Source organism: Pelecanus crispus, chromosome 2, assembly GCF_030463565.1.
Source record: "Pelecanus crispus isolate bPelCri1 chromosome 2, bPelCri1.pri, whole genome shotgun sequence".
NCBI classification, from domain to species: domain Eukaryota; kingdom Metazoa; phylum Chordata; class Aves; order Pelecaniformes; family Pelecanidae; genus Pelecanus; species Pelecanus crispus.
Genome location: NC_134644.1, coordinates 19,342,448 through 19,630,805, shown reverse-complemented (window position 1 = coordinate 19,630,805; position 288,358 = coordinate 19,342,448). Strand labels below are relative to the sequence as shown.

Here is a 288,358-nt window from a genome sequence, read left to right as displayed (position 1 = left end):
TTGGGGTCCATGATTTGTCAGGTTTGAAAATCTGTATGACAGTGAAAGTGGTTATCCGTGAGGTGTATGGATCATAATGCTAATGTTGTGGCCGGTCATGCTTAATATGAAGTGAGGCTTAAAAGATGCTCCATATACAAGCAAGTGCAGGGAGCTGGACAATTACTGTATAGTTATGGGGAGGGGCAGTGATTCGCCATGTCAATAGTGAGGGTGCAAATGGTACATCTCACTCCAGCCCACTCAGAAATGTAGCCACCCCTTCTTTCTGCCCCCAAAATGTCACTTATCACTGAGCTAAATCAGAACATCTACTTAGCCATTTAAGTTCTTTCTCTTCCTCAAAAACTGTTATATGCCATAGCACAGGTGTGATATATGCAGTGTGATCACACCTCCCGAGATACATATCTGGCCTGCCTGCTGTTGAAGCCAATCTTTTACACCACTCAGCTAAATATCATACCCTTTCTTTGAGAAATGAATATCCATACATTTCTTTGCGCATGCGTGTTGTATTTTGCCCTGCATTATGAGTCTGTAGTCCATAGCAACCATCAATGTAGTAAACTATATGCATCAATAATGCACCATGGTTAAGCACCATGACTCTATATCCCCCTTGATGGCCTCATTAACCCAAGAAACAGATACCAGAACCCAAGTGCAGGTGAGACTTGACCTTTTTCCAAATGCTTTGGTAGTTAAACCCTTTATTTAACCCTGTTTAAATATGCAGGACAGTACTCCTGTGTTCCCCCATCCAGGAGCACAGTAATGGCACAGCATTTCCAAATGGCAACACCACTCCACAGCCTTGGGGCGTGCTCTTTCGCCACAGTGCTCAGCATCAACTGCCCAGGCTACTCTCATGTCTTCTGGAGACCTAGCACAGGGCGGTTGGCATCACATCCTGGTGAAAGGGCTGAGCCCAGGTGCAGGCAGGTGAAATAGCCCCTGTGAGCACCAGAGCCTGCTGTCAAACCTGCTGTACAGATCACAATGGTTCACCAAGATGACCATCCTTTACACCACGTTCCAGCCAAATCCCATACTGGGAACAGAGTGTACCCATGATTCCCTGGTGCTGCAGGGGTTGGGGGGGAAAAAGCAGCAAGAGATAGAACTCCACCATGAAATGTGTGTGGGAGGGATGAGGAAAGGAACTGAGGAAACCTGGGAAGTATCGGCAACTTTCTTTGCAAAGACTACTCAAAATAGTATCCATCTGAGTAAGAGCCAACATCTCTATCTGTGAGTCTCCTTAGGTCCCCATTATAAACAGAGATTGAATCAATATATTTGATGGAGTCTGGGACCAAATTAGTCTCCTGCTGAACTCCACATCTAAGAGATCAAATGAAACACCCCCCAAAATACCTTGTCAAGCATTGGAATGGGCTGCCCAGCAAAGTGGCTGAGTCACTGTCCCTGGAGATATTAAAAGACGTGTATATGTGGTACTTAGGGACATGGTTTAGTGGTGGGCTTGGTAGTGTTAGGTTAATGGTTGGACTTGATGATCTTAAGGGTCTCTTCCAACCTAAATGATTCTATGATTCTATGATTCTATACTAATTTCTCTCGAACATGAAGGAGGTTAAGGTTACTAGTTCAAATATCAATGCTGACCTTGTACATGTCTAAAGTATAACTGGGGTAAGAGCCACCACTGTTGCTTTACTGAGAAAGCCACATTACCTTCCCAGAATACTGTTAAGCAGCATTACTACCTAATTATGAGTAACCAAACTTGTGTATATCAGGTTTGTCAATAACTATAATTGTGAAGCTTTCATTTAACTTCTATGGCTATACTGTAATTTCCCCCCCCCAATATTCCTTAATTATAATTATCCATTTTAATCTTCTTATCTTGAATAAGCTTGAAACACTTAATAGAAGGTTGGGGGAGTCTGAAGTTGGCACCAATTTGATTAGTTTGCTGTCACAATGTGAGTGAAGTCTTTATTTTTACCTCTGCCCCTGTGCCTACAGTTCCCGCACTGCCTGCCTGCCTGCCAGCCACCCTGGGTTCTTCTCTACTATGTGCTCTCTTGCCCCATGAAGGCTGCTTTAACTTCAGCCAGAACCCTTCTGGGAGCACCAATGGTATGAGGCCAGCAGCGTATCACAACTCTGCTACGAGTGTTCGAGGTCTCTCTTGTACCATGCTTTCAGGAATAAAAAGCAGGAGGCTCGTACTGTGTGTTAACTTTATTGTTATGCAGATGTATTCCATCACCACTGTAGCTGCAAATCCATTAGGCTATACCTTTCCCCCAGTAATGTTTATGTAATGCTCCAGATTTTAATTGATCAACTAAGGTGACAGTCAGTCCATGTACATTGAATAGATGCTACTTTGGAGAAATGTGACTCAGAATAAAGTGCCGCTGGGGAGGTTTTCTGTGTTATATCTACTAAAGTGAGTCACTATGGAGTGAACTGTTGCTTTTCGCAAGCAGACCTTTAGACAAGAGACTGTGAAACATCAGGAAGCTCTGAAATATCAGCCTTGTTCTAGAAAACCTTTTATATAAAAAGAGACCGATCTACTCCAACCTACTCTGACATGAGATGCTAATCCAAGTCATCTTCTGTCTCGGTTTATTGGGGTTTACTATCTGGCAGTGTTTTTTTCCCAGAGTAGAGGAATGCTCTGGTGGTGGTGTTAACATTCCTGTTCAGAATTTACCAATGTACAAAAAACTTCTACCTTCTGTACGTGAGAGTTAGAGATTACTATGCTATTGCAGCTGTAGTCTTGATTGATGCTGGCAATATACTATGTTCTTAAGATCTTATTGAACACAGTTAAGGTTCATCATATATGGCAGCAGCCTGAAGAGAACGAAAATGTTTAAGTTACAAGAAAACCTGTAGCAACTGACGAATTCAGCCTCAATTTTAAATCTAAAAGAAATATAAGCATTTTTGAAAGTAAGGAAACACATAGCTAAAATACCTTGGAAACCCCAGCTCTGCCCCTCCCGCAAAGCAATCCAACTTCCTTCCTCCTGGCAGAGCTTCTCCGAGACATATGTTCTTTGAGCTGACACACAGTGTGTTGCCATTAGGGGAGGACTAAGGAGAGCTGGAAAAATAAAAACCCTGTTCCATGGAGAGTGTCATTGCTTGCTTATGTGGTTCTTTTCAAGTTTAATTAAAAAATCGAGGAAGAGTAGCTGTAGCTTGGAGATCATGGCAACATTGGGGCATCATGGAGAGTTATATTCTCTTTGTTTGACCAGGTGTCTGTTATGAATTAAAGCAGCTCTTACTGAGGAGAGGTACATCAGTACATTGCCATGAAAAGTTTCAATGGGCTGGCATTTTCTGACAGCAATATAAAAGGCTTCATGAAAAAAAACCCCTTAACCAGCTCCAGTGAGGGTATCTGTGCTATTGTCCTCGCACAATAAGTGTCCTCTGTAGCTTAGCTTTTGCCCTTTGATATGTTGCTTTCAGAAAGGCTTAAGAAAGCTTCCTGTAGATATTGCTGCTATCTCCCACTAAGCCAGACCACTGCATGACATTACTTCTCCTCCTCAAAGTTAATGCTGAGGAGGTCAACAATAAGATGAAAAAGTGATCTTAAGCTGCGTTAAGAACCATTGTTTGCTAGGAAGGGAGCTGGAGGAGCAGCTTCACTCATGGTTTGCAGCTTTTATGGTTGAATCAGAGAGAAACACATTTCTTCCCTCTCCCCCTCCTCCTACACCCTTCAATAATGAATCAGGAAAACATTTGAAATAAGTAGTTAGTTCTTTGATAGCAATGTGTATCTTTACTTAAATGCAGGGACTTTATTAGGTGGAAAAAATCAGCTTTTGTTTGTATGAATTTATAAGAATTAAATAGCTGCAAAGAGGATCATAAAAACATGAATCCTAAAGGCTCAAACATCAGAAGGCAATTAAAACTTGAGGCTTTGCATATACTGAGAGAAAGAGCGGCTATGCAAAAATAACTTTGAGGAGGATACTTTCATGGCAGAGGAGCAGCTAACTCCTACATGCAACAACACATACATGCAGCCTACTTTTTGTCAGGAATGGATTCAAGGGTCCCCAGGGGTCCTGAGTGAATACTGTGACTCTGCAGTCACAGCTCCATGCGCAAGAAAATCCACTGCAATGTGCACCTAAGCCTTCAGAGGAGCCTGGGAAACCCAGCCTGGACTTTGTTACAATCTTCATTTCAGAAATCTTCTTACAAATCCATAACGGCCCCACTGCAGGTTTCATAGAGCGCCCTTCACTGGGCAGGTGAGTTAATCCTCCTCGTCTCCTCCTCCTTCTCCAGCAACACTGGTCTGTGGGGAGTAAGGATCCAGACAATATCACAATTTCTCCTTCATGCAGGGGTGGATATACCTGGGTGAGTATGTAGGCCACCTAATGATGCAAAACTGCGCTGGCCCAGCCCTTTTCCACACAGCTGGGGCATTGCTGGTATTGGCTGCTGAGTTTCCAGGGTCTCTAAAATATTCTTTTTATAACATTGCTTCAGGAAAAAACACAATAAGCACTTCACGTTCCATGTCGATTTAAGTATTTCCTTGAATGCCATTTAAATCAGGTGCAAAACAACATCTCCAACACCAGTGGCCATATCAATTTAGTAAACGATGATATTTTAAGCAGAATTCACTGTGGGAAGCTCCATTTTTCCATTAAAAACTTCCTTCTCCTTCTTGATTATTTCTCCATCATCACTGGTGTTTGTAATTCTTCTCATTTGCTGGGACTATCATTTATATTATGCACCAGATATGTAATGAAGTAACTAAAAAGGGGTAAACTAGTTTGCAATAGGAAGCCAGAAGACTAGCAGGCTGTGGATTAGCCTGTAAAAAGGAGCTCCGAGTATGAGGCCAGAACCTCACAGCTATGTATGTGGATGTATATTTCACAGAGCTGCCTCTTACTAATTTATTTATTCTTTCTCTGAGCGTCAAGTCATGTTACTCCACTGGGAAGCTGTGAAGGCATCATGTGGGCATAGACTAGGAAAAAAATTGGGCCCAGCATGTTTCCATCCAAAGATGAGGAAAACTTTGATCATTCATTAGGCAAGAAAGAGCAATATTAAAATCCTTTTCCTTCTTTTAAAAATAAATCAAAAGTACAGAAGCTAGTTCTGCAGCCTGCGACCAGTCTGATCCTTCTGAGGGCTGCAGTTTAGGCTAACATTTCAGCAACTGTATTTACCTAATTCTGTTAGGAGAGTGTTGGTCCCTCAGGGCTTGAGAAGTCAGTCTCCTCCACACTGCGTTTTCTTTTTTCCTCTGCAAATTTTGTTACATTCAGGTTTGAACCTGAAAGCTTTTTCTGTCTCTGTGTTATGTATAGTTCAGAAGGTGGTTTTGTTAAATGAATCTTCCTGGAGTACCCTGATACTTGCAGCATTACAAAGAAGTGCTTGATGCTGTGAGAAATTTGGGGTAATTCTTATCCTTGGGCTTTCCACTTTGGTTTTATTGCGCCCTTCCTCCCCTGCAATAGAGAGCATGGAAATCCTGTGAATACCATGTTTGGGGCATTTGCTGGAGAAACACAACCTGGAAATGCAAAGTATCCCTTCACTGTGGCAACTTCTGTAAGCCATAACATGACTGGTGAAAGATGTGAGAGACCATATTTCTGACTAAAGGCAAATATAAATCTTAATAACTAAAAAAGATTCACAGACAGGAATAAAAATATAATGCATCTATGACTTGCAATTTTCCCTTTAAGTCCTCCTAAATAAACTATCTGTATAGACAAAGTATATTGCATACATGAGGTCGGTGAAAATGTACAAAACAGCTTGGTGAAGTTATTTCTGTTTTGTGATTTCCTGAGAGTTAACATGGCTATTATCTTCAGAAAATAGAACATAAGACATATATCAGTCAAAACTTTAACAGTGGTTGGAATAATGTTAAACATGTGAATGAATCTTAATATAGAAGCATAAGTATTGTCATATTGGCTTCCATATATCTCTGGCTCCCATATACCTCTCACCCAGTAGACTGGCTCAGTAAAGAGGCAAGTGGAGGATCCTCAAGGGAGGATGCAAATATTGCTTTAATATGTCATTATAGAATAAGCAGCCTATTGGGAGGTAGCCCACTCACTCAGAATAACTGTATCACTGATGTTCGCTCTCCTGTTGTTAAATCCTGTTTTGTTGTCATGACCAGATTTTAAATCCTTTTCCTGGTCACAGACAGGTTACTGATTTATCATCTGCAACAATGAACCCTCAGTGTAATCTCTTATGCCATTTCTTCTTAAGCTAATTCTTCCTGCTGCTGATGCGTGCGGAGCAATGGGGAGGGCGCGGGTGCTGGTTCAACCCAACAACAGCAAGCTCGGGGCCCTGCCCATCCTGAGAGGCCGTGGAGCTCTGAGAGCCACTCGGAGCACGCAGGAGAGGAGCTACCGCAGGTCACCGACCATCCACCTCAGGCATCTGAGCTACGTAGCCATTTTTTAACTGGCCGTACTAATTTAGACTGCCATTATCTCTCATTATTCCCGCCAGCACCACTCCGCATGCCACCTCCCACCTCACTGCTCACCCAGCTTTGCCATAGTAAGTCTTCCTGAAGTTTTCTCCATTTCTCATATTTTAATGCAAATTTGGGGGGATGGTTTAACTGCAAATTTTACTGGACATTTCCCACAGCAATTAGTAAGCAGATTACATATCATTCCTGTAGTGACTATTCTGTCCATCATGCTCACATTGTGCCATGTTGAAAACTGGTATTTATCCTGATTTTTTGTTTCATTAACTGTGCAATTGATTCTGGTAAAAAAAAATAAATCTTAAGTAAGAGATTAATGAGGCACCATTTTTCTTTGGCAAAATTCTGGCAGGAATCTCATGATATCATGCCTTCTTAAGAGTTTCACCATTTCACGTTTGAAATTATTGATTGTTACAGCCAGTTATATACTACTGAAAATAATCCTGGGTGATGTGTGTTATTCCTAAGTTACCCCTGATTTTTAATAACAAGAGGAGAAATGCCTGTTGCTTTCTGTTTCTTTCTTACAGCCATTGCATTTTATGAGCTGAAAAAAACAGACTGTGAGAAGTACAAAATCTCAACAGCATGGAGGAGTTTAAGCCCATAGCCCACTGTAACTGAGCAGTATCCAAACTGAGTCTATGAGAGCACATCTGGTGCAGAAGTTAGAGATGATGATTCAGATCTTGGTGACGTAGTTACAGTAGTGGGCATAACACAAGGGTATAGAGGAACCATCACAATGCCATAGATTTACCCTACCCCTACTAGGTACAGCACTAGGTAGCCAAAGTTTAATCTTAGGCTATGTAAAATGAGTTGGCTACACTTGATTAGAAACGTGGCAAGATTTACAAAATGGGACTTTTTTGTCATTCTGTTTGTTCTGCATTTATTGCTAGTTGAATGAAGCAAGCCTAAGGGGATATCCTACATGAAAAAGGCTTGTTTTCTTGAAGGTTAAGTTCATTAAATCAAATTCTGACCTTTTAGAGTTTACACTGGCTGAGAGTTTCTGCTCCCTGGACCTCCAAGCAAAATTGTCAGTCCACAGATCTCACTTTTCCACAAACATTCCCCACCTTCCCGACCATTAGAAGCCCCTCCTTGTTCTCAAAGTGTTTGCTGCCATTCACCAAATTGCAAATAACTAAAGGACATCTATGAAGCAACTGTTAAAACAACATGGCTTCAGTTCCAAAGGAAATACTTTGCAAAATAAAACCATTTCTGCAATCACAGATTTCCCAAATCAGCACAAATGTATAATTGTAAGAACATCTGCATGCTTTATACACACGAATATAATATACATAAATATATATGTACACACACGCACACTTAAGCAGGTAAGACATTTTTTAGCTTGCTGTGATGGCTGTACTGCAGCCCTCACCTGAATACATCATGTTCCTTTGACTCCAACCCGAGATGAATAGATTGCCAGCTGAATGGAGTCTTTTTATAGCGCTAGTCCATGGGGAAATTCTTCAACAAAAATGCTTTTCTGATCACATTTGCAATTCATATATGCTATGAACAGGAGTCTATTAATTGAGCACTGAAAAGAAAATTCTAATTATTGCATATATTATTAATGACCTTCATGCCTCTACAATAAGCAAAACAGCAACATTCAGTACCAATGCACATTCTGAGAGTTTTCTCACTGCGGTTTCTGTACAACTGCTCTTCAAATGGTTATTTTTTCCTAAGGATTTCTACATTTAGATGACAAATCAAGCTTCTCTAATTGCCAAATTGTATCTGCTCCTTCATCGAGAGACACCTCACAGAGCTTCTGAGTCAGAGTAACCAGGCAACCCTAAGCCTCTAGACTAGGAGGCAAAGAAAAATGTGTACTCCTACAGTAAGAAGAAAAATGATCATTTCAATCTCTATTCAAAAATTTGTCATAATAGATATAATGTTTGCTGTGACTCAAATATTTTAAAGGGTGATATAAATCCTCAGGCTCCCAAGATGTCCCAGCCAGGAGCTGAGGGATTTCTCGCCAGTTCTCCCAATGTATCGGTGGTGGGCAAACTGGAGCCCTCGCGAGAGCTGGTTGGGCAGCGCTGAGCTTCTGAGCTCTCTCATGGTAATCCCTTTCGATTCCTGTTAATTGTGTAAAGTGATACCTGGGAGATACCAAATGCCAATCAATCGTTTTTCCTGGGGAGAGATCCCCTGATGGTCTGGTCAAAGCCAAGCCTTTATAGTGCAAATTCCTGCAAATCCCAACGATGACCTTTGACCAAGGGCAGCTGCATAAGCTCAGCTGTGCTTTGAGTCTCTGAGGCTTATCCAATCACCTGCCAAAGACCACAAAATCGTATTTATTACTGAAAAACAACCTTACAAATAACTATTTACATGCATACCTTGGACTACCAAGTGCTCTGTGTGTTCTCTGTGATCTCAAAAAGCAAATCTCCTCACAGGTCTCATGTTTGTCACATCCTGTTCTGGGACTATCTCTGTTCTCAGCTTAGGGGATAACATTTTCAACAACTATCAGATGCATTGTTCCAGAAACCCTTTGTCCTACCAGGCCAGACCAGACTGGGTTTCCTCTGCAGAGGATTTGGGAACACATCTGCTATCAGGCCCATGAGGATGTATCCTGTGGACTTTGAGAAAGCCACCTTTCCATGGCATTGTGTCTGCCCCAGAATTCTCCAAAAGCATGGGTCCCATGGTAATACATGGCAGCTAAAAAAGAGATAAAATGGTAAGTTAAGCATAATTCATGTCTAAACTGCCATGTGAAAGGATAGAGGTGAGAAACTGAATATTAAAAGAGCCAGTGATGCCAAAAAAAAAAAAGGAAGAGGCCAGAAGAAAGGGCCATCAGCACTGGTCATGATTTGGGAAGTGGCTAAAATGGGGGCTCAGGGCATGTCTTGGGGTGCTCCACCACCCTGGGGAGTGCTGCCCTGTGTTGTGGGCTGTGCTGAGGCGGGGTGCTGCCATGGCTTCAGCAAGGAAAGCATCAGGCTGGAGGGCCAAATATTCAGTGGTGATTATGTGCTTGTCTCTCTCTCAGAAGTAGGCATCTCCCACAGCTAAGCAGCCGGGAGGCATAGATGAAATGCACTTTCCACAGAAGTAGCATTTTAGGCCATCAAATCCCTGTCCTGATTGCTTTTGGTCAGCTTGGCTTCTGGATGCAGAGTGCTAAAATAGCAGCAAAGTGACAGATACTCCTCCTCTGAGCTCTCTAACCTTCCCTTCTCTTAAAGGACACATCTGTTTGCTGATGCCCAGCCTCCTCCCTGCTCAGTTTGTGGAGCTTTTACCCCACTTGTGGTTGTTAGGGGGTGACCTGGGGGCTAGCCAATCTCTTTTCCTTTGGTGGCTGTCGTTTAGAGACTCTCATCACAGTCCAGAGGGATGCTCTCCTCCTGCCTTTAAAAAGCTGACACCCCCAGATTATTCAGCAACGCTCAGCCACCATGAGGTGCTTCAGGCTCAGTTATACATGACCATGAAGGTCTCTCGCAGTTATACTGTGGGTACACAGTTCCCCGGGGAGCGATGATTTCTGCAGGTTAGTATAAGGACTTCCTGGTGTTTAGCTAGGAAGAAAAATGAAATCTAAATACTGGAATCATCTTTGCATGTATGTGTTGCATTCACTCTCCTGTTTTGAATGCTAGAGAGTTGCCTTATGGCAGATATTTCTAACAAAATCCTCTGGTACTGTTGCCCCTTGCACGGGTTTGCTTCCCTGTTCTCTCCTTGGGGGCTGCAGCAGCGGGGAGCAGCAGACCCCAGCTTTGCTCTTTGAGGACATTCTCAGGATCTTGGAAGAGCAGGACTTCTTTTCTCTCTTTTCTTTTCTTTTCTTTTCTTTCCTTTTCTTTTCTTTTCTTTTCTTTTCTTTTCTTTTCTTTTCTTTTCTTTTCTTTTCTTTTCTTTTCTTTTCTTTTCTTTTCTTTTCTTTTCTTTTCTTTTCTTTTCTTTTCTTTTCTTTTCTTTTCTTTTCTCTTCCTCTCCTCTCCTCTTCTCTTCTCTTCTCTTCTCTTCTCTTCTCTTCTCTTCTCTTCTCTTCTCTTCTCTTCTCTTCTCTTCTCTTCTCTTCTCTTCTCTTCTCTTCTCTTCTCTTCTCTTCTCTTCTCTTCTCTTCTCTTCTCTTCTCTTCTCTTCTCTTCTCTTCTTTCTCACACCAATTCATTGGTTTCTTCCAGCCACTTGCACTTTGGGCACTGGTCCCAGGGACTGACACTGGGGCCTCTCCCACAGAATTCAACAGCCTCACAGAGAAAAATGTTTCTGCTCAGAGCATTTCCCCTTGGCCCCACTGACTGAGGAGGAAGAGGAAGAGGAGGAGGAGAAGGAGGAGGTGGAGGGGGACAGGGCAGTGTTCACTGGCCCCAGTCCTGGACAGCAACCAGCCACATGCTGAACCTCAGCTGTGGACCTGAGCTCCATTGATTTCACTGGAACATATGTGGAGGTTTCCACGATTTGTCACAGGTAAAGGGATTTAGATATTTGTTCAAATGCATAAATTAAGGCCTTAATAGTCCATTTGTTTTAACTAAAGCTCCTTCTGGAGTTAGATGTAGTTTGAGGCTTTAAGGAATGTGACTGGGCCCCATAGTGGGTAATTTTTCATTTCTGCCATTCTTAGAAGCATATTGGATTACTGTGTTGGTGTTTTGCATGAGAAATGCTGTCATCGTGGTATCTGAAGTGCTCTGGGCAGCCTGGCTGGAGAAGGCTACACACTGGCAGGGCAGGCGGGAGAGGGGGCATCCAAGGGGCAAAAGGCACTGGGACAGTGCTCTGTGCCTGGCAGACAGCCTGGAGAAGGGTTCAGCGGTGAAACCGGGAGCAGTCAGCAAAGTCACAGGGGCACAGGGCCCTTCCCTGGGGCCTCATCCCCTCTCTTGGAGCTGTCTGGATGTGGTGCTGTGTCTCCCAGCCCCAAGGAAACCACCAGTGCTGGTGGCTCCCCCATGGCTGGGGCTGCGGTGTGCTTGTGCTGGGACTGGACTGCTGGATCAGCTCACCGAAAACGTCCACTGCAGATAACTAAAGCGTCTAACAAAATCTACGGCTCCTTCAGGGAAAGGGAGACCCACATGCGAACCCCTGGAGCCCATCGCAGATGTCCCCGTGCCTCCCACCCGTAAGCCTCCCCCAGTCCCCCTTCCCAAAAGGTCCTCCCTGAACCTCTCCCTTTTGCGGGCCCCGTACCACTCACGGCGCATCCCATGCACGGACACTACAGCACCGCACAGCAACACAGCGTTATTTAGCATTCAAAATTAAATTCAAAGGACATTCCTTAAAACCGGTATTTTGTTTGTCGGGAGGCTTTGCAAGGCGACCAGAGGGGCAGAGCTCCACCTGGTGATGCAGCTGCGCCTCTGCCGCGACGCCGGGGTGGGACTGGGAAAGGCAGCTCTGCGGCTCCTTGCTGCTGCTTCCACTCGTGGCTTCTGCTTCTGAGGGCCCAAACAATCTTTTACATGAAGGACTTGCAAGGAGAAAAAGCCCTACAAGATTTACACTGGTTTGTATTGAACCATTCCCAGCATGGCATCGGTCTAACTATTCACATTAGTTACCTTACAGCACTACAAAATCCGGTTTAACAACTAAATAGCATTTCCCCATTTTTGTAGGTCAGGATAAAGTTTGAGGCTTAAAAAAAGTCTTTCAGTGCCAGTCTGATGCTTAATTAGGAATTCAGTCAAATCCAAACTTTGCCAAACTATATGCCCAGAGTAGGGAATCTAGAGAGTGCTTTATTTTCAAGTGTCCTAAGCATTTGACATTTCTCAGTGAAATCAGCTGGATTTCTATGATATTCAGTGCTCATAAAAGCAGCTGAGTCAGATGGGTAGGTATTTGTGACAACACAATTTCCTTATCTATAATTAACTGCAATGGAAAAAGTTCCTCTAAGTGGTTTCTAAGCCCATTGCAACATAAAGTAAAAGACCTGGATGGCTGTGGAAGGAAAAAAAAAGCCTTTATTTATATGATGGTTACAAAATAATATAAAAGGGAGGTGCAAGGTGAGTGAGTGAATGTATAAGGATGCTATGCAGTATTTGTGCCTTTCCTCTTTACTGTACTGCCCAGTTTCTCATTTCCAGGTAGCATTTTGGTAACTAAAATCAAAAGGAACTGCCTGTGCTTCCAGCACGGTGTTTTACACCTTAGTTTTAAGAGACAAGTGTGCAATGGAAATGTCTTGCACTGGGGGGCTGGCCCTTGGCCCAGGCTGCAGCAGGTAGGCACGGGCACCGAAAGCCGAGTGCTCAGCCCCGGTGCAGAGCACTGTGTGGGCAGGCACTTCATCACACCTGTGTCACAGCCTCCTCCGAGCAGGCGTGGGGGTAAGAGCAAATCGCCACTGCCTACTCCTGCGTTTGTAAGCACTGAAGAGCAAAGGATAAAGAACAGGACAAAAAAATGAAGATGGGAGCCTAAACCACTTTTGCTAACTTTGCTGCAGGTGCTGCCTGCTACTTCTTTTACTCCTGTGAGCAACTCCGTGCACTTCCCAGGCCCTGCTTGGGTGCAAGGCACATGAGGCTGGAGGGAGTTCATCACACAGAACAAAACAGCAGCATCTACAGCTAGTGTCCTGCTGTTTTTTGAGTCCCTGCAAGTAAAGAATGCTAGCAAAAAGTTTGATATCTGTGATAAAGTGTCTGCAAACAGATGTAAAGTCACATTGGTTGTAGGCAGTGGGAGGAAGGGACGATTTAACTGTATCTGTCTGAAGTACAGTCTAAAGAGCACCACACTTCCCACCCCCATAAAATCATCTTTCCAAACAAGGGTGGATGCAGAGAGAAAAGGAAAAAGCATCTATCCGAGCATTGCATACAGCTCTGAGGGTCTCATCATAAAAGCAAAAGCTGGCCTGTGGCAAAACGCACAGGCTAAAGGAATGAAAAGTAGAGCAGAGACAGCGGGGATGTCACACCTGGAACACATCAGCTCATCATGACTTCAATACCACCTTATCATCTTATGCCCAGAGGGCCTTTAGCCTACAAGTTAGTGAGGGCAAATGTGGGACTGAAAAATGGAGGATTTAATTTTCAACAAATAGCTGAACTTGTGATGCCAAAGACAATTGCATACTGATGGCCCTGATAGCAATAAGGTGCCAGACCTCGCAGGGGCCCACGTAATCCTCTCAGATGGTGCAGGTAGCCATGTGCTACCCATGCAGCAGGGATGGAAGACGGGCAGGAGATGAAATGCAAGTTGCAAATGTAAAATGGCCCCTAAATGAGTGAAAAAAAACCCATCCTGGAGTCCTAGAAGAAACTCAGCCCTTCTCTTGATAGCAGCCAAAAAGAAAAACTGAATATTCAGGAATTAACAGCGGGAAAGTAGTGACTAAAGCAGGCAATGCCATGTGCCACAGTGTAAGTACTGGAGAGTTATTATTTGGAGCCACCCTCTTTCCCCACACTATAAAAGCATAAAATAGGCCTAAAAAAGTAGTGTTTAAGATGATCAGAGTATCTCACAGCTGCTGTTTGAAGAAAGAGTAAACAGCCTGAAAAAGTGATGCCCAAAGGGAGATACACTGGAAGCATTTTAAATGACAAACAGTTTCTAGAAGACAAGCAGTTACTCAGCATGGTTCCCCCTACAAGGGCTGGGAGTCACCTTGCAAAATTTGTGCACACAGGACTTAAAACAAAATGAAGGCTATTTTTACATTTCTTTTTTATTCTCCCACTGCGGGGACAGCGGCACAAGTGAGGGAAGGAGCAGCCCTTGTTCCTTCCCATGGCCAAAGCCCTCAGAGCCACATACATTTTCTTTGTATTTGAAATTCAACCCATGGATTTGGTGCCGTGTCTTCCACAGTGTCTCCTATACTCTCATAGCTGTTACATCCTCTTTCCATATTAGTTTTAAAAACTGCACTTTATAGGAAAGTCACAAAACTAAGAATTTTTAAAACGCTGCATAAGATGCAGATAGGCGTGTTTGGGTGAAGAGGTGGCCCTGGCAGAGCCACGGGGACGCTGGCTGCTGAGCCATGTGGCATGGGAGGTGACGGGGATGCCCATGGCCCTGGTGGTGTGGGTTTCGGTCTCCCCGCGGAGGCGAAGGGAGCCAGAGGCATCAGTGAGGTTTTGGACAACCAGGAGAAGATACAGGTTTGGACTTCAAGGTTTTTGTCTCTGAGCAAAGGGTGTGAGGCTGTGTCTGTTTCAGTCATGTTTTGAGGGAGACATGGGGGCTTAGGATGAGAACATCCAGTCAACTCTGAAGTTGGGTTTCCACAGAAAGTTCATGGGGAATATTCACTTTCCTTCAGTCTGCCCTCAAAGTCATACTCCAAATCTGCTTTGTGGCAAAGCAAAATGTTCTCAGATCAATTCTCCTTTCTCGGTGGGATCACTGAGGGAAGACTATTATTTAATGCTGGCACAGTGATAACTGCCCTCTGCTGTGAATAAAAAATGTTTATTCCCAACCAAATGCTAGCAAAGAGCTAGTTGCTCTGTGACACTGTCCTAATTTTTAATTTTTTCAACTGTCTATTTATGAACAACTCCAGTTTGCTTGATTTACTTCAGTGTCTGTGGTTTATTGAATAGTATTTGCAGTATGGTTTGTTTCGTCAATTATCCTAAGTTATCTAAACTATTATGACTTGCAATTAATTGTGCGTTACTTTCTATTATTTTCTGAGAACAGGCTTAAAAAAATGTGTTCTCCTTTTGTAAACCTGGTTTATTAACCAGTGAAGCCCACACAATACAGAGAATTTTAGAAATTCATGGCTATGCAAAGGCTGACATTTACTCTGGGAACATTTCCATTGCTCTGTGACGGTGGGATGGAGATGTGGGGCTGGTCTCATTCTCTCTCCCACAGCTCAGAGGAGGAAGCAGAAAGTCACAGGTATGTGAAGAGGGGCTGGAGCATATTTTCTGCAGAGTTCCTTCGTCCAAGGCAAATTTGTACCTTTGGGAGATGCCTGGGCCAGCCAGAGCCAGCAGGTTCTCTTCTCTGCTCCGAGATGTCACAGGGGGCTCCGATCCAGCATGCAGGTAGCAGCTCTTCATGGAGGTCACTGCCTTTCTTCATTGGGATAAATAATATTCCCTGAAGGACTAATGTTTGGGAAATGCATTGGAGTTCTCACCTATAATACTTTTTAGTAGGGAGAAAAGTTTGGAACAGTTTTCCCACAATAATAAGTTTTTGAACAGAATTTTTTAACATATATGTTGAATAACTTGCATGTCATAATTTGCTTCTGAAATCAAACTTCTGAATTAAAATGTCTGTTTGTTGAAATGACCCAAGAGCATGCAGTGTCAGCCCATTGTGTCCTGGGATGTGTACTTCTGGCATGCTATGGGGCCAGCTGCTTGGCAGGGCAGTGGCTGCCATGGGGCACCCGCACCCACATCACTCCCACCAGGTACCACGGTGGCTGAGGCCAAAAAATTACTCATGACTAATTCCTTATTTATTTAAAAATGTATGAACTTTTAGGAAATAGGCATTGGCTGGAGCCTGCTTCCTCCAGTGGAAGTGCATCCCTGTGGAAAATTCCCCTCCAGAGTTGATGTAAACTGTATAAAGAAAAAGAGGCACCAAAAATGTAGTTAAAGTTCCATTAGTTGTTTTTCCTTATATTAGGGAAGGAGCAATGGGAATACTCAAGATATGTTAGTTTCCAGGAAGAAAGGAAGGAAGACACTAAGAGGGGTGGAGGAGGTCTCTAATTTTTCCATGCATTATATATTTAGAGGGTAACATGGCGATAAAATAAATCTAAAATACTTTATTTAATTTCAATAAACATAAGAGGAAATATATTAAGCTTTGCTCCCTCTTTTCACATAGAGAATGCCTCTCAACTCATCTCAGAAAAAGACAGGCATAAGTCACTTATGTGACTAGAATAAAGGTTGTGGGATATTTTATTCAAGGAAACACCTATGAAAAGAAATCTAAAAGCATCAACATACCTCAAAAGGACATGCTGTTTAACAAATGCCCTCATTACGTGTAACTCAGTTCAAGCTGCAGAGCTGTGTATAAAAGCCTGTGATTGAGCAGCCATAAAATCAGAGCCTCACTTAGGTTGGAAGGGACCTCCAGAGGTGCAACATGTCGTGGCAGGAGGGCTGGAGTGAGCAAATGTCGTATGCTTACAGCATGGACATGGAAATTGCAGCACAGCTGTTGAGCTTAATTGTTTCTATCTTGTTCTTGGCATTCTCATCAGGTGTTGCCAAGGCAGATCACAGAATCTTTAAGTAAGTTTAAATAAAGATTTTTCTAAGAGATATTCAGCTGGGTTCAGTGAGAAGCCACAGTGAGAACAACCCCAAAACTGATTTCTGGTGTTCATCTTTCACCCTTCTTCCGATACCAAACAAGAATACTTTGAAGAAAGCAGTTTTAAACAACCACTAAAATCCCATGTCATAACAGCTGCAGAGACAAGCAGTTATGTGACAGGGCAAGTGTTGAAAATATGTGTGACTGCCCAGGAAGGTGCGAGATGTTTCCCTAAAACCTGTCTCCATTGGTCCACAGGGCGAGAGGTGAGTAAAAGAAGCCATGCTCTGAAGCATATGCCAGACAGCAAATAGTGGCTGTGGTGCCCGGCGTACGTTTCCTCTCTCCTCCGGCTGTGGGAGACCATCACAGGGTGTTCCCTGGGGGATGGAGTGCTGCCTCTCTCTGTCACCCCTTTAGTTTACATTTGACATTTTAATTGTCTCTGATCTGTGCCCCCCACACTTACATGCCCATCTTCTGCCCCTTCCCAGTTCAGTGGTCAAGAAAAGACAGAAGTCAAATAGCAATAAATTCTACTTTAGAAGGTGAAGTCTGGCCAAATTTGACATGGTTTTGCCATAATAATGCATGAACTTGCCTCATTTGCTCTTCTGTCATCACCAGTGGACATTGCCCTCATAAGGTGATGGCAATGAGCTGTGGTAGCACATCCACCACCTTCTTTCTCCCCAGGAGAAGATTGACTTTGTCTCCTGCTGATGTGAATGAAGCAGTTTAAATGACAGAGTGGCTGTCCAGGTCCCTGGACATGCCGTGGCTCTGAGATCACCACCCCAAGGTGGCACATGGCCACAGGTCTCCCAGAAGCCAAGAACAACTGGTGGGCAGCAGTCCCCTGCCTCTCCCCTTTAATTCCTTAGGATCTGCTCCTAAGGAATTAAAATTCAGGTGCAATTGCACTCCCTGGTTACTTCTTTTTGCAGGGGGAGGACGTTTTCCTCATGAGTGGGTTAGCAGAGAAAGTCAAGGAGGGGAGGGTGAACCTCATTTGAACAGTGAGTGGCATCTCACCTGAGGCTAGTCCTCAAAACATGAAACCTCTATATTGAGGGGTTAGCTACCTGTCCTCTGCAAATGCCTGTCTTAGGTGGGAGTGAACTGCCTCTGAGAAGGCCTATCTTGATCCACTCAGGTGATTATTTCAGATGAAATTTTTTCATTTTGATTTTCCAAAGTCAGGCAAGAGAAATCTCAGGGATAGGCTGAGAACAGCACAGACATGGACATGGCAGAAATACTGAGGATGACTGGACAGATACAGACAACATCTTAAAGTACACATAAGCCTAGAATATTTCCTGCCTTCCTTTAATGTAGGTTTCTAAATACAGGTTACTGTATTTAGAATACTGCATTATTACTGTAACCATAGCAGTGCAGGAATACTCTTTACTGACACTGACTCGATTCTATTTATTTATTTTTTTTTTAATCCCTGAAAAGATTAACACTGGGCCCAACAGAAACTAGACTTTCTCAAAAGGATGCAATCATCCACATTTCCATCTACACAAAGAAAGGCCCATCCTAAGTGATTTGACAAGACATGAATAATACTTTATCCAAGAGGCAGGGGCAGAGCAGGGAGGGAAGGTGGAGAACCTGGGTGGCTGGGGAGGGGGACCAGGGCTCCAGGCCATTCTGCTTGCCACAGCTGTCCCTCCTGATGATCCACAGAGCTAGTCCTGCCAGGGATTCAAAGGAAGACACAGCCAGTTCCCTCCCCTGCACAGCAAACCCCATCAAATCTAACTCCCAGGTTTTCTCACTGGAGATCATGAACCAATGGCAAAGTAAGCTTTGAAAGACATAGGAACAAGTGGAAAATGATGCATCCATGAACCACTGGCATTTGCCATTGCTTCTTCAGCTTGCTGGTAGCCCCAACACAGAAATGCTTCCTGCACCCATGCTGTTGTCAGCAGGGTTAAAGATGTGAAGCTTCCGCATATTTTCTGACTTAATCTTTCTGAGGTGTAAATGTCAATGGATGTGCAAGGTTATAATTTTGTTTGAAGAGCAGCCCTTTGTGAGTGCATCTGAGATACTTATCACGTGTGTCTCTTTCTTTTTTTCATCAGCCCAGCAACTTCTGCACCTGAGACTTAGATCTCAGAGCCAAAATCTATCAATAAACATTAAAAATCTTCCAAGGAGACTGGTAAAAGGACTCCAATTACCCAGCGGAGTAAATGAGACCAGAATTTATTCCCCTTTCTGCTGAAAACCGTCATGACTGTTGAGCTGAAGTGCACATCAAGAAAGATGTCTGCTTTAGCCTCCATGCCCTCCTGAAAGCTGCTTTCTGTGATGTGGGTTGCTACGGTGTGTCTGAGCACTCAGGGCCATCTTTGGCCAAGCACTAGTGGAAATCTCCTGGCGCTAATAGGGTCAACATGGTCCTGTTTGGGGAGGCGCAAGGGTAATAGATTAATAGAGTCTGACTTTGATACAATGAATACAATTGGAAAGGGACAGAATAAACTCAGAAACTGTTCCACTGTTTATTCAGAACAGTTTGATTACAGCTAAGGAAAACAGAAAAAGTAAATTTAAAAAGTTATCTCTGGCATTGCTCTGTTAAAAAAAAAAAAACCAAACTTTTTACATAGTTTCTGAGTTAGTGAAAAGCAGCAATAGTGTCAACTGTAGATTATACTGTTCATTCACTTCTTCCAGGCAGTGGTATCCACCTTGACATGGGCAGTAGTGACAGTGGATTTACTGACCTCCCACAACTTTCTTCTTCCCTCTAGCCTCCCCCCAAGCCTACCTCTTGCCAGCCCACATGCTGCAGGATGCTTGGCAGCACCACAGCAGCTACCTTCCCTCTTGCTGGGTGCCTATTGCAGAAAATGCACTCTGCCAAAACAGAGTGTACTGAATGCGTAAAAGCAGAGTCACCTGAGTTAACTCCTCAGCTTTCCTCTGCTGCAGCAGAGCTTCATGCCCTGCCTGTTCCCAGTTCACTGTGAACACTGACGTCCCAGGTTCCTGCCAGTTTCAGGTCGCTTCCTTTGGAGTCCTCTCTTTGTTGTCAACTTCTTTTCTGGTATTTTGATGCCCAGTTAAAGTTGAATGTTCAGGTAGGGGTGCCTGGCCTGCTGTGCATGGGACATGCACGCATTTCCCTGTGTCAATGCCCTGACAGCAGATATCTGCAGCACCCACTGGTCTAGCCATGCAACCCTTGTATCATACGTAGGAAAATCATGTAGGGTGCCTGGTGATGGCCAAAATCTTTGCTCTCTAGTTGCCTCCAGAGCAATAAAGTGAAACCTCTCTCTGCTGATGCAATCATATCTTGGGCAGGGCCTGTCTGAATATATGATTTCCATCATGGCTCCTACACAGCAGGGAAACTGCATCATCTGAAATGGTAGATGGCATGGTGTTGTGGGATAGCCCTGGCCAGCAGCTCAGTCCCACCCAACTGCTCACTCCCCCCCAGCAGGACGGGGAAAGAATCAGAAGGGTAAAGGCGGGGAAACTCATGGGTTGAGATAATGACAGTTTAATGGGTAAAGTAAAAGCTGTGTGCACAAGCAAAGCAAAACAAAGAATTCATTCACTACATCCCATCCGCAGGCAGGTGTTCAGCCATGTCCAGGAAAGCAGTGCTCCACCATGCATAATGGCTACTTGGGAAGACAAAAGCCATCACTCCAAATGTTCCCCCATCCTTCTTTCTCCCCCCAACTTTTATTGCTGAGCATGACGTTATCCCTTTGGTCAGTTGGGGTCAGCTGTCCCAGATGTGTCCCCACCTATCCTCTTGGTCACTCTCAGCTTACTTGCTGGGGGGACTGTAAGAAAAAGATAAGGTATTGATGCTTTGCAAGCACTGCTTAGCAACAGCTAAAACATTGGTGTGTTATCAACGCTGGTTTTGTCACAAATACAAAACACAGCACCATACAGGCTACTATGAAGAAAATTAACTCTATCCCAGCCCAAACCAGTACACACAGAGAGGACGTTTGTGATACCTGCAGTGCCCATTTATGGATGGCCATTCACATTTCTATTACCACCACCCAGCACAAATTATCGAAGTGTCCTTCACATCCTAAACTTGTACTCCTGTGGCTTTCTGTAACAGAGAAGCAATGAGATTGCTCCATTGGTTGCTCCCTCTTCCAAAACTGGCATTCAGTTGATGACTATTATTAGATATTCCGCTTGCTCTGTAAATTTACTATGGGCATTGAGAACTTAACACAGCATGTCCTCCTACATTGACTGTTCTGAAAGGTCACGAGTGGAGAAGAATATAGGTCTGGATTCAGTACCCAAAAAAGACAGTCTGGCTAGCCCAGCGTTGCTTCCCCAGAAGTGCAGTCAACTTTACTGATAGAATAAAACAAACCAGCTCGGAGACATTTAGCCTGGTCTGGTAGTAAGCATAAACGGCCCTGAAAGCTGACAGTCATCCCAGGTAGGCAGAGTAGATATAAGGTCATGCATACTTGAAGCTGTCTGTCATCAGGTGCAATTTATAAAGCCTTTTTGGAAACAACATTCATACTTTACATCTCTTCTCAGAGCCACATAGGTATTTATGCCATCACAACCACATCTACACCATTGGTAACCTGTGGCAGGAGATGGCTGGTGCCCCAGGGGTGAGGAGCAGCAAGTGGGCAGTAGCTCAGCAAACATACTCTTAGTCTGGCTGCATTCGTAATGGGAGCCCTTTGCTGGCAAGTGAGCAGCACTGCTCTGTCGTGAGTACACCAGCAGTGCACTGAGAGTTTCCCAGGATGCCAGATGGAGGCTTGAACTGGTGTCAATCAAGTGTTTTCAGTTGGAGTACTTAGAAATTGAGCCCAGGCCATTTCACTGCCAGTTGGTTACTGACAAAAGAGCTAAACAAACACCAGGGAAAGAGAAGAGAAAATAATGTTAATTACCCAGCTTTTGAGGGCTCCTAAAAAAATATAATATTCTACAAAAGCCATGAGGCAGGGGCATGACTCTCTAGGAAAGCACCACTCTAGGTCGCAAAGTTCATTAAAAGACTGAAAATAATATACTTTCACTTAAGCAGCATTTTCTATGCTTAGTGTTTAAATCATTCCATTTAACTGTTTCTCTTCAGCAAAAGATTTTTTTGGCTAAATGCAAAAGCTACCCAGCTTATCACATACACATGCACAGCACAAAGATAACTGCACTTGGGGCTCAGATGCAACCTCTTGCAAGTACAAAGCCTACCTTCAACTAATGAAATGACAGAAGTCCTCACTGACCGCAATTGCCGTGTGACCCCGGGAGTTAGCAGGGATGCCCAGGAATGCTTTGGTCCTCAGGGGTGCTGGTCACCCACAGCCCCAGGTAAAGGCACTATAGTTCCTTGTTTGTGATAGCCAGGCCCTGCAAGGTTCCCAGAAGAGGGAGAACCATAGACGTCATCCAGGATGGGATTCAGCTTAGATCTGAGACATCTAAACATGGATGCCAGCGAGCTCTGCACTCCATTGACTTCAGCTGCATCAGGCTGAGTGGGAGCATAGGTAGCTAACCCAGTCCCTCAACCATTGTCCCAAATAACCAACACGGTTGTGGGCAGTACAGCCCATGAAGCCAGAGAGCGGTGCAGCCCACTCTGCCAGAGAAACCAACTCTTACGACAGCCTCAGTCACACCTTACGCTTCACCAACATTACTGACTCCATCCACTATAATGCAGCTTACATACTTAGCTCACACATATATGTGTATGTAGGTATCTAGGTCTGCACCTGCATTAATCTCGTGCTGAATCCCACATCCCCAAAGGCCCATGTAGTCAAAGCCAACCAAGCCACTGACTTCCAGCTTAACTATAGGGCTGCATGTGAATTTAGGAGCCGATAACTGGAACAGCTTAACTTAACACCATGCTAAAAGATGCAGAAGCTCTTCTTAGAGCTGTAAAGCTCCTTTATTTTCCCTCGAACTAAGAATAAATAAAAGCAGTTTCTTTCTGCATTGAGGACATCTAGAGGACTATGCCACATGCTTTCTCCATTGCATAAAATAAGCCAGATCATGATTGCTTCATCTGTGGCTGGGATATCATGATAGTGCAGCACATTAGTGCCGCACAGCGCATACTAACCTACTTCCAGATGGTGCCTGACTGTCAGAAGACAATAGGATGAGCCCTTCTCCTTGGCTGACCTCGGCAATGCTCCTGCACTCACGTGGCAATACTGCAATTTGTTTCCTCATTGAAGGGCTGCAGCAAAAAAGGAAACCAAGGCAGGCTGCCAGCCCGAGGAGATGCCAGTGTGGCCGGAACACAGTTGCCAAGTGAGTGTAAGTGATCCCAGCTGCAAAATATACTGGAAATCTCTTATGGCACCAAATGCTAAACAATGAGCCTGGATTCTGAAGGTCTGCACAGGACTAATGAGACAGAGGGAGTCCTCAGGGCTGATGTACTTTGGCTTCAAAAGGGGATTCTGCTAGCTGTTAAATCTTCATTTTAAAGTAGCCCTCAGAAATATTAAATTCCATCTCATATCTTAAATATTTTCTTCACTACCAGTAAGATGGAGCCAGCCTCACTAGCTTTTGCTTTTGACAGCCTGTGCCTTCTTCTGCAATGCTTAAAACACAAATACAGTCTGCTGTGCTGTGCCTTGTATAAAAATAGTAATAAAAACCCCCTCCACCTTAAATGTTTGCTCCTAAAAATGGTGTATCTCTGTACAAGTGTAAAGTAGGTGACTAAATGTTCTAGGACATGTAGCATGGTGACAGTGTAAATCAGATGCCGTAATCACCAATTTGCTTATCCTCATAGGTATTCAATATAAGCTGAAATGTGCCAGCTGTGAGCATGGGTGTCTTGCAGCTCTAAAATATGGATTTATGATGCATTTGTGTTTCCTTCCTGTATTATACCACCCAGGTGTATAAGCACCGTCCTTGCTGGCTGCCCTCTCAGTATTCTGGTACCATTTACCTGTTTACTCTTTGGCTGAAGGTAAACCACAGCAAACATGTCAGAGCTCTGTCAGATTATACGTGTGTGTTTGGATTCCTGAGCAGGTGAAATTGGTGATAAAATTGAAAAGCTCACGAACTTCCTGTTCTTACACCAGCCAGCATCTGCTGATATTTAAGCAGCATCTACCTGTCCACTAAATCCAGGACATCTTGCTTCAGGTTTTATGTATGTATAAAGAGGAAAGCAGAGCCACCAGCAGATGTTACCACCCATGAAGGTGCCAGTTCCCCTTCCCTTCCAGGTGGGGAAGAGATGTGAAGTTTGCAAGAACAGACATGATGGGCAGTTTCTGTACTTCAGACCTAGGCGGCTTGATGTGTTATACTTCTTCTGTCACCTGTTTTAAGCTGGATAATGTAAGTTCTTTTGTTCAACCATATCTACCTTGACTGAATTAGTTACCTAAGCCTCTCTGTGTAAACTGGTGTGTGCATCTGAAAGGTGGGTCTGGGTGGGGAGAAGCGAGGCCGGGGGTGATGGAGCGGGGCAGGGAAGCAGGACCTGCTGTCGCACCGGCCTCAGCGCCTGGCAGAGCTGGCAGAGCAATGCCGGCCCCCTGAGCCGTGGCCGTGCCCCCCGGGGCGAGGACCGGCACTGCCCCTGGGCAGTGGGGAGACTGTCCGGCCAGCACGGGGGCACTTATAGTTATGGGGTAACTTATTTTTTGTTAAGTGGTGGATTTCCTCTCAGCTACTGCTACAGGCTGCTCCTGACACTGAAAACTTCATTTCACTCTGGCTAACTGTCCTGGTTTCGGCTGGGATAGAGTTAATTTTCTTCCTAGTAGCAGTCATAGTGCTGTGTTTTGGATTTAGTAGGAGAAGAATGTTGATAACACGCTGATATTTTTAGTTGTTGCTGAGTACTGCTTATGCTTGTCAAGGACTTTTCAGTGTCCCATGCTCTGCCAGGTGCACAAGAAACTGGGAGGAGGCACAGCCAGAATAGTTGATCCAAACTGGCCAAAGGGCTATTCCATACCATATGATGTCATGCTCAGTATAGAAACTTGGGGGGCTGGCTGGGGAGCAGCGATCGCTGCTCGGGAACTGTCTGGGTATCGGTCGGCGGGTGGTGAGCAATTGCATTGTGCATCACTTGCTTTGTATATTATTATTACTGTTATTATTATATTGTTATTATTATTATTTTACTTTATTTCATTTCAATTATTAAACTGTTCTTATCTCAACCCAGGAGTGTTTCTCACTCTTACTCCTCTGATTCTGTCCCCCATCCCATCGGGGTAGGAGGAGTGAGCGAGCGGCTGCGTGGTGCTTAGTTGCTGGCTGGGGCTAAACCACGACACTAACGAATAAAAACTGTCAGTTATTTGTGTAGTTGAGTGTACTCTCAGGTTCATCAGCTTCATTCGAATGCTGAATAGACTTAATGAATGTCTTCATCATGAACAGAACCTTATGATAATTAAAAACTGCAAAGGGAGGAAAGTTATCAGTGGTATCACGAATGTTTAGAGCAGACTAGTTAGATACAGACTAATACTTGCATAGGGTTCTGTACGTCATCCAGCGCATAAAACTCATACTTGGGATGAAAGTCATAGTGTTTAAGCATTTCAGTCCTTTCTGCAGCATCAATATAATATTTTGAAAGTCAAGTATTGGAAAACAAGGCATCATCTCCAAATTATGAGAATACATTTCAAATACTGCAGTTGAGGATATTTGAAAGTATTTTTGGCTAAGACTTTTAAAATAAAGCAGAAATTGACATGCTGAGGATGCCCTTTATCTCCAGTAACTGAGATTTTAGAAGAACACAAAATAATAAAAGAAACTTGAAAAACTTGTGAGAGTTGACAGTGTTACAGGTAGAACACCATATAAACAACCACATAAAGTTGTACTAACCTTGTCAGGCTGAGCAAAGTGCTGTTTTGACAAGGTAAGAAGTTAAAATAAGTTGTGCAAAGCAGTTGAGAATCTTTTCTTTTAGGCTGCCATATCACTCTCAAATCCTGGAAATGTAAAAATGAGGTAATCTATTAGTTCACCACACACTGTGACATCAGTTTCCAGTTCCTGCCACCAGCTCCAGTGTCCCACACATCTCTCCCTGTCAGCCTTTCCCTGCCCTCAGACACTTCACTCTTGACAACATTCTCATAACTGTCGATTTATTACGTAGTTGCCATGGAAATTTGTGCTGAAATACCAGTTTCTGCTTGAAGAGGGTGGGGGTTCGGTTTGTCCCCCTGCTCTGCAGTGGTCTGGTAGCCCCCATAGGGACCTCCCAGGATCATGCACTGCCAAAGCCAAACACTATGTGGAGGCAAACCTGCTTGGATAACATGGCATCTCCCTCTGGGAAGCTTTCTTCTGGTCAACAGTGTAAAGAAAAGCCCTGTTGGTGTCATTCCACCTAGCACATCATTTGTGTATCAGTTGAACAGATTCATCATGTCAAAAGCGCTGTTTCTGTGTGCTTTGAGGCAGGCACAGGGAAGAGGAACTCCCACCCCAGGCTTTTGCATCTGTAAGCAGTAATAGTAGCATATCCCCTCTGTTGCATGCCTGGGTGAGGGTGATGTGCTGATATCTTATACTTTAATTAAAGTCAATGTCCTAGAAGCCTTAAGCTGCAAGGTCTGACCCATTTTTCTTCTAAGAACACTGGAAGGATACTTTGAAGACTTACTAGCACTGGGCCTGCTATTTGCTTACAGCCATAGCTCTGTGAGAAAATCTGCCTGCCACTAGATGTTTCCTAGGGGTATTTACAATAAATAAATCATAAGTGAATACCAGAGGCAGGGCACACAGAGGCAGATTTCCTCCCAGAGCTATGGCTGCTTATGAGGAGAGAGGCTGCCCATATGGTCTCTGGTGTAGATCAAACCCAACCTTCCCGAGGCTGGCTCTCCCACCAGGGGTGGTTCCTGGAGGCATTCAGGCAAATGAGGTGATGGAGAAAACGTGTGCTGGTGTCATGGTTTAGCCCCAGACAGCAACTAAGCACCATGCAGCCGCTCGCTCACTCCCCCTACCCCGATGGGATGGGGGAGACAATCGGAGGAGTAAGAGTGAGAAACACTCCTGGGTTGAGATAAGAACAGTTTAATAATTGAAATAAAGTAAAATAGTAATGATAATAACAATAATAATATACAAAGCAAGTGATGCACAATGCAATTGCTCACCACCCACCGACTGATACCCAGACAGTTCCCAAGCAGCAATTGCTGCTCCCCGGCCAACCGCCCCCAGTTTCTATACTGAGCATGACGTCATATGGTATGGAATAGCCCTTTGGCCAGTTTGGATCAACTATTCTGGCTGTGCCCCCTCCCAGTTTCTTGTGCACCTGGCAGAGCATGGGAAGCTGAAAAGTCCTTGACTAGCATAAGCAGTACTTAGCAACAACTCAAACATCAGTGTGTTATCAACATTCTTCTCCTACTAAATCCAAAACACAGCACTATGCCTGCTACTAGGAAGAAAATTAACTCTATCCCAGCCAAAACCAGGACAGCTGGGGTGGAGAAAACATGAGCTGGGATCTGATTTTGTGACAGGGTGTACACCGCCCATCCACCCACTTGTTCTTGATCCCCCATCCCACTCCAGGTGTGGTGGCCTGGATGAGTAAATAGTGAAGCTCGGAGCATCCTCCCACCCCAAACCTACCACTCACAACAGCTAAACTAATTTTGGCTGGAGGGGGTTGCATGAAATGTCTTCATTTTCTGCAAATAATATTCAACACCCCCTGACATGCGTTTGGAGGGAACTGTATGTTTCAATCATCTCTTTGAAATGTCTGGGAGAGGTGTGATCTATTTAGCACCTTAGGGCTACATGTAATGGCATGAACATTCCTATAGCTGTGTGACCTGTCTTTACCATAAGCCTTGTGATGTGCAGCATGCTTCTTCCACCTCTTGGAGCTGTAGGATATACAAACATCTCTGCTTTCACCTTTTAAAAAATTACTACAGTTGTGAAGACAGACATGAAAACATGATGCAAGAGCAGTCTGTAGGTACAAAATTGAAAATACCCATCATGCTTCCATTGTAAAGGGAATAAGTTGGTTCATTTTAATTTTTGTCTGTTAATGAGATGGTTTGGCAACTTGGCAGCATTTCTAGGCTTGGAATGGCTGGGAGGGGACTCTGTTCCAGGAAAGCCTGGGCTGCTGGAGTGATGCTGTTGAACTTGGTGGTACCAATGAAGGTGAAGGTTTGCAAAATCAAACTTTTAAAATGCATATAATCAAACCCAGTGAGATTCGTCATCCCTTCAGGGTCTCTCTAAGTTATTGCCTTTTCTGTGGTGAATGTCATCTATCCTGAAATCTGCTTTCTTTCTACGAGAAACAACTGATTTTTTAACTCTTGCCTTTGCCCTGCTAGTGTCTGATCATACTGCTTTTTTACAGATCAGCAGCTCTGCTGTAGGTAATAGCATTCACTGTACCTCATGTAGTTTCTGAGCCAGACAAAGACAATAATTAAAGAGAATACAGAGCATGAAGCCTATTTCTCTTGGCACTGCTATCAAAATTTAGTGACTTTATTTTATGTCACCTTGGTTGCATTGATTGAAATGTGAAATTGTGTTCATAAGTGGCTCTCTCCTGCCTATTTATTAGGGTTCATTTGTTCAATCAGGCAGGCGATGGCTCATATCTAATGCTGAATCCTCTGTTGCTTCATACAAGCTCCTCCTTTGGCAAAAGGAGGATTTTTACCCTTAGAAATCATTTTGAGAACTGAAGTGGCGCAGTACAATGAAAAATCCGATTAAGCTAATTAAATACTACAATTAGATTAACATGTTCACCTGAATGCAGGAGGCCACCATGACTATGACATCTTGATTCTTGCACAGTTTCTGGGCCACATTTTTCAAATTGCCAAATTCATTTTGTGCTGCGCAAAAGGTGCAAAATCCATCTGACACCAGCTGACGTGTGGACATGAGAACTTGCCTGCATGTGTTAGGTTCACTACAGGAGGGGAATGAGCTTACACCAAGGGACAAAGAGCCATATCAGAGGAAGGAATGGGAAAGAAGGTGAGTGACTTTCTACCTGGATCCCTTAATCTAAGGTATGCCACTAAAGACATTACAATAGAGTATCTGCTAGATAAGCCTCTACGAGGTCCAGGAAGCCCTGAAGACACAGACCCCAGTGGCAGGCAGCAGCATCAGCTGGATGCTGCAGCCTGTGCTGCTCCTGAAATGAGGACAAATGAGGACCATGTTGTGTCAGCAGCTAAGAGCAAAACCCATGCAGCGCTGCTTTCATGTCCCACAGCTGGACCTTTGAAGTAAAAGCCCTCTCAGGTGTTTTCAGCTACAGTTGAGAAAGAGCTGTGGTAGAACTCTGGTGGCTTCCACAGCTGAGGACACAGAGCATTAAAAGCCTAAGCACCCATAAGGATGCTACCAATTTCTGTGTCTTATGGACTTCAGGATTGTGTGGCTGCAATGAGGCAGTGGTGCCAAGCATAAGCAACTGCCTGCGTCCACCAAGACTCTAAACCCAGCTTCTGAGAAACTTCAGCTGTGTGAAATTGCAGTGTGTGTTTTGGGAGCCCAGCCTGCCCTAGGACTGCACATCACAACTTCCACCCCAGCACTGCTCTTCTCTGGTTGAGTGCAGAGATGGAGTTTCTAGGTACCATAGCCTTTTGGCACTAAATGTCACCTTGACTACAATAAACTGCAGATTATGGATTACTTCGAATAATGACTGCACATACGGACACTCATGATGCAGAGCAGCAGCATGCGGCTGGCATATGGAGGCACAGGGTTCCCGTCCGCACCAGGAGCGCCCACCCCAGTGTTGCCCATCCCCATAGCCAGAGTCCAGATCCCCAGCAGTCCATCGGAGCTGATGCAATTGCAACTTTGGTTCACCCTGTACTTACAGCTCTTACTTTTAGAAAGTTATTTTGCTTTTTTAGCAACTGGTTTCGAGGTGGGTTGCCTGCATTTCCATGATAATAACTACTATCAATTGTTTGTGTACTGCTGTATCCTGTTTCTAATGCAGGACCCAATTATATTTATGAAAATGAGTGTGTCAGAAAGTACCAGCAAATTATACCAAAGAAATTTCGAGATGGTTTCACAAGTCGTTATTATCATCATATGAGGTCAGGAGGAAACTGGTTTGTTTAGTGACACATTGTTTGATTTAGCAGCTGAGTGACTCACACCAAATTGAAGATTTGTTGCTACACTGAATGCCTAATTGCAAAGATAAGCCGTGCTGTTAGTTCAAAGATAGTGTGTAGGCTGGGATGAGCAGATGCCAAAATCGTGAAGACAATTACTGAAGTTTAAATTATAAAGTCTGAATTGTAAGCTGTGATTAAATACGGACTGTTCTTCATTAATGACTATTTAGGTTTTTCCTTCTTTGTTTCATTCTTCACTTTGACAGAAGCAACCCTATAGAGAGGACCTGAAGCAGAGCTAAATACCAGTGTCCGATTTGAATCTTGCTTACACAGATTCCTCATTTCTACCACTTAATTAACACCAGCAAAGCTACCCAGGTGCAAAAGTAATCAGAATTTTGGCCTTTCCATTCTGTCTGAGATGGGATGACAGCACACAGACCTCTCCCATCACCTCTGTGCCCTGCGCTTGTCCCAAAAGGCACGTACACGAGCCTTGTGTAAACTGTTCCATGTAATTACTGATGCTCACTCCTTCATCACTTGCTGTCTCTTGTGCAAACAGGAGTGCCTCAGCTGAGCGCCCGGTGTGAGTGCAGGCTCAGTGGCAGCAGAGGGTTTGCAGGGGCCGAGAAAAATGGGGTGCTGAGGCGGGTGCAGCTGGAGCCCCTCTCCCAGGGGGAGAACCAGGAGGGGGAAGAGCCACTTTTCATCTCTGAGCTGTTGGTTTTAAAAGTACTGGTAGAGGCATAACCTGTTTCTTAACTAGGAGCTGGAAGTCTTAGTGCCCAGATGTCCTTGGGGGATTTAGAAGGGCGGCACCAGAGATGAAGATATCAACTACGTATATTTAATGTGATAATCGTAAATTTTCATCTGGTAAGTCCATGAATGCCATAAACCATGTGGGCAGGAAAAGTGTATTTGGTTAAAACGGAAGTTCCCTGCCTCATCTTCCCACAGCCGAGGGGTGAGCACCAGCTGTAGCCTAGCATTGCTGCTACAACACTCCATGAAGAACAGCCTCATCTCCCACCATGTGTCCCCTGCAAGGGCCACCTCTCCCAGGTCACCTGCCCACTCTCCTCCTGTGGTGTCTTCCCCGACTCTTCACTTTGGGATCTTGCAGTAAGGCCATCACCTTGGCATCACAGTGTCTTCATTGCATGAGACAGCAGTGGTCCCCTGTCCTGGTTTCAGCTGGGATAGAGTTAATATTCCTCCTAGTAGCTGGTATAGTGCTGTGTTCTGGATCTAGCATGAGAATAATGTGTATTTTCGTTGTTGCTAAGCAGTGCTTATACTAAGTCAAGGACTTTTGAGTTTCCCATGCTCTACTGGTGAGGAGGTGCACAAGAAGCTGGGAGGGACCATAGCCAGGACAGCTGACCCAAACTGGCCAAAGGGCTATTCCATACCATATGACCTCATGCTCAGTATATAAGCTGAGGGGAGTTGGCTGCGGGGGCAGTGATCGCTGCTCGGGAACTGGCTGGGTGTCAGTTGGTGGGTGGTGAAGAGTTGCATCACTTGTTTTTCCTGGGTTTTGTTGCTCTCTATCTTTTTTGTTGTTTTCCTTTTCATTACAATTTACTATTATTATTATTATTTTATTTCAATCATTAAACGGTTCTTATCTCAACCCATGAGTTTTCTTTCTTTTGCCCTTCCAATTCACTCCCCCATCCCACTGGGCAGAGGGGGGGGTGAGCGAGCGTGTGTGTGTGGTGCTTGGTTGCCAACTGGGGTTAAATGTTGGGCACCAAAAAGGACCGTCATGGTTTAACCCCAGTTGGCAGCTAAGCACCACACAGCCGCTCTCTCACTTCCCCCCGGTGGGATAGGGGAGAGAATCAGAAGGGTAAAAGTGAGAAAACTCGTGGGTTGACATAAAGACAGTTTAGTAGGTAAAGCAAAAGCCACGCATGCAAGCAAAGCAAAACAAGGAATTCATTCACTACTTCCCATCGGCAGGCAGGTGTTCAGCCATCTCCAGGAAAGCAAGGCTCCATCACGTGTAATGGTTACTTGGGAAGACAAACACCATCACTCTGAACGTCCCCCTCTTCCTTCTTCCCCCAGCTTTACATGCTGAGCATGACATCATATGGTATGGAACATTCCTTCGGTCAGTTGGGGTCAGCTGTCCTGGCTCTGTCCCCTCCCAGCTTCTGAATGTGCACCCCCAGCCTGCTCGCTGGTGCGGTGGGGTGAGAAGCAGAAAAGGCCTGGACTCTGTGTAAGCACTGCTCAGCAGTAACAAAAACACCCCTGTGTTATCATCAACACTGTTTCCAGCACAAATCCAAAACACAGCCCCATACTAGCTACTATGAAGAAAATTAACTCTATCCCAGCCAAAACGAGCACATGTTCCCAGCACGTTCTGGGGTGCACTTGGGTTTGGCCCCTCTCCAGTGCAGCAGGTGGAGGCACAGGGATCCCCCACAGCAGGCTGGCAGGGTGGGGGGCTCCCAGCACCCCCGGGGAGCCCTGGGCACCAAAAATGTCCGAGACACCACTGAAACACCTCCTTCCCGCGGGAGGGGATATGATGGCAGAAACCTCCCCTGCTGCTGTGAGCTCCCTTGCTTAGCTCACCAGCAGATGGTGTAGTCTCTGACTCGAGCAGCTGCTCAAGGTATGAAGGAGGAAAAGCTTAATTATTCCCGCAAGAGACCCCGTATGCTCCCCACTTCCCCCCTGCTTTGAAGGATTCCTGCTGGCTGCTGCCATCTCCAGCACAGGCAAGCATATTTGTCGTGCACGCACGTAGCAGAAATTATTGTGGCTGACAGAAGCAAAGGTAGAAAGTGTGATACAACGATGCAATGACTCCTGTCGCTGCAAGCAGTGCTGTGTTTGCCAGTGACCTTGCTTATGCTCATTACTGGAGCATAAAGTCCAGCATGGGGTGACAGCTCCACAGCCAGGTGCCTCCGTCACGCCACTGCCGTTGTGTGATGGCAGTGGGATAACCCCATCCTGCGTGTGGGGAAACGTGTCTGCCAGAGCACTGCCCACTTGTTTTCCTAGGTGGAGACCGGCTTAAAAATGCCCTCTGCACTTTCCCCAGCCCAGGGGAGAGGGCACGAGCTGCTAATTCCCGTGGCTCCCCAAGGAGCTGTCTGGGTGCCTTTGATGGGATGGGTTGCCTGCTGAACCCACAGCACACGCTTGTGTGTTTTGCTGAGGGGAAGCTACAGGATGTATTTGAACAGTGTAAGCACACAGTGAAAGTTAAGAACAGAAATCATCAATAAAATAAACCCCAAAGCTGTTGGCTGAAATCCCACAAAATGGGCACCGTGAAAGGCGCAGGCGTGGGTTTGTGATGTTCTCAGCACGGCACTCCATGGTTCATGCCACAAGCCAGGAGAACACACCGAGGGGAGGCAAGGCGGTGCTTGGCATGCCTGCACAGCTCTCCTGGCTGTGACCACAGAACCAAACCTGCACGGAGGAGATGACAGAGCCTTTCATCTGCAGAGGGCACCCTGAGCACACCCCCATTGCTCTCATCATACCCCACATTCGGAACCCAACAGCTGCAATAGTTTTATGGAAGTTACAGAAACAAAAAATATTTATTATCAACACAAAGCCGACAGTCATTTTTTCCTCTTTGCTTTGGGGAAGATTAAATAAGGACCCAAGAGTTTATGGAGGTACAGAAGCAAAGCGATAATTGATTTGATTCAGAAATCGTGGGTTTGGAGGGCAAGTTACTCACAAAGCAAAGCTTTTCCTTATTCTGAGAGCAGGTACAACTGCACCGGGTGAATCACTACTCCCAGCGGAAAAATAGCTGGGTGAAAGCCTCCCCACCACACCTATGAAAGTGTTGTCTGTGCCCAATTGTTCCCGTGGAATAACAATGTTGGCCGCAGGGCCTGTTCTCTCTTGCAAATAGATTAGGCTGCTGCCTCTTAAGCTTTTGGAGATACTGCCCTCAGCCTGGAGGATTACCTTATCAGCAGCAACCAGATGGAGCGTATCAGGGCTGTGCCAGTCATTCCACACCTGTTGATCCTATATGGGAGCCAAAAAATTAATTGCTTAGAAATGTAAAAGCAAAAGCCTAAAATCATGAAAAAAAGATTAAAGGGAAAAAGTGGCGGGGGGGAGGGGCTGGGAACTTCTTGCCTGATACTGGTATCAGTGTCAGCACATTTTGGAGAATGATTTATGAGGCATCTGATGCAGCTTGCAAACGCAAGAGAGGTGAAGACCCCAGAGACCAGATATTTTTGGCAAGAAATACCTATGTAGCAGCTACCAGCCATGTTCAATTTGCATATATTTAACTCATGAAGACAACAGCAAATGCAAAAAGCTTTCTGAAAGGATGCCACACAGTGATGCTGTTAGCTTCCCACTCCCACTCGGGGTGTCACTCCCCCCCAAAACTCTCCCAGCAGGGCTGGGGCTCCCCAGCGCATGGCTCTCGGCGTGCTCCGAGCCGCGAGGAGGAGCTCCCGTGTCGGTGTGAGTCCTTGCACTGGGGCGGGCTGCGTCGGTCTCCAAGCCTCCCTGTGCTGTGGAGCATGAAGGAATGACGTTTCTCAGCTCCCTGCCCGTGACCATCTCCAAGTGCCCAAGCCACGAGTGTGAAGCAGATCAGATCTCCACGGCTGCCACAGGGACATGTACCATGAAACAGCTCGGGAAGCGAACACATGCAAGGTCCCTCAGGCAGCATCAAGCTTGCTCCATCTTCTGTAAATCACTAGTCACACTTTGGGTGACGGGAATAATGGCAGCAAATTAGGCAAAAAGGCATATAAAGATATGCATAGAAAAACTGCCTTGCCTTCTGCCCTGAGGAGCTCCAAAGCTAGGGAAGAAGTGAGGGTGCAGGGATGTTATTCAGCTCCCTGCACCCATGGGGTCTCATGCAACCACCATGGCACTGGAGGAGGCAGAGGGCTGTAATCTCACCCTGCCCCACCCCTCGCAACATCCCTCCGAGCACTTTGCATGCTGCTTAATTTTATCTACATAATTTATATGCAGCTCCGCCTGCCAGGCACATGTGCTGCGGCTGGGCAGGCAGCACAGCAGTCTCGGCTCGACAGCAGCCACCGATTGGCAATGCGCCCTCAGGGCGAGCAGGGCACGCTCAGCTTCCCCGCCTGCCTGCATCTATGAGGAACACGGGCTGGAGCCCCCGAGCACCACACACCTCCAAGGAGTGTCCTAGGCCACCTGGCAGATACAAGCCTACTGATGGCAATCAAAATAAGACCCAGAAGATGCAACTAGGTTGTCTGTGCACACACTGGGGAGACAAGTTTCCTTCCTCTGTCTCTGTAGGTACCAGTAGCCCAAAGACACAGCTGATGGCAAAGGTTTGTGCTGTGGAGAAATGGGGGCATAGCCTGCCACATCCCACAAGAGCCCCACTACAAGCAGTTACTCCTGGAAGCCTCGGTTTTAGAAATGTCTTATCGTTTTGATTCCTGAAACTAATTTTGCATGATTCACACATTCTGCTGTGCCCTATTAAATGATGGCAGCCATTCCAAAATCCTTTATTTACAGATACAGAATGAAAATAGCACTGCTAAAAACAGCAGGGACTGAGGAGTGCTCCTATTCAATTTGCACAGCATGCATAATTTCTAATTAAAATTGGCAAATCTCTTAGGCCAGCCTGTATTCATGACCTTTAGCCCCAAATTTGGTAACCCCTTGCTGGAATAATTAGGCTTTAATTCTCAAGCTTTGCCTCTTCTTTTAGTTCTCTCCCATGAAGTGATTCAGGCAACCATCAGAGATTTCTTATTCTCCTTATTTATGCTGTTCAGACTTGCCCAACCTCTTAAGAGGAGCTGGACTCTGATACTCTGCTTCTGTACAGAAGTCCACAGCCGCTATCTCATTGCATGGACCATTTGTGCTGGCTGAGGTCACTGAAGTCTTAAAGAAGTCTGTAACAGCATTGCTTGAAATTCGTATGGGTGTGAGACGGAAAACAGCTAACAGAGCCAGTCTATTTTCATGCAAATAGACGACCACTTCCTTAGCATTGTATTTCATGTCCTGTTGTAGGTAACAACAGTTTTGTTGTCCTCAATATACCAGATAATCCTTTGGAGCTGGGGGTTGTGCTGACACTGGGATTTATGTACCTGCCACCAACAGGAAATATTTTTTCACACCTAGGCTGCAGCACTGATAATGAAATGGCACTGGGACCCTTGCTGGACACGGGAATGCCACTGTCCATACTGCCAAATTGTCAGATCAGCTCCTGGTGTATTTTCAACAGGGGCTAATGATGGCTCTTTTGAACCATTCTCAGCCCTGGGGCGACAGCAGAGGCTGGGCCGTCCTTGGTGGGCAGTTTGGGGTGGGTCACTCAGCATCGCGTGCCTTTGCTGGTGTGTTTAGCATTAAGGAAATACGTAGAAATCTGGCTCAAAGATTGTTAATAGTGGATTGAAGTTTATGTAGGAAAGATCTACACACTGTTTCAAAAAACCCCTACTGTAGAGGCATCTATACCAGGTAAAATGGGTAGGATTCTTCTTGTCTGACTGGTCTACCCTTCAGCTGGTCACTGAAGGCTCCTGCGGTGTCAGTCGGCAGAAATAGGTACCTGTAAGCCTTTACCTACCTGACCTATCTGCTAGAAGTGTTCTTTCAGATGGGATGAATCACTTTCCTGGAATTGCCTGTTCCTCTCCACTGACTTTAAGGAGAGTTCTATGTCTTCATTTGGCCGGCTGAATACCACCTCAGGCAACCGGCAGGGAAAAAAAAGCTCTTCCCTTTGTAAGAAATGGAGTCTGAGTTTCTCACTGTCTCTTAGTACAGGAGGTGCCTGATTTAGGGGCAGAGTCTCTGTACACTCCTCTGTAATGGTGGAGAGAAGCAGCCACCTCCAGGGCAATCCCGATTTATGGGCAGCACTACCCCCGGCAATGCCTGGCTCTCCAGGGCTGCAGACAGACACCAGCGCTGCTGCTGCTCCGGCAGGCAGCTCGCTCCTCCACCCCAACACCGCTGCAATCAGTCCAGCTGAAATGAGTTAAAATATTTCCCAGGAAATGTTACAAATGGAAGCAAAAAATAAAAAATACAATTGAAATGCTTTATGGCAGCTCTGCCACACTCTGTGTCTACGGCAGCAGAAAGCAATCCTTTACGGAAAAGATGCCTCAGGGTGCCACAAAGGGACCCAAAAACACAATCACTGTTAAACAGTCACTAAAAATGTGAGTGACAACCAGGGGGTTGCACAGTTGTGCTGTAATTTCGATCCTTGTGCAGAACAGTTGTGGGGAAGGGAGTATAAATACATATATATTTATTTACTGAACATTATCTGTCAAAAAGCTGTCAGTAAGATTTTGTCTTTCGTGAAACAACAGTGACATCCAGTGGTACTGTAGGTGTAGCCGAGGAAAGGTAAAGCCTTCCCTGGGACAGGCTCCCTCACCCCGGGACAGGCTCCCTGCACCCTGACCCCTTGCAGGGCGCTGGCAGGAGGCAGGCAGCTCTGGCTGCCCACAGCCTGGGGCAGCACTTCGGTAACGGGTGAGCCTGTAAAAGAGAAGAGAGGGGAAAAAAAAAAAAAAAAAAAAAGAAAGGGCGTTTTTCAGAGCATAGAGTGAGAACATACGCATTTCAGAGGCTTTGTAACTGCATATGCAGGGGAAAAAAAAAAATCAGCCTGTTTTCTGAAAAACAACATCTGCATGTCAATCAAAGTCTAATTCTACGTAAACAAATGCATGGTATAAAAAATTATTCCCAGGCACTTAATTTCACTTAATCTAAGACATAATTAAAATTGCCTCTTTCTTTTCTTTTTTCCCCCATTTTCTGTTTTGCATACTGATTTATAACCTTCTCAGAAACATTTTCCTTGGGCTTTCTCTCTAACCTCTTCCAATTTCCCTTTATTTTTCTACCATTTATATTTGGATTGGCTCAGTTAAATTGTCTTTTCTACTTCTGACCGGTTCTCTTGAACAAGCTCTCGGAGAGCACCTGTCTCATTCTGCTGTCATTTTGACTTATTTCCTTATTGTTTTCCATTGATTTTCTTGTAGGACTTAATTTTAATCCAATTTACAGCGTTGGTAATCTGGGTAGCTTCTTTTAGTTAGATTTAGATTCCAACTAATTTCCTTTCCATCGACAACTGTCTGACTTTCTCCATTTAAATCATCGTACTCACTCTGTCTCGGCCAGGCTGTTCCCTTCCCGGCTGGGGCTTGCTGGCTCTCGCCTGCTGCTGGCTGGAAAGCAGAGTGAGGGACTGAATGGCTGGGAGATCAGGTGGCAGGAGGCAGAGCATTGGAGACAGACACCCTCCCCACCATGGGTTTCAGTTAGTTAGTTGTGGCAAGAGCAAGCAGAGGGAATGCAAATCTTTCCTCTGCTCCAGCATGCCCAGCAATCCTGGTGCAGAGTCCTTGCTGGATGCGGGAGCACGGTGCCAGAGGTGATCCATTCCACAAGGTCCCAAGGGATGTCAGGTCCAGCTTCCCAAGGACCCACGGACATTGATGGGAGTCAGGCTCCATCTGCACGGGTCTACTGCTCCCTGGGTTTGTCAAGGAAGAGTTGTTTGCCAGGGGCACATGTAAAGAGGTATTAACTAGTGGTGTGAAGCCAACACTCAGTAATTAAAGCATTTGAAACCCTCCCCCTCAGCCCCTGAACACATGATGCGTGCTCTTGTTCCTGCAGTAAAATGGTCAAAATTTGTTGCATTTTAATTGCCATTTGTCAGGCATGAAGCTACAGTGAGCTGTGAACACTCTTCTTTCCATGGTAAATCTAGGAGGTATTTGTAGCTGTATGATGCTCTTCTTTCTTTGGTTTCTTTCTTCTTCTTCTGTCTTATTTTCTTTTCTTGCATGATTCACATGTCCAATTCCTTCTTTGAAATGTAAATGAAAAAGCTTTTCCATCAGATCTATACAGTAAATCATCAGTGCTCTTATCTTTAATAGCCTAACCACACATTGGGGGGAAAAAAACCCCACTCTATAATACGAGCACATTTTTCTCAGAAGTGTACCTCTTTACAATATTTAATTAAAGACAGAAAAATAATCTTTCCAGTTATTTACCAACAGACCTGTCTTTCATTTCTTCTGTAGGAATAGTGGGCAAACTCTTAAAAAGGAATTAAAAAGTAGCTGTGCTTGAAAGAAAAGGAGCAAAGCTGCAGTATTTTCTGCTGCTTACATTGAACAACGACAACACAAACTCAGCTGTATCTATTCGGAAACATTATGTGCTCTGTCGCTGCCACACACCCATCTTTTGTCCAGTTGCCAACTGGCTTAATCTTTCATCAGCAAATAATTTTCACTTAATGAGAATTTACTCTTAAGTGCCTTCTCCCTCAGGAGCACACGTTTCCTCTTTGTCCAGCATGATTCTTTCTATGCAGATAGCAGCAGTTATTGGAGCATGATGAGCCTTATTACAGGTATTAATTTGTCTTAGGTTGCTGTCTAGACAACTATTTGCATTGAACCATCACACACACAAAGAAAGATCTGCCTTCATTTTTCAGTGGCTGCTTGTTTTACTTGTTGGGTATAGGCAGGCTGAGCTCAGGTGATTCCCCAAAGCTGTGCTGCTCCATAACTTGTGAGGACGCAGTGAGCAAAGGCAAGGTGGATGCTGTAATGGACTGTAGCATCTCACAGACTGCACAGGTTTATTTTTAGATCAGTACATCAGGCATGCATGTGAGTGATGGGAACTTGGTTTCAGCTGCTCCTTCTCTAAGTGACTTTTTGAAGTAGCTCAGTACTCCTCCCCACAATGCCTGCTCTCAGCTTCTCACTCCCGAGAGGCAGGAGAGGGTTGGCTGCCTGAGCACTGCAGGAGGAAATGAGGGAGGTACAAAAGGGTTACTGAAGACAGCAAGGGTAGCACCTAGCCATAACATGGGCAGGGTTGAAAGTCATTACAAATATCTTCAAGATGCCCTATAACATTCTTATCTTGACATGGGCCCACATCTTGCTACACTCCTTGCACTTGCTTAACTTTTAGCAAATAAAAGACCCACCAGGGTCTTGGCCCCCCAATTCTGTTCCCTAATAACATGCAAAAACACTTGTAGGAAGTTGCACAAGCAACATCCTATTATTGTCTTGCATTTCTGCATTGATACTTGCTGTGTTGCGTATTGAATGTGTAAACACTTGCTTTCAACTACGTTTCACTTCTGAGGAAAATGCTGCCATGATACCCTGAGTACTACTGCTACATGCAGGCCTACTCAAAACTTTCCAAGGATCAATTTGCAAACAAAAATATTAATTTCCTTCAAAGAACTTCTCTGAAAAAGATTAATGCTGTTTCTTTACTGTCTCCAGTATTATGCTGGAGCTGGTGTTCATGTACTCGGAGCTCTTTACTGAAGTTACATCTGTTCAATATTTTTGTCTTTATTTTTTTAAGGGCCATAGTGTTATTTGTACAGCCTCCATTTGGCTTCTTTTAAAGGAGAAAAATGAGCACCACAATCATTGTCTAGCAAAAGGTGAAAGAAGGCTTGCTCTAGAGCAATTTTAAAATCATGAGGCTGTAAGTTTCTCTTTAACAAGGTGTGTTAAAGAAACAATAAAGTTACTCTTTATCCCCTGCTCACCTCTGCTGGGCTTCTGGTCCCAGCTTCCCAGACTGTGTGGGACTGTGAATGAATGAAAAGCAAGCCAGGATGTCATTTCATCAGTGCATCCCTTGTTCTGGTGGGTTCATCGCTCTCCTAAAATGTGGGAGACAGAGTTTGATCCCTCCCAAGCTGAGCAAGTCCTGCAGCCCTGGAGAAGTGCCCTAACTAGCGCACAGCCCTCACAAGAGGTGCAGGCAGACCAAACCCATGGCGGGTTATGGCACCTACCGTTCCCCTCTGGCTATTTATGTCAGTGGAAAGGGCAATCACCCCACTGCAATGGCCTGGAGCACCCCTGCGGTCATTCAGATCTCCTCAACCAGCTGGTGCAGGAAGCGTGGCTCCCAGGTGGGGTGGGCTGGCTACCTACAGCACCTTTCTCCATGGGTACACAGAAATTAGGAAGAGTTGGCAATGTGTCCCCTAAAATTCTGGGGACACAGCATTGGAATTAAATTCCTAGGGTAAAGGCTAAATCTACCTCACATTCACCCTAGAAATACCCTACAAACACTGAGCTGCCAGATATGCTTCCCCTTCTCTGCTGTGACCCATTTATCGAGTTATGACATTAGGCATAATTAGCTGTACTGCTGCATTTGCAATCAACTTAAAATTAGCAACTTCGGTTTGTTTGTTTCTTTGTTTTCAGTAAAACTATCTCAGGGTCTGGAAGTACATGCAGATTGAGAAATAACTGAAGAGATTTATAGTTCAAATCAGGCAATCTCCTTAAGGCCCTCCAGAAGGCGGCCACAAAAATGATCCAAGGGCTGGAGCACCTCTCCTACGAGGCCAGGCTGAGAGAGTTGGGGTTGTTCAGCCTGGAGAAGAGAAGGCTGCCAGGAGACCTTATTGCGGCCTTTCAGTACTTAAAGGGGGCCTACAGGAAAGATGGGGACCATCTTTTTAGCAAGGCCTGTTGTGACAGGACAAGGAGTCATGGTTTTTAACTAAAGGAGGGTAGATTTAGACTGGATATAAGGAAGAATTTTTTTACAATGAGGGTGGTGAAGCACTGGAACAGGTTGCCCAGAGAGGTAGTGGAGGCCCCATCCCTGGAAACATTCAAGGTCAGGTTGGAGCAACCTGATCTAGTTGAAGATGTCCCTGCTCACTGCAGGGGGGTTGGGCTAGATGATCTTAAAGGCCCCTTCCAACCCAAAGCATTCTGTGATTCTATGATTCTATGATTCTGTGATTCTATGATGCTATGATTTGGGGGCTGTTCAGGAGATATCTGTTGTCAGTCACCACTGGACCCTGATCCCACCAGCACTTCCAAATACACAGTCAGCAGCTTACATTTTCAGAAATCACTAGTGATCATTGAAGCTTAATATTAAGGAATTGCTCTCTGCCTGTACACACCTATTATGGTGCCTGAAATCAGACCTCAAAAATGCAGACCTAGGAGGCTACTGGTCATTAGGTAAATACAGGACAAAGTGTTTATGGCTTTTTCAGATCTTTGGCATATACATTTACATTACATTTCATGGACTATTTGCAAAGTAAGATAACAGGAACATGAGTAAAGCTAAGATGCAACTGAAGCAAAAGTAGGTATCTGGGTGCTCAATCCTGAATAAATGAGGTCTTTTCAAAGAAGTCAATTTAACATATACCATTTGTATGCATGCTCCCTTAAAAATTTTACCTCAAAGGGAAATTATCTGGAGAAAGACTATCCCATACTGATGTAGAAACAAAAGGAGTGATTTCATGACACTTACAATCACGGAGGCTCTTCCCATTGAACTCAGTGGGAGCAAAGCCAGTGTTTCACAGCTCTCGCATCAGTGAGGCTCACGCAGTCGTGCAGCTCTGTTACCATAGCATCAGGGCTCCTCTTGCAGCACATTTCCCATCAACTGCTGGTTAAGGGTTTTTTTCTTAAATCCAAGAATCCAAAGCAAGTAACATGTTAATTAAATGCCTTTAAAAGAAAAGATATGCTCTGCTACTATTATATTGTAATAAGGACGCTGAATCTGCACGTTTTCCTTCGATTTTTCTGTCTCCTCTATCGCAAGATGTTGAATTATCATCTTCCATCAATATACTACAATTTCCATTAGCTGGAATGGAAATTTGCCATGAACTATGGAACATGGATGGGTGAATAAATGTAGGTACTCTGTCTTAGCAGAGCGCTCTGGATGTTGTTTCTTATTGTTATATGTATTATAGCTACTGCACAAACAGATAGATAGTAAGGGAAAATGCCTGTCCAGTCTTGGTTCAAGACCCAATTAAACAGATAAAATAATGAAGGAATGGCAGGATGGCAGTAATGCCTCCTTGTATTTTCAGCCTATGGCCTGGATTTAGGAACTACAGGTGCTTTTCTGGATTGCAAAAATCAGAAGCCTCATCACCCAGGAGCCATCAGTCCCGCCTAAAGAAATAGTCACCTTCAGAGCACTTTTGATCCCATTGCTCCAAGAGAAAGCCCAGGCTGACAATGGTCAGCCAGTTGACATAATCAAATAGGATATAACTTCAGCCCCATGTTCACAGTTTGTAAGTATGGAGAGATTTTTAAAAGTGCTCAATTTGTGTCTCTAGGTCCAGGATGTAGTTCATCATTTACAAATACCTAAAATCATATTTTTCATCTCCATCAAAGTACTTTTGACTCAACCTATACATTTTTATTGGCTTCTCTGCTCTAATAAAACAGTGTGCTCTCATTAACCGATGGGAAGCCCTACCATTGCTGTCTTCCTGTAAATTTAGTACCTTTTAATTAAAGAAGGAAGCTTTGTATTGTAGCAGGCAGCTTATAAAGTGGCTTTTACCAAGCTGAGCCACTTATTTGTAAGCCTCTCTATTAGGCAGCTACAGATAAGCCATTCCTGAACTGAGCAAGGGCCGAGGACTGGAGACCGGAGTCTGCTCTCAGCGACACTGATGCAGATTCAGAGCAACCTCCCTGGAGTCGGTAGCTGGATGTATAAAAGCTGAAAAGCCCTCCAGCCGCACTCTCGTCCCCCCCAACGTGCAGGCATTTCTTCTCTAGAGCTTCCTGTTTCTATTGAATGAAATATTTCATTCAGAGGGAGACAGGAACACCACTTTATTTTTCAGCACCCTTTTAATCTTGCAGCAGGATTAAAATGTTTTTTGGTTTAATGCTAATCATATGCCCCCTGATTTTAGAGTGGCCTGGAGTTCCTCTAAACTGTTCGTGTGGTGTGACGAGGGTGCTTCTGAGAGGATTAGAGAATTGTGCATGTTGTTTAAGGTCAAAAAGGCCTCCTGTTCATTTTCACAATACCAAAATCTATCTTCCTAAAAATTCGGTTTCTCTGCATATACAACCATATGCATAATGCTGAATATTAAGATATATTTTGTCCACTTCGGAGGCAAGTCTGGTAAAGGAAGCACCCACTATGCAATCAGTGGTGATTACTCGGTGCTCTCACTTCCAGAGGGGATGTCCTAAGGTACCCCCCCACTTCCATAGAGGATGTCCTAAGGTACCCCCAGCCTTCGGCTTGTGAGTGAAAATCCCCTTTGGCGCCCTGGTCTCACACCAGCAGGGCATAACCCAGGCATGTGGCTGGTTTCTTACTAGACTTCTCGTTTTGCCAAGCTGGGGTAGAGGTGTTTCTTTGTAGTATTACAATTTCCTTCGCCTCATTTTCCCCCTCAGGCAAGGCCACTGGGAAGCTTGGGTTCAGGATTGTGCAAACATGGATTAAACTCTCCTTAAGGGTCAAAACATCTGTCTGCAGACCTACTGTGCATTTTGAAAAGAGCTATTGCGCTTATGTAGCCCGCAAAGTTCTTAGACACAGTGATAAAAGGCAGAAAAACTAAATCACCTTGGAGAATTAAATTGTTTTCTTATAAATTAGCCATTGCCACTTTTCTAGTCGATAAATTTAGCAACGTTTTACAATAACCCTCTGTTAAATTTAAATGCAGATTTTTAGTTCGTGTAAGAGCGTGATGCAAGACATTTGAAGGTTTGGGGTCTTTGTCAGCCGAATTGATTGGCAGCCTGAGGCAAAATAACTCATTATAATGGGAAATATATAGAATAGATTAATTTCATATTGCGTTCAAATGATTTCAGGAAAGGAATTTTCTATGCTAGCTTAAACTCCTTCTCTCTTTCCTCCTGCCTCCTCTCACCTCTCCCACACATACTTAGGTGGTTCCTGCTGATATTTTTACTGCTTCTTTATTGCAATATATATATATATTTCAAATCTTTGAGTGCTTGAATTTGTTCCAAGAGCAGAGGACTAAACAGTGAAAACCTTATCCATCTCAGAGCTATCTGAACTGATCTCCATCTTCCAATAGTTATTCTTCTTAGGCATATTAGCTTTATTTAAAAACATTTCACTAAGTTACTTAATTTGCAAATCAATCATTTAACATTCAAATCTTGTCTATGGGAATACATTCCATATAAGATCAGCTTAAAAAACTTGACTTGGGAGAGAGAAGATAGAGAAGTATAGAGAAGGTGAAAAATTAGTGACTGTTTCTCACATGCAGGAACTAATGGGCATTAAATGACATTTCCAGCAAGTCTCAAAAAAATGAAGCAATTTGACACAGAATGCATAATTAAACTGCGGAACTCAGCTGCTGCCACAAAATGCCAAATGTGGATACCCACGCAATGCTAGGCACTGGAGATAAAATAAGGAGCTAACCTGAGCTTTTGTCCAGCTCAGCCTGTTGGGTCTCACACTCTCAGGTTCCTGTTGTATTTCTTACCCTGCATCTAGAAAATTTAGAAATTCATCTAGTTTCAGAATACTAGATAACAAGTAAGTCCATGCTAAAACCATGGATGTAGTGGGAATTCTTACTGTATACACTGAAGGCATAACTCCCCCACCCCATGGGGGCAGGACTCACATGGTTCAGGATGACTTCCCAGCCCTAGCCTCATGGCCCATTCAGCATGTGGAACAGATGCACCATTTTGTTTCCTAGCCCTCAAGAAGACTGATCACATTCAGATGGTAGATGGCTTTCTGAAAATAAGAAAACAGGATTTGAATAGACATGACAAGCCATGATGCACCAACATTTTGGCAGGGAAAAATGTTTCATTTCTGTGCCAGTCCTTCATTGTCCTCTCAGGTGAAGACATTGCCTGCCAAGAAGATCTACTGTTTGCATATACACAGAAATATGAAAATCCTCAGCACCATGTTTCAGAGAAGGCAATAGGAATGAAGCAGGCTGTACTCAAAAAGTCTAATCACGGTCTGACTTCAGCTCTGTGGTTTCTTCTCTCCTTTTAAAAAAGAAAGAATACATCTGTATTGCCTGGAAAGTTCTGCCTGAAAGTTGCTGGCAACAAGCTTTTTGTATCATCTACTGCCACAAGCAAACCAAAACCTTGGCAAAGGTAGCGTTGCACAGCCCTGGGACGTGGCTCAGCGCAGAGGCGCAGCTTGGGGCTGCTCCTCCCTGTGCTCTCTGCTCTGGTGCCTTGGGGGTAGGTGGGTTCCTGATGCTGCCAGCTGGCACTTTTTGGAAGAACTTGAATGCATTTAAATACCACTGCCTATTCTTGGGGGTCAGCTATGAAAGGCACCTCAGGAGGCTCTGCACTCCATTACGTAACCTATGCCTTGTTTTTCTTTTGTAAGCTGTGCACCTCTGGATTAGCTAAACTGAGGACCTGACCTGAACTCCATGGTCATGAACTCCATGGTCCTGACCTGAACTCCATGGTCAAGCTAGGCTAGCAAAGATACATAGCATTTTCTGTAAAACAAGGGAAATTATGTGGTTTGGTGGCCTGTTTTAAGAGAAAGAGAAATTTGATCCAACTCTTTGAATCCTTGTGCCCTGATGATTTAGAAATATCTGCCTTTTCAGGTGGGGCCCTCTTTCTTTGGAGTCAGAGCATGCTGTGATCCTCCCCTCCCTGCTAATTACAACAGAGGTTAAAAAGAAGTATTGATAGCTTTTTGTATCTATAGCTTATTTGTGCGTGTGTTTTTTGCAAGGCTGGAAGAGTGTTTGAGAGCTCACAGGATGAAGCACGGCCATTGCTCTATGGCTGCCCATGTTGTTACTGCCCATTTGCACAGCAAGCGGGTAGTATTACCTCCTGTAGAAAAGAAGGTCAGAAGCTCCAGTGTAGAAGCTCCACAACATTTCCCCAATCCTTTGGCCTTTAGACTCCCTGAAAGACCGGTATGCATCTGTTTGGTGTGACACTGGGGAAGATACAATCCTCCTTTATGGTCACGCTAACACCATTTTTCTAGGCTGCTGCAATATTTCAAAACCATGCAGCTTCACATGGCAGCACTTTGGCTCCTTTGCTACTTCTGCTCAAGTTTTTTGTTTCCTCCATCTTTGCAGCTCAACAGATCAGATCCATTTAATTTGAAACCAAACACTGGATCTCAGCACTGAAAATTTCCACTCTTCGAGAGGACAAGTAGGAGTCAGTAAGCAGCTGCCACGTGCACAAGCCTTCTGTGAGGGCTTTTCTCAGACTCAGCAGGGGAAATGAGATTCAGGCAGACTGTGTAATCAGTGATTCTCTCCAGCTCCTGAAAAAGGGCAAATAGACTTAAACATCCAAATTAAAAAAAGCAGCTGAATGGGCCATGAAATACAGTATCTACAAAACTAGCCTTCTTTGAACAGTGCTCTTTGCTTTGCAGAGAATGCGGCTCCTGTGTATGAGTAGCTGTGGGGAGAAAAGGAAGAAAATAGAAGACAGCTGTGCAAAATAAATATTGCTTTGCTTCTGTTTTAAGCATAAAATATCTCTAAGCTCATCAGGGTTTGTAATAGAGGGATATTATTTTTCGTAAATGAAAATGTCAGAAGTCCAATGTATGGCTTCGTGAGTTTAATAGAAATGGTCTCTGTTGTAACAGTGCACTTTATATTCTAGTCACGATGCATCAGCAGTTTATTCTGGAGTTCATTCTGAGGAGGTAATGACTAGGAAAATGACAAAGAAAACTGTTACTGACCATTAGTGAGCAATCACTCTGTCATATTACCAAGATAATTTAGATAAATGTGGGGTTTAGCTGTCTCCAAGGGAGACGGGATGCTGATATTTTAGATAGTGCTGCTTTTTAAAGCTTTTCCATTTGATGAATATATATTTTTGCCTCAAAGACACAGACTAGTTCCCCATATCTTCCTGATGGAAATAGTAATAGCTCATTTCAGTGCTGTCATCTTTGTTGGGTCGTGTAGAGCATGAAGCTACATAGTTTTGCAGCAAATATGGAAAGCTCTGTTTGGAAACATAAGGTATTTAATAAATGAATGTAGAGCATACCATGTTTTTCTTCAATTGGCTTCCATTATTTTAGCAGCTGCTAATTATGCAGTGTTGATATTTAGAGAAAGAGTAACAGATTTATCTGTTCCATCTGGATAATCAGGCTTTTAGAGCATGTCCTTCTATCAACATTGGACTTAACTCTTTCTGTTTCTTTTTTTCTCCTGAGGCCATATGAGGTTAAATTAAAAGCTGCAGAATTTCAGTTGAGATTACTGGATAATTTTGTTCCAGTTTTTAAAAGTAGTTTCCTTGCAGTCATCACTGGCATGAGATGGCTTACAAGGAGCTGCATTGGATCATCTTGGTGTTAAGGAGTGGATTCATAGCACACAGGCCAAAGAATTTCAAGATCCATCTCCCAACACTAGGTTTAGGCATCCTGTGTAATACGGGCTATTCCATGTTGTACATCAAATACCACACATCCTTCTCCAAAAGTATATAGTTTTGCAGGAAGGTTTTGCAGTAGCCAGATAATTGCCTGGATCTAAAACCAGATATTCAGGTGCAGGATATCCAGAAAAGCAATATTTGCATTGTACATACAGTTGAGCTATACATGCACAGGGCAATCCTGCATCACATGTGGAAGTGCTATAAAGCCACTTCTGTAAAGAACTCAGTTACCATTGTACTCAATTTCCATACGTCCATGAACAGCCCTAAAATGCATGTGCATCTACTCATCTTGCTTGGCAGTAGCCACTCAGCTCTTGTTCCACAACCTGAGCTTCCATCTTTAAATTGACTCTACGTTCTTGCACATTGACAAAGTGGTGTGATCTACCTGAAACGGAAAACACCCTGAGCCAGGACCAGAGAGAGGTGCTGATTCACCTCCAAGGCCATTAACTTTCCAGGCATAAATGACAATTTATATCTTCAACTTCAGTAATCTTTTAGCTAGGGATCAAACTAAACAAAAGGAGTGCTATTATGGTCTCAAGAACTGATGCTGTGATAGACTTAGGATTAGACCCTGTTATTCCTGAACTTGTGATCAGCTTTTGCAGTATGATGCTTTTGCCTCAATTTAAGTGGCATAGCAGCTGAACATTGGAAGACCAAAATTAAGTGAATTGATGGGATGTGGGGGAGCTGAAAGAACAAAACTGGTGCAGGGGGCTTGTCAGGTGGGCAGGCTGGAGATGCAGGCTACTGTGTCTCAGACTTTGATGGGATAGAAATGATACCTGGACAGTGCATCTGGATTAATTTGGGATGTAGAATAAACTGCCATAGGCTTTCTGTGGGGCTGAGATTCTGTGGGGCTGAGATTTTGTGGGGCCTCACCAGTTTGTGAGACTAATCGGCAGCCCTGGCTGTAGCCTGTGTGCACACACTCCCCTGGAGCAGTGTGCCTTTGCTCTCCAAAAACTACTTAATTTTTGCAGAATTAAGTCATGATTTCTCAACCCTTGGTGTCAGCACTGCTGAGTGAGAGCAGATGCAACCACCCCAACTAAACATATAGTCAGCAAAATAGTAAACTCATTTTGGGTGCTTGGGTGCAAGTAATTCCTCCCTGTTGCAATCCCCCTGCCTGGGGCGGGGCACGGGGGAGAGGCAGTCCCTCTGCCTGCAGGTAAAAAGAGCCAATTAAGGCATAATTAATAAAGGCTAAATTTTCACCATTAATGTATTGTTGATATAATTCACTTGATTAGTTTACTCTGTTAATTTATTTTACTCCAGGCCAGAGTTTTCTGGTTTTTTTCAGCCTGCTTTTTAACACAGCAGAAGTCATATTGAACACGTGATGCCACAGCTATTTCCATAGCAACAGGCTCTTCTAAATCTTGATTAGGGTTTCTTGGCAGTGCTGTTTTCTCAATTCCTGGTTTTTGAAGGACAAAGCTTTAGTCAAACAAAAGCCTTTAAAGAAGACATATACAAAGAAAACAACTGGGAAAGAAAGATATTTCTTTTATGGAAAAGCTCTTCAGAATTTAGTAGGATGTGTTTCTGTAGGGCTTTTGAATCCACAACAATTGTGAGATAAGACATATGCTAAATATATCACATGGTATGTGGCGCCAAAAGATGAGTAAAAATATCAGCCTCGGAGAACACTTGTTTCTTCATATCTAAAACACACATTTTTTCCCCCCCAAAAGGCATGTTGCAACACCTCCTTTCTTTCTTTACAACAGATTTTTCTCAGTGTGCAGGTTCCTCTTTCAAGTCAGAAGTGTTTTCACTGAGGCTGCCTGGTCTTTAACCAGGGACCAAAGGGAGGTTATATGCATCTGAAGTCACTTAGCAGATACTAATTTTTGTTTGTTTTCTTTTTTCCCCTAATACATCTCTACTTTTCTGAACTTCTCAGTCTCCATGTGTTTAATTCATTGAAAGTGCAGTTCCCAGAGGGAAAAGGGAAAGGATATATACTTGTTATGCAGTCAAAAACCTTGGACTAAAGATGCTGATGAACTGACATAATCTCTCTAATACTATGTAAAGGTTTCAGGAGCTTTCTGATTAATCTGAATCAATCCTAAGAAATAACAGAAGAATAATGAAGCCCCAATGTACTTTCTGCAAACAGTAGCATAAAGGCCAGCAATGATTTAATTTGGTAATCTTATATAAGCAAAAATTTTTTATTTATCCTAGCTGGTAAACTAATATGAGCCTCATGGTCCTCCAGCCTCTGATCAGTTCTGTACTGGCAGAGCAGAGTCATGGAGCTGGGCCAGTTATAAAATACCAGCTTTGATTCCTTTGCCAGGTTGAACAGTGCAGGTTTACTCCACAGAAAGTCCCTGATTTTTCAGTCTGATCATTGGTGAAAATGTTCAAGCCTACCATAAATGGACAAAACATATAGAAATGTATAGAAGTATATCTCCCAGACAGACCCTAGCAGGACAGTGACTACCACGGGATCCATTACTGCACTGTAAGACCTTTGTCAATTTGCCAATTTTTCAATTCTTTTCTTAGATTTGTATTTAAATAATTATTGTAAAATGTGGAAAAGTGTATTTATTGTTTGATACTTTTTCTCACAAGAGTGGTAATAGTGGCCAGACCACAACCACAGGCAGCCCAGGACTTTGCCCTGAGCAGTGCCCAGCAGCTATAGAGCAATAACACCATAGGGCAAGCCTGGAATGAGACATCCTGGCTCTACCATTCCAGCCTCTGAAAATTTGCACTGCAGACACTTCTTGAGACAGAAATAACTTTATATTTAATATCTGTCGGTGGATTTATCTTCCTGGAATTTGTCTCCTTGGTCTTTACATGGAAACAACACTTGGAAGACACAATTCTGCAGCAAGGAGCAACACCATGGGAAAACCAACCTCATTTGATTTGCTTTGAGCCTATGATTTTTTTCATCTGAAGTCCATCTGCTCTTTCCTCACTGTTACGTTCACCCTGTCCAGGTCACTCATTCTTTTATAGAGCACCCTTTTCATTTATTGCTACTCCAAGCAAAAGCATCCTAGTGTGCTTCATCATTGCTTAAATGGAAGCTGCACTATACTAATAACCATCCTACTCCCTTTCTCTGAACTTCTTCCAGTTCCAGTATGTCCCCTGTGGACTGGACTCTGAGGACCAGAACCACATAAACAAGTCAAGATGCAAATGCATCATGCATTTATACAGAGGCACAACCATGTTCTCTGATTTGTTCTCTGTTCCTTTCCTATAACTCCTCATGTTTTGTGCATTTCTTTGACTGCTATTGAACTTTGAGCTGACAGTTTTAATGGGATACTTATAGCCAAAGTTCTTGCTCAAGTCAGTTCAAATTTTTTTCATTGTGCTTTACATTTATCTACATTCAACCTCATTTCCTATTTTTTTGCCCAGTCCCTCAGCACTTGCAGGTTCTTCTGCTGCTCTTAACAATCAGCCCTTGTCTTTTTCTCCCCAAATAACTTTGTGTCACCAGCAGGCCATGCCACTTCCCTGCTCACCCCTTTTCCAGATTGTCTATGACTATGCTGCACCACTCAGGCCCCACTGGTAACCACCTCTACTGTTAAAACTGACCATTTATTCTCATCCCCTTTTCCCTATCTTTTAACCATCAATTTATGCAGGCCAGGGCCATCTCTCTTCCGCCCTGACAGCTGAACTACTCGACAAGCCCCTTGATAAGGGACCTTGTAAAATAACTTTTGGATATCTAAATACATGACATCATGTATGTTGATGTCTAGATCTATTGATGCTGGCTGGAAATCTTCTGGTCTCAGCAAGTTGTTGCAGTTTGGTTTGCCCATATTTGCTCCATAACTTTTCCCACTGACCCATCATGATGTTTTTTCCACATGTATTTGGTACTAGATGTCTCTAGTACATTCTGATGGTTCATAACCAGCACCTGGAGTGGTGGAAGGTAAAACAACCTGAGCATTACCAGGGCTCTCGTTTTACATCTTCTCACTCCTGAAAGTAATTCTAACACTTGTCCTTCCATGCCCAATATGGATACACTCCCTAATGTGCACTTGTTCTTTGTTAACAATTTGATATATTATTGTGGTGGGTTGACCCTGGCTGGACGCCAGGTGCCACCAAGCCACTCTATCACTCTGCTCCTCAGCAGGACAGGCAGGGAGAAAATGAGATGGAAAAAAAACCTTGTGGGTCAAGATAAAGGCAGTTTAATAAAAAGCAAAAGCAAAGGCCACGCATGGAAGCAAAAGGAAAACAAAGGTTTTATTCTCTTTCCCATCAGCAGGTGATGTCCAGCCACCTCCCGGGAAGCAGGGCTTCCGTATGTGTAGCGGTTGCTCTGGAAGACAAATGTAAATAATGAAGCCCCCCCCCCCCCTTCCTCTTCCTTTGTCTTAGCTTTTATTGCTGAGCAGATGTCACATGGTATGGAATATCCCTTTGGTCAGTGTGGGTCAGGTGTCCTGGCTATGTCCCCTCCCAAGATCTTGCCCACCCCCAGCCTATTGGTGAGTGGGGGGAAACGTTGGAGAGACAGCCTTGATGCTCTGCAGGCACTGCTCAGCAGTAGCCAAAACACTGGTGTGTTATCAACACCTTTCTAGCTACCAATACAAAGCACAGCACTATGAGGGCTGCTATGGGGAAAATTAACTCCATCTCAGCCAGACCCAATATGGTTATTTAATGAATACAGTAATTGTCATATTGAAAAAAGAAAAAAATATAGTATGAGGAAAATGGTACAAATCCTCCTGTTCTCCTTCGAATAGGGTAGAAAAAGGTCCAACAGTGCAGTGTGTCTGCTGATACCCCACACAAATAAATCAGTTTGACAGAACATTGGTGGGATGGAAAAAACATTCAAAACCTGAGATGCCAAAGTGAAGGTTGGCAGTGCCTTGCTGAGGGCACGTCAGTGGTGGTCTCCTGGCTCCTGCTGACACCCACCAGGCTGAACCCCACCAGCTTCTGGGACATCGTCATGTACATCCCATGGACCCTGGGGCTGCAGACTGTGTGTCTTACTCCTGGTTTGGAGACCTCTTCCACAGTCTTGTTGCCCATCATGCCTCCAACGCCCCCAGGTGTCTGCCTCTCTGCCCCCTCTTCAGCAGCATTACGAGAGGGTGCTGGTCCTCCATCTTTATTGCTCACTGCTCTTCTTCAGGGCCGCATGTCAGAGCAGGAGCCGTGTGATAACAACAGCCCCAGTGAAGGCAAACCACAGGATTTTGGATCCTCTGTCTGTCCTGTAGCTGGAAATGGGCTCCCGCAACTTCCCCAGTGCTCAGCCACCCCTACAGCCACCCCTACAGCCTTCGTATGCTCCTGCCTCCCCCGCATCCCCACACAGCCGAACAGCCGGCATGTTTTAATAAGGAAGGAGGGAAAACACAGACTGAAATGCTGAAGCTGCCAGTCAAATCGCTTCCCCTGAAATGGTGATGCTCTTATTCAGCCTAGGGAGATTTTTGAAGTGCTGTTTCTCACTGTACCATCATTCAGGTTGTGTATACCCAATAATGCGAGGGGAGGCAAACTGTGTGGCTGATGGAAGAACACGGGCTGTCCATCTGCGGCTGGGGAGAGACGTGACCCGGTGTTGTAAGACAAAAACTAAAGTCTTTATTTTCTTCTATTTTTAATGATGAAAATTATTCTGTGTTATATATAGTAAGTGACACCACAATATGACTTTGGTTTTCTGTCAACACCCTCCCCCCCTCAAATCTTAATTTTCCAAAAACAGGAGGAAAAAAAATCAGCTCTCTGTCACAATTTTCTAACGTTTTGTAGTCAGCTGCTTGAGGACTCCACTATGTGCCAGCCATGTTTTGAGCAGGGATTTCAGTATATCATAGCAAGTGGTTATAAGCTTGGGTCAGTCTATTTGGGGATAGAAAATCTATGCAAGATATATGAAGTAAAAGGGTCTGTGGGAAGTAAATTAGTTTCCATTCTTGCTGGATCACACATAAGATAAGGTCACAGCAAGACAAAATAGGGTCACTTGCAGATAAAATATATGTAATAATATCAGCAAAGAGTTTCTTTGATTAAAGATAACTTCTAGAGGAATTAAGTGATGTTATGAAAGCGATTTCCAAATATAGTTGCAAGATAACCTTTACTGCACTGCCTTTATGGTTATCAATTAAAATACATACCCCCATGAAATTTAATCTGTCAGTTATACTAGCTTTGTAAATCTTAATGTTCTTCCATGTGTAGTTCAAGAGGTAAATTCATGGCACAAAAAGAGGACATATTCTTTCCTTCAAGGAAGTAGCTGGTGCTCCACAGGCATATCAGGTATAAATAAATATAAGCTCTTACACATACTACACATATATGCATACATATACATGAAAGTAAGTTATTCAAAACCTTTTATTTCTTTTAAACATGCTGCTTCCATGGTGCTCTATGTTGAACTAGGTGATTAACTCCTTTATTTGGGGGAATGTGACTTCAACATTGATCACATTTTCCTTCGGCCACCACCAATAAAAATTAAATAATTCAGCATAAACTAGACAGACATGGATTCCTGGCATCTAGTCCACTGGAAACAAGACAGAGAAATGAATAAAGAAATAGATGTCATTATTTGCTTAGGTTTATACTCAGGCAGCAGAGTCCTGAGCAAGTCAAGCGATCATTTTTGCAGTACTGCTCAGGGCCCAGCACGGTTTTGATGGTTTCGGTCTACAATTTCCTTTTGCCTACCTAAGGCATTTCAGCCCTTTGGGGCTAAGGGTGGCTTCCTAGCCCCATGTGTTTCAGATCAGGCTAGCCTACATCTACCTCGTCAGAGCCGATTTTGTCTACCATGTTCACTAATAGGAGGGTGGGGTGACATGATGGTATGCTCCTGCGCCGTCTTCATAAGTCTCCCTGTCTCACACTACCCCAGGAAATTACCATCAGTTTTCCCAAGCTAACAAAAGGTAACCCCAAAAAGGACCTCACTGGCAAAACTTCAGGAAAATTCAGCATACTACAGAAAATCATAGTAACTTGAATAGGACTACACGTCCTCTTTATGGTTAACAATCCCATGCATTTAATGAATTTTGTCTTCAGAATACTGGTGGGGACATTCAGTCTCCAAGAGTTGTGTGATGGACATGCCATAGCCTTGATTAAAGAAATATATATTATTCAAGAATAACAAGCTTTGGTGAGTTGCTGAACATCACAACCGTAAACTGTATGCGAACATTTCTCCAAAATAATGCAGATACCTCAGGTAAATGCTGCCACTGTTATTACAGAACCTTTTCTCTTCATACAGCCTTAGCAGATTTATTATTAAGTTTTCTTCCCTCAAATCTCCTCAGTCTGCGGTAGGTGACAGGTATAAACCCAGAAGACTTGACCCTCCACAAATGCCAAGCAAATATAAAGCAATTGCAGTGCCTTTTACAAACACATCAGTCACTCATCTCTCAGCACATCAGTCACTCACTTCCCAAGGCTGCAAGTTTTTTATCTGAGTCATTGCCGCCTTTCTTACTTCTTGTTCTCTGTGTCTTTTGTCAGGTTCAGGATTGTGTCAAGCCCCAAGTGAGCGTGCTGCTGCTTGCCCTCCTCCTCCAAAAATCAGCTGGTTCTCTTCCAAAGGAAAAAGATTATTTGGCTTTCGTATGGTTATCCTGCTTCCCTCAGAAGGTGTCCTGGTGCAGCCCAACATACCTTCACTAGGCAATAGTGAACTAAGGGTGCATTTTTTTTACATTTTGCTTGCTAACCTCAAACCCCAGGTATTTTCCTTGGGCATCTGGTTTCCAGAGTATTCCCTCCAATTGTAAGAACTTACTTTCTACTAAAACAAGATCTTAGCAAATTATGTCCTGCCTCTGCTTTTATAGGATACCCCAATTCATCAAAATGTTCACACCAAAGTATCTTTTTAGTCCTAAAGCTGGTCCACTTCAGTCTGGTGGAAATGTAAAGAGTTGATGGCACATGTTTTAGAATAAAACAGGACACAAATCCATCTGTTCAGTGTCGTCTTTGACTCTTGGATCCTGATCTCTCAGATGACATTGATCACTCTGCATCCAGCAATTTAGTATCAATCTTTCTGACATTCTGGGGTCTCCATAGATAGAGATCTGGATGCTTTAATTTATTAGACTGACATTTTGTTCTGCTATTAAACAAAAAGAAAAGGAAGAGTTGAATGCCAGGGTTCATCAGAATAGTTATTTCTGATTCAGTCATTGACTATCTGGAGCATAAATATGGTTGTTTTATGTAGGAACAAGATGTATTGCTTTTAGTTTTGCAGTTAGGGAACAGATCATTCACTTCCCATTGCATTTAATTTTACCATAGGGAAAAACTTAATGTGACTTATGAATAAAATCATTATAATCATGATTATTGAGCAAGATGAGAAGAAAGTTTGCCAGGAACTGAGCAATTTCTGTTCCTTGGCTTCATATTCTATTTACTGAATAATAATGTCATTTGGAAAACAAATGAAGACTAAGATTAGCCTTGCTAAAGAGAAGACAAGAACTGCTATTAGGCAACATTTTCTCTCAGGTTGTTAGAAATAATGTTCCATATGTTTCAGCATTTCTAGTTTTGCTGATGTAAATATTTTGCTTTTTACATAACTGACTTAAACCATATGTCCTAGAGATCCAAACAGACACATGTCCCTCATTCAGATAGCCAGATCCTGCTATCATGTCAAGGCTGATTAAGCCCAAGCCCATATTAAAATTTTACACTATTGGCCATGGGAACCATAAGATGTGATTTTTCCTGCTTCTTGAGGACCCAGAGCTGATTATTGTCATAGGCAGGGCTTCTTCTTGACTGGGGCGTTTCTGTGCCACATTAGTGGGTATGTGTCCACATCACCACCACGGTTCTGATCAGGAGAGCACTGTTTAAACAAACCATTATCACCTATCATGCAGTGTAATCTGAGAGCTTGAAAAGCGTCTCCCTTTTGGATGAAGCTGAGCAGAAGCTGGGCTCTGCAGGCACACCTCAGGTGCTTTGGCCAGCCCTGGGTTTTTGGAGGTGGCTCAAAGCAGCCCCCAGCTGCGGGCAGCATGGATGTCTGGCCCTCAGCACCAACTGCTTCGCTCATCAGCTCTGCCGCTGCCACGCCACTCTTCCTGCCAACACAGACAGTGGTTATTCACTCATTCCTCATGTCAGGAAAAATGATGTTAGATGAGTAACTGACAAGTCTGTTTGAGATGTGGCTGGTAACTGATGGGTGTCATGGGACTGACAGATCAGTCTATTGTAAGGGCAGAAAGAGGCTGCTGTGCTCACTGTTGTATGACTGTGGATATTGCAAAGGAGAAAGATCCCGCCCCCCCCCTCATTAATATCTGTACTACCCAGTCATAACACCTGCAAAAACTGGACGAAGCAGGGCAAATATTTCAAAAAACAAAAAATTTGTTTACATTTTCAAGTGGTGGCAGCAAGGACACTTCATCTGCAAGGATTTGTTCCCATGGCTTATTACTCTCCCTACTTAAAAAAAGGCCTCATTTCAAATCTGTTCAGTTTGCTGAGCTTCAGCTACTCACCTTTGCATCCCTGTAGCAGCTAGCTAGCACCGGATTGCTGCAGGATTGTCTTGGTGAGGGTGCCCCATCCATGTCCCACCGCTGCCCCATCCAGCTCCTCTCCATGGCCCCCAGATGTGTATGTACAGCTGACACACAGGCCATCACTGCACCCCTGGCCTTCACTGTCCCTGCCACATGCAACACATGAAGTTTTTGGAGAGGGAGGAAGGAAGTAGTCTGAGGAGTAAGCTCCTTTCCCTGAGCGCCACAGCAAGAGCAAAGGCAGCGCGTTATCTCTGCAGGCAACTAGATTGTTTCCTGGCTGGTTTGCCAGTGCGGCATCCATGTGGCATTGTCTGGCTAGATGCCCAGAGCAAAGCAATGAGTGTAGTCAAGAAAGTGGCTTTCCAGGTGCCACCACCATGCTCTGAGACACGGGTGTAGACGCAGACCCATTTCTCACCCTTGAAGCTGGGGACTGCCTGTGTGAGGAGCTGCCACCTAACGTGAATAACCCCTCTGGACTTCAGCATCAGTGCCCACACATATTTCTAATGTAAAGCAGATGTCAGCTGTGTATTTAAGAAGTAAAAAAAAAAAGAAAACACAAGAAGCTAGAGAACTGAGTGTCATATTGGTTTTAAAAAAGTGTGTCTTATTTGGCATTTTCTCCCATAACGTGGCCTTTGGACAAGGGTGGGGGGGATATGGAGGGAGGAGAGTGTCTGTCTTATGCTCTCTCTTTCAAAAAACTTGTATCAAGATAAGGTAAAATTTAATAATCTCACTTAGGACAATTACTTGGATTCTAATAAAACATGTAAATATAGAAAAGATTAAAATCCTCTTGTCAATAGAGAACTTGAATCTTTAAAGTTCACACTAAAGCAGAGGGAATGTCTCCTGACAAAGGCCCTTCAGTTCAGCAGGATGCCGTGACTGTGGCTTTGCAGAGGAAATCTGGCCAAGAAACAAACTCCTGTTCTGCTGTTCCCCCTCAATCCTCCTGGACACACAATAATGTCAATTAGCTGAAGGGCTTGCGAGGCTTTCACTGCTTGTGTGCCCTCGTCTCAGTTCTGCAGGCACATCTGGCAGTGTCACGCTTCACTAACACTAAGTGGTAGTATATAAATGGGTGAGAAACAAATGAAGGAATATTATTAGCCAATATGAAACTGCATCAGTCATGTTAAGATAGTTTTAAAGTAATAGCTATTGTTGTTTTAATTAGAAGAAAATGCATACCATTATTAGTATCTAGCAGGCAACTGTAAATGTTTCATCACCAGGAATATGCTACGCCTATTGATTTTGTATAATACCACTGAATGAAGTCATAACTCTGAACTGTTTTAACAAGACATAACCCCCTTTTTGTATGATATTTATTTTCAAGAGGCGATTTTAATCCTTTTTGTGTGTTTGGGAGAATGTGGGATATTTCTTTAGTTCACTTGTATGTTACAAAAAGCCAAATATATTTGTCTTTTTACAAACAGGATGATGCCAATTGCTGGACAAGGGCTCTGTGAAACCAGCTGCTATATTGCATCTATTTTAGCTCTTGGGTTGCCCTAGCACATTCAGAGCAAAAGCTTTACAAAATACAAAGCTCATAGGTCATCACGTCCGGTAGCTGCTGCTTGATTTCCACAGACTACAGAACATAGCTGAGCAACAAGGTTCTTCCATGCAAAAAAGCTGCTTCCCAAATTCAGTATAACATTAGTGCTACTCAGCTGCTAGCAAGGCTGAAGCTGCACAGTGTCACTGGGATTGATGAATTGACTCTTTAGGAATGATTGTATTTTAGTAAATGGTAAAGAAGTTATTTAAGGAGAAGTTTGTCAGGAAAATGCACTGGAATTTTATTGTGATGATGTCTGGCTTTGGGGAAGTCACAGAGTTAAATCACTGAACAGATGAGAAAATGAACCTCGGCTGACTGTAAATGCAAAGTGGTGGGATGCGATCAACAGTAATCCGTCCATCGGTGCTTATTTCTCTTCTCTTTCTCAGCTTTAACTAAAGTACCCTTTAACTAAACTAAACTAAAGTTTCTCTACTGAAGAGAACAATATAGGAGTATAACTACTGCTCCTAGTAACATATAATTGACACTTTTTATCTTTAAATTGTTTGCAAAGATTAACTAAATAATCTTCAGAACTTCCCATCATGCATAGCCAAAGTAATTTAAAGTGTTTTCTAGACCTTCAAGACAATTTTCATGTATTTTGGCAAGATTTCAGGGTCTCTGCAAGCAGCTCAGATGGATTTTTAGAAAAAACGGTATTAAGATGAGGTATTTCTCTGTACACACAAGTTCCAGTTTGATCTTGTGAACTGTCTGTGTCCTTAGGAGTAACTTTCAGGACCCCCAAAGACAAGGTAAGTAATTGTCTGGGTCTCTGTGAGGCTGCCAGCCAGCCATGGCCCTGCTGCCTGCTCTGCCCGTGACGAGCCCTAGGACCCAGCCTGGTAACTGTTGGCATGGAGGAAGGATGTGAACACTGGCAGACAAGCAATTAACTTCAAAAGACTTTTGATATATTTTCCCAAAAGCACTTACTACCCTCTTTCACATACCAGCAGCAGCAGAGCAATTATGACCATAATCAGCAGAGCATTAATGACCTTTCACTGTTCCTCTTTCCTCATTCCCAAACCCAGCCATACCTTCATCCTAGTTCAGCTGCTTCTCCAACACCTTCACTAGACCCTCTCCCTTAGAGGGGAATTAAATAATCAAATTTGCCTGTACTGTGATGGTCAGCTATGCTGTATTTTTTTCTATACCCGCCCTGTGCTTGTGTTAACAAGACAGAGAAATTGTAGACCACAAAAATGTTTGGGAAGAAAAAGGACACCAGCAGGGCAGTAGCAGCAATGGAGCACAGAAGTTCAGAGAAGAAATTGCATTTTGGTGTAGGACTCCAGATACAGAGTTCCCTGGTCATATACTGGAGCAATGAGGGCAGTGAGACATGGATCATGCATTTGTGTCTTACCTCTTTGGTAGAACTATACATTTTTAATGTAATCCAAAGTGAAGAAAGTGCTTTTTGCAAAGGATGGAGCCATTCAGTTCCCAAAGTGCTCCTGAATTGCTCAGCTGTATCCCACAGCAGCTCCGAGTTTGGAGGTCCGAGGAGGACTACACATGAGCAACTCGCATCTAGGGAAGGTACATGCACTGGGCTGGAGCGTCCCATTTTCCACGAAATGAGAAAGGGCAGCCAGTATGTTACCCAGGAGGGATGCCAGAGATGCTGAAACATGAGACAATTCTGGAAAATTTCCCCAAAATCTGGAGATATTTCAAAGCAAACTGAGGCAGCTGCCTCATGTAATGGCTGTGATTGTGTAATGGCTGTGACTGCAAGCAGCTATCACTCCTGCACAGCGAGCTGTGAAACCAAGGAAAGGACCTTTTCACTCAAGGGTGTATCTATTTAACATCAAAATTCAAGAGATTAAATTTCTGCAGTGTGAAGCCAGTTCAAACACGCAGAGAAGGGGACCATCCTGTACCAGTGCTACTGAACCGAATATCAGCCAGCCAGTGCCCTGGACCAGTGCACCTTCACTAAGTGTTTGGCCTTGTACTGTTGTAACTAGAGAGTCCTGAAAACCTTGCACCTGCTTTGCTGCAAAATGTCCCCTTTGGTTCAGAGTGAAACCATCTTCTCTGCACACATATGAGAAAAAAGGAGCCTTGTGAAGGGGCAGCAGCACAAAGCAGCTGAGGGAAGATGTGTGACACCTGGCTGGGTTGTGAGGAGAACAGACATGTGGTGCTGGTGAGCAAGGTCTGGTGCTCTCCTCTGCACGGATTCAAGACCAGAACAGGAGACTGCTGTCTAAGGTATTTATCACTAGGGAAGGAGTGATAGCAGGAAGCACATTTCTTACAGATTTTTTTAAAAAACATTTACATTTCCTGCCATCCACACAGAAATAGTCAGAATTATGCCCTCACCTACTGAGCCATAAACCATTTTCAGTCATTTGGTTTTTGTCTCAGTGAATCATCAAGTATTATAAAGAGCAAGGAGGACAAAACCACCTTTCACAAGGATAATTACCCAACACACCTGCATCAGAAGAGGGCCTCATATTTGATTGCTTTATAGAAGAAAAAGAATCCAATGGCAAACAATGGAATTATAAATCTATTATTTGGGATCACTCTGTGACAATAAATCAATGACTGCATCCCTTAGTTCCATTTTCAGCCTCTCTAAACTTCTTGGTACCCCTTAATTGGTTTGATTCTCTTATTGATTTTTATAGCTTGCAGGGGTCAGCAAGGTTACAGAGAAGCTCTCTCCTTAGCCCATTCTGTGTTGCCACCCACTGCATAATAAACCTCCTGCTACCTTTTAAAATGCTAACTTGCTCTCTTTCAATATTTGAAACAAAGTACCAAAAATCAGCATTAAGCATATAAGGAACTCATTGTCTGTAAAATGCTAGATTTTAAAATAGTTTTGAATGTAGTAAAATATTACAGAACCTTATTATAGGGATTTTAGCATGACTGAGTTTACTTACATGTTTCAATATTTATGTCTGGAAGACAAAGAAAAGGGAGGAAAAAAAGACAGACAGACAAAAAAAAAAAAAAAGGAGTAAAGGAGTAATTATTCAGAATTCAGTTGCCTGAATTTCTGCTCACAGTAGATATATGATGGTGTCCCTCCCCTCCATCATTGCCACCACCTGCAAGGGTTGCTAATAGACATCATGAGGGTCTCTCAAATATAGAAGTGCTAATAGATGCCATTCTAATGCTGTCCATCATAACAAATTATAATAATTTACAGCATGTCCATAGAGAGGTAGGAACAAAGCAGAGATTAGTAATTGAAATAGTGCAGTGGCAATTAAAACACTTGTGGTTACCAGCTGCTTCTAAATTGCTAGAAATGGGTATTTACATAAACAAGGGCTTTCCTTTACTGAAAGGGGCTTGTGTGTCATGTAGTGTTTGCTGTTCTCTTTTCCAGGTTCTGGGCATCCAGCAGCAAATAGAGAATTCAGCTGCATGATCATATTTACTCCCTCCTGTAAAAAGCTGCTGTATGGAATTTGTATGACTGGGTCTCCCCTAGTAACAAAGCAATTAAATTACCCTGAGGAATAAACTGCATTCTTAACTTGTAATCCAAATGCAGACATTTAGTTCCTCATACACTTTTCGAAAGGTCTTCCTTAGGTATTTTGAGATTCAGTCCAAGACCGTCTTCTAAAGAAATCTGTTTGGTCTTTAGACCTTCAAGGGTAACTCCTGTTTGAAGGATAGGATTTGTCTGAACTCACCCTCTATGGAATTGCCTTCTGTCCCTGAGGATATGCAGAGGGGTAGCCTCGCCAGCTAAGGGTATATCACTGGCAGGTTTTCTTTTCTGATTGTTCTAGGTATTTTCCAAGCATAAATAAGACAAAATTAATATGAAGAAGATATTATTTTAACCCACTTATGTTTGTACCTACTATGAATCAACCAAATTCCTCTTTGGCTGCAGAACCAGTACTTTCAAGAGAGATTTCAGTAGCAAGCAGCCCAGGAGCAGCCTGTGCCGAGGTGTGGCAGGGGCTGGGGCCAGCGTTGGCTCTTGGTGCAGGGCACTGGGAGGTGGGTGAGAAACTGGGATGGAGAAGGGTGACGCTGGCTGTGAAGGAAGGGATGTTTCAGCACTCAGGTACCAGTGGGAGGGTGTGATGGCAGGACAGGTATATTTGAGAGGCATGGCAGGGGCACACTTGTGCCCCGTGCAAGGCAGGGCAGGCAGGGGATGTTGGTATAGGGTCCTCCTATATAGTATAATTCAATAAGTTTCTGTGGTTCATGGTTTTAAGGAGGCAGAACCAGCTTAAGGCAGAGAACCTATTTCAAAGATAATTTAAGAACAAGGTAATTAGTGAGCAAAGATGCTTGCTTGTGTCTCTAATGGATGCAACAAGCCGGGGAGAAGGGGATGTTTCTAGGAAAAACAAAAAGTATAGTATTAGAGAACATACTAGTTCACTTTATAAAGACATCCCCCCCTTTACCCTCTCTGCATAGAAAGTGTTCTCATAACATACATCCTAGGTAGGAAGGCTTTGCTAGCACACTGTAACAGACTCAGAGAGAAATATCACCCAGAAATTTCTTGACAAAAGGCAATTTTCCATGTCTCCTGACAAGATGATGCACTAATAATCTAGCTTTACCTTTTTTTCTATAGGGAAATTCTATATAGGAGGCAAAAAGAGAAGGTTTATAAAAGCAAAAGAAGAAATAAGAGAGAAAAGCTATTTTATCTCTGGGAATTGAACATTGTCAATTAAGTTATCAGATACAACAATGTGGAACAGTAATACATTAGAAATGGGTTTTGTTACCTTTTATAGACCACTGACTGTGGCTTGACTGCCATCTGTAAGCATCTGGAGGGGATGAAGATTTCTTATAGCACAAGGTTAATTTTTTTTTCAGGAAATAAAGATATTTAGTCAAAATGTCATATTACAGACAGGCAATGCAATCTAATAGTGAGAAATTAAAACTGGACAATATCAACTTGATAAGGCATGTATCCTTCATGGTATGTTGGCAGTTAATGATTCAAATTAATGCATTAGAAAGCTAGTGGTTTCTCCATTATTTGAAGTCTTAAGACTGCACAGTCTTCTAAAAAAAAAAAATCTCTTGGATGAAAGTTTGCAGCTATATTATACGGTAAGTCATAACCAAAGGAAGATAATAGCCCCTTTCTGCCTTTAAAACACATAATTCTATTAGCAATCTGCCATCTAGGCAGAAATATCAATTTGTTGGAAACTTCGTCACAGGTGTCGGGGGATTCTGACACACCTTTTGTTTGTCTTAATTCCCTTGCACAACTTTGCAAAGCCTTGACTAATATTTTTTCTTCAAACACTAATCTTTTGAGCCATACGTCATTTCAGTTTGATCTCTAGGCTGGCAATGATTACACTATGGAAAATACAGAACAATAGTTACTATTATGGATTTCTATATCACTGTCTGTCATGGGTATTACATCACTGATGAAACCTGCACATGCTGAAAGCTTTCCATTGTTGCCCACCGAGACAGCCATAACAGCCCTATTTTCCTGTTGCAGGAACAGTCCTTGTTCACTCCTCACAGTTTATGACAAAGGGAGTCAACTGTGCTAATATGATCCTTTTCTTTTTTTTTTTTCTTCCCCCCTCTTTTTTTCTATTAAGTGGTATACCAGTCTTATGTGATAAAGTGTCAAAGTCATTATTCTGCACTTTTTTTGTCTTATATCGTTCCGTTCCTTATCATTGATTAATGATTCTCATAAACTTTTGCCTTTGACTTCTTTTTTCACCCTTTTTTTGTATTTTATGATGCATTCAGATGTGTGTGATAAAGACTCAGCAATGTCAGCATCATTCTACATATGTTTCTTTCCCAAAGATCACTCTATTTGGCTGAATCTCTTTTTGCCCCTTTCAGAGATGGGATACTCAGGCTGTCTCTCACTAATGCCCTGCTTCATGTTGGCTGTAATTTTTGTAGCCAAAAAATCTAAAATCTGGCATTTTTGGGGGGATTGTTTGCTTTGTTGGTAGGATATGTCTCAAATTGAAGGTGAAGCGATGTCCCATCACAGCTGACACAGCATTAAGGTTTGGAAAATTTCAGTGGAAAAAAGTTCTAACAACTGTCTTTATTTATTACTGAGCACACAAATCCTTGCTGCATTTATATCCTGCTGACCTACTGGTGTTTATGGCTTCCTCAGACAACGTCAGGGAGGCTGACTAGACGTCTCTCAAACCTTGCAGTTGACTGTATGGTACCTGTACCTCAGTCACTGATAACTGATGGCAGCTGCTTTTCTAACTGGCTTTACATGCCGCATCTTCCAACCCTACAGTTTTCTCTGTCCATTTCCTTCCTTTTCTGCATGGCAGCTAAAATTTTCTTCTTCTCAGTGATGGTCTCCTCTGTTGTGTGACTTGCCCATTACCAGTTTTGCTCATTCAGACCTATTTTGTATCCTCACTGTAATATCAGCTTTTACTGTGCTTGCTGTCCTGGTGTTACCTGCCACTTGGCAAGACCTGCATCACCAGGTGACACAAACTTGCTTGAGGCACCAGCCACACCAGGGCACAGGCTTCCACCTGTCAGTCCCAGTGCCTTGACAGGTTGTATTGCCTGGGTTTCTTCCCCAAAATTATTAAAGAAAATAAATTTCCATAGGATTGGAGTAAAGGTCCTCTTACAGGTTGAAAGCTGAGTAAGGAGCAAGAAGCAAGTGGTAGTATTTAACAGTCACTTTTCAGGACAGGGAGAAGTCAGCAGTGTAGACCAGGCCTGGGATGAGTTTTTTTCAACACCTTCATCAATCACAGTGAAATCTCCAGGTTTGCAGATGGACAAAGCTTTACTGGGTAGTGGTATACAATCTAAACCATGCCAGATGCTGCCACATGTTTTGCATGTTGGCACACACATATCTTCAGCGGTGCATGCGGTTCTGGTGTGCGCATCTCAGGAGAGACGTGTGGAAGGGGCAGGGGCAGCCCAGGGGTCACAGGGGTGGGACAGCTGCCCTATAAGGAGAGGTGAGAACACCACTCTTCGAATGCGGCACTGGAGAAGAGCCCAGCCTTTTAGTCTGTCCTTGTAAGGCAACTGTAATTTCCTCACTGAGGATGTGCTCAACATTTACAAGATTGTGAAGGTCATGGGAAAAATGAATGCAGACCTGTTATTCACAAAATTCCATAATCCAAGAATTGTGGGGCTTCATGAAATGAGTAGGAGGTGAGTTTAAAGCAGATGAAAGAATCCACTTCCTTACACAGCAGGTAGCAACCAGCTGCGGGAACCTGCTGCCATGTGAGGTTTCAGAGGCAAACACTGTCAGTAGGTTCAAAAGCACTTATGCCAATTTTTTGGGCAAGCCCATAAGAAGTACTTAAAAGGCTTAGGCTGGGATAATTCTTTTAACATCCCTAATCCAACAGTCATGGATGCTGGGGAGGTGTGAGAGGATGGACTGCAGAACGCGGCCAGGCTCATGTGTGCTCCCCAGACAGCAGCTCTGGCTGACACTGGCAGAGAGCTGGTTGTCTGGCTGTGACCCAGCAGCACATCTCTTCTGTCCCGATACACGTATGTCTCTGACACAGCAGGGCAGCCACAGCCACTACAGCAGCCAGGCCCTCCCTGTCCCATCCGCCTGCAATTCCAATCCCCTCATCACCCTGTGCCAGGCATGGCAGGGCAGACCTGCTTGTGGAGTGAGAAAAAACATAGCTTATCTTCCATACGATATGCATGCACTAATATACCCTGGCAAACAGAAGACAGATGCTCAGATCTGTCTGTTTCAAATTTCTGTTACCTGGAGAGTTATGACAGCAATTTTTTTTTTTTTTTCCACACAACCAGGTCCTATCTGGCACAGGCAGAGCATGGTCATATCTAACAGACCTTCTGGATTCAACCTAATTCTTGATGACCAACTTCAGTATCTTTCCACTGTACTCCCCTGAGCCCCAAGCTGTTGATTAATATCTTGTATAATGAAGAGTTAACAGTAAAAGAATTTCCCATGAGGCTGATGTTCCAGTTTCTGTGAGGCTGAGATGTGGCTGATTCTGTTTAAAAAAAAAAAAGAAAGGAATAAATAAAATAGTGAAATATTTTATACAGTCTTCATCACTTTAAAGGAGTAGGAACATTAAAGAATAGGAAAGTAAATCTCAAGGTTAAAAGCATTGTTGTCATCATAGAGCCAATGTTATTTTCATTCATAATATTTATGGTACAAATGCATTTCATGTGATGCTGCAGGAGTGATGTAGATGTTCTTCATACCCTTGAAAATCCTGCCCTGCACTGCTCAGAAGAGGATCAGGTACCTTACTGGATGGATGGATGGATGGATGGAGCTGGGAATGACATCAGAGTCAGGATATGCCTTAGGAAGCAGAGACAGATTTGACCCAGGAGCAATGTGCAAATGTGAGTTGAACGTATCTGACCTGGAAGTAAACTGACACAGGCAGGAAGACTGCTGTGTCTGCCACGTCTATGCAGGAGAAAGCGAGAGCAACATCTAATCAGAGGACAGATACCTCAAATCTTCTATTCGATGTCCCCAAGGATCAGCTGTGGTACTTGGAAATACCTGTTCATTTGTATGCCACAATAGACCAGCTGTGATATATAGCTGTCACTATTGTTTTTCCCAAATGCCAATCAAGGAAATCTTGGGATTCATAGGACTCTGAGGAATAACTACTTCCCATACTGTGAGACAGACTAGATTGATTGTAACTTATTTTCTTCTCTGTTTCTGTCATTGCAGCGGAATATCAGATAGGGAGATCTAAAATTCAAGACTGAGCAATGCCCTAAAAATTAAAAAAATGAAAAAAAAACCCAAAACAAAACTCAAAAGCCAAAAATGCAAAATCATTGGCATTGCTTCTGCTTAAAGCCAGGCAGGCTGCCAGTTCCTACAGAAAAGCAAAAATATTTGTTTCATTGGTTTAACAAAATGTTGTGAGGAACCTTCAAATAGTTCTTTAATAGTTCTTGGAATAACAATTACAGTGCAAGAGTTTATAAAACCAATCTTCCTGTATATGATTAATATATTAGTGGTGTTATTGATTTCTGTTATTTCTAGTAGAAATTTGATGTCCCTCTTTCTTGTTCTACTTGTTAATTCAATAGCCAACTGATATCAAATAGGTTCTCTAGTGATTATTTCCTTCTCTGTAGGGTTTATGAGAAGGGCTTGATGTTCTGATACGATTTTCTACCTCACATTAGGCTGACTGCAAAATGAAGGAGTATTGCTGAATGAGCCAGCAAAGTACCTAATCATGAACTCAGTTTTAAGCAATTCTTAAATCTCATTAACATTTGAATTGACTGTGCATTGATGACATAGTGCACCTGGATGCTTAGGGAAATGGTATCAAACACATACATTTATATACATAATATGTATATATATATTATTTTTTTATATATATATACACACATATTTGTAGGAGGGTTGAGGTGAATCATTAGTTGAAGACTTGCATTTTAGTGGATTTGTTCCTAAGATGGGGTGGAGAGAAGAGTTCAGCAATTGCACTCCTTCCTTGAGGGCTCTTGTGGATCCTATCTTGTCACTGTAGGTCAGAGATAAAATATCAGAAGATGTACCTCAAAGAACATTGAATATTCCCTCCTGAACCCGTTGGTCCTGTGGGATAAGTGATGGCCTGTGTGACAATGACAAAGCATGGCAGGCAATCTCTTCTTTCTCGCATGGAACAAGGGATGTCACGAGAAGAGAGCCCTATCCTTATGCTATAGATCTCCACTTAATGGCACTTCCTGGAATCATCTCTACCCTGTCCAGCCTGCCTTTCTGTAGCAGCTTTTAAGGAGCAGTACACAAGCCTGTGTTGCTGTTAATCACCTTTGGCTGGCCAAGAGACTGCAGACCTTACAGCATTCATCCATGACTCTGTCTCCGCCAGGTTTGTCTACTGTAGTGCAACTATTTTAAGTTGTCTGCTGAGCAGTGCTGCTGATGGAGGGAACGTCAAATGCCTTCTTGCAAGATTACCTCAAATAGGTATGGTTTTTTTCAGTGATTTGTCATGTATATTTATATTGCTAAGAACAATTAATTTCCCTTCTATATAGAAAAGTGATAGAGTGAGATTTGGTATTGCATGATTTCTGTGCTATCTCTGCCTTTCAATGCTAATCAACTGCCTAGAATAACAAACAAATACCTATGTAGATGAGCAGGGGTTTGCACACATTCCATCAAATTATAGACAAAAAGAGCTTATGACTAGATAATATGCTTTATGGTAAAACTGTTTGCTGATACCAGAGTGCTGGGGAAATGTACACTCAGTGTACTTGGAAGCTTAGAAAAGAGTCACTTTGTTTAGGAAAGGAAATAAGCACCCAGCAATTGTCTGCCTAATAAGCTGCTCTGATTTTCTTTTACTTGTAAAGATTCTTTCAGGCAGGCCTAGAAAAGATTTGAAGCCGTACAAATGAGGTGTGCAAAAAAAGAGAGACATTAACAAGGTTTAACTTACAGTCCTCCCAGGATGAGTCTTACCATATCCCCATGTCTGCAGAACCTGGCAGCTTTCCAGGACTCTTCTTTCCAGGGGGGGCTGATCCCATTGACCTTCATAACCCCTACAAAACTTTGAAAGGAACCTCTGGAAATGGGGAAGAGCTCCTGAGGTCACGAACTGACCCAAAATGGGTAGAAAGAGGGCCATTCCCCCATGTTCCTTGCTCCCAACTCCCACCCACCACTCACCCACAGGGCTGGTGCAGGCAGCAGGGGTCACAGGGAGGTGCATGCAGCCGGGTGGCTGTGGCTCTATTACTTTTTAAACCTTTCCCTTTTGCAGAGGAATTAAACCCCAGCACCAGCACTGGCTGCCTGAGTCATTTGCTGGGATTGCCGCCTGCTGGGCCAGGGCGAGCTGGGCTCCCATTGCAGAGCTGCAGGCAGGGCAGGCACCAATGAGCTGACAAAACCACTGCTCCCTACTCACTGCTGGCCATTACATCGCTCACTGTCTTGATGGTCCCTCTCTGAAAAGTGATTCCTAATGGCACCAGCAAGGCTGCCCTTCTCTGTAGGAAAGGCTCTTTAGGTCTTGGCTCTTCTCTCCTGTCATGGTTTAACCCCAGCCAGAAACTAAGCACCACACAGCCTCTTGCTCACTCCCCCCAAAATGGGATGGGGGAGAGAATCGGAAGGGTAAAAGTGAGAAAACTCATGGGATGACATAAAGACAGGTAATAGGTAAAGCAAAAGCCACGCATGCAAGCAAAGCCAAACAAGGAATTCATTCACTACTTCCCATCAGCAGGCAGGTGTTCAGCCATCTCCAGGAAAGCAGGGCTCCATCATGCATAACGGTTGCTTGGGAAGACAAACACCATCACTCCGAATAGACCCCCCTTCCTTCTTCTTCCCCCAGCTTTATACGCTGAGCATGATGTCATATGGTATGGAGTATCCCTTTGGTCAGTTGGGGTCAGCTGTCCCAGCTGTGTCCCCTCCCAACTTCTTGTGCACCCCCAGCCTACTTGCTGGTGGGGTGGGGTGAGAAGCAGAAAAGACCTTAGTGCTATGTAAGCACTGCTCAACAATAATGAAAACATCTCTATATTATCAACACTGTTTCCAGCACAAATCCAAAACATGGCCTCACACTAGCTACTATGAAGAAAATTAACTCTATCTCAGCCAAACCCAGCACATCTTTCCCAGTCACTGTGAAAAGAGCAGAGACAGAGTTTGATGTAGAAGAAGCCCAGCCACTTTGCAGCCTGCCATGCCCCCTCCAAAGTTTTGAACTGCCCCTTTGTCTCATGGGTCTGGAAATGCTACTGATTCAGCCAATAACGTCTTCTACTAGTTATCTGTCACCGCAGCCCTTTCAGTGCACCTCACACCAGCCAGGGTGGACCCCCATCTAGAAACTCCAGCATGAATGGGGGAATGGGTGACACAGCTATTTAGAATGCTTCCTTGGTTATTGTGTGTTTGTATGTTCCTGTGAAAGGGTGTGAGAGAGAGGGCAGCAGGGTGGAAGGCTGCTATTCAGCCTCTTCCTGATGCCTCTTCTCCTGGTCCGAGGAAACCCTCTAGAGGAGAGGAGACCGTGCCAGCCCTTGGAGGCACGCAGCCAGCTCCAGAGGGTGGAGGTGTCTGAAAGGCAGGGCATGGCAGTGTAAAGGCTGAGGAAAATGCAAAAGCCCTGCGAGGAAGTAGAGTATTGCGAAGAGTAGGATTCAGACACAAAAGGGTTCGTGTAGCGTTCACTGCACCGCAGGAAGCCACAGAAAGGGTGTTAGACTGAGAATGAGCTGCTATGTGTCAGACCTAGTGCGTTGGTGTCTACTACTGCCCACGTTTGGGGTTAGGAGAGTTTCCCCCTGAGCGGAGAACTAAGCAAAGTGCTGTCTGATGCTTTCAGTTTAAGGACTCAGATGCTTAGGCTGGTAATTCCTGTCCTGGATACATAAACTCCTTCTTTCATTACTGTGGGTGAACATTATGGGATGTAACTTGCAGGAAACAGAAAGTGAAAAGTGACCTGAGACCAACATGTAAGAAATTCATTTCTAGAAGCATAGAATCATAGAATCATTTAGGTTGGAAAAGACCTTTAAGATCATGAAGTCCAACTGAAACGATGCTATATACGTTGTGTGATCATTAAGTACCTCACAATTCTGCAGAATAATACAGCTACAAAATGAAACAGTAAATATACAGAGGAAATTATAAGCCCCTGGTGACCATAAAACCTAAATGGTCATAGCCACGTGCCTTCAGAGAATTTATATAAATAATATTATTATTTATGAACTGTGCCATCAGCTGTGCTGTGCATGTTGGATCTCCAGACCCACCTGCATAGGCTGTGACTATATCAGTTCTAACGTAAATATGGCCAGGCTGTGTTAGTGACTGAGTGAAGGACATCTGGATCTTGCAGAGAGGCAGCACGTAGCGTTCTTCCTTCCCTGCCTGTCTGATGTTGCACCTCAGAATGGTTTAGGGACATTATGTTACTGCCCCTTTAGTTTTACAAAACAATGAGAGGTATCTAGGTACTCTCCACGCACCTGGAGGAGCACAGGAAAGCCCAGAAGAACTCTGGCATTGCCTGTCTGTGGTTTCCTACCACATATACATTTGGCATAAGAAAGGGTCATAAGGCTCAACTTCCCATTTTCTCTTTGCATAATTATGCCCTATTATAGTGAAATGCCCCCTGCAATTTCAGCTGGTTGTGATAATCCTCTGCATATCTCTGTGCGAACTGTAAGATGTGGGGTGTATTCCTAATCAGCTGCCAGGAATTACACTAGCGAACTCTGTTTCAGATGCGGCTAGAGCAATTTCTTTTGCGCATGTGTGCATTGTAACTTGCTATTACCCTTGCCTCATTTGGAATGTTTAGACTGTTAAAAGTATTTCACATAGGTCTATTGAACGATGGAAGCTCATTTAGTACTTCACTTAAAAAAATATTGTGGGTAGCTAGAAGTAATTTCTTGAAATACAAGACACATGCTAGCATATGATCACTGCAGTTTCTCAGCCTGTTTCACATCATTTGCCAGGTGTTAGCTGTAACCTGTCCCTAAAGCAGACCATTTTATTGGAGCAGTTTACTGCATAGAGCTTCATAGTTAAGTCCCTTGGGATACTCTCCTCGAATGTTTGTGCAGTGGGTAATCTGGTAGAATTGATCAGATTGTTTGCAGTTCTGCTTTATTTTATTATTGATTGAAATTTCAAGTTGAGTCTTAATAGGGGAAAATGAATCACTGAACAAGTGTGTACACTGTGCCAGATATGAACCACAAAACTCCAGGTAGACAAGCAATAGTCAAACCAACACACTGACTGTTCTGATTTTGAAGGACAACCTGCATACAAATCAGAAAACATCTGTATTTGTATATGCAGATATAATTTGGAAAACTGCATCTCTTATAAGAGAATTACTATTTTATTTATAAGCAGTAGTTAAAAAGACATTTTGATGAATTTACAAAGTTGCTCAGAGACTTTTGATTCCAGGATGGGGTTTTAGCAGACTGAAGCAATGGCTTAGCTGGGTACTTAGAGAAAGGGCAAAGATAGCAGATCCCCTGGACCTCTTCCTTTTGTATCCTAACAGTTCAGCAAGTAATTACAAGCTAAGGAAGACAGGAATCAAGAGACAGATTGGTCCCTTGAATGTGATCTTTCATCCTTATGCCAAATTATGATACCCTTTCATATAGCCTCTCTTCATGAATTACTTTCTGCAAGACTTGCAGGAAAAGGTTCATCAGGAATTTAATCCCAGAGTGGAGGAATTAGGATCCGGTGATACAGATGCTATGTGTGCTGTATGCAGACTTCTTACTGACATACTTACCTTGATTCTTCAAGCCTGGAAACCTGAACAAGTGCTGTAAGAGTGTGTTAACAACTCACATTTACCTTGGTTCATAAAAATGCAGCCAGAACTAATACAGAAAAACCCTTTCTTTCAAGGAAGGGAGACATTTACCGAAGGTTTAGATTAGTTCAGTGGATATTTAATGTAGGCAGAAAAGATGATTCAGCAAGACAAGAGTGAGATAAAAACTATCGTGGTTCCTCTTGGATACAAAGATGTGTTAGCAGTGGTCAGACCTTTGACAACATACTAATTAATTGTTGAATAGCTGATAGTTGGCTTTTCTGTCCTTTGGTACCCCACAGAGCCTTGGCTTGCTCAAAGCACTCCATGGTACTCTGTTGTTCTGGAATATTTCTTCTTATGGTCTACTATGTATGATTTTTCCTGAACAGAAAGTACTGCTTTGGTTCATGCCATCCAGAGTTATAAACCACCTCCTAGCACCTGCATTATATGTACACACACGTGCATTTAAATGCAAAGTTTGGTTTAAAAAAACCTGTATTGTTATACCTGGGATGTTAAAATAAATAATATTTGGAGCCCTGCCTGCAGAGAAAGCACAATGTACACACAAGTGCTTGTAAATCCCCAAGTTCTGTTTGCTAGCTAGTTAGCTGGAGGGATGTGGGAATGGAGACCACAGGTAGATGGCTTTGTCCTTACTAGGTGAGAGACTGTTCAGTATTTTTATTGAATGTTCATTAATAGCCTGGCCACTCATTGACTTGTGACTCATTAATGCAGCTCATAAAAATTTTAAAAATTTGGTAGAAGTCAATTGCCTGAAACCCAGCTATTCAATCGTCCAAGAACCCAACAGCACAGAGTGAAGGGAGGGACACTGAGCTATTAGGTACTAACACTGGGTCTCAAGTGCAACTTTAAATGTTTGTTTTTATTCACTAAACAGAAAGACCAAATAGCTCTTTCTGCCACATAGAGACTGTTACTCCAGTGGCTATTTCACAGTCATACACTAGCTGGGTGAGTCTGCACTGCTCCTGTTAGGGTGCAAGCATTGCCAGATAGGAACAAGCAGCTGGGTTTTGTTTCTCCTGCAGGCCCAGCACTCTCTTCTGTTTGTAGCTTTGGTGCAGCTCTCCATCTTGTCTCCACAGCCCAATTTTCTTTCCTATTTGCAGCGGGATGTCTGTTAGGCAGTCTCGTAGCAGTCCTTGCTGTCTTAGTTTCCTGACATATTGTGGCTCTTTTTAACTACCCCAGGGCCTATTGTCTCTCACTCAAAAAGCACACGAAAGTTTGGCTCTTTGCTTGTGATGATTTCAATTAAAAATTGCCATGTGTATTTCTGACATTGCTCAATATACGGATCTCTCATATCTGTTGGTCTGCCTTGGTTGTCAAATACAATTTACTGCTTTGGTCTTGACTTTCTGCAGTCCTATATGACTGCACGTGGGCCTGTGTAGATATATGTTTTCAGCTGATGCAGCAAAGGAAATTGTAGTAACGAGGAGCCACAGCTGTTATGTGGTTTTCATTGATCTGGAAAGCCATGCTGAGCGAGCAGACTGCGGTTCAAGCTCCATCGCAGCACTGCCAGTCGGTGGTGTGTGACCGTCTAAACCTATGTGATTAGTTAGTCTCTACTAAGGAGAAGTTTCTGGTAATTCAAACAGAAATGTAGGTATGCTTGGACAATTCTTATACACTTTGCCTTCTGTATTTCCTCTGGATTTCATTCATAGGTATCTCCATCTCTGGCAGCTATGTTTCTTACCTGGTGACAGACACACCATGGAATGGTTCCAGACTCATCCCCTGGGCCAGGTCCCTGGCTGCAATGCTGCACTGCCTTGGGACTCCCAAATAGAACATTTTTCACCTAGAGTATCACCATTTCCATTAGTTTCATTTTGGTATTCTTAAGTGGGTAAGTTGCTATTTCCTTTTAGCCCAGTGTTGAATAGAGCTCTCCACAGGACATTGTTGAAGATGGTTATGGCCATGGAGCCTGTCATGACAGGGGCTGAGCCAAGTGTATCCTCTCATGCTTTGCTGTTTCTTGACTTACCTGGCTCACTTCATACTCAAGACAGAGTGCCAAAACTGGGGCAGCAGGGTAAATTGGGAGGCTGGTCTCACATGCAAGTTTAGGCCCAAGGCTAATGCGACAAACCACATCGAAGACAATTACAAAGTCCTCTTCCCATTTCTGCAGTCTGAAAGCAATTACCTTAGTAGCTCATACAGACACAGTGCAGCTCCGAGACAGAAGTGAGAAAGTGAAGTTTCTTACCTAGGTTGTGCTTAAATTCTAGACCTGCTAAGGACATAGATTAAAGGGGAAGAAAATAAATTACTGAACTTCAAGCCTGCGTGACAGATGAAGCACCTAGCAGCAGACTCCCTCCTCCTTCCAAAAGCACAGGTCCTGATCCTGCTAGCAGGTTGTTTAGTGCTGGCAAAGAAATCCAAAGCAACAGATGAAGCACTCAGCTGCAGCCTCTAGCTAGCTGCAAATGCCTGTATTTTCTGTACACGTGAAATGAACTTAGACCTTTATAAGGAGAGTTTAGTAAGGCAAACCAGACTAATGCAGCTAACCCGCAGACATGGTATTGAATCCATGTGCATGACCAGTCATTTTCTATAGTGAAAAAACTCACTGTGGGGCATCAGATCAACTCCAAAAAGACAGGTGGTAGTTCATGGGTAGCTTTATGTAGCCAAAATGTAAAAATCCCATTTTGGATCTTTCAAACCAAGAAGGTAGTCTTTGAATTTAGCCCCAGAAGCTGCCCTGCTCTTGGCTCTAGAATGGGCAAGCACAGCGGGATTATGGTAAACCACAAAACTCCCAGAGTCCTGAGATTTTACCTTGCCAGAAGGACAAAGATTAAGGTCTAGCAAAAGAACTACATGATGGATGCTGCTTGAATTGCCAGCCAGAAGACAAATTGGGGGAGTCAAACTGGAGCCAAAGAAAAAATTCCGTATAAATCACAAGAAAAATATATTTTACAGGTTTGGAAACTATAGCAAATGAAATGGTTGTAGGTAAGCTGACAGATGAACTGCCATTTTGAAAATATTTTTTGGAAAGAGTTCACAAGTGTTTCTAGTTCCTTCAAGGGGGCCAGACTGGACTTTTGGGGGTTTGTACGTCAAAATGTTTAAACAGAAATAAATTTCATGCAGCTGTAGCAGTGACAAGAAATGGATGATTGCTAGCTTATTCCAGTGCCTGAAGAGCTTCTTCAAGTATGGTTGGCCAGCTCTTCTTTTCTGTGCTGTCTCTGCTCTCATTTCCTCAAGAAATGCCTTGATTTTGCTGTTTGGGATCCTCAGCATTTTGAAAGACCTCCACATGCTGCATGAGGTAGGTCCTCAGACGCTGAGGAGCCACTCTGAGCTTCACCCCCATTGGCATCGTTCTCAGTTCAGACAGCAGGACAGAACTCTTCAGATGCACTTCATGACTCAACACCATGGCAACATCAAAGCAGACCACCAAGGCACCCACTGATTTCCACCGGGGTGACTTTTATTTCAGTGCACCACAGGAGGCTTTTTCTTAGCTGGTGTCTTTTGTAGTGTCTTTTTGATTGGCTTTGAATTAGGCTAAAGCAGTAAATTGTTATTTATGTATTTAGCAAATGCTGTTGCCTCAGCATATTTTTGACATTCCAATGTGTGCAGCAAAATTAGCTGAGTTGCTGAACTCCCCATTTCAAATGAGAAGTGCTGCCAGCATGTCAATCAGGCAAGGCTGCATGTCCACTGGGAGGCCACCTATGGCTTCAGGGAGGCTGCCCTGTCCGAGTGATCGAAAGGTCCCTTGAAGGTCATTCCCAAGTCCTGCTTTCTAGTCAGTAGGGCTGCCTCTGGGATGTCTTATAAGCGCTCCCACTGCACTGGTAGGGAGAGACCTGAGGACCAGCTGGTCCTTGCAGTGCCCTCAGCCAGTCTGGCCCCTGTGGGAGCCTGTTCAACCCCATGTCCCATCCATAAACAGCAAGGCATTGCCAGGGACACTCCTGGCAGGACATCCGGCTCCCCTTCACTGGGCACACTGGTCCAGGAGACGATGGCCTTCCTGAAGCCATCCAGCACCACTGCACGTGCTGCATCTCAGAGAGGTTTGTGTTGGCTTACATCATGCACCAGACACGTTCTCATAATATGGTAATTTACTCATGAATATACAAGTGGCAGAACAGAACAATAAACCTGTTGCCTCTTAAGGGCACACATGAAACATTTAAACATCCATGACCCAGAATCTCATCTATCCTTGCAGCATGTTCAGGTGTCTCCCAACATTTGATTTTACTGTCTATTCCTGGTTTAGATACCTATGTGTCCTGTACTAACCAGGTAAGAGATTTGAATCTTTCTCAAAGTTGTCCCTATGATGTTCCCTTTTAGTGTTACCATTTTTAAATAGTGGAGCAAGAAATTTGTAAGATGTACTGTCAAGACTGGTTTCCAGATAACAGCAAATATGCAGGATTTCAGAAGAACCTTTGCTTTATTCGGACTGAAGGAGTGCAACCGTAAACAAATAATATTTATTGGGAAGAAGCTATGAAATCACACTACAAAAACAGAAAATAGCTGAAGAGTAACTCGTTGAGTACTACAAATAAGCATGCATGCATTTATGATGGAAATATCTGCTTATACTTTAAATAAAGTATAAACAAGTGAATATAAAATTTACTTGTTTTACCAAAGCAAATGCAATCGATGCTTTTATTTTTTTCCTTGATTTTTTTTTGTTTGTTTTTATATTGTCTTCTTTTCAGTTCTGCCCTTACAATGTGGATTTCAGGCTAAATATTTATGTTACTCATTCCCAGGCTTTCTTAGAAGCTGGAATAATGCTGTTGTAATTTACCAATATGATACAACAATGAAAAATCCCAGCAGAGGTGGAAGAGTGGAGGGACACACTGCATTATCTTTGTACCTGTACTGTTTTTAGACTGCATGGTACTAACAAGCCAAAAGTATTATTCTGCTGGCTGTTGCTGTTGTTGTGTGGTTCAGGTTTCTGTAGTTCCTCAAACCTTGATGGAATTTTTATTCTGCAACTGAATGGATTTGTTGTCTCATCTGTACATGAGAGATTAATTTGTCACATTCCCATTAACATTAATAGGAGCTACTTGCAAAAATCTCTTGATGACTCTGAGCCAGGTCATTCAATAGCAATGCAAGCCTAATTCTGCTCCAGAGGCAGCTGTATGGTGTCTACAGACCCATGTGAAATGAATAAAAATGGTGGTGTGGACGCAATGTGCTGTGTTGCATTCTTTGCAAGTCACCCTCTTAAAGAACTGAGAGTGAAGCTGTGTTGGGGCTGAGGAGCATTCTCTAAAATAATGAGCCTTGAATTTTGTCTTCCACATTTTTGTCTTCTTTCTTCTGGTTCTAAAGCAAAAAACCCCAAAAAACAAACAAACAAAAAAAACAAACCAAAACAAAACAACCAAACCCCAACCCAGAGATATGGAAAAATAGTAAATAAGGAGAATAGTAAATAGTAAATATGGAGAAAATAGTACATAAAAATGTTCCATTACCACTTTAGTGAAACTTTTTCCTTTGAGAAACATTTCATAGAACATAAAAAGACAGCAAAAAAAAAAAAAAAGCTCAGTGTTATATATAACTGGACAAAGGTTTCTGCTGCATATCTAATGTAACTCTTGTTTCTCTTGTTGAATAAGAAGCTGCTCAAGGTAAGTTGTAGAGGCAGTTACAAACTATAACCAATGTAATTGATCATCCCAATTTACCTAGTTGGATTTAGAAACTGCAGAACATGATACACAGGAAGAAAAAGTATTTTGAGCTATCTAGAGAACAAAAGCACAGGCCCTGATCCTGCTAGCAGTCTGTGAGTTGCTGGTGAGGAAATCCAAAGCCACCGATCTGGATTACAACAAACCTGAGACTCTGACCCACGGTGACAAATGTGAAAGAGACTCAGAGAAGACTGACAGAAGCTGGAATGAATTTTTTGAGCAGCTCCAGCCAAAATCTTAAGAAAGCTACTGCCAGCAAGGTTTGCCTGGAAGCCCCATGAATCATGTTGACTTCCCAGAAGCTGTTTGAAGGCTGGAGGTCAGATATAATTCTGATTTGTCACTGCGTCTTTGTAAGCACTTCAGTCTGTGTTGAGGGGGCTTCACCACCAGTTGCTTCAGCACTGAAGGTTTTTACAGACTGCCACATCACCCACTTTGCAAACTAAACAGGTTTTGTTTAGTTGTCAGTTTTCTGTAGGATGAATTACATGTCTCTCATCTCAGAGGATACAGCATCCTCTCTATGGAAGAAAGCACGACTACTTCAACTAGAAAACAGACAACATGCCTGCAGTTTGATCTGAAGCTTTCAGTCCTGAATCTAATGATAAAACTGGGACTGAACCTCAGCACGTTGTGAAACAATCTTGACAGACTGGGGATGTGTCCCTAAACTAGTGAAGACAGAGCTGCCTATTTTGAAAAGAGAGGAAAAGAGACAATGGACCTACTAAGAAGAGGCAGGATGGTGGTTTATTATTCTAACTGATCATAACTCCACTGGTTCCTTGATAAATCCATCTTAGCACACCTGCACAAGACTACTACAAATCAGGAGATGCATAATCATCCAAGCTTGGCTACAGGCCTTCCAACTGACAGGCTCGATAAATATGGTATAAACTAGAACTGGTTAAAAAACTAGTTCTTTGAAGAATATTAACTCAGCATTGATTTATTTTTAAATGCCCTTTTGGAGAAGAACGTTATCACTTTCAGAGCAGACGGTATGTCAATAAGCCCTCTGCCTCTAAGTGAAAAAAAAAAATAAGACTCTCTGTCTTAGTTAAACTGCACCTGGCATCAGAGCAAGCATTGTAAGATGGTATTGCTGTCTTCATGAATAAGGAACATTTGGTTTACTTATTAGTTTGAAAGCGAGAAAATTCTGGGAATTTGCTGTCAAGCCAAAAGACTTTCTATTGTATTACTTGTTCTTCCAATTTGTATTAACAATGCTGCTGAGAGAAAGAAACTAACAACTGAGTTAGTCTTTTATGAGTTATTTCCTCAGTTATTTCCTAAATGAACACACAAAGTAATGGAGTCTGCTATATTCATATTCCCTCAGTACTGGTTTAGGACCTAAGTCACTCCAGGTTATCACCTAGGTCCTAGGACACAGTCCCATGTAAGCAGTGCCTAGGAAATGAAAGTCTCCTGTCACCTATGTGCCAGGACAAAGTGATGGAAAGGTTATTTCCTACTTTGTTTTCTCCTGGCTGGTCACTGTAACAAAACAGAGGGGTAAGAAATGAGTAAATACTCACCCCATGTACCTTGTTTATCATTTTGGCCATCAGGGACTACAGTTGAAAGGTAAGGTAGAACATTTATTTGAACAGTCCATCAGAGATGCTCTTTATGCAAGGTCTGCATCAGTTAACGATACTTTGCCATTCTGAAAGGTGGTATTTTTCTATTATATCAGAAACTGTAGACCTCCTGCAGGCTGATTAAATACTTTTTATTAGTCTCAAGGGCCTAGCTGTTCAATAAATTAAGAGCAGGAAATCCAAGACATGTTATCTCCTCTCTAACACTATCTGAATTAATTGGCAAATTGTTCTCTGTTGCATAACAGGTGCAAAACACACCATATCCCATGCCTTGCTCCTTCTGAGACAGCCATCTGAGGTGCCCTATTGCTTTCTGTGCCAGCGGGTCTTCTGTATCAGATTTCAAAATTGAAATCTTGCCTCCTATCTGTGAGCATGGAGATCTCTACTGCCTACTGCAACATGTTTGGCAGTGGGCTGATGATGTGCACGTAGACTGTGGCATATTCAGAAATCCTAGGAATAAAAAGTGCCATAAAATGTAAAATATTGCTCCTTATCATCGTCATGTATCTAAACAGGCAGTAAGGGAAATAACTGAATTTCCTTTAAAAATATTGCTTGTCAAGGGTCAGTCCCTAGCCCATTCCAAACCAACACAAGTTTTACTGTTACCTTGAATGAGACTGGGGTTAGGAATGTAAATCTTAATAGGTGCATCTGATAATCAGAAACCTGCATCTGCTCCCCGACTAGAAAACAGTGCTGTATTGAGCTCTCTCATACAAATATAGTAATTAGCTGTTCATTACTTGCATTGCAGTAGTGTTCTGAACATTAAGCCAGATGAGGTAGCTTTCACATAACAAATCTGGGAATTACTTCTCAAGACAGACAGGTACTGGTAGCAGAGAATCAGGCTCGCTCTCCTTTGAGCACCTACAAACGGAGCAGTTAGGAGGTTTGCCTTGCGTGGCAAGATAAGGGGATAAGATTTTGAATCGCTCCTAACCTGCAGTCCCTTTTAAAAAAAAAAAACACATTGTTTGTATTTGCGGAAAGTTTGTAGGCAATTTTCTACTTGCTACACACAACTTCTTTCTTTGGATTCAAGCAGAACTGAAAGTAGAAATCCGAGCTCAATTGTCAGGTGCAAGCAGGGGAGGCAGTGGGTGGCCCTGTTCCTCGCTGTGCCTCTGCGGCAAGTGCCAGCCTCCCCCCGCTGTTCTGATTTCTGTCTCCCTCTGCATCCTGTGGTGCCTGCTAAGTAAGGCAGTTGCCACAATCAAAGCTAGAACCTCAGGACACAAAATTGTCTGCGGGAAAAAACAGCCTCTTCTGTACTAGAGAGGCTGATTGAGGATGGCAGTGCACACAGGATAGCAGCAGCAGCCCTGACCTCAACGCGGCTTAGCAAAACAATAAAAAATTGCATTGTTGCCTCAACTGTGTGTGAAAGCAATGATTAACTAGTGCGTTTGAGCAAAAAGGGAAAAAGGACACAGTCTTGGCTTGTGCTGAGGATGTTCTCCACAGGAGATCATGGCAGGCAACAACAACAGGGTAGAAAAACACCCGAATCCTGAGGCCAAGTGGCTGCAGTGCAAACACTGAATTTCCATAGCCATGAACCAAACCTGTGGGCTACCCAGTCCAGCATCGAGTCTCCAGCAGTGAGTAATTTCAGCTCCGTCAAAGACAAGTACAGGAAGCACTGTAACAGGCAAGGGTGGGATAAGCCAACCCCATATAAAATACCTCATTCTAATTTTAATTTGGGACTGGCATGACATCTGAAATAAGAATTTGTCTGGTCTTTCCAAACAGTGTGTTTGTGGGTTCACAATTGTGAAAGGACAGGTGAGGGAGGTGGAAATAGCATTAGTTATTATACATTTTTATATATAGTATATAGTTATATTATATATAGCTTAGATTATTTTTTTTATATATATATATATAAAACTTAGATGAAGAGAACTTTATTACAGTTGCAAAGTCAAGAACAGTCATTAGGACAGGCTATGCTTAAGACTGCCCAGGACTGCAGCCAGACCACATCTTGGGAAAAGTCGTCCTTCTCAGCGCCTAGCTTTGTAGCAGTGGGTGAAACAGTCATACTTCCACCAACACATTTCCACCCCCATTCTCTTATATCTTGAGACGCTGTGCTCTGGTGTGAAAACTAGTTCAAAGTCCAGTTCACACAGGACTCTGTAAAGGAAAACCTGTCACCTACATGATGCTCATAATTTAGGGTGGACTGAAATTAAATTTCACTTTGCATGATCCATTCCTCAGAGACAGACCAGCATTAGCAGCTGCGAAGGCTGCTGAGTTTGAGGAACAAAGTTTATGTCACTCAACCTGTACCTTAGGCCACCTTCATAAGGACCATTTTTATCTCCAGGACTGAAAACTTCCACATGGTTAGATCTGTTAAGGCGCCTCTGCAGTTTTGCTTTGCAAAAGCAATCCTTTTGAAAAAGCAATTTTAAGATGCAAACTAAAGATCTAATTCTGGTAGTAAAGAGCAGCTAGACACAGTAACTGCTGGACCATTACACTAATTGCAACTTAAATGTTTTAAAGAACAGCCAGATAAGTTTACCTCAGCTTTGCAAAGGTATATTATTTAACAAACACACACAGTACTTTCTTCTTTGCTATCTAGACAATGTAAAGGAGAAAGCAAGCTTTTTTGACTGTTGGCTTTGGGGTTTTGAATGTTGGCTTTTTGATTTAATTTAAATCTTGTTCATTGAAACCTTCAGAGTTTATTCAATAATTTTCTTTACTCCAGACAATTTACATTGCCATGTTGTTGTGACTTACAGATTATATTGAACCATGTCAGAACCATGTCAGAACCATGAAGCATAAGTGTATATGAGCAACAAAAACAGTACTACCTGATGTAGAAATTATATATAAACTTCTAAAATGCATTCTGTGAAACTTATTTTATTTTTTTAAATGCCAACCATAATATAGCACAGATAAGACACATTTGAGAACTGGGACTCTAGTGGAAAAACATGGGGGGTTATTAAGTTTATCTTGTTTGCCTTATGAGTGGTTTTGACAGAATATATTATCAGGTATCTTCTTAAATGTGGTCCCTTACTAACTGTAGAATCTTACATGAAACACCAAAGCCAGTCACTCTAGATAGCTTATAGTAGATAAGCTTATATAGATTCCTCAGAATCTACAAAATCAGTCTGTCACCATTGGACAGATTGGAAACTGGCTACTTGTAGGTCTCAAAATCTAACATGAAATTAAAATTAACATTCTAAACCAGGTATGTTTCTAATGGAAGTCTGTATCAATCAGTCTTGGTTCTAAAGAATTTTTTCTTGACAATAGCTGGGAAGCAAAAATATTTTCTGATAAAGTTTGCAGCTAATGGGAGAAATTGAAGGAATTACAAATAACAGAGAGAGATGATCATGGACAGAGCAATTTGGACCATTTAGCACACCAGCTGCCATAATCAATATGCAATTAATACTTCCAGGAACACAGAATTCTTGGAGTTTTAAGAGCCTTTCATTGTTTTAAATTCTTTGCCTTGATTTCAAGGTATTCTGAGATGGATAATATACTGGTGCCTTTCATACTTTATTTCAGTGTTTAAATTACCCTCATTGTTTAAAAATCAGTGTTTTTATTTCAAATAGTGCTCATTACCTTGAAAAGTTCTAATGACAATTTGGCTCTAAAGAAACCATCACCACAGAAATGCTGGAAGTACTCTGTGGGAGCGGAGAAGAATTGCCTCTGTTCCTGCTAGCCACTGAGATGACAAGGCTGTCCTCTCATTCAGGAGAATGAAGGGTTGGAAATGCTACATACGGTTAACTGGTAGAGCACTGGGACACAAGTATGGTAATAAAGATGGGGAAGAGGCTAAAAATCAGGCACACAGCTTCCCTCCTTTTTCTTTCTTCTTTTTTTTTTTTTTTTTTTAAATCTGCAATTTTTCCAAAATAAATAAGCTTTTTCAAATGTGTTTACAATCAACCAGAAAGGAGGAGGAGGAGGAGCAGTCGGGAAGAGAGCAAACTGCAGAGCAAGAAACCAGAGCTGAGCATGTCTGTGTGCCACTCGCATAACCAGGCACGGGCCCTTTCAAAACGGAATCCTGTTTGTGTCACTGTTTGCTATACTCCCTAACTGGATTAAAAAGAAAAAGAAGATGACAAATCCAAATCCTCCAAGGGCTATCTTTGGAACATCCTCAGAGATTAACGATGGGCTCACAAATAGGAAATTGTTTAAAAGACTCATTTGTGGTGTGCCTCTGGATTAGGAGGCTGAGGAATTCATAATAGTACTGGCAGAATAATGGAGAAAAACTTCAAAACAAAATTTTCAGGCTATTCTCAGATTACACTGTCTGTCTTCATTTGGGGCTAGTGTGATACAAACAACCTGTCTCTTTTTTATTGTGCCTGAAAGAAAAAGATAATTTTCTAGGGTTTATTTATTTGTTTGTTATTTTGCAACTGTTTGGGATTAACAAAGTGTGGATTTGTGAAGTGTGTGAAGTCTGGCAATGTGTTTGCTACCTCTGATTCCAAGGGGAGGAAGATCTAGCCTGACAGCAAGCTCCTGGTATGTCTGAAACAGTGTAAAATAGGAAAAAAAAGAGCAGAACAGAGAACACTTGAGACATTCTGTGTATCCATTGGAAGTATTCTGCATATTATGTGATAATCCAAACTTGCAATTGTCCAAGAATAGTAATTTGAGTACTTCCAGCCTCAAATTTGCAAACCTCACAAGTCATAGCCCTTCAAAATCATGGTATTGGCTTTAAAAAATACGGTATTAAAAAAGAAGGCATAGCAAAATAAAACTCATGAAATTTCTTAGGTTATCATTCTTTTCCATCTTGTTCCTGAATATTTAGATTAAATTTTACAGTTCCTTACATATTACGAGAATTAGAAGCTTATTTTTTCCAAATGGTAACCTCAATGTCTAATTAATCCACCGATTAAGGAGCTGGTGCCCTGTGACTCTTGCCAAGGCTACTGGAACTGATTCAGTCTTGAGAGAAGTTGGTCTTATGTAAACCATAACGTCTTTAGTGCTTGAAATTTAACTTTGAAGAATTGTGATGGATGTTTGTGGGAACTGTGAACACAAAGAATCTTTTGCCACTAGCCAAGCCTGATTGAAAAAAATAATGTCAGGTAGAAGAAAAGTAAGCAAGTTATTTGGAGACCTACTGGTCAGGCAGATCCCAGGTGTCACTTTTTGTACAGAAATGCATGTGCTCTGGCTACTAAACAAAACTGATTCCTTCTTCTTTTCACTCATACAAAACGCCATCTATGATTCGTGGCTGCACTTCCATTTGTGCACTGTGACCCCTTCAGAGGGGGAAGAAAAGACACACTCGCTCAACACTGAGCCTTCTTTTATCACTTGATATGAAAAGACCTCTATTTTCCCCATTAATAAACATGGTTAAATGACAGCACCTGGAATGCAATGAACTCAGAGACTGGATGCTGTTACAGGTATATATTATGTAGGAGCCTCTACACTGAATAGCTTCTGGCTTTTAGGTCTTATTTTAATTCAGGGTGGGGAAAAAAGTATAAATAATCTTAAACATTCTGCTGGGTTTTTTTTTAGTTAAAGGTCTTTTCAACTCTCCTGTAAGTACATACCAGAACAGCACAGATGATAAGTAGATGTGTATATAGCAAACATCAATTTAACTGCTTGAATTATCAATACATTGATTATATATACATATATACTTATACTTCATTAATTCACAGCTCTATAAAGTACATTTGTGTTTAGTAATGTTAATGGTGATATTTGTTTAATGGGTATTTTTCTTAATACCAGTGTGCTGATTACCTAAACCTTCAGGGGCTATGGAGAAATGCAGCTGTAAAGAAATACACAGTTTATATATTTTTGTTCACTTGGATTGTGTATAACATAGGTACTGCTACTCCAGGATATAAATGAGACCCTCTGTACAACTGATTCAAAAATATTTTGCAAAAAAATATATAAAGTGCCAAACCTGAAATCTCTAAGCAGTTAGTAGGGGAACTGCTGTATAAACAACATGACCTACATGACCAATATTACCACATGACTGGTGTTTATTGCTTAGTTTATTTTTTTAATCCCACAATTTTCAAGCCAGCTTCGTGACTCTGAGGCATCTGTTGTGCACACTTGGAAATGACAGTATTACAACCCCAAATCTTTACCTGCACGTTTTCAGGATTGGCACCTCATGTTACACCCAGGTACGTAGAAAGCAGCAATCCTCAGATGTCCTGCTGCCTTCTTACTAGTTCACATCACTGCACGTAAGCAAAATCCTTTAAGGTTATTTTGGTAATCAGTGAGCTCCAAGGAAGGGATAAGTGTACTCTCTAAGTAACTGCTGACACTAGAAGCCATTCTGTAGCATCAATCTTCTCTGCAGTTATTATTTGGCCTCCGACCTGCCCTCCTGTAATTTTTAGAACTGTGGAAGGTTTTATATTCCAAATTTTCCGATACCTTTTTTCCTGATATTTTATTTAAAAAAAAAAAAAAGCATTTTCTTAAAATTGAGTTTGAGACGAGTTTGAATTGGGTCTGACTTAAGACTTTCTTAGATGGAAAACAATACCTACAAAACCCTAAAACTTCGCTGCCTCAAACCCTGTGAAATTTCAACATAATGCTTTGCATATATTTGCTTGTATTTTTTTTTTCCCCTACTGGATATGAATCAGTAAGTGTGAGTCAGGTTATCACCTATTCAAAGGCAATACTTCTGTGCTAGATGTGCAGCTCCTGGATCTAATGACAGGGGCTGAGACAATGAAATTTTAGTGAAGAACCGCTGGTTTTCTAAATCATTTCTACTTTCCAGCAATTCCTGCTTTTTGATTACTATAACCCTCACCTGTGCTTATTGGCTTGTTGAGACTGTGGAGATAGTTTTGGAGTGGGAATTTTGAAAATTCTTTTGATTGCAGTTTTAATTGGATTCATTAATTACCACAGAGCTTTTAAATTATTTTCCTGTTTGTCAAATGTTCTGTATTACACATGCAGTTAAAAAAGCCTGAAAACCACATCCTGTAAATTTAAAGTAATGCAAACATTTCTCCTTTAGGAACTGGGTTAGGTCACAGGACATGAAAGAGCTGTTAAATAGTCACAACTTTTCATCTGCACTGATCTGGGTTGGATGTGAAAGGTTTTGTATCCTATTAACAATCTCCTGAGCTAACCAGCCCCTTAAATGTGATTACAAGGATCACGCATCTAAGACCTTCAAAAGGGGTTACAGAGCTCTTTTGATCAACTAAAGAAAATATCTGGCAAAGCTCAGGGTTGCTTCAGAGAAATCCATGCATTCAATAAATAACTCAGGCTCTTGGGCATGCTTGGTAATTCATTATGGTGGATGGTATTTATGATCAAAGGAATAATAAGCTAGCTGTAGACAAACTATGTGGTGATTTTCCTAGACGATATTTACTCAGGTGTCACAGGAAGTATTGTTTCTCTGTAATAAACACCAAAAGGGGAGGAGTTCCTCATATTTGCTCCAGGCTGTGCTCAGTTAAGCAGCCAGAGAGGTCAAAAAGCAGTTCCCCAGGGAGGTAAGTTCTTTAATTCTTATAGTGGTGGTCTCTCTTCTGCTAGTTAAATGTGCTTGTTTATTTTCTTAAGTTATCATTTATGTATCTGCTGATCTTTTTGTGTGTCACTTATTGTTTGTATAAGTACATAATTAGCCATCAAAGTACCTCCTCATGGGTAGAATAGTATTAAAAGCTCAATTATAAAGAAAAGACAATAGATGAAAAGAGGGAACATGTGCCTTAGGTCCCACAAGCCCTCCATGGCTGAGCTCTGCCCAACAGGAGGAGGACCTTCTTTCGTAGGGGGTCCACAGTGTTCAGCATAGCAGGATCCTGACTTTATTTGGATGTAGTAAGGACTTTCGCAATACAGGAAATAATTTATTTAATAAAATTATAGTCTTAATTTGGTGCCTTAATCACAAGAGCATCTTTTTTTTCTTTTTGTCATTAGAAGCTTCTAGGAATGTAGAAGTCTGAGTTTACCAGTTCTGAAGTAAGAGAGGTCCATTCTACTTATGTATGCTTCTAGTCCATTATATTGCAATGAAGAATAAGACTTATTCTATAATCATTGTCTAGTGTGATCTAATGTTGAAGATGTACTGAAAGGGTGTCTGTTCACACTGCTTTCACGTTTCTCATATAGTAATTTAAAAATAGTTTTCAGACTTACACCCACAATTTCTAATGAAGTTAAAAACTATGTTGAAAGGCAAGGAGAGAGTCTGAAACCAATCTAACTGCAATCTGTTAAAAAGATAGCATAGTATAGATGCTGTCTTGGGGCATTAAGCACAACTTAAACTCATACCAGGTACAGCTGGAGATGATCACACTTAATTTATCTTTTAATATATATCTAGATATTGTCAATATATAACACTTGCCCTTAATTATTTCAATATATTTGGGAGGAGAGAGCATATACCCACATTCACTCAGGAACTTTGAAATCTCATCTGGAAGGCTTCCTAGAGAAAAGCAAAGCCATAAACTTTTTGGGAAAAAGAGGGGCAAAAGTCAAGGCACGTTGAGATGGAGGACGAAGAACATGAAGGAGTGAAATAAAGAGAAAGGAGAAGCATGGCTAGGCTGCATGACACTGAATGTCACTTAATCACCTCATGCCTGTTTTCCAGCACAATCAGTGTCTATTTGACATGTAGATTGTCGTTCACTAAGGGCTGAAACTCCTTGTTTGTTTGAACAGTGCTTACCCTTACAGGCCTCAGAGGTTGGTTGTGACTTTTGCTGGTTTAAACTAGGATCCCTTCTGCAGCAACAGGCTGTCATTACTTACACATCTGTCGGGATCATCTAAATGAAACAAATACTAGTTTTTGGGAGTTTCACAGACCAGTTCACCTGAATAATTAATTAATGCAGAAGACCAAATTGTGTACACCACTCCAAATGGACTCAGCTGAGTCACATAATGGATTTTTGCCTTTGACAGAAGAGGGAGTTCTCAGGGAATTTCAGGCCTTCAGAGTTAAGGGACAGTGACTTTGGCACACAGATACTGAGAAGCAGACAAGGTGGGCAGCAGTGGTTTTGTTTTCAGACAGCACTGCTAGGAGTGGAATGGGACATGTGAACCGATTGCTGAAGTTACTCTCTTTTCCGGCTCTTAAGATTGTGTCTAAGCACTTCTCAGCTCCTTGCTCCAGGCGTCAGATGCACGCCAGCTCTGTCTGGGAGGAGAGGTGTGAGTGTGCACCATCCCCTTTTTGTACCTAGCTTTCCACTGAGGGCTTTTAGCCTTTGGTGCACTCTGGTCAAGCTTCTGCATGATCGGAGGATTAGACTGTCATGCTTCAGCATGTGACCTGCCATCCAGCCAGACACACAGCCTAAAGGCAGTGGATGCTAGGTGCTCATAAGCACAACTAAAATCAGTGAGAACTTTGCTCGGGGAGGGGGAAGCTTTGCACAAATGCTGCTCATGTAGCAATTCAAGCCTAAAAGATATGGATGTTTTTACAACTGAGGCCGTGTTCTGCCAGTGCTTCCAACCTCAATTAGTAAAATGTGATTATAAAACTAGGAAGCTCATTTTGTGTTTTTATAGGGTCTCAACTAGGGGAGGAGGAAAGGTTATGAAGGGACAGAGCAGCTAGCAATGGAAGGAGTTAATAAAGACTATATAGCACCTTAAACTTTCCCTCATTAATTCGTATGTGCGTAATGCTGCTCACAGTCTAAAAATGTTAACAGTTTTTATACAGTAAAGAAGTAGTGCTTAGATGAAGGGAATTAAGGAGGCCTCTTGACTTCACAAGTATCTGGCTCATGGCTGTTTAGCTTTGGGGTTTAAGAATATAGAAGTTTCTATTGATGATTTTCCCACAGTGAGGAATTTTGTAAGGCTTCTTGTCCATGTGATTTCTTTGACGTCTGGGATGGGATAAGCAGCCTTTCCCATCACAGATATATTCACATGGAAAGGCCATCCATGAAATACCTGGTCTCTACTCTGCTTTTGTGAAAGACGCAGACCATAGACAGCTCTGAAACAACTCCCCTACTGTCAGACCTGTCTGAAAACAAAAACCAGGTTCAAATGTTATTAGAAAAATGGCAGGAGACAAACTCAACACAACAGCAGAAGCCTCCGATGGAGGCACATGTTCCCTGGTGCTGATTTAAGTTTGGCTGCTTCTTTGCAGTGGATGTGCAGGGGTCCTCCAAAGAAAACGTAAGAAGCGTTAATTAAAGACTGGCTCATATATCACATAGGAGCTCTACTGATAAAATTAGTCCATTTTCCAACTTTTGAGCACTTTGTCCTGCAACTTCACCCTGCTATCATGTATTATGTTATGCTCTCGCTGCGTAGTGACCTCTCCGCAAAGGGTGATAGCATCAGCTCTGTGCGCGCACCAGATCTCAGTTAGTTTTAGCGGACCAGGTAAGTCCATTAGGTTTACGCAGGGCAGCGGGGCCGCCGGCAGCCCCAGGGCCGCGATTCGCAGCTCTTCTGCCCTAAGAGGAGGCTGAGGGGAGACCTTATCGCTCTCTACAGCTACCTGAAAGGAGGTTGCAGTGAGGTGGGTGTTGGTCTCTTCTCCCATGTAGTTAGCGATAGGACGAGAGGAAATGGGCTTAAGCTGCGCCAGGGGAGGTTTAGGTTGGAAATCAGGAAAAATTTCTTTACGGAAAGGGTGGTCAAGCATTGGAACAGGCTGCCCAGAGAGGTGGTGGAGTCCCCATCCCTGGAGGTGTTCAAAAAACGGCTAGATGTGGCACTTGGGGACATGGTTTAGTCTAGTCTACCCTTGATTGGTTTAGTGTGGACTTGGTAGTGTAGGTTAATGGTTGGACTGGATGATCTTAAAGGTCTTTTCCAACCTAAACGATTCTATGAGTGTATTCTAAGTCCGCGGCCTCCCTGGGTGCTCCGTGGCCGACGGGTGCGGCGTAGTCCCGCGTTGGCTGGATGAGGCCCCGGAGGCTGTGACCGGCTCTGGACGCGGGCGGCCTGGGACCCCAGGTCGGCTGTGGCCCACCCGCGCCGGGGCGGCTCAGCAGCCGTCCGGATCCCCACCGCCACCGGAGGCCGGGCCGCCCCGGCGCCCCCCGCCGCGCCCTGCCCGGGGCGGGCCGAGCCCTCCCGGCTTTGCCTGCGGGGGATTAGCGGGGCAGACCGCTCATCCGCCGCTGACCCCGAGGCGGGGCTGCGGCCGGGCCGTGGCCGTCCGGAGGAGGAGGACGGCGAATCCGAGGCACGGTGGCTGGAGGTGGCGGGGCTGGCTCTGCGGGGACCGGAGGTTTCGCTGCGGGTAAGCCCCGGCGCGGGAGCGGCGGGCAGGGCAGGAGAGGGGTCCCGGGGCCAGCGACCGGCTGCCGGCTCCCCGGGGAGCGCCGCGGTGGGAGCCTCGGTGCCCGGCGGCCCGGCCCCGCCCCGCCCCGCCATGGCGGCCAGGCCCCCGAGGGTGGCGCGGCGGGCAGGACCGGCCGGGACGCTGCCTCCCGCCGGCAGCCGCCCTGTCGGGACGGGCCTCCGGGCAGCTGCGGGGCGGGCAGGCGCGGCCGGGGTGCGCGGCCGGCCAGCGGGGCCGCTCGGGGCCGGCGGGTCTCGGCCCCGGGGGGAGTGTGGAGGGTGCGGGCTGGCGCTGCCCCCTGGCCTCTCTCGTTCAGGCCGCTGGGGGAATCCTACTTGTTTCTAAATCTTTTTTTTCCTGTGGGTGAGTTTCTGGGTAAGGAGAGTGTGTAGAGTATTCAGGAGACATGCCTGGACGGCTTCATGCTTGTGGTGGAGCCAGTCAGGGTGCTGAGGCTGGCTGCAGGCGCTGGCAGAGCAGGGCGAGCGCTGTTCACCTGAGGGACGTGAAATCTTACCGTGCCCACAACATCCCATATACGCTCATACCCCATAACTTACTGCCAGCTAATGTTAAGTGCTAGCAAATTTGCTTGTTGTCTGTAAAGCCTTCCTTACCGTGCTATCAAATGACTGCGTCACCTTAATTTCAAGCCCTGCCAAAGCTCATTGATACAGCTGCTAAATTAATTTTGAGTTGCCTTCACCGCTGTGAGAAGTTCTGAGAAACAGTGAGTGAGTGAGATCGCATGATATTGATTTTATGGCCTTATAAGGTTTTACTGTGTTAAAATAGGAAAATTAAGTGGTGCTTTAGCTTTGAAAGCTAAGTTCTTTGCTAATATATTGATCTAGTATGTAGTCATTGAAAAATTATTCTCATCACTTGCAATGCCTCTCTTCTGGGAGCCACAAAATGAGCTGGATATGATTCATTTCATGGATTGCTAATGTCAGTTCATTACTTCTGGTGGCACAAGGTCCGAATACAATTTGATAATGACACCACTCCCCCTTCTACTATTAATCATGTTTTCATGATTGTAATGCCCCTGCATAAATATTTTCTGTTGGACGGCAATTTTCACAAAAATCTTTAGCTCTCATTTGTTTTCAATACATCAGAGCTTTTAGAATTGACTACAATAATTAAATGTCGCATTTTGTTTTCATGTTCTTTTCATACCTTCTTCCTGTAACTAAAGGTTGGCTTCAAAAAAGTGGGATCCTGTACTGATGTCATGTTTGAGCTCTGAAGGATTGTCATCCAGTGGGCAGCCCCTATGCCTAAGATTCAAATGAATGCTTACAGCCCTTGCTGATTCTGTAACCTGTTCCTTAAAAAAACCCTCTTCTGATGGAGTTTCCTGAGAACTGCAAACCTCAGCATGCAGTAGGACTTTTATTCTTGCAGGGCACGAGGGGGAATGGAAGAACACCAAGGTGGAACCTAACGCTGATGTAGATCTCTTCCAGCAGCACCCTCTGAGAACATTCAGACAGTGAAGAGCTGGAGCCTCCCATGAGCAGGGCTGGCCAGTTCAGTCTGCAGCAAGTCAAAATGTCAAGATCAGCTGAATAATAATCAGCAGATGAAATGTCAGTGTGGACACCCAATATGCATTTATCAGTAGAAGGAGATCAGGTACTGATACCACACCGTACTGTTTCTCTACTGCATGTGGAAGTTTTACAAAGGTCAGGGAGTCTGGAGGCATCAAGTTTCTCTGAAAGCTGTCTTGCTTTGTTGGGAAAGTTGTTGCTGGATAACAGTCAGCAAAGAGGAAGAGTGTTTTTAGAAGCAGAAGCAGCAGTTACCCAGCCCTTCAGAGAGTGAACACTAAGAAGTGCCCTCAAAAATGGATCAATTTGTTCCTTAGCAGCCCTAAGATTAACATACATACTTTGAACTGTGCCCAGGAATACGTTGTCTGAGATTAAACTAAATTTATCACCACTTCTTGCCTCCAAATGCTTTAAAGTAACCATTTATTTCTGCCTTTACATTAATTTAGGGTTTGGTTGCTGGGTTCAAAGTTTGCTTGGCAATGTCATTGCACATGGTTCTTGCCTTTTCTGTGCATCATCAGACAATGTCCAAGTTGCCTGCCACCTTTCAGGTGATGACAAGGCTTGCAGTTTCCCTGACTAGCATGGAGCTGATACTCATTTTGTTGGTTGTCAAGTTATAACTCTTTGTTTCCAGCAGTTAAGTAGGATAGGATCCATTTCACCTAACATGTCTACATCTGAAGCTGTATAATGTGTTCCTGTTGTAGTCAGCAGAAACTTAGCCAGTATAATTATCAATAGAGTCTGGAGAGCAAGTCTTCATATGCTAAGGTAGATGCTAACCAAGTCAGGTAAATCAATTTTTTATTGTTTTGACTGACTAAAATGGGATCATAGTATCTATCTTAGGTTCCAGTAGGTATATTGTACGCATATCAAGTTAGGCGAATCCCAGGTCTTGTGTCTGTCTTACTAGTGTAAGCACACAACAGCAAAAGCAGTGGACCGACTGTTAGAGAAAGTTGTTGATTTTTATTCTTTATCTACCATAGCTGGGGCTAAAGAGGTTTGTTTTTTTCCTCTGCAAAGTTTCTTGCAGATGGGAAAGACAGTGGTTGAGTTCTGGGAGAACACTGGGGGATGTATAGAGTGGAAAGTAGTAAGCAAACTGATGTACAAAGAAGATAATTCAGATAGACACATGGATAGTACAAAAATTATGTAATCATGCAAAATTTTTTTTGTTGTTTTAGAGTGCAATTATAATGTTAAGTGTATTCAGCTTTTGACAAATGAAGTAAAAAAAACAGTTGTGTTCTAAACACTTGTTTTTAACTAATTGCCAAACTAGATAATCTGCTCACACTGAGCTTAGATTTGACTGTAGTTCCCATTCAGATATAGCTTGTATCATCATCAAAATCAGAGGCCAAATATCCCCCAGAATTAAGTGGGGGTGGTATTGGAATTTCCAGAGCAAAACTTATTCTTTGAATGATGGGTGAGATGTATGTTGCATAAATGGCTCATTGCAGCTACATTTATACTAGCTCAGGATCTGAGCTGCAATCCATGTTCATGGTTGAACAACCAAATTATTTGGACATTTATCCAGAAAGTGCTAGCTGTTAGTATGATGAATGGCATATTGTAGCCTCATGCTCTTGGCTTGTCTTAAGAATTCCGTGCAGCAACCTTTAACTTTCTTATTAAGTACTTGTTGGTGTGGCATAAACTCATGAAATAAGAGGAAATGTGTTGTGGGATTTTATTGTGCTATTGCATTAAGTATGTGAAGGCCCCACTGTGCCTTGTGATCAGTACCAGGCCAAAGAACTTATAAACTAGATATTGGATAAAGGCATCAGGTGGTGAAAAAGTGAGGTGAGAAGGGGTTATTTTTCTATGATATAACAAGCCTCAGCAGTCTCTACACGAACATTGCCTGCAATTTCTTTCTTTCTTTCCTTTTTTTTTTTTTTTTTTTTTTTAGGGTGATTATTTTTCCAGCATCCATTAATCCATTAGGCAAGAGGTTTAAGTTTCAGAATCTGAAGGAGTTGCAAGTGTCACCTCCACACAGGTAACAGACCCAGCAGGCAATGCAAGCTACTGTTGCTGGCTCCTGACATCCACCTCCTGTGACACATGTGAAGATGTCTGGCAAATGACAGGGTAGGATATGTGCAGGAGCTGTCTGGTTAAACACAAGTAGTGTTTGCAATGGGAAGTGGGGAGTGATGTGGACAAAGAAAACAAAAGAGCTCAAAGATGACCTCGGTAGGTGTGTCTTGAACTGAATCAATGGTTCTAATGTTCAAGACCAGAAGATTGTGGTAGCCAGGAGAGAAGATGCTGATGGGAACCTAAAGGCTGGATTAATTTTAGTCATGTATGAATAGGCATCTGCTTTGCTATTCATGTAGGCTCCCTTTATGGAGAAGGAGGAATGACATGAGGCAAGGTACCTCTCTTGTTTTATCAGCTGCTTATGGAGGAAATGGATATGCTTTCATCCAAGTGAGATGGAGGTCCCTTCAGAAACTATTGGGGAAGGTTTGGAAAGAAGTTGCAAACTTAGGTGGTGTGAAACAGTAGTAAAAATATTGGATTAACATATAATTCAGGCTCCATTGTGCTTGCAACCCAGCCTACAGAAGCAAAACCTTAACAAAAGCTTATTCCCTCTTGACTCTGTTGTCTGTAATGCTCTGTGGCCTTGATCATAAAGCCCTTGACAGTTCAGTTGATACGTGTCTTAAGTTTTGGGTGTGATACATGCGCTGCATTGAATTGCCTTTGCAGCAATCAGATAGTCCACCGGAGATACACTAAGTTCTTCATGAGCCTGCCCCCTCCCTGCCTCTTCTCTCTCCAAACTAGCTAGACACTGAAGATGATGGCGAATGCAGTGACCTGCCAGTGCCAATGCTGAACAGGGCATTTCTGGATATCTCTAGTACATGGCCTGAGGTCTGCTGCATATAGGGTATGTATGTTTGAAGTGACCTAGGAAGCAAAAAATCACATAGGGCTGGCTCATAAGAATAAATTGGTTGAGAATTCTTATAGCTATGACAGCCAGATCACTGACACCAGAGCCTCCTCTTGGCAGGGGAGGAGCAAAACAAACCAAAAAACCCAACCACATTGGCCTGTTGTCTTGGAACTCTAAAACTGCTTTTTCCACCCTGAATACTCTGAATTTAATCACTGTAAGTGTCATGGTCCATTTGGATCTCAAATTTATAGGACAACGTACTCTGCGATATAAACTTTATTTCATGACTTCATTAAGAAATACAAACACATATGACAAACAGGGGCTCAATCCCCTTTTGCCCAGATTAGTCTATCACATGAATTTACTTATTCACCATTCAAGTCCTAAGGTTTCATAACTTAGGACCCATAACTCTTAATTTGGGCACCTATGAGTCAAAAAAAAAAAAAAAAAAGAATTAGTTACCTAGCTGGGAGTGAGAGTGCTCATCCCTCTTCCTCCTTCATTGTGTGGGGGTCCCCCCTGTACCGCACTGGAAAGCAAGAAAGCCTCAGCAGTCCAGCTGCTGTTGGATCTACTTCAAAAGCTTTTTGGGTAAGCTGATGTTTTACACCTTCCAGCTTGGAGGTTTGGCCTATACCATTTCTGTAAGTTAGCAGATTCTGAGGAAACTGCCAGACAAAAGATAATGGCTGCAGGAGATAGTGATGCATAATGGCCCTTTAGCTCTTTCTGGCCACCTGTCCTGCCTACCTGGTGCTGTCACTTTGACCCAGTGGTGCTGCTCCCAGCATACAGGAGCCGGGTTAGCCCAAATCTGAGCAGTTGAGCAAACAATCATGGTGAGCACGCCAGATATAGACGTTCAAGGGTACATTCCTAGCTCAGAACTTTGGATCAAGTTGTAAGTTGTGTTTTTTTTAAAGTAAATCTTTAATGGTGAGGGGTATGATAAATTACCCAGTTGTTTGGGCATCCAGACATATTCCAGAGACAGTCCAATTTATTGCTGAAATATGAGATTAAATCATTATCAGCTTTCTCAACTTCACTGAGATGTAATAAAACATTATACATCACCCAGAACAGAATACTTGAAATCATTCTGTTTTATTTATTTTTAATAATAGAAGGGGAAGCTAAACAATTTTTCTGCAGGGGCTTGTTCTTAAGCATAGTGGAAGTGAGGAAATATGATGTTCAATATAACTTACTAAAGTTATGATTTTGAAGCTGTAAATCAAAAGACAAAGGATTAGGGTGAATAATTATTTCTGGAATAGCACTCAAATTATTGAGCTAAGTATGACAGCTATTGAATGCATTATTGTTAAGTATGTGGTGACTTTTCTTAAGAAAAGATGATGTGCAACTGGTGTGATTTGCAGAGGAAAATGCAAGCATATGACAGTGTCTCTAGCACTCTTCTCTGGTAGTCAAATGGCACCTCCAGGCTCACGTTTCCTCAGCCCTTCAACAGTTCTCCTTGTACCAGTCTCCACAGGCAAATAAGCAATTGATACTGGGAGTCTATGAATTTCAGCTGCATTCTGTTAATGTATAGGAAGTTAATGAAGCTTGGGAAGCTGTCTGAAGCTGCAGGTTTTGATGTACATGATTTCTCTCAGAATGTTCTACTTGTTGTAAAACCTCTGCACAGAGGGGTGGGCCTTTGCTTAAGGGTACATTTGGAGATTCAAGGTATTGGAGTTCTGTGCTTGGTTCTGGCATGGGCTAAATATGTGAAGCTGGTCTTTGCATTCCTGCATCTTAAGTACTCGTCTTTGAAGGGGAGGAAATGTCTTCCTTTCTTCAACTTCTGCATATCTCCTACTGTAGGCTGCCTGGGTCAGAGGCTCTTATTGTGTATTCTTGTAATATGGGACATAGCAGGCCCTAGATTTTGATGGAAAACTACATGTTCTGCAGAAAATAATTTGTATGTCAGTAGGCTCCAATGTGATTTGGACATCTCAGTTCTTATGAAGGCGCTCATTGATAGCTCTCTACTTTTTTTTTTCCTCCCCAAAAATCACTAGTTATGGATTGAGTAGCCAGTAACGCTTTAAACAAATAGTTAACCTCAATCCTAAAAACTAAAGCTCAGATATGGAATTTCAAAATTTCTCTCATTGTTGAATCCCTCAAAGCAAGGGTTTGGGATTATGAATCCTAATCCCTTTATCATCCCCAATTTGGTTATTATTTTGTGTAGTCCCAGTTATGAGCTAATTACAAAGCATTTATATGTATGTATAAACTGATTTAAAAAAAATCCAGAACGATTGTGTTTGAGTGCTATTTTATAGGCAGAAGAAAAAGAAAGTTAAAAATGTTGTAACTCATTTGTGTTCATTTTCTGGGGAAGAGGTGGCTTTGCCTGGAAGTGGTGAAGCTCCCAAGGCATGGATAAATACTAGGCGTGAGGTGGAAAGATAATGCCTTAGGAAGAGACTGCAGTCAACGTCCTGGCTGAGTTGTGCCTATATGAGTCCCAGGGGAAGGGTTGAACAGGCAGAAAAAGCGAATTTTGAATCTGGAATGGAAATTTGAGGATTTACATATTACAGCTACACGTCTCTGGATCTTGATCCTCTATCTTTACTTTGACCTTAACTTGGATTTGTGTTAAGGGAGATTTCATTGCAGTAGATAAAATTGAGTCATTTTGTTCCCACAGCCCTTGAAATCATGGTGCTGGGCTGGTACTGGTTGCAGTCCTCAGTACAGAACTGACTGCTGCAGGTTTCCTGGTGTTAAGAGGGTATTTCACCACTTTGCTGCATGAGTGGGTATAGAAGTTGGTAATAGTCAAGTGTGTATTAAAAAAAAGGCAGGGGGGGAGAGAAGAAAACCCTGTCTTCTCGCTCATCAGTGAGCTAACCAACTGAGAGCGGAGTGATGGGAAGAATCCCAAGCCCTGTGTTCCCCAGGTGAGCTTGTATTATCCAGTAGAAAATCAGTCTGGATGCATGTGATGTGCCAGTATGTATATCAGGTAAATGAAAGAGCTGGTACAACATATGTTTGTATAGCAGTTCATTTCAGTTGCTTCTAGTTGGTATACATGCTACACGTGTAGTGGGATATACATGGTTATATGAATAAGATGATGAATAAAGAAAGTATGGCTAGTATGCTGGAAGCCATGGATGAAAGTGAAATTGAAGCCATTCTCTTCATTCCCAAAAAATTAGTATGGTATCACGGTGCAATTTCTGTTACTGGAGTAATATCATATAAAATGCCTTATGTGTGTAGATTTGTGCTGTTGACATAAAAAATACAAGAATAATTACATTGTAGTCTGTCTATAAAGTATTATATAAAAAATTTTAAAATGGCTATATGAAAATGACTCTCCAAATCTGGCTCATTTACTGCATATTGTGCTGAGGAAGGACTTAAGCACTCAGTAGCTGGCTCACTTATTTATTGCTTGCTTACTGAGTAAGGGCTTGAGTTTGTCCTCTTCCCTGCCCCTTCTCTTTTTCAGTCTTGGCTCTACAACTAAGAATATGAGAATGTAATTTTTAACACATTTCTACTGAGTTTTTGGCTGTTCTTAACAACGGGTAAAGGTGGGGGTTTTGTTTTGTTGTTTGTCTCGGGGGGCATGCTTTGTTTTTACCACTGTAGCTGCTGGATAGTTAGTCACTATGAAGGCATGTATAAGTGAATTGTATCCATCATTGACCAAGTCATAGGTGTAACCTGGTCAGTGATTAATACAATTCCATCACTGTAAAAGGTGTTTCCTTTACAGTATGTAAAACAGTCATTAATGAATGTACATCAGTAAACACATTTTCCATGATTGTGAATGCTTGTCTGTCAGAAGACCGTAATATTGCAAAAAGATCTGCCACTTTGATCTGCTTGGCCTTATGAGATCTATATAAAAATTCAAATGGTAAGAGTAGGGTTATAAAACTGACGGTTTGCTGTAAAAGTTTGAATGAATCTAATGCTACTATTTAACATGTTTTGTTTTGGGGGGGGGTGGGTCCTTTCTTGCCTGATTCTTGGTAATGGAGCCAAATTCTTTTCCATTTTATGAACTTGACTCCTATTCCCCTGCCCCTCTAAAAATCCCAGAGTGATGTTATAGTTTCATTGAAGTGCATGGGAAAGCTTCTACTGACTTCACTCAAGCCAGAAATTAGTTCAAATTTTTATTTGAATTTCCCTTCATTTGATATTGTGTTGACTGCACATACCTGTATTAAGTGCAGCATTTCTTGTTCATTATGCTTTCAGTGCATGCACACTACATGCAAAAACATTTCTAGTGTTTGAGACTGGAATGTGTATTTCTCTTTGCATTTGTAGGAAACCAATTGCTATTAACCATTTGTTGAGTGAACACTGAAATATCTTTTTCCTAGAAACCATCATTTGAGATGCTTCCGTTGACTGGGAAAACAATAATATTTGATAGCTTTCCTGATCCTTCAGATACCTGGGAAATAATTGAGACTATTGGCAAAGGAACATATGGAAAAGTTTTCAAGGTGTTAAATAAGAAAAATGGCAGCAAAGCAGCAGTCAAAATTTTGGATCCTGTTCACGTAAGTTACTTAAATTACTTGGTTTGTGCTTATTTAATTGTAAGTTAATTTAGGTAGTCTTTTTTTTCCTTTTAATCTTGGTAGATCATTTGCATCAGAAGTGATCATGAAATAAATGGCTTCAACCTGCTAAGTATCAGGCTAGCTATCAATGCATTTTTCGTATCTTAAGTGATCTTGGAAGTGGTTGCATATGGTAGAAGTCAGAAGTATACCTAAGCTTTGTTTCTTTTACTTTTTCTTCCCCCTTGTTTATCTCTTACTTTCAGAAGCAAAGCTGATTATTTTCCTTTTCAGTACCAGGAGTCCTAGCTTCTTCTATTTTTACTGTTGTTCCCTGTCGGGTTTTTTTTTTCCATAATAGCCAGTAAGAAAGTTATGTACTTTTAAGTGCTTTCAATGTACCTTCAAGCATCTATTTTGAGTACATTCTTTTAGCTGAGTTACATGCTATGAGCAATACTTTAAAGTAGCATACCTTATTTTTATTGTTATTTTTGGTTCTGCGATTTCAGAATGTGCCAAAATATGTAGATGTCACAGAGGGATGCATCTTTTCAAATGGAAAATACAAAGGCCAGAGCTCCTACACACAGAGCACCAGGTGTCCTGGTTTCAGCTGGGATAGAGTTAATTTTCTTCCTAGTAGCAGGCATAGTGCTGTGTTTTAGATTTAGTATGAGAATAATGTTGATAACACACTGATGTTTGAGTTGTTGCTAAGTAGTGTTTATACTAGTCAAGGACGTTTCGTCTTCCCATGCTCTGCCAGGTGCACAAGAAGTTGGGAGGGGGCACAGCCAGAATAGTTGATCCAAACTGACCAGAGGGCTATTCCATACCATATGATGTCATGCTCAGTATATAAACTGGGGGGGGTTGGCCAGGGAGCAGCGATCGCTGCTTGGGGACTGGCTGGGCATCATTCAGCGGGTGGTGAGCAATTACATTGTGCATCACTTGCTTTGTATATTCTTTTTATCATTATTATTATTATTACTTTCTCTTCCTCTGCTGTTCTATTAAACTGCCTTTATCTCAACCAAGGGGTTTTACTTTTTTTTTCCAATTCTCTCCCCCATCCCACCAGGGGGTGGGAGGGTGGGCAAGTGGCTGCATGGTGCTTAGTTGCCAACTGGGGTTAAACCACAACACCAGGTGACTGGGAGGTGGAATTACTATGTTGTAGAGTATGTTTTTGTTCTCAATAACTGACATTTGTTGGGTGGCAGATTAATGCTCAGAGTAAGGAAGAACATTATTCTGGTTCATGAAGGCATACCCCATTAGCTTCAGTGGTGCTGCATGTGGCTTGGAATTTTTTTTGAGAACAGTAACCCACAAAACATGGTCAAGAAGCCTTTCCTGTTTCAAGTGGCCCCTTTGAGCTTATCCTTTGTACTCCCAGTATAGGGTTGTGAGGCATGTGCTTCCACTGCACAACCTTTGGGCAGGAAGGGAAGAGCACGTTGTGCCATGTGAAATGCTGCATGTCTGGAGCTGCACAGCCGCACGGGGCTCTGTCTACCCCTGCATATCATACAGTGTCAAATTATGATCCCATGGCTCGTAAGTCCATGAAATGTGTTTGTGAAAACATAGCATCTTGCATTATCTTTGCTGTGTTTCTTGTTGATCCAATTTTTATTTCAGCATGCTTTCAAAGCAACAAAAGGAGGCTCATCTCAATTCAATATCACATACCTCTGCCAAAGTACACATGATTTGCAGCCAAGCGATAAGGTTCTTCATGAATTTAAATGCACTGGAAACTATTTTTGACTCTGTTGCTTTCGCTTTCTGTAAACAAGGTTCTTGTGCTTACAATGAATAGGCAGGACTTTCTTGCAGTTGGTGTTTGTCTAAATGCCTCTACGGCAGGAAATGCTTCTGTTTTCATCTATTTCACAAGTGTTCAGGAATGATTCTTAAGTGGCAACTGGCTATGGGAGGGATTACTGGAGGCATCTGGGAAACTTTCAATGATGTGTACACTTTAGAGGTTGTAGGAAAAGGATAAAGGATGATGACAGGAAGAAAGAAGAGGTAGTAAAGCTGATGCTAGAGGAAAGAGAAACAGATTAAGTAGGAGATAAGGGAGTAGAATGTAAAGAAAGCAGAAGAAATACAATGGATAAAGATGCAGTGTAAGAGATTGAAGAAGGGAAAAGGTATAACTGATGAAAACAGATTCCTTAATTTAATGAAAAAGGGAAGTCAGTAATGCAGTCAACATCACACTCCAAGACTTGAATCTTTTAACTGAATATATTCTCCTTTTTATTCTAAGAATACTACTCTTCTTTTCCCACTCCTATTTACAGGATGTCCGGAGTAGCTGCTGTACCTCCATGCTACTGTTAAAATGGCAATCCTATATTAGAAATAGGGTGAAAGCAATAAACTATTTCTTTTTGTTTAAACTGAAAGTGGTATTAGTGGCTGCAGAGGGAGCCATTGCAATGAAGAAGGATACTTTCTGTATTTTCTTCTTTAAATTTTACTTTTTTTTTTTTTCTTTGAAGATGGTTTCAGAATTGTGCCACTTGAGAGGTGGACTGAAAAAGCAAGGAGATATGTGTTTTTATATCACTTTGTTTAATTGAACAAATTAAACTGGGAAACTATATTATCATGGGTGATGTGAGACTGAAATAAGCATTTCATGTTTAATCCTTTAGAGCTCTCAGATTCTTCGTGTTGAATAACAGCTCAGCTTTTTGAAACTGAAACAGGAAAGTGAAGGTGTTGAAATGAGAATATATGAAGATGGAACTGAGAATGCTCTTAGTCTTGTCCTCAGGGCTATAAGTAAATACCATTGTACTTTAGGGCTCTTAGCCAAATTATCCAATATCTAAGTTCACATGAAAATATTCCCTCTGCTGTTTCTGAAAGAGGTACTCTTATGCAGGTAAATATGTTCAATTCAACCAAATATTTCAAGTTCTCTTCCTTCATAAAATGCAGAGGAAGATTTTTTCTTTCTAGTGTGCACAGAATGAATATTCTATTCATTTCATTCTCTCTCTTTTCATTTCTCCTTATAATAGTAAAAATCTCATAAAATCTGAGTACCCCTCAGGAGACGGAAACCTCTATTAAATCACAGTAGGACAGTGGGCTAATTCGCTTCCAATTTCCCCAAGGCAGCCAGGGCTATTGTATGTTTTGTGTGTGTTTTTTTTTTTATTTTGGCTCTGTTTTTTTCATGGCCTTTTTTTTTTTTTCTTTGTAATCTGTCCTTTTGTTTTTGCCAGATGCATTTTCTCTCTTCATCCCTTCTTGTCTTCCACTCTTTCCCTTTCCTTCCTCTGCCACCTTCAGCGCCTTGGTTCTTTCTTCCTTCATTGCATCTCTTTTTTTTTTTTTTTATTGGCTGTATTCTGTGTTGTGCTTATGGGAAAAATAACTTAAAGTGAGTTCCTTCTTTTTTTGAAAGAGGAAAATTTCTGCTGTTTTTCGGCTACTCAGATTAAAAAAAAATCTAAAACCCTTCCTTGTGAGAAGACTTATTCTTGTAATCTCAATATGAGAGTTTAATGGCCCAATTCCTGAAGATACGCTGGTGACGGGCAAAGTTCTTTGAAACCAGTCAAGCTGGTCTCAAGACAAAAGAGTAATATGAGGAGCTTGAGATGGATTTAGCATTGGAGAGACCTGTATAAGGAACAAGGGAGCAAAGTCCTCTTAGGGGCAAATGCCTTTGGTGGTGAACAAAATGAGAAGGACTGTCATTCTTTGGGAATACAAAGCATACCTTTTCTCTACCATGGTCACTTATATTTGGCAGTGGTGAGACCAGTTTTCAGCACTGAGTGGGTGCTTTTCATTGACATGAAATCCATTCATATAAATAGTGGAGTTCATAGGTAGCCTTCTCTAGAATGGATTTTTCACTTCTATTTCTTTTGGGGTGGGTGTAAATAGCAAATCGTATTAAAAATGTTTTAAATCTGGAAACAAATATGTTAACATTTTTTTGAGATCTAAACAGTGGGGGAAAATTACTGCAGCTATTCTGCCTTTACCTGTGGCCAGGATGGACTGAATATTTTCTCAGCATGACTGCAGCACAGTCTTGAGCGTTCCTCAACGAGCAATTCCAGTGCATAGGTGGAAGGGGTTACCTGAGTCATCCAGTGCCCACCATTGCTAGCATCCATGTTTGGCCTGAAAGAGCTTGCACAGCTCCTGGTGTGTGTGTTTGCAAAACATCTGAATGGATTTTCCGCGCTGTGTAAGAAACCCAAGATCTGTAACGAAAGACTCACAAAAAGCCACAACTCTTGTAGCTCAGTAGGAGAAGCCAGAGAGATCATGGATGTCACCAATTTCTATGACAGTAGAAAACGAGAAAAATTCCCAGATGATTCTAGAAAGTGGGATGATAAATGAGTAAGATGTGGCTGCAGTCGTACTTGTTTGTGCACAGAGGGGCTGAGAGGTAATTTCAGCTGCACCATCTCTAGCTGGGGATACCCTTGAGACTGGAGAAGTAACGTGTGACTTCCTGAGGCATCTGCATACCTACCCACTTGTGGATTGCAGTGGTTTTGCCTTGAAATGCTCCTTCCCCATTCTCCTGAGGGCTCCTCTGTCATACCCGGTGTGTTCATTAACTGAAATTCATAAAGACCAAGTAAAAAAACAGATGACTTTTGTATTGAGTAAACAGAACCAAGCTTTGTAGCCCTGCAAATGGTACATTCACGTTCCATTTGGTTTTTTGTTTTGCATTATTTCAAACTACATTTGAATTGCCAGAAAATGCTATGTGTTGGGTTTTTTAAATGGCTGTCATTATTTATTAACCAATATGTATTTCTCATTTCTGACACTAGGATATTGATGAAGAAATTGAAGCTGAGTACAACATTTTGAAAGCTCTCTCTGATCATCCCAATGTAGTCAAATTCTATGGCATGTACTATAAGAAAGATGTGAAAAATGGAGACCAGCTTTGGCTAGTTCTTGAGGTAAATAATTCAGAAAAATAAGAGTTTTCTTCCAGTTGGCATTCCTATGTTGAGTATAAACTCAACAAATGAGATGCAAGTCATTTGTTTGATGTTTTTCTTTAGAGTGGTTGTATGTGAAGTGATAAATGCTGCTGTTTAGTCTTTTCAGTGTTCTGCTCTGAGTTTAGCATTCTTATTTTGATAGTATTCTGATAGTGATGTGCCTTCAAAATTAGGATATAAATTCTGCTAGGGCTTCATAGGATTTGCTACCTAAAGTCTTTCTTTGGTGAAAGGCTTATGGGAATCCTCCTCCGGTAGCATTTCTTTAAATATGACTAAGATATGACATAACAGTTAAAGAAACCACTATGATCTTTTTTTTTTAATGAAATGATAGAAATTAATTAATTGAATTGCTTTTTTTGTGCAAGTAAATGCACAAATAGGTAAGTAAGCCAATAAAAACAGGCTACTGCCCAAATACTGTTGAAAGCAACAGTATTTCCTCAAATGGAGTCAGAGCAAGGTAAGGCCTGTAATATATGTGTTTCAGTCTTTAGTTTTGACTAATTTAGGAGCAAAGAGCTTGATCATTACTGTTTTCACAGATTCACTATAACCTATTCTGCAAAAACTTTCTCCTCTCCCCAGAGGAAAACAAAGAATGTCTCTGACAGGAATAGTGTGCCTTTCATAACAATCAAGGCTCTTGCTGATGTTTGATCAGTGTTTGATAAGGTTGAGGTTGAAGAATTGGTTTATTTTATGACTTGACAGCTAAGTGAATACAAATCTCCTGCCAAATATCTCAATGATACAATAGTATCTAATCCTGGAAACAATCTCTAAAGAATGCTCAAGTTCTAAAAGCTTTTCCAAATTCTTCTGACCTGCATTGGGAAGATGTTTTTAAGAATAATTTGCATTGGAAATCATAATAAATGATTAGGTTAGACTGACATCAGATGATGTCAGCTCTTTGTGCAGTGAATATCTTTGAAAATCTGACTTCTGTTGTGCCTGCTGGGCATTTGAAACTCCATCTGTGAAACTTCTGGCCTGTAAAGGATGGATGCCAAACAGCCAGGAAGGAACAGACTGCGAGGAAACAGTCAAGTGTTTATATTTTAACTTTTATATTTCACATGGATTTATTTTCTTAATGTGAAAAACACAAGCCTACATCTGGAGTATAAGTTTTATATTTACTCTTTGCATGCCAAGCTGTACATCTGCAAGTGCTAGTATGGAGTCTGTGGAATAGTCTTGGATACTTTCTGTCACTGCACATGTAGATCCATGTATGCAGTGGATTTCGGTTGGTGTGTGTATGTGTAGTTATGCATAAGTAGAAAAATAAATTCCAATGGTGACTTTGGTGAAGCTTTCCTTTTATTAAAAAGTATCTGTGAAAGAAAACTGTCGTGGAACAGATTCATCTGTTGAAGTGTCACCTTCCTTTTAGCTTGTATGCAGCTTTACAGGGCTGTTGCCATTTGTTTTTCACAGTAGCTATTTAGGTGTCCTACAGTTTATAAGAATGAAGATATCTTCATCATGTCCGTTCTGTTTTGTTGGTGTTTTTTTAACAATATATTTGTGTCTGAATTCATAAAGGTGGTGATTAGTCTTTAGCTTACAGAGACCTCTGTTTCCATTGCTTTGGGTTTTGGGGTTTTTTAAATTTATTTTATCATAAAAGAGCATTTTCACTTCAGAACTGTTGCTTCCCCTGAAGAGGGGAATCCAGTCTTGACATTTAGATTTGCAGAGTTTGACACCAAGGAGGAGCTCTTTCTCATTTCCTTCTCTCAAAAAAGCTATCAACTAATCCCTGCAAATTCTGTGTGATCCTCTGAAACGAAGATGGACCTTTTGCAGTCAGCACCTAGCCTGTTGATACGTTTGCAGAGACTGGAAGGACAAACAGTGTAGACCACTGCAATAGCAGCTTCCATAGTATCTGAATGCAAAATGATGTCAAGGAGGAAAAGTAGATAATCAAATGCAGACTATTGTGCACTGTAGTATTCCGGATTCCTGTAAAGCTGCAGCTGCCAGGAAGAGCTTACAGGAGCAGTGGGGCACTGAAAGCAGAGCTTGTTGCTCTGCTCTGCTTTTGTGTTCTGTGATGGGATCTGTGGGCAGGAGGTTTTGGAGGGAAAGTTTTTCAAATTCCACTAGGCATGGGTTGTGATAGATGGCAAAACTCAGCATTGAGTAATGGGCTTAGAGCCATCACTGTAGTTTACCAACAAAGTTACTCTGTGGAGTATTTGAATCTGTATATGTAGATGTTATTAAATAATTTTTTCCTAGAGGAAAAAAATCCTCAGCTCTTTTAAGACATGTCCCATGCAATGTATCAACAGCAAGCCAGCCTGGAAAGAAAGACTGTTGCCAGGTTTATTTTCTCCTAATTCAGTCTTCAGCATTGGTTATATGAACTGTACTGTTCAATTCTTACAGCTTTTTTAGTATATATAGTGTGATGATTTTTGATGTATCCCATAGTTTTTGGTAGCTGTTTTGTATTGCACTTGGTCACGTTCGGGTTTGGGGGAAAAGAGGCTAATCCGGTTTGAACTAGGCTAAGGTAAGTAGCAGAGGTACAGTTTTGAGGCCAAAATTGACCAAGTAGCCAAAAAGACTATCCTACAATATTGTAAAGGGTTCTTGAGGGACTTTAGTCCCAAATACTTGAATTATCATAAAATTGTCAGACCTCATAAGTTACCACCCATTCTGAATACTGGAAAAGACTTTGGATGGGTTTATGATGAGATTATTGCAGTCTTGGTGTGAAATATTCCACCCCACCTTCCATCTCTGTTTTCCAAAATGAATCTATTCTTACGTGATTTGGTACCTGTGAAAGCTGTACTCTCAAATTCTTGGACAAGATAGTTGGACATTCCATTTTTAACTAAAAATGACACTTTCATTTGCTGCTTACTCTAAGGCATATGTCAACAGTGAGGCACTGGACGTTCACAATCCAGGTTGAAGGTATTGCCCTCTGACTAGAAGTCATTAAGCCAGATGACTATCAAGAAATATTACCTACAACTAAATGGAATTTGGAGCTGACCTATTGGTGTGGGTCACCTGACAGTTTCTGTGTCTATAGAAGCCAAAACCAGTTGCTTCAGTATGATGGAAGTGATCTGTTACAGAATAATCCTGGGTAAACATGACATTTCTTCCAAATCTCTTCACTTTATAATTGCCTAATAGCTTGTGCCTTCATAGTAAATCTTTTTTCCAATTTGAAGTGAAATTCCTCATTTCGTACCGAACACTTGGATTTCATTTTCTTTGTTGTATTTCTCTGTCTCTGTGCTAGTGTGCAGATTACCTAACTGATCTTTTAAAGCATTTTGAAGGTGTAGTGCTGTGAGCTGGAAATATGCTTCTGAGAGAGTAGGAGCTATTGTTCATTAATTTTTTTTCTGTTAAAATAAGCAAATACTTTTTTGATATAATAAAGTATCAAGAGATACATATTCAGTCTCATATTTAGATTTAACCTTTCAGTGTAGATCTAATCAGTTAAAAAACATGCATAATGATTACTTGGAAAAATAAACGACCTTTTTGCATAACACACTTCTACATGTGACACTCCAGTATGGCATTTATAGGAGAAGTGTAAAGTTACTATGTTGCGTTCATCTTAACACATAAGGACCTAAATCTGAGACTAGGATAGAATATGAATTTTAACAAACAATTAAAAACTAGAGGAAAACTAATAATATGAGAGCTTTGGCGTCATTAGCATTTTTTGATAATAAAATAACCTAACTATCTCAGTTCAGCATTTTGAAGGAAACCACCTACGGGAATGAATGTGAAACAGGAATACATCTGTATGGATTAATAGTACTCTTGACTCTCAGTTCAGAAATGCCCTTCCCTCTGTAGGCTGCACTCAGATAGGCTGAACATCTGCCCCTGTGTGGATGCTGTTCTAATCACGTTTATAATAAAGAATATTGCTGGAGGGAGGATTCTTGCCAGATGTATTAAGCCTTGTCACGTGTGTCCAGAGATGCAGGCAGAAGAAATTGGCCTATTGAGTCTGTCTTGAAAAGAAACCAATTGAGTATTATACTTGGGATGAATCAGCTTAGCAGTTTCGTGTCAGCAGGCATCAGCATGACGACACAGCTAGGGCAGAGTGTGCTATAGTCCATTTCTTTTGGCTCTGGATGCTAGCTCAGAAGGGAATAGATCTGAGATAGTTAGAAATCAGCTGATGGAAGATGGAGCAGCAAGGTAAATCATATCAGGCCCTACAGGTGAGCATGTAGGTCAAGGGCAGGTGGGGAGAACAAGTGGCACAGCCCTTGCCTGAAGTGTGGTGCAAAGAACAACCCAGTCAAGACTGAGTGAAGGCTGAGAATACCACAGCAAGGTAAACGGTAGGTCTTACACAGCTTTTACTTGCTACTGTAAGCCAGAGGCCAAGAATCGTAATGCAACATATTTCTCTAGTTCATTTCCTACACCGATCAGGTAGTACTTTAAGAAGCATCTCAGTCCATTTTCGAAAGACGCATAGTTATGCATGCCATATTTGAGATGGATTTGGGTTTGTGAGTCACATAAGTAAGCTAGTATATTTTATCAGAATATAACTACAGAAAGAGTATCATGAAGGATTATTGTGATCCACTTGGCAGCTATGTCTGCTAATTTAAAATTTGCCTGAAGTGATTCAAATTTGTTACTCAAACTTTTGATCTTTTAAATTTAACATCAAGAGGAAAAATGTTAAATGTACAAATATCTAAATTATCTTTTTAAATCCTTGGGACACTTCTATTTGTGTTGCTTTTTTCAGAAAGAATGAAACCATTAAACCCAGTAAATAGAAGCTCTCAGGAGTTTGAATTAAACTAGGGCACAGAAAATTGCCATGCTTCAGTTCATCTGGTCCTCTTTTCGCAAGCATAGACAAAGTACAAACCCATGGTGTGGGTTCCATTTAATCTGAGTGAGGACGCTGTAGCCCCATAAGGAAAAAAGGAATAAAATGCCAGTATACCAAACTGCCAGCCTGCTGTACCAGGGTAATGGCAGTCCGTTGCTACTAGATTACTCCTAGTGGCTTGCCTGGCCTGGGAAAGCTTGCACATCTAGCCAAAATGCTTGTAACAGAGTAAGAACTGTGAGAGAACCCATCTGACACAGACTGTTACTGTGTGATAAGCACAGGGTAGCACACCAGTGTAGTTCCTACTCAATTACCAATTATAAGGGCAGCTGCAATTGTCTGGTGAGTCACTTACATATACTGGGTATATAACAAGCTGAGATCCCCTGGTATAAGTCCTTTCTGGTTTTGTGCAGATCCTTTAGAAGAATTACCATTCTTGAATTTACCCAGAGATGGAGAGCCCAGCACGATGCATAGCGTATCAGTTACTCACTCCTTTCCAATCCTAAAAGTGAGCCTTCATAGCAGGGAGCTTACATCAAAGCTTTAAGCCAAATAGAACAAATGGATTTGGAAATAGAGATCCAAGGGGATAATAGAAGTCAGTTGTGATCTCAAGCAGCTGCAAGCATTTGTCAGCATTGCAGCACAGGAGAGTTATTAAGGAGGATTTGAAGGAGGATAGCAGTGCAGTTTTCTGTTTGTTTTGGCTGCTCCTTCAAAGCAGAAACGAAAACATGTTATGCCTACAGTTAGCCAGTGATGGATGCCAGCCCTGTAAGTTGATCATTGCTGCCTAAGGAAAGGTATTAGGACTGCTACGGCTCCTGACAGTAAAAGCAACTAGCTCATATCTCATGTGATTGAGAAGGGGCAGCCAGTGTGAGGGTTCAAGGGAAGAGTGGCATGGTCAGAGGTGGAAGAACTCACCACGGCCAAGAGAAGAAGGTGTTGCAGTAACTGCTGGGTAAAATGAAGAATGCTGAACAACACATCTGCACTGCTGCATCTGGCCCGGAGTGAGTCTGCTGTGCTGTTGCACTGTTGTATCTGGTGTTTGGAGAGAGAAGTTTAGCAAATCAGATGCTTCCAGATGTTTGTAAATGCTAACTGTGGTCACAGGGACAACCCTAGAATTCATGAAATATGTATAAATTTTCCTCACAGATTCATAAATGAACAGTGACAGCACAATTTACATGTATGTCAGATAGAGGGAAAATGAGTATAATTAATGCCCAAATCTTGTGTGGCTAATAGTTTTGGATCCTTCACTGACCTACTATCCATGGAAGAGTTTCTGATCTTTTTCAACATCGCATGTAATTCTAATATATGGGGTAATTCACTGAATTGTGTCCTTTTTTTCCTTTTTTTTTTTAATAAGAAGAAATCCTCTGCTCTGTTATATAATGTTTTATCTGTGAAGTATAGTCATGCATCTAAAGAAGTATCAGTCTGAGCAGATTCAATTGCTTTGGGGAAGGGAGATTTTTTTTCAGCTGGGGAGTTGAGATACTAACAGTGTAATTCTAGGTTGCAGTGTGGTTTACTACAAAAAAGGAGCAACCACTGTCCAAAGTAAGATCTAGGTATTGCTATTTTTAAAAAATTGAGGCTAAAATAGCCAGAAGCATAATATGAACTTCTAGGATCAGGACAACCATAACAATGTATTATGAAATTCAGATCCCTTTCCTACCTCCACACACACAAAGGCAGGCAGAGATCTATCATCCGAATGTTTCTGCTGCTGTTGTGTGGCTTAATATGGGTGAGGCTTCAGGTGTTTGAGAGCTGGGAGACTGAGTGATGTAAAACGTGAAGAGAGACAAGAAACTGTAAAAAAACCCCAAAACAACCAAAAAACAAACCATCAAATGCCCCCCCCCCCCAATCACCACAAACAACCAAGAGATACTTCAACTTTTACACTCGTCTCAAATTTTGCAGTAAGTGATAATATATTTACTTCAGACTCAATTTTGATTTTATGAGCTCTGTATGGGGACTGATAAGTTCTGTGTGCTAGGTAAATAGATCAATATTTTTGAAAATCTGTTTCTCTCTAGATAATCTTCCTTGACTGGGGATGCAATGCCTTTTCCTCAGTCCCACATCGCGGTCTAAAAGGGCAAGGAGTCCTGTAACATATATGGGGCAGGGCGCAGGTATGGTTCTTGCAGTGAGAATGTGCTGTCAGCTCTGCATGGGCAACACAAGACTCTTCACAAGAGACTGTTCCTTTTCTGCATCCAGGCATAGACTGCCGCTTCAGTGTGCTGTTTGTCCCAAAGCAGGCTGGGCACAGAAAAGAAGAGCTCAGAGCAAGGTGGGTAGTTCTGTCCTTGTCTCTTGCTGAGCTTTCCAGTGCCATGTAAGAGTGCTGATGGCTGGCAGTAAAGCATTTTTCTCTCCATTAGCTTGATCTTTTTCCTTTCTCAGCTAATGGCATTGTCACTCTTCACAGCACCTCTCACAGTGTGTGGAAGAGGAAGAGAGGAGCTGCTGTCAGTGTTGCAAAGCAGCTAATGCTTGTTCTTGATGTCGAAAGACGTTTGGCTGAAAAAATATGCAGCCTCAGAGCCTGCAGGAAGGCTCAGAGCCTGGGGAGACACTGATCATGCAATCTCCTTTTGGGACGTTGTGTGGTGGGACTGACTTAGACTAGTGTATCTGAAGTTCAGCAGGCAATTTCATGTCATTGAAGCTGTTGGGACTTCCATTGTTGAACTCTATTGGAATGAAGATTTTGTCTCAAAAATAATGCCATTGTAAGGAATGGGTAGGAGTATGGAAACTGGAGTACTTATTGCTGTGATAGTTTTGGCAAGAGTGGAAAAATCCAAATTCAGTGACATGCATTTTTCTGCAAGGCCTCTGAGTAACAAGCGCTGGCAGGAGTGAATCCCGCAGGAATCTGTGGGAATGCCTAGAAGCAGGACCCAACGGTCTCATTTTGGCTTTCAAAGAGATGAGCCTACCTGAGATAAGCTAGAGACATCGCTATATTGGTTACTTCTCTTTTACATGAAATAGAGGACCTTGTGGTATGTACAGATGAATAATTTCTTTAGGATTTTTCCTTTGGCATGTTTGCAGTATGCTTTTATTAGATACAGCAGTTACTATATGTAGATAGGTTTCCATCTAAGGGAATAAAGGCAAGTGCATGAAGTTTAAAAAAAGCTTTGGATGGAAGTTGTTCTGTATAATGGAATATATAATAAGAGTTATAATATGAAAGCAGATATGCACCTCTTTTGATATGGGAGATTTACTATAAAACAATAATCTTTCAGGAAATTAGCATAGTGGAAAATAACTAGTCCATTTGGGTTTTATGGGGGTTGGGGGGAAGGGGGTTGTCATTTGTCTAAATATTATCAGGTATTTCCAAATGACATATATAGAAGAAAAATTAAACAATGGAAAATTGCTTTTTCATATTTCTCAACATGGGTCATTTTTCAGTAATGTCTTTGCTTATAATTGCTCCATTCAGACCAACACTGAATATTTTGATCTACTCCATGTCTGAATCAGCCTTGATTTCTCCATTTCTAATGTGTCCCCTCTTTGCTTCCCAATTAGAGCAATTTTTCACTCTTGAATTATATCCTATTTTCTCAAGATCAAAGATGTGTGGCTACAACTATCATTTGATGCTTCAAAGTTTTAGTAAATACTCGTAATTTCTCTGCGTAATGAGTATTTCATATTACATTGTGGTTTGCACAGCCTGCATCTTTTAAACAACTGGTGAGCATATGTTATGGCCCACCTTGCTGGAGAATACTGCACATACAAAAAGCTGGTTCTGAGTAACCTCTAACAGTTTTTGCCACCATGAAGTAAAGCAAAAGCCCAGAAAAAAACCCCTGAGTTTTAGCATTCCACTATGTAATTAAATAGCATGTGAATACTATGCCTCTCACATCCTAATATTTAACATCACATTGCTTTCTGTGCATTTTATTTTTGATCACATCTTTACCAAAGATTTGAGGTTATTTAAAAAAAACACACAACACCAAAAACAAACCCCGCATTTGTGTAGCGCTTGGTTAAATCCCAGATTACCAAACCTCCTTTAGCTTTAGTGGGGGATGGCATCAATCATTGTAAGAATGCTTGGGCTAAGGTTTGTCTCCTTTTGCCTCAGACACCTGAGGGTTAAATGCTTAAATTCAAGTGTGATAGACAATGTAATTTTGCCATGTTTGTTCTCAGTTTACATATTGGGTCCCTTTATAAAGAGAGTGACTGGAGCAAACGGGCTTGTCTGTAGGGAGAGAGGTCTCCTTGTCCTTGTTCGTTGTTGGGCAGAGCGAGCTGGAGGCTGCAGACTATGGGAGAAGAGTACTATAGCAAGGAGCCAGGACGTGCGGAAAGCAGCCAGCCAGCTGTCAGCAGTGACAGAAAGAAAAGCTTCCTGGGCTCCACAAAGGATGTCAGCGTTGTAGTTCAGAAAGCTGCTGACTTTGCTGAAAACAAAGCCTGGAAGCGAGGAACTGCCTTGCAAAGACACAGTGAGCAGGGAGAGATTAGTTTACGGAGCACCTGAATTTCAATTCTGTCTGATCTAGTCTTTCCAAGTGAATCATTCCAGTAGTTTATTTAAAGAAGAAAAAAGAAAAAAAAAAAAAGAGTCTTTTGAGTTTAGCATCCTTTTGGTTCTTACAAAATTCTCTTTAAGAATGTCTCTGAATGTCCTTCAGGATGTTCTTGTGGCGTTAGGGTCCCATGACACTTACAGAGTCACTGCAGCTCCTTTTGGAGTCACCAGAGAGAGGCAGGCGACTCCTAGAGCGGTTAAGCTGACCTGTCCTGCACACTCCTGCAAGGAGAGTAATTACCTTTTGGCTGAGTGTGTTTCAGCTTCACTCCTTTTGTAAAAGGAGCCTTTAGACAAGCCCCATTGTTTGGATCTGTGCTTCCCCATCCATGCTTTCAAACTCAATAGGGAAGATTTCTATTGCAGTAATTGAAATTACAGTGAATTATGCTAAATTATTGTCTTCATGTAGGAACACAGACATAAAATGAATTATGTGTGGTGTGGACATGGTAGTACTTGGAACTGCTGTCTGAACCCTGAATCATATGGAAATGATGCTACAAAAGAGGAAGGTGCTTTGAAATGTTTCTTAGTTGGTGAAGAGTGAATAAAAGCAACCTGGTTCCAAGCAGACAATAAAAGCTGTGAAGTGCTCACTGTTAACCACAGGCTGCCCTATTTGCTTACGAGATTCTGTGTGTTTTCCAGAGCCTCAGCTAAGTTTGCAGCAGTCAGTAGCAATACTTCTGTTGACATTACTGATCCCAAGCTTAGGCCCTGCTTTTTCTCCCTAGCCAAGTGAATGGTTTTGCACTCTAAATGTTATTTTTACCTTGTGTGTAACAAAATGAAGAATTGCACTAAGTTTTCTGTATCAAAATGTTCTGTCTTGGTAAGCTGCCTCTTGCATTTGCTCAGAAAGTCCTGGGCTCTTTACTGACCAGTGCCTTTCAGTTTGGTAGTTAGGTTAGCTCTGATTTTGCAAATGATCCTTCCATTTATTTGATTTAAAAAAAATTACACCTGTGTTATGCTGTTGCCAGGCTGTGAAGCTATAGCTGAAGCTCCTTCAGAACTTCTGTTGTAAATATATTACCTGGTGATTCCGATCTCAGCTGCTTTACACAACTCTATTCCAAATCATAGCTCAATACCGCTTCAGCTGTATACTCTTTTGGGGAGGAGATGTGGACAGTTGATACATTAATTTCTTCATTAGCAACTTCATGGGGATGTAAACGTATTATATCATAACGTAAAGAATGTGAATTACAGGATGGTGCAATATGAAATTTGCATCAGGAAGAGCTACCAGGGGAATTTTGCTGGGCTGTGCTCAGTAAACCTTTTGTACAGCACTGTCATCTACTTGCTTTTTTCATTCTGTTAGAGACAAAACAATATTACTAATGCTTTAGAATGCAAAAAGTTCTCCTTTGAGGGGATTACTTCTTTTTCTTCTTGTGTATGTAAAGCCTGGTGGCTTCATTCAATTATGATGTGTTTGAAAGAAGAAATTCAGAAAAATACAATATTGGCATAGATGTGGCTTTTCCATTTTGGCCATGGTGTGAGGTAGAGATATCTGTGACCTGACCGAGAAGGAGAAGAGGCTGTGAAGGCCAGCATTGCATAAGATGGAATAGGCAAACTTTTCGTCTGGCTGGCTGTCTTATCAGTGCATGCACATGACAAAGAAGATAGGAAGTTAAAAGCCAAACTGAAAGTGAAGAAATTAGAAGCAACAAACAAACACCGTGAGGCTGTGGCTAACAAAGCCCTGGAGGTGCTAGACGATGTAAGAGAGCAAAATTATAAATACTACATGGTTTGTGATCACTGAAGCTGTATAACTCAGGAAAGATGTCTGTTTCAGTCATACATTTCATTCACACTAAATTGAAAGCAATCAACTTTACCTAAAAGCATAGAGCATTGCTATGGTTTCTTCTTCTTCTTCTTCTAACCATTGCTATGGTTATCGGTTATCTTGTACTGTTGTTAGGAAAAATAGGAGCCACAGTGCACATCTTTCTAGTGAAATGAAAACTACGCTGCACAGACAGGAGCTGCGTATTGAACCATTTGGCCCCTTGAAGAAACTGATTTACTTCCCTGTAAGTCTTCACAAGGACCTTCAGTATTTCTGGTAGGTGTTAGGTGCTGTCAGTGGAATGTACTCTTTGGCGGTAGTAGTTGTGAAGACATGTCACACCGTAGGCAGAGAATAGGAGTTAATCTGGTCACAGCTGACCCTGTGTGACAGCCAGGATTGTGAGATGGACAGTCCATCAAGTTCTGTCTTGGGGACAGAAGACAAAGAAAGTGACTCTGGAAATGGCTGTAATCAGGTTGGTTCTGTTCTAATAGAGATGATCTCTTTTGAAAAGTTGAAGATGGAAAGATGTTAAACACACAATGGCAAATGAGCTGATGCAGAGAAAAGATAAAAGCACAGTAAGAGACAAGTAAGAATGCATCAGGGTTTGCTTCTTTTAATATTTCAGAATGCCTTCAAATAGGAGAAACAAAAGTGCACAGCGGTACAGGCATTTAAAGATAAGCTCAGAGAGGAGAGTGGTAAAGACAAGATTATGTTCCTCGGACAAGAAAAATGAGATACAAGAATGTTTAATAGATGTCTTTACAAAGTGAGGAAAAATAATGACCTAGGGAAATACAGACCAGTCTGTTTAACTTTGATATCCACAATCACAATAATTCCAGAACAAATTAATAGAAACCACTGTAGAAATACCCAGAACCCACTAACGTGATAGGTGGTCGACTTGGATTGGGCCAGAACAAATCATATTAATAAAATCTCTTCTTTTAACAGGATAACTGATGTAGCAAGGGGAAAGAAATAGATGAGATGGGTCTTTTGTAAGGATTTGGTATGGTCCCATGTGACATTCTTGTGAGGAAAATGGGGAAATACAGAAATTTCACATAAACAATAAAACAGGTAACCTCTTTTTCATAAAACCAGACTCAGTAGTTCACTTTTGGGCTGGGAGAATCTCAAGTGGGCATCTGCTTTTGGTCTGTTTCTGTTCATTAAGAACTTGGGTGATGAAACAAAGTCCACATAAAAAGTTGGGAGTGGACACCTAGTTTAATTACAGGCACATTGGAGAATAGCATCAGATTCACAGTTGTGAATACTGGAGGGATTTGTTTGAATCACAGGAAAAAAAATCACTAGACACGTGCAAAGTTGTGCATATGTGATGTGCTACCCAGTCATTTATGTCTGTGCAGCCTGCAAAGATAGGGAAGGTAGTAATTGTAGTTGCCCCGCTGTTCGCATCCAAGCTACTGAAATAAGATGGAAGCACCTTGACAACTGCAGGGTGCAAGCAAATGTTACCTGACAGCTTAGTACAGATGCATAAATCAGGAGCAGTTGGATCATTAAAGGCTATAATAGCCCTAACAAACCTGCAACTGATACTTTTCTTAAAAGCAAAGCTGATGCTGAATCCTTATTCAGTGGGCATCAGAATCAAGAAGAGCTGAACAGAGAGAAATCTATCAGCGGGGCCAGATGACGAGTGAGTAAGACCTGTAAAGAACACCTGCATGACTGTGATGTGATGGCAATTTTAACTGACATTTCATGTGTTAGGATCGTGGTATTTTATAAATCTATTGCTGAAGATAGCTTAGCATACTAATAGCTCAATTACAGTAGCACAGGGTTGTGGCAGATGGGTGGGTGGAGGACTGTATGTCATCCCAGTGTGAGTCTGCCTTTTGAGTGTCAGAAAATCACAAGGGAGGAGCCCTTCGCTACCGCTGTAGAAGAGTCATAAGCACCTCTTCTGATACAGCTACGTATGGCCATCAGAGCTACCGCACTTTCAGGCAGGTTTTCACATGGATCAAGCCTTCTATCAAATTATTCTTTCCCTTGGTCTGAGTGTGCAAAATTTCCTTAGTCCTTTCCCCTTGATTCTGCTATCTAAATATCCAAACTAGGGACTGAATATTTTAAAATCCAAATACTATGAATCATAGAAAATTATAGCTTGTAAGGGACCTTTGGAGGTTATTGGGTCCAGCCCCCTGCTCAAAGATGACTAACTTCAATGTTACAGGTTTCTACAGGGTCTTTTCCATTCAAGTTTTGGATATCTCCAAGGATGGAGGTAAGAGACTTGCTGGGTAATCTGTTCCAGTGCTTAACTACTCTTGATGGGAAAATTTTTCCTTTATGTCCCGTAGGAGTCTACTGCCTTGCAGTTGGGGATTGTTGCTTTTCATCCTTTGCTGTGTGCCTCTGGGAAGTGTTAGTCTCCGTCTTCTCCACCCCTTTTTAGGTAGCCCAAAGGGTTCAGTTTACCCCCCTTTTAGTTGCTTGTGCTTGCAGGTAATATTTGCATTCTATCAATGGAGGCACTGAAAATACAGCCGGTAAAGAAAATACCTGTAAATCACAAGGGAACAATAGAAGAAGTGACTAACAGTAAATGGATGAAAATTGCTCGTGTACAAAGTTATCAAGATGACATTTCTAAATAACATCCTTGTGGGAGGATCGCTAATATCTTCCCTTACTGTGTCTCATAGGCTGGATGGTTATAAGAGTCTCTCTCTTTAAATTAAATTTATTCAAAGCTTAAAAGAGGATTTCTATCCTTCATTGGGAAAATGCAGCCTTTGGAGACTTCCTAAAAACAGTTCAGACTGAAGGGCTTTGCTTTTTCATGATTCATGCATTACACATACCAGAGTATGTGGTATCTGAGAACCAAACTGAGTCCATTCAGTTTACATCTTCTACTCCTTGAGCTGCCAAACCTGAGCTAACAGACACCACCACCACTTCTCCCATACCCAATTTTCCTCCTGGGATTACTAGTTGCTTAAAATAGGGTATTATAAAACTGATACAAACCACAAGAAATGTGTTGGTGTGTGCAAGAGAGAATGTATGCGTGTGTGTGTGTGTCTTGGGGAGTGTGGGAGAGAGAAATAGAATTCTTACTCTCTCCCAGAAGAGCCCGTGTCTCATGACTGGTTGAAGGACATTTGCATTTGGTGAGTTACTTTGACCTTTAGGGTCGGAAGCAGCCCTGTGGCACAGCTCAGCTAGACACACAGCTTGTACTGTATGTCTGTGTCCCAAGTTCTCCATGTGTTTCTCGTTTTCTGCTTATAGTGCTCTTCATCAAGGTATTCTGAGGAGATTTTTCTAAATGATGTGGAGTAATAACAACAGACTGATTAGCTATTTGGCCATGTGAGTTCACAATGCTTGCAATGAAATAATACCTACCAGCACCTCTCTTCTGTAGATGCTTCACTGGAAACTAGAAAGATCTTTTTAAAAATTTATCTCTGTTGCCTTCATGATTTCCTGTCATCCAAGCATTACAGTTAGCTTAACTCAAACTCAGTAACTTTGGTAAGAGGTTACACACTTTTTTTTACTGTGGACAGCATGCTACTGAGAAGCACCCTAGATCATAATTATAAGCTGCAATATTTAACAACACCTCAGGAAACTTCCAGTCCAACATTACTGCTAAATAATGTTTATCCCATAATCTCTCACTGATGGACTGTATGAGTTAAGGAAACGTGATTTTTTTTTTTTTTTAAATGGTTTAGCATTTTTTTCCCCTTTAAGTTTTTATGTCGTGAACCAGATTCTGGTTACATCCCCAAAGATAATTTATCTCCCTGTCTGGTCAGATTCCCAAGGAAGCATGGTCCAGCACTGCATCGGGCAGGAGTATCGTAGTTTTCTGTAGCTTCTTCTTTTGAGAGGGAAGAGAAGAGCCTGACTCATTATTAGAGGGACTTTCTGAGGTGTTTACGATAAGCTTGCATTGAAAACACATGCAATTTGATAGCCTGAGTCAGGAGAAAGAATCACTGTTTGAACTTTAATGATGTGCATGGTTATAGGGACATGTGGCAGCTTCACCTGCAAAAAATAGATAGTAGAAATAGGAAATGAGACGGGGTGCAACATTTTACCCATGAGGACTTGTTTAGCCTGTAGAAAAATAGAACAAGGTTAATACTAACCTGTGTCATCATTGTCGTCATCGTTCCCCTCCTCCCTCCCCATGCAGCTCAGAGTACACACATACAGTGTCTGCCATAATCTCCTTTTCTAATTGTAGTTGTATTCCAGTAATCCGTTTCTTCCTTATAGCTGCTTGCATTCCAATACCTAGCCTTTTTTCCCCTCTTCCTCCTATGCTGGTGGCCTCAGAAAAATACAAATTGCCTGATGTAAGTGAAAGTACAACTCTTTGAGACAGAAGTAGCAAAAGAAAAGTTGCCCTGGGTGTGCAAGAACCTGTGTCTATGAGATCCTCAGATGAACTCTGCCTAAGCAGCTGCCCTGCCTTGGGAGTTGGTGGAGGATTTTCATGGTGGTGTGGGTGATTTCTGGGTTTTTTTTCTCCAAGACCTGCTCAGCTGACCTTTTACATACCCAGGTTCAGTTTTGGTTTGGTCTTAAATAACCACAGTTTTAGTAGCTTTTATTTTACCTGATATTTTAGATAAGTTTTATCTTATAATACAGATATTTATCTCATAATCGGGATTTATATCTTATGAGAGGGGTAGAAAAATTAGTTAAAGCGACATGTTTAAGAAAGTAAAAATTAACATTGCTGACCCGGGCAAATAAATTCAGTCTTAGCTTTACTGCTTAAGCATTGAAGAAGGTGATTCCTGACGTATAGTTTCTTCCTTCTCCCACCTACAAAAAGAATCTATTCCTTTTTGTGTTAGTTTTCTTTACCTTGATCAGAAAGACTAACAGATATCCAGCTCTGTAAAGAAAACAGAAGATCCATCTATAAGAAGGAAAATTTTAATACTAGATAATGAAGAAGAATAGTTTGAAGAATATCATATGTGTAATTTATTTCACAATTGGTTTGTCACTTGTCAGACAGTTTCAGTGCCCTGAAATGCAAGTGCATTAAATTAACCAGAATTGTCATCATCCATTCAGTTTGATTAAACATGTCGGTGATGTGGCAAAGTTAAAACAATATAGACCTTGGAAAGATAAAGTAACTGTAAAAAAAAAAAAAAAAAAGTAACTATAAAAGGCCAATGGCGAAGGCAGACCAGCATGGCTAAAGACAGGAAATTAAATCCTGCTTGGGAATCTGACCCTGATCCAGCAAAGCGCTTAATCTCATCATTTAAGCATGTGAGTTCTTCCCTCTCTAAGCATGCATATTGTGCCACTGAAGTAAGGGTGAGATAAGTGAGTTCCAAGATTGTTGCCATAGAGCTCAGCATCTACCAGACCAGAGCCTTCATTGACCTGATGGGGGAACACATCGTGCAACAAGACTTATGTATTGAATGGTATTTGTGTAGGCGTTCATGTGGTGCAAGTTCAATGCAACCCAGGGGTTCTAAAGGTCATCAGAAAATTATTGTTATGTTTGGGTACAAAGGGCTATAAAATGTTTCATACTGTAAGGTGCAAGTCTTTTTGTACTTGCAGCACAGAAAAAATGTAGAGGTATAGAAGAACAGATTAAAAAAATAATTTACAGAAGTATCTGATGTCTGGAGTTCTGCAGTTAAAAGGTTTTATTGATAAATTATGCCCTCGATTTGAATAGACTTCAAAATCTGTAGTCAAAAGGAATTACTGTTTTGTGCTACACTGGTAAAATGTCTTATGTGGGTATTTATTTTCATGTGAAAAGCTACTGGATGATACAGTATAAAACTTGCAATTTGTTTCACTGTTTTATTGGAAGCAGCTACTCCTTTACAAAGGCAATGGCTCTTCAATCAATGAGTATTGTCAGGTGCATTACAGATAGTTTAAGGGCTAAAGTACCAATTTCATCTTCGTGGGTATGTAACTACTACAGAGGTAGTCACTAAAGTTACGCTGTTGTTTCTTCCTGCAGAAAAATTTTAAGTAACAAAAATGAACATATGAAATATTGCAGGTCTAAACTAATCTGCTGGTAATGTGCGCTCACTAATCTTTTTCGAGAGCAAGGCCCAACCTCTGCTTCCCATGTATACGGGACAGGACAGGGGTTTGCCAGAGTCTAACTGGACCTTAGACCTTAGACCAGAAAGGATTGATCAGAGTAGATTGTGGCCCTGCGTCTCGAACAAGAAGCTGACAGGGTTGACACTACAAGGGCTATAATTAGTCTTACACCCATGGGCCACCTTGTTTCAGTGGGGGATGAGACCTTTGTTTCCACAGTGCTTTCATCATCTTCCATGATGCCCATCCCTTGTGTTTAACATCCCTTTACACTAGGAATTAAGTGCTGCTTGGCAAAAAGGGCAGCTTTCCCCTTTCCCCTTGGAAGATTTTCTTGTTGGGGGAATTTCTCTGCCATTTGTCTTCTGATGCCTTAAATCCATTTTATGTTGTATGTAGCTTTTGTACCTGAGAATTGATGCTGTAATAATCTGCATTGCTGGTGAGTTGCACATGATGAATATAAGAAGCAATTAGTGTGCCCCACAGAACGTGCCTTCACAGCAATTTTATTGCACTATAAGCTACTTCTGTTTCAGTGAAAAGCAATCATGTATATAGGAAAGGAAAGAGATAGACTGCTGCACTTGTGTTTGGGCAAGAAGAACTAAATGCAGAAAGTAGTGAAAAAAATTGGCAAAAGTTGCTGTGCCTGTTGCTTGTATAAATGGTAGACATAAGGACAAATTTGTGGTTTGCCAGTTTAATAGGAGCTCATTTGGCTACAAATACGAAAACTACTGAAAACTAAAACCAGGTGGCTACTCCAACACTTCTTAATTCCTTTTTATATTCCCCTAATGTTTTGCAGCTGTGCAATGGTGGATCTGTGACTGATCTTGTAAAAGGATTTCTGAAGAGAGGCGAAAGGATGAATGAACTTATAATTGCTTACATTTTACATGAAGCTCTGATGGTAAGATAAGCTCTCAGTGAAAGGACAGTCAATATTCAGCTCATATTTTTTTCTTTGAATGACGATCATGTCCCCACTAACACGACACGCTATCTTATATTATAGCAGTGTTTAATGAAATCAAGGTAATGTGTAATTCAGACGGTTCTTTTTGAACAAGGAAGGTGAAGAGCAATTCATCTGTTTGTTTCATTATTAAGATAATGAAAATTGATTTCTGAGCATTGATTCCTTTCCTTAGTAAATACAGTTCTGCATCAAAATCACTTTTCTTCTGAGAAAAAGCAGAAATATACCCAAAATACCGTTCAACTTCTTATGTCTGGATCCAGAATATTTTTATAGCTTTGCTATAAATACATAGTGAATTCAAACACTGCTACAAGAATTTTTTTTTTTGCTAATCAGGATCAAGTGTCTTTATTTTTCATTTTCTTTTAACCAGAATTTGACTTTCTGCACTGGAATTTAGGCCTTAGCAGTTTTCTTTGAGTTTATACTCTGAAGGTATAATATATAATGTAGATTTATAGTGCTTTTTTTTCTGCACTATAAAATCTTAAGATAAAATCTTAAAATTTCTATTTGACATAAAGTGGGGGAATTAAAAAATATTTATTCGTCATGGTGTGCCAAGTGTTTTTCCAGTAAGAATGACATCTCTGTGGTTTTGGATTAAAAAAACCCATGTGTTAAGTTTTTTCATACTTTTCTGCTCCCTTTTTGTTTCTGCAAATGTAATACAGAGAACAGAGCTGTTAGTAAAATGTTCATGTTTACATCTCGCTTTCCAGGGACTTCAGCATTTACATGAAAACAAAACTATCCACCGTGATATTAAGGGAAATAATATCCTTTTGACCACTGAAGGAGGAGTCAAGCTTGTGGATTTTGGTATGTTATGTTTACTAATATGTACAACCACTGTCGTACATCTGAAGTATGGAAAATAAAATAAACAAACCAGAAAAGATTAATTATATTAAATTTTATTAAGTTTTTGAGTTCTTCATTAAAGATCACTTGGATAACCAAAGTTACTTTTTAACTTGATAGAAATAGGTGTTTTTACGACTTTGGGTTTTCCAGTCATTTTGCTAATGCTCTTTAGATAGCATGGCTAACGAATAGAAGTTCTAATGTGATGGTAGTAAGTGCCAAATGATTCGGGGCAGACACAGTAAGTGAAGTGGCAAAGCAAGTTAATAGGGTTCAAAATAAGGTTGGTGTTTAGTTCCTTCAGGACTGCGTGCTGGTTTAGTGAAATTAGGAGCTGATAAGCAAAAGCTTCATGTTGTATATGAGAGGACTTAGAACTTACTAGATATTGTGAAGAATGGGAGAGCTCCACCTCAGTCGCATACACTTCCTTAGTTTGATTTGAAACAAAACAAGAGATAGTACCTGAAGGCAGTAGAGGGGGAGATACTATATAGGTAATCCCCACTTTCCAAAGTCTGGGAAGACTAAAATATTACTTTTGGCAAGTCTAAACCTAAGACTTGGCATTAAATGAAAAGGGTCTGTTCAAGTCTGTTAGGTCTAAGTGATTCTTGAATGCTGTCATTTGATTTTACCACCAGAAGGCAAAAGCAGAGACACAGGTAAGTGGATGCAACATGTTATTTATCAGCCGTACCACAGTGATTTGTCTTAAAAGTGTATTGACTGTTGTTTTATATAACAGGGGTATAAAAATTTGCAGTGCTTATTATTATGAACTGTTCCCTGGTAGCACACCGTCTTCTTTCTAATGTTTAAATTCAATTTATTGGTCACTACTTTACAGCATAGCAGCCAACTGTAAATATCATGATTCTATTCAGCAGGTGGAAAATCTTCATTTTTCCTTTACCCTCCTATTTTGTTAATGAAATTTATTCAATTGATACATAACAGTTGTTTAAAGTAATCATGGGATTTTAACTCCCATTAGCATAGTGTCTTCCTGCCAGTAGAATGTAGTTATGCAACTCTCATTACTTCACACCCAAAACCCCCACAACTACTCGGGTTACTAATTCTTCTGAAAATTCATGTATTTATGTTCGTTATTTTATTTGTTAGATAAAATCTTCCATTGAAAAGCCTTCGGACTTCCTAAATTATCTGCCATACACTTAATAGTATTTTCTGATAGTCTGGAAGTTTAATGTGAGGCAAAATCAATATTTTTGCCCACAGGTTTTTAATGTGTTGTGGATACTAATTTTTTTTTAAGGTGCGAAAGGCAATTAGAGCCGTGGAGGATCAATGCTTCTGAAAATTAATTCACTTATGCACATGTCAAAACGTACAAGCTGTAGGGATGAGGACCTGAATTCTTTATTCCACAGTTACTACAATCTACTGCTAATGCTGTAATTGAAAAAGAATCTTAAAATCTTGTGGGGAAAATTGTGATGCCAAAGCACAGATGAGAACGTGCAAGAACCAAACATACATACACACATTTTTATGTGGGTTGAAGAGGGACCTGTAATAATACCTACAGTCCTTCCTCTCAAAGAAATATAGGAACTACACCTTAACTTAGGAATAGATAGAAATTTTCTCTTCCTTTTTTGTTTTTTTTCCCTTTTTTCCCCCAAACCCAATCTGAAGCCAATAATGAGTTTTTTCAAATGGGAAAAATTGATTCATATTCACAACATCATCATGGAAGACATACCATTCACCCTTCAGGGAGATGTTTAAGGTGTTCAGCTGGGATTTGGGAGATTTGTGTCTTCTGCTTAAGAGGATTTAAACCCACATTAATCAGATTCCAAGAGTATTTTTTAGCCAGGAATGTGAGTTGATCAAAATCTCTCATGTTGACACTGCTACAGACTGTTGTACATGAACATTTATTGGATCAGGGACTGAAACTCAGCCATCTTTTTACTATATAAGCCCGCGAATCTGCAAGCTGTGGAATGAGACAGACACGCAGGCACAATCTCTTTTTCTCCCAGTAAATACTCAGTGGAAGCAAAATTATTGGTTTAGGTTAAACTGATTATTACATGGGGCCAAGTAAACACATGAAACCAACCCAGATAGTCACACAGCCCTTTCTAGCATGCATGCAGCTTTTCCATTGTGGAGAGGAGAGCAGAGACAGTGGATCAAGGGCTCCTTCAACCACCGAACACACTTGACAAAGTGAGCCCTTCCTAAGATAATTTTGTCTGCGCCATTCTCCTGCATGCTGCTTGATGATGAGATGTTTCTGAAAAACCCTTTCCTCTCCTCCCCTGATATTCTTTATGGTGGTTTTCATTGAAACAGGTGCATAAAACCTGTGTCTGAAAGATCGACCTGTGAACTGCCTTATGGAGCACAATACTAGAAAAGGACCCATTCTCAGTCTATATGTGTTGTGTGGTCATATAACTTGAACTTGTGTCTTTTTTCTTTTTTTTTTTTAAGTACAGTTAGGAACTTTTTAAGAGTCATAAGTGAAAAAACAGTTAATGTTCAGTGAATTAAATCGCCCTTGAGAATGGCTTTTCTTTCCTTTGTTCTTTTTGTACTCTGAACTTGGTGTATAGTGTACCACCACTGTGAGTCCTTTCTTGCACAGTGGTACTGACTTTCCAGAAGCTTCATTTTGTGACACAATTTATACACATTGCCTTATGGTTGTTGTGTCTTAGGCATTTATGTATGCTGTGACCATGATTTCTGAACACTGCACAGTCTGTAATAGATGACCTTCATAACACTCTTATGAGGAAGTAAATTACTATAATTCCCCATTAACTGCTGGGAATCTGAAACTTTGAGAGACTGAGTTGCTTGAGGTGACACAGAAAGTCTGTGGAAAAGCACTCCCAAAATCCAGGCGACCAGTCTGAACAGTTTGCCTTTCGTAGAGGTATTGATAGTTAAAGATATGAGAAAGACTTTGAAAGAATACCATGGCAGTGCCTCACCCAGATTGCTTTGAAGAGTGAAATTTTTGCTTTCCCTTAAAATTCTGCTGTAACATCACTTAATCACCCTGGTAATATTTTTGTATCTAAGAAACACCCAATCCCAGTTGATAGATTAATGATCAGATCAAGTAAATGAGGTTATAACATCTCCACACCAACGCTTCTGGAGCTCAATTGCTTATTAAGGAGCTGCCAGACAGAAGTTTTAGTTTAAACTGTCCAAGCCACAAGAAGTTTGAAATACTGTTACCAGGGAAGCATCCTCTCTCCTCACATCCATCCAGTATGATAATTTAGATCAGGAGAGATAAACAAAATCATTCTTTTTTACTACAGATAATGAGAAGCAGCCAAGGGGATCTACTCTAAGCACATCCCGTGATCACAGATTCAGTCCCTGAATTCATTAAGTTCTAGATACATTACAAAGTCCATATTTTCCTTGTAAGAGAAGATTGACTGAATGCAGTTTCGCTACCTGAACATTTGTGGGAATTAGCTGTTAAGCTGTTCTGGTGGAAAACCTTTGGGGAGGGATGTTACGCCTGAGAATCTCAGCAATTATGCTCCAAGCAAGGAGCATCCTCTACCGCATCAATACAAATAATAAACAGCTGCACTATATTCAAGTGTAGCTGCTATGTTTTCAGTATAGCATAGAGATTTTATAGAAAAATATATATTTACATTAAAGTAAATGCCCTGCAGCACTTCAAAGCATGACAGCTATATAATATATTGTATAAAAAGAGTTGGAGGCAAGCAAGGTGTGAACAAAATTCCCTTTTTATAAATATTCTTAATTATATTCACAGTTGCTTATTAGTGTTCTGGGAAGGAAATCTTTTATATCTGTTTCTCAGATTTCTGGTTGTATGCAGTGGATTGATGTTAAAGAGCCAGATTTCAAAAGAAATTTTAGACACTAAAGTTGCAGAGAAGCACCTAATAAAATTTTCAAAATCTTCTAGCATGTAAATCCAAATTGATTTAATACTAGATACCTTTTGAAAGTCTTGTGACAAATTTATCTGCAGTTTTTACTGCCTAAATATCTTTTGGTGTGTGACCTTGTTTCATCACTTAAAAAACTGGCCTGAAGTCACTTGCACACGTAGCACACCTCGTCTGTAATAAAAATTCATATATTCATCTGCATCTTACAATATGTAACCAATGTCATAGGGACCTGGGTGTATAACATCTGCTTATGCTAACAAATACTTGCTTCTTTGAATAGTCCCTCTCAATTCAATTTCTTTTCTTGAAATCAGGATTCTGCACAGGGCCTTTCCTGTATTAAATAATGGTACCCTAAGACACAATACCCATTTGGAAATTCTGAGTTGTCAAATAATGTGCTGTTCCAAAATGGGAGGAAAGAAACTTAGCTGTATTATTATTGTTATTATTTTAACTTTGGTCTGGAAAAGTCCAAGTAACATTTCATTTTGAAAGATTTGACGTGTTTCTGAAATCACTGCCATTGCATTGAGTCTGAGAGCTTGAAAGCCAGAGGTTTTCATGTTTGTATGTTATTGAAAGAAGAGGATCCTAGAGGACACAACTCCCTGTCAGCAAACCAGTCAGGTTGCTGACGTGTGGAGAGTCATGGAGGAAAGAACCATTTTTCCGCTAAAAGTTTTGAAACATCTACAGTCATGTGGCAAGTGATTCTCTTAGCTTAAAAGAGGAGAGTGTAAAGCTGATGGAAAATTCCTCTTCAGCTATGTTTTTGAGGGTTGACCTTGTAGGCTGATAGTCTTGAACAAGAGCACAGGTAGCTCATACTTCTCTGGAACTGCTGAAGCCTGCTGTCACAGACTAGAAATATCTCAGGACGAGCAGCTCTTGCCTTGGAAATGTCCATAAAAAATGTAAGTATAAATTGTACTCCACCACTTAGGCAAACGCATAGTTTTCCAGCAGCACTGTTCCTTGCTGAAGGCCATGTCCTTCTATGCATCAAATGAGAACATACTTTCATACCACGTGTAATTAGACTGTTGACATTATTACCATGAAAAGTCATTGGGAAGGAAAAAAAAAAAAAGTCAGACATCTAGATAGATATTAGAAATATTCACATTCCCATAATGAAAATAAAATGTTGGAGCACTCATTAAATCTTTGGAATTCAAGCCTATTTCTAACTACAAGAGATCCCATGATTCCCCCCAGTTTGCCTAGTACTGTCACTGTGGGAAAGGGGATATTGAAAGGATTGGCACTGTCCATTTTCAGTTTCTTCTTCGGCATTTCATTAATGGTATCTAAAACTCCCCATCATTAGAGTCTCTGGATAAGCAATACATAGGAAAGATCTAAGTTTTTTTATAGGTAAAGCAGGTTCCAGTGGAAGATATGGAAAGAAGGTAATGCAATCTCACTGCTGCTGGCAGATGGTGGAAAACTACAAGCTGTTCTGCATGCAGTTAATAGAATAATGACTTCAAGTGTTCCTTTAGTACTGTGGATAAAGAGATTGCATAATTAAAACATGTATTGCAACATTAATGGAATATATGGTGAAGGTAAGGTGATTTTTGTGCTTCAAACATGCTTAGTTTGCATTTTTCTGCTTTTGTTTCAAATGTTAGAAGTGTTGGATTTAAAAGTTGCATGTGAATATTGTCTTTGCATTCCAAATGCTGTTTCAGATATCATACTTTGCATGTCGCTAGCACAGTTTTATCGTGGATGTATAGTAGCCTGACTCAACTAGAGATTTAACCTGAGTATGACTCATTGTGGAAAAAAACAGATTGGGGGAAGGAATATTGTATTGCTTTATTTAGACATACTGAAAACTGACATTACTTGTTTAATATTTGAACTATTTCTTCCATTTAGTTTGGAAACTGCAAGTAGACAGAGGTCAGCTTTTGTGTTTGGAATGTAATAGGGTTATTATTTTGGGGAGAATGATCATTCTTCTTTTAAAGAAGAAGTCATCCGAAGTTAAAAGCCAAGGAAATCTTAATGCTGGCATTTCTGCATGGCCGCCTTATTATTCAAAATTGCAATTTGGTGAAACAAGCCAATTGTGAGACACTCTTTTTGGTAGTGTATTTTTATATGAACTCTGTTTTTACTTTAAAATACATACATAATTTTATTTAGGTAATACTAAATGAACATATTAAGTTCGTTTCATAATTCAGTTGAGTTCATAAATTAAATTCCTTGGAGTATTTTCCCCTAGAAAGAATGTGTAGTAATTCTGCCAATGTTCTGTGTTGTGACTCAATAGTGGTGTGCTACTTCTTCCTTACAAATCATGGAATGTTAGTAATGCTTTACCACTATTAGTGATTGGTAACAATTGATCAATATTAATTTAGACTGCGTAGGTATTTTTGTTATGTTTTATTGAATGATATTCTTGCCTATGCCGATACAGAAATACAGACCAAAATATTTAAAATTCTGTGACTGTAGTAAACGGGTTGAGTTTTTGAAGTGTAGATGAGCCAGCAGCTGTTCTCATGACAAAGTGAGAGTAGTAAAATCAGTTACACTGGACAGTATGTCCAAAATAATAGGGACAATCTCAAAGTAATTAATGAGTCCATCTTAATAGTTCCATGTGCTTAATTGCTCACCTCTCCTGGTTTTCTGATGCACGAAGGAGCTTTCTGCTGGTCTTGTGGGGAAGGCATCTGAAATCTTGGGTCAGAAGTTGGGAAGGGAACCACAGCACTGAGCTTCACCCTTTCATCATGACACCTTACCAACACTAGTGTTCCCTTGCTGTGACACAGTGCTATGGCCTCTCCCTGCCATGAATAGGCTTAATAGATGCAGTTTGCTGACTGATCGCAGATCAGTCTAGCAAGCCTAGCGTGGCACATGGCATTGCAGAGGGAGAGAAGGCTCAGAGCACTGTGCTGCAAATGCATGCAATACAGGTCGGGCTGCAATGGATTGTGTGTCTAGAGCCACCTTGTGCTCAGTGAATAGGTTGAGAAGTCAGTTGTGAGTGATCCAAGTTTGAGTATTTGGGCATTTTGGGGAAGGACATTTTAATCTCTGTCCCTTTTAATATTTATCATGGTTCCCAGCCTCACGTGTCCTGCTGACATTGAAGAGGAGCTCAGCATGACCTTGAGTTTTTTTCCAAAATTTTGTAGATTACTTAATCTGGAGTAGTCAGAATATCCTATTGCGTCTCTTTCTTCTTGCCCTGCATTAGCTATAAATGCTGTCTGAATCATTCAGCAACAATGAAATAATTAATTAAAATAATTTAATTTGAAAGTATTCAAAAATAAAATCATTTTCTTTCTGCCCTTAGCTTACTTCAAGCAATGAATCATAGCAAGACTTGTATTTGCCTTAGTCATTCTAGCATGCATCCATAATAAAGCTGTCTGCCTCACTGATTCAGATCAAAACCAGACTGTTATTGTGTTGTCATTTCTGCATACCATATAGCATGACATTCACATGTTGCTTCTAAAAAGCATTTATTAGGGGACTATGGCAGAAGCCAATAAAAGACTTTGAAGAAAGCTTTCTTCATAAGCAGCTTGTCAAACTGCTTTGAACCCAATCAAAGTAATAATTCCAAATTTTTCAAACCAGGGTTAGCAGGAATAAGATGGATTGCATTGACTTGAGCTGTGGAGCATTTTCATTGTTGAATGTTTAATTCTTTGTTGAAGGCTTAGTCCTTAAAACTTATTTTATGGGCCATGTGTGAATGAAAACCTTTGTGCTGTCCAGTAACAACAAAAAGAAATCATGTGGCCAAATGCTGTATCCAGGATAAGCTGTTCACTTGGTCTTTCAAATATTTTCTTCTACTAAGTCACATAAAGATGTCACTGATGGCTTAAACATTAAAGAAGCTTGACACAGAAAGCTGGTATCATATGCCAGAGACACATGAAGCAAGAAAACAGCCCTATCTGGCCAGCAAAGACTTCCTTTTGGTTTTCTCATGGGTCACAAAATAGTCATCTCTTGAGGTTATTAGAAACCCTGTGGTCTCACCTGTGTATACTAAAACCATTCATTTTTACCTGGAAGTTGAACCCAATGACTCATTTGTACTGAAGTATTCCAGTCCTTAGGTATTTTAAATATTCTGTCCCGTCAGCATAAATGTTGCCAGTAACCCAGATAATCTTAACAGGAAAGCCATGTCATAGAACAAGGAGAAAAATCGCCAGGATTTTCCCAGTGATACAGGGGAAAAAAGTCCTTTTTGGGTCTCAAAAGTGGCAGTCAGTTGAAATCTAATATGTAAGGAAGGCAGCATCTAAGGAGGAGGACTTTCCTCACCAGCCTACTGCACCAGATTGTGTATAGCTGCACAAATCCCTGAGGCTCCAGAGAAGACTAGTTCCCCTATCTAAATACATCTGGCCAATTGTGCGTCAGGAAAACAAATGTTCCCGTGCATTCCTTTCAGGAAACCGGCTGAAGCCCTGAAGCATGAGATTTGATTAGAATCATTGGCCTCATGCCGCACTGAACTGTCGAGCATGTGGAGGGCAGCCCGTGGTTGCCTGCTCTACTGGGGGCCATGGAGAAAGGGTACAGTCAGAATCGTAGACTAAGGGAAGCTAGAGTATGCTGCCACACCATCCTGCCCAATCTCCTGTAATATGAAAGTTTTTAAATTTGTTAAAGAGAGAAGCTGTGTTAAAAATGTTTTTGTTTAAAAAAGATTATATATCTCACAGATGAAGTGAACATCCTGCTTTTTTAGGTTGCTCTTTGCTGTTTTATTATCGGTATGTACCTTGTAGTGATTCTGTATCTGATTTAGGATTTTCATTTTGTTCCTTATATACCTAAAAATGCCTTTTCTTTGTCTTTAATCCTCATGGTGACTTTATTGTGAAAGCCACTGGACTTTGATTCCTTTAGTTTTCCATTTCTATCACCTCAATTGTTTATTTTACAGTATAGATTCACTGGTTTTTGTCCCCCTTTTACTCCGTGCCTCTTAGTTTTATATTAAACACAACAGGTTTTTCATCTCCCAGGCAGTTCCTATACATGGTCTTCTGGATGCTAAGTTTTTTATATTTCTGGAATTGTAAAGGGCCATTTGGTTAGCTTTTGAATATGCCCTATTTCAGTTAAAGATTGGCATCTGCAGTGTGTGTTTTCCTAAGTGTTTGGGAAACTCTAGTTTTCCAGTGGCCATTGTCTTAGAAGTCTGTTTCATCATTACAATACTATGTGTGTTAAGACAATACATAAAAACAGGGGATGTGGTGACAAAGGACATAGAAAAGACTGAGGCAGTCAATGTCTTCTTTGCTACGGTGTTTACTTGTAAGACTGGCCTTTAGGAATCCCAGGTCCCTGAGACCGGTGGAGAAGTCTGGAGAAAGGAAAATTTACCCTCAGTAGAGGAAGATCAGGTTAGGGAGCATTTCAACGAAGTGGACATACACACGTCCGTGAGACCTGATGGGATGGACCCAGGAGTGCTGAGGGAGTGCAAGTCCACTCTTGATAATCTTCAAAAGGTCTTGGAGATCAGGGGAGTTTCCTGAGGACTGCAAGAAAGCTACTGTCACTCCTATCTTCCAGAAGGGCGAGAAGGAGGATTTGGTGAACTACCGGCTGGTCAGCCCCACTTTGAACCCTGGGAAGGTGATGGAGCAAATAATCCTGGAAATCATTTCCAAACATACGAAGGACAAGAAGGTGATTTGGAGTAGGCAGCATGGATTTATGAAAAGGAAATCATGCTTTATTGTAACAACATAACACCTTTCAACATGAAATGCTGCTGAAATGGTCATTTTTTGGCTCCTTAGTTCCACTTTGTTTCTTATTTATTTCTATCACATTGGTCAGAACCCGATTTTAGTTCTAGGTTTAACTTGAGCACTCATCACTGCACAGAAGTTCTCAGGCATGCTTTTCTGTCAACAGCTCAGCCAAGGAAATGATACTGCCTCTGCTCTTTCCATTTAAAAGTCTGATTTTGAGGTCAATTGATAGTCTATGAGGAATTCTGAATACCAACATTGTTTCAAAAAGGTTCTGAAACATCACTTGTGAAGTCATCAAACCAGCCACTTGTGTCCTTGTGGCCCGTTAGTAACATTTTCTGTTAAATATCTTTATGTTTTCTGTCCATGCTAAGTAATTAAACCTGGGAGAAGCTTTCTGATCTCCCTTTACAGTCTTGGTGGGGATGCCACCATACTTGCAATATGGTTGCATGTGGTTACGCAGCTGGTGTGTTGTGACATTTGCCATTTGGACTATCAGAATTACTTTGTTTTAATCTTGTTCTTTCCCTGTTGTCTTTTGTCATTATGGAGTATGAAGGAATTATAGGTTTGTTTTTTTTTTTAACATTTTCTATGCATTTCAGCTGATCTGTCTGAAATTGTCCTGTCTGGATGTGTACCATTACACAGATACAACCTGAAAGAAGGAATCAAAGAAATGAGACAGTGTCAAAGATAGCACCAATTGCAGAGCAGTTGAGTTATGACACCACCATTGTTGCATGGGGAGTAGCTACTTCTCTGTCTGCATCTTGACAAGAATGGGAGTTTCTTCTCAAAGTGAAACTTAGGGTGCTAAAGGAAAACCTTCAACTGTTAGGACCTGTTGCCTCCAGATCTAGTGAAAAGGTGGAGTTGAGTGATTTGTGAGGGACTGCCTTCACGCCATTGGGCAGAGAGACAAGGAAGGAGAGGGCACTTTTTGCAGCAAACAGCATGGAACAGGAATGCCAAAACATCTGCCAGCAGGCTTAAGGGGAATGCAGTGTAAGATGCTGCTGCTATTTTACATCTGTTTCTCTAGGCGATTAAAAAAACGTTAGGAAATAATTCAAAGCATTGCAGCCTGTTTAGATCTGCAAGGTTAACAGTGTGAGCAGTTTTTGGTCCAGAGACTGGCTTAAGGAATGATTGAGTTGCAGGTTCTTAATCAAAAAAAAGTCACAAAGAGGATTCTTTGGTGGGGAAGTGGACACTGAAGGCACAAATGAAGAAGAGTTATGGAAGAGGTAGCCAGAGGCAGTGTGATAGTTAGAGTGTAAGCCCTTTGGTGTAAGGTTTGTGTTTTTATGTATGAATACAGTGGCTAGCGTGTTGGGAATGCAGTCTCCCTGCTGCATGCCAAATATGAATTTAGTAGAATTTGCTGGGGCTCGCCATTCCCCCATTAGCATTAACAAGTAAAATGTGCATACTTCTGTCACAAGACATAATCATAAAACAATGTTGTACAGCCTCCCAGTTTCAACCAGAACCATGTCTGCTCAGACTGGGCGCTACTATGAGAAAAATCTTTCCTAGCTAATTTCTGCACAGTTTTTCTTTTATTGAGTGCTAAGGTCATAGGTAAGTGGCTTTACTTTCAATGTTATTCCTGTATACCAGTTTTTGCAATGAAAAGCTTGAATAATACTCATGGTGTAAGCCTGGTAATTTCCACTTTTTATTAGTAAATTAATGCCTGAAAAACAAAACAAAACAAAAAAAAGCCTTTTTCCATCTATATGCACAACATTTTCTTTTGGGTATGATGTGCATTGGTACTATTAATGCACTTATTTATTAAGCTCTTCACTTTCATAAGATTTACAATTTGTATATAATAAAACACCATTTTATGACAAAATTTGATATTTTCTGAGGAGAATATTTGACTCATTTTGCAGCAAGCTGTAGTAAAGGGGAAGGGGGAGGAGCAAGATGTTTTTGTTAGAAAATATACAAGTTAAAAAAAGCTGATCAGCTATATGCTTCACTGGTTACTGAAATGCTGGAAGAAATGTTACTAAGTGTGGAATTACATCATCTTTCCTCTATACACAGAAAAAGCCTAAGGAAATATCAGTTGTCATAAGACCTACACTCCATAATCCGAAATGCCACTTTACTGCTAAAAGCAAAAGGATAAAAAAACAAGCAAACAAAAAGCACACAAAAAACCCAAGAGCCTAAAGAAAGTAGTGGTGAACAATTCAAAATAAATCATCTTTTTACTGAAGTAAAAAAAGGGGGAGGAGGAAAAAATCCTTCAGTTTATTTAATAATTACAGTTCGAAGAGAAGCAAAAACCAGTGCATAGACACAGAAGATTTTGTGCATTAATGTTCCTTTTATATTTTGCTCCTTATCGCCACAGAAAGTTAGGATTATTTATAAAATCTGACACTGGAATAATAGAAATTCTGTTAGTGCCTTCCTTTGTCTGCAGATCTGAATCCCAGTTCCTCTTCCAAGACTACAAAAAAGAGCTTAGCACAGGGGACTTCCACAGGCTACAGAGTAGCCTCCTCTCCCTCCAAAACTGAGGATCACGTAATGATGTCCATTTGCATCACTGCAACAGTGACAGACCCATGGTGATCTGTGCTTACTCCTTGCTTTCTAACAACATGTTTTGCTGAGGGCTTAGAACAGCCACAGACTCTGTGAGCCGGAAGCTGGACCTCTGACAACTTCTTGAGGTAGCAGAAACAAAGCCCCTGCTCAGCTGAGCCGAAGCAGGATTGACGGACTTTGTGCCAAGACTCACATTGTCCTGCTTTCCATGGTGCAAACATTGTATATGGGACTTTCTGCAGGCATGGAGAAGAGAAAGAGATGCAACTTTCTCAATTGTGGAGTAGACTAGAGGGAGACAGCCACAAAAGCAATGGTTGTGTTTGTCTGAAAGAAACAGGTGGGACTTCTCTTGCTGCCTCATTTTCAGAAGTTATATACATTTCTGTGATGGGCAAACGCAGATATTTTGTGAATCAGAGTTGAACAGATACCTTTAGAGTGAAAAAATAGATCAAGCCCTCTGTGGTTTCTTGACCACCACTGAAAAAAACCAAAACAATCAAATTCTATCTAGACAGAGGTTCAGTTAGTATTTCCGCTGGGCAGTTAATGTGAATTGTTCCTGTTATGAACCATCTGCAGGGTTTTCAGGAAGATAAGGTCAAGCATGTTCAAACCAGACAGTACAGAGTTGAAACTGGCCAGTGGTGTTCACTGGAGCGTTACGTATTTCAGAATAATTAAATGGCACTCAGAGAGTGAAACTGAGTCTTTTTACTTTTTTAAAGAGAATGCAGATGTATGTGTGAAGGCAAAATAAGTGAGCTTCAGTGTCAGTCAGACTGAGGTTGGAACAAGAGTAGAACACAGCACCTTTCTTGCCTTTCAGATATCGGCACTTCAAAATATGCCTCTGGTGGACCTCGCAGTTGGCTATGACTCATAAATCCATAATAGTTCAGGACTTGCTAGCGGAGGGTCTGTTTTTCTCCACATGTGGACCTCACAGTTGATTGTGACTCATAAATCCATAATAGTTCAGGCCATGCTAGCTGAGGGCTGTTTTTCTTCATGTGTTGTACCCTACCCTTGGCACACACTAGAGATATTTCCAACCAGTACACCCTTGTTTTGTAAGGAAGGAAATTGGTGGGAGGCTGGTCAGAAGTGTGCTGCAGCCCACTTGAATTCCTAATATTTCAATGTCTTTTTATTTAAAACAGTAAGGAATCTTTAGACTTCGGAGTTCACTTTCCAGCTTTTGGCCTGAAATAGTTAATTCCTTAAACTACAGCTCGTGTTACAAAGCTGATTTGTGGGTATTTGATGTTGCTTTGAGAATGTGCTTTGAGCATGGAGAGACTTCTGGTTTTGTAAGAATTTTTTGAGGTTTTGCTGTTTTGTTGTTTCTTTTTTATGGCAGAGCAGCTAAGAGATGAGGATAAATACCTTTTCTAGCGTTCAACCTGAAATATATAAATAATGAAACAGAGGTCTAGTGTCACTACTGAGCATTAAAAGAAAAAAAGAATCCGTGGAAGGAATAGTACTTTTTTTTCTCCCTGAAGTGCTTTACTGCTCTCCTAAAATAGGGTATAGAAAAACTGTAATTAGCTAGTCAAAATACATGGAGTCAGATTACTAATGAAATGCTCATTTGGAACTAAATCCGGGTCCTGCTGAAGTCACTGGAAACAAAGGATGCAGAGAACCCCAGCTGAGTACCTTTGAGGACTGGGTGTCTCTTTCCAGAGAACCAGAAAGATATATTTGAGATTCGCCTGCAGAGGAAGTCGTAGCATGACAAGATGACGATGGCACCATTCAGAAGGGCTGACTTGGATGGAAGGAGCAGTTGCTCTAATTATAGCTTCCCTTCATTCTTCCAGGTGTGTCTGCTCAGCTGACCAGCACTCGTCTCCGTCGGAACACCTCCGTGGGCACCCCGTTCTGGATGGCTCCAGAGGTTAGATTCGTGTTTCAAAACATTTTGTCACTGGTATTTGAGCTGCCATGTTCTGCATTTCTGCTCTTTCTTTGTCTTTCTTCCTGACCACTGGACCTTTCACCACATGAAATAGCAACGTCCTTTAAAAACGTGTTTTAAACCATTTTTCTTGCATGTTTGCAAGGGTTAAGTTACAGTGGGGTTTCTTTTTGAAAATACAAGGTTAGAGCCAGAGATCAAGACATTGCATTGCTTACTAAAATGCTAAAGAGGAGAGAGTATGGCCATTGATTCTTTCCAGCCTTCCAAGCTCTGAAACTATAGGTATCTCATCTCCCCATGGATTGAAGGAGCCCAGGGTGGTACTGTGATATATTATAGCTTTTATTTTTGGATTTCTACACCTGGAAAGTTTTTAATACTATATATCCATAGCTGACAGCAGGAAATGGAAGACATTATTATGAATAAATAAAATGTATTATGTGTTTTTGGAGATTTTTCCATCCTGAAATTGAAGCATATAAAGATACATTTTAAGCTGAGGCAGGAAAAATATTTTGTTATAAATGAGCCTATGTGCTTACACTATTTGTGCGCATACAAACACATGCATGTACATCTGTTCATAGCACATGAAACTACTCTGTTTATACACACATATTTTTATAAGCATACTCTGTTTATACACATTGGTCTAGCCATGTAGCTAATAGGATATACATTAATTTCAACCTGTAGCTAATAGGATGAAAAATTCTAGATTCAGCTGGCATTGTGGATGAGCCAAAATGTATGTGAAATTAAATACAGTTGCTGTAATCCAGTGGCAAACACATTGTTGAGAAATTAGCTGGATCTTTAAATCGGTTGATTTGGCTCAATAAGGACCCAGTAGGAGACAGTGAATTCAACTTCTGCTTTCCTGCTTGTTTCAATTCATACAGAGAGCAGTATAGCTCCATTAGTTATTTTGCAGGAATAATCCGTAGAAAAGAGTTTTAGGGTTGCTGAGTTTCCTTCTACGTCCCTCAGCCATGGGCTGCAGTTTCCCACCTTCAGCTGAAAGAGCCAAGGATTTTGTCAGATCAGGGAGCATCAGGTCAGAGAACCTGCTGTTCGCAGACACCTGCTTTCTCTAGTTTAAGCATTGCTTGTTTTCAGCAACAGGGTGTTTTACCTTGCTAAATGTGTGCAAGTCTGTTTATTTCACCCAGTATCTCCATCCTGTAAGAGTTCCCCCCAACTGTGGGTGTACTCTCAAATTTGGACAATTGACCATCCAATGACCATCCCAGTCTTTCACTCCAACAGGTGATTGCCTGTGAGCAGCAGCTAGATAGCTCCTATGATGCCAGATGTGATGCATGGTCACTGGGTATTACTGCAATAGAGCTGGGAGATGGAGATCCACCCCTTGCTGATTTGCACCCTATGAGGGCACTCTTCAAAATACCAAGGTAATATCTTGATATGTTTATTTCTTGCCAGGTTAGACTGAACTTTTTCCTTAACTGTGACTTTCTTCAAACTTAGACTGTTTAAGTATGTGCAGTTTCTTCATATTATTTATACTAGGAGGAGGTTAGAAATTGTCCAGCTGTATTTTCTGCCCACTCTGCTTCAGCCACGTGTGCACACTGAGAAGTTCAGAGCTGATTGTGGCTACATTTGAGAAAAAGCCATAAGGCCTTCTCCCGAGTGGACTGCTGCCATACATGAGCACAGGACTCAGCTGAGTCCCATATATTCTGTTACAGAGAATGACTTGTAACAGAAATACAGAGTCTGAGTATGCTACTGTGGTGAACAGGCCCCATACCTGTCCTCAAGAGTTATTCCATGTCCTTTGAAGCAAAGTATTGTTCCACCACTCACATACATTTAGGCTGCCACCTTTCATTAGCTTGTGCTGGTCCTGCCAGTTCCAGTGCTGCTGTCCTCAGGCAGGGCAAATAGCAACTTCTTTCACGTTTTCTTTGAACCTGGAGATAAAAGTACCCAAAGTGCCACTTACAGCGTTTCAAAGAACATCAATCACAAAGTCTGTAGGGGATGATCATACAGCTGTTTGTGGATTTCACTCTAAGAGATGAAGTAGTAGCACAACAGTTGATACCACACAGTATACCCGAGTGCTTCAAGTCCTCTTCAGCCAAGTCACCCAAATTAGATTAAATTACATTCAGGTTTAAGAAATCTTGGCTGACTTGGCACTGAAGCAAAATGTGAATGCTCTTCTCACCTTTACTTGCTATGGGAAAAGCAGTTGCAAACTGTTTCAGTAATTTCAGCTAGGCCTTAAAAAAAAAAAAAAAGTCTGGCTTATACCCTTACAAATATTGGGCACCTACCCTTTCTGCCCTGGAGCAAATATAAGATCAGTACCCTTTCATTTCACTAAGTGAAACCTGAAATTGGTAAACATTAAGCAGCACTTAAACAAAAGCGGTTATGATGATTAATCGAAAATAGACAGAAGAGTTACCTCATCTATAGGTGATTCCTTTTGTCTTCGTGACTACATTCAGTGAAAATGGCACCTCTGTTTGAATGGAAGACGACTTAAAACAATTTGAACCAATTAACACCTAGAATAAGCAGCTCTAACTCAAACAGAAAAGAAAGAATGAATTTATAATAGATCTGTATTTAGTCCTTCACTTCTGATTATCTTCTGATGAATGATAAATAGTTAATACAGAGCTAGTTCCTTCTGACACTTTGCTCAGCAAGTTGATTAATTCAGTCCTTCTGGGAAAACTTAAAATAGAATTTCTTTTAAAAAATACTCTTAAGAAAGTACATTTTTTTCAGGCTCAAAAAGAGAAAGTTGCCATTAGAAGTGAATAGTGATTAATGGGTTGTTAGTTTAATTTCTGTTTATTGATTTGATTGAAAAAATTATAGTGATTCTTAGCTATGCTTGGTAGATCATCTCCCCGCTATTTCTCCTTGTTAGTTATGTAAAGTAGGAGAACTAGTGAGGCATTGTATCATCTACCCATGCTCCTTTTACCAGTGGAAATCAATATCTTTTTTCAGTGGCCTTCTAAAACTCATTACTCAGCCTGCCTTCACACGTTGTTTTTGTCATGTGAGTAGCTTATTAACTTATCATCACACTGACCTTTGCAGGAATCCTCCTCCAACACTACAGCAGCCTGAACTGTGGTCACCTGAATTCAATGACTTCATTAACAAGTGAGTAACAACTGAGACCACTGTAGCTGAATACAGAACATGTGCAAATGTCATGTGTAAAATATGTTTGCATTCTCTGTGGAAATCTGTTGCTACTAATATTTTTCCTTAAAAACCTAGTTTTTAAATCCAGTTTGACTTCAGAGTGAGGCTCCAGATTTAAAACATGAATTAACAACATTTTAACACCTTTGATATTTCTGTTTTTCTTAATTTAAAGAATATTTAGTTTTTAAATGCAGTAATTTAACTTCTTAGCCTCATCAATTCTGTGAAATCTTGCAGTTTTCAGTACAGAGCCATTGTGATTAAGATGGATGTATTTATTATGGAGGTATACATAAACTACAAAAAAGCATTTCAAAACGTAACAGCGATCCCTCAATAATCATACACTTTTTCTGCCGGCACAGGTGCTTGACTAAAGATTATGAGAAGCGTCCAACAGTATCTAGACTTCTGCAGCATGATTTTATTAAGCAAATTGAAGGAAAAGAAAACGTGCTACAAAGGCAACTCATGGAATTTATTGATGTTCATCAACAAATGGGAGTCACTGAAAAGGCAAGGTAAAAGTAGCTAAAAAGTAGACCAGTTGGGGCAATTTTGATACTTCCACTATTTCAGAATGGCTAGCACTCAGAGAAAGATTCACCTCCTCATAACTTTAGCTGGCCAAAAAATAGGAGCGTAATCTTTGGAGTATGCTATAGAGCCAGTGGAAAGAGAGGGGCATCATGATTCATATGTGGGGTGAATCACAAGAAGTGCCTCCCCTTTCTCCTGTGACTCAAGATGCAGATTAGCATCCCAGTTTTCGGAAAGCTAAGGTTAGGTGAAATTAATGTTTGCTATTTTCTTACATTTGCATCGTCAGCTAATGTTTAGTTTAAGCAAGTATGCTAAAAGTAACTAGTCAAGATTCTTGCAAGAATTGGGTGCTACTGACTGAAAGAAGTGATAGTGGTACTAGACCTTGTTTTGCAAACTTCAAATCTTACGTCTTATTGAATAGATACTTTCTTTCTTCCACTAGTATTTAGTTGTATCAGTTCTGCATAGATCACTTAGCACCTGATGGCTTTTATTTAAAACAACTGAAAATGGCTTGGCTCAATTTTACAATTTAAAAAAGCCCCAACCAGTACACTGAAGTAACGTATCAGATGTGAAATGTAGTAGATCAGTATTAATGTAGTACTGGTGCAACTTCTCCCATGCTTCAAGGTAAAGGATGACAATTCTTTTTTTTTAAATGGAACATAAAATTTAAAAGACATTTTGGTATTATCATCTATATGGAAAAAGCTTACTAAAATCTGCCACATTTCCTTTCACACATATTTATAGTAACAATATACACAGCAGTCTTCAGTTCTGATCTTGGAGAATTTTCTATTTACTCTATCCTTTGAAGATAAAAATAAAAAAATGTATTTCTAAATAATTTGTTATTTTCAAGTTTTCTTGGCCTTTGCGTAAGTGGATGTAGATGAGTAGTAGTTTCTCTTTTCTGGCATTTCAGTAAAAACCTATGCAGTTGGCTTAAATTTAAGCCTCACACTGGATCCATATCTTCTATGTGGTGCAGACTTGACATTTGCTTAATCCAGAAAGATGCTGGAATTGAAATAAGCTTATTGGATGTCAGTGCTGAGCACTAAACCAGCAAAATACTCCAGACTTTAAAAAGTATTTATTTATAAAACACAGGGAAATGATATGTGGTAAAATAAGTCCAAAACACTGAAATATATGAATTTAAATGCTGATAACACTTTGTGACACTGGTCTTTTCAAAGCCTAAATAATTTTTGAAAATCAAGCTTCTAAGTCAATTAAGATCATGAGCTTTTTTACCCATTTTGTAGAAGTCATGTTCATTTTCTATCAAGTCCTATTCTTTTTTTCAAAATCCTTTCATTTTTTTCATGTAAATGCTGCATAAAGCAGATTGCATGAACTTTCTTTTCCTATACAATACAAACATAAAGAAAGTGGCCCAATTTGCATGTGCATAGAGCACTCAAATGGCACAGCAACAGGACGATCTATTGGCACTTTCTCCATCTTGTTCAGACTGTGTTTTATTAACGGATCACTCTTCACATGAACCAGAGTTTAAGGGAATGTATTACTATGTGATGAAGTTACCTATGCTTTTACAGTTGATCAAGTGTAATTTCTACATAAATGTTCCCAAAGGAAGATGGAATTTTCTCTCTGAAAATAATAATAATTTATTATCTGAATCTGTACCAAAAAATTTGCTTCTTTAAGGGTGTAATTTAAATGGCATGGTTAAACTAGTAGCTTGGTGTGTAGTGTCTATATTTCAGTTTAGCAGTTTAAACTACTAACAAGCAGGCTAATACTAGTTTAAGTCTCATTTGCATTGATTTAACCAAATCTTTTCATACCTGAGATCAGTGAAGGTAGTATGAAAGACTGTAAGTAAAAATCACATTTTACAGTCACTGTATCTATAATCACTTCAGCTTTAACATGTTTATTGACTGCATTTGCTGGAAGATTGTCTTTCATAGTGGTGAATGCATAAAAAGTTTAGCCTTCTGCTAAAAACAGTTAGAATACCTGTCTTAATATCTATATATTGCTATCTCTGTACAAGGAAGAAAAGCAATCATTATTTTCCGGTAGCTGAAATTTTAGTAAAGTATGTACATCGTTTCACTTTACAAGAGATTAGGATTCCAGGCCTGTAAAGGATGTTACTACAGAATGGCATTTGTTTTTTCTTCTGTTGAATGATAAAAGGATTGTACAAAGATCCTTGAATTCAGTAGTCATACTTTTTTAAGTCTTCGAATACTAATCAGGTATGTTCTGACCTTCAGTCTGCACAGACCAAATGGTGTCAACAGAAGACTGTACAGAAGTACCATGTAAGTCTGACTGAGAGTCAAGACATAGGCTGTGTAGTGACAAGTCATCTGGAAGAATCTCGTCTTAAAATCCCCTGTCTTTCTTTTCTTGATTATCCTGTTCTAGGATTGGTTGTACACTGGTGTGTTAGGGCTCTGCTGTGGAATTCCTGAACTTTCACCAGTTGCTGGCAACTTCCCTTGTAAAGCTCCCTCCCCATCTCCAGCTCATGCTCTCTCAGTCCGTAATTTGAAGGCATAGTTCTCTTTGTTGGTACTGTGGGGCAGGTAGTTTAAGGGACTAAAGAACCCTTCCTCCCACTGAGGGAAGAAATCCTCGTACCTGTGTCATGTTGTATAAATGGGCATGCCATATACACTCAAGAAAATGTTGACTTAAAGCTGAAGGTAAGGAATCCAGTTATTTTCTCAGTATGTATCTCCTTTCTTGAAATTACACTTTATTAATAACATTTTTGTATTTCAAAAGAAAAAAGTAAAATGCCTGGAAGTTAATAGCTGAGGTCTGGCCACTGGGTCTTCCTGTGTGCACTATTCCTGTTTTCACTCAAAATCAAATCACCCTCTTTGACCAGCGTGCTGAGGTGTAATTTGGCTCTGAGTGCCTTCTGCAGTGGTAGTCTGTTGTGGTTGTGAACCTTTCTTGTTGTTTGCTGAATATGCAGTGGGTATAGTTCAGAAAGAAGAGACCATGTTAGGTTATGTCACATTCTCTGAGGTTTTTGCAGAAGACCGGATCCTCAGATCCAATCCTTGTGCACCGTGCCTGCTTGGGAAGGGTGTGTGATAGAATCATAGAATCGTTTAGGTTGGAAAAGACCTTTAAGATCATTCAGTCCAACCATTAACCTACACTACCAAGTCTACCCTAAACCAATCAAGGGTAGACTGGACTAAACCATGTCCCGAAGTGCCGCATCTACCAGTTTTTTGAACACTTCCAGGGATGGTGACTCCACCACCTCTCTGCGCAGCCTGTTCCAATTCTTGACCACCCTTTCCGTAAAGAAATTTTTCCTAATTTCCAACCTAAACCTCCCCTGGCGCAGCTTAAGCCCATTTCCTCTCATCCTATCGCTAACTACTTGGGAGAAGAGACCAACACCCACCTCACTGCAACCTCCTTTCAGGTAGTTGTAGAGAGCAATAAGGTCTCCCCTCAGCCTCCTCTTCTCGAGACTAAACAACCCCAGTTCCCTCAGCCGCTCCTATCTCTAGGCAGAGTGGATCCACCCTACAGTCACCATTAGCACCACTGTTCCTGAGGTATCTTCTAAAATTGACAAGTCACTGAGTCAGTAGGGCATTGCACTGTGCCCTCTGAACCTTCCCATTATTGATACTGTTCTAGTGAAGAGCAACCTACTTTAGATCGTTGTGCTGCATCCTTTCCAAAGACCTAGCAAGAGGAACAGAGCCCACCAACCTCCTGAATAACCAGAGAAATCTCAACTTACTACTGATAAAACTTTTAAACAAGCAATATGCCATAGATCTGCTCCAGACTTGATGAAGGTGGTGGAAGATTGTACTGATTTTTCAGTAGCTTCTGAACAGTCTTATAGCACTGACGTGTCCTGTGCTACTCAAGGCTCAAACGGTATGAATACTAGCAATGAGCTTCATTACAAATTCCACTTTTTGACTTAGAGCAAATGCAATACATTTTTCTCTACAGTCATCACTTCTTTATGCTAAAAAAACTTGTTTGCAACTTAACCTTTCCTAGCTGAGATCTCAGGTTGAATAAATTACAATGGGAAGAGCATGAGAAAATAACCCTTGATAGATTAATATTTTCCCATAGCATCTTGACTGAAACGCCTCTAAAATCTGCTTTTTGAAATGATGAAGTAAGCTATGGGAGATAAATTCATGTCAGGGAGGAGGTGAAACAGGCAAAGTTGCATTTAAGTGTATCTAATTTGTGGCTTTGTTGTTTAGCACTTGAGTTGTCACTGAACTGTGAATTCCTGGTGAGTGGAGTCACTTTTAGGACATGGCCTTGGGCTCCTGCAGGAGTTGCCTTTATCATGGCTGGGGTAAGAAAAGCCTGTTTCATTTTGCAACTTCATAAGGTGGTATTTGCCTCTTTTCAGAGGAGTTCATGACTCATAATCATCGTGATACTTCTTTTCCCTCAGTCTTTTCAAAGTGATCAACTTTCAACTAATAGAAAAAATTCTGTTACATCCTAGTAGTATGATCTTGAGTTTTTATACAAATAAACTTCATCCCATATCTGTTACTCCAGTCCTCAGGACCACCGAGCTCTTTACATATAGTATCTCAATTCTTCCCTGTGTTGATAGTGACACAAAAAGTATGATAATGGAATTTATTGCACAATCTTTAATGAAAATAAGACAAATGAAGAAACAATCTCATTTGAACCTGATCATTCACCTTTGAACACTGCTTAAGTTTCCCCTAATTTTTAGCCAATCCCTTACATTCTTGTACGTCACATTATAGCTGTTGAAATTTATAATTGGTGATGAAAATAATTGTTAGAAATGAGTGATGCATCATATACCCAAAAACTGTTCTAAAAATACACTTCTTGCTAGGCCAAACGAGGGAAGAAAAACTGCACTGTAAAGAGTTTTACTTTGCAACAGAAATAGCTGTCTTTGGAGTGGCCTTCAGAACTGTTGCATCTACACCTGACAGTCAGGCTTGTAAGCCTTTTATCTTGAGTTGTTTGGCTGTCTTAATCTTGACTGCTTTTACAATAATCTCTGCAGAAATACGTGATGATTACTACAACATGTATTTCCTGGGAATTATGACTCATTCCAGAATGAGCTGCATACACAAGGGATATTCACTGCACCTAGATTTCAGCACTGACTCTGGTCCCCAGGTTAAGAGACTCATCTTTCTATGCCCTCTAAATAAATATGGGAAAGAGACCCATTCTACTGCAAAGTGATTCAGAGCAAGGGCTTTTGGGTGAACTGAATTACTCTCCTAAGAGTTTGTCCTTCTGTATTGGCCCTGTAGGGATAGCACTGAAATCCAGTGACACGGTGCTAAACAGTTGCTCTATTTAACTATTTGGAAAGTTCAGGGAGGTAAGTTCATAGAAGTTCATGTACAACATGCACAAAGGTGGGTGTCAATTTATTCATGCCTGTTAAAAGCAGGGAGTACCATATAGTTTCCTTCCATGACCTTCCCTGACTGCACAGACTTGTGTCACTTACTTTCTGGATGTTCTCTCTGTCTCTGACTCTTCCTGCCAGTTGAAAGCAGCTGATAGCAATCCTTTGAGCTCAACTCTGCAGGGGAGGCTGTAGTGGAGAGTAGGAGATCACCGGACTGCCTTGACAAAGGCAGTATGAGGAGCAGAGTAAGATAGCTCACAGAGTCCAGTGCTGCCTTGGTCAAGGTCTCCAGATGAAATCTGTAGCAGAGTAGGGGCTTAAACCTGAGACTTTGAAGTTCCAGACTAATCCTTGAGCACTTCAAACCACTTCTTTCCTGTAACTCAGGGTGAGCTTTGTTGTGCCAACAAAGGAGTGTCCTCAATGCAGAAATACACACTCCATGTAGGATGGCTATGCTGCAAACTGCTCTCAGGTTGTAGAAGCAGTAGAGAGTTTCTGGCAACACAGGCGTTAGAACAAGCAGGTCTCCAGTCCCATAGGCTTCCAGCTAATACACATCTCAACAGCAGAGGAAGAGTGCAGTTCCAGTCTCCTTCCATACAATACAACATGCAACAGCAATGCCTAAATAGTTTGCCTCCTGGAGCACAACAGGAGAAAGAAGTTCCTCCTGCATTTGGGACTCCCTGGGAGTAATGCTTGCAGCTGCTACTTTACTGTTGTGTCAGTCTAGTTGCTCAGTATCTCATTTCTCCTGAAGGTGGGATACCTCACCAGGCATTGCTTACTTTTGGACCTTCCCCTTCATCTTCTCAGTATGGTTCTCACCATAAAGCATGGGCCTGACGCATGAAGGCAATGAAGAATTAATCCCAAAGACTGCTTTTAGAGATCTCTTATTTGCTCAGTTAACACATTTTTCCCTGAAATTTGTCAGAGGATACAACCATTTCGTGAGCCTGTTATGAAGGACCAGTAAACTGCAGGGCCATGCAGGGTGTGCAGTTTTTTGCAGGGCATGGTAAATCAGTACAGACTTCGGCAAACAGATTTTGCAGACCAGGATGTGACCCAACTTTCTGGACATGGGCCACCTCTGAATCGAAAGCCCTGTAGCTCTGCTGGGCAGCACTCTGCTCTCAGCAGTACTGCATAAGCTTGAGCACAGCTCCCTGAGGCTGCAGCCGGTGCTGTGCAATCATTTAAACATAGAGGGAGCACATGTTTGTCTGCAAAGCATTGTGCAGATGCAGCTGGAGTCTATCAATACACTTTTCTAAATTCAGGTACAGATTTTGCATGGATATAAGACTATAGTTTTATTTAAGCATATTTCACCAGATACATCTGTTGAAGACAAAATTTTGATTTTAAGTGTGAATTAATACAGCTCTGTGCAGCCCCCAGAGAAATAGAATGACCAGCAATGACAGATCGTGTACAGGTTTCTCTGTGTTGCTTCTTTTCCATTTGTCATTTTTAGTGCTATTTGTAACTGCTGGGAGGTGTACAGCTGTTCCCACCTTCCTCTTACAGAAAACTTGGTTATTTTTAGTTTCTTCTTTACACCCAAACTAAGGCTAGCCCTTTTCCTGTCACTTCTTAGTCTGTAGATATTCTCCAGCCAGTTTAGGCAGAGAGTTCAACAGGGCATCATGAGTCACACTTCCCTTTTCATGGTATTTTTGGAACTATCAGAAATCTTTTAAATATATTCTGACAATTTGAAGAAGAAAAAACTGCAGTTGCCTTGTTTTGATTTAACTGAATCTTGAAAGATAAGTGGGGGGTGTGAAGGAGAATGCAAGAAACAATGCTGCCTTGACTCCTTTTTCTTGTCCGTACTGGGTTGATGTTTCTGGCCTTTAGCTGCCTGAATTGCTTGTCAAGCATGGCTGTAAGATCTGACGCCTCCAACAAATAATTTCTGAACAGAACAGAGAAACATGGTTATTTCGTTTCACAATGTGTATGTGCATGACGATAATGAATTTTCAGCATTGATGTCAACAGCACTGACGTGGGTTTTTTTAAGTGGTTGGAGTTTCAGCAAGTGAAGCAGTATAACTGCCCTTGAGGGGTCTGTGCCCTTTGACAGCAAAGCAGAAAAGTATTGTGTTCTGCAAATCTGCTGCTCTGCAGTACTCTTGAGAATGGAGACTATAATCTGGTTTAACAAGCACTACTGTTCTCATAATGTCAGCTGAAGAGGATTACAGGAGAATCAATTTTATGTAATTAAGCTTCCCTGGCATAAATGGAGATCGTTTCCTTAAAAGAAAAAAAAAAATAGAAAAAGAAAAGTCTCCATGACTGGAGCATTCCCCTCCCTTTCTGTAAGGCAGCTGTTAACTTCCTACATTAAATGAAAAATGGTAATTGAAACAAATCTTGGGAAATAATCACTCTCTCACTGATATGCAGTAACATTTAAAAAAAAAGTGTATTCAATGTGTAACAATTCTACCAGAAATGGAAAGCATAACTTGACAGATGTCTTGGTTTGGGTCTTCCTTTGGTAACAGAAAAAACAGAACAGCAGAGCTTGACATAGTCCTGCAGTTCCTGCATCTTTCCCTCATGTGCATGTTGATAGGTCTTTCTCAAAGTCATACTGATATTAGATGCATCCTCTGGACACAAAATGACCTTCATGCAGGAACAAAGGAGAAATTGTTTCAACTGTCCAAATTTAAATTTTCAACTGAAACTGTTAAAAAGACGTATAGATAGGAGTGTGGGTTATAAAAGGGAAAGATTTCTATTGAGGGGGTAGAATTTTGCTTACACCTCTGGCTTTGAATGCAGTAGTATCCTTTAGCTGGTAAATGCAAGTCAAGCAGCAGCAGACCATGCAAGGCTGAAGAGTTAATTTAAATCTTAATATTACGGCATTCTTTTTAATACCACCTGGGCGTACATACAACCAAAACTTATCTCATAGTGTTATTGCAAGGACAGTACTACCAGGACAGCTCTCGCGGTGCAAATGGGTTCCAAAGGAAATGGAAGAAAAGGTCGGACCTAGGAGAGGTGTGATTGCTTTACACCAGATCCATCCCTTTTGATGCTGTCTGCTTGTGTTCCTGTGTGTTTTCTGCTTCAACATATTTAAATACAAATTACATCCCAGTTACGGATTTATTGCAGCAAAAGCTGCCTTTCTTTCCCCCCCCGCCCCGACATGCACTCCTCATGCATCTCTTTTTCATAGAATCACAGAATCGTTTAGGTTGGAAAAGACCTTTAAGATCATCCAGTCCAACCATTAACCTAACACTACCAAGTCCACCACTACAACAATTAAGGGTAGAGTAGCAATTTCATGTTTCCTGGCTTGGTGGCTGGATTATTTTAATGAAAGTAAAAACTCGGAATCATTAAGATTGGAAAGGATCTAAGATCAGCATTCCAATCATCAACCCAACACCACCATGCCCACTAAACCATGTCACAAAGTGCCACGTCTACCCATTTTTTGAACCCTTCCAGCGATGGTGACTCCATCACCTCTCTGGGCAGCCTGTTCCAATGCTTGACCACCCTTTCCGTGAAGAAATTTTTCCTAATATCCAACCTAAACCTCCCCTGGTGCAGCTTGAGCCCATTTCCTCTTGTCCTATTGTTATCTACTTGGGAGAAGAGATACCCACCTCACTGCAACCTCCTTTCAGGCAGTTGTAGAGAGCGATAAGGTCTCCCCTCAGCCTCCTCTTCTCCAGGCTAAACAACCCCAGTTCCCTCAGCCGCTCCTCATAAGACTTGCTCTCCAGACCCTTCACCAGCCTTGTTGCCCTTCTCTGAACACGCTCCAGCACCTCAATGTCTTTCTTGTAGTGAGGGGCCCAAAACTGGACACAGTATTCCAGGTGCGGCCTCACCAGCGCCGAGTACAGGAAGACAATCACCTCCCTGCTGCTGCTGGCCACACTATTCCTGATACAAGCCAGGATGCTGTTGGCCTTGTTGGCCACCTGGGCACACTGCTGGCTCGTGTTCAGCCAGCTGTCTACCAACACCCCCAGGTCCTTTTCGGCCAGGCAGCTTTCCAGCCACTCTTCCCCAAGCCTGTAGCATTGCATGGGGTTGTTGTGACCCAAGTGCAGGACCCAGCACTTGGCCTTGTTAAACCTCATACAGCTGGCCTCGGCCCATCGGTCCAGCCTGTCCAGGTCCCTCTGCAGGGCCATCCTACCCTCCAGCAGATCGACACTCCCACCCAACTTGGTGTCATCTGCAAACTTACTGAGGGTGCACTCAATACCCTCATCCAGATCGTTAATAAAGATATTGAACAAGACTGGCCCCAAAACAGAGCCCTGGGGAACACCGCTCGTGACCGGCTGCCAACTGGACTTAACTCCATTTACCACTACTCTCTGGGCTCTGCCACCCAACCAGTTTTTTACCCGGCAAAGAGTCCGCCCGTCCAAGCCATCAGCTGCCAGCTTCCCAAGGAGAATATTATGGGAGACTGTGTCAAAAGCTTTGCTAAAGTCCAGGTAAATGACATCCACATCCTTTCCATCATCTACCAGACGGGTCACCAGGTCATAGAAGGAGATCAGGTTGGTCAAACAGGACCTGCCTTTCATGAACCCATGTTGGCTGGGCCCGATCCCCTGGTTGACCTGCACTTGCCTGTTGAGTTCACTCAATATGAACCTCTCCATAATCTTCCGTGGCACCAAGGTCAGGCTGACAGGCCTGTAGTTCCCTGGGTCCTCCTTCCGGCCCTTCTTGTAGATGGGCATCACATTCACAAGCCTCCAGTCATCAGGGACCTCCCCTGTTTAACCAGGACCACTGTGATAGATGATGGAGAGTGGCTTGGAAAGCTCCTCTGCCAGCTCCCTCAGTACTCTTGGGTGGATCCCATCCAGCCCCATAGGCTTGTGAGCGTCCAGGTGGCATAGCAGGTTGTTAACTGCTTCCTCCTGGATTATGAGGGCTCCATTCTGCTCCCCGTCCCTGTCTTGCAGCTCAGGGGGCTGAGTACCCTGGGGATGACTGGTCTGGCTATTAAACACAGCGGCAAAGAAGGCATTAAGTACCTCAGCCTTTTCCTCGTCCTTAGTGACAATGTTCCCCCCTGCATCCAGCAAAGGATGGAGATCCTCCTTGGCTCTCCTTTTATGGTTGATGTACTTATAAAAACATTTTTTATTATCTTTTACAACAGTGGCCAGATTGAGTTCTAGCTGGGCTTTTGCTTTTCTAATTTCCTCCCTGCATAGCCTAACGAGATCCCTGTACTCTTCCTGAGTTGTCCACCCCTTCTTCCAATGGTGATAGACTCTTTTTTTCCCTGAATCCCAGCAAAAGCTCCCTATTCAGCCAGGCCAGCCGTCTTCCCCGACGGTTGGTCTTATGGCATACAGGGACAGCCCACTCCTGCACCCTTCAGACTTCCTTCTTGAAGAATGCCCAACTTTCCTGGACCCCTTTGCCCTTCAGGACTGCCTCCCAAGGGACTTTCCCAACCAGGGTCCTGAACAGGCCAAAGTCTGCCCTCCAGAAGTCCATGGTAACAGTTTTGCAGCCCCTCCTCTTTACATCGCCAAGAATCAAGAACTCTATCATATCGTGGTCGCTAAGCCCAAGACGGCCTCCGACCACGACATCTCCCACTAGTCCTCTGTTTGTGAACAGCAGGTCAAGTGAGGCACCTCCCCTGGTAGGCTCACTTACCAGCTGTGTCAGGAAGTTATCCTCCACACACTCTAGGAACTTCCTAGACTGTTGCCTCTTTGCTGTGATATATTTCCAGCAGATGTCCGGCAAGTTGCAGTCCCCCACAAGAACAAGGGCTAGCGATTGCGAGACTTCTGCCAGCTGCTTGTAGAATGCTTCATCTATGTCTGCATCCTGGTTGGGTGATCTATAGCAGACTCCCAACAGGACATCCGCCTTGTTGGCCTTTCCCCTCATCCTTACCCATAAGCACTCAACCTTATCATCACCATTGTCGAGCTCTATACAGTCAAAACACTCCCTAACATACAGAGCCACCCCACCACCTCTCCTTCCGTGCCTATGCCTTCTGAAGAGCTCGTAGGCATCCAGTGCACTGCTTATGTTGGAATAGGCCCACATGTTGCATGTTCTGTGCTGCATAGCAGTAATAAGGCTCTGGTACCGTGCTGTGTAGTATTCATGTTGCTTTTCACCTCTGTGTAATTCATCCTCACCATCATCCTTACAACTGTATCTACAAGCAGTCTTTTTTAGCCTGTAGTAAATACTGAAGGAAAGAAAACATTTGGAAGCAGGTTGCTTTCCCATGCAGCTCCAGAGTCCTAGTATGAGGGTAGTCTGCAAAATACCCAGGTGTAAAACTGGCAAGACTTGGTCCCTCTCTTCCATCAGGGCAATGTAGATTCTGTTGATCCATACTGTTCATTGTGCTTCCTGGTCACTCAGCCTCTACACTGAGTATTGGGCTGCAATGTTGACACAGAGACCATGAAACTATGCTGGCTCTTGCAATGAAGTCTTATGTGTTTGTGTCTTGATATTAAGGTTGTAGAATTAGTCAGCTGTGGTGGGTGTGAAACTCCTGCCTTTGTATTATGGACAATGGAAAGACTCCAGTGGTAGCTGGCACCTGCCTAAGGGAGGAAGAAACTGCTCCATTACTGGCACCTGTGTGAGGACAGACCATTCTGCCACCCTCAGGGAATGATCATTAGAGACAAGAGAAACCAAAAGAAGTGCTAGATGAAGTGCACTCGTGCCTCCACTTCCATCATTCAGATCTTGATTGCATTCACAGTTTGGGAGGGCATCATTTGCCCATTTCTTCCAGCCCCTTTTCAGTCCTGGCAATCAATAACTAATGCCAAGTGAGTGCCTACTTGACTTTATGCACCTGCATCCCACATAAGTGCACAGCCTGCATGACCTGAAGTAGCACCCATGAAGTAGGTGATGTTCGTGGAAAGGGTACAGCCCATTAAACTGTGCAGTAGATCTTACTGTGGGAGTTCAGAAGTCTCTTATCTTGCCCCATCAGTGTGATGCTCATTCATTCTAACTTTCCATCTTGGTGCAATTGCCCTCTTTTTCCTGTCCTCTGTTCACTGTATATTAAAGTTCTTGCCTGGGTAGATGCCCATCTACAAGAAGGGCCAGAAGGAGGATCCAGGGAACTACAGACCTGTCAGTCTGACCTTGGTGCCGGGGAAGTTTATGGAGCAGATCATCTTGAGTGCCATCACACAGCATGTACAGGACAACCAGGCAATTGGGTCCAGTCAGCATGGGTTTATGAACAGCAGGTCTGGCTTGAGTAACCTGATCTCCTATGACAAGGTGACCCACTTAGTGGATGAGGGAAAGGCTGTGGATGTTGTTTACCTAGACTTTACTAAAGCCTTTGACACTCTTTCCCACAGCATTCTCCTGGAGAAACTGGCTGCCCATGGCTTGGACGGGTGTACTCTTTGCTGAGTGAAAAACTGGCTGGATGGCTGGGCCCAAAAAGTTGTGGTGAATGGAGCTAAATGCAGCTGGCGGCCAGTCACAAGTGGTGTTCCCCAGGGCTCAGTACTGGGGCCAGTTCTGTTTAATATCTTTGTCAATGGATGGGGGGATCGAGTGCACTCTTGAACCCTCAGTAAGTTTGCAGATGACACCAAGTTGGGTGGGAGTGTTGATCTGCTTGAGAGTAGGAAGGCTCTACAGAGGGATCTGGACAGGCTGGATCGGTGGGCCGAGGCCAATTGTATGAGATTCAACCAGGCTAAGTGCTCAGTCCTGCACTGGAACAGGTTGCCCAGGGAAGTGGTTGAGTCCCCATCCCTGGAGGTATTTAAAAGATGTGTAGATGTGGTGCTTAGGGACATGGTTTAGTGGTGGACTTGGTAGTGTTAGGTTAACAGTTGGACTTGATGATCTTAAAGGTCTTTTCCAACCTAAATAATTGTATGATTCTATGAAAACGCCTGTCTGCTTTTCCTCATGCCATATATACAAATGTCAAAATTAAGTACAGGATTTCCTTGGTCTTGTCTGGAATCAAAGTAAAAATTGCATTTCACACAAAACAGTTTCCCTGCTGTCTCAGTTTACCAAGGTATATGTTCCATGTGTTTGAGAGGTGCCTTCCTACCTATAGTATGAAGGGGAGTGAGGTCATATCAGGAGATTGGATTTACTTGGTAGTCTTTCTGTACTTGTGCTGTATTGTGCATCTGAGCTTGATTTAGTTTGTGAACTCTGCTGTTACTTATCCAGTTTCCCTTTCCCTGATTTTCCGCCATCTCATAAAGCAAGTATAACTAATGTGAATTGTAAACCTTGCATTTTCTGCTGCTTTTGCTTTGTTTAGCAATGCCTGTACTCTTGGATAGAGAATGATGTAAGTCCCTGGGAATTTTCTTGTTAATTTCTAAAAGACTGCATAAAGTTTTATTTGGTTTGATTAAAAGAGAGAAGAAATATCACCTTAAGGCAAACTTAATTGAAGTTTAACCCTGATAAGAAAAAGATTTGAAATTATTCCGTATGATCTTTCTCCTGCAGAGTCCAAGAAAATTCTTCTTGGCCAGGATGTATTTCACATACCCCAGTGGTTCTGTAGCACTTTGCTCTACAGTGTGGACATCTCCGCCAGGCTTTAGAGCATTGTCATTACTAAGCTAGAAATGTTTCCATCCTGAATGCTTTGTCTGCATCATCCTTGCCATACTATTTCATCATACACCCCTGGTTTTGTTCTACCCATAATTTTTACCTGGGTCATTTTTCTTTTTGCAGGTAGGTGCCAGAGTTTGACTGTTATATGCTTTGTAAATACGTTCTTTCTTTCCCTGTACTGCATAGCCTCAGTCTTGTAGCTGATGTAGGGGTGTGATCAAGCAGGAATCTGTACAGTGAAAAAGTTCTTCATGGTATCAGTTGTGGGATCAAACGATAAATTTTGAATTGTCAGGTACAGTTGTGCCTTACTAAGAAGTTATATCCTGTCCTGTTATTCAAACATTCATGTGTTTGAATTCAGAACGATGTAAAGCTGGAATATTTTGGCTGGATTGCCTTCAAGATGGTTACAGATGCAAGATCTTCTCTGTGTTTCCTTACATCAGGAAATTGCATGTCTTTCTCTTCTAGATTTGAACGTATTCATACAAAGAAAGGGAACTACAGTAAGTCACTAGTTTCAAACCAGGAAGAGGTAGATGATTTAGCAACCTTGGAGGTACTGGATGAGGTAAGAACCTCCTTTTTCATGTTTTCCTGAAGAGGGGTTATCATGTATTAAAACACAATGGTGTGCTGTTGATTTTCAAGTTCAACTATCACAATTCAATTGTGTAAGTGTACAATGGCATTTTACCAGTTTATGCCAAATATTTTAGATGAGATTTGCTGTGTCAGGAATGGTTCCAACTCAAAGCTAAAACACCCTCTGCAGTTGCAGCCTTAGACTGAGCAGTATTGTAGCACCATTTGCTTAACACTATTTATTTCGCTGGATTTTATTACAGCTAAACATCTAGTTTGCAATGATGTGTTAACCTGAAATTGGTCCAGGTCCAAGAATAAGCACCTTCTCCCCTGTTGCTTGGACATCTAGAGTTGTCTTAAACTGGCTTACCATACTATCCTAGGCTGGGTTCTCACTGACTGACTTTGGTGTGGAGATGCATTGAGATCAATTTATGTCAGCTGAGGCTCTGACCTGTCAATGCCTTCTGGTGAAATTTTGACAAAATTACTGATACAAATCTCACTGGTTTGTCAAAGTTCAAAAATGAGTCCACGAGGAGCAGGGGAACATGCATAAGGGAGGAGGGAAGCCTGTTGTGTTTATGCTTTAAGCTTCAAAACCAGAAAGAAGAATCAGGCCACAGCACATTATCGGCAGGTCTTAGAGGCCATCAGTGGTTGTAAACAAACTGTTATTCTTCTTCTACTGGGCTGCGCATAGACTATAATTCACATTCTCTTATCTGTAAAACTTCTCTGGTATATGTATCTTCAGCAGCCCAGAATACTGTGTGGCTCTTGAGCTGCTAAACTACATAATGCTAACAGCCCACAGAGCATCTTCCATCATCCAAGAGCTTGGTTTAGTAGCTTAATGTTTAGTTAATACTAATTGAGCTAATCCAGACTTCATCTACTGTACAAAGCTCAGATTTAAGCATCTTTTAAATATTGGGAATAGCCATATGCTAGCAAGACTGGTTTTTATCTTTTGCCATGAAGCATTTTATACATTTTCCTAATATTCTTTTTTTCCCCATGTGATTCAATGTTCCTATTCTTCCTCCATCAGAATACAGTAACAGAGCAGTTGCAGAAGGGTTATGCCAAGGATCAGATCTACACATACGTTGGGGACATTCTCATCGCTGTCAATCCATTTCGGAACATAGATATTTATTCTTCACAGGTGTGAAAATCTAGGTTTGGTTCTTTTAAACTAGCACTGATTTCCATTAAAATATGAATATTTGTGTTAAATATAAAGTAAGACTATTCTTGAGATTTACTTCAGTTCACTCTGAAAAACAGAATTACCAATACAGTTGTCCCTTCAAGTGCGTGTTGACACACATCCTTATCATGCGCTGAATTTCGGCACAGAAATGAGAAACTCAAAAAAATTTGATTTCTGATATCTTTAGGTCTATAGTGTAAATCATGTCTATATCATGCCTAAAGTGCCAACAGCTGTATCTGAGCAAGTCATCCATTTTAATGAATGGATAGAAATAGGATTTTTGAGGTTATTGTTCTTCTAGTGACTTTCAGCATTCATTCTAGGATGAGATAAATTGTGCTAAACTTCATGAGATTTGTTGACTAGAACCCCACGGAGTGTAACCCATAGCAGCTAGTTCAGCAGTAGTATCTGTACAGATAAATGCATTTATTCAGGTGAATCTTAGCCCTCTCTGTGGGAGGGAACATTCCCTCTCCTCCACTTCCCATGGAGAACTTCCGTGGATGGCTGGAGGTGGGAGCTGGGGGCATTTCCTCCCAAGAGATCTAGGGAAGCCATAGCTATTTAATTGATCAGACAGTTCACAAAGCAACCCTGTAAAATTTAACTTTTGTGAATTTGCCTCCCCATTAGACAAAAGGGAACAGATATGAAAGTCTGGTCATACAATAATTTGTCTTTATTAATTATCAGATACTACAGGTACAGAAAAGATCTTAAGTTTTGACATAAATATCATGCATAACTATTAAGAGGATGTGAAGTACAAATAAAATGAAATTATAAGTTGGTCCTTGATGTCTGGCAACATCAACTTTTCTTCTAATAATTTGAGTTTCATAACGTAATCAGGGCTGACCATACAAAATTGTGCTTCATCGTTTTTAGCAGTTCTTATAGTAAAAGTACCTACAGGTTCATGGTATAGTGAGTTCAATAACAGCTCACTCAGAAAACATCACTGCTGGTAACCTCAACATTCTGTATGCTAATCTGAAAATAAAACTAAACTCTGATTTAAAAAAGTTATTAAGGGACACTGATAATGTTTTCATTTTTCTTACACTTAGCATTCCAAACTGTATATTGGAGCCAAACGGACTGCCAATCCTCCTCATATTTTTGCTGTTGCTGACATAGGTTATCAGTCCATGGTGACATACAACTCCGATCAGGTAAAGATGAGGTGTCTTAATTATATCCTTTGCTAGGCTGAGAGATACGTAATGAGCTCAGAGTCTTGTTCTCTGCAGTGTATCGTTATTTCTGGAGAAAGTGGAGCTGGCAAGACGCAAAGCGCCCATCTTCTGGTTCAGCAGCTCACTGTCCTGGGCAAGGTATGTATCGAGGGGATGCCTCTGTAAGGCTTTGCTATCTTAGGCCTAATTGACTGAACCTATGGACAGGGCGTTGGTGACTGTAATACATTTTCCAAAGAACTTCTGTGAGGTCAGATTGGAACATGATGGTGACCTGTCTACCCCTTCCTTCCTCCTGAACTAGGGTCACTTGAAGATATTTTGGGGATTCTGCAAGGAAGTACCCACTGCAGTGAGGGCTATAACTTAGTCTGTCCCTTGTTTAATTGAGTGTCTTCAAGTCACCCAAACTGTACTAAATAAAATACTCTTCTGGCTTTTCACCTCCTTCCACAACCAGATTGCTGTCAGTGGGACATGGTCATTCTGGGAAGTGACCACCATAATTGTCTAAATAAAATGCCATTTTTGCATGTCCCAGGTGAGATGCAAGCAAACTGATCTATTGGTATGGTGCAGCACAGCAGTAAGCAGATGCTAACAAGGATCCTAAAAGCAGGCCGGCCATCTCAGAGTGCTGGACCACAGAAATTGATTAGTTCTGGTGGTGTTACCATTATGTGTGTTATCTCTTCCAGCCAGCCATTAGTTCTGCAGATTGCTGTATTCTGACAGGTTTCATTATATATACATGCCTTTCTTTCCATATGATTCATATGGGAATGACTGCCCTGATGATGTCACACTTATATAATATATATATTTTATATATATAAAATAATATAATACAAACTAGAAGAAGAAAGACACTTAAAAATGAATGTATTTGAATGATTACTGATAATTTTAAGCAATATCTTTTTCATATCCAGGCTAATAACAGGACTCTACAGGAGAAGATCCTCCAGGTGAATAACCTTGTAGAAGCATTTGGGAATGCAGGCACTATCATCAATGACAACTCGAGCAGATTTGGAAAATATTTGGAAATGAAATTCACTTGTGGTGGCACTGTAGTAGGAGCTCAGATTTCAGAGTATCTCCTTGAAAAATCCAGAGTTGTCCACCAGGCAGTGTAAGTATAAAAATTATATTTGACCTAAGTTGGGGGTTACAGAGTAGGCCTACAATGCAGGAAATTATCTTGGCTCAAAACACAAACATGAATAAGGTACTGGTTTTTTTTTCTTATAAATGATATATGAATAGCTTATAAATCTGTAAACTAGCTGAAAACTACTCCTGATATTTTTTTTCATTGCCTCCTGGGTTATTTAAACAAATCTCCTAAAAATGCATATGTGATATATAAAGTGTATCAGAATGTGTAAAGAATTAAAAACTTTCTAATAGTTCAGTTATAAATTTCTTTGTGGAATTCTGAAGTATTGTGTTAAGTATATAACTTGAATTTAATTCCTCTGCATTTCCTCTGGTATTGTAGCTTTGTTTGTTTGTTTGTTTGCAAAGTGCTTGTTTTCCATTTTGGAGCATCTAGTAGGATTTGGTTATAAAGGGTTATGGACTAAATGCAGAACAGATACATCTCTGTCATGTATGTATCATAATATAAATTGACAGAAAAATTAAATGGCATTTCCAATTCATTTAAATTATTGACATGTATTTTCTATCCTAATATATACCACATCCAGGTAAAAAATATTTTGGCAACTCTATTTCTGCCATAATAATAGGAAAAACAGAGTTTGAGACAAGGAATGTTGTCACTGATTTAAACTTTTCCCCTTGCTGATCTCTTACTCATTTTCACTCTTTTTGTAGCTCTGCGTGACCTTCTTGCCTGTTGTAGATTTGTGACATGAAGAACATCTAAGTAGCACTTGGAATGTTTCAATAAACAATTTAAAGTTAGAGGCAATTTTACAAAATGGTGTTTTTTTCCTCACTTGAACATATGCACAGAAACTGCTTTTTCAGAATAAAATCAGCTTTTTCCCTAAAATACCACTTTTTTTCATAACTTTTCTTGGCTTTGTTCTGTGGCTTTCAGTTTGTATTTGTATTTAGCGACATGCTGAGACAGGGAGTCAGCAATGCATTTGCATGCCTCAAATGCTCTTTAGGTAGGTGTTTAGATGTCTGAATTCACAAGAAAATGCCACTGACATGTTTAGTGTGAGAGTCACTGCAGGAGGTTAAATTTTGAGACATGTACTTCCAAGGGCACCTGAAGCTGTTTGTGTCGAGCATGTTCTCCTCTTCACTGAGGTCTCTGTGTGGCTGGTCCATACGGTCGCGCCTCGGCAGAGAGCTGGCATTCAGGTACCTGCATTGCAAGGGCAGTCTGTCCTGGCTCTTCTGGGAGAAAATTACTCCCAAACTCACATGGAGAGCTAGGACTGACTTTTTGCAGAAAACCAGTGACTGATTACCCAGAAAATGGGAGACCCAAGTTCCAGACCCGCTTCAAGCCAAGAGATTTCGAACCTAGAGGTTCCTGTACCTTTCCAAGAGAACACACAAACCATCAGAACACAGTGAGATTTCAGAGAGAGTGCAAAGCACGGCTGTGCAACCTAATGGTTAAAACACTGAGGTGGAAGATCAAGGATCTGCTCCTACTCCTTAAATTGACCTTGTTTTCTGCTACTGACTGTCCACTTGTCTGTCCACTGTCCACTTGTGTAATAAAGCTTCTTTCAGAGTCCTCTTGTCAGTTTGCATGAGCCTTGCCTGTTATTAAAATAACATTTAATAATAGCATGTATGTCATCAGTAAATGTAACATAGTTACATTACTAAACCAGTTTGTTGTTTCTGTTGTTTCAGAGGAGAGAAAAATTTCCATATTTTTTATTATATTTATGCTGGTCTGGCGGAAAAGAAAAAATTAGCACATTATAAGCTGCCAGATTATAGACCTCCCAGGTAATGCAGTTTATTCTTACATAAATTGATTACTAAGAAATGCAGCGTTGTTGAATTCTCATTTACATTCTAACTCTGTATCCATCAACTCTTTCAGATATCTGCAAAACGATCATTTCAGAATAGTGCAAGATTTCATGAACAACAGCTTTTATAAGTCTCAGTTTGAATTAATTGAACAGTGCTTCAAAGTCATAGGTTTTACACTGGAGGTGAGTGCTGATAACCCTTTTTTTTTTGTGAACTTTAATAGCTACTTTAATCAGGAAAAATTTATATAAAGCATTCAAATAATCTCTTGTTACTTTCTTCCTTTAGCAGTAGTGTGTTAAGTTTTTAGGATATTGCATGGTGAATTTACATTACCACATTTAAATTTTTAAGGTTTCAAGGCATTGATAAACTAATACAATCATATTAGTCAACAAGATTTTGAAATCAGTGAACAAAGCACAGCTGAGTAATTGGGGAAAAAAGGCTTTTGCAAATTAAATGCATAGAAAATGATGATGTAACTACTTATTAACCTGTAATTTTAGGCCTGTGAATATGAGCCTCATCTCTGTTTTAAGGTGAAGTCCATGGTGAGAGTTCTAAAAATTCATCGAGTTGATCTGAGTTTTGATGAACTTAATGCATTTTCACAACTCCAGGGGTAAAGTTGAATGGAGTTTTTACATCCCTTTGGAGTCAATCTCATCACTAAATATTAACCGAACCTATTCTTTCTTTATGTTCTCATATCATTGCTCTGCTGGCCATTAAACCCCTCTCCTTAGGCTATATTTGGTATAATTAAAATAAAAACAGGCCTCTGGATTTATAAAGTAGGATGCAAGGGAAAGGAACCTCATCTTGCACCCTAGTCCTCTCTTCTTAGGAGAAGTGGTGCATCACAGCTGTAGTTTACCACTGATTTTATTTATCACAAATGATAGTAGGAGCACGATCCATATAGTATCTGTGAAATATGGCAATAGTGCTGCAGAATGGATGTATGTTTTAATTTCTTTGTCAAAACTGTATGTTGTAAGGAGCTTTTCACAGAAAATTACTTCAGTTGAATATTTCTGGCCTCCCTCAATGTAAACATTTTAATAGGTAGCACAACAGATCTATTCACCTATTCTGTTCCTCTGTACTCATTTTGCATTAAGTCATAGTAGCAGGGGAGTTCACAGTCTCTTTCTCCTCTGCATGCTTATTCACAACTGCACTTAGTAATATCACACCTGTACTATCACATCCTTTCACACCTGTACTTTCACCTTTCCAGAAACAGCATGGAAGGATATGCACAGTTCGGCACCGACAGCAGTTTTGTTACAGCACCAGAGACCTTGATAAGTCCTAATTTATAAGCAGCCAGTCTGTTTTTGTTCCTGGTTCTTTTGTTCATTTGGATGGATGGAAACAATCATCCTGATCATCCAAAAGAGAAGACCTTCCTTACATATTGAAGATCCAAGCGAGAACTAGGTCACTGGCCATATTGTGCAGTTCTAGCATGGATCTTCACTTGATTAGCTCAGCAAGCCACCATGAGCTGAATCTGTAAAGAATTATCTACCTGTAGAACCCCCACAGTTTCAGAAGCAGGTTGAGTACCATAGGCAATCTAACTGTGGTTACATGTGAGGCCCATCCATGTTAGCCTGTCTTACATTCTCCACAGGGTAAATTAGCCAGCCTGAGGCTGTGTTTGTCTTCTTCCCCCACTGAGGTTCTGATAAGGATACATGTGCAGACACAATTTCTTTTCAGGGAGAAAAAGATACTGTAAGACAATGAGTTCCTTTTCTAAGTTCACTTTTTAGTAATGCAGCCTTAAGCTTTGACATTCAACCCAGTGCACAGAGGATGCAAGCATGTTCCATGTTTTAGTAGCAGAAAACTTTGGACAAAATATCTTCTCCACTCCAGTTAAAACTGAGACCTAAACAAGGCTTTATTTCCTTGAAATTTGTTGTTAACTGACTGGCATGCTTTAATAGTAACTACTGGCAGTACTCCCTGTCTTAAAATCACACTGTTTTATTTCAGGCTTCATGGCAGAATTAATAGGAAAGGACTGCCTGAGGTGAACAATAATCATGCTGTATGAGACAGATCAAGCCAGATTTCAAACACACTGGAAAAGGGCACAGAAATGTCAGAAGCTCTACATACTGTGCAGCATAATGGCAGAAGTTAAGCTATCCATCTTTGCATTTCATCTGTATCCCTAAGCTTAAAATGAAAATGATTGCTTAAAACCTAGATAAACTGTGTGCCAATTATCCTGAGCATAATTTTTTAGAGTGAGCTTATCTAGTTTGTCTTGCTGTCACTGGAATAATTAATTTATTAACTGCTAGGTTAACTTCTGAAAGTGTTGAAAACAAGACCAAGTATTCTAGAGCAATTGAGGATTTTATCTGAGTAAATGATGCCTGATATGGTACCAGCAAACTACTGACTATTAGGGATAAAATGCTGTGCAATTATGAAAAGTCCATCGTTATAAAACACCGATCACATTTACAAACTGCTTCTTATAAAACTACTGTAAAACTTATAAACCTGCTATTTATAAAATACACTACTACCGTGTTCCTCAAAATATATAGTATCACAGATTCCTAGCTTATCTGCTTTACAGGAACACCTCAGCATTTCTGAGTAGAAAATCATCAAGTATACTGATAAATGTTCACAGTTCAGAGGAAAATTCACATTTCATATCTAAGTCAAACCTGCAATGAAAGCATTATTTCATTAATTGCAAATATGATTCTATTTGTCATATATAAGTACTTCAAATGATTTACTGTATATCTCACTTCACTGTCCAGACTCATATTAGCCTTTTGCAAGGCAGAATCCCTCTTCAGAACCTACTAAATCATTTGACATTTAAATGTGTTTGAGTAAAGTCCATACTAAAGTGCTTTGGTGAGTACACAGTTCCTAACTGATATTTTGAAGGGTAAAGTGCTTTGCCAAATCAGAGATGTGAGGTCTCACTCTTCTCCCAGTGAAATTTTTTCTGATGACATCGGTGGGAGCCTTTTTGGAGTACCTTTGTTTCAGTGATCCAAGAAACATAGATGGAGTTTTTTTATATTTTTGTTGATCTAGGTATTACATTTGTAGACATGGTTGTGCCTGCAGACACAGCGAAGGGTGGATATAAATAACTTCTGAATTCTTTCTCTGTAAGAGGATTATGTTCACCACTGTTTTGTGCTTCCCCTACTCCATGGCAATCCTGTCCTGTTGACGAGTCTGGAAGAGAGATTAGGCTATAGTTTGTCTTGTCCTCTTTGGGTGTCTTACACTTGAAAGACTATGCTGAGTACAGAACAGGGAATAACTGCTGAGAACAGTATTCCTAAAAGTAGTGGGCATGTGGCAGACGACAGGAAACAACACACACACACACACACACACGTGCCCACCACACAAACCGAAGTGACAAATCTATCTGGCTATTAAGTATTGCATCTTTTTTAATATACTTTTCAGGAACTTGGAAGTGTGTACAGTGTCCTGGCTGCCATTTTAAATGTGGGTAACATTGAATTTTCTGCAGTGGTATCTGAACATATGATTGACAAGAGCAACATTTCCAATCCAGTAGCCCTTGAGAACTGTGAGTGTTTTTTCTTGATTTAAGATTGCTTTCCTTTAGTGTTTTGATAGCGAATTTCTTCTATTGCAAGAGAGTTATCAACGAAAACTGTATTCACATGGAAATTTTGCAAGAATAATTAAATGCTGAAGATGAATTAATTCCCAGCCCACCTGAATTTAAATGAAAAAAAAAAAATTTCCATGTTACGCACCTTATTTGACTAACCAGTTCACTGGCATTCAGAAAATGTGACTAATACTGCAGATGCCTGAAAAGAAAATCTTTGGAATTTTTCCAAGGTTATTTGAACATTTGATGGAGAACCTCATTAACATATTAAATAGTTTTTTCCCAGTTTCTTTCTCAGATATTCATTACTTGTTCCCCACATGTGCCTGTTGAAATATGGCTCACTAGTTCTTTGGAAGATATACCTTACATTATAGGCTGCCAGGAGGCAGAGGGAAAGGGGCACAGATTATCAAAAGAGTTGCTAGTCTCTCAGTTATTACAGAAGATAATGAAGATAATGAAGTCTTCACACTATCTTCTTACATGTTTTCCTGCCATAGATAGAAAAATATTGTGGAATTGCAAAAGAAGCACCCCTTTTTTGGAGCAAAAGGAGGACAGCAGTGGCTTATATGGATGGACTATAACTGAGAGGGATATTCACACCTCACAACTTACATACTCCTGACATAGTCACCTAGATTACTTAGCATTTCTTTGTAGACAGTTTGGAGAAATAGCCTCCTTGATAAAGCAGTTTAGAACCTAAAGGCCTCTGCTTTGAATCACTTACTCATTGACTGCAGTAGAAGCTAGGAATGTTGGTGACTATATCAGATACTGACACTTGTTTGGCGTGAACACCCTCATTGGTTATAGTTCAAGACTTTGATTTGGCCCTTATTCATAATACAGTGCACTTGCAGCTTTGATTGCAAAAATGCATATTTTTCCTTTGAAAATCTGCCTCTGAGTTATGCCTGTGACCTTCCTTCCTAGGTGCGTCCTTGCTGTGTATTCAGGCAGATGAACTGCAAGAGGCCCTCACCTCTCACTGTGTGGTGACTCGAGGAGAAACAATTATTCGTCCCAACACTGTGGAAAAAGCCGTTGATGTCAGAGATGCCATGGCCAAAGCACTGTACGGGCGCCTCTTTAGCTGGATAGTCAATCGCATCAATACTTTACTCAAACCTGACAAACATTTAAGGTAAAAAAAGCTTTTCCAGAATAAAGAGAGATTTTCTGTGGGAATAATATCATCTACACTACAGCATTTAGTGTTCTCATCTACTTTTTCTCTGCTACCTTTTTGTTTATAACACCACCATGTTAGAAAAAGAAGGTTTTATCCTATTCATAGTATGCAGTGAAAATACAGTAGATATGGATAGCACAGGCATCTGATGTTTTCCTGTTTGACCTTTACTTATTTAACCCTTTTTCAATTACATACTAACTACTTTTTCCTTTATGCTTTGTCAGTGTCAACTTTTGACAATCATTTCTTGATTACATAGGTCAAATTCTGCTCTTATTTGCACTGATGCTGTTGCTCCTGTCACTGTTGTTATGAGCATGGTTTCATACATATGTGAGAGTAGTTTCCAAACACATTTACGGAGGTTAATGTCCACCCTACACTTACCAGGTGACATTTTAAACACAGAGACAAGAAAGATACTGGGAATGAGGATATAACACATTTTGCAAATTAATCAAAGAAGAAATGATGTGGCTTGCATTGTAGATCCTATAGGTCAGGGCCCAGTGAAAAGGGCCAAACTTAGAACTACCTGAAGAGGAATATCAATAATAAATAGCTTCGGTTTGCAAATCTGGATTTTCTGTATTTTTTTTTTTGAAACATCAGAGTAAAGCCAGGACTGCAATCCTAAAATTTGTCTAAACTTTCAAATATTTGGTTAGAGCAGCAATAAACAGAACTTTAATCAGCAAGTGATAGGATAAAATTCATGATAGTTGGGGCAGCACTGCTAGCCTGTGTGCCTCTCTCATGTGCCTGTTACAGAGCCCTTTTCAAATCAAATACTTATTATGCTGGTGAGGAGGGAGAAAGTTCGACCTGAAATGTTCACTATACAAAAAACCTCCCAGAAGTCTGCTTTGGTTTTGTGGTAGTAAAATAATTTGTATTTGCTATTTTTATGTAATTAGCTCTGAGGAGGAACAGGGCAGACAAATTTCAGCAGTCTATTCACCAAAAATGTAATTTCCAGACAGATAAAATAGTCACCAAATTCAGGTCAAAATCAACAAATACTTTTGATCCCTCCACAATGAAACTCTTCCATTTTTGAGATGGACTTCACAAAGAGGTTCAAGTGCTATTCGTGAGTATCTTGAGGCTAGTTCTTCATATCCAATTTCCTAAAATTAAAAAAAAATAATAATTTTGTTACAGATAGCCCCTCAAAGGGATTTTATAGATAGAATGTGATTTATTTTTTTAATTTAGCTAGGAAAAGACACTAAGGTCAACTTCAGTTTGATATTAAATTATATCCGCTGATTTTTTTGTTTTAGCAAATAAATACAAATATTAGAGCTTTTTTCCAGTTGCAGAAACGACCGTGTATCTCTCAGAATGCCTTAGCTAAAATTTCAAACTGAAGTTTTTACTAGTAGTACTTCTCTGGAACTTAATTGGTAATTTAAATTCATACCACACTCCAGCACTTAAAGTAGTTATTTAGATGCATAAAAGGACTAGCTATTAATTCTTTTGACTTTCATGTTAAAATAAGCAGTTTTAATTGTTGTGAATAAAGAATATGAAGAAATAATATTTAATGACAGCAATCTTTAATTTCAAGATGCTGGTGGGTAAAGCCTATTTTATTACAAGAGAAACAAGAAGAACTGCATGTTGTTTCTCTACTGTAGTCAGCTTTTTACAATAGAATGGTAACTAGCAAATATTAGTTCAAAAATAAAATTGTAAATCCTCTATACACTTATCAATTGACTCAGTCATTATGTGATTCAGTGTATCTGGTCTGCAAATACAGTCACCTTTGAATTGATGTGCATTTATTGTATTTCAAACAAAAATTGATTGTTATTTTAAGAGATATCTGGTTTAGCAAAAATTACCCTGTTTAACTGGCATACAGATTTGGCCCATTACTTCCTTTTGTGAAATAATGAAGCTAGTGAGTGTAAAACAAAGATACAATGGTAGAAAGTTTATTTAATCTTTGCAGTGGAAACGATGATGGTTTGAACATTGGAATTCTTGATATCTTTGGCTTTGAGAATTTCAAAAAAAATTCTTTTGAACAACTCTGTATCAACATTGCCAATGAACAAATTCAGTTCTACTTCAATCAACATGTCTTTGCCTGGGAACAGGTATGTGTTGAATATTTTGATAAAGCTTTAATATTGCTGAACATATAAAACCTGTCTCAAGAAACTACATTGTTCCTTCTCCATAATAGGTTGTAAATTGCAGATTATAACAAATGTTTTCTGAGTATGTTTTCTGTGAAGCAGTGCTTGCAATTTGCAAGTAAAATGCCTACATAAAATGCATTAAACTTGAAATTTACAGTATCTAAGCAGCATAACACAGTGATAATCGGTTTGATGCAAATGCAATGTTGTTTTCTTGAGGAATAACATGACTGATGTAATGTATGATTCTACAGTAAAAAAATAAAGGAGTGGTAACATAATTTTTCAAGTGCAGTATTCATAATAGCTTACTAATAAGCTTAATGAACACTGAAATTCCATTATTAAAAACTGAAAACCTTGGAATTATTTTGTTCTTATTCAGGAACTAGATCATCTAAGCTAAATAATGATGGATTTAATCTAAATAATTTGATGTAAAACAGAGAAAAGGAATAGAGTTGTAATTATAAAAGTTTATGAAATTGGAGAGGAGAGTGACAAACTTCAAAAAATATCATCTCAACTTTATAAATAATTCCATGAGAATTAAATTAACCATCTGTAAAACATTATTCAATATTGTTATTTGAAGAAATAACATGTCCAGGAAAAAAAATATTAATCTTGCTGAAAATAGAAATATTCCAGAATTCTGTATGGGCAGAACAGTCAACATTCAAATTTTAGGTGAAATAATACTTTCTCTGTTTTATTGAAATTGCTGGGTTTTATGATACATAGACGAAAATCCTCCTGAATACTATCTTTAATTATTAGTAGAAAAAGAGTATTTTGTCAGTGTTAATCACTGCTTGTTTTAAGGATAAGACAGATATAAGTTTGGAATGTGTCTATGTATGCAGGTGTGTACATGCATGTGTCAGTCTAGAGGTGTGTATATCTCTGTGTAAAATGGAAATTTTTTTAATATAGATCAATGTTTTATCCTGTTTCCAATTGTTTCAGGAAATGCTGTCTTGCAGTCTTGGACCTTGCAGTTGTTTTTGTAGATTATGTGAGAGATTCACAGTCACAAGTATTTCTTGGTCTTTAATACCATCTAAAAGTCAGAGAGAAATTAGCCTGAACTACTATAATTACTTAGGCATCTTCTTTCCAAAGTGCAGAAATTCACACAAAAAAGAGCACCTGGCTACTGCTGTTTCTAACAGCTGGAAGATGGAAATAGCACAGACTGCAGCACCGTTATTTATTCCTGTCAAATCCAGGCGCTGACCAGGTCCCATGGACTTGCAAACATTCACTTTGCTCAAATGTTCTCTTCCCCACCAAGGATAAGTCTTCCTTGCTCCAGACTTTCCTTCTGGTCTCAGGGACCTGGGATTATCAGTCAAGACTGAGGCAAAGAAGGTACCAAATGCCTCAGCCTTTTCCATGTCATCCATGCCTGTTCAGCAGCCGGACCACATTTTCCATAGTTGCCTTTTTGCTGCTGATGGACCTGCCTTGGCTTTCCTAACCCTATCCCTGTACACCCAAATAGTGTCTTAATATTTCTTCTCTTTTTTAATTAGACTTGGGTCCTGTTCAGTGTAATCTGCCTTTACTTGTTTCTAGATATCCTAATACAGAACATTTTGGCCAGACCTGTATTAGTGCAGAGGTTTGTGGTGTCACCATCTAGTAGGAACAGTTTGCTCTCCTGCACGTGCCCTGCTGCAGAGACGTCAGGGTGGTTATTTTGCTACTGAGCAGATGAGGGAAAAAATGAACTCCTGATTTTGACAACATACAGTTTACCCATTTCTCCCCGTAGGAAATTAGTATGACAATTACAGGCCTTTATGGAAGGGGAAGGTGATCTTTATTACAGAATCTCTTAAGTTATGTCAATTTTACCCGCTCCCACTCATTCTCTCATAGATTTCATTGACTCACACCTATGTAGAAAGCACCAGGATGTGTGTGTTCAAGTGGTCTGGCCAGGATCATTTGTGAGCAACACAGAGAATAAGGGACACCAGCTAGCAAGTCTTCATCATTTCTCTTAGGTTCTTCTTGCTGAAATAGTTTTTGGACAGATCTTTTACACCCTTTAGCAATCATCAGTTCTTACAGGGCAGTTCTTTGCCTCAGAACCTTATTTACTTCAGCCTCTGTAATCTTTAGGGAAGGTCACTATCTGGTTTTGCTTGTTTGGAATACATACATCTTTATGCCTACTGTCTGTTTCCTTGGTGGGCTTGTAGGAAAAGGAAAGGCGTATGTGATGTGCTGTAACCTTGCAGTCATCTTCCTGTTGTCAGATTTAGAGGATGTTCCACTCGCTAGCTGTCTCCGCTGTGTTTTTATATGAATGAAAGCCGCCTGGTCTTGATGTAAACAACACTTTCCTCAATTTTATTGCTGTGAACAAATGTTCTTCATTCAAATCACAGGCCATTCTTCTAAGACTCTTTCTTCTGGTGCTTATATGCACATTTCCATTCATATTTCATTTATACCAGTCCTAATATTCCTATTACAAGTGTCCACATCCTGCGTGTAATACCAACCAAGATGTCTACTTTAATTTACATGACACCACTACACCAGATTATATCAAACTTCATTATATTATCTTGTAGCAGTCTCCAAAGACATGACTACAGCAGTGCCGAATGAGCTATATAGATTAAGTTTGTGCAAGTGTGGGTGTAAATCCCCCCTCCCTTTCAGAGCCAGGAAATGACAAATGTATTATTCTGCATTACAACCCAATGGCCCGGGATGATTTGCAGTCATGATTCATAGTCATTGTAAGACATCACTTTTCACTTATTTATAACGTGATTGTTCCAGTTTTACATCACAAGAGCAAGAGCAGTCTTCGAGAAAGGAGGTGGCTTCAGAATGTTTTCTGTTCACTGTAAGGAGTCTCCTATGTTAACACCAGAAATGCACTTTAATTGTAAATAGAGGCCCTCCCTGCAGACAAATAAAGAGAAAGCTATTTGCAGGAAAACAGAAAATATAATTACTAGATTTTCTATACATGGAAAAAAAAGGAAATATTTTCAAAATCATATGACTGAAATTGTTCTTGTTAATGATGCAAAGTATCACTTATGTAAAAGCCAAACAATAGGATGAATCCTGCCCTTCGCCTGACTTTACACACATCTAAGGGTTTGTGTCTTTAATACTAAAAGATGGGAGTTATGCTTAGGAGAAGGCTGATGCCATCAGTCACCGAGACCTTTTGCATTAACTTTTCATTAGCCCAAGCTGACTGTCATGCCGATGGAGCTATCCTGTTGCTGGGGACACAGGCTAGTATCTCTCCACAGCCCTGTCCAATGCCAGATAGACATGTTGGATTGCTCTGTGCTATCTCTGAAATCTCTAACACAACACTGCATTACACCCTGTAGCTCTGCCCAAGGAAGACTACAGAATTTAATTTCTTTCACACTTCCCTCAAGAGAAGTAAAACTTACAGATATATTATTTCTTAATTTCTTTCCCTGTTTTGCCATGTTCAATTCCATACCACATGCAATTAGATGAAATTTGATATATCTAGTGGGAAGTCAAGGCCTAAATCAGTTGATTATAGTCTAGTTCTCAATTAACCCATGTAAAGCTAATAAGTCGTGATTATATAACTAGGCAAGGTGAATCATTTTTTGGCAACTTGAGCAATGAAGCCAAATAGTAAATGAACTCATAAGCCTGAATTGTACTTTCAGGGCTGCAGGTGACATGTTTTTAGCATTGTCAGTGGTTTCTTTTTTGTATCTGAATCTGAAAAGTGTTCAGTTTTGCTTTCCTCAGAAGTGTGGCCTACAAAAATATGGCCTCAGAAGTGATAGGAATAGTAGGAAGGAACAGTGGTACTGTCACCACCCAAGGCTCAGGGTGTCTGCTAGAGCAGAGCATCTGTGTGCCAACATGGAGAATTCAAGTAAAAATTACGGTAATTTATTCTTTATTGTTGAGTTAATGTTTGCATTTAAGAATAAAGGCTTTTAGGCCTGAATGCAGTCTCCTTTCCCTGATTTAACAGAAAGGCTGAAGTGGGGAGTATAGCTTAAGATAAAGATAGTTTAGATTCCCAATAGTCAGTGGAGACAAATAGACACATCTCTGTCTTCACTGATTGGGGAGGAAATGTGGGCTCTCAACTCGGTCACTTCTTTTATGTGTCTATAGTCAAGTGGAATGAATGCTGGCACAAGCTTTTTTAAAGTTAATATTAAGCAAAGCACAACTTTTGTACCTTCAGTCCTGTCCTTCAAGGTGTTTCCCTTACATGTAAAGTACTGATGTAAGTTAATTCTGCCACCTCCATGATCTAAAGGTAACATTGTCCAGAAAGACAACCTTCCCATTTCTTTCTTATTTGTGATTCTTCCATAAAAAGTAAAAGGTGTAATGTCAAATACCTGAAACATTTTGGAAAGTGGCAAGTTTGCTGTCAGTTGGAAGGATACTACTTTTTGCATTAGATATATGCAATGTTTATTTTACATTCATATGACAAATTAATCTTCTACTTTAAGCTGGAAAAGGTTCATTCTGAATAAGTCTCCAGCGTTCCCATTTAAACCAAACCATCATCATACCACGTTCTCTGCAAAATGCCATTACTTTTATTAAACATGAAGACCATTTCCTAATGCGTTTAATAATTCTTTTGTTACTAAGTGAAACCAGGTTGCACAAGCTAATATTACCTAGTTTTGATCACAGAAAAGATACCGTGCAATACTGAGATGAGATAGGAGCCCAAGTATTAGTCTAACTCAGTGATTCCTTTTGACATCACATCCATAGGAATACTTTCTAGTGGATTATGCTTTAGAATTTCAATGAGCAGCTGCTATTTTAAGGAGCTTTCTTGCCATAAAACATCATGGGGGATTACAGAATCCTGTAGCTGATTCAGATTATTAATTCAAATAAGATCTGTTTCATTACAGTTTTATGACGTGCATTGTTAAGGCTTTTACCCTTGCTGCTTGTATCCTAATAATATGGTTGAAGACCAGCATTGCGTAAGAAAATGTAATATGGTATCTTATTTCTGAGCCATCTGTCACACTGGTGCCTGGGACACTTGGTTATGAGCTGTCCTCCAGGAGCCCATGGGAAGTGATGGAGTGAAGTCCTTCCGTATCCTTACTGGGCAGACGGCAGCGTTACCGAAACCATCAGTGCTGACACTCATTCAATTGTCAAAGTACAGACACAAAAGACCGAATGGTCACATATGCTGCAGGCTTGGAGGTCAGGCCCCGCACGCTGGCTGGGCAGGGAGGGGAGCAGGTGTTGCTCTTACAGTGTAGTAGTACGGCTATTACAGACCTCCTTTCAGTTTCGAGGAGAACTCTTTTATCAGCTCTCTAAAACAGCCTCTCTCACAAGCATTTGAAGTTGGAAAAAGTTAATCATTAGATAGGTTGTCTGTGAGAGCTTGTTTGAGGATGTCGGAGAGTCACAGAAACACTCTTCTCTGATAGAATCATCCTGAGCAATCTCTTCTCTTTTCCCACTTGAGAAGTGCACTCTTGATAATCCTAAGCAGTAACAGCTGGTTTCATGAATGTAACATCTGTGTGTGGGTACAGCGATAGCCCTCAGTTAAGCTGCCCCTACTCGGGTGTTATCTTTGGGAGATAACTCGGACTCATTCCCTTCCTGCCACTAGCTCCTACAGGTATATAATTAACTTCTTGCCTATATCAGTGATACGTTTATTACTGTCTTGTCTTGTTCCTGCTACTCAGGTCATTGATTAAAATAAAAAGCAAAACTCCACCTGTCCACTGCTCCAGGGAAGACATGAATGAAGTTAATGAGATGAGGAGCCCTCATGGGGCTGTAGGAGAGATTCTTACTGCTTACACCCTTGTACAGGCATATAAACTGAGCCATAACCCATCCTTAGAGTGAAGAGTGTCCTGGGAAATTAGATCAATCTAGATACTGGAATGGTTTAGGTATATATTCTGTGTTCTCTTTCAAATGGATCAGCAAATGTATTTATTTGGGCCTGTATTTCCAGGACAGTGTTACTGATTTTATTAATTTTGCTGTTTCTCTCTGGCATAGAGATAAGAGGTATGAAGTCTAATAGTATGTGCTTTTCTGTTGTATATGGCAGTTAGCTCCTTTTCAAAACACCCAATATATTGCCTTCTTCACTCATTCAGACTCAAGTGAATGAAACATAAGGAGAGGTCTTTCAGGGTTAGAGGTCTTTGAACTCATTAATATTAGCCATCATTTATGTTTATGACACTCTTCTCACAGTGAATTCAGGATAGCAAAACTGTCATGTTAACACCATACATCAATACAACACTTTTATAAAGTCCTATCCTTTAGAAGAGGGATGATTTTTAAAGTAGGTCAAAAGGCTTAATTACTTATTTCATAGTATAGCCTGCACAGGACTGAAGGCAGCCCTGGCATATATGGGAGCACTGTGCAGTGGATAACTCCTATTGCGTTACAAAATGCGGGTGAAAATAACGGAGGGGTGGCAGTCCCTAGAGTATCCTTGTCCTGGTAAATCTACGGCTGTCCTCTGCCTTGCTGAAGGATTAAGGAAAGTCATTCTTGTATTCTGCAGCTATAATTTAAATTATTGTCAGGATAAAACCATCGCAACACACTGTGGACACAGCATTTGTTACCAGTTTTTTCCCAGTCTGGTAGGAATCCAAAGATATTCGCAGTCTTCAGGAGAAAAAAAAAAAAAAAAACACACCAAAAAATCCACCAGCTTTTCTACTGTTATTTAATCTTGCTGAATACCTTTCCCTAGTTCCTTAAAAAGTGTGAAAATGATGTAAAGGCCAACCTGAGACAATTTATTTAATTTTTAGAAAGTATGTACACCATTCTTTCATTATTAGAAAGTGTGTCCACCATTCTTTTCCACATAAGAACTTTTCCAAGTGTTTGAGGAGGGTGATCAAACAAGCGATCTGTAGTCACTTTTGTAAATCTTGGCCACTGTACATCACACAGATCTAAGCAACAAATTGGGAACGTAAATGTAGCTCCAAATGATTAAGAAATATTTTTTACACTGCAGACCAGGGAAGTAAATAGACACTGAGGTCTCCATCTGCAAACACTATACTTTATCTTCTTCAACTCTGTTTCTTTAATTCTTGCATATTGTTGGAAAGCATCTTACTTTAACAAATATGCCATAGGAAGCACTTACATATTCAAAGGCAAATTAAAATCTATAGCCTGACAGTGTGATACATCCCAACTGACATTTGTTCCTGCAAAACCTTGATGTCTTTAGCCCCAGGGCATACTTTTTCAACATAGTTTTAATTCGCTACAATTGACAGTTTGTGAATTATTTTCTGAAGTGGTTCTGTATACACAGACAAAACATGCCTTCTGTTGTTTGTTACAGAATGAATACCTATATGAAGGTGTTGATGCGAGAGTTATAGAGTATGAGGACAACAGGCCTCTCTTAGATATGTTCCTGCAGAAACCAATGGGTTTATTGTCCCTGCTGGATGAGGAAAGTCGATTCCCACAAGCAACAGATCAGACACTTGTAGGTAAGTGTATGGGGTTTTTCACAGTTTTGCAGGATGTCTCCCTGTTAGATTTCTGTTTGGTGTGTCCAGTTTAGGCTATATGCTAGTTATGTTTCTAGTGAACCCACATTCCAGTGTCACAATATATTTGAGGGAGGCATGAGTGCAGGGATGGATGTGTCTTTGAAGTTGATAGAGAAACATCAAGAGTACAAATGAACCTAAGCTGCTGATCCAGGTTTTGAACTGTCCTGCCTTCAGGAATTTTTAGCTGCAGGGCTTGAAAGATAAAGACCAAACTGAGTTAAAACTCTAGGTTCATATGCAAAGAACACTGTTTTCAAAGTCGAGTCATGTTCGGCTCTGAGATTTTTTTGATGAGCTGTGTCTGAACAAGAATTATAGTACTTTATAGGGGTAAGAGCTGCAAACCTGCCTCTGCCTTTCAGAAAATTATGCTTACTGGTTTTTTACATTCAGAAATTAAAATTAAAACACTTAAATATGTTGTAATTCAGATCCTGAATATTTCAGTGCTGCTGAGTAGTTGCAGTTACAGTTGATTTAGTTATTTCAGTGGGGTTTCTGTGCAGGTAAATCCTTGTTTTACTCATTTTTGAATGTGCAATGTGTCAGATGAAAGTTTTAACCAACACCCAATCACAAAACCTAATAACATCCGGTAATGATGCCCATGCTAAAGCAATTATATGAACTTGTTGTCTTTCTATCCTCATACTTTTTAGTCTACAGTACAGAGGCCCTCAATCAATTGGTAAATGTTTCCTCACAATTCCCCAAGGAATCCTTAGGAAGGATTACTACATTGTTTCATATATGAAGATCAAAAGCCTAGAAAGGCAAGCAGAAAAAAATTGGTACAAAGTAAGTAACTGATCCAGGAACTCCCATATTCTCTACCCAGTGCCTTTTGTTACAAGACCATTATGGTATCTTTGTCCTTAAAAACATGAGAGTCTGGGTTTTGCCTCTGTGTTGTCTGAGCAGTCAGGCCATATCCTTAGAGGGATGCAGCTTCAGAAGACAATTATTGTGCAGTGACTCCAGTAAGATAAGCTATGTGTTTCCTTTCAGAGAAATTTGAAGATAATTTGAAGTCAAAATATTTTTGGAGACCCAAAAGAGTAGATCTAACCTTTGGGATTTATCATTACGCAGGAAAGGTAAGAGACCTTAGTTGGGGATTATGGAATGGTAGGGCTGGAAGGAAACAGAAGAGGTCAGCTGGGTTGGTTCTCAGCCTTCATCTATTCAGGCCTGACATGGAAATGTTGGCAGTGCCTTACATATCAAAAGTAAATTGAAAAGTTATTTTGCCTCATAAAAAAAAAAGCAATAGCAGGAGTGTATTTTTCTTAAATGTCACCAGGTAAATGAACTGACTGTATTATAGAAAAACCAAAACATAACCATTATGTAATGCAAGCCAGTGCTCTTCCCCTCAGTGCCTTGAAGTCCTGTGCCATGCTTGTTCCTACTGCTTCAAATCAGGATCCAGCTCTATTCTTTCTACTACCTCCTACACCCCGTCAGCCTTTCTTGGTTCTGTACTGTGTCATCAGCCAGATAGATAGTGCAGGCCCTGCTTTCTGCTTCATTTCATGAGCAGCAGCATCTTGCCCTCCTGTACACAGTGACTTGCTGCACAAGCCTTTCAAACTCAGGAGGAGTTGCTGACACACTGCAGCAAGATGCTGCTGGTCACCTGAACCTTGCTTTGTGAAAGCAGGAGCTCACATCTCCTTTTGAGCTCTTTTAAAGGGTATGGAGTAGGCATTGCTGTCTCACGTAGGAAACTATGTTGGGTCTGTGCAGTGCTGGAGCAGCTGGCCTGGAAAGAGGCAACATACCACCCATCAGCTGATGGAAGATAACTTGCCCCTGGTGTAAGACAGCCAGCTACAAAAGGCCTGCAGTAACTCCTCTGACCCTCATCTCTAGCTGAATTACACTTCACCAGCAGCATAACATACCTCACTTCTGAGGAGCAGAGCACCAGCTCTCCCTGTACCATTCGTGATACCAGCCACTGAAGATGGGAATTCCACCAATGCCCCATCTGCCCTTTCCAGTGTTCAACAAGCTTTTTCATTAGGAAGTTCCTTCTACTGTCTAACTTATATCTCCATTGCTGTGATGTAAGTTCATTACTCCTAGTCCTGTTTACTGTGGAACTGGAGGACAATTTATTTCCTCTTTCTTTACAAACCTTTTTTGTAATTTAAGACTGTTACTGGGTTGCTTTGTGAGGGTTTTTTCTAAATTAAATATGCCAGTATCTTCTGTCCTTCTTCACAGGCCAGGTTTTCTTGTGGATCCTTTACAGCATCATTGAGATAGAGCCCTAGAGGTATATTTTTAGTTAGGTACACCATTCCCAGAATTTTTAGAGAGATCTTAATTGCAATATGCAGTTTATGATTTTGCAAACTTCCTCTACAATTAATACAGAGATCTCTAGGGAGAGTGGTAAGTCCTGGGTCCAGTACAGCATGATATCAATGGGACAGAAAGATTGTACAGTCATATGGGTAATCCTATGTGATATGGTTGAAATCAAGTGCATTGTTAATTGTGCATTTACGTAGGTACTGGTGTAAAGGAGGACTACAATACACTTGTCCTAGTGATAAATCCACACTGGCTGAAACTAATATTAACATATCTGCATTAGAGAAAATAAATGTCTCAAGCTACTTTGGAATGATGGATTTGCTTTTACTGATCTGCATCATAATGGTTCTCAGTATTGAAAAGTAAGAATTTTCAGTGATCAAAAGAAAGACTGTAAGCAAGAGCGGGCCTGATGGCTGAAAAACTGTGTATCTTGATATATTAAAAGCCACATGCCAGAGTGCTTAAATTTACAATTACTTTTCAAAAGCCCAGAAGATGCATAAATGCACTTTTTAAACAGGTTCTATATAATGCAAGCGGATTTCTAGCCAAAAACAGAGATACTTTGCCAGCTGATATTGTGCTGCTACTGCGATCATCTGAAAACAATCTGACACGACAGTTGGTAACCCATCCTCTTACAAAAACAGGTATTGCTATTGTGGTAATCTTCTTATTCTTCTCTAGCCTTCGTGATGACCACTGCTAGGTTTCATATGACCATTTGTTGATGACATTATACACTTTGTGGCTTAACTTTCCAACCCTAGAATCTATACAGAATGGAGCCCCAGCCATCTCAAGCTGCAGGGGAGGGATTGGTCTGGTCAAGTGCCAAGGAAGTGGTAGAGGCTTCTTTCAGGGTCCTCTCTTCAGGGTAGGGGAGCAAGACAGGGAGTGGAGTGCATCCCTTGAGTTGAGGACTGAACAGAAAGGATCAGGTAAGTCACTGTCCTTTTTTTGGACAGGGCGTATATAAATTGCCTGTTTTTTCTCAGTGCAATTTTTCTCTAAAGTAGTAGAGAACCAAGGTTGTGGCTCCTAACATCTGCTGCAAAGAGTGAGGAGACACGCCTCTATTTCCCCAGTTTTTCAGTCCTTTACAATAGGTAACTGACAGGATCCTAGTAGTGAGCCCTTCCTCAGGGACTTCATAAATTGGGTGAAGGAATATGACTGGCTCTACAGAAATGACTCCTAAGTTGCACCTTAGTTGAAGCAGGTCCTTGCACAGTGTCTTACCTCCCATTTTAGGATGATGGGTAAGTCTCCTTACAACCAGTTTGCTATTGTGTTGTATTACTCCCTGTGTGACGGCATTCATGCCATACAGTACTTCACATTACTTTCTTGTACAACTACATGGGAGATGTACTTGTGATAGAACAGAAAAGCTAAATTGAAGAGCCTAATGGAAATTTCTCTAAAATGTTATTGTAGCTTACAGAAACTGAGGTTTTGGCAAGGCTTCTGTTCTTCACAAAGGGAGCTTTGCTGGTGGAATGCAAAACTTGGTCTTGAAGGTCTATTTTGTCAGTGTTCCTGGGAAAACACAGAGCTCAATGTCCTTGCCTGAACTTTTTGACTTATTGATATCTGCTAAGATACTAAACTATAATTTCTGTAGAGCCAAAGTCAGGGCCCAGATGATCCCAAAGCTTAAGTAATGTTTTGCAAGATACTCTGAAGTTTGTTTTAGTCTTCTTATTAAATATTATGAAACACTGTGTGCACCCTATCAAAACTGACCCAAACCAGCCAGCTATAGCCAACTAAAAGTTAGTTTTCTGATCTATGTTATTCATCTAGAATCAGTGGAAATGTGGAGGTTTACCCAGAGTCCAACCCATCTTGCCTATCTCAGGTGTTTCTCAGGACGGGATAAATCTCCTCTGAAGGTGCCTCTCTCCACTGAATATAGTGGGGATCCTGTAGACACCTCACTTTCAGATAGCTAAAGTTAAGTGTGAGTAATCCTCTCTCTTTTCTTCCCACCCTGTGATAGTCAGCTAAGCCCAAGGGAGGTTTAGCACTTGATATCATCGCATAATACATGATGCATTAGCTCGGCATGCTATATATTTGCAGCTGTTTATCCAACTCTTATCCACCTCTTCCTGATAGTAGCTGAGCACAGAGAGATTGCAGGCTCTCCCAGTGGAAAGTGAGATTCCAGAGGGGTTATGTTATTAGCAGAAGCAATGGCAGCATGCAGCAATGGTTGGGGTTTATCAACATGGAGTGACATGATGGAAAGCTCAGCAGAATTTTCATTATTCCTTTAGAAGACCAGTGTCTATGTAAACCACTCCAATGCACCTAGTCCTTCAAGTCATCATAATAAAGGTATTACTTGATTAAGAATTCTAAGGTTAGAGTCTCAAGACTGTGTCTATGCTAGTAAACCAAACAGGGACAGTGAACAGCAGCTGAAACACTCCCACAGGATTGCCCATTCTGATTAATTTTTAGCATGCCCCCTGGGACAGTTTTCCACTATGTCAGCTAGCAGTCTCCCAGAAATTCCCAAGCACACTTCAAGAGAAAACACAGGCCAGCGATGGTTTCCAACAAGCTCTGTGGAAAGAGACAACCTTATTTTTACCAGGAGGTTAAAAGAGTAGTGAAGTATAGAGTTTAGCTGTATAGACTTGGGTCATGCCATGTCACTTGCCCTCAGGGCCAGAGAAGGGTGTTAGCACTTATTTTTTTTAACTAACTTATATGTAGCCTTAGGACTAGAATAGTACAATAACATCTTTAGGGTAAAACCACATGGATGCTCTAAGATGTATCTTTCTTACCTTCTGCAGCAGTCTGTTTATTTTTTCCCTCTAGTAGGTGACATAAGTGCTGAAGGGGGAAAATTCAGCGCGTGTTCCATCTTCATGCAACTTCTTCAGAGCTTGTTCCATCCCAGGGGTGAAAGGGGAAATGAGGACATGCTCCGAAAAAGTCAATGACCTTTATAATCATATGGTTGCACTGGGGGCATGAATAAGGTGGTTCAGCATAGTTTTTAGTTTAGATGAGATGTAAGCATTTTGATAGGTTGCTTTCTTTGTTTTTCCCATAGGTAACCTGGCACACACTAAAAGCAAAACTACAATCAGTTACCAAATGTGGACCCCTCAGAAATCAATCAGTCATACAAAGGTAAGAAAACTGATTTTGTGATTCTGCATTGAACCCTAATTTAAACTAGAAAGGTAATACTGTTATTGGTACTAAAAGTAAGCAAGTAACCCCTTCCTTGGTTTTTCTCCCTCTCCTATTTTCTTTTCTGTTTAGCTGGATATCTTTGTGTTGTGCAATTCATATTCCTTCCGTGAGGTAAAAATCTAACATTTCCCTTCTTTCTGTCTATATTTTTATAACAACTTCAAGGGAAAAAAAAATATTATTTCCTAGCTGTATTGTAGCAAAAAGAGAAATTAAAATATTGGTGTGGAGCATAGTCGAGTTCCTTAGAGTATACTACCAAAATAACAGTGATGATGAAATAACAGACAGGACCTCACACCTTGTCAGGTTATTTTTGGCAGTTATTTAGATGCTCCATTATCAAGTTGTGTCCTCTGTGTGTGAATGTTTGTGTATTGTGTAGCAAAGTAATGTAACGTACTGGTGTAACTGATTTGTGCTAGTGATCATGCTGTAACTTCTTCTGTTTAGAATAGGGTTTTTTTTAATTAATGATGTTCTCTGAGGGGCACTTTGTTGTGGCATAGGAAAGGGCACTACAGGCTCAACAGAGATAAAAAGTGTCATTTTCTTTCTTCATCTTTATAGAATGAAGCAGGAGATACCGGACATCATCCAAGAGAGACAACAAGCATGAAAACACAGACAGTTGCTTCTTATTTCAGAGTAAGATATCAGATCTTTTAATAAATTTTTCTAGAGTAGAATGAATGTTTATTCTTTCACCTTTTGAAATGCACCTGTTGACCTAGAGGCAACAGTGATCCATTTAGAGTTTGTGAACTGCATGTATGTTGCAGTGGTCTGTGCAGTACAAATACCTAGAGGAGACTGTGATGTTTCATCTCTAATTGCACTTTATTACATGGCCACATTTCTGTCATGACTATGTATGGTGTTTGATACTAATCTTTCACTTGCTTGTTTTTCCACCAAGGGAGATAAAGGGAGGTTGGACATTAGTGATACAGCATTTCTTTAAGAGTTTAAGAAGCAAGAGGGCAAAGTTAATTTGAAGCAGGAGCTCCACAGAAAGATCTTGATGGTCACTGCTCAGAAGGTGTCCTGAGTCCATCCTTGTGGCTCCTTCAGCAGTGCTCTTGACCTTCCCAAGCACTGGCTGTGCTGCTGGTCCTGCAATAGAAAATAGCTGTGATAGAGCATTCTTTCCTCCAAAGTGGTGCAGAGAGTTGATTCACTTGGGCTCAGCTCTGAATTTTCAACTCTTACTTAGTCATCTCCCAGCAAAAACATAAAGATGGCTGAGGTGATGTTCATGACCCATAAGAATTCATTTACATCTATGACAGAGAACAGTAAGGAGCAAGATCTCTGTTTAGTAGATACAATTGCACAGCTTTGTGGACTGCAAAGGATAATTTCAGCCTAGATATCATGGTGGTGCACAGCTGCATGGTGTTTTAAAGTTCTAGATGGAAAAATGTATTTTTTTTATCATTCAAACCTAGTGTCTGTGGTTCAGTGCATTACCAGCGCATCTAGCATCAGAGCCTGCAAATGAGTTAATTATATTTACACTTTTCTGTTATTATTTTCTGTAGTGGAAATCCCTGCTCAGATCATGCTAGCTAATGCTCTTAAATGAAGATTCAGCTTCAGCCCCACTGGTTTACTCATATGCAGAAATCTATGGGTGATTGAGAAAACCGTCTGCCACCTCAGACTGAGTGGGAAAAAAAATTATCCATTAGCGTGTCCTACTTGTTTGTGTTCGATTGGCATACTAGTGATGAAGCTAATTAAGCACTTTGCTGCATGGTGCGGCATCTGTCCAGAATGGAATTGCACATTTTAATAGGCAACATATGGCTCTTGACGTCCTACACTAGTTTCATGTATCCAACCTACTGCTGAACTGCATTACCTCTTGGCTACCAATTTGTGTTGAGACAGGTTGAATCTTGAGGAATGAGACTCTTCATTTGTGATTTAATAAGATCCTCCCATGAAGCAATTTTACAAAACACCAGTCGAGGTGGTTTACAGCCAGATTCACCTCAGTTGGCATGGGGAGCCACAAACTGCATCCCCTCTGCTAGTGTGCTACCCTGTGAGGTGGGAAGAGTGCAACTTTGGAATTGTGATTTTGTGTACTTCTAGTTTTGCCTTCCTCAAAAGTTTCTTCTTGGCAGGGCAACTATAGTATCACCATCAGCTTGTACAGTGAACAAGACATACTAGACCAGAGCAGTTTAAGCAGGCCCTCTTCTGGGGTGGTCTCAGTTTACTCCAGTCTAATGAAGGGATTGCAATATTTACTGGCTTGCTGCTCTTCCAGTTCCCATTCGCAGATGGATGATTTACTCTCTGGGTGAATAAGGATCTTCAAATAGGTGACAACAGGAAAAAGAAAAAGTAGGCTGTAATTACCTAACAAGGCTCCAAAAGAAGCAAATAAGTGTAAGGAGAGTGTCTACCATATGTTAGACATTATGGCAGTTTGTGAGTATGTTCTGGCTGGAATTTGGTACATCCATTTGGAATCAGTGTTTCTCTCAAGTCGGATACAGTAGTAACTTAGAGATCTTATCAAAGCTAGAATTGTTGTTGGGTTAATTAGTTCATCTCGTTAAAGTACCAGCTTACTGAAATGTGAACGGGTTTGGACATGATTCTGATCATATGAAATAAAATTTCAGCTACACATGGACCTATATACAGGTTTTATAAATATTCTGGTGGCAGATATCTTGTTACTTTCTTGCAGTATTCTCTGATGGATTTGTTATCCAAAATGGTCGTCGGACAGCCTCATTTTGTCAGGTGCATCAAGCCAAACAATGACCGGCAGGCAAACAAGTTTGATAAAGAAAAGGTGTTGGTTCAGCTGCGTTACACGGGAATTTTGGAGACAGCAAGGATTCGAAGACAGGGTTATTCACACCGTATACTGTTCGCTAACTTCATAAAACGGTAACATTGATGTCAAGAAGCCTTTTTCTCTCCTATCATTGCTGCCCAGTGTTTGCTAAGCATCAGCAGTGTCTTTGGTATGGCCTTTAAAGAAAAAATACAAAGACATTTCCTGTGACAAAGAAGATTACAGACTGGATGACAAAGAGTAGTTCAGGCACAAGATTAGTGACCTGTTTTGGATTGGTAGGGTAAGATGACGCATCTCAGGATGATTGTTATAGGCTCCCTGCACATCTGGGTAAAAATTGTCTTGCTTATAATCTTCAAGTTTTCTTCAAAGACTTGAGGTTTAGAAATGTAATGCTTCAAATTAAAGCCAAGAATTTGGAGCGATAACATCCAAGGAGCACCACAGTTTCTCTAGTTCCTGTCGTTCAGCACTGTGCAGCATCTGCTTGTGCAGGGTGGATGATAATTTGGTATTGCTAATCTAGGGCTGAGAAGTTTATAAATACATAATTTTGTTTAAAATATAATTTTATTATTATCAGTAATATTATTAGTAGTAGTATTAGTCACTTGTTAAGAAGAAGAGTCACTATGACTTTATAATTCCTTTAACTATCCCTTCTTCCTCCGCCCCAAAAAAATAATCCTGAGCACTTAATCTGTACTTCTCTCTTACAAATAAAGACCCTGAGTATTTGCCTCCATCAGAACTGAGATTTATGGAATGGCGATCAGAACTGGGAAGAAGCAAGCAACACCCACTCAGACAGAAGCACTTAAAAGTGCACTAGAAACAGAGAGCTAGCAGCAGAGTGCTGCAGGTGCACAAGGAGAGAGAGGAAGGACAAAGTGATGCTTTTATAGCACTGTTTCTGGAAAGAATAATCTTGGGTCTATTACTGGTTTGGAAGAGGGCAGCATGGGAAAAGGTAGTTATCACTGCACCACTGTTGTGGCTTTTGGTCACTGCTTTTTATGACAAATTTTACTGTTCAGGTAAAAGAGAGGAAAGCAGTGAACATAATGGGGTAGCTCTCCAGAGAGCATGCCCCTGATTGCAGTGAGGCTGTGCAGATCTCCAGCACTGAGGATATGCCCCTCAAACAAAAAGGGATTTTTATTAAGTATCTATCTCCTTGTCTTTTTTTTTTTTAATAGTTGAGAGTTACAGGTAGACCTGGGATAATGGCAAAATTATTTTGTTAGAATAAAAACAAACTAATTCATTGTGCAGTAAAAAGAAAAAAAAAAAAAGGAGCTGTAGGAATTGGTGATAATGCAGGAATCAGCATTGTCTCTTTTTTTATTATTCCATGAGGAAATTATTACTGTTATTTAACAGTAATTCTAGAATTCTAATTCTAAAGCTGGTACAACCCAAACTTTGTGTATAAAGGCTGAATAACAAGAAAAAAACAGTGTACTGTCAGGAAGCACACATAATTCATGTCATTTTCCTGAATTAAAAAAAAACAAGACAGGTATGGTTCATTTTGTTATGGAGCATTTTGGAAAGTCCTGGAACACACAAGAACTTCCCTACCCAGCAGCTGAGCTGGTATGTTACAGGTAGTTTTTATGTGTGAGCATCCTGACCTCTTTTCCTAGTCAGAATTAATTCTGAGTAATGAGTTTGCCAGATTAAATGCTTACATATGATATGTCATGTTATGTCATAATGGCACATATATGTTCCAAAAGGATCTGCAAAGCTTTATCCAAGGAGGTAACAAGAGCTGGGATGCACCTCACATCCTGTTAACTATCTCACGGGTAGATGATCTAGCACATGAGATAAGATATAAAATTTCCATGACATTTCTAGATATGAAATAAGCTAATTTAGGCAGAAAAGCTTTAAAAATATTTTTATTTTGCCACTGAAATCACTTTCACAGAATGCAGAGAGTCAAAGAACTGGTGCACAGCTCTGCTTGGGTTGCACAATTTTAAAAACCTTCTGGTGTTGATATAGAATTAAATAACCCTCCAGGGTGTGCAATATGTCACTCGTCCACTTTTGATTGAGTTTCTCAGTCCTGCATATAAATCACAGCAATTTCTTTCATATGCTGTTTTGGTTTTTTCAGTGCTATGTTTTCTTTCATGCAACTTTTTATTATTTAAATGAATGGTTTAAATGTATTTGCATCTATTGGTCACTACTAATGGAATGAAGAATCATATATTTGTCTTTAGGTATTACCTCATCTGTTACAAAACAAATGATGATCCTCCAGTCAGCCCAGAAACCTGTGCTGCCATCTTGGAAAAAGCCCATCTTGACAACTGGGTTCTTGGAAAAACTAAAGTAATTTTTTTAATATACTGTTATCTGGATTATTGCAGTATGTCATTGGTAACTTATTAAGCAATTTGTTTTCTCACCCATTTGGTTGGGGTAGCTCTTGGTCTCTGTTGGTTTAAAAAACCCATCCTTTGCTGGGTGCTGTTCCCTGATACCTGGCTGAAATCTTGACCATGTAAAGTGCTAAAATTCTGATCAGCTTTAGTGAGGCCACAGTGCAAAGTGGTATGTGACAACACCACTGCTTGCATTTTCTTTCAGAAAATGTGGTAGTAAGGATCCCAGTGAGCTTAGTCCAAGCTTTCTAAGGAAGAGAAGTTATACTTCTTCCGTGGAGCAATCAGACTCACAAAGGGAGAGGAAAAGAGTTTGGCTTTCCAGCCAGAGGCCTCTGTGGCAGACCTTGCTGAGCACTGAGGGAAGAGATAGCAGGATGATCCCATATATGTGAAGTGGGAGAAGACTTTGCTATAAGAGAAATACATGTCTGTTCCCATACTCTTGCTTTTGGTTCTAGCGCAGTAGTCTTCCCAGTGTGCCAGAGAGGGACACCCACCCACCCACCCACCCCCAATTGCCAGGTCTCAGGAGGTCTGCCAGAGAAAAGAAGCATCAGACAAGTACTGCACCAAGTCTCTCTATTTGCTAATGTATCAGAAGTGCCCAGGAAGGATATGGATAGAGGGAGAAATGGATCCTAAACTATTTGAAGTCACCTCAGTGTAGAAGAAACAACTACTGTTCTTCTTCTGAGACATCTTCCTGGATAGGTGGGACAGAAGCCATGAAGTTACCTCCTCCTCAACTTTTATTTCCTTCTGCTGCTTTAGTGAGTGAGGCTAATGGACAACATGCAGCCAAAGGAAGCATATCTTGAGATGTGAGATCCATAGCTTACATTTACTTTAGTTAGGGTTAACCTGTATCTGTACCAACAAGTGATCAAAGATTGGGGGAATTCTGCAAAATAAACATAATTATTGTCCTAGTTGTGCAAGCTCTTTGTACACATTTTATTTCATCCTGATATACACCAGGAATGTGTTTGTACCCCTTGTGCTGGGCTAGTTTTTCAGGGGCTTTATGAGCTTCATGCTTGATAAAAGCAGTTTAGTATTTAAACAATGCCTTAGATTTAATTGGAAAACAGAGAGGTTGAAGGTTCCAGATTTGGATCACGTTTATGTAACATAGATCAGATTTGTGACATTAGCAAAACTGTCAGCCCCATAGTTTTGAAAACAGTTATAGTTACAGACTGAAGTTTTGCACTGGGACTTTAAAACATCTTCCCATGAAAGCATGAAGAAGCAGGCACTGACAAAAGATATTGAAGGGGAGAGTAAGGTAAACTAATACCCCAAACAATCAAAATACTTTCTTTAACAAGAATGATCCTTTAGAAACTACAGCTAAAGAGTCTGTTCATCATTTGAAACCAACTTATAACTCTTGTTGATGTTGAATGGATTGAGTGAATACAGGGCCTGGGAGGGTAACTAAAACTTTTGCTTGTCTGCCTACTCTTTTTAAGGTATTCCTCAAATACTATCATGTGGAGCAGCTAAATTTAATGCGGAAGGAGACAGTTGACATGATTATTTTGATTCAAGCTTGTGTCAGAGGGTGGCTATGTTCAAGGAGATACAAAAAGATAAAGGAACAAAGGGAACAAAGTGCTATTAAAATACAGTCAGGTAATAGCTTTAAAACATTTAACATTTTGCTTAAAGCTTTAAAACATTTAACATTTTGCTTAAAGCTTAGTGCATGTGTACAGTTGATAGATGGATGTGCATGCTGGATGTGGATTTTGCTGTTTCCCTGCTGTTACACTTGACAAAATATCTTATGCTTGGTGGTATCTGTTCTTATAAAGAAAAATTTCTTTTAACCAGGTTATGACAATCTCCTTACTGAAGTTATGTTTATCAATGTTACATTTAAAAGGCAATTTTAACAATGGAAGGATGTGATTGCATAGATGATACTGTTATTAATAATATTCTGGCATGCTCTGACAAGGTTGTATAATATAATAATGAAAATAAAATGTATTAACCATCCTAGATAATAAGACCAATTACACTGTTGATGGAGACATCAACTGAAATTTTTAATACATTTCAAACATCACCTTATTTTACATTCTGATTCTCTTGTGGTTTGTGTTAATTTCGTTCGTAATAACTTTACTCACCAGAAAGCATAGCTTTTACATAGATTTACTGCTTGTGCTTGTTTGCCATTTTTTCTGAAAGATAAAGCCTGCAAATTATTTGTGAATATTTCAGTGGAGGTCTGGAGTTCCTTCCGGACTTTTTTTATTCTTACAGCCTTTTGTGTACCTAATGGATTATTTAAATTTTGGCATCTCATTTCAGCTTACAGGGGGTTTGCTGCTCGTAAAGAATACACAAATGCAAAACGTAATAAAAAAGTGGAAGAGTATATTACTAGACTTCAAGCAAGTAAGAATTGTTTGCTTTCATGGCTTTTAATGTGCTATCCATACACAATATGTTGATCCAGATTCTTTGCTGTTACCTAGCTACACTGATTGACTATGCTCATTTACACATTCGAGGTATAATTTATCAATTATGTATCTATATACAGTGGTTGAAACAGGTCAATGTATTCCGTTACCTGTACCTCAAAGTGGCTTAGAGGCACTTTCCACAGCTGTGAAGTGGGCTGGTTAAATGCCGTAGCAAGCCTTTTCACTCCTAGTCTGGTATGTCTTAAGTATTACAGCTGATATTGTTGAAGCCCCATATGATACTATTTGCATATAATGTGTGTGTGTGTGCTGTTCTATTAGGAGTAGGTTTTGTTATGTATCAGTAACAGTTATGTTTGAGAAGACTACAACCTGTAATTTCACTCATGTCTCTGATTCTTTTTTGCCATCGCTCAATCCAACCTAGCAAAATATTCCTTCTCTTCTGAAGCAATAATCACCATGGGCCCAGATGTATGCTATGTGACATTCCTTTGTCCTCCCTATATTTCTGTCTCCCCTGTCCCTGCAGAGATGTCCCCGAGCCAGAGGTAGTCAAGCCAGCTCTGAAATCAGCAGCAGTACAACTAGGGAGGCACAGGTCTGAAAACAGCTTGCGCAAATGTGCGCAGCACTTTTAGTAATTACAAAGGTGGCAACCCCAAATATGAGCTAGTGCTGCCAGTATCCAGGCTATCTAGATTTAAACTACTTCAGGTATGCCTTCATGAGTATATACTGACACCAGTGCTGGTTTTCATCATTGTCAGTCAGATGGATCTGTTAATTGCACTGAGCCAATGTTACTGTGTACTGGAGAGCATTTGGCTGCAGTTCGTAGAACTTCATCAGTGTAGAAAACAATCTAAAACCAGAATAAAAAGCAGTGATGTGCCAAAAATATTACACATCTGAAAGTTGTCAATTATATTAGGATATTTAGCAAATGCAAAAGTATGAATTTACGACGTTGCTCTGTTTGTTGATCTCCCCAATGTTTCTTGTCCACCTTCTCTGTCCTGTATGCAGTTTCATTGCAACTTTCTTCAGTGCATGAGAAGCCAGAACAAAATGGAAGTCCACTTTTAATTAGCGTTCTCAGGTTTTTTTCCCCCCATTTATTTCTAAAGCAATACAAAACTCCTCTTCCAGTTTGAAAACAAAGCTTCAACAACTACTATCTCATAACCAAGTTCTCAGGAAACTTCAACGGTGAACCAGAATAAGTCTAAATAGACCAGACTTAGCTTATATTGGTATGTCCATTGACAGCGTAACTTGATTTATTTCAAAATAACTCCTGATGAGTTGCTTTTGTATGAAAATGGAAGGAGGATTGGCTCAGAAGTCCAAGAAACTCGAGAAGTATTCCAAGTGCTTTATAATTTGCACTTTTTTAAGGCCCTGTTGGACTGCAGTATAAAAGCCAATTGTGCCACTTCCAATAAGTATTTGGGTTCCTTGACCCTATATCCAATTACCAAGATGTAATTTATGTCCCTTTTATACAGTGCTTCTTACACTGAACCACTGCATTTAGCGGAGCCCAATTTGGTCTAAATTAGGAGTAGGGAATGCTAAAGCAAATAAAACCTAGCACCAAGTTATATGAATGTGTTAGAATAGACTGCTTATGCTCCCTTTCCATTCTTAAGTGACCTTGACCTTTCCCTGCGATGCAAAACACTCTCGGCAGAGTTGGAATAAGAGCTCCCATATCTACCATCTCCTCAGGGTATTTAAATCACCTGAATCCTCTATCCCCATAGTCTTGGTACTGCATTTGGAATTAGAGTTCAACAGAAATATTTTGGCAAAACACTTATGTTTTTTTTATTTTGCCAGGGATTAGCGGATTTGTGCTGAATCCCTGGAACTGCAGAGTTATCCAAATCACAGCACTGTGGAGACTGCCAGTTCCTGTTAGGAAATTATTTGCAAGTTCAGGAATTTTTGAAGCAACATCCCAAATGCAATTCAGTTTCTCATTAGGACAGTTCACTGTAGATGTCTGAAAGTGACCTAGGTGTCTAAACTCCTCTTACAGTCAGCAGAGCCTAGAGTTTTATTCATTTTATTCAAAACCACCAAACGCTCAGCTCATTTGCCCCCATACTGGTATCTAGTGTCATTTGAGATGCTCCAGGTCATCTTGCCTGGCCTCCAGCTTTATTTCATGTGGTATACCCAACTTTCTCTCTCCAGAAAGTCCCGTCTGTCTTGTTCTTTCTGCCAGCTCCATGCAGATGCCTTGGCTACCCTGGAGCACTTCAGACAGCACTAGAAAGCGATGTGCTGGCAACTGCATCAAGCCCCTAGTGACTAGTCAGTGCCTACCTGTCTCAGGGAAGACCCATGTTTGAGTCCTTATTCATCCTGGTTCAGACCAGAAACTTGAACTTGTGCACAAAGCACAAGTAGCGAGTACCCTTGCCACAGTGCACCTGGTTACTGTGGAGCTTAGCACATCTTTCATGCTGAGCTTTTTCATTTTGAATAATGAGTCTTTGCAAAAGGAGCATGAGCTAAGTCTTCTGTAACTGCTGAGCTATAAAATTTTCAGTTTCTCTCTGATCTAGTGAATGTTCAGCTAAATCCAAGCCTCTGCCAGAAGACAGCCTGGTAATCTCTATAGCCTGACAATCAGGCGTTTCCCAGAGAAATGAAAGACTGAGTCAAATCAATTGCCTGAATCATGCAAAGCAGGTACATGAAGCTGAGAGCACTGTGTTCCAGAGGCACTTCTATAGCGCTGTGCTTCTGCTTCATTCTACATCTTCCTGTACTTTCTTTAGTCCAATAAAATACAAAGAAAGAGCTTGTTTGTATCCTCATGTAGAATGGGTACAGCTTTCTGAAATCTCAAAAAGTTTTGTCATACAGAATAACTTCAGATGAAACATAATCATAATAACCACCCCGGTCCATATTTCCTTACTGTTTTTTGTTCAATGCTGTTATCATTTGACTCTCTGAAATGTGTGGGACACCCATTGCTTGTTGCCTAAGGTTGTTTTATATTACAATTTGTATCAGTTGCCAGAGGATACCTACTCAGGAAGAAGAGAAAAGAACTAACTGAGACAAGAAACAAAGCAGCAATAACAATTCAGTCTCACTACAGGGGATATAAGGAGAGGAAGATCTTCAAAAGGAGGAGGTAGTGTTATTTGCTCTCTCTTATGTCACTCAAATGTGTCCCTTTTCAGGAACTACACTGCTGAAGAACAGCAATGTTAGCTATAAGTGAAGCAAATTAGGATTATTCTAGATACGTGTGCAGAGGTAATGTACATTTATGTGGAAGTTTTTTATGTCAGTAGCCAATTTTCTCACATTTTTAAGCCCAGGGAATAAAGGTATATTTAGGGGAAAGATCACCAACAGTGTGCTTACCTGTAATGTTAATGTAATCTGTAGATGAGTCTCTTTTTGGAACTAGCTCATCATAAAAAATGTTCAGACAAGAGTGTGAAATAGGCATCTGCAAGGAACTGTTCTTCTCAAGTCACTGTTTGAGATAAGCATAGGTAATGACAGCGGGAACCCAGATGTCTTGCTCAAATCAAACAGCTAAAAGTTAGGTGAGGTGAATCACATTCTAAATATCTCTGCAATGTGGTTGTAGTCCCAGTCTCTGAAATGGAGCTAGTAGCACTTTGCTCATCACCATCATTTTTTCAGTGATAGCATTTAATTAGGTAGAGAGTAGTCCAGAGAGGTGGAAAACAGCTGTGAAGGAGTCCAGAGTCTTTCAGAGGGAAGGAACAGGGTGGCAGATTTCACCTGGCACTGAAGTTTTATTGATAGTAACAAAGACAGTTTAGGGAATAGGTCTTTTAAATTTGACCTGGGGCTATGCCCAGGATCATTCTTTTTGCATTCCTAGTGTGACTTGAGGCAGTTTTCTTTCATTAATACATTTAGGATTATGTGTATTTATACATATTTAAGGTGTTAAAAAGTTTCGGCCTTAAGTTGTTGTTAACATTTAAATTAATTCTTTACTGTTTTATCAGCCCTCATGCAGCCTAGATTGTCCCGCTAGCAATTTTCCATGAAGAGTTTAACAGGGATGTCCCTTTTCACTTTAAGGAATAACAATCATCAGGAAGACAGAGATTGGTTTGCTATCTTTAATTCCAGCTATATGCACTAAATCTTTCCTATGTTGCAATGTATGAAATTGCCATTTAGTACACAAACACCACCGAAGGTAGTTGTAAAGTTGTCACTATCCTTCATTTCCTTCAGCTATCATTTTTGCCCAAAACTCTATTGCATTCAGGGAATCATTTAGAAAGAAACAAACTGAAAATGCAGCATCCATTAGCAAAAAGGAGAAGGATGAAGAGCTTCAAGACAATGAGGAAAGTCCAGCTGGAGTGAAGAGTGCCCTTCCTGAAAGAGAAGAAGAAGCAGCTGTCATTGTTCAGAGCCATTACAGAGGCTACAGAGTCCGTAAAAAAATAAAGAAACAGTGCAAAAAAATAGCAGAGGAAGAATTATCTGCTGTGGAATTCCTTGAAGCACAACTACAGCCAGCTCAAAACGATACACTGGAAGAAGCAGCAAATGAGGAGATTCAAGATGAAGCTGATGCTGTTATTGACAGCGAGTGCTCTGGGTGCAGTGAGACAGGGAATGTACAAGAGCAACAGAAAACATCTACTGAAGGAAAGGGAGCTTCTGTGAAGCAGAACTCTGCAGTAGAACATGTTGGTGAAGGTGAAGAACAGGCCTCTTTGGAAGAGCTGTCCAGCAAATCTGTCAAAATCACAGCTGAACCTAGTCCCCAGCAAGAGCAAGATAATCTAGACACGCTCAGTGCAGATGGGCAAGATCAAGAATCTGCTGTGGTCCAGCCCAGGACTGACAGGGATGTGAAAAGAAACCACCTGAAACATGAAGCAGTGGTGCCTACTGGCTGTGAAGGAGTTATAAGAAGAGAGTCACCAAGAGGCTCACGGAAGCAAGTTGAGGCAGAAAAACAAGGTTCAGAAGACAAAGAGAAGGCAGCAGTGGTTATTCAGAGCAGTTACCGGGGTTACAGAAGGAGGGGACAACTAAGAAAAGAAGGGAAAGTACCTTGCAAAAGTCAAGAGGAAACTATAAAGGAGCCAACAGAAGCAGTGCATGTTCAAAATAATGATCCCCAAACAACAAAAGATAGGGGAAGCACCCGTACAGAGGCTGAAGACTCTAAGACCCTGAAGGGAGACTCAGAGAAAGAGGCTTGTGATTTGGCAGCCTTTTCACGGCAGGTAAGAAGCTTATAAGCTACGTATGTTGAGCATACTACTCTGAGCAATGACAGAATGACAAAGTTATTTTACTGGCTTCAGTGGCACCAACCTTTTACTCTCTAAACTGAGACTGAGATTTTGCAATGAGTGTTCTATAAAAATGCATATTTTGGGCTGCAAGAGAAAATACCCTTTTCAGGAAGAAGGGAAAGACAAAGAGCACTGGCAAAAAATTATGTTTTAACCTGGTTTAGGTTAAATGCAGAAACTTTGCCTTTGTTTGTTGAAACGTGCATTTACCAGGCAAGGCCCTTAATTTAGTAAACTTGTGAAATGTCTCTGTAAATGAAACTAAAAGTTGCTGTGTCCATGTCAGGGACTTACACATGTACGGAGAAGTATGCCTACAGCTGTAGAAGCTATTTTGCATCAGCAAGGCACTGTCTGCTCACATGTGTGAACCAATATGAAGTAGCTGCAGGACTGGGCTGCAATGTAGAGTTGTTTTTTCTTTTTTTCCTTCCTATTTTTTTTTAAGGGGAATGGGGAGGTAAGTGTGGTAGGGGTCTACACTGCAGCACGTGGAGCAAAACCTTTTAAATTCATTCTCTAGTCCACTATTTTACCTTTGATTACCTTGGAACATGTATACTTATTTGTATAATAATATAAAATCCTGTTATATTTTTCAGATATCAAAATTATCTGAAGACTACTTAGCATTGCAGCAAAAATTGAATGAAATGATATTGTCACATCAGCTGAGACCTGTGATGCTCTCCAAAGATAAGCAAGCTCATGGCCGCCTTTCTTCTCATGTTTGTCAGTCAGGTAATGTTGAATTCTGTTAGCAGAATTTTCATTTGTAAACAGGACTATCAATAAGGAACTCCTAGTCAGGTTTTTAAGGGCCAGGGAACTACTAGATGGGTGAGCTCTGGCTTCTCGTATAACTCAGAATGTTCATTTTTGTACTAAGACCCATATCAGCACATATCTGGAACATAGTTTTCAGAGAAATATCCAAGCCTGGTTGGGATTTCGATATTTACCTTTTTTCTTGGTATTTTGTTTCTGTGCTGCTTAAGATTGGCGAACGAATCATTGTGAGACCTAGACATAGCATCTCTAGAAACACCTTTATTTGGTAAAAATTCCACATTGGCTCTTTTTTACTCATATGTTGCTCAACTATGTGTGCTATTGGTAAGATATGGGACCATGTTTTAAAACCAAAATATTTTTTTAGCTACTATGTCAAACAATTTACCAAATTTTGTCACATTTGTGCTGAGTAAAGTTTTAGCTATCCACAAATGCAACTGAGGCTACCAAAACTTGTAACTCCTACCCATGTTGGTGGGCATGTCCTTAAAATTACAAGTAAAGTTTTATTAATAATTGGCATCCATTTAACTCACACACTTAAGAGGGTATTACCTCTGAAAATACACTCCAAAGTTATTTATATACCACTTAACATGGGCAGTGGGGGTTCCCAAAATGCAAGCACGCTTGGAGACAGTTAGGTGGCAGTGGGGAGGAGTACTGGGATAATAAAGGTGGAAGACATGGGATTCAGAGCATGCAGATCATTCAGACCTGGCCCCATGGAGAGGTCCACAAAGAGCTGACTGAGCTGCTCAAGCCTCTTCAGTTGGAACAGATGTAACAGGGGATTTCCTCAGCCTGTGTCTTGGGCCGCAGATGCGGAGGAAGATGAGGGCAGACATGGCAGATGACTGGGTGGGTCTCTATTTCTGCAGGGGTGCTTGTGCCATCCCGTGCCACTGCACTGCCCCTGGGGAAGATCTCTGCCCGCCTGTGCGCAGCTGGGATGGTATCCAGGACTGTGCCTTGCTAACTGTACTATTTTCATTATAACGTTGTGGATTCAGTTGTGGTGGATGCGGAAACTTCTTTCTGTTCCCATGGCTATGTTGAAGAGATCCTGAAAGTACTTCACTCCCACTTTGCAGTCCTCAAATGGGCAAGCTGCTAAAATGAGGGCTTGGTGTTTACAAAAACTAAACTTCTAAGTGTAAACTGGGTGCTAGTAGATAATCTATGTAGTTCAACCTGTTTCCAATACCAAAGACTGCAAGAGAAGACAGATGTGAAATGGAAAACTAAGTGCTATAATCTTTCATTAAAGACAGAGCAATGCTTATAATTGTCATTAATGGGTTTGTACTGAGTTCTCTATTAAATATTGCTGATTTTTGGTAAGATAAACCTGAGGAATTAAAAATTCATGCTTTGGAAAATAACTCTTGGTTCTTACATATTTTTGTACAGAAGCTAGAGAAGAGAGGTAGATTGAGGGAAAGGGAATACACAAATCCCTGTTTTATCAGTTAAAGATCTCATTACTTACACACGTGAGCCAGGTGAAAATGTATCAGTATGTTCATGCCATGTGCAAAATGGAGCAAAGTCTACCTTTCACATTGCTATAAATTTAAGTAGCTCTGCAGGAGGCAAAAGGGTGCCAGAGTTTGCCACCTTTGCATGCAGCCCTGCTTAAAGTGGTGACCAGTCAGCCACTTCACTTCCCTTTTTCTCTGAAAATATCACACTGCTTTAAACCACTGTGGTGTCATAACACAGCGTTTTTCCAACGGTAAAGGGTATGAAAGGGCTACGTTGTATCCTTTTGAACACCAGCATGAAAAATGTCATACATTTCTTTGAACCAAGTCAAAATGCTTTTTAAGACAACACTGAAACAGTTGTTGAGTTGCACAAGAGACCAGGTCTTTGGCCCCATTTTAATAAACAGAAGGAAGTAAGATTTTTTTATGTGCTAATGTTGTGTGGTCTTAACAAAAAGAGGATTTATTTTCTTTATATTTTCTCCCAACAAATATCTATGTGTGACATGACAGCACTTAGCTCTTTCATGCACCAGGCAAAATCTTTACAGAAATTGTGATGACTTAAAAGTCCCCCTTTTTTTTTTCCTTTATGGATGCAAAAATTGAATGTTTGCTATTTTGACTAACTAACTGCCTTTTGCAAAAAAATGTTAGCAATAACAATCATAACTTTAAAATAGTAGGAAGCATCAAAAAGAGAGTCTTGAATGCTCATATTCATATAGATTAAAACATACTTTGTAGTCAAAGCATGCTCATTTCAAGATGGCTCATGCAGAATTTTTGCAAAATTTTTCTTTTTCAAAATAAATATGGTGGACACATGCTTTGGTTTTGATTAAATTGCTGCACGTTGGCATGTAGACAAGGTGAGTACAGAGCTCAAAGAAGTTACTTTTTTCAAAGGTGAATGCATTTAAAATTCAATAGTGGGTGCTATTTGACTAAGCAGCTATGACTGAACTCACTACAGAGAAATGTGCCACTAAAGCACAGGCCAGCTAGAGTTGTCCTACCAGCCCTTAAACACTGTAAAGCATGAGCTGGCCCCTTCTATCTCAAACCAAACTAGCCCTTCCAGCCTTTTTACTGCTGTCCAGCTAGTCACTCACTTGAATGCTCTGCTCCACTAAGTCAAACCACCCCAAAACCAGTCCTCATCCAGTTCTCACTGGAACGCTTGTTCCCAATCTTTCTGTAGGCAACTTTCCCTTGATACAACATGCTTTACACTTTGAGCTGGGTCTGGCTCCTTGGCCCTTCTTGCCCAGCTGGTCTGAGTTGGGCGGCCATAGTTTGTGTTTGCTGTGTTCTGTTGTTGACCCAAGTACCTCATAAAACTTGTGTGGCTACTCATGATAAATGTAATGAAGGTGACTTTTGCCAGACATTGAGCTTTAAAAAAGCAAGAAGGAAGGCCAGTTGGGCTCTAGTCAAAGACTGTTCTGCCACCCTTCCCAGCCATGATGTGAAGTTTCACTCTCTGCAACGCAGTTTAACCGTGGCCACCAGGCTCAGCCACTCACCTAGGATATGGAGTGATGGTGGCAGGGACCCCAGCCCTGATTTCTCACATCCTCACAACCATATTTATATCTGCTAACCAGTCTGCTGAAAGACCTTTCTTGGTGTGGAATGTGAACTTCCTTTTTCTACATTCAAACATAATTCACGCAACAGCAAAACTGTTTCCTTTCCAGCTGTGATCAATGCACAGGGTACTGAGGGAAGGGAACACACTGCAGTAATTCCCCAGCTTGCCTGTGAGCCGGTTGGAGCCTAAGCATTACAGAGCTGAATCACAAAGCTGTATTGTCTTAAGTAGATGTTTATTATACCAAACATGATCTAACTAGATGTAGAGAATATTTAAGTAAAAATATGCCTGTGTTCGGTTCGTTTAGGTTGTACTGTCTGCAACACAGGAATTACCAGCATTCTGGATATCATAATTTCTTCCTCTATGCAATATAGTAAGGTAACTACATAAGACAAAGACTTGAGGTAATGTAATGCAGACTGTCATGCTAAAGTGAAGCAAGTAGATGTGGTGAGTGACCCACTGTCTGTTAAACAGGGAGGAGCCTTCCTGTCTTCTTGCCTAGGTTATGTGTTGCAGTACAATTTATACACCCACATTTACAGAAGGATGTGCTTTTACTGCAGGTTTCCCTCTAGGGCTACCTTTGCTGTCCTACCCTTATGAAGGCAATGATTGTTGAGCTTTAGCTGTTCTTTAAATCATGTAGTATTTACCTATTTGTAATTACTTTGGTCATTTACAATTATTTATACTTCTTCCTCAGCTTCACTAGTTTTGTATGTTGTTTTACAGCTATAACACACGAATTGCTTTTTATAGCTGTATGCCTGATAGGAATACTGGTCTGCCTTCATCTGTGGATAGGTGGCCATTGTTCAGTTTGAGGACTTACCAGCTCCTCGATAAGATATTTTATTACATTGCTACCCACAGAAGGAGAGGAACTGTGGGGCAGCTGGATGGTGTACTGTGACAAATGTTCAGATTTTCAAAACTGTTTAATAAAAATGCAAAGCCTGCAGTTTAAAGAACATATGAGCAAAAAGGTTAAATTAATCTTAAATCCACAAGGTTAAGTTGTTCTTAAGTGAATTTATTTGTATTTATGAAAATGCATAAAGCAAGCTGCACAGGGTTCCTGGAATAAACAATATTCCCTGTGGCTCGAATTTCTGAGTAGGTTATATTTGCTTGCTAAATGCTTTCAGCTAAACAGAATGGCTGCATCGCAGGACTGCACCTTTGGACTGCTAGTGAGCCTTGGGTTATTGTGGTGTCAGAATAGATGCACAAATGGCCACTGACAAGTTTTTTGAGGTCAAAGCCTGAAGTGAGGGGAATTTGATCATTATGGGAGCAATTTGTTTTTTCTCTAGATGAATAATGGCACCCATCCTTGTAAGTATTAAATGACAGTTCAAGTACAAAATCTCAGGAAGAGAATTTTCTATATTTAGAATGAAATTCACATGGTACAAGGAACTCTGGTGAAGCTGAGGACCTTTTCAGGTGCACAAAGCAGAGATAGGCAGGGTTTTCATCCAGGATTCCTCCTGCTGTAGGCTGCTGCAGCTCTATTAATGGAGGTTTCATGGGCAGCCTTTGCAAGGAAAAGGGAGCCTGTGTAGCACTGGGTGAGCAGAGCAGTATTCACTGGCTGGTCTTTCTTCTTTGCAAGTGAGTGTCCAGCCAGGGAGCACTGAGGCGTGGGACTGGAGAAAAGCAAGACAGTCAAGCATTTCTGCTGCCTCGTCGTTCTCAGCTGCTGGAGTGGCCCTTTGGACACCATGCAGCCAGGACATACAGGATCTGTGTTGGGAGTTGGTCAGATCCATGGCAGAGCATAAGATTTGGGAGGTCACGGAAGTGGAGTACAGCCATTTTCCTTAAACTTCCTCTCTTAAATAGCAATAATCCCAGGTCACCAGGCTCTCAGAAATGAGAGTATTAAGGTCAGTCAGAGGCTGAAACTGCTTCCCTCAGTGGGACTGGCGGGACTTAGGCACGAGATCAAACACTCTCAACTCCTGCTGGGTGCAATCAGAAAGTTCTCAGTCTCTTCGTCCTGGTTTCAGCTGGGATAGAGTTAATTTTCTTCCTAGTAGCTGGCATAGTGCTGTGTTTTGGATTTAGTAGGAGAAGAATGTTGATAACACACTGATGTTTTAGTTGTTGCTGAGTACTGCTTATGCTAGTCAAGGACTTTTCAGCTTCCCATGCTCTGCCAGGTGCACAAGAAACTGGGAGGAGGCACAGCCAGAATAGTTGATCCAAACTGCCCAAAGGGCTATTCCATACCATATGACATCATGCTCAGTATAGAAACTGGGGGGGGTTGGCCGGGGAGCAGCGATCGCTGCTCGGGAACTGGCTGGGTATCAGTCGGCGGGTAGTGAGCAATTGCATTGTGCATCGCTTGCTTTGTATATTATTATTGTTATTATCATTATTATATTGTTATTATTATCATTACTATTTTACTTTATTTCAATTATTAAACTGTTCTTATCTCAACCCAGGGTGTTTCTCACTCTTACTCTGATTCTCTCCCCCATCCCATTGGGGCAGGGGGAGTGAGTGAGCGGCTGCGTGGTGCTGAGTTGCTGGCTGGGGTTAAACCACGACACTCTTGCAATTACTAGTTCTAGGTCTGTGCCAGAATGATCCCTCTGTTTTTTTCCAGATTGCTAAGAATTTGCACCTATCAACCACAATTTCCAAATCTGGCTGTGGTAAACATCCCATGAATAAACAATACCTAAAAATTACTAACCAGAATGTTTAAGAGCAGTGCTTTTCTATGTGCAAATCCCAAACTTGATAATTACATCCTCATACTGTGTACAGTTAGGACAGTAAAAAGGTATGCACATAAATGTTGTAAGCAGTAATAGCTGTTCACTTCTCATTATCAAGTCCTGGAATTCAGTTGCTATATTTGCATTTTTCTGATTACTTCCAAGCCCCTCTACAAAACCCATACAATTACCACTCTTACTCTTGTTTTTCTTCCTGCTTTATTCTGAGCCTGGCTTTATACTTCCTGTCCTCATAAGATGTGGAACAGCGCTGAATCAAACATGTAATATTTCACTTAAATGATCTGAAGACAGGTTTATCTGTTCCTCCAGGTGGCCTAATAAATAGAGACCTTTCATCACTTAGATGCTTATCACAGCTGTAACCACACTATTTCTCCAGTCTTCAGTATAAGATCTGTTGTAAGTCGTACATTAATTTACATTTGCATCCATGGATGTTGATTCCTTGAGATTGTTGTCTTCCAAGCTTATCGTTGTATGTCAGAACATGCAGACACAGTTTAACCTAAAGGGCTGTTGATACTGACTCATCTTTATTCAAGCACTTCTTGCTCATACTTGAATGTTTCAAGCACGTGCAGCTCTCCACAGTTTCTGTAATTTGTGGTGGTGTTCAGGATACACATGCATTAAATGAGCTGGTCCTAAATTTCATTGTCCCTTTTCTTATTTTTTCTGTGTATTTGGACCTTTCAGTGAGCACTGAGTATGAAAGTAGTAACACCATGTAACTGAACACCATAGAGTCGAAGAGTGTGTGTGCAACTTAGGTATGAACCTTTGAGGCACTGTTAAACAAGCTAGCTGAGATACTGATAGGAATAGGGAATTTTCCATGGATTTGCTAAACCTTCTTCAATGTTACCTGGCAGCCACACTGTTCACGTGCCTTTGCTGACCCTTAACTCCCATTCATTCATTCTCATGGAGAATGACCTTAACTTTTATTAAACTTTCCATTATCACTTGATCAAATGTATGTTTTGACAGTCTGCTTCAGATTTGGGCAGCAGAGAGATACAACTTCCTGGGCATGGGTTACAGCATGGCTGACATTCGCTGTTGAGGTTCAAAAGCAAAGCATCCATGTCACAAGAGGAAAACCTCTTTCTTTTGACTGAGCACTGACTGCGTGCGCTTAAGCAGTTTGAGGAAAATCCTTCTCCCTCTCAACAGGTTCAACTCACCTAATGGTGGTAAAACCTTTAAAAAGGTATGTCTTGTGTGGCATCAAAAGTTTTTGTTCCCAGTTTCTCCTACGCATTGCTTCTAAGGCACGTGAATGTGTCGCAGCACCGACAGCACCGTTCAGGTAGATATAGGGCAGGGGCATGGGCTGGCTGCAGAGCCAGGAGCCTCAGCACAGTCCTTCAGTCCAGCTCCTTAGCTGTGCTAATGACTGACTGGGACGTAACCTTAAACAAGTCTCAGTGTGTCTTGCTTTGTGCATCTCATTTACCCTGCTAGTAGGATAAGGATGATAGTGCCAACCTGACATTTCCAAAATGCTTTGACAGCTACTGTTGTGAATGGTTTTCATATCAATGTTGTAACATATGTATTTAAATGTTTGTTAGATAGAAAGCATCAGTTTTTGTTTTACATATAAAGCACACGGACAGATCTTGAAATCTTAAGGAAAAATAGGCTATAAAGTATTTCACTATGGAGAGACTGGCCTTCAGTAAAAACCTTTTCTTTGTAATGGACTCTAGAAGCAACATAATTGGCCTATTAATAAGTGAATGATTTTACTCCTCCTTTATGCTTCACTGTCTACTGCAGAAAGGTATAGGCCATCTGGAAAACAAGTGCATCAAACTCACCATTTATCAGGCTTGGGTATTTAATTTGCCTTCCACCTTTAACTCTACTAAGTAAATGATTTCTGGAACTATCAGCAACTAATAAAAAAGCAAATTTTACTTTGTGCAGTGAGTTATCCAATACAAGCAACTACTACATCAGCTGTATTTAAGTAGCAACAAACACACAAATCTAAGTGCAGAGGGAAATCACAGGTTCACTTTCTGGTGAAACAAAGCAAGCTAAACCCATTAAACTTCTTTTTTCTTACTGTGTAATTTGGAGACAAAACTCAGAATTGCATATTCAGCCCTCTATGTAATTTTAAAAAGGAACGATGGAGGTCCAAGCTTAGACGGCTACCTGCCCCAACATGGTATTTCTGTCCCCTGAATTCTTTTGCATAGCTCATACATATATACAACACATGAGCCAAGATGAAAAGGTATTTTTTACTGAAACCTTTATCATTGTCAAAATGATGGTTTTTGAATGTAAGAGGAGTCGTCTTTGCAGAGTACATACACAAGAAGTATACAAGAAATTTCAGTCGGAATAATTGTAATCTAGAATACAGTAATGCTTTATGTGTTTGACAGCGATGAATTAAATAACGTAACAGCATACATAGTGATGAACTCTTAGGGGACAATAAAAAATCTTTAGGTATTATGAGAGCCTTTGCCTTGGGATTTTCCTAAAGCCCGCAATTTGGCTTCATTTTCTCTTTCCAGATTTTCATGCAGTCATGATCTTTGACACAATTTTTGAAAATGTCCTACAGACAAGGGGTTAGGTGTTTCTATTCAACTACACTGAATTTTAAGGGGTGGGGTTTTTTTAAGGTATTGTTTCCAGTTTAGGCTCCTGATGTATTTAAAAATAAAACAGGGAAGATACGTCTCTACTCTGTCACAAGTGGAAATTCAGATAACTCCAGGTGGCCCATTTGAAATGCAGCAGGGTAACAACAGCCCACATAAGAGCACAGTCAGGCCTTCTATACCTATTCAAATCAAAGAATGTAATTTATCTATAATACAGGTTACTGAAATTAATCTATTGCATCTAAATGCCATTGCTTAACATGAATTATCTGTACCCTGGCTTAGAAAAACATCATTGTTCTCTTAAGTGCAAAATGTTAAAAGATACTGGTTCGTTCATTACATGAGAAGCAGTCTGCATTTCAGATATGAAACTAAAACAATAAATGTAATTATTATCCAGCTACAATTTAAATTAACATTATTCATTCTGCCTCCTCTGTATATCCATGACCTTTACAAGCCTTTATTTATCACACATAACAAAAAACTTTCACAGCTAATTTTGCAGGAGTCAACACTGAAGTATTACTGATCGTTTCTCATTTTAAATGATTGTGCCACCTCCTTAATTAAAAAGGTGTCTAATGTACATGGGAGAGGTTTTATTTTTATCATGTAAAAGGGTTTCTGATGGTCATTAGAGAACAAAATACATTCTTCCTTCTAAGACTCCATCACATGTAGTTAGCACAATGGGGCTATGGAGTTAAAGTCAATTCATGTGAAAGAGGATTAGATCAGCAGAACACACTTCAGTAATTCATTGGGAGCTAGATCCTCATTCCACACTCACACTATATTCATTTATGAGTAAGGAGATGTTTTTTCTCATGGGGTGTCCTCTGAATACTTCTGTGATGGGACAAGGACAATCTAAAACCTCACTGGATAATGCAATATACCTGCACACATGGTTCACCATGCCTAGACCTTGTGCTGTGACTTCATTCATCACCCTGTATGTGTCCCTATGACCCATCTCTATCGTAGGTGTTCTGCTGCCCTGCAACCCCTGCCTCCTTCATGTGAAAGAATTGCCATAGCCCCCTATTAACTTTTCCTATAGCTGAAGCTGAATGTAAGGTGATCATGTTCACCCCACTGTACATTTGTGGTTCCACAGCCCCCCCAGAGTCAGTTCTGTGGTCTCAGAACCTATGAGCCTATGAACCCTTAGCAGCCCTATATCTTAGCACTGTCAGAATTGCATATAGATTTTTAACAAGCAAATATCCAAGACATTTGTCTAGTTCCCTATGTGCCAGCTAATGTAACCCACAAGTCAGTGTCTAACTCTGAGTTTGGAGACTGCCAGAGGACAGCAGTTCCATTTTGTGTTAAAGTCTTGATTTTGTTTCCATTAGAATGAAAACATTTTTTGCATGTTTGCAGGTAGTTTTTGTAGAACTAGACCAGAAGTTGAGTACACTAAATTAGATTACACTGGATGTGATGGACATGGTAACGCTGTGTTGCTCAGTGGTACACGATTTGGCTTGAAACAGAACCACCTCAGTTGGAGACCTTGGGGAAAATCTACACCATGATAATGTAGAGGACTAACCTCTGAATCAGAGGTCTAATGCTAGTTCCCTCATCCAACACCTTAATGATTGACTTGAGTCTGAAAAAATATCATCCCTGCCACCCAGGTCCCTGTTACAAGATGGTAGTCTTCCAGTAGCCATTACCCTTCAGAGTCCTTTTCTGAATGTGGAGCATCAGCCCTTTTCAGAAGGAGAAGCCTGTGCCAAGACAGCCTGCTGGGCTGTTCCAGCCTGACATTCGTTACGTGGCATGCGTCCATGTAGTAGTCATGACTCAAAATGGATAAATCCATTCTCCTTTCCAGTCTGGTCATGTAAATGTCCCAAACAGTTGCTTTCTTGAGTTACTGCAAGAAGTAAAAGTGGCTACATGGATTTTTTTTCTCTCTTTGGTGAAATTCTCTTCTGTTTTTGTAAAAGCCTCCCGTTCTGTGAAGAAATAAGCATTGCTGTCTTCTGCTTTTTTACAGTTGCGGCCAAAGCAGAAGACTCTCGCCCAACGCAGAGACCCCCAAGGAGGCCACGGAAACCTAAGACATTAAATAATCCAGAAGACTCCACTTACTACACTCTAATACATGTGAGTTTAGCAAGCTTTTGTGGTCTAAGACTGCCAGATAATTCACACCTAAACTTTCTTTCTAATTGCCCAATTCCCTGTATTCCTTTCTAATACAATATAAAAGCTGTGTCCTGCTGAAAGGAGGCAGGCCACAAACTTTCCATTTCAAACTAGATTTGAAATTATTAAGGTTCAGAGTTACCCTGATTGGAGCCCTAGGTCAGGCCAATTTTTAGTTTTGTACCTAAACATGCATACATTCATTATATGCATAAGCAGCATTTGCACTTTCAATGCCCAAATTAAGTGCCTGGTCTCCGTAGTTTCTTTGTAAGTCATGAGAGAGAAACAGGTTCGTTCAGAGAGCTATTTTGAGTGTCTAAATTAGTGCTTGATCTTGCAGAGAGAGCAAATATTAAAATAGGCTGCATTAGTATGCACACTGTAACTTCCTTTACAATGTGTCAGATTGTGATTATGAAGGAATTGGCAAATACCAACAGCTCAGGAGACTAATGGATTTGAGTGTCTCTATATATAGCCTTTGGTCCAAGTTGAGATACCAAGGGCTGCCTTCCACTCTTGACTTCAGTGCCCTTAAATATAGAAAAAAAGGCAAGAAAGTCAGCAGACGGAAAATGTAAAAGCAGCTCAGAAAGCAGTTCCAACAAAAAAAAAGCAATTAAACTCATTTGCTCGAGGTGCCTGTACCTTAGTGACCTATTTTAACAGCCGGTGAAAGCCCAGCTAATAAACTAACCGTAGCAATTGCTTCTCCTTTCAACAGAAGGTGTCACCAGGGCCTTTAGGGAGAGTTGTGTCTGGCATACCAAAAAAAGACAAATATGGCTGTTTTATCATGGGGGCTTTGAAACAATGCAGCTTTGGAACAGTGATATTCTGAAAAGAAATTATATTCTTAAAAATAAACTGGCATGTAAGAATAAGATGTGTTTTGTGAAAGCAAGTTTGGTGAGATAAAGGACTGAAATGAAAGGCATGACACTGAATTCTGTATTAGGAAATTTCTGAGGTGAAGTGTAATTCAGAAGTAAATGCATATTTAGAAAGCTGAGACTATACAGTTAGGAACATAATATTTTCTTAAACCTAATTTGTTACATGGCCAGCTCCATATCAGAAAACAGCCATCGCAACACTGCGAACAAAAACTGCAGTAATGCTGGGGAATTTTTAAATTAATTTTTAGCAGCAGTTTTTCAAGGTATTAATCACTATTACCTTCAAGTAGTTGTATTTTTCAAGAAGGCATGAAAAAGAGAAGCCTCTCTTCCTAACACTGGTAAAGGAAAGGTTCAGTGTAAATACCTACTACACCAAAGCTTAGAAAGCATACTTACTAGTTCTTAAATTCTTAGACCTTGGGCACATCATTGAGCTCTAACTTGAGGGTAGTCAGCTTTTCCAGCTATCACGAATTTTCTACCTTATTAAAAATCTCTGTGACCTGCAGGTATTCACAGATGATTATCAAGCCCAGATCACCTGCAAGTGAAGGCACACAATATGAGTGCATTTTTTGAAAAATTTCCTCTGTCTTCTGCAAAAACAGATATTTCTCTCACATCATGTTACAGATATTAGACACCTTCCATTCTCACTCATCTCCTTGCATATGAAATGAGCTAAAGTGGTGCACAGGCATAAATGAAGTCTGACAATAGCCCATTGTTCATACAAGGCACTAAAAGTTTATTTTGGGGTATATTTCTTTAGATCAGCCTATCATTTTGAAATTACATGCCTTGTGCATTTACCTGCATAAGAAGCGTCTGTCCATCAGGATTTCTGGTTCTCAGTGACTTTGCAGTGGTACAATTCACTAATTCTAATAAGTTTTCACTCGTTTGCAAGAAACACAATTAAGACCAAAATTAAGACCACCTACACTTAAAAACACTGCTTTTGAAGTGTAATGCTTTAGATGCTGCAGCATAGCATTGTTTTGGCTGTAGGGACAGAAATCTATTGGAGATAAGAAATTATTCACATTCCCTATAAATCTCCTTTGCATTTCTGGATATTTTGTATCCTAAAGGTGCTTTTGCCACCTAATATACTGCTTTCTAAATGTCCATTTTATTCTACTAAAACCTGTGACAAGACAGCATTGACATTAATGAGGAGAGGATTATGCCTGCCCCCACCGTGATGCCTGTGTTCATGGAAATTCTCTTGGCATCACAGTAAATTTGCCTCAGTGAGATAGTGTTGTCAACTTCATTAAAACAACTATAGGTATTTGAAAGTTTTAGATCTCCTTTTTTGTTCTGATCGCAATTACTTCAGCTTTTTTTCACAGTATGGCAACTGAAATTTGGGAGTAGCAGTGCTAATCCCGTTCTCAGTCTCAAAGATTCTGAAAAGAGATTTTTCTGGGGCGCTTGCTCAGCAAATTAGATTTTTTATATTTTCTTTTAACGAAAAATATACAACACTCTCCTACCTAACATACTGATTAATTGTATCTTTGCATAAGCTTTCCTTTTAGTATTTTTTAATTACTTTGTATTTTCTTAGAAATCAATACAAGATGAAAAACGGAAACCAAGAAAAGAAAGGTAATTTTTTTCATTATCTAACTATTGTCATTTTAGTACTTTAGAAATAGTTCTTAGCTGTACTTCAACCAGGAGAATAAAGCATTAAAAAAAGCATGGTAATTTGGTGATTCACAGGGAGGGCATTGTATACAAAGTTAAAATATGCAATTTTCAATGACAAAAATCCATTATAGAATTCAGTCGTTCAGTTTTACTACAGCATGGCCCTTTACCATGGCAACACAAGCGTAATAATAAGTTAAGATAAGGTCCGCATCAAAGATAGTTCTGACACAGAAAATAATTGAAGGTGCTTAAAATTCCAGTCAAAGCAAATGAGCAACCAGTTCTTTTTTGTTAGCAAAAATACAAAGACACTTAAAATTCTCTCCTAAAAATAAATTACTGTTTGGAAATAGATCATAAAAAATTAAAACAATAATTATTAATAACAGTTAAAGAAGAGTAGCCCTTGAAATTTCAACCAGAAGTCTTTTCTTCACAGTGTAACTAACCTATTTTGATGGACCTCTGCAGAAACAAAGCAAGCAATAGATATGTTCTGCCCTTCTGTATCTTAGATCCTTATGTGTGCTGTAGGCCTGGTTCACAGCTCCTGACATATATCATAGCTTTATTTTATTTGTGTTTCTATACTTAAGCTTTTTTGCTGCTCCCCAGTGACATTGCTATGGTACTATAGCACGCGTGCTATGGTAGCCTGGTCATACATGCAAGATACAAACAGAATACACACTCCATCTCTAAAATATATATCTTAAAGAAAGTTACATGACATTATATGCACACAGTATGTGCTCACAGCATCTAGCTTCATTCAACCACAGTTTAAATTGCACTTGATTATGCCACTGCTTAAAGGATTCACTTAATGTCCATGTCCCGTGTGGCTGGTCTGCTACAGCTCTTCTTCTGATGTCATTTGGATCCTGAAAAAATGTCACACCTATTGTTGTCTTCTGTTTAGCCAAAAAAAAAATCCAAATCTAGGGTTTTCTGTCATTTGGCCTCAGTCAGGTTTCACTCATCTTAAATCTAGCTAGCCAGTTCCATGACTGCATCTTCTTTCATGTGCTGGCTCTGTATTAGTAGAACATAGCTACTGAAATCAATGAGTTATTTCTGGTTTCTACCAATGTGAGAACTGAATTCTGAACTTTTTTCAGGTTGCTTTTAGGATATTATTTTTTCCCTAGCCATTCTAAATTGGATGTTGGGATTGTTTTTTTCTGTACATATGATACTCTGGATAGCATTCATCTAACAAAATAAGAGACGTCTGCAGTATTGACACCACTATTTGAACTAGTTGCTGTAGACTATCTTGTACTCAGAGAAAAAAAATAGTCATCTTTAGGAAAATTATTTGTCTCTTCCTCAAAGAGATATCTGAAATAGGTCAGATGAATTATACCGTAAAAATGCCTCTCCATTGAGTATAATGGCAAACCCAAACGATTTCAGTCACATATGTCTGCTTTATGAACATCTAAAAGTATTTAGCATTTCAAAATTCTCAGTATCTGCATCATACAGCAGTCACATTTCAGAGACTGACTTCTTGCGCTTATATATATTTTTCCTTAGATGCTCAACACATAAACACAACTAATGATGATATTTGGTTGCCTTATTTTTGAATGTTGAATATAATATTGAAAAGTGAAACTGTTAACTTAGTTAACAGTTTCTTAGTGTTAACTTAGTTAACTTAGTTAACTTGTTAACTTAGTGTACTTATTTATTGACAGTCTGAGCAAAGTGCTAGATTTAGATATCTACTACCAAGAAATTTCATCTACTGATTCCACGTCAAAGGACAGCAGTTCTACCACAAGAAAGAAGAGACACCCAGCTGAGCGCAGGACTTCAAATTTAAGAGCTACTGAGCGGTAATTCATACAAAATAATAATAGGAAAAAAAAATGTTGTATATATCCTTGTTGAGATATTCAAAAGATTCATAAAAAGAAAGATGCGTTTTCAAGTTAGACATAAATCTGTTTTTTTGTTCATGGAATCTTGCCAAATAAACTTGTAAAATGTACAGCTGAAAATTTCCCATCTTTATGCAGCAGAGACAAATGCTAGTATGATTGGTGTTCCGCCTACCTGACAGTTTTTGGCTTCCCAAGTGCCAGATGAGATGGACAGACATCCTGCTGTAAATCTCTGATCTAAAATCAAATTAAACTAAAGCAGAACCTAAAAAATTGTATTTCTGATCACTTAGGTTTTCAATAGGGTGGATGTGCGCCAAACTTTCCGCCTGCTTTCTGCAAATAAGGCACCAGCTTGACTGCCTCCTTTTCCTGCTGTCCTGTAGCAGCGCATGTGTTTCTAGCCTGCGGTTGGACTCCACCAAGTTGGACAGCCAGGAGAAAAACCCGACAGGGAGGGCTTGCTCCACCTCCTCTCTTCCCACATAGACTTCATAGAGGGTGACCTCTGCTGGGCTGAGGAAATTCATATTCTCACTCTTGCCAACGCACCCGCGCACGCTACACGTGCAAACCCATATTATGTATTTTTTTGTATTCGTATCTTGTGTCTTCGAATACGTAAGAAAAACTTGGAAAAGATCTAGGTCAAAGGCTTAAGGAAAACACTAAGTCTGGGATGATTGCTGAATTTGAAAATGTATCCATAGTAGTAAAGAAAATGTTTGTAGAATGTTTTGTGCCCCTTACATATTTTATTTTTGGCATTTTTGGGGTAGGATCTAAATAAGTTTTAGGAAGGTGCTGTGAAGGCATGGAATTAAAAATCATTATATCGGGGAATTACCATACCATTTAGATCCCTTGGAAAAAGTTGCATATCTGTGGCCGTTAATTACAGCAAATCTTTCACCCTGAGGTCTGGTTTAGATGAATGAGAATCTTGCCACTGAGCTCACTAAAAGGAATTTCTTACCTTTTACTGTGTGCTGCTCTGATTGCATCCTAATTAGCCATAGTGGAAAAAATCTGTGTAACTTTTAAATTTACACTGTTACCTTTGAGGGCAGATGAATGCAATTAATAAACATTTCTGCACTGGGGTCACCTGGATCTAAAGACTATACAGTCATTTCAATCTGCAGAAGTGAAACACTGAATATTTTTTTATGTGGCAGTTTACCTTCAACACTGATGTAGGACCAGTGGTGGGATACACCTTTAATGTAGAGCACTACAGATTTTTGTAGTTATTTCAGAGTAATATATTTTTTAAATAACTGAGTTTTATTTTTAATCTTGCTCCATGGTAACACCTGGTGGCAGGTCACCATTCCGGTCTGTCAGACGTGGCTTCCAAAATGTAGCTTGCCATCTGAAAGAAAAATACAATGAGATGGACACTTAGAGTGAGCTCCACAGGCAGGTTAAAAACAGAGCAAACAAATTTATGGCAACTGAAAATCTGGTTCAGTAACCATCAGGTAAATGCCACTGCAAAGCACCCCCATGTTCCCAACGTTTTTATGTCCTTTTCTGATGTCCCCTTTGTAGAAGAACATGTTATTCTTCTGTGCTCATCTGCTCTTAGTATACAATGTGGTTGTTCCGAGGTGCCTGCTTTATGCAGCGCAGGAAGAGGCCTAGCAAAGTCAGTTGATTTTTTTTTCTTTCTCCTTTTATTTTTTCCCCCAAGGGTGAAGGTTAAGCAGTCGATTAGGAGCGTTTGCCAAGGTAAATGTTTTTACTTTAATTTCTGAAACACTTCTGCGCTTAATCCCTAGGTCGAGGGTTGCAGAAAGCCCCCTGGAAGAGAGTAAACCCGAAGATAATCCCTATGACTACAGACGACTGCTGCGGAAGACCTCACAGCGTCGGCGCCTTATCCAGCAGTTCTAGCTGCTGCTGCTGCTGCTGTTCCTGCTGCCATTTGGCTTTTATTAGCATAATTTTTTTTATCATTTTATACCATGTGCTTCCTTTTTTTTTTTTTTAAATCTCCAATGTTTCAAGTTTACAACGTGTGTGTTCATGTGAATATGAATTACTGTGGCTTACAGCCCAACACCGTTGCAAAGGGACATTGTCAGTCACATATCATACACTTTCAAAAAGCCCAGTGTAAAAATCAGCTTGCTTTCGGATACCACTGCTACATCTTGAAATTATTAGACATTAAGCAGCTTAAATCTAGTTTGCTTTCCTCAATGCATATGTCTGTCTTTTTTGCATTTCATCACTCATCCAATTAAAATAGATCATTTAGTTCATAGGTCCCTAGTTAAGCTTTCAAATTCCCATATGCACCTTCAGAAAACCTTAGTTATTGTTTCTAATAAATTGTTTTACAGGAAAAAAAATTACAAGAACACCATAGGGGAATTTCTGCTCATTTTAGGTTTACAATGCCTAAATTTTGGGATGTACTGCATATGGCAAGTGTCCCTCTAATGAAACAAATCTAAAGGATTAATTGGATAGCATACTATGGCAGTTTAGTTCATTATTGACTTTACTGTAAAGCTAGTAGCCAGTTTTAAAGGTCAATGTTGCGTGTATAATCTTTATGTTGGAGATGTCTATTTATCGAAAGTGTATCCAGCCCCCTCCTCTGCCTCTGAGCTTTGTGACTAAGTGATGAACTTTTAAATCATGTTTGCTTTGTTCTCCTTTGCATTAGATTTTTAGGAATTTTAATCTCTGGGATGCCAAGAAAGGAATAGAAATATGCTCTCTGATTGATTGCTGCCTAAATGTAATGATCATTCTTAATCAGTTCCACTAGAAATTAAGTGGAAATAAAAGCAATAGCCACCGTGTTCAAAATTTCCCCTGATTCTTTATTCAAAAGACCTTATTTCACAGAAACCACACAGATAATTGCTGTGCTTCCTTTCAGGATTCATAATTGCATGTTCCCAGCTGCAAAGCAAGAGAAGGCAAATTTTACGATGGCAGTATACCGGCCTGATCCTGCTCCCTTGCTTAGCTCTCTTAAGTGCTATGATTGGCGGCAGCAGCGAGCCACAGGGTTTGGGTTTTTGTCTGTTCCCCCCACACACTTGGCCCTTTCCCCAGAGACAGGTAACCATTGCTTCCCAGTCTGTAACCAGTTGTAAGGCCGTGCACAGGATTAAAATTTGCTGCAGTGTAAAATTTGCGATAAATTGTTTAAATTTTTAAATCTGTTTTAAAGCTGCTCTCTCATGTGTTATTAAAACGGTAAAGTAAATAAAAATGCACAAAGCAGCGATACGGTTGGCTGTGTCTCAATTACACCCAGAACTGACGAAACACTGTGGACTGGGGCACGAGTGAGCAAGGCGGGGAAGAGCTCACAGCAGCCTCTCGCCGGGAAAGCTGGAATTATTGTCTGCGGTTCCTTAAAGCCGATGTGATACGGGAACCGGAACGGACCTGTAATTTCAGAGATGTCTGGGCTGGTTTTCTTCTACTTTTTCACCAGGGCAGTGTTGAAAAGCATCAAGACGATTCTCTGAGATATCAGTGGGGGGGACAGTCCTAGTGACCATGTGGGTGCATGTAGCAAGGGGACAGAGATGCCCTGGGCCGAGCACAGCCCGGGAGCCCCCAGGGCCAGGCTGCAAGGTGCAGTGGGGGGCCTGGGCGACCCGTGCTCTCGGCAGGGCCAAATACTGGCCCGGCACGGTCTCGCCTGCCTCCCTCCTAGGGCTAGGGCTTGACATCTCTCCTGTGCGGGAGGAGAGGCAGCCACGGCAAGAACGGGCTCCGTGCTCCCGCGGGGAACCGGCTGGGTGGAAGGAGGAGGTTTGGCTGCCTTCAGAAACAGCGTCGGGGAGGGAAGGGGAGCGCTTGTTGTCCTCCTCTTCCAGCCTTGCCTCCGAGACCCGCTGCCCCCCACGGGGCTGGAGCGCGGAGGGCGGCTCCGCTGGTCGTCCCCCCCCCCGGCCCCGGGGGGTTGCGGGGACACCCCAGGAGCGGCCCGGGGATGCCCGGAGCGATGCCGGGTCAGGCAGGCGCAGGAGCCAGGGGCCGCCCCCCCGGACAACCGCGCCGCCGCGCAGGGCTCGCCCCGCCACCTCCGCGGGCGCCCACCCGGGGCCCTGTGCCCACCCGGGAGCCCGGCGCCCACCCGGGGCCCTGTGCCCACCCGGGAGCGGGCAGGGGGGGCGCGGGAGCCTCCCCGCCCCGGCCCGGCCCCTGCGCCAGCGCCTCCTCCGCGGCGGCCCGGCCCGACGGAGCCCCCGCCGGTCGCTGCGGGCAGGGCCGGGCCGGGGGGGCGGCGGGGGCTCGGGGGGGCTGTCCCTGCCCCGCCGCGGGACTCCCCCGCTGCTCGCCGCCTACGGCGGGGCTGTCCCGGCCCTAGCGCCGCCGCCCGGGGGTCCCCCGCTCGCAGCCGCGGGGGTGCCCCGGTGCAGGGGGTGAGGGGGGGGGTGGGGTGGAATTTCTCGGTGCTTTGCAGCTCACGGGATTGGGGACGCTTCCCCGTAGCCCCAGGGACCGGCGTCCCAGCCCCTCCCCTCGGGGCACCGCCGCGGCCACCCGCGCAAAGGCCCGAAAAAGCACCTTTCCCCTCCGCCCAGCGCTCGGCAGCGCCGGGGGGCTCGGCCCCCCGCTCCCCGGGCTGCCGCCCGGGCCGTCGTGTCCCCACGCAGGCTGCCCCTAGGGCTCGGGGCTGCCCCCAGCGCCCCGCCCCTTCGGCGCAGGGTGCGGGGGACCCTCCACGGCAGCCGCCGCTGCCCGCCTCGGCGGGGGCACCTCCCAGGCCCCCGCGGTGCCGCCCACCCCTTCCCGGGAGGGGGGCAGCGACCGCGGCAGCTCGGCGGAGCGCGCCCCGGGGGCGCCCACGGGAGACGCTCCCACCCACGCGTGCCCGGGGCGCCCCCGCCCCTTCGCCTGCCGCCGCCTGGCGCAGACGCACGCACTTACACACCCGCACACTCACACTCACGCACACTCGCTCGGGCCGCCTGGGCTGCAGCTCGCCGCTCCTCGCCCGCCCCGCCGCTTCGCCTCCGCCATGGCAAGCCCCGGCTCCGGCTTCTGGCCCTTCGGGGCCGAGGAGGGCTCCGCGGCCGCCGAGAGCCCCGGCACAGGTAGGGGGGCGCCGAGCAGCCGGGCGGGACCGGCCCGACGGAGCGGCGGGGCCGCCGCGGCAGCGCTGCCCGCTCGCCGGAGACCCCTTTGCGGCAGCTCGGCGGGACGGAGCGGCGGCGGCTCCGGCCCGGCGCGGCCCGGCTCGGCGGGGCTGGGCAGGGGGGTCCTGGGGAGCAGTGGCGGGGGTGGGACGAGGCGCCCCCGGCCCGCGGCCGTCCCCACGGACCCTCCGCTCCGTTTTCTCTTGCAGCCAGAGCCTGGTGTCAGGTTGCCCAGAAGTTCACGGGAGGGATCGGAAACAAACTCTGCGGTAAGGGCAGGGAGGCCCCGGCGGCCGCGGCGCGGGAGAGGCTGCGCGCCCGCGGAGCGCTGGCGGGCGGCCGCGGGCCCGGGCCCGGCCCCGGGGCGGGGGGACGGGGGGACGGGGGGACGGGGGGACGGGGCCGATGCCGCGGTGCTGAGGCCGTGTGTCCGTGTCGCTGTCAAGCCCTGCTCTACGGAGATGCCGAGAAGCCCGTGGAAACCGGCGCCAGGGCAGCCCCGGGGGGAGCGGAGCCGCGGCCGGCCTGTACCTGCGACAAAAAACCCTGCGGCTGCCAAAAAGCGGAGGTGAATTACGCCTTTCTGCACTCAACAGGTAACGGCGCTCCCGGGCCACGCCGCATCTCTAAAACTAGCGAAAAAACCCAGCGGTTCGGCCGGGAAATTGCCTCCGCCCGCGGTGCGCGGAGGCCGGGGGGGCCCGACGGTGCGCGGCGGCTCCGCGGAGCTCCGCGCCCCCGGCCCCGCGCCTCCCCGCGCCCGCGGGCGCTGGGCATTTCCCAGACCCGCCGGAAAATTCCCAAACCCCAAACGAAAAAAAAAAGATCCCGGGAAAAAGCAAAAAAAGCAGTAAAATCGCGGCGTGCTGGAGCCTGCAGGTTGCTCCTTCTAAGGAACGCTGGCAGCAGCGACCTTCTCGTTGGAGCCCCTGCGATGTAATTAAGGTTTGCGGGGAGGAGGGAGAAGGCGCGCTCTCTTACCGATCTCTTTTAATTCGAGGTATTTTGGCACTTCTTTTCTGACCTTGGAGGTGGCGTCTCCGCCAGCGAAGGGGTGCCAGCTCGCCGCAGAAAGGCGCTGGGCGGGCGGGGGGGCTCCCTCCCGTTCGCACGGCGGAGCGGGCGAGCGCTGCCCTCCCGGCCCCGCCGCTGCGGCCGCCGTGCGCTCGGGCTGCTGCCTGCCTGCCTGCTCCCGGGGCACCCCAAATGGGGGGGTTCCGCTGCAGCCCGGCTCTGCCTGAGCCCTCGCACTTCAGTTCAAACAAAAGATGTCAGTGTGTGCCACTGAGAGACCGCGCAGCATCGCCCGGGGAAAAGGCATTAAATTATCAACAAGTTACTTGCCTTGGAGAGTCGCGAGGAAGGTGTTTTATTGCGAGGCAAATGACAGTTTTTGGAGTGCTTCTTGTAGCGTTTGTTCCCCGAGCTTTATTTTTCCTGAGATTCGTTTTCCCAGATTTCCTTGCTCGCTCTCATTGTCTTAAAAATTGTTCTGAAACACACTGTGGGCAAAATTTGCTGCTTTAGGTAGGATATTAAAACCTAACTAGGGCAAAATTTGCTGCTTTAGATAGGATATTAAAACCTAACTATTATTTCTCAGAACTTTCCTTAAAATACAGTCTTACCAATTTGCTTATTAAATGAAAACAAAGTCTATTTGTATTGAACACAGGGAAAAGATTTCCTAAACATAAACGGGAGAAGCTTTTGTCCAAAATCCGTGTATATGGTCGTGAAACAAAGTTAACTTTTCATTTCTCCGTTTCCAGATCTTCTGCCGGCATGCAACGGAGAAATAACAACTATGTCTTTCCTACAAGACGTTGTGGACATTTTACTTCAGTATGTGGTGAAAAGTTTTGATAGATCAACAAAAGTTATTGATTTCCATTACCCGAACGAGCTGCTCCAGGAATATAACTGGGAACTGGCAGACCAGCCACAGACTTTGGAAGAAATTTTATTGAACTGCAGAACAACTCTGAAGTATGCAATTAAAACAGGTAATAGCCGTGCTCATTTTCCACCCTATATGGTTTCCATCCATTGATTAAAGGTGTCATTTCATTTTATCTTGAAACGTTAAAGATTGAAGCAGCAACTGAATTTTGTCAGTTCCAAGCAATTTCTAGCAGAGACAGAAATCGTTTTCCTAGATGATAAAATACTCCAGCAGCCCCGTCTCTGGAGCTGCCAGTGCAGCGTCGCAGACCCTTTCCGATGTCAAATGAATGCTTCTGTGCGTCGGAGTTGCCGAGTGTGCCGCTGAGCAGCCTTTTCGCCTCCTTTGCGCTCCCCTCCTTTCCTTTTCATCCATTTGACATGGGGTGGGCCGGGGGGTGCCCCTTGCTCCCCGCAGACCGGGGAGCGTCGGGCGCCGACCTCGGAGGCAGCGGGGGCGGGGAGGGGGGGGGGGGGGGTTCCCTGCAGCGGGGCTGCAGGGACCAGCCCGTTTAACACCCAAAACTGCGATAAACATCCTGTAAATGGGAGATCTGAGCAGCCATTTGCCGCGTCTCTCACCTTACCTGCAGGGCATAAAAATAGGAGAATTTGGTAGAACTGCCCAGAGGAGTATTGGGGTTTTTTTTTTTTTCAACTTTAGGCTCAAGCACTTAAAAAAAAAGCCCAAATTGTTTTAGCAGCCTTTTGTTGTTGTTGTTTTTCACTGGGGAGGGCAGGGATGGGTTGACTCCCGCCTGCCTCCCCCCACCCCCGGTGTGGGCTTCGTGGCGGGGCGGCAGCGTGGGGCTCACCCAGGCGTGGGGAGGCCCCCGGCTCTGCACCCGGGGCCACCTTAAATAAACTGCGGTGGAGCGGACAAAAAGCGTAGCTACAATTACGGCTGTGATTGAGAAACGATGTGGAGTGCAGGGAGCTCTTAGTGCGAATTTGAATTACTGAGAAATTGCTTAAAAATAAATGTGTAGCAATTACTGAGACAAAAGGCTGTTTGGTGAACAGGGGTTGAGGGGAAAACAAAAAACAGGTTTTGTCACCATTTGGGAACAGGACAGGCTGATCCCAGTAAAGATTGTGGGGGATCTGTGTAATACTCCTCGTTTAGAGGTGGAAATGTCCAGCTGAATGTTTTTGATGCATGAGTCGGGTGCTGTCAAAACGTCTGTAAAATATTGGAATAAATAGTTAGATAAATGATGTCCACAGGAACAAAGTCGATCAGTCCAGTGATCCATGTGATGTGTCTGGTTAGGGCATAGGAAACATATTTTCACAGAACGCTGTGAAACACAGGATCTGTGAATCTGAGAAATCAAAGAATAGGGTTTTCTTAAGCGATTTTCGTTAATCTTTTTTTTGTCATAGCCTGTTTACATAATGGACCTATTTCATTTTGTGCATCAAAAAAGACCCTTTAAAACAATGTTACCATTTCTCTTCTTCCCTGTAAATATGTGAGGCTTTTCCCTTCCTGGCATTTTTTTAATTTGTTTTAATGAAAATAATGTTCTCAAGGTCCGAGGACCGGTGCTGGGGGGGTTGTGTGAGATGCAGCGGTGCGGCGGGGTTCGCCCGCGGGGCCGGGGGGTGCGGAGCCGCCTCCCTTGGCTGCCGCTGCCCCTCAGCGTGCTGGGGCGGCCGCCCCAGCCTGGGGGGGTTCACGAAACGAGCGGGATTTACACCCAGAACCCTTCCGCATGTGCTTCAGAGTAAAACGCTTGAATTACCCCCGGAGGAAGGACAGCGTGGTGAGGTTTCTGGTGGCGGGGGTCTGCATCCGTTCCCGCCGCAGGAGCCCTTCGGACACGGGCCCCCTGGGCTGGGGGGGGCCTGGGCTGGGTTTGGCTGCACAGGCCTGGGAGGCAGATTGGAAAATAAATTGTAGTGCTTAAATTAGCCTCACAGCTGGATCCCCAAGTCCCACCACTGATCCCCAGTTGGGATTAGAGGAGCCAGATGGCTGATTTTTCGGATGAAGAGTGGGTGTGGGATGCTCCCAGGTGTTGCCTGCGTGCTGCCACTTGCTGGGCTGCCGAGGGGAGCCACGCGCGGCTTTCTGCCCTCTTGCTGGCTCCCGGCATCCATTCCGGGGAGAACTGCATCTGAGAGAATATAAAAGGGAGCATCTGCAAATGCAGGGAAAGATGGATGTCAATTTGGTTCCTATGCAGTGCTCGCAGGGGAAATAGAAATGCGAGCATTTGAAAATGGCTTGGAAACCCCAGGAAGGGTGTGAGGAGCTGGCGCGGGTCCAGCCTTGCTCCTGGCAGGCCCTGGTGCCGGTAGCAGGCCGTGCGCGCGGTGGGGCTGTGAGCAAGGCCAAAACCGGTGCCGCTGGCCATGCCTTCATTCGTGCTGTCCAGCTTTGCCAGGCTCTTGTCGTCGCTTCCCTGTCGAGGCTGCGGAGGCTGCCTGTTAATACTAGGGGATGTCCGTGCCTAAAACCAAGCGGGAGCGTGTTTGAGAGGAGGGTGCGTGGGGTGAAGGCATGTCCTTGGCAGAGAAAGCCCGTCCCTGGCTGTCCTAGTGCCTCAGCCCTGGCTCGTGCCCATCATCTCCCAATTTACTCTGGGATAGGCATAAATGTGTTGTATATTGCTAAACTAACCAGTAAGCAGTAATCTCCTATTTTCACATCTCCCTCGCTCCCTGCACCCTGTCAGTCTCTTTTCCAGTCACCTCTTTGTTCGGTGACAACCACGACAAAGGATGTGCGTTTCAGGCAGACAGTACCCGCGTAGTGATTTTTTAACATCTCTTGCAAATGCTTCTTACCTGCCTGGTGGAGCCTGTATTTTAAGCAAAGCCACAATTTTCTGTGGCCGTCTAGCCGAGGGAAGAGAGCTCTTTCACATATTAGGGTGTCACATGGACGGACAAGCCCTTGCAGCTCATGTTGAGGTCAGATTGGAGCATTATGCTCTCTGCCGTTGCATGTTAAAGCCACGTAGCAGAAGGGAAGGGCACCGAGTGGAGGGGGCCGTGTTGCAGGTGTAGGCGCGGGGGGCTCTGCCAGCAGCCGTGCCGGCAGCAGCGGCTCCTGCTCTCCCTGTACTGACATCTCTGTAGGAGCAGAGCGCTGCTCCCCGCCACCTCGCTCGCTCCGGGGTACGGCTGCCCTGACCCCCGTGTGCAGCCAGCCCTGTTCCGTGGCGCTTCCCAAAGCAGGAGGTGTGCTGTGAGGTTCCTTGAAGAAACAAGCAGTGACAACAGGGCTGTTGCCTGGGGCTGGGTACGGGGCTGACGGAGAGCCACTGAGACACTGCAGCTGCAAATAGGAATTCTGCTATTCCCCAGCTTTTCCGTATGGATTTATTTCCAAAGCAGTGTGCATTTATTTCTGGCCTCTTTGAGCCTTCCTGTGGCCCATATTCACCAAAGGCTTTCAGCTCCTAATTTGCTGTTGCTTTCCGGCAGAATTTGGGAACCCTCTTGGAGCCTGGCTGTGGGACTGAACCTGAGCTATAAATACCGAAATCTCTCAAAATCCCATCGTCAGGGGAGATGCAGTCCTCTGCAGGCAGACCCCCGGCACGGGATCGCTGTGGCTTTGGCAGTGGTGGCGGGGTGCACGTGTGCCCCAGGCCCACCTACCCCACTGGGGAGTGTGCAGGGTGGGGGGCTGGATCCTGTTCCTCCTGCTGGACCTTGGCAGCGTCCCTCGGTGCCCGAGGGGCTTTGGCTGCCTGTCCTGGGTAGCGTGGACCAGGGGAAGGTGGCAGTTCCTGTCTCTAGTGGGGAGGGCTCGGTGCAAAATGCAGTCAGGCTGGATGGCAGAGGCATGGGGCTCGTCTCAGGTTAAGGATGCAGGGAGCTGGATTTTGCATGTGTGCCCCCCCCCTCCCCCAGCCTCTTATCCCCTGCTCCAGTCTGCCAGCACAGCCCAATTACTCTGCCTTTGTGTGTGCAAGGTGGGAGCCGGGGAGCAATTCCCCGGGCTGTTCTGCCAGCCATGTGTCTGTGCCTGATAAGAAGCCACCGGAGACTGAAGATAAGTTTCCTCTTGGTGCTGGGTCTGCATTTCCTCAATCATCTTGCTCTATCTTTTGTTTTCTGTGATGGCAATAACAGCACGTCCTCTGTGGGTCAGGACAGGTGTTTTCAAAGCAGAGGCTGCTGTCCTTTGAGTCGGATGGGGTTTAAGTAATTGTGAACCACCCGTAATTTGTACCAGTAATTATGCCACTTAACAGGGGCTTTCGGGGAGCAACTGGTAAAAACTGAGTTTTAATGGTTCCTGGGTTTAATGGCTCTAGGCACATTTTTAAGAAAAATATCTAACAGGATTTTAGAAAAAAATCAGGAGCCAATTAGATTAACCAGGTAAATGGACTATCGGCCCATTGAGTATATTCTTGTGCATCATTCTGGTGGGGCAGCAATGCCGGTTTTCATTTGGTTTGTTTAAAAGCACAATTGCGAGCAGCCAGGCTATTTGTAATTGCACTCTGACAGGGAAGAAATGACAAGGACCGCCACCTTCCCTGCACCTTTGTACAATCATCAGCCTTTGAGTCATGTGCAAAGCAGTCACCAAAATGTTCCATTTTCTCATTTCGTCCTGTCTATTATAATCATTAGCCATTCATCATTGATGTTATATGTACTGGCAAGCTCTTCAGATGGCGTCTCGTGCATGTCTTTCAAACCTAGCCAGGCACAAACACATCCAGTGACAACATGTGACACACTAACGGGAGCAAACAGCTATTTTTGTGAGGCAGCGATGTGCTAATTTTCAAGGCATATTGAGAGGATAATAGGGAATGTTGGAATTCATTATTCTGCGTTCAGTGTAATTACTCTGATTTTACTGAGTTTGGGATGAGAAAGAAGAGAAATCCTGCCTTTTCCAAGAAATGTATTTATTGCTGTTAGCTTTGTTTCGTACCTTGAAAGCACTTCCTTCTCTATGGAAATCCGGAGGTAAATATACCGTTCAGCACTGAATAGTTTCATTCAGAGTCATCAGCCTTTTGATAACATTTTCCATCTTATGCAGGGCACCCTAGATATTTTAATCAACTTTCAACGGGATTGGACATGGTTGGGTTGGCAGCAGACTGGCTGACATCAGCAGCAAACACTAATATGTAAGTAGCAGATCTTTTCCCATAATAATATTTAATACAATTTTACAGTTATACTCTAAAATATTAGCTGCTGTAGCTGAATGAAAGAAAGAATACTTTTATGTTAAGGTTGCTGGAAGAAAAATTGTCTGCTTTTTAAATGGTTGCTACAGCTATTTACATGAAGACTTTCAGCATTGTCCTGTAGGCTGTCTTCTGTAAAATTGCATCGTACCAATATGATGTCAGTTTTGATACCCCCCTAAAAAATACACAGAAAAAAAGATTTTAGCATTTTGCATGCATAAATATGTAAAATGAAAGGTGTGCTAAGTGAACAGTTGCATTCATGTAGAGGGGTTCTGTACAATCCATACTCTAACATACAGTTAGAGCCATTGCTTTCTGTAAGAAAGAGGTGCAGAATTGAAAGTGTGGGGTTTTTTTCTACTTTGGGACTAGGAAGTATTTTTGTGCACTTGCTTAGCTTCATACACTCTCTTGTCATCATGAATAGGACTGCTGACATGTATGCTTCTAGACATGCACACAGGTTTTTGCAAGGCGAAGGTCTGGCTCTGCCCAGCAGCTCTTGAACACAGGGCAAAGCCTTGAGCCTGGAAAAGATGGGCAAGATTTGTTTCACTGAAATGGGTGGATTGGAGTCTCAAGTGCTCTCAGCATCTCTGTTTCTAAACATTTGACATCAAATCTGAAGGAAGATTATTAAAAGAATTGTAAAACAGAACTCTACCCAGTGCAAGATACAGTATATTGTGGCTATAATGTAATGTAATATTGGAAAAAGATGTGTTAGTGTTGTAGATGAAAGCATTAAATATGGACATTACTACATTTCAGGTTCACCTATGAAATTGCTCCAGTGTTTGTACTTTTGGAATATGTCACACTAAGGAAAATGAGAGAGATGGTTGGCTGGCCAGGGGGCTGTGGCGATGGGATATTTTCACCTGGTACATGATATTTCAAGCTTTCTTTATTTTTCAGACTATGCTATGTGACATCCCCTGTAGTTAAAGAGTAAACATAATTAAATATGCATGTTTGAGAGGACACTTGCTAATAACCACTAGTGGCCTCTTTGAGATAAAGTATTGCATGTTTATGAATTTTAGGGATATGATTATGAGGGTCTGTTTGAGCAAATTGCATGGCATTATGAGCAGCTGTAATGGCACATGGGAAACATAATCAGAAGAGACATTTGCCTTGCAGTTTCGCTTTGCCCCCACTTTTTATGGATTACATGAAACAGAAAGACTATTGTGTTAATAATGGAGGGAAGAAAACACAACAATGCTCTCCATCACCGCTGGGGAAATTGGCACAAAGAGGGAAAGACATAGCATCCATTTAAGTAATTTTAGTAGAGTCGGTAAGATGCTGCCAACATTGCAGCATGCAGTTAGCTTTCCGTGTATGAGCTGGCCTGTTGAGCTCCATGGGGGTACTTGGGTGGCTAGTTAATGAGTGCTTAAAGGCTCAGAAACCTGATTCCTTCAGGGCAAATCAATAAGGCAAAAAATGAGTGTGATTAACTGTAGACAAATCATTGACTCTGACAAACACTACATTGTTAAGACTTCCTTTTTTTTTTTATCATCCCACTTAGTCTTTTGATATATACCGTTTGTCACCTCCTATCTTACTCTGGAATTTCATTGCTAAAAATTTTGGCCTATCTATCTCACCAAATTGCAAAAAATTGGAAGAATTTACATTGGACATAGCATCTTGCCTTGTCAAAAGAGAACAGACTGATAGCTGGTGGGGAAGGAGCCCTTCTGGAAAGAAAGTATGTTGACCTAATGGAGTGGGAAAGAGTGTTTGGACTATTGAGCAAAGGAAAGGCCTCGGTGGTAACAGCCTAGGGTGTTCAGCTCTTTGAGGGCATGAATGGTAAAGTTCATGCTGTGCAGAAGATCAGACAAGGTTCATCTTCAACTTCTCCCATCTGAATGCGCATGTAGGAAGTGGTGCAGGAGTTTTGTCCTGGGCCTTTCTCCAGAGGTGGAGAAAAGGATGAGAAGAACTTAACGTTACTTCTTGTTGAGTCCTTATTTAAAAAGCACTGAGAGCAAAAGCTCTGACAGCTTTTACTCTGGTGCTTAGAGGTCCTGACCAAAACCGTGGCCTCCATCACACAGAGCAGCATCTAAACGTGTATCACCAGGACCTAAGCCAAAGTTTTTGGAAACTGGACAGTGGTTGGTTACTGTCCAGTCCCTGGCCTGACTCAGTACAGCTGTCTTCAGTTCCTCACCTTGCAGGCTTGAGCCGCAACAGCCCCACCAGGCTGGTCAGGGACCTAAGAGGGGAGGGAAGAGCAATAGCAATGCTGCTCAGCAGGCGTGGCGGGCAGAGGCTGGGCACAGGTGGCAGGCGGGTGTGAAAGGCTCAGTGCATGCACCAGATTTGCCCAAGTCTGGCAAACTGTGCTTGAGATAGTGTGAGTCAGGAAAGGTGAGTGCCTCAGGAGGAACTGCTGTCCCTCCCGGGTCAGCGAGAGGTCCCTGCTTGACCTGAGGGGTCAGGGTGTTGCTGGTGTGTCAGCTGGTGGAGCTGACTCCATCCAGCTGAAACCTGCATGGGGACAGGCTTTCTGGCAGGCGCGTGCCCGTGCTGGCCGTTTGCAGTGCTGCCCCCTCTCATCCTTTCTTCCTCTGCAATTTCTGGTTTGTGCAAAGTGCATCTCTCTAATTCACTCTCTTAAGGCAGGAATACCCAGTGTGCAGGTTCTGCTTTTTTAGACAATAAATCATCTCTATATTCTCTTCTCATTTCAAACCATCACGGCTTCAGCTGAAGACCTTACTTTTGTGAAGAAAAGGTTCTCACTCTTTGCGTTCTCTGGAGTGAAATATACGGTATCAATACATGCAAAGCATAAAGGCCTGATTAGGTTCTCCAAATTCTGCAGGTGTGGTTTGTTGCCTGCAATTAACTGTGGGTGTAAACACAGCTGCAAAATTAAAGGCAGAATGCAGGCTTATTAATAAGCTTAAGGTTAAATGGCTAGGTAATAAATACTAGTAGGAAAGCCTGGTATTGAAGAAACTTAATGTTTCAGTCTTGATTCTTTTGACACTGAGCCAATGGCTTTGGACAAGATAGGCCAAATTTCTTCAACTTGGACACCTTAGTTCAGTCACCTAAATCATCAACAGCAGCTGTGACATGACATCTGCATTTTTTAGGGACAGGTACCCGAGCATTTCCTCTTAATCTCCCCATTTCTTCTTTTGCTGTTTGTGAAAAGAGGTGTAGAAATTTGTTCATACCGCTCAAGATAGTTGAAGGGGGTAGAAAAAGCCCAATCTGTACTGACCCCTGTGCCAGCAATGCCATCCCTCTGTGGCATTTTCCCGTGGATTCACAGGAGGACCAGTGAGGTCAGGGAAAGCCCAGAGCAGAGGCAGCCTTACTGCAAGAGCAGAGCTAGGACGCTGATTAGAAATGAAGGGCATAGTTTCTGTGGGCTGCGGAACAGTATATATATCTTCAGTGGGATAAATACAAATCTTACAAAAGTCGAAACAATGTTAAATTTGCCATCATGTATACCACTCTGGCGTAACATGGTGTGACGTCACTGCCTTCAGCAGAGCTACCTTGATCTGCTTAGAGGGTGGATTTTATCTTATCTCGCTTTGGCTGTCCAAGCATTGGGTGTCTGCCCTGGGCTAGTTACAGCAGCTCCCATATATTCGAGGGAGAGGGGTGGATGCGTTTGCAGGGCAAATCATTCCACCTACCACAAGCAGCTACCTTAGGATGAACTGAACCATCTTCTGGAATTGCCTGTCTTGTGCTCTTCACTCCATTTTTAGATGGATGAAAGTTGGGTTAGTTGAACTCTACCTCAGCTGCACTCTGACCTGCTCATTTAAAAGCCTAAACCCATGATCAATAGACACCTTTGCTTTATATAAATATATGTGCATAAACATCAATATATAATCAATCTGTATATATATATATATAGCATATATACAGGATAAAACTGATGGATTTTGTATACATGTCTGTGTGTGCGTGTGTTTATGTGCGTACATATGTAAAAGTACTCAGACTCTGCCTCAGGTTCTGCATTATATTCCCATAGTGCTCATGCAGCATTAATATATAACCAAACATTGTTCCACTGTAGACAGGGAGGCTCAGTTTGTAAAAATGTCAAAAAGGAAAAACTAAGTGCTCGTTTTTAATTTATGCATTGACAATTAAAATATGGGAACAGAATACTGTAGAGCTGTCATTTGATACCCATCTTGAAGTGGGTAAGATACCCATCTTGAAATGGGTATTTTAAGTCAATGTATTCTGGTGATTTTAAGGCTAGCGTTAGGGACATGTAACCTTTTCCCCTTGCTCCCATCAGAGGACAAATAAAAATAAAAATATTTGTTAGAATGACCCTTTTTCCTTTCTCTTGCCTTCCCCCACTCCAGTTATCCAGAAGATAAGTGTCTGTTGGGACTCGCTGTGTGGGTTTCCTCAGAGCCGGGGCATGAAATGCCACCCTAATTTGGGAGGGGAGAGCACAGTTTAGGTTGCACTTGGAAGCCACTTGGGAAGTTTCCTTGTAGTGGCATCCACTTGGGAGGTGGAGCAGAGTGGGGATTATGTGTTGATGCATATGGAAAGATAAGATTGGGGACTAAAGGAGAAATGGTAACAAAAATGAGGATGAAAGGAAATCCCCATAATTTTTTGCAGCAGTACTTTTTGCATAAATTGTATGTGGGTGTAGTAGATCCTGTTATTACACAACCCAGCTGTGAGGAGCATCGGGAAGAAGAATCTGCCATTATGCAGAAACATTAACATTAGAGTTAGAAAAACTGTAGCAAGACTTGTCGTTTGTTCTGCAATAATATTACAATGCATAGAAAAAGTAACAGTATATTACTGTGGACTCCAGGTGGTGCCATATCTAACATGTATGCTATGTTGATTGCACGTTTCAAGATGTTCCCAGAAGTTAAAGAAAAAGGAATGGCAGCTATTCCCAGACTGGTTGCCTTCACATCAGAACATGTATGTGTTTCTGGTTTTTCCTATCTGTTACATCTGCTTGTATGAATTTATGATGAAGAAAGTAGCTGAATGGGAATTTGTGGCCAACTGTCTTCATTTCTGTTATTCCTTCACTGGGAATAAAACAATGGGAAAGGGCTGGCTTTCTGATACATAGAGGGATGAGCTGTGCAGTTATCTGTGGCTGAAACCCAGGGAGAGCAGGTTCTACAAACCACTGCCATTTTTTTGCTCTCACTTGTGTCCGTATAAATGTCGATGTGAATGGTAAGGATGACATCTAACGATGAGAGCTCATCATTGGGCTTCAGCACTTTCTGCCAGGAATGTCTTTTGTTCGGGTCACTCTGGGGGAACAGAAAATCACTGTGAGTCAAAATGTTTCTAGCTGAAACCACTCCTGCTGTTATTTAATGAGAGGGTGATAACATACATGAAGACAGTAGCGTGGAAACGCTGTGTGTGCGTACAGCAGAGCAGCTGTGGTATGTGGTGGGGAACAAGGCTTTGCTGTGAGTTTCTGTCCATGAGCAAAAGCTTCAGCACACCGGGGTTTGTCACAGGCACCGACGGGATCTGGCAGTGCAAGAGATGAGGGGAGGTGGGCATAGGAGAAATCAGAGTGGTCCTCATGGGACAAATGCAGAGATTTTTGCTCTTTGAACAACCATACTGAAGTCATATTTCTGTCTGTATTGTGGGGGCTGTTTTGGGTTTATGGCCATTTAAACCTCCTTGCAGCTTATGGTGGAGAACACGTGTGCAGGAGGAAGCAGGAAAAAAAAGGTTATACCCAGAAGGGGTTGTGAACTGTGTTCAGGCTTCACGGTTCCCTTCTAAATTTCTCTCCAGCTGTGCAGGCTTGGCCAGAAAGGACTCTTTTATGGCTAGGGCTCAGCAAGATGCTGTCCATGTTGGGTGACAATATCCTCCTGAGTACCTTTTTTGACTTATCAGAGAACGTGTTTCCATTCTGCATGAGTGTGAAGAGCAAAGTGTCCTAAAAACTGATCAGAAATGTCTGGGAGGAAATCCCTCTGAGGATGCCTTTCATGGCAGTAGGATGAGATGCGATACACAACTGTGGGCTCCACACTGCAGAATAATTGTCCCCAAAGCAGTCAGAGAGAAGGATATTCTACAAATGAGTAGCAACTCTCCAAAGTTGGCTGTGCAGCTAGAGATGCATTATTCATATGGAAGTTACAGACTTAGTAAGTCTTGCAAATAAGGTTCAGCATGATTATTTAAAATAACAAATCCTATTAATCATTACAGAATTTCATTGTAGTCATAGCAATGGAATGCTAAACAATGAACCAAATTGTGCTATCAGTCTCAAAATAATGAAATGAGCTCTAATAATTGTGTTTTCATGCCAGAGAAGAAGCAGTTCCCTTAGAAAATTAAACATTCCAAACCCAAATATACAAGCGAATCCATAGAACACCATCTGAAATCTGTTACATTATAAAAGTATTTTGAAATTACGGTTTTGTTGCTTCCTCAGTCAAGGTTTTTTTGTGAAGTGTGTAATGGCACATCTTCTAGGGAAGTTAAGAAACCATGCTAAGTGATAGGGTCCTTTAACCCTTAATTGCCTGAAGAATGTGGGATCAGGGTTTAACCCTCAAAATAGCAGAGACTGTTACAGGAATTGCAGAGGCCCAGAAGCGCAGTCCCCTTTTTAGATAGGAAATGTCCTGCAGAACCTGAATAGACACTAAGGTATGAGAATGTCATTTATCACGTCACAATGATCTTCTACTTTATTTTAGAGTCCCCAGCCTGATTGTGGTTTCTCTCTGCCACAGTTGGATGCTCTTGTAAGATGATGGCTGTGGAACAAGCAGTCTGTAAACAGGATACATGAGGAAATCCTCATGCTCTGCATGTGTGGTGTGATAGTAAACAAAGCTTAAAGTTACTTTATGTGTTTAGAAACACTTGAGATTTTTGTCTCAAAATTTTCAAACAGAAGTAAATACTCCAATATCAACAGTTCTCAGACAAGAATATCAGCATCGCAGACTGGACTGCATTTTCATTTCTACCAATCTACAGCTTCCATTACTATAAAGGAATGAAGTTACACCACAGTTGCCACCAATATTATTATAATCAGAATCTGGCCTCAATCTGATGCTGTGATAGGTTCAGCTGCCAGTGGGGGAGAAGGGAAGGAAGGAGTAATTCACAGCTCCTAAGTAATCCCCTTCCTCATTTAGGAGTGCATCTTGTTCCTAAATTAGGAGCCTCACTCCCTGCACAATCAGTGAAGAGGGGCACCTCTGGAGGGAAATTGGGAGTGTCCAAATTAGGAACCTAAATATTCCTTAATTTAGATGTTCTAAATCACCTTCAGGAGGGGTTCACCTACTTCTGTGCATTGACCATACACAGAGATCAGCCTCCTGACATAGGCAACCTACATTACGTGCCTAAAATAGGTTATGTGACTATTCCAATTGTGCATGTTCCCAGTAAGCAGATCTTCCCCAAGCTGTTCAGTAGGACCGTGACTTATCTCTCACTCTGCTTCTGTTTATTTCTGTTTCACCAGTGATGGTGAAAGTACACAAAACTGCTTAGGTTGGTCTTGGCCCAGGAATAATTTCACTGAGATGCGCTTGCTCAGGACTTAATTCAAACCTCTGTATTCACCAGCGTATCATCAGTGGTTCTTTCATCTGCGCTGGTGCAGGAGCAGAGCGATGTCCTTCAAGGCAGCTGTTCTGGACTGCACGTGACGCAAGAAACCTTGACTCAGAGGGGTAAAAGTGATGGATGCCAGTTGTAAAAACCTATTTTAGTCTATCGTTTCAAACAATGAAAAATCTAAGATGAAATTGCTACAATACCCTTAATTGGTTTAGTGGTGGACTTGGTAATGTTAGGTTAATGGTTGGACTGGATGATCTTAAAGGTCTTTTCCAACCTAAATGATTCTATGATTCTATGTTTCTAAGGCCTCCTCCTGTGTCCCAGTGCCTCAGCTTTAGGCTGCTGTGAATGTTCAGCTCAGCACATCCCTTTTTCAGTGTGGAGAAAGCAGCTGAAAGGAAGAGCTGCCTTCTCAGAATATTTTTATTGATCCATTTGCCTATAAGCCAGGTGCTATTGAATTTTAACCCATTCCCTGTTGCGATTTTGATCTGGCCAACTAGCACTCTCTTAGACAGCATCCAGTAGTAGCTGGGAATAGCATGGAGCAGGATCAACCCTAGCAGGCAAAAAGGACAAAGACATTGTACTCTGAGGAGGAAAGGAGTGAAGGGGGAAAAAGTTTAGCTGTAGAGAACTAGTTGGGTTCAGGTTACAAAAGAGTCTTTGACCTTTTTATTTGATAGTATAAAAATAGCTGAAGAGACTTGCAGCTTTTACATGGACTCGATGTTTAATTGGGGGCTATACAGGCTCAATCCACAGTTCAGAGAATGAAAAAAAGCTGGGCATAATTGGAAAGGCATAGATATTTCTTCATCTCTGCTGTTCTCCAACCCAGCAAGACGGTGCTTATGTAGTCCACATCAGCTTTCCTAATTTCCCACTCCCTCTAGCAGCCACCACAAAGAGGAACGCCTTGTCAGGTGCTCGCCAGGGAAACAGCAATACAACTCCTGTCTTAGTTTTGGAAGAGAAACCACAGAGTAAGAATTGGCAGTTCACCAAGTCAGAGAGCCAGGGGAGCACAGAGAGGGTGTCTCTGCCTCTGGCATCCCCCCATCTGCACTGCTCTGGGGGTGAAATGGCTCTTGCCTGAGGCTTCACTGGGAGTATGGCTCCGGCAGCCACCGACTGTAAAGGGACGGTCTGTTGGCAGCTCAAGTATAAGGTTGTCAGCATTGTAGACCACCAGACATTACGCAGAGGGACCTTGTTCTCTGGGAGCACTGGGAGCACTGGGAGCATCTCCAAGAGGTGGCTTGTCTGCAGTGGTAGGGGAACACCCTCACAGCCATAGCACACGCAGCATCCACACATCAGTTAGCTCAGAGGAGGCAGTTTGCAATATATCACCGCTTCAGCTTCTTCCAAGCTGATTTCCCCTCGTGGACAAGCCCCATTACTCGCAGGGAATACAGCAAACTACACCAGTAGCTGTGGGAGAAGAGTGGCTTTGGCAAAGTTTTTGTCTGAACACTTTCTGAAGTCTAAAACGGAGGTTCTTGGCTCTGAGACAGAAGTAAATTTAAAAGTGACTTCTGTCTCAAAGCAGACAGCTCGACAGACCTCCATTTCACACAGCCTGTGGAAGATTTTGGGTTGGTTTCTTGCAGAATGAAAAGCTGATCTCTTGTCCCACCACTTCATGGCACATAGTGTTGCCCTCTAGTCAGGCTACTTAGGAGGCAGTTTCCAGGCCTGGCACCTGCAAGAAGCTGTCCAAGCGGTGACCTGTGTGGTGGAAGTTCCAGGGAAAGACTTGAGGAGCCTGGAGATCGTGTTTTCCATTTGATGGAATAAATTATGAAGCCGTTAAGTTATACTTCTGAGCATTCAGAGTAAGTAGGGAGTGTTTTTGTTTCCACCTAAGGAAACTAAAAATCAAACTCATGGATTCAAACATTCTTTCTTTGCATTACCTCATGCATAATAACTAGAAAAGTATTGCTTGGTGGTATTTGAAGCCAGAGAAAAACAGTGAAAAAGTTGGTCTTACTTGGGGAGCAACTTAATTGAAGTAACTTCATTCAAATCAAAGCAAAACCATTCTCCAGAAAAGCAGTGCTCTAGGGCAGCCTGTCCCAAAAGAGGCATTCATCACTTGGGTCTAATCCTTCACCTGTTTGATACCTTGTGACTTTTACACTGCCACAGGATCCTCCTGAAATCAGTGCAATGTTTCTTATCCACAGATAATGCTGTAAAACTATTCACACCGGAAAAAAACAAGTTGTGAGTCTTGCTGGATTAGAAAAGCAGTATGAAATATTCTATTTCAAAAATGCAAAAGATGGAAATATTAGTATGTTGTGCAGAAACATTAATGTATTAATTTCTCCTTTGACATTAACAAATCACTTCAAAAATTGAATAGGAGTAGCTAAGGGGAACAATAGCAAACATATATATCATACATACCATCATATATTTAAAAATGTGATGGGACACAGTATATTCTTTTTGTAGATAATTGAAGGAAAAGCTATAGCTTACAATGAGACATTAAAGATAGGATTCATGTCACTTTAATCACCTAAATTGTAAACATTCAATCTGAGTTAGTGTATGTACATTTTATAGCCAATAAAAGAGAGCGAGATCTGCAGAAGACAGCTCATCCTAGTCTAAAATGGGTGCCAAAGCCTCAGGGATGAGGTGCCTTCTGGAGGTACCTTTTCTTCCCCACTATTGAGGGTGCCCAGACAGCAAGCCCAGACCAGGCACACATTTATAGATGATTATTCTCTTCTTAATCAGAAGAGAAGTAGCCCAGCCTACACATCCAGGGATCCCACATTGTTTAAAGCCCAGGGGAGATGGAGAGGAGAGCGTATGCGCCTCCTTTGCTGGCATGTGGCTGATGGGGTGAGGCTGGGGGTCCAGGTCTGCAGAGCAGTGGGGTGCCAGCAGCCAATCCTGCAGACCTCCAAGAGGTTTCAGCTGCTGGATGGCTCAGCTTGCTCAGCATTTGGGAGCTCACTCCTGATGAGCTCCCTCCACGAAGCTTGTGCCACTCTGGATTTATTTGAGCAGGAAGAAACTGCAATCTGAAAAACCAGCCATGACCTCTGGGGCTCATGGCATTAGGGATCGTTCTTCCTGACAGCTTCAGCCATGCCACATTATGAACAATTAATCTAGCAAGCTATAAAAATAGAAACATCTGTATATTGAAGCACTGTTCATTTAAGATAACAATGCCATACTTTTCAGCATCAGAACATTTTTAATTACTCTAATTTTTTCTGTTTCCAAAAGACCTATTCATTATTGCACCTGTAATAAATTTACAATGTGTTTTTACTTAACAAAGCTAACTATGAAAAAATGGCTACCAGGCAAACAAACATACTCCTAACAGCATTTGAAATTTTAGACAAAAGGAAGATTCCTCTGGCTCAAGATCATTTTTTTTTCCTGACTAATAATATGCTTTTGTCACTAAGATTGACTAATACTCTATGCCTTCTCCTTCACCATTGAATTTTAACCACATCTCTTTTCAGAGACAAATTGAGGTTTCTCTCTAGTGGAGATGTATTTGCAGTTTTCTATGCACCCTTTTACAGTGCAGCACTGCATGACAGGAGGGAGGGCGAAAGCCATCGTGACAGCCCGCTCCCCTCTGCATGTTCTCCTGTCTCTGGCAAGCACAGGACAGTGGTGAAAATCTGGTCCTGCTGGCTTCTCTTAGCCTGTTTTTTCCTGTAGGACTGGCATCAGGCAGTCTGCCCCTGTCCTCCCTTTTTGACCTGCATAACTCCTGCATGGCTGTGTCATGAAAGATGGTGTTCAAGCTCACTTCCTTGCATGGCCAAACAGTCTGTAGCCCCCATATTCCCAAAGGGATCACAATTAACGTCCTTCTTCCCCTTTAGCCCAGCTGAATCTGTCAGTAGTTCTGCTTAACCAGGCTTATTTCTGCAAGCCTTTCCTTCTCTTTGACCTTTATATTTCTCTGTGTTTACCTTTCTATTACACAAGCAACCAAATTTTCAGCACCATCCCAGGAATATTAAAACAAAGTTTAATATTCATCATCATTAGGAAAGTTTTCTTTGGTCTTAAAACTATTTTTTCCATTTTCACTTTCATCCTGGCTCTTTTAGAGCCTCTCAGGCAGTTGGAGTAATTCCTCTGATGTTACCTGAGACACAGAAACATAAACAGTAGTCATCTATCTGTGACTGTATACACAGATAGAGCAATTTCATATTCAAAGTTTGTTTAGAAATTGTAATCGCATTTGCCCTTCTGTGCACAGACTTCTGTATTTCTTCCCAGTTTATCCCTAGACCCGTTTTTGTTCCTGACTGCTGAATTCCCTTCAGTCTGTAAAAAGCCTTCAGGCAACTGAGCTATCAGCACTGCATTCATTTTTTCCCCAATGCTGTTTTAGCAGTGCCATGAGACATCTCAGTGAAGCAGCTGAGCTTGGCCATATTCCAGTGGATGCCTTTGAGCACATGGGCTTAATTTTCTTCCTCATAGTAAATAATTCAAATCTGTATTCTTGTTTAAGGCATTTTGAATAGTTCTATTTTCTATTAGAAAAACAAATTACAATAGCAAATCTATTTTAACTAGTATGGAATAAGGAGCAAAATTCATCAATGTAATGTCATTGACTCAAAACCCAGTGAAATATATTTGTGACTCTTCACTCCTACGTCTCTACCTGTATTTATATATTACACTACCCAGTATGTGCACATCAGTTTGTGTAATACATGAATAAAAACCAGATTTTTTTTTTAAGTATATAAATTCAATTCCAGCTTCATATAGCATATCAATGAACTGACATTATGCTGGCAATATTCTAGCTCTGTTTCAATTTTTGCAAAGTTCAAAGATATCTTCCTGAACTTGGGAATTTTTTGTAAGTCTCTTGATGCTAGTAGCCTCCTCATGGTCTCTCCTCCTCCCTGCTCTCATGAAGTTGCACCTCTGCACCATGGGGCTCAGGGAGACCCGCAAGGCTGGGAGGAGACTTCAGTATCTTCCACGTGTAGGAGTTTGTGGATTGGTCTCAGTCCAAGCCTTAATCTACAGTGCGTTTTTACTGGGGAAAAGTCCACTGATTTTAGTGAAGCTGATAGAGTTCATGGAAATGTGTTTGTTTAAAAATTCGGTTTCATGAAATAAAGAACATGCTATGAAAAATACCAGTGTGATGCTGACCAGGCCCTTGATGTCAGTGTGAATAATTCCTAGCACTTTGTGACTCAAGCTAGAAGCACAACAGGGCAAACTCCATGTCTAATCTGAGCATATCACTAACCTGTGGTTTTAATAGGCTAGACAATAACAGTGCATTAAAATCAAATATCTACGTTTCCAGAGCACTGGTGCCTGCAGGTGCTGTACACTTTCCGCTCCCACAGACAGTATCACAGGTCTTGGCCCACAGGGAAGGGGTAGAAGTCTCCTCACCTGATGTCATTCAGCCCCCACTCCAAAACAGCAACCCTTGTGCTGGATGAATCCTTCCCTGGAGGTGCCTGTTTCCCCTGGGACTGCAGAGGGAGCCTACGTTATGACTTAAGGCTGATTAGGCTAGCTGTGATGAACCCAGTGTAATTCAGCAAAACACTGAAGCTCAGGCACAAATCCCTTGTTGCTAATCTAAGCGCATGGGTATGCATTTCATTTGATCATCAGCTGATGCAGAAGTCAGTCCAGCGTGCATATGTTTACATTTCGGAATGTGTTTAATTCAGGGGCTAGGATGGTTTGTTGTACTAGGGCCTTAAAAACTGATTTTAGGTCTAGACAAGGTGGTCAGTGGCTGTTCAGTATGCATTGTTGGCATACTGCAGCCATGCGCCATGGGGGAAAGCTATACCAACTCACTGCATTAAAAAAAAAACGTAGTATGAAAAACATCATTCACTTGAAGTATTTTCAAATTGTCCTTGTATCATCAGTGAATCATGGCTCAAGAACAATCTGAACTTCTTCAGTCTTCTTCTTTAATGGTTGGACTGGATGATCTTAAAGGTCTTTTCCAACCTAAACGATTTAGGACGAGGGGAAATGGGCTTAAGCTGCGCCAGGGGAGGTTTAGGTTGGGTATTAGGAAAAATTTCTTTACGGAAAGGGTGGTCAAGAATTGGAACAGGCTGCCCAGAGAGGTGGTGGAGTCACCATCCCTGGAAGTGTTCAGAAAACTGGTAGATGTGGCACTTCGGGACATGGTTTAGTCTAGTCTACCCTTGATTGGCTTAGAGTAGACTTGGTAGTGTGGGTTAATGGTTGGACTGGATGATCTTAAAGGTCTTTTCCAACCTAAACGATTCTATGATTCTATGAAAGTGTCTGAACATTGAAAAACTCTATGGGCATCATGAAAACTTGAGGGATTTCAGCCAAGCGGTGAGATACAGGGGTGTGAAAAAAGGAGTTTGGAGTGGAAACTCTTATATAACTTTAACCACAGTAGTCAGGACTACTAACGATCATTACCCCCCGAGTGATTTTTAAAACATGGGGGTTTTTTACTTAATTGAAGGTGCATGGTGCAGTTCTACTCTTCTTCCTCTCTCATAAAGTTGATTTAGAACTGATTTTAATTTCTCAAAGTGTTCATTATGAAGGGAACCCTTAAGTATGCAGTGAAATCCCACTGACTTCGCGGCCTTTAAGTGAAGCGGACGTGCATAACCGTCATGTCCATCTCTTCCCCTGTAGCTCTCTACTCTTCTCATTACAGTTGAAGCCAAATACACATTTGACAAAACAATAGTGATTACTTCTCGGCTTTGTGGTCTGCTTCTCTACTCCCGCAGACTATGTCTTCCTTTCTTCTTTAACATCTCAGACACCCAGAACACCCTATTAGATTTTTATCTCCCTGATCTTTTCTATAGTGTTACATCCTGAGCTAATGGTACTTTAGTATATGCAAAGAATTTCCATTTTTTAAGTTTAATAATCTGTAGTTAAAATTTGGACAACATTGTTACAGCTGTGTTTGAGTTAATAAAAAATCAGATTCTTGGTGGTATAATTTGATACAAAACTACTTCATTATTATCATCACTAGGATTTAAATTAGAATTATAAAACAACACTGGCTCAGGAGTTAAGTCATATGAGCTAGAGGAAAATTAGGCTGACTTGCACTCCAGTACGTAACTTCCACTTTTTATTCTGTACATACAGATTAACTAATAGTCTTACTAATAGCCCAGTTCGGATTTTAAACTGCAGTAGCTCTGTTTATTAATGGGAATTATTACTAGCTTTCACTGGCATGAGATCACAATTAGGCCTTCTATCTTAATTTCTCTCAGTATATTATTTGGCCAGAAGTTATATAGCAGAAGCACATCACTCTGGATGCTACGAACTAAATGAATTCTCTAGGGGACAATTTTTTGTTTCAGTGAACCAAGTTCGTAGCTGAATCTGAACAAGCAATAGAAGCTGCAGGTATGCATCAAGGACAGAATTTGGGTCCATCATCAGCCACAGTTGTGTATTTAATATTCCAGGAGTAAATCCAGATTAGAGTGATTGCTGTTTCTCTGATTGACTGTCATGACCTGATATGAAGCCTCAAATTACTGTGGTTGGTTTCCAAAAAGTCTATGAATAGAATTACTGCCTGTGTGGGACTACTTGCTGAAGGGCTTGCAAGAGTGTAGTGTTTTATATTAAATTGGATAAGAAAAAATAATAAAAATAATAAATAATACTAATTTTTTTTTTCAGAGTCACTTTTCTGTGAAGAAAGGAGCTGCAGCCTTGGGTATTGGTACGGATAGTGTGATTCTGATTAGATGTGATGAAAGGTAAGTAAAGATGCCAAATACAGCACTTTTTATCAGTACATAGAAGATCACCAGGTGCCCAGCTCAGAGAGACCATATAGGATGCAGTCAACAGTTGGTATAATTCATCATAGCACTATCATCATTAGCAGCCTTACAGTGATTTATCCCACGTGAGGAACTGGATCTGTCAGTAGCTTCTTTACGAGTCAGTTTTTGGAGCTCATCCAAAATCTTTAAGTGCCTTTCCTCAGCGATTTGTGATATTTCTTTTTCTTTGATCCTGAAGTGAAATAAAAAGTCCAACTAACAATCATTCTTTACACACTCTGCTAAGAAATGAGGAAGAAGCTTGTTTTGGTCAAAATGGAGCATTTAGACACATTTTGATCCATTAAAATGAACTGACGTGGGCCTTTTAAAGCAGTAAAATATTGAGGTGCATTTGCTAATGTAATTCTGTTACTTCGTGCTCTCACCATCCTTCTCAGCTGGACTACATTTCTCCCAGTGCCCTTGATGGGAACACCCCTGCAGTGGGACATGGAGAGAGGGGGTCTTGGCAGCATTGTGGGCAGCATAGGCCAAGGGGGAGGATGGCCCATGGAGAGGAGTAGCACAGCAGGCACCTAACCTACAGGTCCCATCAGCAGTACAAAACTGGTGGTAGTTGTTAACTTCTTGTTTAACTCACCCAACTAAAAGGTTTTGATTCTCTGTGAAAACCCATTTTGAGAAAGCAAAGGAATATTAACAAAATCAACATGTTCTGATGAAGATTTTAAATTTTAGGGAAAACATGCTTTCTATGGGACAAAAATTAATAGAACAGTCCTTATCAATTCTACTGAGAATCTTTTCAATAGAATATGGTCTTACTATGAGTCCCAAATATCATTGTTAGAAGGTATTGAATTATTTATGGCTCTAGCATAAATGCAAGGTTTTACTGCTATCAAAATACTCTGCTCCCACATTAAAAGAAGAACATCAACTAGGCAATTTACAGTGCTAATCGCAGCGCCTGCATATTGGCTTACGGGCTTATTATCTCTTTATTAACAAAAGACTGAGCACACCTTCAAGAGGAATTAATGACAACATCAACACAACCAACATACATCAAAATAAACCTGCGATTGTTTCTATTCACTAAACACATACATGGATGAATGAAGTCGTGTCTTCCTTTTCTTCTTGTGCAAATTCAGCATGGTGATTTTCTGTGAAGACCACAATGCCTACCCTGCACACCCTGAAGTAAGCAGCAGGATTACTGTGTGTCTCACCTGATCCCAGCAGACACCACCAGGACAAAGTGGGGTGTTTGCACAGGATACATGGGCTTGAGCAGTGGAGAGGACCCTCTGTGAAGATGCAGACTTGTGGGAGGATGAAGGAGCTCCATGAGATCTTTTTGGTGTTTCCAGCATGACCAAGCACACTTCTTGGTGGCTCTTCTCTTCCCCATCCTGACCCACACCTGCCAAGTTTGCCTTGTTTTGCTCTGTCATGGGACTATGTAAATGCGTGGTGAATTTCAAGCCAGGAGAACGAGGCCAATCATGATCTTGCTCATACCCCAGAACTGGACAACCATATATTTCTGTTGCCTCTTTTACTACCATGCAGACATCTTGGTAGCAATAGGATATTACTTGCAGGTTTGCAGTCAAAACACTTTAGTATGGTGTGGCAGCAGTGAAGACTGTGTACAGATGTGGGTGGTATGAGAAGACTTTGACACCAACAGTTACTCTATCCTCACTGTCCTTTTGCTGCTGAGTCTCTTCTGTCTCTCCCAAAGCCAGCCTACTGCTTGCTCCTTGGTAGGGCCTGGCATATTCAACATGACCAGGGACTGGATAATCACTTGTCTTGGTAAAATTTTTGGCAGTGAAGGGTTCTGCCCAGCTCTGTGTGTGTTTGTATGTACAAGCTCAATAAAGTAGAAACAATTAAAGACCAACATCTAAACTGTGTTTGGAGGAGGAACTCATTGCCTTCCTTTGGCATGGTGGTGTTTTTTTTTTTTTCTTTATTCCTCTAATGATCCCAGAAACAGTTTTTGAAGATAAGACAGCTACTGCTCTTCTCTGAACATGTCATGTAACTGGGGGTAACTCACAATGAGTTGAATACTCTTTAGACCTTGAACTTCTATTAGAAAAATTAGGGCTAATTTTTAGACAGGTTTTGCAAAAAACTCAGTAGTGCAAACCCATTTCTACTGAAATAATTACTGACTTACTGTGAGCTGTGTAAGGATGAAAACTTATAAAATGTAGCAGTATCTTACTACAAAAAATCAGCAATTTAATGTAAAAGTAAAACTAAAACTCATGGTTTTACTTGTTTCCGTAAAACTGCTGTTTTGAGCTTTAGGAAAGGGAGTTTTTTTATAGCAACAGGAAACAGTGCTTTAGTGATAGAAAAAAAAAGTGTCCAACTATACTAAAAACTGAAAAAGTCTTTCAGAGTACATATAGACATAAAAATCTAAATGGTCAACACTTAAAGACAATGAAGAGTTTATTCCTGTAATGTGGGGAGCTGTCATGTTTGTATTGCTGTTACGCATACTCTCTTCTTAGCTAGTCTTGCTTGTGGCTAAAGCAAAGCAAAGAATTAACAATATTCAATATCAGCACTGTTTTTACCTTGTGCCTAATTCATTTACAGGATTTCATAAGTTAGCCTTCAAACCTTATATTGTTGCGTCTGAATCTCATGTGAATGGTTCATACTAAATGTGTTGCAAATACAGTATACAGGCAATACAAAGGGCCTGACAGTGCATTTAATGAGTCCAGACTGGTAGCTTCTTCTCATATCCTGCTTCAAGCAAATGTGAACACATATGCACCAAACTGTGGAATAGTCACCCAGAAATGAGTTCATCCCTTGGATGAAAACATGGAAATGACTGCTTACACCAGAGCTGAGCCACGCTGCTCAAGGCCATGCGGCTCAGCTGGCATTTTTTGTGCCTGCTGAAAGGGGACCGTGGTGTTTGGCACCCAGCGAGCTTCTTGGGACCCTGGGCTGAGCTTCTCCCTCGGAGCCTGGAGCATATTCCCAGGGCAGTAACATCAAACAGGACCAGGAGGCTCCATGGAGCAGCATCAGTCTTCAATGAGGGTGGCCACAAGATAACTCCTCTCAGTTAACCAGCACCATATTGATGCAAACTGTTTGACAAAATAATTAAGGTAAAAACTTGGACTAATGGTCAGATTCTTTCTGTGCTTTTCAATGCTGTGTAAGCCTTGGGCAAAAAAAGCACTTTGTTCTTTGGGTTTCCTGTTAAGTGAAGAAGTAACAGCAAGAGCTGATTTCAAGATCAAATTTCTAATACAACTTTCTCTTGCTCCAGAGGAAAAATGATCCCATCAGACCTTGAAAGAAGAATTCTTGAAGCCAAACAAAAAGTAAGTTTACTAGCTTTTCTGCTTCCAAAAAATAAGAAAAAAACCCCAAGAATGATACAGCTAGTTGTTTTGCTTTCCTTGGTAAAACAAAGTAGGCTTGCCCATTAACTTTTGATTTATTTCTCAGAAATGTAGCCTGGCAATTAGTGAGGCAAGAGTTATTGAGAAAATAGGTTTAGAGTTACTTTATAATCTCCATGAGCTATTTGGCTTTTTTTATGTGTTCCTCTGCATAACATCCTCCTTTTTTATATTATCAGCCTATGATGCAGTTCCTCAGCTGAATATTGGCAAAAACAGGGTAATCAGTTGGGTAATTTGTATGTACTTTAACATGCTGAAAGTATTCCTCATAGTCATCAAAACAATGGAAGATACACTAAAATCCACACATCTCTAAAAGCGCACTACTTTTGTATGTGTTCATTAATAGAAGCTATAATTAAAACAACAGATTAAAGTATGCAATGAATTTAGTCCTGTGCCTTCAACAACATTTATGTAAATAATCATTAGAAACACAGCATTCAAAGCTCATTAGGAACACAAATCTTCATTAAAAGCTTACTTCATCTAAGAAAAGCAATATATTAGATAAAAATGAAAGGCAACATCACAAGAGTACCACCTAAACCTAATGACCATGTATTTCACTTCGCAGAGGTAAGTTTAGACCTTTTTGGTAGTTTAAACCCCAGCTCTAAAAAATGTAGCCACTCTCTTTACCTTTGTTGCTCCGAGTACTGTCTATGAAATCAACAGAACTACAAGTGAATTTAAAATGAATCACTGGTATAAATTATGGCATGTTATGGACAGTGAGTGCTTCTCTGTGAGGGACAGCATTTAGCAGGGGGAATCCAAGAGATGGTCCCTGGCCTTCGTGGAGATTGCCGTCTCCTTGCTCTGCATGAGGGATGGGGCTGGAGATGAGCCCCGCACCTCCCCGTGCATTGCCCCCAGGAGACACCCCCAGGCAAGATGCTCCTGCTGACAGGACTGGGCCACCACATGTCCAGACATTCACTGGGATAGTTAGAATACAGCCCAGGGCACAGTCCGTCAGAGAGATTTCTTGCTCTGTGGAGCCTGGGTGAGGTTTGTTTTACACAACATCATTCAAAGCAGACCTTTTTGTTTAGGCAGGTGGCATGGAGCAGAATTGTTCTGAGCCCTTACCTGTCTCATGCATCCTAATAAAGGGTGCTGGTTTGGAAGTTTGCTGCCACCTTAAGGTAGAAACTATAATTCGCTGGCATCTAAACTAAGAGAAAACCAGTGTAATGTAGCAGGCATGTCCTCTAGGAGACACTTGTGGGCTCGCTGTAGAGGCAGCACAAGAGGAGTCGGGGCGGCTGCAGGCTGAGGAGGCTGCAGCACCCTGACCTTGCCAAATACCTCTGTGCTTTCTTGCAGGGATTTGTTCCTTTTCTGGTGAGTGCCACAGCTGGGACAACAGTGTACGGGGCATTTGATCCTCTCATAGCGATTGCAGACATCTGCAAGAAATACAAAATCTGGATGCACGTGGACGTAAGTATCCTCTTATGTGGGGGGCTGGATTACAAGGTGTATTAGCATTAATTATCCAGTTTGGACAGGGTCATCTTGTACAAAACCCATTGTATTTGGTTCCTGTAATTAAGTCTAACATCCAAGCGCTGACTTACCACTCCTGAAAGGCTCAGGTCAGGGGGACATTTTAGGAGCTGTGACTGTGTGGTACTTTTAGCAACTGGGACACTTAAGATGGCCTAGTTTGAGTGCTTTTGGCCTTCAGTTTTGTCTCTAAATGCAATTAGTACAAGAAATACATAAGGACCGTGCTGAGCGCTGGCTCAGCTTCTGCAGCAGCTGCAAAATAAATACATAACGAAAAGGCTACATTTGTCTGAAATAAAGTACTGCAAATTGTTGAACAGGTTAATGCAAATGCTAGAGAAATTTATCAGATTGGCTACTTAGCTTTATCTGGGCTCTTGCCAATAAATCTTTCTGAAGGATCATCTTTCAGCGCTACAATGGCTTTTGTGTCATTTTCGCAAATCGTTTCTCCAAAAAGGCTTGGTAATTGAATTTCTGTAGGGCTGGGTATCTTGCTTTCAGATTACTGTGTCAGCCAAAATCACTCCAACTCAAGCCAAAGGAAGAATTTACCATATTTACCATAAACTACTTCTCAGTCACATGAAACGCCTGCGTGTCCCAGATCTTTGTGAGCAAAAGCAAATGAGTAAGGGGCAAGTGGTAGTGATCGGAAATACGATGAAAACTCACCAGAGCAGCTGAGATCGCAGTCTGGTTTGTTATCATCACTTAGTCGCTAAAAGAGAGAAGGCAGCTTACCCAGGAGCAGCTCTGCAAGTCATTAATTACAGTGTAGGGCAGCCCAATGTGTCAGCGTCAGAGGAGGTGGCGAGGGAAGGGTTAGCAGATGATAAGGGTTGGCACTCGGATTATGGACCACTGCTTCCAAGCTACTGGAAGAAAATTGTCAGTACAGCTAAAGCCTCAGGCCCTATCTGCCTGGTCATTTTGGAACATGCCACGCCTGCAAGAAGAAAGAAAGGGCCCCAAACTGATGTGGACGCACAGATGTCATCACGGAGAAGTGCAGATTTCTCATTAAGATAATGTGTCTTGCCTTGTAGGGAGCATGGGGTGGCGGGCTCCTGATGTCAAGGAAACACAAATGGAAGTTAAATGGCGTTGAAAGGTATGATTTATTAACGTTAATTAAACACATTTATTAAATACATTTTAACACACTTGTGATTACCATAGCAATGTCTATAAATAAAAATAAAATTTGACGTTATCTCCAAGATACAGTATGAAGAAATTATGCAAACTGTCCTTCCAGTTGAAGTAGCATTAAGTGCCTTTGTTCAATGCTACAGTAGTGTGGCACTTTGTTTTGTAGTACAAAGAGCAGACATTTCTTGTTTGCATTTTCATTCCTTCCAGCATACATTTGCAGTTCCAGAGTGGTTTCTGCAGCATCCACTGATTCAGTGTCCAACATGAATTAACAATTGCGTTCCTCTAAGAAATGAATCCAGAGGTCTTTCCTGCTGAAGTCTTAGTATAAAAGGTGGATACACCTGCAGTTTGGACATGTCCTGGCAGTCACTGACCACTGCTCTGTCACTTCTGGAGAAAATATCCCCCTCCAGGCTGTGTTAATGACACCTCAGTAAATCTGTACCTGGATATACACAGTTGTATTCATGAGCTCATGAACATTGCACATACACACGGATGAGCATAAGTGATACCAGTCCAGTTCAGAGTCTGGAAAGACTGAACTTAAACTTACAAACAGCTGCTTATTCAGAAACTTTCAACTCCTTGCCATAGGATGTTAACATTTACCTGCATTCAAGGGAAGACAAATAAAAAACATTCGGGACTTCTGTGAGCCACAAATGACTGGGGGCTCAGAGAATATTGGAGGAAGGTCATATATGCTTGCCCTGGTTTGTATTCTTCCCAGGTACCTATTTAGGCCACTTGCTAGACACAAGTATATTGGGCTAGATGGAGTCACTCTTATATTTGTGTATTTTCTGAAGCTTGTGCTGTTCTAGAGTAAATTATTACTCCATTCCACCTTTTTTATCTCTAAATCAAATTTCTGTTCCTTGCCAGTTAAAATTACAAACAACTTCCTCATCCTGTTCCTGAAGATTAGGGTACCTTGATGATTCAGTTCCTTTCTCATACATCTCACATGCAAAATTTGGAAAGCAGCCAATGGTTCTATGAATTTGATTTAGTTAAGACTGCCTCCAGCACTCCAAACTTAAATATTGTGTGTTAAAAGGATATACATCCAAATATCCAGCAAGTTAGAAAAATCTACCCAGCTGCCTGTGAGGACAGAGTATGAAAAAAAGGAGTTTGCCTCCCAAATTGCTGTCCAAATTCTGCTGGAATGAGAAGTTCAGGTTGAATCTATATTGGAGAATTTTCCAAATAATATGCTTTAGATCCAGAACTGCACTAGGTTTTATCTAGTGCTTTGATAAGCATCATCTCCATATGTTTGGCAATGAATTAATGATATTTGTCATTTCCAGTGCTGTTCCTCTGCTTGATGGACACAGCGGCTCTTTTCACTTTGTCCAGATTTCAAATGTAGGTGCCTTTAGAGGAGACTTACTAGACCCAACTTTTATGGACATCACTGTTTCATGGTAGATACTAGAGCACAACCCAGTCATTACAGGTCTGGATGGAAGAGAATTGGAGCTGTTACTCATGTTTGGTAGGGGAGAAAGGGACAAAGAGGGAGCATTAAATGGAGCACTCTGTGCTCAGAGTACTCCCATCCTTCTGGTAACAGACAGTCCAGCAAAAATACGCCTGTCAAAGGCAGGAGGAGTTGCAGGACCATGCTTACGGTGCCCTCCAGTTCCCACATGGCAGATTTCAAGCTGCTCCAAGGCACCCTGAGGGAAGCATGTCGCATGTCGCCTGGTGTCTGGAGCAGATCGGTCTGGCCACCATCAGTGAGTATCAGTCTGTTGTCCCTCTCCTGGAGGCTTGGGCAGGGGGTGACAGCTACGTGAGAAAGGCATATTTGCAGCTGAATGAGCCCTCCCATACAGGTTCTGGGCATCCTTTCCAGGGCTGCAGCTGGTCAGTGAATGCACCTCAGTCTGTTTTTAATGATGGCTGAGGACCAAATTCTGCCAGCCTTGAATCTTTCCTGTCATCCATTTGAAATCTCTAAAGGAAAACTACTTTTGTTTTTCTGTCTGTGACCCACAGCCAAAAAATCCCATAGGTGCTTGATGCTCAGTTATTTGGGCGAACATGAGATGCTTTAAAAAAACATCTGTGGATCCATGTAGCTTTTTTCCTTTACTGTCTCAGTCAGCAATTTCTTCAAACACATACTGGCTGAAGCCCAGAATAACTGATAACAAATGAAAAATGGTGGGGTTTTATTTTACATAATTAATTTTTTTTTGTGTTCAATTGGGATGTAACTGGGGAAATGAATGACCTTAGGGTAAATTAAATGTTTTAGGCAGATAATTAACATCTGGCTGTTGTCACTCAATAATCCTTTTGCTTGAGAAAACCCATACCGCAGCTATTACCTAGAAGTCTTTTAAAGAATTTCTGCCTGATTCTGCATGGGCATAGATAAAAATTAAAAAGGATCTTATCAAAGGAAATTCATAGACCTGAATGCATGTTCAGAATCATTAGCTTTGGTGTTGCAATCAGATGACTGACTCTGAGCTGATTAAAAGCTGCCAAATACTTGAAAAGCCAAGCCAAATGGCCAGATGTTGCCTGTGGAAGACTGTTCCCTACAGATTTTGCATCAGACACTTGCGCAGGCCCATTTAAATAGCAAAGAAGAAAGCACGGAAGTGCTGCCCGGTGGCTATGTGAATTTTGGTGTTGCTTGCTTTGAAGGAGTGAAAGCAATTTGGCAGGAAATTATAAGGACATGCATAAACCTATAGCGCTGTCTCCAGATCCTACAGAGGAAAATACTGCCAGATTCCAACATGCTCAGCACTGTTCACATAAATGTTACCTGCAAGTGTGTCCTGGGTCCTTTAAGATTTTACGTGCCCCAGTTGACTGATTTACACCATCAAAACTCAAATCACTGCACTACATGAAATCCTGTGCACTATGCATCCTTGACAGCCTGTCAAATAGGACACTGTATACATCTATCAGCTAATCATCATATGTAAAAATATTAATTAACAAATAGCCAGTTAAGCATAATGCAAAATTAAAATAATAAACAACTGGACAATCTTCCATTCAGTCCTTGCCACAGTCCCAAATGTCTCTTCTCTAAGCTGTATTGTGACAGGACTCTGTTTGTTCACAAGATCTGGGCTGACAGTTATTTTTGCAATGAACATGTCCTGAAGGGAGGCAGTATCAGGCTCTTTTGTGGAAGGGTGGATTAGTTCTATGTTTATTATGGTAATTTTGGACCCAGTCATAGAATCATAGAATCGTTTAGGTTGGAGAAGACATTTAAGATCATCCAGTCCAACCATTAACCTAACATTGCCAAGTCCACCACTAAAACAATTAAGGGTAGAGGAGTATTTTCATGTTTCCTGGCTTGGTGGCTGGATTATTTTTAATGAAAGTAAAAACTAGGAATCATTAAGGCTGGAAAGGACCTCTCAGATCATCATTCCAGTCATCAACCCAACACTACCATGTCCACTAAACCATGTCCCAAAGTGCCACGTCTACCTGTTTTTTGAACACTTCCAGCGATGGGGACTCCACCACCTCTCTGGGCAGCCTGTTCCAATGCTTGACCACTCTCTCTGTGAAGAAATTTTTCCTAATATCCAATCTAAATCTCCCCTGGCACAGCTTGAGGCCATTTCCTCTCATCCTATCGCTTACTACTTGGGAGAAGAGACCAACACCCACTTCACTACAACCTCCTTTCAGGTAGTTGTAGAGAGTGATAAGGTCTCCTCTCAGCCTCCTCTTCTCCACACTGAAATCCTTCAGTTGTGTGAATTATCATAGCCAAGCTAAAATTAAGGAGCTATGAAAATTTACCATGAGCAGAGCAATGAGAAAAATTAATTTGGGCCAGGTTTTCCAAGTTACTCAGAGACTTAGAGGTACCCAGAAGCATTTAAAGGAATTTTCAAAAATGCCTGTGAGCTACTTACTAAAATCTTACTGAAACTGGAATCAATGGGAGGGAATATGCTAGTTTGCCAGCTTCCTATCCACATCTTTAATCAGCTGTGTGACTTCAGAAAGTTCATCAGTCAGGCAGGTGTTTTTAGGAAGTTTGCCCCATGTTTATGAAGTATAAATGACTCCCCAGAAAGTTTAATACTGATTAAATTTAGTGGATATCCTGTGGTAAGTTACCAGAATTGTCATCCAAAAACAAACTAGAGTGGATTAGGTCCCTTATGAAGGCATTACTTTCCTAGTATCTACCATGATTATTTTCAGTTTTGCTTGCTCAGAAAAACGCACACATTACTACGTGTTCATTATTATTCTTATTATTACTAAATGTCTCCATGGTTTCACCACCATAGTACAATGCCTGACTTTCATGTGGTTTGCTGTCCCAGGGCCAATTCGGTGACCTGGAACCCTCACAAGATGATGGGCGTCCCATTGCAATGTTCAGCCCTGCTAGTAAGAGAAGAGGTATGTCCCAATATACTCACTTCTCTGATCTTTTCTGATGTTTTGCCTCTGAAGATACTGAGTGTTTCTTCATAACTGTGTCATAGCTAATATTTGCTAATGTGATGAGGATTATAAAAGAAACTGATAATTAGACCTCTAGTTACATGCTTAGACTGTGTCTGCAAAAGGAATTAAAGCAGCTGTCTAGCAGAAATGATAGATCCAATTAATGGCAATGTCTCTACAGAGTTTTGTGGCTTTCCATTCAAAATGTCCGTAGTTAAGTTGTGGCTGCATAGCTGTGTAACCCCACTAGTTTCTGCGTAGCTTAAAATGTAACTGTAGGCAAGCTCTAGTCCTCTTAGGATGAATGGTATGGTATATACATGCGCATGACATTTGGTCGAGGATCTAGGCATCATGATACTTTCTAGACTTCTATGATAGATATTTCAGCCCAGCCCCAATCCATATATCCACTTTGGGGCGCATGGAAATAAAAAGGGAAGACTAAGTTCAGTTGGAATAAAAAGCAGACATTTCATTTAGTACTAGAATTTGAATTGCCCTTCAAGCCTATAATTTTCATATAACCATCAGTTACTGGGACAGCTGCTATACAACCACCACTTCCTAGACCAGCTATCAAAAAGCTGGTTGCTGTTTTGCTAACAGCTGTACAACAGATTGTATACAAAGTGATTGCACTTAGGAAGAGAGAAGCTGGCTTTTTTGCCCTCTGGGTCAGTTCCCTGAGACAAATCCTGCCTGGTTGAAGTAAGTACCATCCTTGACCTCTAGTGAGAACAACTGGCTCAGATTAGGAGAAAGCCAATTTTTTTTTTCCTCTCTTTTTACTATCTCAGTTTTGAGTTACACATAAAGATTACACTTGATGATAAACAGCCAAGTTTTGATTCTTCCTGGACTGGAAATTGTAGTTTTAGGCAACAGCCCTAAGGTATTCCTTAAACTTGGTTGAGGACTTAACTAGAGCCAGAATATGACTTTCTGCATTTCACTTAAAATTCTAAAAAGGAAACCTCATGCTTTCATGAGCCAGGTTTCTTGACCTTGTTGGCTTCTGGCCCTCCCACAAAGCTGCCTCTCAAAACGGTATCTTGCAACCCAGAAATAGCTCTAGCTGGCTGTTTAAAGGCCATATGCTCTTCTGTCTGTTCAAAGCTTTCTGTACCACTTAAGCATCCAATCTGCAGCTGAGAGCTTTGCAGAAAAGAACTGTGCCTACAAAGAAAGAAAACAATGAAAATCAGAATTTTAGAGACCAAAGCAATTAGAAAAGAGGTGTGATATTATTTAGATTAGTCATCAAATTAGCTTGATCTGACTCAACCAGAACAAAAGCCTTCCAAGGAAAGGAGGAAAAGGAACCAGAACAAGGAATAAAAAGCGAGATCCAAAAATGAACTTATGCATAATGATGCTAGGAAGCACAATGTCCAGCTTTGTTTAAAAAAATACCTTGGCTCTGGGAGTGAATTACACATTGCTGGATCAGGTACCAAGGTGTCCTGAGCACTGAATGGGATATGAAAAACTTGGTCTACTGAGCAACTAAGTCTGGTTTTGTCAGTTTCTTTGATCTTCCTTTTGCACTTGGACACGTGTTCCACTGAATTCGGGTGTTTGTAATTTTTCGCCCAAAACGACCCCCAAAACAGTAGTCACATCTGTGCCAACATCACTTTTTTGTGTCTGTTTCTACAAGGGATTGATGCAGAGTTGCAATCAAATGCATGCTTCCTACCTCTTTCAACAAGACAAGCATTACGACCTGTCTTATGACACGGGAGACAAGGCTTTGCAATGTGGACGGCATGTTGATGTCTTCAAGCTATGGCTGATGTGGAGGGCAAAGGTAGGACTGCCTGTAATATATTTGTTTGCATTAAAATAATGCACACCAGATACAGGTTTTTTTTCTGTAATCATCATTTTAGAGAATATCTGATCTGAATTTCCCATATATAACATGAAAGAAAAAACATTATTGTTTTCTGGGTTTTTTTATACTTTTAACAATTTAGCTTCAAAGCAGCCCACATGATTTTGAAACTCGAACTCCATGGCTTTGCATAGCATTTCCTTTGTGTAACTGTAGGAGTCTAACAGCATAAATCATACACCTAAGAATGTTGTTACGAAGATTTCTGGAAATAAAAAGATGTTTTAATGACATTCAGAAATTAAACATAGCAAATCAGAACTGGAATACCTAGTTTCATTGCATGCAGTAGATACGAAGTCATCTTTGAGCGGTTAGAGGAAGACTTGTCAAAATCTGTTTTCTGGGAAATCTGAAAACACCAGTTCTAATGATTAATTCATCTGTATTTGTAGAGTGTTGCTAAATAAGTTCTTCCATATATTTATCCAATCTGTTATGTCAAGTTGCCTCAGGTTTGTTCAGAGGAGATGACATCACTGTTTTCATTTCCAGAAGGCCTCTAAGATCCTCATGTGCTTCATTAAAACTCTGAAAACAATTCTGAGATAGACATCAAATGTAGCTGGAGGTGTGGGAGTCTGTGAGGGAGGATGCAAGTTTCTGTGGTCACAATAGCTGTTGTGCTAACTGGGGTCTCCAGAGTGGCAGGCAATTTTAGCCACATACCTCTCTTTAACTCCAAGCCTTTCTCCCAGGGCTGTGCTAGCTCTACCCTGTTTTGAAATCTCTATACGCAGAGGGATAATGACAGGGGCTTTTAAGTCAGTTCTGCACTGCCAGAACAGATCTAGCAGGGACATGCATCCATTACTCAGAGACATTTCTTCTAAACCCCATTTTTTCAATATGCCTTGTACTGCTCTTTCTCTTCTCACACTCCGCTTGTAATATTAATGTTACAAAATAGGAAGTGTGTTTCTTAAACAGTTTACCTATTCCAGCTGTTTATTCCCCTTCCTCCCTCATAAAGCTGGCTCCTTTGTTTGTGGCATCACAGCTGGTGATTGCAGGAACAATTATGATGTCACAGAGAGAGGGTTATGACTTCTGCCAGAGAAGAAAAAGCAGGATTTGCTGCAGCTCTTAAAAACACAGCTTCTGAGTTTATATGGTGTCAATTAGAAAAGAAAAGAGAAAAACACTACAAAGGCAGGGCGGTATCTAAACAAAATGTGCATTTTCACAGGCATCAGGCCGGGCTCTGAAAGTGTATCTGCCCATTTTGTGTTTAACTAAAAAAAGAAAAATTATTCTTGGAAAAGCCCCCAGCACATCACCTCTGGAAGATTAAAATCCCCTATTCTGAAAATAGCAGGAGACTCCCCATGCCTGGAAGTCAACACCTTCTAGAGACCCTGCTCTGTGCCAGCCCAGGCTGTCTGAAACTGTGGTCAGCCTCTCTGCAAAATCTGCCAGCAAGGGCACCCTTCATCGGAGGTGTTAGCAATATTTTGCTGAGAACTGCGCTGGTACCCACTGCTTATTTTGCAGAGGTGGCTGTAAGGGAGTCAGTGGCAAGAGCTAGAGACAAAGGAGCTCTGATTAGCAAGTGTCCTTTGTCTCATAGAATCAGATCCTTAATCTGTCCCACAGAGACTTCTGAGAGGTGGCTTGTGCTGGTGCTTTGGCAAGTGCTGCATGGTCCCTTCACTGTTTCGGTTCATAGAACAGATAGTCGTGTAACTTTTTTTCTCCCTATGTCTCTAAAGGGAACCACAGGATTTGAAGCACAAATTGATAAGTGCTTGGAACTTGCAGAATACCTGTACAATAAAATAAAGAACAGAGAAGGATATGAAATGGTGTTTGATGGAAAGGTACGTATTGTAACTTCTTTTTTCCCAGGTGGCCAACAGCACTTGCCTTAGTCACCTACTGGGGTGCTACCAACAGGTCAAACCAAACTGCACATGACAGAAAGCAGTGTCCCTTGTAACAAAACCTGTTGTGCCAATATCTTTTCCTCATGGGATCCAGGGACAAGGGAGATGAGACAGCTGTGCATAAGATTTTAGTTTGCAGTTTCACCTCACTGAAACTAAACACAGGTTAACACAGCACACAATTGAAACCAGCTCTTAAGTAATAAAAACAAGTTGCCGTTTCCTAATAGCAGAGTCTGTTATGAGTGGGGTGTTACAGTGCCCCACACAACTCTAAAAGGACAGTTGTGCAAAGCACTTCTATCAGCATCCTCAGGTGGGCAGTCACAGGGGACCTGGGGTGACCCGGGGAGGCCGTCTGCACTGCAGTCCCTGCTGCGATGGGGTGCAGTACAGCCAGGCAGGAGCTGGTGTTGCTCAGGAGCCCAGCTGGCTCATGTGGCAGAGGTGACACCACCGTGTGGGGTGCAAATATCTCTAGGCATGTTGTTTCTGTTGAGGGAGTCCAGCTGAGATGGGACCCCTGGGTGCCAGGTGCTCAGCTGGAACACAGTGCCCAGGGCAAGGTAGTGCAGCCTGGGTTGTGTGGCTGTGCCTCTGAACTGCACCAGACTGGCCCATGTTTGGCCAGCTCTGTTGGTAACCCTCTCCAGCTAAAATCTCATTTTAGCTTTTATCCTCCTGCTTGTGATGGCTTTTGCTCTCTGTACTTGCCCTGGAAGGTTTTGTTCTCTCAGAATATTGCCCCCTGGTAGTGATCACTTAGCGCGTGCGTAAGTGCTCTGCAGCACAAGGATAAACATCACCATGTTCCTTCAAACAGAGATCACAGGCTCAAACCCGCATGCCACTATGTGATTTATTTCCTGCACCTCACACATCATCACTGAATTTGGTCCACTGGATCTGATGGTGAGTAAAGGAACTGGCAGCAGAACTCCTGCAGGAGTTGCTGTAACTCACACATTTAGGATCCAGCAACGAGGAACATAGCAGGGCAGGCAGCTGTTGAGAGATTGCAAAAATACACAAAATGTCAACTGGTTCTTACTTTATGCCTTTCTACTTGGTGCTCCCATTAAGTTCAACTAGCTAAGACACTGTGGTGCATGCATATTAATACGGCAGCTAGCTGAATCAAACTGAGAAGTAATAAATTTCATTAAATGTAAGAAAATCTTAGACTGTCTTATGTACCACCTGTGACTCCTGTTTACAGAACCAGATTTTATATTATTCTGTCCTGTAATAAAAGTAAATGACACGGTCCTCACCTCTAAATTATCTGTAATAGACTCTTGCCTTAGTCACACAATCCCTTCAGCCTCTGGAGAGGACAGCACCTACAAAATCTAGATGCCTCTCAGTAGGGGATAAATATATTTGCACAGCTGGATGATGTGTTTCTTCATCTGACACCCTGGGAATAAATGGCCTAGAATTATCTTTTCTGCATTAATAATGATGATGACTCTCCGTGGACCACAATAATGAAAACCATTGACTGCTGTCACAATATGATGTATGAGAGGGGGGAAAGGCATGAACTTAATTGCAACTGAGATATTATGAACATTTCTTACAGTGTAAACCATTATTCTATGTTTAGCCTCAGCACACAAATGTCTGCTTCTGGTATATACCTCCCAGCTTGCGCAATATGGAAGACAACGAAGAAAGAATGAGCCGCCTTATGAAGGTAAGCAGCGTCCTCCAGGACATCATGTAGTGAATAGCGAAATCCTTGCAGGTAGGCAGTCCTCGAAATAGTCTCCCAGGGCACAGGGCAAGGTCACCTTGCAGTATTCCCACAAATGACACCTCTGTGGTCATTTTACTGCAGGTTAGGGTGGCACCACCTTATTCGGGTCTCCAAGTTTGGTATTGCCTGTGTTTGCCTGGTCTCTAGAGTACTTATTTGAACTCTGTGTGTGTTTACTGAAGTTACTGTAGACTGCAGCTGCTAAACCCAGCAAGTGCAACAGTAGCTTGATAATACCATGGCACTCTGGTATACAAAAAGAAGATGGAAAACGATTGTAACAATATGTTTTGAGCACTACAAAAAACCAGCTACTGTGTGGCTGTCAGCAATATTGAGAAAGAAGGGAGGGGAAATTCCCCAGTGATTTTAAGAGCAGGACAAAGAAACAGGATAACCCCAATGTCTTTTCAATGAGCCATTTATTCCTTAATGGAGCTTAACCTTTTTATCAATATTGGATGCCATTTCATTTTAACTGCTTCTTGTAGCTCTTCATCTTTTTTAAAAGAAGACGACATACTCTGTGTTTTGTTAAAATAAGGATGAGGGTGATAATGAAAATAATTATAATGGTGGTGATGATGATAATAATAATAATCCCCTGCTTTTTGTTACATTGCAGGTGGCACCAGTCATAAAAGCCAGGATGATGGAGTATGGAACGACCATGGTGAGCTATCAGCCCCTGGGAGACAAAGTGAACTTCTTCCGGATGGTCATCTCAAACCCCGCAGCCACTCACCAAGACATTGATTTCCTGATTGATGAAATAGAACGCCTGGGACAAGATTTATAATAATCGAGTGTGAAAGTCTGTTCCTGGACCTCTAAGTAGACAATTAAGTTGTCACAAACTGTGCGAATGTATTTGTAGTTTGTTCCAAAGTAAATCTATTTCTATATTGTGGCGTTGGAGTAGAGTACAGTTTAAAATCAAGAAACGTGGCTCCTTTAAAGTCCTTTCCTGAGTTTTAGAATACCTCCTTAATAATTAGCTGCACAAAAAGCTGCATTGAAACAAATAAGGAAGCACAGAAGATACTTAAAATTTTATCCCCAATTTTAACACAGCAACTACTTTAAATTAAAAGCAATCAGACTGAATGATGCCAAATTTGCCCAAAATGATGACAAAATCAAATTGGGGGAAGTGGGAGGGGGCGGTGAGAAGCAGATTATACAAGCTGTGTGTTTAAAAGTGAAAGTATTTTGCCTTTTTCGTAGTATTAGAACAGAATTTCTAATTTACCTATAGCAACATGTCAAATGTATTTAAATAGGTATAGTTTTACAAAAGGAAATATATATATATTAAAAAATCCTATTTTGTAAACTATATATTTTTACTTTTTATGGGTTATAAAACTGCAAGGACAGAAGCTGAAAATTAACTAGGATTCTTTTTCTTTTGATGGAGGTGCCTCAAATATTTATTACTGCTTATTTTAAAATATAAGCCCACATACTACATTCTTAAGAGGTACCAGTACCTCATTTCTCCATGTCGTATGGATTGTACATCTCCAGGGTTGATTACTGAAAAACCTCAAGAGTACTGCAGCTCTTAAAACCACTTAATAAGATCAATTACAGTACAACAATAGGATGCTATTATTCCTAATTGTTTCCCACTTGGCCTAACAAAGCAGACGCACAATCAATATACAGTGCTAACCAAGACTGAAATAAGGTTGTATTTGGATGGTTTCTGTGTTCTGTGGTAAAAAAGGCTATCCAAAAAAAATTGGAATGTCTGAATAATGCCTATCCCATAACCATTTCTGCTATGAGCAGTCCAGAACTACACTGAAAATTAAAATTGACTGAAATCCTTACCAAAGAAATAGCATGAAACTTCACAGCTACATTAAGAGTGTAAAGACTTCTTACAGATGTACAGGTCTGCAAGACAAGGCCTAAATTAAATGTGATTGTAATCTGAGTCACAGGGATGGGGTCTAACTAACAAACTGCTTTATCAAAGGTTTCTCCCAGTGCTGGACTCCATCCTTGTCTGCAACGGCCTTTGAAATTACAGAAAAAAATGAGATAAGGCTACATCTGCCTAAAACAGCCCACACGGAGCTTCACAGCCTTGTTAGAAACCATGGGCACAGCTCTTGCAGAATTCATGTGCTGCATCGTTCCTTAACATTAGAGGTGACTCTGGCATGGAAACTGAAATTTATCCTCTTTCCCCCCAACATCTGGAAGTGTTGGTAAGAGTTCTGCAGCTCGGGCCTGTCTACTTATAACCCTACTAAAGTTTTGGTTTTAACTTCACCGAAATGGCCAACTTTTGTTTGTTAAGCAATATTGTTTTGCTGTCTCTAAAATACTTGAAGAGAAAAAAAAGTGCAATCTGGTTTTAATTTCATCTAAAATAGATAAATGGAGTATTGATTCAATGTAATATCATGAGGATATGAAGTAAGAGGAAATAAATTGTGTCTGTAATTGTGTTGCCTTTATTATATTGATAGTACTGTTTTGTCACCTCAGATTGAGGCTGTGCACTTTAGATTTAAACTGTACAATGTTGCAAATCAACATGTGTTGCTGTATAAGCTTGTACAATATATTATTGATATGTCATTATTTGTGTGGTAGTAGTATTGACTCTTAATATTGTTAAGAACTGCATTCACGCCGGTCCCTCTACTATATCTTTGCTTGATATTAACCTCTCCTCATCAGCTTTTGGGCAGACCTCTTGCCTCACTTCAGTGGATTTCCATTGCTACCTGCGATGCATATGGTGTTGCAAGTCAAGCTGTAGAGGAGATACCAATTCTATCAGGAAGGACTTCAATGTGACCTTTACTAAACTTGTCAAAATCAGCAGACTCATCACTGACATACTGAATAGAGCAGCATATTAAATTCTTTTTTCTTGCTAGGAAAAAGGCAAGCAAAGAGCTTAAAAAGTAAAAATAGTACAGGGACAATGCTGAAGGTGATCAGTAGCCTGGTTACATCTTGCATGTGCAATTCCATTTTAAAGTGCTAAGTGCAAACAAAGTGTTTATTAGCTGTATGTGCCAACCCAAGATTTACATTCAGTGTTCCAGGAGAACCAGCATTCTTTTTCCACGTTACTGTACTTATTGCAGCCAGGAAAGAGTGACATAGCAACCTGTTCTTGTGTTTGACCAAAGTATCTTATCTGTGGTGTTGATCTAAATCCAAATAAAAGTGTAAAACATGTCTCTGGGTCTTTTCATTAGCAGCACTGATGGGCACTCTGAGCATTTATCACTTGTGCCATTTCAGAGCAAGGCCCCAATAAAGAGAATGTTTAATTGTAACTTTCTATGTCTCCTGCTGGATTTTTTTCATGACAAGATGCATTCTGTTAATTATGGTAACATAAAAAATGCAATTCCATCACCAGACCCTTTTTGAGTTGACTCAGCACCAGCATGCAAGTGTAAATCTGCCATCTGGTATTCCTTTACCTTATCTTTACAAGATGGCTTTAGTTGTTTTTTTCTCCTCAGACAGGCTCAACAATTTTTTTATGGTTTGTTTTGTCTTTTTATTCCACGAGCACTTATCCCCAAATTAACGATAGACTATAATCAGCCTCTGGCACAGCAGTGAAAGCAGTCGGGCACTTTCCAGGACAACACAGACTGTATGATGGCAACAATTTAAAAGGGCCATGAAATAAAAAAGACAAAACAACTGATAAAAAAAATTAAGATTTTAATGCTTATGTCTCCCCTGGCCCAGGGCCTCATTCCTCCAAAATCTGCCACCTGCTTGCTCTGTTTTTCTTCCACCATTGAAGTGCTGCCCAGCCTGATGCCAGCAGCAGAGAAAGAAAACAAAATGATGCCATGAAAGAAACACTAGTCAGAAAGCTTACACCTGAAATTGGATTTTCTGTATCATTTCTTTAAGTCTGCAGCAGAATTTGACATGAATGCCTATGCTGAGTACCTGGGCAAAGCCCAGCTATGAGCTCTGTAGGGAAATACAGAGAGTGAGAAGATGTGGGGATATTATCCTTACCCCAGTGAGGCTCATCATTAACCATCTTTATAACTTTATGGGACTATTTTTTTTAAAAGAGATTAAGGTTCCTTTGAATTGCAGCCTACAAATTCAATTAAAACTCCACTACAATGAGACTGGGGTCCTCAATCCAAGAAACAGCTGTTTTTTCCTTTATCATGGAGTGGTCCTGGTCCAGGCTGACTCCACGAGAGGCAATGGGTGACCCCAGCCTGGAGCCGGTCTGCTGCAAAAGGAGGCAGAGTGCCAAGGAAGAGCCCTGCAGGGAGGCCCCAAAACCTGCCTGGAGCCATCCCAATTGACTCATGTCCACAGTCCACTGACTGTGTTTAGTGCTCTTGATTGACAAAGTATTTTGTAGTTCACTTCTTAAACTTGAGTTTAATAAAATATGGTTTAGCAAAGCTTGGGTTCTGTGAAGCACAGACTGGCTGAATGAGCAAACCCAACAGTGCCTGTTACATGACCTCATGCAGCTTTGACATACTGGCACGTGATATCCTCCGGGCTTTTACTCTGTTGTGCATAATTTCATTGAGAGATACACTCTTCCCACGACTGAAGATACCCATTCTTCCCTAAATGGATGCTGTGTTGGGAAATGGACAGAGCGCAAAACTGCATCGTGTCAATAAAATGCAGCAGAATATTTTACCAATGATGCCTATGTGCTATGAGGAACTAGGAAACAAACTCAACTATTGAAACAGCTATTACAGGCACCTTCCAGTGCCAGCAGAACTGCAGACTGAGAACTGTGTCTGCACCAAAGAAAGCCACATCTCCAATTACATAAACGCTGGAGGGGGATTTTGTTGATTATTATTATTTGAGGGGGGGCACAAACACTGGCACATGATTTTGAAGTCCACAGCTATAAAGAACGGCAAAACAATATGTAAAAGAGATTGCTTGACATGATGTTTGCCTCAATACTCAGTAGTTAATAGCTACTGGGGGGGCTAAGGCAGAAACAACAGTGTAGGTGGGCTTTCCTGCAGCTCTTGCAAATCCTCGGCCCTGGAGCCATGCTGTTCAGAGTACAGGAGAGGCTGAGGGGCAAATAAGAGGCAGAAGAAGGTCCAGCTCGCCTGACAAACACAAGATGGACCACACAAGGACATGGCTGATGAGGTAGTTGGGTCTCAGATTTTGGCTACTCGAGAATTTTTGGCCAAGTGCCAGGTCCTGCACTTCGGACACAACAACCCCATGCAATGCTACAGGCTTGGGGAAGAGTGGCTGGAAAGCTGCCTGGCCGAAAAGGACCTGGGGGTGTTGGTCGACAGCCGGCTGAACATGAGCCAGCAGTGTGCCCAGGTAGCCAAGAAGGCTAGCAGCATCCTGGCTTGTATCAGGAATAGTGTGGCCAGCAGGAGCAGGGAGGTGATCATCCCCTGTGCTCGGCGCTGGTGAGGCTGCACCTGGAATCCTGTGTCCAGTTTTGGGCCCCTCAGTACAAGAAGGACATTGAGGTACTGGAGCATGTCCAGAGAAGGGCAACAAAGCTGGTGAAGGGTCTGGAGAGCAAGTCTTATGAGGAGCAGCTGAGGGAACTGGGATTGTTTAGCCTGGAGAAAAGCAGAAGGCTGAGGGGAGACCTTATTGCTCTCTACAACTACCTGAAAGGAGGTTGTAGTGAGGTGGGTGTTGGTCTCTTCTCCCAAGTAACAAGCGATAAGATGAGAAATGGGCTCAAGCTGCATCAGGGGAGGTTTAGATTCGATATTAGGAGAATTTTCTTCACAGAAAGGGTAGTCAAGCATTGGAACAGGCTGCTCAGAGAGGTGGTGGAGTCCCCATCACTGGAGGTGTTAAAAAAAAATGTGTAGATGTGACACTTTGAGACATAGTTTAGTAGGCCTGGTGGTGTTGGGTTGATGGTTGGACTGATGATCTTAGAGGTCCTTTCCAACCTTAATGATCCCAAGTTTTACTTTCATGAAAAAATAATCCAGCCACCAAGCCAGGAAACATGAAATTAATTATTACTCTACCCTTAATTGTTTTAGTGTTGGACTTGGTAGTGTTAGGTTAATGGTTGGACTTGATGATCTTAAAGGTCTTTTCCAACCTAAACAATTATATTCTTTTCTATTTTATTCTATGAATGCTGCTTGCTCTTCTGCAAATGGCCTCCAAGAGGGACCCAGAGAGAAGCCCTCACCTACCCTACAGCCCACAGCTCCAAGGAAGGCAAGTTTAAATATCAAGTTAGTTGTATTAAACTCATGTTCCAGCATGGCTAAGCAAGGAACAAAGCAAGACAGAGCTCAAGGAAATGTAAATCATTTATCTGACTTAACCAGGCTAACTGCGAAGTAGAAAATCATTCTGGGTAGAAAGCCATGGGATACTCTCTTTAATGTGGTAATGTCTTAGACTTGTAATGTGTGAACTATCGGCTTTCTACCTGATCAGCCTAACTAAAGGGAGTAATTCAGCCATTAAGGCAAAGGCAAGTGCTGCAGCTGGAAGAGTTACAGACCTGACTTTGCTCTTCACTGAGAAGACAGAACGGCTGTAGGTCATAGCACTGTTCATTATAACACTGAAGGATGCAGGTGTATAGATTTTACAGTGTACTTTGGAGCAAGAAATTGGGTCTGAGATTAGAGTCAGAGGAAAAGAAATACATACCTCTTTTTGTATTAGAATAAAAGTCTCTGTATGTTGCTGCCGAAATTCTTGCATTACAGAGAAAGATGAAAAAAAATCTGTTCTATAAATTCACATTGCATGAACAGAGCAAAGGCTATTTTCTCAGGGCACAGAAAAGCCACAAGTCAAGCAAGGATGGAAACCTCCAGTTCTCCCACTACTGTGCAGCAGCTGCTCCTGTGCATGTTCTTGCTCCAGTGATAGCTGGTGCCAAGTCTTCCAAAGACATTCAGATACCTAAATACCATATTGCTTAACCCCAGTCCTCTAGACTACTCACTTCCAGCCTCTGACCCGTAAACCCCTACAGATAATTTCCCAGAGGTCTGTGACTGATAACTGGGAAGAACAAGTTCATGTACTGCTCTTCAGTATCTGGAATTTCTAACGGGGTCCTCACCTTCCATAGAAAGATTTTAGAGGCTCACGACTCAAAAGAGCTTGAAAACAACACAGCTAGGCAGTCTTTCTTTCTAAAACACTTCATTTTGCTTTACAAGTAACAGGGCCTCGTGTACTGCTGGCATCTGACCTGCACTGGGCACTGCAATCATACAAGATTTTAATTATATAGCAGCCAACAGATACGGTCTAAACAACAAGCATTAAACTAACATGCAGAACAGAGAGTATAAGAATAAGTATACATAATTTGACCCATTGCAATACTTTTATTATTTTATATAAACCTGTATCAGTAAATTTGCATTTTCTCACACTTCTGCAGTACCTGCATGATGGACTTCTATTTTCCTACCCATCCTCCTCTGTTCTAGTAATAAAAGTGGTTCTGGAAGAAAGAACAGATATTTGGAACTTGATGTAAATGTGCTTTTGCTGCTCTGAGAAACTAAAGGGAAATGGCTTGTGTTAAAATAGTTAGCTGCAGACCGCAGCTTTTTAAAGACTGTCTATAAAGAGTGATGAGGCAGTGTGGCTGAGGACTGCACACACGCCAGGACTGCCCGGCAGAGCTCCCCAGGTGCTCCTGTGCTGAGGGGCAATGCCCACCATGGGAAGCAAGTCCATAACAGTCCCTGCCAAACAGCTTACTCTGTTAAAGCTAATCCAGCTAATTTCCCCATTCAGATGAACCACTGCTGTTTGTAGTACACTGGCAACTAGCTGAAGCCCAAGCCTCGTAGCAGTAAAAGCTATAACACTGTCAGCTCCAGATCTGCAAGCATGGAAGACTTGGCGCACAGAGCTTGTCTCAGGTCTTTGTCTCACATGATGATTTTTCTCTTTCACCAATCTTTCCTTTTGATCAGGAGAGACGGTGGAAATAAAATATGAAACTTTCAGGCAATTCTCTGTTTGGATTAATCTTTCAATGAACTTGACTTTGGGACACAGGGAATTCAGAGCTGCTCTGTTTCCTTTCACCAGTGCCAGATGCATGACTTCTACCAGCAAGGTTGATAAATCCTCCTGGCTGCAGAAAGCTCAAAGGAACCAGGACAACACCTCTGCGCAGCGCCTGTGAAGAGGATTGCCAGAGACCGGGCCAATAAAGCTGTCCTTCCTGGGAGAGTTGGGATAGTGCACCTTCCTCCTGCAGTGGACACTGAGGTCCCACCTGGGAGCAGAACAGATCTAGATGAGTTACGAATCAGCTGCAACACATTTATTTTCAGATACCTTCCCCATCCCTTATTCTATGGCTATGGCTCTTGCACCAACAGTTTGGGCAACTACTCCAGACAAACCTGTCTATATTAGATTTGGGAGATTGATAATTAAACTGTATTAACTGTGATACTAATGAGACTTGGCAAGGATTGTATTAATAAAAAGCAGAGTGCCTTAAGTGAGATTCATGACAGTTCTGAATAGATGCTTCAATAGAAATTTTTAGACTTCAGGATTATCATTGGGTTATTTTCTGTAATAACTTTGGATAAAAACATAGTTGTTTCCTGTTTGCAGTGTATAGATCCAATAAGCTGCCTCAGAAATTAGTATCCAACAGGCAAATGATAAATGGCAGGGTTATGAAATAGTGCAAGTGCCTCCGTATCTCACTCTGTCCTTTTACCTTCAATACAAAGAAGTGTTTTCCATGCTTAACCAAACAGAGTTATGTCTATTTATATCTCACATTTACTAAAATTTCAGTAGATGTCAGCAGTTGAAAGAAATGACCACATTAAAGTGAAATACAAAATATGTACAATTAACGGTAGTGCTCAAAAATGTCAGTTGATGTGCACACTTTACTTAGTGCCTTGTTTGTGCATAATACAGTTCAATTTGCGTTGATTCATTTCTCCCTTTGCCATTTCTCTTAATTCATAGTGTCATGTTTTTATGAGCTGGTGCTGCAGGAAAATCTACAAGCAAAGCACGTATTGTTGGTACGACACTGGCAACCCAAGAGGTATGCATGGATCATCTCACTACTTTGCCATTGCTTCTGAAACAGCCTGCCTTTTATTTACCACTGTGATAGACTTTGTCTTCTACAGATGACAATTCGCAATCACTTTTCTCTTTTTCTTCAGCTAGTTCAGCTACAGTCATTATGAAAAAAGAGATAAAAATAAGCAAACTCAAAAAACCTTCCAGTGATTGGATCTGATTGTAGATGCCTCAATTGCAATGCAGCTGAAATTACTGATGTATTACAGTTCTTGAAAGCAATTTTCTTGCAGTAACTCTGGTAGGAATCTCGAATAAATTGTAGCTATTGATCACTAGCCTTCATATTTCCCACACAGAAAGTATGTCTCTGTTCACATTGTAGGCAGCCTCGCTTGCTCTGAGGCTTGTTTTTAGGGTGAACCAACTAATCCTTTTCTACGAGAAACCAGGCGCATTTGACAGGATAGGTCACCACAGAGTCTGATCCAAGCAGGTGCATAGATGGAGACTGCACCAAGTTTGACTTCTGCATCACAGGGGACATTGCAATTTCAAAAATACTCCTGCTCTCTCTCAGGTATACAAAAAATACCCTAGTGTCATACATAAAGACATTTCTGCAGGCTGTAACAGAGCCCTCTCAGAACTCAAACTCATAGAATCATAGAATCACAGCATCATTTTGTTTGGAAAAGATGTTTAAGATCATTGAGTCCAACCGTAAACATAACACCTCCAAGTCCACCACTAAACCATGTTCCTAAGTGCCACATCTACGCGTCTTTCCAGAAGTGCTGAAAAAAAAATATGCCTCAGGACTACCCCATGGTGCCTCAAAGAGACCTGGTCGAAGTGCTGTGCAGTGTGGATGCGGGCAACATGCTGGCCTTCAGCAGGGTGGATACATATCAGCCCAGCCAGCCAGCCCAGGGTGTCTTTTGGGTCAGTCCACAGAGGTACAACAGACATAGTGACAGTCTCCTATGAGACTGTTGCACAGCTGCTCAAGAGAGTCCTCAAGGTTAGCTGGCAAGCGGCTGTGCACGTGAATATTTAGAGCAGAGAAGAAGGGACATCATTTTGGAGCAATGCCATAAATAGCTCTCTTCTGTGTACTTTCCTGCTTTCTAGCCCAACCAAGATGCTCCCTGCTCCCCTTGTTCTTGGAAGAGGGAACAAGTGCCCAAGCACTTCTCACCCCTGAGAAAACTCACCCTGTTGCAGGACCTTTGCTCATGCATAGCGTGAGATGGGCTCTGTTCTGCAGGGATTGCAGCACCCCTACTTCTCCACCCAGCAAGGACTCCAGCACTTTGTTTCTTTGTTGTCTTTTGCCCCTTCTGTAGGAAGATGAATGTATACAGTCATTGGCTCCAGGATTTAGCTCAGTGCCATAAAATAATTGAATGGAAACCACTGTGTTTTTAGCTGCCTTATACAATAAGTCCCAGTGAGGAGGCAAAGGCTTCTGTTATTGCTTCAGCTGATGTAACCCTACCTCGAGGTCCTTACTGTTCATAGTACTTCTCTAAGCAGAAATTTAGAAAACTAAGGGTGGATCCTTGTTTCTGGCCACCTGTCCCTAGTTTCAACGCCCAGGACCATGCACAAGCTGCTGGCTGTTGTTGTCCATCATCCTTTGCTGTATTACTACCTAGTCATTGAATTTGAACTAACTCAAAGCTGGTTCCCATGAAGGATTGCCACAGAAAGAGCAACAAACAGACAAAATAGGCTGCAGATCAAGACAGGCTCATGGAGGAGGAAATCTTCTCTCTCATTTAGTGGTTCGGTGGTTAGGACCTTCAAAAACAACACTATGAAGTCTCAGGTCCAAACTCTAAATTTGTCTAATGAGACCTGAAACCACACCAGGACACTATGCTCATAGGGGCAAGAAATGCTCTTAATCCCTTCTGCTGACATGTGATCTGGATGAAGCTGTGATGGGGTTGGTACAAAACTGGTTAATAAATGTGTCCAGAGAGTTTTCTGTAGGTCAAACAGAGCATGGCTCTTCAGGGACCTGTCCCAGACCTGATTTTGTTCAGCTTCTCACTAATGACTTACTGAAATAGAGCTATCAAGTGCCTAGATGGTATGGTGCAAGGAGGGGCAGAAGCTGGGGAACAACACTGTTGTAAAAGATAATAAAAAATGTTTTTATAAGTACATCAACAATAAAAGGAGAGCCAAGGAGGATCTCCATCCTTTGCTGGATGCAGGGGGGAACATTGTCACCGAGGACAAGGAAAAGGCTGAGGTACTTAATGCCTTCTTTGCCTCTGTGTTTAATAGCCAGACCAGTCATCCCCAGGGTACTCAGCCCCCTGAGCTGCAAGACAGGGACGGGGAGCAGAATGGAGCCCTCATAATCCAGGAGGAAGCAGTTAACGACCTGCTACGTGACCTGGACGCTCACAAGTCTATGGGGCTGGATGGGATCCACCTGAGAGTATTGAGGGAGCTGGCAGAGGAGCTTTCCAAGCCACTTTCCATCATCTATCAGCAGTCCTGGTTAACAGGGGAGGTGCCTGATGACTGGAGGCTTGCCAATGTGACACCCATCTACAAGAAGGGCCGGAAGGAGGACCTGGGAAACTACAGGCCTGTCAGCCTGACCTCGGTGCCAGGAAAGATTATGGAGCGGTTCATATTGAGTGAACTCAACAGGCATGTGCAGGTCAACCAGGGGATCGGGCCCAGCCAGCATGGGTTCATGAAAGGCAGGTCCTGCTTGACCAACCTGATCTCCTTTTATGACCTGGTGACCTACCTGGTGGATGAAGGAAAGGCTGTGGATGTCATCTACCTGCACTTCAGCAAAGCCTTTGACACAGTCTCCCACAGCATTCTCCTTGGGAAGCTGGCAGCTCATGGCTTGGACAGGTGTAGTCTTCGCTGGGTAAAAAACTGGTTGGGTGGCTGAGCCCAGAGAGTTGTAGTGAACGGAGTTAAGTCCAGTTGGTGGCCAGTCATGAGCGGTGTTCCCCAGGGCTCTGTTTTGGGGCCAGCCTTGTTTAATATCTTTATCAACAATCTGGATGAGGGGATTGAGTGCACCCTCAGTAAGTTTGCAGATGACACCAAGTTGGGTGGGAGAGTCGATCTGCTCGAGGGTAGGATGGCCCTGCAGAGGGACCTGGACAGGCTGGACCGATGGGCCGAGGCCAACTGGATGAGGTTCAACAAGGCCAAGTGCCAGGTCCTGCACTTCGGACACAACAACCCCATGCAGCGCTACAGGCTTGGGGAAGAGTGGCTGGAAAGCTGTCCAGCGGAAAAAGACCTGGGGGTGCTAGTTGACAGCCGGCTGAATATGAGCCAGCAATGTGCCCAGGTGGCCAAGAAGGCCAACAGCATCCTGGCTTGTATCAGGAATAGTGTGGCCAGCAGGAGCAGGGAGGTGATTGTCCCCCTGTACCGGCGCTGGTGAGGCTGCACCTGGAATACTGTGTCCAGTTTTGGGCCCATCACTACAAGAAGGACATTGAGGTGCTGGAGCGTGTTCAGAGAAGGGCAACAAGGCTGGTGAAGGGTCTGGAGCACAGGTCTTATGAGGAGCGACTGAGGGAACTGGGGTTGTTTAGCCTGGAGAAGAGGAGGCCGAGGGGAGACCTTATCGCTCTCTACAACTGCCTGAAAGGAGGTTGTAGTGAGGTGGGTGTTGGTCTCTTCTCCCAAGTAGTTACTGATAGGATGAGAGGAAATGGCCTCAAGCTGCACCAAGGGAGGTTTAGGTTGGATATTAGGAAAAATTTCTTCATGGAAAGGGTGGTCAAGCATTGGAACAAGCTGCGCAGAGAGGTGGTGGAGTCACCATCCCTGGAAGTGTTCAAAAAACGGGTAGACGTGGCACTTTGGGACATGGTTTAGTCTAGTCTACCCTTGATTGGTTTAGTGTGGACTTGGTAATGTTAGGTTAATGGTTGGACTGGATGATCTTAAAGGTCTTTTCCAACCTAAATGATTCTATGATTCTAACAGGGGAAGGGGGGGCAGCTGAAAAATGAATCTTGACAAACTGGAAAAATAGTCTGAAAAAATAGATTAAAGCTCAGTAAAGGCAAGTGAAGGGTATCACTTCAAGCAGGACTAATCACAGTCATAGATTGGGGGGGTGGGTTATGCAGCAGCCTTTCAAAAAAAAGGGGGCTCAATTATTAGTGAACAATGTCCTATCAGAGAGAAAAAAAGATGTAGTCATTGTGGAATATATGAGTGGGAAAATGGCTTGCACCACAGACTGAGTCATCCCTCTGATCTGGTCACCAGTGATGACTGGTACAGCCTCACCTGGGACATAATACTCCATTTTAGGCATCACACTTCCAGGAAGACATTAAGACGACAACAATATTACTAGCAATCTAAAAACATACAGTCTGCAAGAAAATACTGAAAGTTGAACTGTCTGCCTAAAAAAACATGTCAAAAATTATGACTAAAGTCTTCTAATATCTAGAAGTTTGCTATAGAGAGGAAGGGACTTTTTTTTTTTTCTCTGTGGTCATGAAGGGTCAGATAACAAATAATGTGTTCAAAGTCTAGCTGAAGAGATTCAATTCAATTTTAGAAATAGCTTTCCAGTGGTAAAGGTAATAAAGCATTGAAAGAGCTTACTTTGGGAGACCATGGGGTACTGGAGGTCTTCAGAAGAGGATGGGTGAATGTTAAGCAAGGAACAACTGATCCTGCTTTGAGCAGAGGGATGGACCAGGGACCCTCCTGAAGTCCTTCCCACTGTATTTTTCTGTGACTCAAGGCAGCAGCCCTGGGTTAATCTGTGACTACCTGTAACTCCTTTCAATGACACCTTTCAAGACTGTGTTAGTGCTGTAGATTGAGATGACGTTAATTTCTAGGAAATCCAATGTAGCAACAGAGCTGTAGAAATCTCAGGCAATCCATATAATGATAACAAATGTAAGGAACTGTACTGGTTATCCTCCTTTGGCAAAGGCAGTGACCTGAACTGCCAACTCCCCAGGCTGCTGCTACCCCATGTTAACCATACAGTTAGTTGTCTCCTCCTAAATCATTAAATGTTTATAAACACAGCAGAAAATTCGTAAAAAAGATTCTCAAAACTGAGTACTGTGAGAGAGATCAGAACAAGAAATCCAGATTACACTTGTGACTGGATTTTGAAGGTAATGAGGAAAAAACAAGGAGAGAGTGGTGGGTAAGTTCAGACTCGCTCCCACCAGCTCTGCTGAAGGAGCAGCCTGGGTGCTTGTCCTAACCCCTTAAAACGGACCGGGAGAAACAAACTCAAATTCATCAGCTTGTTTTGCCTATGTATTCTCACTACACTATGCGCTGGCACATTAATCATTCATTTATATAGATATTACAAGATTCCAAGTAGATAAAACAGGGCATGGAGCTGACAGCCCTCCTGCACTGGGGCTGCGCCTTCAGGGCATGGGGAGGGAGAAGGGAGGGGTGGGGGTATGAGCAAGGTGGCTGGACAGGGGGTGTGATTTCCCTTGGGGCTGGAGAAGGGGGACAGGCGCTGGATGCTGCACATCACAGGACAGTCCTGGTCTAGTTGCTGATGAAACACAGAAGTCAGATCCAGCTGGTGGTGACTCCTCTTTAATTCATCTTTCCAGCTGGGTGATCTTGGACACTCTCTCACCCTGACTTGCCCTGAAAATTAACCCAGTGCAGCGGTGAACAGGTGATAAAATACCCTGTAGCCTTAGTTGCTGACAGATATTGTGTTGAAGGAAGGTAGCTGTAAATCCCACTCCTCTACACCCACACAAGCTGAGTTTGATCCAGCCCTTGCCCAAGTCTGTGGCAAAATTCCCACTGACGGCAAATGGACTTGGACCGAGTTTATGAGCCACATAATTTACAGGATGTCTTGGCTGCCTGAACTAATGTCCATGTGTTTCAATGCCATTTACGCCACCTAACAAATCGGTTGAGCCCAGGGCCCAGGCAGGGACTGACAGGCAAACGCCAAATGGAAAGCTGGACTGTCGCTGCTGCTGCAAAACAACTCTTCAGACACAGCCATTTCTCCGGGAGCCTTCCCCGGAGCAGCACTCATGCGCTTGCTCTTCATCTCCCAGCTGAGGGGGTGCCCAAGCAGGGGGGTGCCTTGAGGGTCAGCTGGAGCGGGAGGAAGCAGGTGAGTGTCCATCCTCGTGCTGCCCCGCCGGGTCCTCACGCCCCACGGCAGGCAGTGGCTGGCAATGAGCATTTGTCAGTTTTCTAGACAGGTAATATGTTGCCAAACCATTACAAAGGTCTACAGGATAAAAAACTGGTTCCTGACCTGCATGTACTGTCAGAGGTAAATATTCAGTATGTATGAGGGAATTAAAATGGGCACCAGAAACTGGCTAACAGCTACTATACTCTGGCCATCCAACTGAGAAAGCGTATTTACCTTAAAAAATGAAGAGGGAAAAATTAAGAAATAAGAATTAAGAGACTTAGAAGAGGAATAATGGATTATTCAGTTCAACAGTAAGAAAAAGATCTTTTTCAAAATCTATTCGAGTTGATCTGAAAGGAATTTTTATTGTGGAAACAAAAAAATACATAAGTCCATCCGCCCATCCCCAATTTAATTTCTGGTCAACCAAAGAATATTGTTAGAACTAATGTTGTGTTTTCTTTTGGGGTTATTTAGCCTTTTAAACCTGTTGTGTGTTTGGGTTTTTTTTTAAGTTAGGTAAAGTTTTCAACAAAAGCTGTTATTTCAAATTGATGCCATGTCTTCGGCTTAAAAATGCAGAAATTATGTTTCTCAAACATGATCAGATTATAACTATACTTCTGTCCAGCATAACTAGGTGATTAAAGTTGTTTGATCCAAGTTGCATTTGGAGCCCACCTGGCCCTTTTTTCCCCACCGATCTCACTTCATTTCTGGAGTTTTTCCTTTCCCCCACGTGCCTGCCAAGGCCTTGGGAAAAAGTCTGTCACAGCCGGCCATGAGGTAGCTGGGGAATTAGGTGGCCTCACACTGCCTCCTGATGAGACCACAGCTGTGCATTAATTACAGTAAAGTGAGTCAGCTCTCTCTGTATCATTTTGCCTGGGCCAGGTTGGTGAGGGCAAGGCAAAAGTGTGGGGAGAAGAAGCAGTTTAAACATGACCATCCACCAGCTGCCGCACGGTGACGAGAGATGAGTCTGGAGTACTCAGACGGATGCGGCTTTTCTTCATTTAAGTGTTCATTTAAGTGTTCTTTAAGTGTTCAAAAAACGGGTAGATGTGGCACTTTGGGACATGGTTTAGTCTAGTCTAGCCTTGATTGGTTTAGAGTAGACTTGGTAGTGTAGGTTAATGGTTGGACTGGATGATCTTAAAGGTCTTTTCCAACCTAAACGATTCTATGATTCTGTGATTCTATGATTCATGCACACCCTCTGCCTGGAAACATGGAGCTTCAATAAAAACTTCCACAAAAGCAGAGTTACCATGTGTGCAAATTCACTCATTTCAGTCTCATCAAGTCATAAATTTGTTTCTCGCTCTTTGCTACAATTATCTTGGAGGCGTATTTGTAGAGCATCGGTGTTTATCAGGCAGAGGCAGCCTGGCAGCCACCCCACACAAAATGGTGGATTTTGTGAACCAGTGAAGCATCCTGTGACCGTGCAGCCTTCCCTCCACTCAGACCACCGGGTACCTGACCCAGCTCGTTGGCATTGAAAGGAAATGAGAGAAAACTAACCGAATGTCGTTGGTTAATGTCAAAGCTTCTTATCAGAGAGAGATCAGAGGTCAAAGATGAAAAGCACAGCGCAGACATGACTGCTGGCAGGAGACAGGATGGCTCAGAGGGCAGCAGATGCTCCCACAGGTACTGCCAGCTTGTTAATGTGTTTTTAACTCACCATAATTTTTTTCTACTAAACGGGGATGCCCTATCCAGACCTTATGTGTAATGGTTTCAAAAAGTCTTCTACCTGCAAGCAGTGTTTTGGGGTGAGACAGCTAAGGACCAAATGGCAGTTAAACCAGTGTGGTTTGACCGCTCTGATGTGACATTCCAGCTTTTTTAAATTTAACTACCTAAATGCCCAAGTTCCTCATATAGTTCATGGAGAAAGGTAGGTGACTCTTCAAGGTCTTAGAAAAGACTGAGAGCCAAGTTAGAGGGGCAGAGAAGATTTAGGTACTTGGAAATTTATTTCATACAAATATAAATCTTGCTTTCCTGCAGCCAAGGGCAACTTACATTTGTACAGAAAGAGTGAAAGTGCAGTCCTTACTGTAGGCTGCATATTTTAAACATACAGATCAATCACAGGTCTATGACATGGAAAGTGTGGGATTCTTATTGACTACGAGACTTTCAATTTAGAAGTGGGAAAAAAGGTACCAAGATAAGATCTGTCTTTTACATGAGAAACTAAAATATTCTGAGTTGAGGCAGTGGCTGCCTGGGGCTGCCTGGCCAGCTGCAGCCTGGCTATGGGAAGCGATTCTGCAGTCCAGCTGCTAGATGAAATCCCAGCCTTGCAGAAATCAGCAGTAAAACTCCCATTTATTGTAAGGATCACAGGATTTCCCAACTATCCTTGCGTCGTTCTGAACTTGATCGGGTTTTCTCCATGGAAAGGACAATGTTTCTGGAGTGGGTAGTTATTTTCTATGTCACACGGTTGTGATCTGGTTGTTCCCACACGAATCAGACCTTCAATGAGTGGCAGGTTTGACTGCTTAATAGAAACCTGAATTTGACAGGGGAAGGGACAGAAAGCTGCTGTAGACATCGGACATCAATAACACAGAGCTCCACCGACCTCGAACAGCAGAAGAATTTACCTGACACAGTGGTACCCATGCAGGGAGGCCACTAAATGTGAAAGTGACTGCCATCATTAAGAAGATGGATTTCTTTCTTAGTCTTTCCTGTAATTTCTTTGTACTTCAGTTGTATTCAGGAGACCTTACAATTTTTTCCCCGGTGGCTAATTTAACAACCCAAAAGGGTTTGTTTCATTCTCACCTTGGATGTCATTATTTTTAAAAAGAGACAAGCTGACCCAGGACTGTACAATTAAACTGTTACATTTGTAAACAGACTAATAATGCATCAGTAGCAGTTGGGATATACTTTACCCTTCATTACTAGCTAGCTGGAGAAAGCTGCTGATACAATTAAACAGCATTTTATATATAACTACAGTGATTCCTAATTTTTTTCTTAGTCACATATTTTCATCTAAGCATTTTAATAACCAACTTTTATAAATTTGTTAGATAAAACTGTTCCTCTCATCTTATTTTCTTATGTGTTTCTAATGCATGAACCTGTGTCTCTCCTCAGTACCTCATTTTCTTTTATTTCTTTTTCCTCTTATGTTTATACCTCTATCACCCTTTATCTTCATCCAATTTTTAGTGCCATATGTCTATAAAGATAACATTTTTATCAATGAGGCACACATCAGAGATGAATAGCAATGTGGAATTAAGCCTACTAAGCTGTGAAAAAAAAGAAACCTTAGTTGTGCTTTGTATTTCGCTTTCTGCCTAGAAACATTTACTTTTCGGTAGAGGATATTTTACATAATGTAGCTTAAAAAAGAAAAGCTCAAAGCATAGGTACCTGGACTGATTTGGGGAAGAGTGAGTCAGAGAGATTATAGCTGGGCATGAAGTCAAGCTTTCACATTTCAGGCATTAATTGGTCACTAAGAAGGAATAGATGAAGCATAGGAGGAGGGTTAATTTTGGTGGGCACTAACAAAGAGCAGAGAGCTTCCTGGTGCTTTTATTTCTCAATCGTGCTCCAATACAAATTAAGCCTGTGAAGGTTTTTTAAAAGTCAAGGCAAACGGATGTGAGGATGCTGCACTGGGATGAGGAGATGATGTCTGCTTGCAGTCTTACCACCTCCAGCCAAGTCTTCTGCTGCAAATACTACGTGCAGTGAAGTGGGGCTGGGCTGCAGCACCTCCGAGCATCCTGGCACACTGCAGAGCTGGTCATCGAGGTAATGCTTTCCTCTAGATCAAGAGAGTGTATGTCAGAAGATGCTGCTAAAAAAAAAGGTTGCAAGTGTTAGAGGTGCTTCATAGCTAACTCCAATTCCTAAAACCTGTCTAATGCAGTTGGCGGCTGAAATCTCGACCATGCTGAAGTCAGACGTAAAAGTGCTGCTGACTCCAGAGGTCCAAGGAGCCCATTGGCCATCTTCACTTCTTGCTCCCGCCAGAGCTGGTTGGGTTTGATGGTGCTTTTTGGCATGCTGACAAGCGGCAGTGACAGAGGGGCTGGATTTGACAGTGGATGAGGTGGTACCGTGTCCAGGCCCCACACTTCTCAAGAGGACAAGCTTGCCACAGATTGACAATCTGGTCTTTTTAGAGCTAAACTGTAAAGCCACGCTGGGCATGCACATAGGATAGAAAGGACCCGAGGCTGCAAAATTAGCTGCTTCCAACCTGCTGCTCCCAGGCAGAGTGATGGGCAGAAACTTGCAGGCTAGCACAGAGATGGGCAGATTGGGGGTCCATTCTCCAGGGCTAGGGGTAAGAGGGGGCTTCCAGTCACCCTCCAAAAAGATGGATGCTGATTTACTCCCCAAGGAAGTCAAGAGAAAGAACAATGTAAACTGTATAAGTTTGTCCAGCTCCTGGACACCACAGCGACTTGTTGCCCCTTATTCTGGGTGGACTGTGGCATGACAAAACCATTCTTCACCAAAAATTAAGCAAGGAGTTTGTGTTTCAGCTGAATATGAGCAGAATGCATGCAATGGCTTTAAAATACTTGTAAAACAATGACTCTATAATGTTTAAAAATGTATTTGGAAAACTTAGTGAATACAGTATACAGAAGCACTGCGCTGCTGTATAGATAAATAGAAAATGGAACATTCAAAGGAGAGTGCAAGGTCCTGCCTGTGGTTTTTGAAACATCCTACAGATCCCCATGGCAGGGATTACATTCTCTGTTAATTCTGCAGTGTGGTTTATTTTCTGCAAAATTCCATAATGCAAGGATAACAGAAGTGTTTTGAAAATGTATCATGAATATGTATCAGCTCTGCTCAGAGTCTAAGATATATATATACAAAATAGACATGGAAATCAAGCATTTGTTGAAAAATGAAAGTAAAGTAATTCTACCAGGGTCACTGTCTTTCATTCACTGTCCTAAGCTGACGTTTACTATTAAAAGAGTGGCAGAAGGTGGAATGTGCCTGGGACTTCTTAAGCAGAAGAACAGGGATCAAGACAAGATTAACCAGGATGATAAAAACCTTGAAGTTCACATCAGCCTATGTTGTGTTAGCTTATGCCTTTCTGTATATAAAAAAGTGTATTATATATGTATGCCTTATTATTCAACACGCATTAATGATTGTTAGCTTTTACATAAACTCCATTGTCGGCTGCATTTCATGGTTAGTGACTAATCTGTTACTTCTATATCTTTATAGAAATAACTTGGAAAATACTTAAAAGTATGGTATAGATTTCTTCCTTTTTATGTGCTGCTAAGACTACAAAGAAATTGCTACATTTTCTAAGTGTGAATTATGAGAGAACAAGGATTTTTTATCTAATGAAAGTTATACATGTTCTTAGTCTAGCTGCTACTGAGAGTTGTAGCTTAAAAAAAGAAATAAACACAGCTGCATTTAGTCATAATGTTTAGTAAGCAAGAGGCCTTACTACACAGAGATGCAATGAAAAAAAAAAAACCAAACCCATGTAGTTTTAACAACCTCCCAGTTCTAAAATTCTGAAAAATCATGTGGTTCAGTTTTTAAATGGTGGTTTTAAATTCATTATAGTATTCTGTAAACCCAGTGAAGGCAAAGATATTTCTGAAGTGGTTATGCTGGATTGTAAGAAAATGATAAGGATTTCGCTGCATATGGAGTTGTAAATGGAAACTATTTTGTTAGTCTGATTCTAGTAAGGGAAATTACTTCCTCAGACATAATTTGGGGTTTTTTTTTAAATAGATTTCAGGTTCTTTAATCTGCTTTGTAAATGAAACTACTGAGAAATAGTGCATGGGAAATATTTATTTTCAGATTCATCCCCTATTTTACAACAAAAGTCTACTGTATTTTTTTTTCCTCCTTCTTATTTGGATAAAGAGCCAGAAGCAAAATCTGCTTGCAAAATTCAACACTTGAGTAATCATGTGGCCATTAGTGTATTCAGATGGACACTTATTAACTACAATTATCTAATGAGAATAGATTGTGCATATAATTGACACCCACAGAAAATGTGCAGGCACACTATGTATAGCAATTTGCCCTATAACGCTTAATGTGTTAGGAGTGTTCACCAGTCCTCATTTTCTATCAGTCAGGTGCTTCATAGTCTTTAATATTCTTCTATGAATAGGAAGCGGATAATCTCTGCTTTCCCTAAGGTACAAATGGCTGTTTAAAGGAGATCAGTAATATGCCCCACCTTACAGCAAAACACCATTGATTCTTCTCCCAGCTTTCCTTTGCCAAGCCCTAAAATGACAACACACTGAACATTAAATTAAGTGGGACATTTTAATATTCAGCAAGAAATTGTCCAGCATTAACTCAGCTCACTTATTGCTTCTGAGTATCCTGAAGGTTCCTGTGGGTACTGCTGCAGAATCTCCGGGAGCTCTAGAAGATCTTGCTGTGGTCCACACTCAGGTGCGCGTTTCCTCTCTTGGCCGACATGGTCATCAGCACTGTTGCTCTTTTCATGATATCAATCAGAAAAGCTATTTCTTCTCACAAGTACAGGCTTTCCTGTTGAAACAAATGTCGATAATTTCAAAGCTATCAGGCAGCTACTGAAATCAGTGTGAAAAATGCCATGTCAACTAAAATAGAGTGTAGTGACAGATGTGGCGCTAAAAATAGCAGTTTGACAATTTTTTGAGAAGTCAGGTCCCACTGAGAGATATATTGCAGGCTCAGTCCCTCGAGGTCTGGGTACAGACATGGAGTGAGAACAGCAATATGTGGGAAGAGCCAAGGGCTGGAGCGAGGCAAGACCAGACCATCTCACTGCTCCCTGGAGCATGACGCTGCTGGGAACTGGGGCACCGTGGGGTTAGAGCAGCTCCGTTGGCTCAGCTGTGCTGCAGCAAGCCATGGTCTTGTTTTACCCTCTGTGCCAAAGGTTTGGGTCCCCATCCCCTGAGGATTCCCTTGTGGAGGGAGAAACTGCTACTGTCTGTTTAAAAAGCCACAGGAGATTTAGCACAAAAGCAGACAGCTCTACCCTCCATAAGTCATACTCATGCCATACTAAGGTGTGTTTCCATCATGTGCAATATAAAACCATGGGCACTCTGCCCCTGGCAGACTTCAGAGCCCTGGTTATTACATTATTGCATTACGAATCTTTACCCAAGGAGTTATCTTCTGTTTCTGCCCCTGAAGATACACCCTTTCATTAAACATCCCTTCCAAGCACTATCTGACCCTCCTTGCATTTTTACCCGTACTATGATTCTCACTCCCGTACCTTTCCTGCAAATGAATGTGACAAATTGCTGTGAGCTGGACATCAGCTTTTTTCCACTGCAAAAAATGTACCCATTTTTAATTTCAGTTTTTTACTATTCTGCTTTAAACCAAGGTCAAGCCTCTCCCCTTTACCTAACCCATTTAGTCGTGCAACATTTGTTACTATTGGGATTTTTTTCCCTAGTATAGTTCCTAACACATACAGAGAAAAGTGCTGGAGCTTGAATTCCCTGGTAGCACATTCTCAAATTTTCAGTGTCTCTCCAGAAAGGTGTGATTAAAAACAGACAAAGGAATTGCTTTGCAGACCTCAGCATCTTCTGGCGATTTTCTCCCTCTAATTGCTGAAGTTGACCGCTAAAGCCAGGTTTATTGCCTGATGGGACATTTCAGTGCTTGAGAAAAAAGACACTTAGAAAAAATGCAGTGGCCAGCTTTACCGCATCATTGTGTCAAACCTATATAAAGTCACCCTACCAATAAATTTAATGAGAATGAACTAAATAGCTTTCTACTCATGTAAAAGGCTTATATTTCCAGACAGAGCAAGGGACTTTGTTATACCACACTACTGGCAAGCCTCTGCTTTTGTCTGTCATTTTCCTTCTCCGGACTCTGATTTTATTATCATATTGATGTAATGAAAAGCACAAATCATCTGGACAGCAACAGCAAGGAGCCGTATCTCACCGCTCTGATGTCACCAAACGACTGTATTTCAAGGCTTTGTCATCATACAACTTTTGTGAAAAATACCGACTACTCTGAGGAGTAGCATGCAAATAAGCAGAAGCTGGCTACATGGGTCTCTTCTGAGTCATGTCAGACAGATATTTCAGCCCTGCCTTTGCTTGTGCCCTTCACTCCTGGCTGGCTGCGGCAGCTTCCTGCGCAGTGGCCCCCTATGGAGCCTTCTACGCTCTCCATAGGGACCAGGGGCCAGGGCTCAGGATTTCCCCAGGGGGAAAGTCAAACATTACAGCACAGCAGGGAAAGTTCTGTTGTCCCTGTAGTTTCACACACTGTGAACAAGTGTTTCATTGCTATTGCTGTATTTGTAATCCAATTACTTTGTGTGTTGACCCCTCCCATCCAACAGCAGGAAACACTGCTTTCTGAATTGCATGTATTTATTGGAACTTGTATGCAAAATTCCCACAGTAGAAATAGTGCTGTGATATTGTAGATTTTTTCAGGCTCAATTCCCTCTCCTTTAAATTAAGAAGGCACTGGACTGGAGCACTAACTCAGCATTGTTTCAGCTTTCTGTCAATATTCAAATCAGCTCCCAGCAAACTAAGCCCACTCATGTGCTAAGAAACAGCTGTGAGCAAATCTTATTTGGGTCTTTGTGTAAAAAGCCACAGGATGGAGACCAAATCCGGAGAAACTGAGTGACCTTGCTTTAAAAGGCAACTAAACTTTAATGTCTTTAGATGAAACATTCCAGAAAGAGCAAGTGATTGAGATATGTAATGTGATATCTGGAAAACTGACCCCAATTTCTGGTTACTGACCCTCATCTTACCTGCTACTGCTGCAGAAAGCTCAAGCAGCTGTGCAAAGGCAAGTGTGAACACACTCAGTCTCTGCCAAAGGTAACAATACATTTCTACCAACAAGAAGAATTAGGTGGGGAAAAGCTGATGGTTTTTGTTTTGGAAAATTTTGCAAGCAATTGCTTCATTAAAAAAATCGATCCAAAACTATACAAAAAACCAAGGTGATTATTCACTGCAAATCCTTCTTAATTACACTGTTATGGTATTTTGGGCTGAGATTTTTCCTCTTGTAAGTTGTTATTGGTGCATATAAGGAGGGCATCTCTGCTTGCATTCCTGTGCTGCTTCAACATCAAGATGGAGTCAGAGGGGCAACAACAATTAGCATTTGAAATCCGTGCATCTCAGATCCCTAATGTGTAGATGATTTAACAGAAATACTTCTGTGGCCAATGCAGCACTGCAAGCTAGAGGCTTATTTTGGACTGAAACATGGGACAAAAGCAACTAGATCTAATCACCAATAAAGCCTCAAAATCTGCAGCCCCACCTTAAAACATAAGAAATTTTGAGGCGCACGTGTCCTCACTATGGCCAGTCTGTAGGAGCCTACTAGGTGGTATTCTGGGCATGCCTTGAAACACCTACTTATTGGTGTAGCTAATCAGGTGAGTGTTTAGCTCATTGTAGTCTTTTCTGGACTATGAACTGGATTTCCTACCATCTCATTCCATAGACCCCTCCCACAGACTTCCCTCATGTACAAAAAACAGATGGGGTTCAGCATATACCCATGGAGATGCTGCTCTGTCCTTTATTCAGGCATCCACACTCAGAGATGGAGCAATGACGTTTCATTCTCTCCTCTGCTTCAACAGACTTAATCTCATACCTCAAGGAAAAGTACCTTGCACTATAAATTTTTTTAGGTGCTTATTGTTGGACCTTTTTTTTTTTTATCCTGGAAAAAATATGGGGGGTTTGTGTAAAAGAGGGTAAGTGAACTTCACTCCAGAAAAGTATATTTATCCTAAGGGGAGATACCCTTTCTTCTAGATCAGAGTTCTTAGTATGACTGTGCACATTTCCTAAAAATAATTAGCACATGCTTATAAAACTAAGGCTTTGTTTTTTCTTTCACATGTTATTTTAATGTGTGTTTGTGTGTATATATATATATACAACACATATATAGAATAGAATCATAGAATCGTCTAGGTTGGAAAAGACCTTTAAGATCATCCAGTCCAACCATTAACCCACACTACCAAGCCCACCTAAACCAATCAAGGGTAGACTAGAATAAACCATATCCCGAAGTGCCACATCTACCTGTTTTTTGAACACTTCCAGGGATGGTGACTCCACCACCTCTCTGGACAGCCTGTTCCAATGCTTGACAACCCTTTCCGTGAAGAAATTTTTCCTAATATCCAATCTAAACCTCCCCTGGCACAGCTTGAGGCCATTTCCTCTCATCCTATCACTAGCTACTTGGGAGAAGAGACCAACACCCACCTCACTACAACCTCCTTTCAGGTAATTGTAGAGAGCGATAAGGTCTCCCCTCAGCCTCCTCTTCTCCAGGCTAAACAACCCCAGTTCCCTCAGCCGCTCCTCATAAGGCCTGTGCTCCAGACCCTTCACCAGCCTTGTTGCCCTTCTCTGAACACGCTCCAGCACCTCAATGTCTTTCTTGTAGTGAGGGGCCCAAAACTGGACACAGTATTCCAGCTGCGGCCTCACCAGCGCCAAGTACAGGGGGACAATCACCTCCCTGCTCCTGCTGGCCACACTATTCCTGATACAAGCCAGGATGCTGTTGGCCTTCTTGGCCACCTGGCCACACTGCTGGCTCATGTTCAGCCGGCTATCTACCAACACCCCCAGGTCCTTTTCGGCCAGGCAGCTTTCCAGCCACTCCTCCCCAAGCCTGTAGCGTTGCATCTACACACATCTGCACATACAGCTTGCACTGTATTGAATATATAAAGGTATTGACAGTATTGACAGCCTTTTGTTTTTCTTTTGCTTACCTGTATCCCCCTTTGGAGCACTACAAACAGAAATAGTAGCAGTATCGATTATGCAGCAGTACTACACCCTTGAGTCTAACCAATATAAACATGTTACATTATGAACAGTGTTACATGAGAGGTGGCTGCTACACCTGCTATCAGCAGTGTTCCTGCCAAATTCCAGAGCTGTTCCAGGGTGCGTGTGTTCCAAGGGGATGTCAAAATGTTGCATTAAGTGCAGATCATTAATGTTTAAAATTCCATTGAATAATGATATTTAAATCATTATTTAAAAAAACTTTAAGAAAATACAATTAAATCTGATCCTATTTTGAGCAGAGCAAATGACATGTAAAGTTTTTCTTGTTGGTTCTTAACTAAGTAGAAGGAGTATTGAATTTCTGAGTTCCTGAATGTTTTACAGCTATTCGAGCAGCTATTTGTGCTTTCATTATAGTCACTGCAAAACTTCTTGCCTTTAGAAGACACAAGGTCAAGTACCCAAAGCCAGATTCTACCCCAGTGGGGTCAGTGGGGACTTTGCCATTGGTTTTGTTGGAAGCAGAATTAAGCTTTTATGTGTTGCACTATCTTGTTTGTGAATGACTAAATTACCAATTTGTTTTAGCACCTCTTTCAAAGCTTATTGAAGACAATGAAACCCTTTTTTTTTGTAAAAACAGACCTTTCATCATAATATTTTAAAAGTCTATGTAACTATCACCATCATGAATATCACTGCTATTTTACAAAGCCTGAGGCAGCTTTAGGAAGCAGAAAATGCAAGTGCAAGGAGAATGGTGGGCAAACACACAGCTGTGTCTCTGAGGCATGTGTATCTCCCGGAGGTTTGACTGAAAAGGACTGGTCAGAAGCAAAGACAGATTGAAACTCAGGACTGGTCCACAGTACAAGTTTTTAAACTCAGAGATTTCATTAATTCGTTTATGTTTTATCTGGGGCCCAATGCAGTTGCTTTCCGGATGAGTGGATATTGTTGCCTCTATCTTAAGTCAAGAAGAATTAGATTACAGAGGATAAGTTCAAACCAATAAAAACAAGAAAATGTAATTTCTGTGATAAAAAAACCAGAAGAGTTAAAAGTATATGCTGTTTTCTGTGCATTCTTATAATGCCACAGAATCTGAACATCTTCCAGTGGTGCATCAAGTGATGCAGCTAATATTTGTTATGTGTGTTTTGCTTTCTCTCCTGTTGCCACTCAAGGGCTCAGTGTGTGCCTGTGAAGTGTTGTGTGCTGTATTGGTAGGGACTCTACCTGACTGGGCATTTAGTCTCCTTATTGCTCTATGCCAATTTTAGACAAGTGAATTGAAGAAACACCCTAACAGAAATTCTTCATGACTGTTTATTTTTAGACTTGTCCCCAGGAAAGCTCAGTCTTTATCCTTAAACTAGAAAATTAAGATTTATCCCCCCAACAAGTTTTTAGGGTATCCCTTCAGAGGCACTTTCAGACAGTGCAAATCCTATGGATATTTTTGGCTTTTGGCCTTGGTGAAGCATAAAGCATCATTTATGTGTTAAATACACACAGGCACTGCAACTCTCCCCAAGACAGCTCCTGTTACACTTAATTTGTTTCAAACAAAATTTTAGTGTCCTCTCACTCTGATGCCTGATGGTCACAGCCCAAGAAAGTACAAGGTCTGGTTTTAATCTCTTTAAGGCAGAAAAGCACTGTCCTTTAGTGAAAGCAGATGGGAAAGCCTGGGATTCCAGGCAACTACACACACGTGATGATCCAGGAATAGAGCAGCTGATGGTGTTAAACTCTTTCAGCCCACTGGAATGGATGAGTCCTCTTTAAGGGTAGACTCAAAGGAGTAATATGTTTCACATTGATGGATTATAACCCTTGACGGTCACTTAAAAAGAATAGGAACTTAAGGAAAACATAGCCTGAAGGCAATATCGCTTGGTAGATGATTAAATTTCCATTCTCAATGTGCCTGTGATGACCCAACATTGTAATTGGGCACACTCAAAGAGAGTGACCTAAACAGCCCATACCTTGCCTCCATCGTACCCACTGAAACCTCTTTGAGACACAAAGAGTTTTGCAGCCCCAGCAGCAGCAAAGGACTTGTGTTACTGCTACATGATTGCATCTATTAAAAGTAATTATAATCACTAACCACCAAGCACAGCAGGCAAGAAAAGGGGAAAATATTGTGAAGCACAACAGACGTATGAGATTTAAGCCACCTTTGCAGCTTTCTAACACTGAGCTGTCATGGACTGTACAGTTCATTTAAATTAAAGCAGACCAAGAGTCCTGTGAGGCGTAGGATGTTGTGGACTGCTAGCGAGCAACACAGAGTCCCCACATTCTTGGTATTAAGCAGCCCATTCTGGTCCAGGGTAATGTCCATACCCAGAGATCGTAGGTTATGTCCTATAGCATACCCCCACTGCGTTTGTACTAAGTGATTCCTGCTCTGAAGGATGATAGAGATTTTTTACTTCTGTGCTCCTCCAGATCTGCTTGTAGGGGCAGGAACTCAAGTGAGAGTGTCCCAGAGCTGCTTCCTGTGTACATTTCTAGGAGCTTGGCAGAGTTGCCTGCAAAATCAGGGGTCTGGACACTATCACTGCATTCCTTAATCCTACAGAAGCATTTGAGTCTGCCAACAAGAAGGTTGCTATTCCAGATTATTATTTAGAAGATGCTGAAATCATAGGTCAGAAGTATAAGTCAATATATTGAAGATCAGTGCTGGATTTGCAAGAAGGCAGTTTTCTGAAAGAAGGATCATTGATCTCCACACAAGAGGGATTTTACATCTGTTTTTAAGCCCCTCCTTCCCCAAATGGTTGCCAAAGTCTATCAGCAGAATGGTGGGGATGAGCTGGGATGAAATGAAACACCTTTTTAGATGTAAGGGCATTTTAAGGTTGCTGGTTCTTCTTAATTTTAAATAAATTGAAATAAGCCTTTTTAATAAAATGGAACCATTTCATTCAGGAATAGCCAAAAAAGAGCATCCTGAGGATAATCACATAGGGTTTTTCCCACCAACAGTTCTGAAAGTCAAGACAAAATTGCGAAACACCTGCAGGTTGCTAACAAATCTGTAGCTGGCAATAATGTGGTGTGATCAGATGTGCTGTAAATAACTAAACCAAGGTCTGGATGCTGCTCTATTTCCTCTTTGTGGCTGTGGCCAGTAGCTCTTTATCATATAGCTGGAAGGCACAGGTAGGCTTCATTCTTCATTCTTCATTCTTTATTCCTCATGTTCTTTCATGGATTTCCACATTTCTTTCAGGGACTTGGACTCAACCACATTTATTGTGCAGTTATGCAGTACTGGCTGTGATGACAAAGTTGGCTTTCAGAAGTATCTGCCCTGGAGCCTCTGGTGACTATTTTACACATTTCAGTGACCTGGTTTACAGCATGGCCTCAAAACCAGGCATAACTTCACAACTTAGAGTCAGTAAACTTCAGCATAGCATTGTAACACTTGTTCATGGCTGTTATGAAGAAAGGAAGGAGCTTCTTAGACCAGCTTTCCCACTGGAGCCAGCGCACAGGCTTGACTTGATTCCCTACAGAAATGCAGTCCATTAGGCACTGCGCAGTGGAGAGTCCTGGGTTTTTTATTGATTGGAGGCAATCTAGAAGTCCAACCAGTGTGAAATGTGGTGCATAGCTCCAGCAAACTATAATACGAAGGGGCGTGCTTCCCTGCTTCTCACAGTTTTGCCATGACCCAAATATAATGGGCTAATTGATTTGTATTGAATTTAGGACTCTGTTTCGTGTTAGAGGCAAGTCCACATTTGCTATGTTAATCCCTTGCAGAAATGCCTACTGAATCCTGAAGTTTATTTTCACTGAGGTCTCTGTCACACTTGAGTCTTTTTCCCAGTACAGGGAATTGCTGTGTTTCCCCATATGGCTCCCATATTTCTGGAGTATATTTTTGTCTGTAGAGATATATATACACATATTTATGTTCTCGTACCCTGCCCTTCATTAAAGTAAACACGTGTACCATAAGATCTCTTTGTCACGTAGCCAATGTTTTCTTGGTACCTACATCAAATGCAAAGAACATTTTGCCATTGTCTCTATGCTTCCTATAGAGCAGCTCTGATGTCGTGTCCATGCTCAGCTGTTTAAAACACCTGCTAGGCATGAAAATGCTCCAAGTCCCTTCATAATTTTCAGAGCAATTGAACATCCCTAACAAAAGTCAGTACACTTGAAGACTGGGGATTCGCATGAAACAGTCAGTAAAAGACAGGAAGGAGAGAAGTTTCATCTCTTCCTGGAATTTTAACTCCTACATGAAAGCTGCAGAAAGTGACTATTTTCAGTTTGGATTAGCAACCTTGAGCCCTGTCCTGGAATTAAGGCATCTTTGTCAGTGCTTTCTTACAAACACACATAAGGAGATTTGTCATTTTTCCCAACAGCCTACTTAGGATGTTTTAGAAGATTTGGTTTCAGTGGGGTCCTATACCTAAGGGGAATTTCAACACACATCTGCCCAAAAAAGCTAAATCCCCATTGTTTTTTTCCCTCTACTTCATGTGTAGATACTATATGTGTGTGTGTGTTTATGTTTATGTAAAAACAAAGGCACTTAAATAATTACCTTGCACAAAACACACTGAGGGAAGATGTCATTAGAAATAAGGAAAATGATGTTTTGTAACGTATTGGTAGCATGTAAATTTGGAACCAATTTATGTTAATATTAAAGTACATACACTTAATTAGCATTGACTTTAAAATGGAAAATCATCTCCCATGATACTGTAGAGCAATTCCTTATGTCTTAATTTGCAACAACTACTGCTCCAAGAAACAGATTTTAGTAGGCAAAAGGAGATGTATAAACTTGAAAGAGGTAGAACATGTGCTCTGAGGAGAAACTGTTAGGATAATCTTCCTAGATCTCACAGACAAACAACTCCTTGACCTGTCTTCAGTGCTTGCCAAAACCAAGCAAGATTCTCCTTTCTTTTACATCTATTCATATTCCAGCTTTTAGATAATGGATGCATGTCTCACTCGCACTAAAGATATAATTATGGTAA

At 41.7% G+C, this 288,358-nt stretch overlaps 2 protein-coding genes across 5 annotated transcripts; both read left to right on the top strand.

Moving 5' to 3' along the window:
* The first annotated feature begins 101,696 nt into the window (after window positions 1-101,696).
* Window positions 101,697-215,270, top strand: MYO3A (myosin IIIA). Of its 3 annotated transcripts, XM_075705210.1 has the most exons (36): window positions 101,697-101,864; window positions 106,709-106,843; window positions 125,151-125,255; window positions 126,050-126,149; window positions 140,334-140,410; window positions 141,707-141,852; window positions 143,531-143,596; window positions 144,010-144,165; window positions 158,730-158,829; window positions 159,901-160,017; window positions 161,142-161,246; window positions 161,325-161,408; window positions 162,203-162,405; window positions 164,124-164,222; window positions 164,320-164,434; window positions 167,730-167,856; window positions 168,850-169,060; window positions 171,078-171,225; window positions 178,661-178,814; window positions 179,889-179,977; window positions 181,732-181,861; window positions 184,288-184,367; window positions 184,503-184,544; window positions 185,004-185,081; window positions 187,144-187,349; window positions 189,501-189,612; window positions 191,144-191,306; window positions 191,994-192,080; window positions 195,149-195,272; window positions 196,401-197,376; window positions 198,051-198,189; window positions 208,755-208,864; window positions 211,388-211,428; window positions 213,183-213,323; window positions 214,926-214,936; window positions 215,137-215,270. In XM_075705210.1, exons 1-36 carry the CDS (start codon window positions 101,697-101,699, stop codon window positions 215,268-215,270), a joined length of 5,079 nt encoding a protein of 1,692 aa, XP_075561325.1. The 3 variants fall into 3 exon arrangements, with proteins under 3 accessions (XP_075561325.1, XP_075561326.1, XP_075561324.1); XM_075705211.1 differs by lacking the exons at window positions 184,503-184,544; window positions 214,926-214,936 and having other exon boundaries at window positions 196,401-196,536; window positions 196,594-197,376; window positions 215,156-215,270; XM_075705209.1 differs by lacking the exons at window positions 184,503-184,544; window positions 214,926-214,936 and adding an exon at window positions 181,982-182,152 and having other exon boundaries at window positions 215,156-215,270.
* Window positions 215,271-218,373: 3,103 nt separating this feature from the next.
* On the top strand, window positions 218,374-260,456 carry GAD2 (glutamate decarboxylase 2). 2 transcript variants are annotated; one of them, XM_075728332.1, is made up of 16 exons: window positions 218,374-218,449; window positions 218,701-218,760; window positions 218,938-219,087; window positions 220,264-220,497; window positions 225,459-225,549; window positions 226,390-226,502; window positions 230,474-230,589; window positions 240,976-241,055; window positions 244,411-244,465; window positions 245,882-245,998; window positions 247,117-247,181; window positions 251,572-251,650; window positions 253,362-253,511; window positions 255,311-255,418; window positions 257,094-257,183; window positions 257,872-260,456. In XM_075728332.1, the coding sequence occupies exons 1-16, from the start codon at window positions 218,374-218,376 to the stop codon at window positions 258,043-258,045; spliced, it is 1,758 nt and encodes a 585-aa protein (XP_075584447.1). In that variant the 3' UTR covers window positions 258,046-260,456. The 2 variants fall into 2 exon arrangements, with proteins under 2 accessions (XP_075584447.1, XP_075584448.1); XM_075728333.1 differs by lacking the exons at window positions 218,374-218,449; window positions 218,701-218,760; window positions 218,938-219,087 and adding an exon at window positions 219,827-219,855.
* The last annotated feature ends 27,902 nt before the right edge of the window (window positions 260,457-288,358 follow it).

What these genes read in the sequence shown, in the direction of transcription:
- MYO3A (XM_075705209.1), top strand. Translation starts at nt 101,697, where the DNA reads ATGCTTCCGTTGACTGGGAAAACAATAATATTTGATAGCTTTCCTGAT. An exon ending in AAACCTGACAAACATTTAAG is followed by an intron (nt 169,061 to 171,077) that starts GTAAAAAAAGCT and finishes TAATCTTTGCAG; the next exon opens with TGGAAACGATGATGGTTTGA. An exon ending in GGGTTCTTGGAAAAACTAAA is followed by an intron (nt 189,613 to 191,143) that starts GTAATTTTTTTA and finishes ACTCTTTTTAAG; the next exon opens with GTATTCCTCAAATACTATCA.
- GAD2 (XM_075728332.1), top strand. Translation starts at nt 218,374, where the DNA reads ATGGCAAGCCCCGGCTCCGGCTTCTGGCCCTTCGGGGCCGAGGAGGGC. An exon ending in GATCGGAAACAAACTCTGCG is followed by an intron (nt 218,761 to 218,937) that starts GTAAGGGCAGGG and finishes GTCGCTGTCAAG; the next exon opens with CCCTGCTCTACGGAGATGCC. An exon ending in AAATGGTGTTTGATGGAAAG is followed by an intron (nt 255,419 to 257,093) that starts GTACGTATTGTA and finishes TTCTATGTTTAG; the next exon opens with CCTCAGCACACAAATGTCTG.